Genomic DNA, 243,795 nt, shown 5'->3' on the forward strand with positions numbered 1-243,795 from the left:
TCCTTGGACGACACGAGATTTTATGCAACTTTATTTTGTGTGTTAAGTGGTGAGTGTAAAATAAGAGAGAGGGAATGAAGCAGAGATAAATGTGTTTTCATTTTTAGTAAAAGGGCAATCTTGGTTGGTACAAACCAAAAATGAAAGTGAGTCATCTTTAATGGTACAGTGGGAGTACTTATCAAATTGTTAAGGTGTGTACCTGTCAACTTATATTTCTTGAGATTTATTTTTAAATATAGACTAAAGTACAATTTTGGTCCCTTACATTTGTCATAAAATTCTTTTTGGTCCCTTACATTAAGTTTGTGACCTTTTGTCTCTAACATATTGTTTTGGTAATTTTTGGTCCCAAACATATTGTTTTGGTCCAAAATAACCCATTTCTGTTAAAATTAACAGTCAAAATGTTTGACCAAATCAATGACTTAATTATAATCTAGGACAAAAGTTCAATTTTGGTCCCCTACATTATCCATAAAATTTTGTTCGGGTCCCATACATTAAGTTTATGACCTTGTTTGAGACCAAAAGATACCAAAACAATATGTTAAGGACCAAAAGGTCACAAACTTAATGTATGGGATCAAAAAGAATTTTAGGGCAAATGTAAGTGACCAAAATTGGACTTTATTCTTAAATATATGATTGTATTAGTCAATTAAAATCAGGTCTGTATATTTCTAATTACTCCCTACTAATTGTGTGCTCCAGAAGTTAATATTGGAGTTTTTATTTGCCTTTGGCACTCTAATTGTATGAGAATGTTTGCTTCACGTTTGTTTTTCTGTAGGACTTCAGTGGATTGAATGGTTAAAGACCAAAGCAGAAGATATCCTATTTTAGATGATAGATGTATAAAGGAATGTGAAATGTACACTCCTTTTTCATGGTGGATATTTCTTCGCCTGTAATTGAATCAAGAATCTGTCAGCTTTACTTATGTCATTAATCTTGCACAAGTTTACTTTACACTATTTCAGATTGTTTGGTTTATTAGCTAAAAAGTAATTATTAAAAACTGTTTCGCACATTGACTTATTAATATATCTATTGGATCTTACATGTTCATTTACATCGGTCTTTAAAGCTGTTTTGGTGATCTGAAATTGCTTTTCATGTATTAAAACAATGAAAACATGTAATAAATGTTTATAAAATATGAGTAAAAATTACTCCTGTGATATTGATCAATCCAAATTTTATTAAAGTTAGAGGGAAAAATGGGCCAGCTAAAACTATGGCTTTATATGTGTATAGATAGATGGGAAGATTGAGAAGGGAGAAGAACCGATTGGGCCTATTCCATTAGTATGCTTGGTTGACAATTTGGGGCTGATTTTATTTCATTGTTGGGCCAAGTATTTGTTTTTGAGATTTGAGCTAGTAAGGAGAGGCTCTAATTACTTAGTAGTTGGGCCGACAAATTTAGGAGTTGGACTGCCTCATTTAATTAATAGACTGGGCCTAATTAATTTACTATGGACTGGAATTAATTGTAAAATTCGGTTTGGAGCTTGATTATTGATTTAATTCCAGGATAAGTTATTAAGTTTCCAAAGATAGAAAGTGATGAAGTTGGGGATGCGAGGAACCGACCGGCGTTACCCTGCAACGCCTTGGGCGGCCTAAAGAAAATTCGAAGAAAGAAATAGAAGGGATTTTCAAGATCCGTACTTTATTAAATAATTACCCAAGCAATTATTTTCGAGAAAATGGAATTTCTCCGGATTTAGTTAAGTGAATAATTAAATCCTACAACTTAGTAAAGCCCGGGAAAGGATTAGAGATTCTATGAGACGAGACTAAGATATAGGTGCTATCCAATAGGATGCATGCATTCTTTTCTCAAGAGAAATATTTCAAGTACTAATTAGGGTGCTATGCTATTTATATTCAAAGGGGATTTTGCTCGAGGGCAAATTGAGGCCAACACGAGAGAAATTTAATTGAGGAATAAGCGTATCAGGTGTGCTTTCTTTTAATATCCAGCACATTAGTGTGGATATAAACCAAATACTTGTGAAATTATGAAATATCATATTTTCTTAAAATGGAGCTGTGATTATTTTCAAGTTGTTGTCATGACATAAAATATTTGTTTTTTAGACCTATATGTTGGGTTGTATGCCTGTTGCTTATTGCTTATTGTATTTGGATAAGTCCTTGTAATTGAATACTTGGCTCTTATTTTATGATGTCACTTGACTTGGCATTTGAGCGTATTCTTAAGTTCTACCCCTTTTTTCTTTCCCACCTTCTTTAATCCCTCTTATTAGTCGTGGTTTACCCGCATTTGCTATCCTTAGCAAAATGCGGTTGTGACAACCCTTTTACCATTTATAGTTAAAATGAATCGAGAACTCCTATTCACGACGGACTAAAATAGAAAAACGAGATTCCTATTCATGGACGAAGGGAGTACTTATAAGTTAAATTTTAAAAATATTAGTAACTTATTAGAGCAAACTAAGGAAAATGTCGATGAAATTTTTAAAAAAGAATAAAAAATATTTAAGCTTCTGGAAGTCTTTCCCAACTTAATTACTACAAATCAACAATGAAGTTCAACAAATAACACCATTTAAGAAAGAATAAAGACCAAAATTGGTTGAGCATAAGCCCATTTTACGATTTTAATTCTAGACATTATCTTTTGAATTTTTGCATCCCAAACATTTCAACTCGAATCACAATCGGTCCAAAATTAATTATTCCGTCAAATTATAACAATCAATGATTTTAATCTCGATTTTGACCAAATTAAGTTGTTAAGAGCATCAGCAATGGAGGCGTCAAAACCGCGACGCCGATTTTTCGCCGACGCCGGTTCTGACGCCGAACCATTGCGACCGGCGTCGGCGAAATCGGCGTCAATTTCGGCGTACCCATGCCGATTCGTGTGGTGACGCCGGTTCTAACGCCGATCCTCACGGCGCGATTGTAGGCCCCGGATCGGCGTCAGACCGGCGTCATAATTTAAATTTTTTTTTTCCGAAAACACTATATATACGCGCTTTGGACGACATTTTCATTCGCACCACTTGTTTTAACGAGTACTCTCTCTATCTTTCTTTCTGTACAAGATCAATTTAAGAAATGAGTAATGCCGGTGGTAGTGGTGGTGGTAGTGATGGGGATGCTGATGAGTACGAGCGTATGTTGAACGAAGAGCTAGATGCCTATACGAGTCGTGAGGTTGATCGATGGATACAGAGTTATATGCAGCCGCCAGTACCTCGCCCACGACCAGTTGTCCGCCGTCGACAAGTGGTTGATCGTGATCATGTAGCTGCACATCAGCGCCTATTCACAGATTACTTCTCAGAGGAGCCGCGTTTTAACGCCAACCATTTCAGGCGTCGTTTTAGGATAAGGCGGGACTTGTTTATGCGTATTGTTAACGGTTTGGAGCAGCGATATCTGTATTTCCGCTTCAGGCACGATGCGGCTGGCAAACCCAGCCACACCCCTATTCAAAAGTGCACTGCGGCAGTCAGGCAGTTGGCCTACGGCACTTCGGCAGACATGTGGGACGAATACCTCCACATCGGTGAGACGACTGCCCTCGAATGTATGAAGTATTTCTGTCAGGGCGTGATTGAAGTATTCGGTGATCAGTATCTCCGAAAGCCTACCCCCGAAGATTGACAGGATCTGCTGCGGATGCACGGGGAGCAGCATGGGTTCCCGGGAATGTTAAGCAGCATAGATTGTATGCATTGGGAGTGTAAGAACTGTCCCGCTGTCTGGAAGGGGTTCTACACGACCGACTACAAGGGAAAGAATCCCACGATGATCCTCGAGGCCGTAGCTGATTACCGGCTGTGGATTTGACATGCGTATTTTGGGATAGCCGGTTCGAACAACGACCTAAACGTCCTCAACTCGTCGCCCCTTTTCAACGAGCAGTGCCAGGGCATCGGTCCGGCCATCAGTTTTGTCGCCGACGGCAACCAGCATGATATGGGCTACTACTTGGCGGATGGGATATACCCTAGGTGGCCCGTCTTTGTGAAGACGGTCCGGTGCGCATCAGATGCGAAGAAGGCCTACTTTGCGACGCGGCAGAAGTCGGCGTGAAAGGACGTGGAGCGCACATTTGGTGTGCTTCAGGTGCGATGGGCTGCAGTTAAGGGACCAACGCGTTTGTGGCATGTCGACTGCATTGGTGATATAATGTACGCCTGTATTATCATGCACAACATGATTATCGAAGATGAAGATGTACAACTGACTGATTGGGCCAATGACGATGATGAAGCCGGTCCAAGCCACGGCGTCGCCGCCGCCAACGTACGAGGTGGGGTACCTCACGATGAAGAAGCCCTCCTCCAAGCACATGCCGACATGCGTCAGACGGAGGCTCATATTCGACTCTAAAAGGATTTAATTGAAGAGTTGCGGGCGCGGAGGATTGGAAGGCATTAGTTTTTATTTAAATTTATGTATTTTTTTTAAATGTATTTTTTTTAATTATTGTACTTTTTGAAATTTTAATAGTATTATTCAATTTTCCTATATTTATCTCGTAAATTAAATTCCGTATGTTGCTACAATTGTAAATTAAATTTATATAATTGTTATTAGTGATGTGGATAGGCTATGTGAGAGCTATTTGATGTCCAGTTGCATGTCCAGATGATGTGGCAGGAGGATTTTAGTGCTGGATGATGTGGCAGTGGGAAGGCTATGTGAGGGCTATGGGAGGTCCTAGACCATTGTGGATGCTCTAAGTACTCCCTCTGTCCCTTAAAATTTGGCACAATTTGACCTGGCACGTGTTTTAAGAAATGTAATAGAAAGTAGGTTGAAAAGGTTAAGAAATGTAATAGAAAGTGGATTGAAAAAGTTAGTGATGTGTGAGTCATACTTTTATATATTAGTAATTTTAAAATAAAATGTGAGTGAAAATGAGTTAGTGGAATATGAGGTCTACTACCAAAAATGGTAAAAGTGAAGGTGACAAATTTTTAGGGACGGATGAAAAAAGAAATAAGTGATAAATTTTCAGGACTAAGGGCCTCAAGTATGATTTTTAACTATTTTGAAATTGAAATCATATATTCTAATTTATTTATTCTAAACAAATGAAGTGAATATAAGATTAGGGTTCCCAGCTTCCCCATCCCAGCCGTCAAAGCCGCAATTGAGAACGCCTCCACCCCCAAATTATTCTCTAATCCGCCTCAGTTATCGCAGAATCGAAACGTCTATTTGAATCCCCGTCTGCAGCTAAACGATGAGGTGAAGAATGTGGTGGAGATCATGTTGAGGGGGTAGAAAAGGAATCCGATTCTCGTCGGGGATTCGGAGCCGGAGGGGGCGGCCAGGGAGTTGCTGAGGAAGGTAGAGAGCAGAGAATTTGAGAGGGATGGGATTTTCAAGAATGTAAGTGTGATTTCAATGGTGAAGGGGGTTCCAGTGGAGGAGCTGGGATGGATTTTAGAGAGCAGGATTAGGAGTGGAGGGGTGATTCTTGATTTGGGTGATCTGAAATGGGCGGTGGAGCAGCCGGTGGCGGTGGCGGTGACGGAGATGGGGAAGCTGGTTGCAAGATTCAAGGGAGATTAATTTAAATTAAGAAAGTTGTGTTTAGTGAATAAAATAAATGGTAAAAGAGAATAAAGTAAGATAGGGGAGAGATGGTGGAGTCAAAGAAAGAATAAAGTAAATGTGATTAGAGGTTTTATTTTTAGTCAAAAAGAGAAATGACTCAAATAACTTGGATAATTCAAAATGAAACACGATTCAAATAACTTGGGATGGATGGAGTAGAATATAGTATGATTCCAATTTCAAAATTAATAAAAGTGAATTACATTTTTTGGCTCTATACTCCAATGAACATTTGCGGTCCCTATAATTGCAAAATATCATTTGCGGTCTCCATACTGTACCAATTATAGTAAAATGATATCATTCTTCCTGAAGCTCTCGGAAATCATTTTTAATATCTGTAACTTGTAAGTTTATACTCTCACATATTCAGCCCTTCTCATTCATTCAACAATGACCATTTACTTTTCTGCAGCAGAATTTTTGTAAGGGATAAACATAATTTGTAAATATTTAGTAAATTTTTGAAAAAGAAAAACTAGAAAAAAAATTGGGTAGGGGCTTAAGCCACACCCTTTTTACTAGTTCCGCCTCCGTGCACACTATAACCAATGCAAACAAAAATTATTCGAATAAAACACAAATCATAATTAAAGTACCCAAACTAAGATAAATATCAAAATAAATACCTACTTTTGGAGAGTGAGTGTACAAAAATGCCCTTTAGGTTTTGGTGGGCGTTTTTGTTAGAAAATGTGGTCATAAAGTGAAAAAGCACCTGAAACGAGCAAGTAGTATAGTCTGGGGACCGCAAATGTTCGTCGCTGAAAGTATAGAGCCTAAAAATATAACTCACTCAATAATTAAAAATCATATTTAATAGCTTAATTTGGTCAAAATCGAGATTAAAAACGTTGACGGTTATAATTTGACGGAATAGTTAATTTTGGATCGATTATGATCCGAGTTGAAATGTTTGGGATGCAAAAATTCAAAGATAATGTCTAAGATCAAAATCTTAAAATAGATATATGTTCAGGACCAATTTTTGGCCTTTACTATTTAAGAAAATTAGAGCTAGAAGACAAACATGTGCTTGAAAACGAGAGAAAAAAATACTCGAGAGCGCGATCCTTTGTTAAGGTATATAACTGAGATGGGAGGAATATATTTGGAGCTTAGATTTTAATTTCGTATTCTTCTGTTATCCTATTCTATTAGTATATCGAAGTGAGTACTTGGAATTTTGATAATTAACGAATTTGAATTTGAATTTTGATAATTAACTCGTCAATCGAATTTAAATTAGGAGCACTATGGAGTATTCATTTTACTTAATTCTTTGTTAACAGCTTATCTTCATATGGGCTTATCACTTGACTTACACAATTCGAGAGGCAAGTATTCCAACGCAAAAACCAACATTGAACTTTTTCATTAATCATGTTATTACATGACAGCCTCTATAATCTTCAAAAAAATACATTGATCACTAAATGCAACAAATACATTGAAACGAATCAAAGAATATAAACCAAACAAAACTACAAACCTATGTAGCATTAAATTATATCTCATGACTACCTCAAGCAAATGATATCTGCAACGAATGAAAGAATGATCAATACCATTTTTCTACCTACAAAGAATCGATTATATCTGTTTCTGTTTAAAAGAATAACTGAAGACGACCACCACCATCAACGAGGCAACGACGACGACGAGCCTCCACCACCATTAACCGGAGCCCACGCTGACACTGCGTAAAGAGGCTGATCCGACCAGCTCAGGGTCAGTGACGAGGACGAGGACGACCCTTGCTGCACTTCCACCCTATAATTGTGGTTAGAAGAGTACATCTTCAACATCATCTGCCCTTGAAGCAGCTCTCTTTCACTAACTCCAACGCAACGAAACCCTCCTTGCTCCATCAGCTGCTGCCACTTGCCAAACTTCTCGTGCCTCTCAAACCGTTGTCGCCCCTCACAACCTATGATGTTCCTTATTTCCCGCCCGAACATCTCTTCAATCTTCATCCTTGACGGACTCTCCAAGGTGAGGTTCGAATCAATGGAGTCATATACGGCCGAGTAGTACTTGAGTGAATTGAAAAGCCTCGCATCAAAAGTGGCCTCATTGTGTGCTGCTTCCTGCTCGGCCATTACAACCACTTGAGCATTGCTGCTTCTGATCAACCCCAAAAACTCCCTCAACGCGCTGCCTTCGTATAGCATCTTATGCAGCTGAAACACGCTGTTCACCACCACTGTCTCCTTCTCCTTCACATGAAGCATCCACAGCCTCACATCTTCTAGCCTATCAACCACTGGATGGAACTGAAAGGGGAGATTAAACGCCTCAGCAAACCCGGCTAGCCTATCCCCTGTCTCCATCAGCTCCTGCTTTGACTCACTAATGCCTGTGATCCTCACGTGGCTCGGAGGGCTTGCTCTAGAGGCCAAGCTCTGGAATAAACTAGGCCACTGTAGGCCTTGCTTGATGTCAAAATCAATGATGTGAACCCTGTCCTTCCCTTCCAACGCCCTCAGCAGGATCTCGTTGCAAGTAAAATGCACGAACTTGGTGATCGGGCTCACTTGATTTAAGACCCTCAACGCATCATCATCTACGTGCTCAAGCTCACGAGGAGGCGTGATGTGGAACACTTGAGGCCATAGCCTTGCAACGCGCAGGGCAAAGGCCTCGGTGAAGTAGGCGATGAGGCGATGTAGAGGGGAACCTCGTGGGGAGGCAAGCTTGCCGAGCCTAGCAAGGCAATGGCTGACTGCAGCAATGTTCTTGGAGCCTATTTGCTCAACACAAGCCACAACTAAGTCGATCAACTCGACACACTCATGCTCCCTTTGGCTACTCCCATTGTGCCCCGCCACGACCTCGCTCGGATTGCGAGAAGACGAGCCATTGCCAACGGCCTCACGCTCGACCGTGGGGTTACTACTGCCCAACCCAAGAGCCAGGCTGTGACTACCCGAGGAAGTGCTCGAAGAACCCGAGGCTGAGACCTCCCTGTGAGGATGCACATCCTTAGACATCCCTGAATCAGTAACCTCAGTCACAACAGAATCAAACCAAGGGACGTTCGACAAAGGCGGGAGAGGAGGCAGGTCGAAGAACCCCCTCTCGTCTCTCTCCTCACCTGAGCATGAGAGAGAGAAAGGCACCTGAGGTGTAGCTGCATGTAACCAGAAATCATCACTGCTCAAAAACTAACCTGATTCTTCCTCAGATTTACCATTGCCACTTTTCCTCTTTTTCACTCTGCTCATGTAATTACTCCCTTCATCTGTAGCTGCATATCTCTTCTTACTCCTCCCCCAAAACTCACCCCTTCTTTCTGCTGCAACAGGAGGGAGCTTGATGTTCTGCCTCAGAGAACTCTTGGACTCAATACCCTTATCAACTGAAATCCCAACCTGCCTAACTAGCTGCCGTCGCGACGCCTCTTTCCGACCGAAGCTACATGGCAAATCCAACCTCTGTGTGCTCATGGCAGGTATATGGCAAGCTTGAAACTGTGCAGATGCTCCACTCCTCAATCTATGCCTTGGTGACAGCAATGTAGAAGAACAACCAGCCAACATTCTTCACACCCTAAAACCCCCAAATAGTGTTGTTCCTTCACTTTTTTTTCCTTCTTCCTTGTCTAAAACTCCAAATGCACTCACCCTTTTCTATCAGAAATTTCCACTCCAGGTTCTCTATGATTGTATACTTCCCAAACTATGTGACAATTTACACTTACAATCATATATGCCAAGAAAATTGTATTATATGAGGAGAAATCAAGAAAAACGGAACAATGTGTGCTATAGTGAGTGTGTGTGAGTTTCAAGGAAATGAAAAAACCAAGAAAGAATGAAAAAAAAGGGAATCCGATGTCCAAACAAATCGAACAAACCTCTCAAACCTCTCCTCTCTCTCAGTGTGTGTGTGTGTGTTTATATATGTTTTTCTGTGTCTTATATGAATGCTCAGAGATGCTTATATGATATGTGCAGTAAAGAATCGAAAGAATTTATGATAAACAAATTGAAAACAGCAACGCCACCAAATAAAAAAATCAAAGAATTTAACAAATTAGTAAATCAACATTCAAACCTATCTAGAAAGAGAAAAATGATAATCGGATTCCTCGACATTCAAAGCTGAAAAATCATTCGCAAGAATCGCGATTTTCCATCAAACCAGGCAAGAAAGCAGTAACGAAGCATTCGCATCACCAATCAATTTTGCAGCTGAAAAACACAGAAAATGAATGATGATCAATACTTTTGTTAGGGAATGAAAAGTGAAAGTACGAACAATTCAAGAATAAAAATATTTTATTTTTAACAAAATAAAGAGACTTTATACTACTAATATAAGAGAAACTTTCTTTCTAAAAAAATTAATAGCGCTCATTAGGAATCTAAAATTAAGATCAATTCTTAATTATGATTAGATTAGTGATATAATAATAAGTATTTATATTTTAAATTTAAATAATTATTAAATTAAATTAATGGATATTAATGTCAATTCTCTCTTGCTAAAATTATCCCAAAACTTTAAATTTATGTAACTCTCTCGATTTAAATTATTTTTTCACAAAAAATATATCAAATTAAAAGTAAATTTATAAGGAGTATAACGAGATATCAATTGCATATGCTCCAACGACGTTCGAATGATGAAATCTGAGAAAAAATTTTTCAATTTTCGTATATGTGATAAACAGATTTTTTCAACAGATACATCAAAAAATTTCAATATAATGCATGTAAAATCTCAATAAAACCTTGTAAAATCTCAATAAAACTGTGTTGATATTTTCGTATACTTGTGTTGAAATATATATGTTATTGTGTTGATATTTTTAATACACTATGTTGATATAAATAAAAAACATGAAAATTATGATATGATATCAGAATGACAATCTTACCCTTTGTTGATATTTTGTCTGCTATTTATTGAAATTCGTAAGGTTTAATCTCATCCACTCATTATAAAATCTAAGAGTGTAGATTTGATATTAATTTTGGATTATGATGCTATAAGCAATAGAATAGGTGTAATACCCGAAAATTTGTGGAATTTTATTCTTTTAATTAAGGATGAAATTTTTATGTTTTTGTGTTTAAAATATGGTGTGGAAAATATTATTTGTGTTTATTTGATTGTTGTGGATGTGGTATTTTCTACCTAGGCAAATTAAAATGGAATTAAGTAATTAAGCTATGAATAAAAACTCCTAATTAACAAATTAAATCCCTCCCTCCCCAATTCTCTCTTCTTTTTCGAGAAAAAAACCTCCCCCATCACCCCATGATTCTCTCAACCGCCCCCACTCCCTCATAACCAATTTCCCTCCCCCTCTTTTCCATTCGTTCTCTCTTCTCGGTCTCTCTCTCTCTCTCGCTCTCTAGCTCTCATCTCTCTCGAAGTGTGCTCTCACGGTAAGCTCTCGCCCCTCTCTCTCTCGGTTTACCTTTCCCCATTCATCCCCTTCTCATCATCATCTTGGCTTCTTCAAGGTGTTACGCTCGTACGTTGTAAATCGGTGTAGGGAAAGCTTCGAATTTACGTTTGAACTATCCAAGAAAGGTAACCAAACCCTAACCCTTGTTTAATTCGAAAACTCATGCATATAGGACGTTTTGGATGGTTTAGATGCTGAATAGGGTTTGTGGCTTTGTGATATGGTTGAGCATGTTTTTGGTAGTAACTGGCAGTGGGTTCCGACCCCTTTTTATCTAAGCAAACGATCTCCGTTGGGTACGAATTTTGAACTGTATAAAGGTTAATGTGGCTTCTGTGTGGTGTGTAATTTTCAGCCTCTTTGGATGTCGTATGAATTTATTATGATTTTTGCAAGTAAACTGCGCAGTTTCGCGAGTTGTATGTTTTTGGGAGATGTTTTCATGTGCAATTGGCGTGATTCTGAGTGCTATGTTTTTGTGATGAATGTGGGTGTGTTTGACCAAGAGATGGCTCGGGAAAATCAGTGTTTGGTTCGAGGGTTTTGCGTGGGTTGGCCGAGAGTTTTAGGGGCCGGCCTAGGGCAGTGTTGTGGGAGGGTTTTGAAGGGATGATCCCAGGTGTCTGGGTGTGTTTTGGGACGGAGAATGTGTGGTGTGAATGTTGTATAGGGTTTGAGAATCGGAAGTTGGAGGAAAGTGAGTGTGCACGGGACGAGCCAGGCGGCCGAGGTGCCGAGCCAGCGGCCGAGGTGCCGAGCAGGCGGCCGAGGTGCCGAGCAAGCGGCCGAGATGCCGAGCCAGCGGCCGAGGGGCCGAGCAGGCGGCCGAGGTGCCGAGCCAGCGGCCGAGACACCGAGCCATGTCGAGACGCCGATCCTTTTTCCGAGTTTTTCCGAACCTTTTCCGAGCCAAGTGAGCCGTTTGCACAGTAAGGGTATGCCAGGACTTGGAGTGCTGTGTTCGTGTGTCGTGTGCGCGTTTTGGGTACGTCGTTTGCGTGCGGGGTGTGTTTCGAACGTGTGACTTTGTGTGTTTGTTTTGTAACATGTTGTTAAGTGTATGTACGTGTAACGTGCTAGATGTTGAAGTCGTCCACGTAGGAATCATGCATTGTCGTTTAAAGTCTCGTCTCTTCTGACTCTAATCATGATACAATTTATCTTTCAAAAGGGTGATCGTTTACGAGGAAAGTGTGGTTGAAGAAGGGAATTATTTTAAAAGCTAAGCAATCGAGGTGGGCTTTTCTACCCTACTTTTACGTGGGTTGTTTTTAATACGGACTCTGTTCCGGAATTGTTTATGGAGGTGAACTGTTTGTCTTGCCAAATGTTTTGATTTGAAACCTATCTGAAGTGGTTTACCACATATGTTTAATCGAATTCGGGTCTGTTGGGCTGCGAACCCTCAGGCTAGTGTACACGAGACTGGGTGCCATCTGAGAGCAAGTTGGCCGGTCTAGATGACCTGGGGTGTGGCCACGCCCCTTGTCACCGTTTGGATCAGATAGTGTATGATTGAGGGAATAAGTGTGGCAATATCGGAAAATGACTGCGCAGTCGAATTTATGAAATATATTTTGGTGTACTTGGGTTATTTTCATTACACTCAAAACCCCAATGTTACACTGTTATGGCATGACAAACTATGATTTTGGCGTGTGTCCACTGAGTGCAATAAGTACTCAGCCCTGCATGTTGTTTTCTTAATGTGCAGGTTGAGCGGCGATGGGGAGGACGGATGTTGAGCAGTTAAAGTCAAAATGCGTTTCACTTTGTTTTGGATAATGTCGTGTCGTCATACCCGGCATTATCTGTCTCTTGATCTTTTTTCCGCTGCTTGTAATCCGAAACAATGTTTTCATTTAAACTCTGGTTACTTAAACTTTTGAAATGTCGCTACAGTACCTTGTTTTAAAATGAATTTCCTTTTATTAAATGTCTTTGGGTCAAATATTCTTGTTTTTCCCCTTTCTTCCCCGCTTCTTTACTCCTCCCCTAGTCGCGGTCCACCGTACTTCCTATCCTTAGGAAATGCGGGCGTGACAATAGGACCCCTTCTTCCCTTCTTTAAAAATACTTCTATTCCATTTCTTTTCAAGTCTCTTAAAAGTAGAATTTTTTTAATTTTAGAAAGCATATTCTCGGTAACGAGGTAAGACTCATTCTTTATTAACAATATTTTATTATTTTTCATCTTTTTTTATTTTATCAATAATGTATTAAGTTTATGTTATTTTAAAATATTTTAATTTAAAGACGGAAGTATATGCTACTATATATTTTATGAACAAAGTAAAAAGAAAAATATAATACTCTTCATCAAATTTTTAATCATTTTACTCTTTATTTACACTAAAACAAAAAAATCGGATAAGGACACTTTTAATGCTATTAAGGACGGTAATTTGTGTGTCTAATTATACCACCAACGCTTCATAAAGTGTCCTTATTATTAGTGTTCCAATTAAAATTAGAGGACACAAATGAAGGTCCTATAAAAGTAAAAGATTGTGATAATTAGTCTTTAATTTAAAACGTTTTCTTTTGTGATTAAATTATATAGTAGTTATTTTTAAAAATTTACAAACACTAGTAATTATGTCTCGATTTTTGTGTCCCTAAAAGATACTCCCTCCGTTCCCCAAAGTTTGTCCCAGTTTGAACCGACACGGGTTTTAAGAAATTGTTTGTACTTTGTATTAAATGGAAGTGTGTAGTGGAATAAGGATCCTACATTGAGAATATTGAGGAGTGTATTTACTGTTCATTTTTTGGAAAGATTCTAATTGGGACAAACTTTGTGCAATGAACGAAAATGGTAAAATGGACAGACGAACTGAGTGAGTAAATTTTTTATTAGTGTTACCATTAATTGTCTCACCATACTAATTGGTTTTTATTCAGTTTTGATTCTTTATCCTCCTAACACATGGCCAGACGTCTCGTTTTAAGGATTTTATATAATGAGTTACGTGTTTAATTTGTCTAATAGTATTAGCATAATTTGTATAACTATCTAAATATTTGCACTTTGGTGCAACTTATATTTTCATGCTTTAATATTAATAATTTAAGAAGTATATTGAGTTTTAAATTGATACGTTGTTGTAAAAAATAGTGAGTTTTAACAGTATATATCATATTTTTTGGAAAATTTTTATTTATTTCTTTGATTTACTAGTGTAATTTGGAAAGGCGTGAGGTCGTTAAGAGCATCCACAATGGCAATAGCTCAGCCATAGCCTAGCCACAAACTCCTCTTGCCACATCATCAACACTAAAAACTCCTCCTGTCACATCATCAGAACAAGCAATAACCTAGCCATAGGCTAGCCACAATAAACAAAATTATAAAAATAACAATTACACAAAATACGGAATTCAACTTACGACACAGATACGGGAAAATGCAATAATTTTATTTAAATAAAAAAGGTACATTAAAAAAAATTACATAATTAAAAAAAAAACTAACGCCGTGCAGTTCCTCCGCGCCCACAACTCTTCAATTAAATCCTTTTGGAGTCGAACATGAGCTTCCACTTGGCGCATGTCGGCATGTGCTTGGAGGCGGCTGACTTCATCGTGAGGTACCCCTCTTCGTACGTTGGGGGCGGCCACGCCATGGCTTGGACCGGCTTCATTATCGTCGTTAGCTCAACTAGTCAGTTGTATACCTTCATCTTCGACAATCATGTTGTGCATGATAATACAGGCGTACATTATATCAGCAATACATGCGTGCATGAAAATGACGTGCAAATCACGTATATATAGTGTTTCGAAAATTAAATTTAAAAAATTAAAAAATCGGCTGGCCGATATCTCGCCGATCGGGAGCCTGCAATGGCGGCCAGCCGATCGGCGAGCGCATCGGCCAGCGCTCGGGAATCGGCGTGCGCTCGCCGATTTGGCGCTGGCCGGCTGCAATGGTTCGGCGAGCGGATCGGCCAGCGCCGAGAATCGGCTAGCCGGTCCGCTCGCCGCCATTGTGGATGCTCTTGGGCATATAGCAATACGTAAGACAAAAAAAATACTCGTACTATAATATCTTTAACTAATATTTGTTCATGGTGGAAATAATATGTTTGTGTGGTGGAAATAATGATGTAATATGATTAGTGAAATTCAAAATCATTTGGTAATTGGTTGCACTAACTCATACCATTGTTTTGCATTGTTTCTATTTTTTTTATAGATAAGTAGCTTGTCTGATTATAGCACCCAATGCAACACATAAGTATGATAAAATAGTTGACGACGAAGATTTCGATGAGAACGCACCAATTATCAATTTGACTAGATAAAGGACACAAGTTGATCTTTGATGCATTATCTACACACGTATGATAAAAAAAAAAAACTTTGTTATTTTATAATGGAAGTTTTGTTACATCATATATTGACATGATATAACATATTATGTGATGAAAATTGGCTTCGAAGAGATGAAAGTTACTTAAACTCAAATGAATATAATGCGAGAAATGTATATCCCACAAAATTTGAAATATTAGGGAAAACATTGCACTTCATATTGTAATATACTTATATTTTGGTGAGTCTCGTTTGAACTCCTACAATTATAATTATGTTAATTTGTCTTTATCTTTTTTTAAAAAAATTCTTTAAAAGCTGCTATATTCTTTATTCTAAAGAAAATATAAGAGCGTCACTTTTGTTTTTCTCGATATTATCAATTCTTTCGACGCTGATTTTACTTTACTCAACAATCACTTATCTATCCATGGTTTTCATCAATGTTCTTCTAATTCATTTATCTCTCTCATGTAAATCCTACTATCAATACTATAATTACTTTTGACAACACCGACATAATATTTCACAGTTATTAAAATTATATTTTGGCCGCCAAATATTAAATTCTTGACTTCGCATTTGAATACTGATTCCGTAATTTTGGAAGGTGCAATCTATGACTAATGTCATGCATGCTATTTGCTTATAGGCTTAAAGACTTTCTTATTTACTCTATCCGTCCATGAAATATTATCCAATTTTACCATTTTGGTCATTCCGTAAAATGTTGTCCACTTTGCTTTTTTTTCTTTTTTTGGTAAATGGACCTCATTTTCCACTAACTCATTACACTCACATTCTATTATAAAACTAATATTCCTTCCGTCCCGGCTAAGATGACACATTTCTTAGCCGGCACGGAATTTTAGTAGTTATTGGTTAATGTGCTTAGTTGGAGAGAGAAAATGTGGGTGTAAATATTAAAATAGAGAGAGAAAGAAAGATGAGTATTTTAACCTAAGTGAGATAAAGTGGTTGGGTGTATCAATTGGAGAGATAAAGTTTTCAAAAAATAAAATGTGTCATCTTAGTTGGGACAAACTAAAAAGGAAAAAATGTCATCTTAAGTGGGACGGAAGGAGTACATAAATGTGAGGCCTATATTTCACTAACTTTTTTCACTCACTTTTCTTAAAACCCGTGTCGAGTCAAACATGAACAATATTTTGTGGACAAAGGGAGTATCTATTAGCATCACTCCATGTTTCGTCATTAGTGATATGCTTTAGTACCTCTCTTCCATTCCATGTGTTATCGACAATGAGCATAGTGTTGATAACACTTCTGAGCTTCAATCGTTACACCTATAATTACTGAAATATTCGCCTGATAATATCCTAAGAGGTAAAATCAGAAATATCCTAACAATAAATATAAACTGCACAATAAATAAGGATATCGAGTGGTAAGTAATTAATCTACAAGGTAAAACAATCAACTATTCCAATGAAGAAACCAACATAGAACTTGTTCATTAATCAAATAATTCATGCTAATATTACATATGACACAGCTTCAATAATCTTGAAAGAAAATACACCGATCACTAAACTCAACAGACACATAAATGAATCAAAGAATATAAACCAAAAGACAACTACAAAACTATTTATGAAATTATAGTATATCTCTTGGCCACCTCAAAACAAATGATATCTACAACGAATGAAAAGAATGATCAATACCACTTCTCTACCTACGAAGAATAGATCGCAATCTGTTCCTGTTCAAAATAATGACTGATGACAACAACCACCGAGGCAACGATGACGAGCCTCCACCACCATTAACCGGAGCCCACGCTGACACTGCGTAAAGAGGCTGATCCGACCAGTTCAGGGTCAGTGACGAGGACGAGGACGACCCTTGCTGCACTTCCACCCTATAAATGTGGTTAGAAGAGTACATCTTCAACATCATCTGCCCTTGAAGCAGCTCTCTTTCACTACCTCCTACGCAACGAAACCCTCCTTGCTCCATCAGCTGCTGCCACTTGTCGAACCTCTCGTGCCTCTCAAACCGATGTCGCCCCTCACAACCTATGATGTTCCTTATCTCCCGCCCGAACATCTCTTCCATCTTCATCCTTGCCGGACTCTCCAAGGGGAGGCTCGAATCAATGGAGTCAAACACGGCCGAGTAGTACTTGAGTGAATTGAAAAAGCCTCGCATATATACCCCCTCTTGTAGTATATTTTACTATCTTCCACAGATTGATTATCGATAAATCTCTATAACCTAATACACTACGCACTTTGATTAATTGTAATATGTCCTGGAAACCTAATTTGATAATTTTTACACTTTCTGAAAAAATATGATATCGAGAGGCAAGTAAGTATTACAACGCAATAACCAACATTGAACTTTTTCATTAATCATGTTATTACATATGACAACCTCTATAATCTTCAAAAAATATTTCGATCACTAAATGCAACAAATACATAGAAACGAATCAAAGAATATAAACCAAACAAAACTACAAACCCTATGTAGCATTAAATTATATCTCATGACTACCTCAAGCAAATGATATCTGCAACGAATGAAAGAATGATCAATACCAATTTTTTCTACCTACAAAGAATCGATTATATCTGTTTCTGTTTAAAAGAATGACTGAAGACGACCACCACCATCAACGAGGCAACGACGAAGAGCCTCCACCACCATTAACCGGAGCCCATGCTGACACTGCGTAAAGAGGCTGATCTGACCAGCTAAGGATCATAGACGAGGACGAGGACGACCCTTGCTGCACTTCCACCCTATAATTGTGGTTAGAAGAGTACATCTTCAACATCATCTGTCCTTGAAGCAGCTCTCTTTCACTAACTCCAACGCAACGAAACCCTCCTTGCTCCATCAGCTGCTGCCACTTGTCAAACTTCTCGTGCCTCTCAAACCGTTGTCGCCCCTCACAACCTATGATGTTCCTTATTTCCCGCCCGAACATCTCTTCAATCTTCATCCTTGACGGACTCTCCAAGGTGAGGTTCGAATCAATGGAGTCAAACACGGCCGAGTAGTACTTGAGTGAATTGAAAAGCCTAGCATCAAAAGTGGCCTCATTGTGTGCTGCTTCCTGCTCTGCCATTACAACCACTTGAGCATTGCTGCTTCTGATCAACCCCAAAAACTCTCTCAACGCGCTGCCTTCGTATAGCATCTTATGCAGCTGAAACACGCTGTTCGCCACCACTGTCTCCTTCTCCTTCACATGAAGCATCCACAGCCTCACATCTTCTAGCCTATCAACCACTGGATGGAACTGAAAGGGGAGATTAAAAGCCTCAGCAAACCCGGCTAGCCTATCCCCTGTCTCCATCAGCTCCTGCTTTGACTCACCAATGCCTGTGATCCTCACGTGGCTCGGAGGGCTTGCTCTAGAGGCCAAGCTCTGGAACAAACTAGGCCACTGTAGGCCTTGCTTGATGTCAAAATCAATGATGTGAACCCTGTCCTTCCCTTCCAACGCCCTCAGCAGGATCTCGTTGCAAGTAAAATGCACGAACTTGGTGATCGGGCTCACTTGATTTAAGACCCTCAACGCATCATCATCTACGTGCTCAAGCTCACGAGGAGGCGTGATGTGGAACACTTGAGGCCATAGCCTTGCAACGCGCAGGGCCAAGGCCTCGGTGAAGTAGGCGATGAGGCGATGTAGAGGGGAACCTCGTGGGGAGGCAAGCTCGCCGAGCCTAGCAAGGCAATGGCTGACTGCAGCAATGTTCTTGGAGCCTATTTGCTCAACACAAGCCACAACTAAGTTGATCAACTCGACACACTCAGGCTCTCTCTGGCTACTCCCATTATGCCCCGCCACGACCCTCGCTCGGATTGCGAGAAGACGAGCCATTGCCAGCGGCCTCACGCTCGACCGTGGGGTTACTACTGCCCAACCCAAGAGCCAGGTTGTGACTACCCGAGGAAGTGCTCGAAGAACCCGAGGCTGAGACCTCCCTGTGAGGATGCACATCCTTAGACATCCCTGAATCAGTAACCTCAGTCACAACAGAGTCAAACCAAGGGATGTTCGACAAAGGCGGGAGAGGAGGCGGGTCGAAGCACCCCCTCTCCTCACCTGAGCATGAGAGAGAGAAAGGCACCTGAGGTGCATTAGCATGGAACCAGAAATCCTCACTGCTCATAAACTGACCTGATTCCTCTACACATTTCCCATTGCCATTTTTTCTCTTCTTCACTCTGCCCATGTAGTTACTCCTTTCATCTGTAGCTGCATATCTCTTCTTACTCCTAGCACAAAACTCATCCCCTCTCTTTGCTGCAACAGGAGGGAGCTTGATGCTCTCCCTCAAAGAACTCTTGGACTCAATACCCTTATCAACTGAAATCCCAATCTGCCTAACTGGCTGTGGCCGTGACGACGCCTCTTTCCGCCCGAAGCTACAAGGCAAATCCAACCTCTGTGTGGTCATGGCAGGGATGTGGCAAGCTTGAAACTGTGCGGATGCTTCACTCCTCAATCTATGCCTTGGTGACAACAATGTAGAAGAACAACCAGCCAACATTCTTCACACCCTAAAACCTCCAGTTCCTTTCCTTTTTTCTCTCTCCCTTGTCTAAACTCCTAATACACTCACCCTTTTTTATCAGAAACTCCCTCCTCCTGCGGCACCCACGCCGCTGCTTCTCGTCTTTCTCTCTATGTTTCTCGATGTTTCCTCAGCCCCTCCTCCTGCGGTACCCACGCCGCTGCTTCGCCACCGGACGCCATCCCTTACTACTTCAACACAAAAATTAATCAAAGATTAAAAAACTGATAAAAGTGATCGACACGACACGTGGACAAGAAGTAAGAGAGAGAGAGAGAGAGACGAGAAGCAGAACCAACGATGAATTGAAGGCTCCGTTCTCATATGAAGGAGGAGACTGAGAAAGATTTGAGTTTTGTTTTCATTGAAGAGTCGGCATCATCGAGTGCGGGCTGGTGTTGGGGATACTCTAGGCCTAGGGAGAACCAATGTTAGGGAAATTTGTCGATTTGAAGGTGGGCCCGGGAGCGAGTGGGCGGTGAATAACGGGCAAAAAAAACGGGCAAAAAAATAACGGGCAAAAAAACGGTAATGTTTTGCACTTTGCAGGCATAATATGCCGCACGGTGGTATTTTTATAAATAATTACAAAAGTTAAAGTAGTAATAGTAATAGTAATAGTAATAGTAATAGTAATAGTAATAGTAATAGTAATAGTAATAGTAATAGTAATAGTAATAGTAATAGTAATAGTAATAGTAATAGCTAATGCTAAATTGATATGACGCAATAGCCCTTTCTCACTGTTTCGAAAAATATTAGTAATAATTTGACTTCAAATTTATATAAACAACTAGGGATGTCAATCGGGCCGGCCCACCGGGTTTCGGGCCAACCCTACTCAGGTTGCGGGTCAATCGGGTGCGGGCTAATCGGGTTGAGATTTTTTCGGGTTATAAAAGTTCAACCCTAACCCTAAACGCTCGGGTTTCGGGCTGGCCCAGCGGGTTAATCGGGTTGCTACCGATAAAATTAACATGCGATTAATCCAATAAATAATGACGAAAATTAGTTATATTTATAAAATATAAATATTTAGTTATGATAAATTTGAGATTTATACTTAAAACTCAAACACAAACATGATCAAATACTAATATTTGAGATTTGTGTAAAATAAAACATTAATTTAAATATTTTAAAGCATGTTTTAAAACATGTTTATAAATTTAAATATTTGTTAATGAATTAGAAGTTTCTAATTTATTTATTTATTTATTATTATATTAATAAAAATTTAATATATAATTTATATGTTTAATATAAAATTGAATGTTATTTTTTTAGTTATCTATATTATAAAAATAATCAATGAAATTGTCCAATTCAGAGTCAAACAAATAGAACAATAGAAATTTTATCGGGTTTTCGGGCCAGCCCATCGGGTTTTCGGGTCTGACCCTAACGGGTTGCGGGTTAATCGGGTGCGGGCTAATCGGGTTGTAATTTTATCGGGCTAGAAATTTTCAACCCTAACCCTATAAATTTGGCGGGTTATTCGGGTCAGCCCACGGGTTGCGGGCTGCATTGACATCCCTATAAACAACCTTCTCTCTCCATAATAATAATAATGACAAATATTTATTTTTAAGAAAAATAATAACAAATCTTTAAATTATGCACGATTTTCAATACTTTAAAACATATTATATATATATATATATGGTTCTGATTAATAGAAATTTTTTAGCCTAACTGAGAATTGAAATGCATTATCAGGCACTCATTTTTATTAAATGAGTGGTCCAGAATTTGCCACATGAAAAAATTTTTTAGATTAATTAATTATGAAAGGGCAGAATGGTAATTTCATCTCAATAAATACTTTTTTTATTAATTTTGATTTTTTTAAATAAATTTTTTTAAAAAAATAATTTTTTTTGTCAACTATATATACAATTAATGTCAACTACACACATATAATGTCAACTATAAGTTGTTGACATTTGATGTGCAAGTTATTGATGATAATACCCCCAAGTTGACATAATCCACTTGCAGTTGACATTTCAAAAATGTTGTGGATGAGTGGCTGAAAATGCATCTCAATTCTCAATTAAGTTAAAAAATCTCAACCTAACAGGACTATATATATTGATATATTAGAAATAAATCGTACCCTTAGTAGAAGATATTAATATATCATAAATAAATTATGCTAATAAGTATGTACGTTTGCCTATAGTTAATATATTTTACGATCAAGTTAAATAAGATTAACTAATCTACACAATGTTACTCCTAGCTATTCTAATTTGTTAGCCATTTTTCATGAATGTGCAATGTTATAAGTATATAATTGTATTGCATACCATAAAATTACACTATAATTGTACTACCATATAATCAAAAGTTTGATTTCATTTATATATGTCACATATTAATATTATAAATAATTATATATTTAAGATACTACTAATATATTCCCACAATGTATTATGTAAAATATATAATTTTATCACATTACAAAAATAACTACACTATATTATATAACTATCATTATTGTCAAAATAACTATCATATGACATAAAGCAATTATATACCAATAACTAAACTTGATGATAATAATAATAATACTTCCTTCGTCCACACAAAATAGTCTCGTTCGTGGATGGCACATGCCAATTAAATTAATAAAAATATGAGTTTGTCAGAGGGAGTAATAACAATAATAATAATAACATAGAAGTAATAATATTAACTTACATAGATAACATATCTAAAGGTCATAGTACCAATAGGGTAAGTGTGGCCATATATCCATAATGATATATTATGAATAAAACACGATACTTAGTTGATAACTACAATTAAATAATAGTTATTAGATATTCAAATCAAGGGTTTAGATCATCAGCTTCGAAATGTCAATACGATAAAAAAAACATCAATAACATCAAAAACATCAAAAACATCAATAAAAAAAAAAAAAAAAAACATCTTGCCCGCACGGGCTTAACTCAATTGGTTCCTGGGTGGTAGATTGTCCCTAAGCAGACAGGATCGAATGCTGGCAGCCGCAGTGTGGGAGTTTCACCACTGTGGTGGCTCCTTGTGTGCTGGTTACCAGTGTAAGTTCCTCCCACCTAATGGGCCGCTGAGGTACCGTGTTTGAACCCCTCCATAGCGATGTCGGGCCGGGTTATGGGGGCGCCTGGGGTAAGCGAATCACCTTTTGTCCCTAAGATAAAAAAAAACATCAATAAGGGTATTAATGTCAATTTACAACAAATTAGTAGGTGTAACTAACTTTTGAAAAATATCCCATAACTTTAAACCGCATATAACTTTTTCGATTTAAATTATTTTTTCGCACAACATATATCAAATTAAAGATAATTTCATAAGGATTCTAACGAGATCTCATTTGCATATGTTTCGATGTCAAAATTTGAAATTTTTTTTGAACACATAATATGTCAATACAATGCTTGACAATGTCAATATGAAATTGTATTGACTTTGCCATGTCTTTGTGTTGATGTATTTCATACACTGTATTGACATTGTATTTCTAAACCCTAAATTTGATAGTTGCTATTATCTTTTTAATAATAAAAAATGAAAAACGAAATTACACATGTCAAATTGTAGACCACCAGATTTCTAAAAATCCCATGGCCTTAAATTAGTTGTAGTTAGCAATTAAATGATGAGTTAGCAATTGATCACTTCCATCATTATTATATAGTTTCATTGTATATTATGATTTATGACACACATTAGAAATTTTGTTACGAATACATACTATAGGCTATATTAATAATACCGATAATAATATTAAAAATACAAAATCATATTATTATGTACTATTGCTAATATATGGTACTATTACAACATGGTGCGATGTAATATTATGAGCTATTATTATTGTCGCAATTATCCTATTATTATTTTAGTATATATATTTGAGTTCATTGTCCCAATTTAAAATTTAATAATAAAAAAGATAAGTAATTAGGTGAATCTCATATCCAGCTACGCTCATGAAGACTGCGGTGGCATCCAGTGCAGAGAAAATGTGGATTTGTTGTAGGATTGACGCAATGAAGTAGATTTGTGCTTCATAGTTTTTACTTCGATAGTTTAATTTTTCAATTTAAGTTTGAGATTATTGTTATTTACTTAATTTGAGTAATAGTACTATTTTATTTTTAGTTTATGATTAAGTTTATTAGTACTATTATTTTTATATTTCTTTAGTAGGTATTATTATTATTATTATATACCATACCTTATTAGACTATTATGATATTACTGTCTAGTGTGTTAATAATTTAATATGGTTACATTCTCAATTATTTAGATAAAACTAAGATTAATAAAAAAATATCATTAAATTCAAAATCAAAATTAAATCTCCAATCGAATGAAGTTTATTCGTTTCATATACTAATGGAGCATCTCAAATGGTAGATTTATCTAAAATTTTAGAACTTTATTATAAAATTGTAATTATTTTAATGTGCACATAAATATTTTATTTTAATAAATATCATAATTTTATTAAACTGAAAATTTAATTTAATCATAATATATAATATATACTCTAAAATAAAAGATGAATAAACTAGAAAAAATATGATCAACGAATAGTCAAGAGAATAGATATGAGAACTATGAACATTTTTCATGATGTTGTTGTAAATGACATAATGATAATATTAAGGCGCGACATTGTGATGTTAAACAAATAATGGCTACAATTGATTTCTTATTCAATTAAACAATCATAGATTTAAATTGATCATATATTCAACTAAGAATGCCATTGTTTATTTTTATTAAGTTTTTTTTAAAATTTAGGAGGATCGGCGATGGTTCCCCCCCGAAGTGACTCGGACCCCCGACCTAACGGTCGGAGGTGAAGCGTCTTACCACCGAGCTGCGCTTCGTTGCCAAGGTGGGAACCAACGGGTCCACCTACCTTCCCCCTAGCACGGGTCCAGCTTTTTCCTTCCCCTGGCACGGGTCCAGGCCTCCAGCCTCCCCCGATACCTGGGTCCAGATCACTCCCCCGATGCCTGGGTTCAGGCCAGTGAATCCATAAGCCCCAGGGGAAATTAATCCCCAAGATGCGCCTCCCAGGGGTCGAACACGTGACCTCTAAGATGGCGCGGTATCCTTGCCTCCCTCCTCAACCACTTAAGATTTCAGTTTATGTTAATGAATTTTAATTTTTTTAATTGTCAATCTTGTATTGCAGTTTAAAATAACATATTTTTATATGTATAGCTTTAAGATTGAGAAATTAATATTTCATCTAATAAATTGAACTACTTTTATATAAAAATATCATTAAGAAATTTTATTTTGAATTTAAAATTAATTATACATACCAAATAATTTAAAAAATAAGTAATACATAATATAATAAATAAAATAAGAAAAAGAAGAAATGAAGTCAAAAGATAAAAGAAATTAAAATAAGTTATATAGTTTCAAACTTAATGTTATCGTCCCATAATGAATTGATCTAAAGTTATACATATGCTTAATAACGTTTTCCCAGTTGATGAAATAATTTAAAGTGATGGAGTAGTTATTATAAAATTAATCACTTCATCAGTTACTATTTACTTAAAGGTAAAATAGTCTTAAATAAATTGATACTACTTTTTAGAATGAAATAAATGAGCACTAAATACACTATTATTTTATTAATTACTCCATCTGTCCACGAATAGGAGTCTCGTTTTCCCATTTTGGTCTGTCCGTGAATAGGAGTCCCGGTTCATAATTACTATAAATGGTAAAGAGACCTCACATTCCACTAACTTATTCCACTCACATATCTTTTTAAACTAATATATATAAGTGAGACCTCTATTCCACTAACTTTCTTCCACTTACTTTTTTTAACATTTCTTAAAACTCGTACCGGAAAGAAATGAGACTCCTATTCACAGACGGATGAAGTATATGTTTGTGTGGCTAACTTTAATGTGGTCATGTAATATCACTCAACCAAAAAAACCAGCCACAGTTGGCACACTTTTTGGAATAAAGTCTCACGATGTTCATATTTTCTTTGCAAGAATCATAATCTAATCATTATTTTTCAAACAATCAGATGATGTTATAATTTAATTGTACTTGGAGTATATTACTTCAGAGATAGTGTTCATAATTTCACGAATCCATATATTTTTTTCGAATTTTTTATACTGTGTTTCATACTAGTTTTGTTTATATGAGGCATGCTATTCATGATTTGCAGTATTAAGCTTGAAATTTTGTTTAAGATATTTTCAAATCATTTGTATTCATAATTATATTTTTTTGTTATAGTTATATATTTTCATAAAGTCTCTCTTGTAATATTAGTAGTTTTTTTGAAGTATTAAATAACTGATTAGAGATAGTTTTTCAATGTTATGAAAACCGAGATGGTATGTCAATCGAAAAAATTACTATTTCATGATTGAAATATTGTAACAAATATATAAAATATATGTATTCAGATAGTAACAACATCTTATATGTTAGCGAATAATCCATCTATACTGTATGATTTCAAAATCGGGATGTTGGAATTTTGTCATGGGTCACTCGTGTTGTACCCAAACTAAAAAGACAGTGGCTTATTAGTCATTTTAACAATTGAACAATTATGGTGAACCTGCTTTTTTTTTACGTACAACATGATTCTGTATACCATGTTGGAATATTTTTTTTTGTCTTATGTGAAATCTGATTTTGTATATACCACACGTCCTTTACAATTTGCAAACCTCTAAAATCTAGTAATCCTCGTAGTTGTGAGTTGTGATGAAACTTTTCGTCATGGGGTTTAAGAAATGAATATTTAGTGTTTTAAGTAGATAGATAAAAAAAATAAGAGAGAGAAAAAAGTAGAGAGAATATAGTAGAAAATGAATAAATAGAGATAATAAAATAAGAGAGAATACAGTAAGAGTGAGAAAAAATATTTATTATTACCATATATGAAAATAACTCAACTATAAAAAAACTTCTTAAAATAGAAAATGACTCAACTATGAGGAAACGAAGGGAGTAAACTTTTATACCATAATTTAAAAAAGGTGACCTACATTTTTTTCACCTAAACTTTGTCATAATATCAAACACAACCCTCAATCTTTAAAAATATCTATTCAAGTATCTGAATAGAATTCCAAAAATGCAATTTGAATCCCATTACTGGTCTATTCAGATAGTAACAACACATCTATATTTTTTGTTAATAATTTTGAAAAATCGAGTATATCCCACAGTTATATATTTTCATAAGGTCTCTCTTGTAATATTAATAGTTTTTTTAAAGTAGTATTAAATAACTTAATAGTGATAGTTTTTCAATATTCTGAAAACTGAACGGGTATGTCAACCGAAAAATTACTAGTTTATGATTGAAATATTGTAACAAATTTATAAATATACGTATTCAGATAATAACATCTTATATGTTAACTAATAATCCATCTATACTGCATGATTTCAAAATCGAGATGTTGGAATTTTGTCATGTGTCGCTCGTGTTGTACCCAAACTAAAAAGACTGTTGCTTATTGGTTATTTTTATAATTGAACAATTATGGTAAACCTGTTTTTTTACGAGCAATCTGATTCTGTATCACGACTAGATTATGTAAATCTGATTTTGTACATACCACGCGTCATATATAATTTGCAAACCTCTAAAATCTAGTACTAATTTTTATACCATAATTTAAAAAAAGTGACCTACATTTTTTACCTAAACTTTGTCATAATATCAAACGCAACCCTCAATCTTTAAAAATATCTACACAAGTCTATGAACTTTGAGTAATATCTTTGGAAAGACTTATTTTTTCAAAATTTGACATCTCATTTAAAATTAAGTCATCTATCTTATTTTCCAACTTTTATTGCAGATTTTACATTTCATTTGAAAGAGTGAACTACTTAAATGATACTTGATATTTCACTTTCGCACATAAATGATACTTGATTTTTACTATTTTATATCGTTTTTGTACCCCGTGACAAAAATAACCCTAGGTACCAAACATGTGATTTTTTTGTTATGGGGGATATGTTTGGAAATTTCAATCAAATAGTACCAAACATGTGATTTTTTTAACCTTTCTTATTTCTTTTTTTCTTCTTTGTTTTCTTCTTCTTTATTTTTTCTTCATTTTCTTCTTTCTATTTAGTAGTATTTAATCTTCCTTTCTTCTTTCTTCTTTCTTCTTTTTTTAATGTTTTATACATACATTTAATTGCATATAATATAAACTAAGAACAAAATACCTAATTAAATTAATTATTTATAGTAATTAAATCAATTGAATATTTTTTATTGAATTATTTTATATTTATTTTAGGGTTGAAACACCTAACTAAAAATATTCAACTCTTTATTCAAAATTCAAAATTTTTATTAAGACTATATTGATTAGTTATTAATTAATATAAAATAATAATATTAATAATAATAATAACAATAATATTAGTAATATTAATATTGATTAATAATAATATTATAATTATTTATTAATTACTACTAGTTTTTAGTATTACAATAATAATATTATTGTAATAATTAAATATAATTATAACTATAATTATAATTAAGTTTATACTGAATGATATTAAAAAAATTAATTATTAATTTATAACTTCAAAATAATAGTAATATTAATATTGATTAATAATAATAGTATAAAGGGTGAGGAAAATGAGATAAAATATTATAATATCACTTTTGGTACTAGGTTTGTGTATGTCCAAAATATCATCTATGACACAAATGGCAAAATGTATTTGTTTAGAGGACATTTTTGGGTGAAAATCTCATCAGGTACCAAAAATGTGATTTAAAGGTATCAAAAATGATATAAAATAAATATCATATATCATTTATGTGCCAAAGTAAAAGATCATGTGTCATTTATGTAGTTCACTCCGTTTAAAATGCGTACATTAAACTGCGATCAATACTTAACTTTCAACATCTTTGTCATTAGATTGGACGTACGCAAGGTACAAATACAAAAAGATGCAAATAATTTACAATTCCATTACTTCGAATCACAAATAGAATTCCGAAAATGCAATTTGAATCCCATTACTGGTCTTTCAGAGCTTTGCCTCTTGCTGGCCTCGCCGGCTTGATGAATTTGCCAAGCAGAATTAGAACTATTGGAACAATCGTTCCAATATAGTAAACGCTTGATTTTTTCACCTACACATTACTGTTGATAGCTTTAAGTCGAAATCTAATTGTGGAGAGACATACCAACCATGAATCCTGGTTTCTTTCCATTCTGAATCAGCCTCTCATAGACATCTAAACATTGTAACAAAAAATAGATTGGATGAAGATGTAGATTATAGTTTTATGATTCATTTTACAGATATCAGATAAGCAAATGTAAAAAAAAGCATAATTCAAAGTGAATGTGTACAAAATTATCATACAATCATAATATTCCCAACTCTAAGCTCAAAATATGCAAGCACAATAAAAAGGTACGCATAGTAATAATTTCAACTGCAATTGATTGTTTTGGATGAGAAAGCGTTTCAGAATTTAGCCTCTGAAGCTGTGGCAGAGCAAGGAAGCAATATAAAGGCCAATAGATCATCATAGTTGTTATGCTGCACTTGGACTACTCCCATGCTACTCTGGAGGTTACAACACGGGCAGCTTCGCAGCTATGCATTTTTAATAAATACTTAGTTAACTTACCATGCCTGAGCCAGGTGCTAACTTGAATATTCCATACAAGGGGTAACTGCACGGAACTGAAAATCCAAAACCAGATATTATGATAGAAGCTTCTGAGATGGACCAAATGAAATAATATTTCCAACGAGCAGTGAAGCCTGACATGTACTGGTAGCTTAGTCGTTTCCAGAAGTCATATTCTTGGTATACTGGTTCTGTGAATCGAGAAAGTGGGAAATGTGGTACAAGATAGAGATATAATCCCATACAGGCAGACAGTGGCTTGAAGAACAGCTTTGCAAGTGCCAAATCTATCACAGATGATAATGGCTGAATCAATAACAAGATCATGTTGAAGCATTTACAAGAATATAGAACCAATACCCCTTTCCTCTCACTCCATTCCAAATAATCCTTCATTTCATACACTGGACCAGCAAAGTGACTTCCACAACACAGACAGTAACCAAAGTACTCAAGCAAAGATGGCAGCTTTTTCAACGCTTTTAATTGAGCCTCACGCAAATCTTCCTCTTTTAGAACTCCATCATTGTAATTGATCACACATGATATGATTTTTAGTGCTATCACTATCAGAGATCCTATACATAGGGAACACCAAGAATGTATAAGAAATTTCATTCAAATCATGATATTAGTTCATAGGCATAATTTGACTACAGTATTCCTCAGTAGAAAGAGGCTGATATGCTGTGAATCATTTCATTTTACAGGAACAAGCTTAAACAGTCCAGATGGCCACTCTAAAAGGAGCAGATTTGCATTATTTACATTTGAATCCCAATTCATTATGCACAGGCTTCAGCTTTTGTTTTAGACATTTTTTGGACCACAATGGTATGATATATATATATATACACTATAAAGGTACAGTTTTTAATCAATAAAATAAAGACTATGCAGAATAAGAAAAAAGCATGTTATTCATCATTCATAATTATATAGACATTAATACATAGTGTATATCACTATACAGAAGCATAATAATCCTAATGCCTAATATAGCAGTTCAATCAATAAGTTTTTAAAGCAGCTCTAGAAACACTTTAGCATACCATAGCTTGAAAAGTTAAGATACTCACATCAGTAAATAAATGCTACAACATGGCATAACCATGTCAGTACGTGTTCAACAGTCAACAACCAAAGATGAGCATGATCAAGAATGAAACAAATTTAAGTTGGAAGTAATGAGAAAGTGCTCACCTGTAGCATCTATACCCCCTTCCTTCCATGCATCACCACTCTCATGTAATACACATGGCTGCACACATCAACATTATTCAAAAACTAAAAAACTGATGATATAATCCCCCACGCTACCACACATTAACTACACATTTAGCCCTCAGACCTTTGCTTTGACTAAACTAAAATGATATATTAGGAACTAGCTATTGTTTAAGAAACATGGTTGCTTCAAGATATTATCTGTCTGTAGCGAGCATGTGCAGAAGGGGGAGTCAGGAGATTGATCTTTTCGTTATCAACAAGTGGAGTTAGGAACTTAGTTTTAGTATAATGAAAAAGCCATAATCCATGTATTCTTGGTTTCATCATCGTCAGAATTTTCTTCCTGAATAGGAACAAACTTTTAAAAATAGAGTGAACTATGTAAATGGTGCATGATCTTTCACTTTCGCACATAAATGGTACCGAATTTTTATTTTATATCGTTTTTTATACCTATAAATCACATTTTTGATACCTGATGCAATTTTCACCCCAAAATACTCTCTAAACAAATTCATTTTTCCATTTGCATTATAAAGGGTATTTTGGACATAGACAAAACTAGTGCCAAAATTGATATTATAATATCTTCTCTCGTTCTCCTCACTCTTTATACTATTATTATTAATCAATGTTAATATTATTATTTTGATGTTATGAATTAATAATTAATTTATTTTTTAATATCATTTAAATATACTTAATCATAATTATAATTATATTATTGTTATAATAGTAAAAACTAGTATTCCCTCCGTTTCGTCATAGTAAGAGAAAGGAAAAAGTAGAGAGAATAAAGTATAAAGTGAATACAGTAGAGAGAATAAAGTAAGAGAGAGAAAAAAGTTACCATATATGGAAATGACTCAACTATGAAGAAACTTTCCAAAATGGAAAAATGACTCAACTATGAAGGAACGAATGGAGTAGTAATTAATAAATAATAATAATTATTTTATATTAAATTAATAACTAAGACGGTTGATTGCATCTTCATTGGATATGCACTTAATAGTAGTGCATATCGATTTGTTGTTCACAAGTCCGAAATATCGACTATAATAGTAGGGACAACAATTGAGTCAAGGAATGCCGTATTTCTCGAAAATACATTTCCTTGCAAAGACAAAGAAAAGGTCGTAACCAATTCTGAGACAAGAATTGAAGAAGAAGCCACTAGTTCTAAACCAGTGGAAGAAGAAGCCACTAGTTCTAAATCAGCAGATGAGGAACCTAAATCGCGCAAGCGTGCAAGGACCGATCCGAATGATACAGTACTAAGACGTGGTAATAGGGTCAGAACACCAAAAACATTTGGTCCTGACTACATTGCTTTTATGATAGATGAAGAACCGACATCTATAAAAGTAGCATTCAATTGCCCAGACGGGTTACATTGGAGAGAAGCTGTTCAAAGCGAAATTGATTCAATTTTGCTAAACCACACTTGGGTGTTGGTTGATTTGCCCGAAGGTGCTAAACCTTTAGGATGCAAATGGGTCCTTAAAAGAAAGTTTAAGGCCGATGGAACAGTTGATAAGTATAAAGCCCGTTTAGTAGTAAAGGGTTTTAAACAAAAGGAAGGACATGACTTCTTCGATACATATTCACCTGTAACAAGGCTTACATCTATTCGAGTGCTTCTCGCTATTGCTGCATTGCACAATCTTGAGATTCATCAAATGGATGTAAAGACCGCGTTTCTAAATGGTGAATTAGAAGATAAAATATATATGGAGCAACCCGAAGGGTTTGTAGTACCTGGACAAGAGAAAAAGGTATGCAAGCTCGTAAAGTCTCTATATGGATTAAAACAAGCGCCATTGCAATGGCACTTGAAGTTTGATAATGTGATGTTATCAAATGGGTTTAAAATCAACGAGTGCGACAAATGTGTCTACATCAAGAGCACTAATAACGACCATGTTATAGTGTGTCTATACGTTGATGATATGTTAATCTTGCGTAGTAACACTCAAGTAATTAACGATACAAAGGCCATGTTAAAGAGAAACTTTGACATGAAAGACATGGGTCTAGCCGATGTAATTCTTGGGATGAAGATTCTAAGAACGTCTGATGGAATCATCTTAACACAGTCACATTATGTTGAGAAGATATTGAATAAATTCAAAGCCTATGATGGCGCGACGGTTAAGACTCCAATTGAACTCGACGTTCACTTGAGCAAAAATAAAGGCGAGCCCGTTGCACAAGAAGAGTATGCACGGGTGATCGGATGCATTATGTACTTGACTAATTGCACTCGACCTGACATCGCTTGTGTCGTGAACAAGTTGAGTCGTTACACGAGCAATCCAAGCAAAGAGCATTGGAGAGCTCTTGTGAGGGTTTTGAGATATTTAAAACATACTCAAAATCTTGGGCTACACTTCTCGAGATACCCCCCGGTATTTGAAGGGTACTGTGATGCCAATTGGATATCCGATAATAGAGACTCACTTTCAATACGTCTTTACTATTGGGGGTGGTGCTGTATCGTGGAAATCCACAAAACAGACATGTATAGCCCGATCAACAATGGAATCGGAGTTCATTGCCTTAGATAAGGCGGGTGAGGAAGCCGAGTGGCTTAAGAACTTCCTTGAAGATATTCCATGTTGGTCTAAGCCAGTGCCACCAGTGCTGATCCACTGCGATAGCCAAACAGCTATTGGAAGGGCAAACAATGGCTTCTATAATGGTAAGTCTCGACATATACGTCGATGACATAACACCGTGAGACATTTGATCACAACATGGGTGATTACAATTGACTATGTGAAGTCAATAGATAATCTAGCGGATCCGCTAACCAAATGGATAAACCGTGATCAAATGAACAAGTTGCTAGAGGGAATGAGTTTGAAATCCACAAACTAAAGAACTATTATAGTGGTAACCCAACCATGATGACTGGAGATCCCAAGAACTTGGTTCAAAGGGACAACTAAGCTATGAGAGTTCATGAGAAACACTCAACTATATCTATTCCCTAGAGAGCAATAGAGTGTTAGAGAACTTGCCTAGTGGTAAAGGCTAAGTCTATGACTTTTAATGGTTCTTAAGGATCTCAAAGAGATGGAGTTCTCAAAGAGACCAAGTATGGCAAGGTACTTGACTAAGAATCACCTGTGTAAGTGTGAAGTGTGGTCGCTTCATAAAACACACTTATGAATCCAAAGTGGTGTCCAAGACCGCAATGGACACAAAACGTGAGAACGAATGAGGTTGAAGTGTTTAAGCGTTAACGCCATTGTCTCGGTGCACGCCGTGGGAGATTAGTTCAAAGCATCGCGCTACTAAGCCGCCTGTGTATCCGATGGTGTCGACTATGGAAGGTTCAAGGCCAACAACTACCTATCCTTATGCTTATATATCTCTCGAAGGTTGAGCTTGTATCTGCATGCATTTGGCTATTTCCACTCATGTGGGGGATTGTAAAAATCATGGATTAAATATGCCCGGTCAATGGATTTTGACCAAATAATAAATGTGGCGAGACATTTAATTTTATGAAATTAAATGACATAGCGTCGATCTACATTTTACGTAGATAAATGTAGTATATTCACTTTCTCAAATCCGATTTCCGGTGAGTGAGAAATAGTGGATTAAAGTTGGACATAATTAGCTTTTAATTAAAGCTTGGAGTTGGAACTTAGGGAATAATTAACTAGTGTTAATTATCCCACATTGGAGGATTAACACATCTTTTAATGTGTTTAAATTAAGTGACTTTATGTTACTTAATAATTATAGTGGACCAAGATGGGTGAAAGAGCCCACACGCGCGCACACGCGCGCGCCGCCGCCGCCCGCCCGCCCGAGCCCGAGCCCGTGCACGTGCTCGTGGTCGCGGTCGCGGTCGCGGGCCGCGTGCCCGATCCAGATCTCGATCTCGATCTTGGACTTGGATCTTGGCAATTGGTCTTTGGGCTTGGTGCTTGGGCTTGTCCCTAGCCCCAACTTAATCTTTTTATACCACCGCAGAGTCAGCAATCCAAGTGGCTTGACACGTCGTCAAGCGTGGCACAGTCAGAGCTGCCACGTGAGAAAAGCACACGCTCCGCATGCGAAAGGCACACTCCTGCCACACGCTCGTAACCGTCGGCGGTTACGAATCTGCCATGATGAGCCTTCATGGCTGGTGACCCACAGCAGTGGACTGAGCCTATAAATAGGCTAGCCACTCCATGCATTTGCACTACATCATTCACAAGCATCTGCATCATAAGCTCTCTCCCTCTCTGCATTGTCTTTCTGTCGAAGCTCTGCCCTCTCCTCCATCCAGTTCGCCGGAGCTCTGCTGATTGCGGTGCTGCATCAATAGAGACGTAGCCGTTTTACCTTTGGGGACGACACGTCAAACCGAAGAGCACTACCGGGGCGTATCTCGTCTTGCGGGAAGAGGCCTCCTCGACTCGGCTATCATACTGGTTTAGTTGTTTCGATTTCTATTGTAATTTCTTTAGTTCAGTTTCTCCTTTTCTTTCTTTTGGGTTGTATTACGCCCTACTGTTATCTCTTGTAATCCCCAGAAACCAACATGTCTCGTCTCGCCGAGACGAGACCGAGCTGGCAACGAGCTAGCGCTGTGGATGCCCTCCAAACACACCATGCTTTAGCATACAAAGAAGAATGCTGGTTTTCATATAAGTAACTACCAAGTTACGAATCCTTATGTAAGAGTCTAAATTATTCCACAAAAATCATCTCATGATGATTAGTTTAAAACAAAATCAAAGTCTCATCACTGCCAAAACCTTATTCAATGTTTTTCGTCCCACAGAAACCATCACCACCACCAAAACGTGAAGCTTTGCGAGTACAAAAGGTTTGATTAATTCGAACAAAATACATCTTTAGTCATTAAAATCCAATCTCAATACGAAACTGCTCCCCCACCAACACAGCAACAAAATTTTAGCACGTGAGTTTCCCTATAACTAATGAAATTTCACAAAAAAAAATCTGAACAAAAGAAAACCCTAATATGCTACCAATATATATACACACATACATATATATTCCTGTAGCTTGCAATCCAACAACGCCACATATTGCGATCAGACATAACATTTTCAGAAAGAAAATGAAAAACATAAACAATATTATCGAATCAACAGAAGAACAGAAAATAAAATTATCGCACTAATTTATGCTAAAAACCACCTCAAGCTTCTGTATAGCGGGTGGTTTCATCGGCTCCGGTAATGCTCATGAACGTTTCAATAGCTCCTTGATCAGCCGCCATTAGCCGATTACTTCTTGTAAATTTGAGGAGAATGGAATCAGAGTTTGCGTGAGAACTGAGAAGTGAATTAATTTTGTGAGTGATAAGTTAATTTATTTGGCAAATTTTAGTAGAAATATGGAGATATTCAGCAATTGTGTAATTGTGGAGACTGAGAGCATCTGCAACGCATCTCGCGGGCGTCTCGGTCTCGTCTCGGAGAGACGAGACGGCCGCGAGACAGCGTTGCAGCCTTCCGTCCCGGTCCCGTCTCGCCGAGCGTCTCATCCCGAAGGGACGACCCGCGAGTGGGCGTCGTCACGCTGACGCAATAAATCATTTTTTAAAAAATTCAATTTTAATAAAAAAAAACTTTATAACGGTAATGTTTCCGTTTTTACCGTTGAACGGTAATTTTTTTAATTTTTTATTTTTCTTTTTTTATTCTATAAATACTCCTCCTTCATTCTCATTTATACACACAAACACACATCTATTCTTCTCAAATCATCTCTCTTTCCTCTCTAATTTTCATCTCAAAACATTATTTTTCTCCCAAATTTAAATAATTTATGGATCCATTTCAGCAAATGCGTCGCATAATGGAAGAATCGCTAGTAGAAGATCGACGTCGGGAGAAGGAGGAAGCCACGACGCCTCCAAGGCGATCCCAGACTTACATCCATCGTAACCGGGAGGAAGCCGCTGCAAGGTTGGTACGCGACTACTTTTGTGACAACCCGGTATGGGGAGAGACCTACTTCCGTCGCCGTTTCCGCATGCGGAAACGACTATTTATGCACATCGCAAATACGTTGGCAGCTCGGGAAGAGTTCTTCCAAGAAGGGTTTGACGCCGTTGGCCGTCCCAGTCACACGACGCTGCAGAAATGTACTGCAGCAATCCGTCAGCTTGCTACTGGACAAACGACGGATGTGTTCGACGAATACCTGCACATCGGGGAAAGCACTGGGAGAATGTGTCTGATAAACTTCTGCAAAGGCGTCCGGGCAGCCTTCACCGACGAATTTCTCCGGAGCCCAAGCACGACAGATTGTCAGTTTCTGCTCCGACTTCACGAAGAAGTGCACGGATTCCCCGGGATGCTTGGCAGCGTCGATTGTATGCATTGACAATGGAAGAATTGTCCTGTGGCATGGAGGGGTCATACACAAGCGGCAACAAAGGCACCCACCCCACAGTTATACTCTAGGCCGTTGCCGACTATCGGTTATGGATTTGACATGCGTATTTTGGGGTCCTCAGATCGAACAACGACGCCAGCGTGCTCAATCCAATCCGACCTCTTCACCGAAATTTTGAATGGTAAAGCGCCAGCCATCAACTTCATCGCTAACAACCGGCAGTATAAAATGAGGTACTATCTTGCCGGCGGCATCTACCCGAAGTGGCCAACCTTCGTAAAGACGTTCAACTGGCCGGTGAACGAAAATCAGGCTCTTTTTGCGCAGAAGTAAGAGGCTGCTCGCAAGGATGTGGAGAGAGCGTTCGGGGTTCTCCAAGCTCGCTTCAACATTATCAAAGCCCCGGCTCGTACGTGGTTTATGGAGAATATGGTCGATATCATGTATACTTGCATAATCTTGCACAACATGATTGTCGCCGACGAAGGACCTGAGGCGGGAAATTGGTTCGACCCTGAAACCCCGGGAAGCTCTACCGCAAGCTGTCCGCCTCGCAGTGAGGTGCATCCGTCTATGCAAGATCGGTTGTCTATTCGGGCAAGGACACGTGATTCTACCGCCCACACCCAACTCCAAGATGATCTAATAGAGCACATTTGGACAAACTTTGGCAACCAGTAGAGTGCGCAGAAGAAATTAAATTATGTATTTTTAATATTTTTGTAGGATTTTAATTATGTGTTTTTAAATTTTTTTTGAATATTAAGTTAAAATTTTATTTTATTTTATCTAATGAAGTGTGTTTTTATTAATTGAATTTGTTGGAAATAAAAATAAAAAATGAAATTGAATGAATAGTTAAAGGATGAGATGGTTAAAAGACGGTTAAAAGATAGAGGGTTGCAGGTGAGATGAGATAAAAAGTACAATGGGGCTCCAGAATAATGAAGAGATGAGACGGTTAAGAGACGGATAAGAGACAGAGTTGCGGATGATCTGAGCTGACCTTTTGCACAGATCGAGGGGTAATATGGGAATTAAATTTTCTTATAGGTCCATCTGTATTGTTCTAAACTTCCACGCTTCTGTTTCACTCTGAAAAAATTAAATTAAATTCAAATTGTTCGAATTGATTTGGTGCGAGAGCCAGCCTCCGCCACCTCTGCAATCGGACCATCCCACTTCACTCTCCCTCTTCCTCTCCGTCCCATCCATTTCACGCCGCACCTCTCCATTTCGACGGAGACCAGCGACTCCGAGGCCGCCGCCTCTCTCCGTTTCAGTCGAACAACATCCGCTTGGTAAAATTATATTTCTTCAATATGGAAACAGATAGTGAGCTTCGATTGATCTAGCAATATGTAATCTGGCATGGTTGAATTGTTAAGAAGACTAAAATTGGAAGTTTAGAATTTGCTCCACTTTTTTGGGCACACAATTTATGTTCACCAGTTTTGCATACATATATCTCTGGTTCTCAATCAATTCGACAATTATCGACATTAGCAGAAATCTCTGTCGCAGGCCCTGATCTGAGAGAAAGTAGAAGCATTTTCCAGGAATAAATCGATGGAGGACAGAAGCACAACTGGAAGTTGGAGAAACAAATTAGGGTTTTGGAAATGGGCGATTGCTTCTGTATTATTCAGACTAATTTTAACTTATTTTTCCAAAAATCTCAACCTCTCTTCACGCCCCGAAGTCTCCACTCCGCTCACCAGCCTCCGCCGCCGTACTTCCTCTCTCACTATCTCTCTGTATTAGCTGCGTACATGTATGTGATGTTACTATATCTGTAATAAGTTCGATTGAAATTTATTTTTTTCTTGTAGTGGCGGAAGGCTACTGGCTAAAGCAATTGTCAATGTCTCCTTATTCTGGTTTGTGATAGTTCATGTTGTCCTTGCATTTGTATATGAACTTATATTTTGTTTTGTTTTGGATTTTTATCGTGTTAAGACTACTCTTATGGGTGTGATAAACAGGTTCAATGTACCATGGGTCGCCTTTGTTGCTCTCGATTCTTGGGCCTCTTACTGTTAAAAAGTAATCACCCCCTTAATTTTTGTATTGAACAGACTTTGAATAACTTCATGCTTGACTTGATCATCAATGTTGTGTCATTTTAGTGATTATTCAATTGCGTGATGCAGAATTGGAGGGCTATCTAGTGAACTGTTATGCAGGTATTGGCTTCCTATCAATTTCTCTCTCTCTCTCTCTCTCTTTCTCTTTCTCTGGCTTATGGTCCACTCTGTAAAGCATTCATGTTTTCTCACACATGGCTGTAATCTGTACTTTCTAATTCTATCAGAAATACTTAGAATGCTAGTTAGGATCATTGGTGATGCTGATGCATTGCATCTTTCTGAGCAGTTTCAGAGGAATCAAGTGAAGCTTTTATTTACTGGTGATAGAATAGATACTCCCTCCATCCCACAAGAGTATGCACTTTTGGTTGGGCATGGGTGTTAATGCACAATTAGTAAAGTAAGAAAGAGATAGAAAGTAAAAAAAAGTAATTAAAGTATTGTTGGTGGAGAATGGGTCCCACTCAATAGAGAGAAAAGTGTTCCAAAATTAAAAAGTGCATACTCTTGTAGGACGGATTAAAAAGGAAAGAGTGCATACTCTTGTGGGACAGAGGGAGTATGTTATTTCTCCATGCCAACACAATTATGTCACACCATGCTACAATGCTACACCCTTCATCTTTCTGGTTCATCACTTAAAATGCCACATGATCCTTCACTCGGAAGTGACTCTCTGACAATTGTAATGTAAAACTATTATTACCCACACAACTATGTCAAATTAGTTTGCCTTTTCTTGTGTGGATGGGGTTGGGCTACCAGATGTAGAATTCATGCAGCATGTACTGCACGTCTTCATCTTCTTTCTTCGCAACCGAAATTGTGCCAATTTCACATCCTGTATTTGGATTTTTTTGTGCGAATATCATTAAGCTCAGTAAAAAATCAACATACTTTTGGATACAGTCTGGTTTCTGTGGTTGCAGATTTTATCAGCGCAATCCTTATTCGTGCAACTGGGACCAGTCTTGTAAGAGCACATCTTCACAATTGTAAAGCATTAGGCCTTGATAAGCTGTGCAAAGGCAATGGTAACTGAACACGCTGCCATTGAATTGATCGTTTAGTTTTTTCGATAGCACATCCAGAAACTAATAAAAATTACTTTATTTTGTAAATTTTGTTTATAGAGGCTGTGCCATCTGGTGATGTTGCTGCCCTTGTGTATTTGTGGAACCCTTTCACAATCGTCTCTTGCATTGGTTTCAATACTTCAGCTATAGAAAATATGTTTGTTGTCATGTCACTTTATGGAGCATCTGCAGGTATGAAGTGAGCAACCTGTCTTCTTTCTGCATTCATTATCTAGGATATTAATAATTTTAAACTGCTACACATTTATTTTGCTATTTCTGTAAAGCTTTAGAGGCTGTCTTATGTATATTGTCATGAAAGGCTTAATTAGTACTGTAGTAGTAATACTATACAACTCTTTGATTGTGTCCCAAATTTCAATTTGTATGTGTTACGTTGGCTGACCTCATTCAGTACACTTCACATTTACTATTGTTGTACGATAGACCAAAATTTTAAAATAAACACCATTATTAAGTTTTGACGTAATGTGGATTACATGTTTGCTTTTGAAATATGCAGGAATAGTACCATTGGCAGCTTTTGGGTGGGTCGTATCATCACATTTGTCTCTGTATCCCATAGTTCTAGTGATTCCGGTATGTGTTGGGCAGAAATTTATTATTTAGCTAGCGGTAATTTTTTAGCACAGACAGATGCTAAAGAACGTTCACTGATTTTTCTCCCATTCAGGTGGTTTTTTTGTTGGGTTATGGTCTTGATGCACCCCCAAGAAAACTTTTTGCGCAGAGTAATCTAAAAGGTGGAGAAAAGATATCAGCCGATCATGCTGAACTCAAGTCACTGAATGATAAATTCTCTAAAACATATTTCTCTTGGCGGAGAGTTGTCACCTTCTTCTTCTGGGCATTTGTATGGACTTCCTATGTGTTAATTATGTGTGCCATCTCTATGAAAGAGTATGGTGGTCTTGGGGAGATGTTTAAGAGGTAAACATTGAATGTATATACATATAATTATAGTTAAATTTTTTGTTTTGGTTTAGCAATTATTTAGGAGTATCAACATGAAATAGTAGCTATGCTTTATGCCATGCATGCGCGTCAAATGTTCTCAACACAAGCCACAACCGATAACTGGTCATCCCCAAGAAGCCCACATCTTTATGTACATCATCTATCTGAATAGCTATTCAGGATCTCTGTTGTGGTCCATGCGTTTCCTGATATGTATAGTGAATGACCATATTATGATTTCTCAACTTGTTACTTTTACTTGAACTCTTACCTAACTGGAGTGGAAGTATTGGCAGAATTTGACCCCTTTCCCTACCCCCTTTCCAACTGGAAAATAATTTGCTTATCTGTGGTTGAAATAATTTCTTTGATCTTTGCAATATTTAATTGAATGTGCTTTACCTATTGGATTTTGTTGATTATACTTTGTTATATACTCCCTCCGTCCCATGCTACTCGCACTTTTCATTTTAGGCCGTAAATTTGGGATTGATTTTTTTGTGTAATTAAAAAAGAATTTTAGGTGTAATGAGACATCACTTAATAAAAGAGCTCTTAACTTAAACTAACATATTAATTAAATGCATTAATTCTAACTTAAATTATAAATAGTATAAGGACTTTGTGACGAGCCGAAAAGCAAACGTGCGAGTAGCACGGGACGGAGGGAGTATTTGCTTATTTTGTTTTCTCTCATCATTGTGCACTGAAGACCTACGATTTGATATAATGGCCTATCTATTTTCTCGAACTCATTGATTACTTCCGGTGCCATTTTGCAGGACATATGGATTTATTCTTGCCATTGAGGATTTGTCTCCAAATATTGGTGTGTTATGGTGAGTTCTGAGTGAGTGTTTTGTTTGTCAAATGTGCATTGCATAGCAGTTTGTTTCTTTCCAAACTTCCATAACACATTTGCATCTTTACTGCAGGTACTTCTTTGCAGAAGTGTTTGATTTTTTCAGGAATTTTTTCCTGATTGTTTTTCATGTGAACATCCTATTCATGATATTGCCGTTAGCTATACGGCTAAATCATAGGCCATGTTTTTTGGCCTTTCTTTACTTGGCAGTCTCTTCAATGCTAAAATCTTATCCATCGGTGAGCTTTCCCATTTTATCTAAATCATAGAATCTAAATGTTTCTATTTTTAGTGCGTACATTACTTTATGACCAATTCTCTCTTTATTACTCCCTCCGTCCCACAAGGATATGCACTATCTCCTTTTTAGCCCGTCCCATAAGAATATGCACTTTCTAATTTTGGTAACTCTTTTCTCTCTAATGAGGTGGGACCCATTCTCCACTAACAATACTTTAATTACTTTTTCTCTCTACCTCTCTCTCACTTTACCAATTTTACATTAAAACCCCGTGCCGAACCCAAAGTGCATATTCTTTGGGGACGGAGGGTGTATCTTTTTTTGCTTATATATATTATGCTTTGATGTTTGAACAACTATTTATTTAGTGTTTACTTCTAAGTTTTCAAAAAGAAAATGGAACCAGCATCTGTTACTTTTTGTTACTATTGAAGGAAAATAAAACCAATAACTACTCCCAGTTTTCTCCATTCCCAAACAAGAATTATGCCCGATAATTGATGACTACTCTTTTTTATGTACTATATAGTTAGACATATAAGATATTCATAGAGTCCATTAATTGAGTTAGGAATTAAATGTTCTTATGAATCTTGCTACACAGCATGGAGAAAAGCGAACTATCTAGGATGCAGGATCCTCACTCTTGGAAAAACTGAGTGCCAGAAATTGTATGAATAAGAGAATGATATTCAGATAGAACTGAAATTCCTGTACTTGAAGCCATGCACTCAAACGTTCTTGCAATTCTGCTGTTTACATGTTTAGAATGCTCCATCAGTTTGACAGATTTTGTTGATTGGAACCAGCTAATGATACATTGAGTTGAATTCTAGTTTTAAGAATATCTAAAGGAGCAGGTACTAGTAAATCCTAATCTCAATTGGTGCAACTGCTCAATGCTGCAGTTTAGTTCAGTTGTGCTACTAACTGAATACTAGGTATTGAGGTGCAAAATTAATCTTAGATTAGTTGCAGTCAGTTGAATAAGGATGAACAAGGAGAAATAGTTTGTTGGGCAAGGATTTGTAGACTTAAGTGATGGTTAAACTTAAACCTAGCATTGTTTTGGTTTCTCTGTTGATGTGTTCGACTGATATATAGGATATCCTCATATATCGTTTGAGTCACAATTATTGACTAATATTAATATCTTGTTTTACTTCTGCTCTATCTAGGTTGGGGACTCGGCTTTATATTTGAGTTTACTGGTGTTATTTGTTAATGAGTTAGCAGGTTAGTTGCCCTCTTTCTCTGGATGCACTTTCATGTGAAGTTTGATTGTGAGCTTCCTTACCATGAACTGACATCTAAAAATCAATTTGGGCACAGAGATGCAGTTTACATTCTTCCTCTTTTGTGGATATGTTGGGATCTCTCTTCTCAGCCCTGTAATGCACAACCTATGGATTTGGAGGGTATGTGCCTGTGTGATTAGATGGATATGCATAACCTTTTCCTGGGAATTGGGCATAATATCATGTACTTGCAAATTAAGTGTCTCTGCTTGTTATTAACTTGTTATACAATGCAGGGGACTGGGAATGCAAACTTTTACTTTGCGACTGCAATCGGATATGCTTGTTTCCAGGTAATTACTTATCAATATTGTTCCTTGGTAATGATGAATGAACATACATCATTTTTTGAACACGAGAAGAAATGTATCTGTATGTTCTTTTTCCTCTTGATCCATCCGGAAAATTTGCAGTGATTACCGCAGCAATTTTATGAGTAATACACTTTTTAAAAACAACCATATATGAATCACATGACTGGTGGATTAAGTTTCTCCAGTTAGCCAATTCTTGCAAATTGGTGTCACCTTTTTCACTTTTGGTGATGTATTAGAGTGGCTTAATGAATATACATGAAAGATTACATTGGTATAAAATCTACTTAGGATTTTGCAATACAGAATTTTCACAAATTCCATTTCCATAGAACCATTAAAGATGTATTCATTAGATTTTCTACATTCACATCTCCCTCCTATATTTATTTGTTTCTGCATTTTGCAGATCATTCTGGTAGTTGAGAGTGTGAGTGCTATGTTAAACCACGACAGGAAGATCAGAAAGTTATGCAACAATGTTTAACATGGCTGTCGGCTTTAGTTAAAAGGACTTTTACAACGAGGTAATTGGTTTAATGTTGTGATGGTTTGAAGATGTTCTCGTGTGCAATTGCTGGAAGTTTGCAATAGCTAAAACTGTTAGGTGGGTTACTTGTATCATAGTTCTGCACGCGATGTTGCTCATATTATTTATCCTATAAAATACTTACAGTATTTTTTGTGTTCTATATTGCATCTTATTCTTAACGTGATTTTTTTGTTATATTCTTTATTTTATTTACTCTGTTAACATAAAAATTTGTCTTTTGGTACTAGCCATAATATACTACTACTTGCTACGGATTTCTTTCACATTAAAATTGTAAAATGCTCAGATTTTAACTAGCATCTACTACTAAATATTTTTCTGACTAGCATTTATTTTACCCTTTATTCCTAACCTAAACTATTGACTTTTAAGTTTTAGCTAGCCCATCAAGCCAACATGTTCACATTTTTTTTTGAACATGTATGATTTCTTTTTATAGCCATATTTTTGTAAGTGTTTTTTAAATAAAAAGAAACCATTTGACTTCCGTTGAGCGGAATGAATCACCTACCACAATTATATGCTACTCCTCCATCCCACAATTATATACTACTCCTCCGTCCCACCTAGGATGTTCATGTTCTTGAGTGGCACGTGATTTCAAAGAATTGTTAAGTGAAACAAGTACAGAGAAAAAAGTGGTTGGGTATTTTAATGAGGAGATGGAAATTTATTTTCAAATATAGAAAGTGTACATTTTGAACAAGACAATCCTAAAAGAAAAGGTGAACATCGGACTGAGGGAATGCTACTATTTATATTTTAAAACAATTAAAATATAGAGAGATGTTCTGCGGAGCGCGTGAGCGGCTAAACCAATTTTCTCCTTTTTCTTTTATTTTTTTTTATTTTTATTGTCTACAAATCTAATTCTCCATCAACATTATTCATAACCAAGCAGTTTCATCTCCATGAGTTTTTTCTCTAAATTGATATTCCACAAAACATTTGCTTTCATTTTCTCCTAAAATCAAAATTGCAGAGATGTGAAACCCATAACAAATTTCTTATTCTCACTCTTGCCTATTGCCAATGATATTACTGCAATTAAATATTTTAATAAAAGCGTCGTCGAGAATTGATTCAGAAAAAAAGAGAAGAAAACACAAATTTGCGTCGATGGCAGAAAATATTGATTAAGCAACAATAAAGATAAATTCCGCGAGAATTCAGTTGAATCCTAGTTCTTTCTTCAATAGAATTTAATCAATGGGTAAAAGAAAGTTAACAAAAACTGAAAACAATAAAAAATGAAAATTATTCGCCTCTTATTCGGGATATCAATTTCGCCATAATTTAATTGAATCTAAGTTTTTTTTTCTTGTTCTTCCGGCTGGGTTGAATCAAAGGAATTAGAAAGTCGGGTGATGATTTCTTCTTTCTGCTGGATTGAATTGAAGGAATGAGAAATTCGGTGAGGATTTCTTCTTTCTACTGGGTTGAATTGAAGGGATGAGAAAGTGAGTGAGGATTTCTTCTTCCCTCTGGTTGAATTAGACGGAAGCAAAAGTGGGTGAAGAAAGAGAAATTGATGGATAATGAAAGTAAAAGAGAAACGTGGAAGGGAGGAGGACAGGAAGTGAGGAGAGAGAAAATATACGCACGCTCAAGTGTCGCTCAAATAACACGCGCAACATATCATTTCTATTAAAATATATATGCTCGATATATCCTAATACGTATATCATTACTTTAATATACTTATGGAATAAGTAGAAATCTTAATAATCAAGCAATTAACATATTGTTATCGCAAACTGCACCAAATTAAATAATGGTGTTTAACTCTTTTTTGTTAAAAAGAGTTAACATAACTATTTAGATTAAAAATAATAGAGAGAAGAGAAAAAAGTGAAAGAGAAAGTGTCAGAGATATTATATACTTCATCCGTCCCATAAAAATATGACATTTTTTTTCTATCCGTCCCATAAAAATAATCTATTTCCATTTGTAGAAGTATCCTCCGACTCATTATCAATATACATCAATTTATTTACAAGTATTCTCTAGCTCACCATTAAACACTAATAATGTGTGTCTTACTATCTACTAACACTATTTTAACTTCCCTTATTCTCCTTTGTCTCACTTTACCAATTATGCATATGTCCTTATTTTTATGAGACGGAGTAAGGAGTATTAAAGATAAGTTTGTATTTCCTAAATATAATCCCGTCGTTGGAGTCTTGAGACACTAAACATGTGTCATTTTCACTTAAACATGTACTAATAAGTCAATAACTAAAAAAAATGGGACGAAGAAAATACTTTTTATAATAATGGCCGAATCATTAAAGAAGTGTAAATCAAACATCGTGCATGTAGATACTGAAAATCGCTTCATATATCAATACAAATACAAATACGAATACAGAAAGCCATATTCAATACTCGGAACACCCAAGTACTCTTTTTTTTTGATAGTACTGAATAAACTGATGGAATTAATGAGAGCACCCATTTACCACACACTAATAGTTTACTTATTCGATTAGTATTATAATACCACCCTCCATAGAATTGAGTCCCTCTGTTTGTGATCTAAATTTGAGAAACGTTGATGTGATATCCATTTGGAAACTGCAAACCAGGACTTCGAACAATCTCCCCTCCTTTGACTGCTTTCCACCTGCAAATCACATATACATCAACATGATTTCACCAAATTATTGAAATGATTTATTAGTTAGTAGTAATTACTTGTATTTTGTGACCAAGCAATGAAGAAACACGGCCATCTGTAGCTTCGCGAAATCCGCTCCCACGCACACTCTCAACCCGCCTCCGAACACCATGAATTTCCTCGATGCCATGTGTGTGTCTACTCCCTACATCGTTCAAACAATATATATTATACTCCCTTCATCTCACTCTACAATTTATAGTTACAATGTGCATGCTTGAAATTTGAAAACGAAGTTTATCGACTTGCCTCCCATCGCGATGGCTTGAATTCGAGTGGATGTTTGTATGTGTTTGGGTCTAAGTGAACGCTTGGAGGGCATACCATAACAGCCCAACCTGCCGGTATTATATACTCTGCAAATCATACATAGTTAGGGTTTCAACTTTAATACTACTGATCTTTAACTAATTACACACAATTAATACTGTAATTCTAACCTTTAAATTTAATGTCTTTCAATGCTTTTCTGAAAATCACAGGAGCAATATTAGCCAGCCTCATAGTTTCATTAATGATCTGCATGCAAGCAAAACTACACATCGTCATCAAATATTCAATTTCAATGCTATATTATGATATATAAATTGAAATATATATTCACCTGAAATGTGAATTTCATCGATTTGTATTCACTCCATGTTAGTCCCGAATCTGGATTCTCTCTCCTTTTTATGATTGCCTCGTGTTCTTCCTGCAACGCGACGTCCCAAATTAAAATTAGTATGCATTTTCAGGGATATAAAAAATGTAACAAGTTGAGGAGCTAGATTAAGAAGAAATTAGTAGTGACCGTTAATTGTTGTAGAAAAGAGGGATGGTCGGATAGATATTTGATAGCTAAAGTGAGCGCCACCGAGGTAGTTTCATAGCTAGCGAAGAGCATCACGAACATCAAATCCAAAGCAATATCCTCTGTAAGCATCGTATCTTTTCGCTCGACCTCTTTTAACACATAATCGAAGAAATCACTCTGTGTTTGTCGCGGCCTTTGTCGTCTTTCTTCAAGCATATCCTTCAGCATCTTCATCGCCTTCTTTCTTCCCTAACCAAATTTATGAACATGGCTTAATTAGGTGTTGCAAAATTAGTAGGAAAAAATATTGAAAAAAATGATATATATGTATATATACTTGTAAGCATCGGTGGAAAGATGTTCCAGGAAAGTTGAGGGGAAAGGAGATCAATCCCTTTATGAAAGCTTCAAAGTATCCCCTCAAGTCTTCACTCGATTTTTGTGAGTCATAACTGATGAGCTTTTTCCCAGTCAGATCAAATATCATCTGCAAATTAAAACATAGTATTAATTATTAGGGTACATTTTATTTTCTGTTTTTGAATAGTACATTCTAAAATTTGACTGTACTTGAGCTGTAGTTTCCTTGAGATCAACAGTGTCTTGGGTGGACCACATGGTCAAGTAGCGATTGGAGGTGGCCTCGACTTCCGGAAGCATGGTCATGAGGCTTTCGGGACCGACTAAATTAAGCACCATGTTCTTGAGGTACTTGAATACGGAGCCATGCAGATTGAGTAGGCTATTTGTTCCGAAGATTTGGGTGAATGTGTAGGGATACCAGCTCTCGAACAAAACTCCCTCTTTTTGAAAGATGAAGTAGTTGAGATCAGCGTCGGTCGACACGATCACACCCTCCCCAACCAAACTCGTCTTGAATATAGCTCCATACCTATTATATGCATGAACACCATAATTAAGTTCACATAACTAAAAACATTTAAGGTTTATGGATGATTGATTACTTTTCCATCCTTTGACGGATGAAAGGAGGGATGTCGAGGGAGGTGGTTGAAGCGAAGAAGTGGAGAGTCTCCCCGAGAAGCGGCCACCCCATTGAGCCCGGTGGGAGAGTGCCGTTGCTTTTGGGATGGCACCATTTGTGAACCCACTTTGCAATGAGGATCACCACCAAGGATATGAATATAGGAAGGAGTACCATTTTTTATCCTATTTTGTTGAACAAACAAGCTTGAGAGTTGAGGTTATGTAATCATATGCAAGAAGAACCTCCTTAAATAGAAAAAAAAAGGTGGTAGCTAGTATGTTGACGACGGACCCAAGTGGGGTCAGCAACCCTACCGATGGACGGCAACTCCACCTCTTGACCCTACGTAAGGCAGTCAGACAATTAGAAAGAAAATGAAAATTTTGAGAACAAAATTAGTCGATTAAAAGAGAGACGAATGCCTTGGGAAATAGTTTAATTTTATGTTTTATAGTACTCCTACTATGTTATACAGTAGTAAATTTAAGTAGCTAGTTTAGTTGTTTATTTTGTGTAATTGATTTAGCTTTAGTAGATTCCAAAAATATCTAAAATATTTTAAAAAGTGTTAACTACTATGGTTAATAGATTTAGTTTTATTTTAAATTATTGTTAATAATTAAAATACTTACTGTATAAATTAACAAATAAAAATTTAAAACATGTGCTAGTATTCGTTCATACTTCAAAGTCATAGGTCAGTCATGTCAGACAACTATTGATTGGGTTTACTTGTCGGATTTTTACTCCATCCCTTAACTAAGGGACGAAACCTGCAACCCTCCGTCCCTTAAATTACTATTCATTCAGTTTCATTTTTTATTTTTATTTTCAACCAAATTCAATTAAAAAAAACACACTTCATTAAAAATAAAATAAAATTACAACTTAAAATTCTAAAAAATCTAAAAACCTCATTAATAAAATCCTAAAAAAATTAAAAATACATAATTTAAATAAAAAACATATTTTTTATGGTGGATTAATTTGTGGGAATGATTTGATATTTATAGAAGTGATTGGAGGCTTAAAAAATAAAAAAAATAAAAAATTTGCTAAAAAACGGCTATAAACGGCTAGTATATTTTTTGAGATTTTTTTAATTTTTGAATTTTCCCTAAATTAAAAAAAAACATTTTTCCGGATAAAAACGACGCCCACCCGCGGGCCGGCGAGTGGGCGTCACGGACGAACCGGAGCTCGCCATGTCGCCAACGCGCGTGGTGAGACGTCTCGCGAGCTATCCCTCTTGGACGGGCGTTTCTCCGTGACGGGATGGAGACGGAAGGCTGCAACGCCGTCCCTTAATATAGTGTGACTATATTATACATTCCTAAATATCCTTCATTTTAAAATTTGGTAAATTGATAATTATTGTTAATGTAGTCCAGTAATAAAGTAATTTGATTATATATTGTTTCACCAGCTGAGGTATTATATAAAATTACACAAATATATTTATGTAATGTGTATTGGTTCTTTGCTTTATAATTAGCCTTGTATTTTGAAGGAAATCAAATTTGAGATATCACAATTCACAGGTATATTTCAGATCAATTTGTCTAACTATACACGTGTATTTTTTTTTATTATCACTTAAAAAACTTATCTTATATACTACCTTAAAAGAGAAACACAATTACTTGCATTGGAAAATTTTAAAAAATTACTACATTATAGGACGTAAAAGAAAGCATCCTTAAGTTGGAGACAAATTATCTTAATCTTTTTATTTACTACGACGCTTCTATTTGAGTCGATCTAATTAAATTGTGACATTAACAATAAAGAAAAACTTTTAATACGGAGTATATGTTTCTCTACTAATGAATATCTAAAACTGTAGGGATCAGACAAGTCCGGGTTCACTATTTACCGATACCTCTTTGTTCTTATATAAGAGAGCTCAGTCAAACTCTCACCCACGCGGCTGATTTACACAAGGAAACTAGCTATTACACCAGAAACATGCAATCCTTGACCGGATGCCACTGGACCACCGAGGAACCTGCACACTTAACACACACGTTAGCAATATCACAAAGATCCTCTCGGACCAAAAGATCAAAGCAAACAAGTGAGCAGAAACCACAAGAAACACAAAAGGAATCGAATAGATCGTAGCTATGGCTCAGCCACCAGCTAATAGTACGAATCTATTCTCCAGAAACCAGATCCGAGGGAACAACGTTGAATCCACCAGTGATTCACCTCACACAACAGATATCAATCACAAACTACTCCACTATGCCAGATCTGAAACCTCTCCGAATACAAAGTCACAGAAAACCATAGTTTCACCAACACCCAGCAACCGAAGTGGTTACCTTCTCCAACACTCACACAAGATCAATCACTCAAATAACCGTGAAAGATCACAAGAAAACAGTCGAAGACTCAATGGTGAAGAAGAAGAGAAAAGAGAGTACATCAGTCGAGAGAGAGCAGAGAGAAAGAGAGAGAGTTCGAATGTCAAGCGGCAGGAGTGGAGAGTGAGGGGTGTATATCACCCGAGCATTGGGCTAGGGCAACCACCAGCCCAAAATCCATCTGGGCCTCAATTAACACAAGCCCAAATAATAGTCCACAACCCCATAACCCAAATATCCAACATATTCCACCTTGGACATTATTCTGGGAAACCAATTGCACTATTAGCTAAGGTTTAAAATCATCATTGCCTACAAGGTAGCCCCCTCAGCTCCAAAGAATAAAGTTCCCTAGCATTTAGGGAAGCCACCAGGTTGCCTATTAGACACCAGAGGGTTGACACCCATTAGTCTAAAGGACTTCATGCCTCCAGCCACCTAACACCCTTACCACGGTTGATAAGGTGACTGAGGTCTTTCCCCCTGGACATGCAACCTATCCTATGTCAAAATGCAAGTATTTTATGCAGAAAAGAAGTTTTTCAAGTGGTAAGCATTTAGTACCCATGTCAGCAGGGTTTCTATCAGTATGCACATTTTGAAGAGAAACTTCACCTTTTTCTACAGTATCTCTAATGTAATGAAACCTTACATCAATATGCTTAGTTCTATCATGGAAAACATGATTTTTACATAACTGAATGGCAGATTGAGAATCACAAAACACAGTAGGAGGAGATTTCACAAAGTTCAGTTCAGAAAGCACTCTCTTTAACCACACAACTTCTTTCATTGCCTCAGTGATGGCAATATATTCTGATTCAGTAGTGGACAGAGCCACTATGTGCTGCAGTTGAGACTTCCAGCTAATACAAGATCTACAAACAGTAAACGTATAGGAAGTGGTGGACTTCCTCTTATCCCTATCATTAGCATAATTGGAATCAACAAAACCAGTTAATATCACACCATCATCACATTTAGAATAGCACAATCCATACTTAGCAGTATGCTTAAGATATCTCAAGAGCCACTTTAAAGCTTCCTAATGAACAGGACCAGGGTTAGCCACATATCTACTCAAACAAGACACTGCATAGGCAATATCAGGCCTATTACTTACCATCAGATACATTACAGATCCAATTGCATTTGCATAGGGAATTTTTTTCATGGCATCAATATCATGTTTAGTTGTGGGACACAAATCTTTACTCAATATAAAATGAGCAGCTAAAGGCACAGAGATAGGTTTAGCATCAATCATGTTAAATTTTTTCAGAATTTTGTACACATAAGGTTCCTGATGCAAAACAAGCATACATTCTTTTCTATTCCTAAAAATATTAATTCCTAATATTTTCTGAGCATCTCCTAGGTCCTTCATATCAAAATTCTCACTTAAAGCAGTTTGCACAACACTTATGGTTTTTAAACAGGGACCCATTATAATCATGTCATCAACATACAAAAGCAAGAAGACAGACACAGAATCAAGATTCTTCACATACAGGCATGCATCAAAAGTACTTCTCACAAAGCCTAACTTATGCGTACAATTATTAAACTTGATATTCCACTGTCTAGGAGACTGTTTCAAACCATACAAAGCTTTCTTCAATAAACACACATGATTGGGAAACTTAGGATCAACAAAGCCTTCAGGCTGTTTTATGTAAATTGGTTTATCCAAGTCACCATGCAAGAAAGCAGTTTTTAACATTCATTTGTTTCAATTCCCAGTCAAAGTAAGCACATAAGGTAAGCATTAACCGCACAGTAGTAAATTTAACAACAAGAGCAAATATTTCAGTATAATCTACCCCTCTTGTTGAGTAAAACCTTTTGCCACAAGTCTGGCCTTGTACCTAAGACCCTCCACCTCACTTTTCAACTTATAGAGCCACCTGCAATCAACCACAGATGCACCAGGAGGCAAAGGTACAAGGATCCAGGTAAGATTTATTTTAAGAGAATGCATCTTCTCCAACATAGCTTTATGCCATTCATTCCAGAATTTAGATTTAACAGCCTGCTTATAAGACTGAGGTTCATCCCCATCAGAATCATACACATTAAAAGCCAAATTAATCAGAGCAACCAACCCCACATAACCATCATATCTAGAAGGTTTCTGAACATCAAACCTTCTAGGTCTATCCCTAGATAGCACATAGTCATTTAAGTTGGGAGCATCAATAGCATTTTGAATTCTAGTGGGGCTATTTAACACATTCTGGGCAGGCACAGGAGGATTAGTTCTCACAGGGCTATCATGCATATCACAAGCATTATCAATATTATCATGTAAAGACACATTGTTGACATCATTATCTTGTAGATTTTCCTCATTAGGTATCTCATCAGAAGTACAGACTGGATTAGAATTCCAAAAAGGCTGCTCCACCTCACTTGGAGCATCCACTTAATGCTCCACATCAGTGGGCAGTTCTGTGGGCTCCACCTCAATAAGAGGATCATTGTCCACAATATCTGGAGCAAGGTTATTAGTCACTTTTAAGCAAGGGAATTCATCTTCATTAAACACCACATCCATGCTAATAATGACTCTAAACTCAGGCTCATCTCTTAACCAGACCCTATACCTTTTGACACCCTCAGGATATCCCAGAAAAACACCCTTTCTAGATCTAGGTTCAAGTTTATCAGTTTTAGTATGCACAAAAGCAAAACAACCAAACACTCTTAGATGAGAAAGGTTTAGGGATTTTCCAGTAAAAACATGTTCAGGGCACTGCCCTAACAAAGGCACAGAGGGAGATCTATTAACCAAGTAAGTAGCAGTCAACAAAGCTTCACCCCAAAATTTTTTAGATAAACCAGATTTTGCTAGCATGCATCTCACTTTATCAAGTAAAGTCCTACTCATTATTTCAGCAACCCCATTTTGCTGTGGGGTATAAGGAACAGTCTTATGTTTTTTAATTCCAAAACCAGCACACATATCATCCATTTGTTTAATTCTAAGCCATTATCAGTTCTTATTGCCTTAATTTTCTTTCCTGTCTGAGTTTCAATCAAGGTTTTCCAAGCAACAAGTTTTCCAAACACATCATACTTATGTTTCATGAGGAAGCACCAAACTTTTCTTGAAAAATCATCAATAATTGAAAGAAAATATACAGAACTAGAATGAGAAGACACAGAAGCAGGGCCCCACACATCCATATGCAAGTATTCAAGAACATTTCTACTGATATTTGCAGGTACAGGAGTAGAAAAGGTAACCCTATGCTGTTTACCCAACACACAAGTATCATAGAAAGACAAATTACCATGAACATCAGCTTCAGATAAGATAGCATGCCTTTTTAGAATATTCAAGCCTTTTTCACTCATGTGACCAAGCCTATTATGCCATAACATAGTTTTATCAGATTTAACAACATTGGCGCATGCTTTTTCACTTGTAAGAGGCACAGCAGTACAAACATACAAACCACATTTTCTTTTGGCCTTAAACAGACACATAGAACCCTTGCAAATTTTCATGCAACCTTTCCACCATTTACCCCCCCATGCCAGAGTTTTCAAGGGCAGTACAAGACATCAAATTATAGCACAAATCTGGCACATATCTAACATCCTTCAGGTTCAACACATAGCCATTATCAGACTTCAAACACACAGTGCCAATACCAAGAATTTCACACTTCTTGTCATCAGCCATTGACACATAAGTATTAGTTACATGCTTAATATCAGTAAACACTTCCTTGAAGTGACTAGCATGATAAGTACATCCAGAATCACACAGCCAATCATTTGAAGTAAAGGGGCACATAGGAGAATCATTTATATACATCAAATCATGCACCATATACACAGACTCATTATCAGCATCATACTTGGCCACATTTGCAATATTTTCAAGCTGAGAGTTATTATTAGGAGGTTTATTCTTTTTAGGCTTAGTACAATCTCTTCTATAATGCACAACTTCTCCACAATTAAAACATTTTTTAAAAGATTTAGGGTCCTTGCTATTGGACCTAGATCTGAATTTTTTCTTAAAATTAGAGTTGGTATTAAATCCACCATTTGATTCATTTCCCCCTATTGACTTTGGTCTTCTCCTGACATTTAAAGCCTTATTAAAAACAGTTTTATCAGCAACCCTTTCCCTTAATTCAAGTTCTTTAGATTTTAAGGAGCTAATTATCAAGTCCTGAGGGGCAGAGTCCCTGCTATACTTAATGGCAGCTTTACATCACTATAAGAATCAGGTATGACATTCATTAGAGCAATACTAGTGTATTCATCAATTGTTTTATCACCAGATCTTTTAATATCTTGCACAAGCTTCTGAAATTTATCCACATTATCATCAATATCCTTGGATAAGTCAAGCTTAAATTTGAACAATTTTTCAAGCAAATACATCCTTGATGACATAGAAGTTTCAGTAAACAAAGTAGCAAGGTGTTTCCACATTTCAGAAGCAGATTCAATATGATCAATTTTCCTAATCACAGAATCAGACAAATTGAGAATAATAGTAGCTCTAGCCAAAGAACCATCAACAGACTTAAACACTTTTTGTTGAATAAGAATGCATTTCAATTTCTGTTTCCAAATCACAAAATCATTTTTACCATTAAAAGGACCAAACCAATGGGTTGAGACCTTTTTGAAATCACTTTTGTAAAAACACAGGAAGCAAGAAAGAAACACACAACCTTGCAAACTTTCAAGCACAATGACATACACAACAAGACAGGAAACACACAACAGAGACCATGCACACTTTCACACAACTTTCACAGCAAATTAGACCTCAAATCCCTGACTGTCACGAGCACACTGGCTAAGGCTATCCCAGTTCGCAATCACTCACTTCTGGAGGGCGCAGGGGGTCACTTAGGCAGTATAAATGCTTGGTGGTAAAGTAATGAGAGATCAAGAATTACAGAGCACCAAGAAATAACGGAAGCAATAAGCACAGAGAAAGCAAGAAAATGCCTAAGTCTTTGCCATAGACTGTCTACCAGCAAGCAATATCCCAATCCTATATTTGGCACTAAACAGAAAAAGAAAACACGAGATTCAGCCAATTTACCAAAGCGAACCCACACTCGGAGGAGGATTCCACTTGCCCACCTCCTTAATGCGACTCGGCGTGCCAGACTATTTACCGAGACCTCTTTGTTCTTATACAAGAGAGCTCAGCCAAACTCTCACCCACGCGGATGATTTACACAAGGAAACTAGCTATTACACCAAAAACATGCAATCCTTGATCGGGTGCCACTGGACCACCGAGGAACCTGCACACTTAACACACACGTTAGCAATATCACAAAGATCCTCTTGGACCAAAAGATTAAAGCAAACAAGTGAGCAGAAACCACAAGAAACACAAAGGAATCGAATAGATCGTAACTATGGCTCAGCCACCAGCTAATAGTACGAATCTATTCTCCAGAAACCAGATCCAAGGGAGCAACGTTGAATCCACAAGTGATTCACCTCACACAACAGATATCAACCCCAAACCACTCCACTATGCCAGATCTGAAACCTCTCCGAACACAAACTCACGGAAACCTCACACAGAAAACCCTAGTTTCACCAACACCCCAGCAACCGAAGTGGTTACCTTCTCCAACACTCACACAAGATCAATCACTCAAATAACAGTGGAAGATCACAAGAAAACAATCGAAGACTCAATGGTGAAGCAGAAGAGAAGAGAAGAGAGAGTTCATCAGTCGAGAGAACATAGAGAGAAAGAGACAGAGTTCGAATGTCAAGCGGCAGGACTGGAGAGTCACTACTAGAAAAATTGCTTCTCACTACACTTTTTTTATCACACTTTATAAAAGTACTATCTATACACTAGCTTTTCACTGCACTTTATAATATATTGTTACTGCACTTCAACATAAAAAGTGCCATCATAGATGTACTATCTACACACTATCTCTTACTACAGGTACCCGGTGCTGCACTTCATCAAGTGCCATTATAGATGAAGTGTTAGCACAGTAATTTTCTAGTGACAATTTTAAGTGCCATTACAAGCCAATTTTCTAGTAGTGAGTGAGGGGTGTATATCACCCGAGCATTGGGCTAGGGCAACCACCAGCCCAAAATCCGTCTGGGTCTCAATTAACACAAGCCCAAATAATAGTCCACATCCCCACGGCCCAAATATCCAACAAAAACTATCTATTCTCATATAACATAGGTAAAAATTATCTACAAATGACAAAAATAAAATAAAAATATTGTGCAAGGTACCAATTAACCGAAAATATTTGGAATGGTGAATTATATATAAAAAACAATTATTCACGAATGAGGGTATTAAAAATTATGAGCCATTCTCAACTCAAAATTATGAGCCATTCTCAACTAAGAAGTACTCCCTCCGTCCCCGAATAAGAGTCGCTAATTTCCTTTTCGGGATGTCCCCTAATAAGAGTCACTCTTCTCACTTACCATTTTTGGACATCAAAATTACCCTCTATGTTTAGCAAATTTTACAAAAAATGCCATTATTTACACTTAAAAAAAAGAAAATGCAAACATTAGGGTTTGCAGTCAACTCTCTCACTCTCGATTCAACTCTCTCACTCTCGACTCTCTCTCTCACTCTCGACAACATCTCTCTCATTACTTCTCTCCCTCTCCGCCTCACTCAGTCTCCCTCCGCCTCCCTCCGAAAAGATGGACACCGTCATCCCTGAAACACCGCCGGACTGGGTTAATTACGACGCAATTGGTCGTCGGTTCGTGGTTCACGGTGTTCCACCGTTCATAGGCGACGACGGGGCTGAAGGGCCTGATTTGGTGTTTGACGAATCTGAAACTGAAGATCCGTCGGACGCCATGGACGGATCTGAAACTGAAGCTGCGGCAAAGGGTTTTGATGGATCTGAAACTCAACCTCCGTTCGAGGGCTTCTACGTTCCTGACAGTCTATCTCCGTCCCCATTAACCGACAGATCTGAAACCGAAGATCCGACTACGGGTTTCACCGGATCTGAAACTTAGCCTCCGATTGCCCCCTTTGATTGGCCGGAGTTCAAGCCGCATTCAGGCTATGTTAATTAGGGGGAAAGCGAAGCACCTTCCATTGGTTTGGATGACATCGGGGAAGGCATAGATGGAGCAATGCAGCCGGCGGTGGAGCCAAACAGAGAGTACACCGACAATGAAAAAGCTATGCTATTAATCATGTTTCCTTGCATGAAGGATATCTTTTGATTTGTGAGTTTCTTTCTAATTCAGAGCCACCCCCTTTTTTAGGGTTTGGAGGCTTTTGACATTAGGAAAATGTAGCCTATTTCTGATGTACTCCATGCTTATGTGCACTGCTCCATGTTTATGCGATATTGGTCCATGTTTATGTGATATTTTGAGGCTGTGGGAATTGCTCCTAACTGTTTATGCGATATTGGTCAATGTGTATGTGATATTGATGATGTGGGAATTGTTCCTGACTGTGTATATGATATTGATCCATGTTTATGTGATATTGAGGCAGGGGGAATTGATGATGACTGTGTATGTGCATTTGTGTGGCTTTGTAACTGTCCTCTGATGTCCCTATGCATTGTGATGTTGTTTATATACCCTGTGATGAAGCTTTTCTGAGGGGAAGCTTAGCCACCCCTGTGTCAGGTTTGGAGGCTGTGTTAGTGTCTTCTGATGTCCCTAGGTCTTGTGTTGTTGACCATATGCCCTGTGATGAAGCTTTTCTGCATACTTAACCTAGCCACCCCTGTGTCAGGTTTGGAGGCTGTTGTAAGTGTAATGTGTTGCTCCTAGGCCTTGTTTTGTTGGCCTTATGCCCTGTGATAAAGCTGTTCTGAGGGAAATGAAAAAATAGCCACCCCCTATGAAGGGTTGGAGGCTGATTTGAAGTGATAATACAAAAAATATTCACTGATTACTTAGTTGTGTGTACAGTGATGATGTTTATACAAAATGCAGCCTATTTAGCTTAGTAAGCCACCCCCTAGAAGGGTTTGGAGGCTGATGCCATGTGATGACACTTCTCTGATGGCATTAACAAAAAATGCAGCATATGCACAAAAAAATAGAGTTTACATCTTAAACACCAACATATGTTGGTGCTTATACTGTAAACTCCAGTCCCTAAACTTATGTCTAGTACCCTAAAGCATGGTTAAGCCGCCATATGTCATATGAGTCCCCAGTGTTGTTTTCAGGCAGCTTTAGATACTCCAAGCTCTCTCTCACCAATCCTTCTTCAACCTGAAGTTGTAAAGGCAACCCCTCTGTTCTTTCCAATCTGTTCTTGTTCATATGAGGGATCTTGTAGTCATTCTTCCCATGCACTTGTAATATTGCTGTCAAACAGCTTTGCAAAGTGATGAATACTCTATTCAGAGTCTGTGGTGAGAGTTCTCCAAATGAGGTAAACACATTCCTAAGCAAATCATCTACACTTGTGGCCATCTTGTCATCTTGTAGTGACTGTATTGCCCTGAAATACCCAAGGTCTAACACATTTGTGTCTGGGGAGTTGGGTGGTTGGTTAATTAGACGGAATTCAAATCCATCAGTACTTGCAAGTGCCTCAAACTGATGATCAACTGCTCTAAGGTGAGGTATGACATTATCTTACTGTATGAAAATCTTCTTGCTTGCATTGGCTGGCCATTTGGCTTTGATTGATGGTATAATCTGGCAATGATATGTGTATTTGACTATATGATGACATGAATATGATGTCTGATAGCTTTATTGACATAAAAAGTGGCATACCTGGTTTAGGAGACAAGCTGTCATGACTTCCTTGGTAATTGACTGAATATGCTTTGTCTCCATTGTCCCTTTTGGCCTGTTCTTTGAACTTCTTTGGGCTGGTATCTGTTCTGTAAACGGGAATAACCCTATTTTACCACCGAATATGATGTCTCCATCAGGCCCACAAAGTGGCCTACTCACAGCAGTCATGAACATCACTTTAGTGATGAATCTCTTGGACTTACAGGGCATGTATGGCACATCTTCATCCGGCAACAGGTAGTATCTATCTGATGTCTTTGTCATATAGAACCATTTCTCGTCAATATGAACAATGTTGTACATTGAATGGTAAAGAAGTTTATCTTCAGCGAGTGTAGTCTGAATATGAGAAAGACACCATTTCATCCTTTCAATTTTGTTGGTTTCAGTAAGTGTAGGCTTGATAGCACTTGTATGAGGTTTCAATTGATTACTCTTAAGAAATCTACCAATTGTTGTCTTGCTTACTTCCATCTTAGAAGCAACCTTCCTTATGGTTGATCTCTCAAGCATGGACAGGTTTCTAAACTTGTCTTCATCTAGTATGAGGTTTCAATTGATTACTCTTAAGAAATCTACCAATTGTTGTCTTGCTTACTTCCATCTTAGAAGCAACCTTCCTTATGGTTGATCTCTCAAGCATGGACAGGTTTCTAAACTTGTCTTCATCTAACATGAGTTTGTCTTTGTGTTGATAACCTGTTACTTTACCTTGCATCATGACAGATTCCCTTCTGTCTATCTGCTGCTTACTGATGTGCCATATTCTCTCTGCTGTCCTTTTGTGGATGTTGAATTTATTGGCAGCCTCTGCACAAGAGCCTCTTGGCAGCACTCTAGCAGTACTTCGCTGTAGAAGAAACTGCGCAATGAGGTTTTTTTGTTGGCTAGTCATTGCTAATGTAGGCCGATGCCATCCACCCTGCCCCTGCCACTGCCCCTGCTGCTCCTGATTAGTGACCAACACTCGGACCACCTCATTCTCCATCAGGCCCAGTGATGAAAATTTTCTGAGGGTCTAATACAAAACCAATAGCTTTTCCTTTTTTTTGGTTGGTGGAACTAAATAAAGAGTAGAAATGAATGTATTTATAGGAGTTGGTGAACACTGTGAATTTGCTTGTATTTTTTCCCTCCTTGGCTGTTAAAATTCCCTCCATGGAATGGATTTGGCTTTCCCTCCCTATTTTTGGGCAGGAGTTTTGAATTTGCTTGCTTCCTTGGTTTCCATTGAATTTTCAAAGTACAGTGCAAGTTGGCAATGAAATTGGAGTGCAAGTTGACTGTGGGAATTTGTGACGTTTTTTTCCATTCAATATTGGTAAGACACAGAAAAGTAACAAGTGTAATCCATGAAATTTAGTTAATCACTACACCTTTAAATTTAATTGAATTGATTTACGCAGTAAATGTATTACACCAAATTTAATTGTAATTGAATTGTTTAAGGCAGTAAATTTATAACACCAAATTTAATTGAATTGATTTAGGCAGTAAATTTAGTTTAATTGGACATTGAATTGATTCAATTAAATTTATTACACCAAAAGTCAAAGCGGTCCCACCTTCCACTACCTAACTCCATTTACTACACCAAACATTCAAACACTTCCTTAAAACCCGTGCCAAGTCAAACAACGACTCCTAATCGGGGACGGAGGGAGTACTAAATAATATATAAAAACTAAAGTTGTGAATTATAGCTAAAATGTTGAATTAGTTCATACCTAACCATATTCAATAGTAACTCTAGCCAAAACCACGAATTTACCACATGGGAATATTCTTTCACGTGAATTATAGTAACTGAAAGTCATTAATTTGCAATTGAGAATATTTGAATGGCCTTGGGGGGGGGGGGGGGGGGGGGGGGGTGGTAAAAATTAAAATCATACTCATTTTTCAGCTTTTTAACATTAACACATACTCCTACTTTTTACTTTTATTTCGTCATTTTGGATGTTTTGGTATTTTCACCCTATTATATTAGGAGTATTATATATGCATGCCCTTATCTATTACTATCACACCTAAGAGTCTACGATTTCAGAAAATATTTAGTGTTGAAGGCATACCACATGAAATTATGATGTGGTATATCCTTCAAATAATATTTTGACAAATAGACATATACAATGACACAACCTCCAATTAGAAGCAACGGAAAAAAATTAATTTGATTTGAAAATTTTGTATGCTCATATATACAATACATATAACATATATACACACATAAATTAAACAAACCTCATAATAAATTTAGCATAATTAATGAACAAAATTTTATTTTTTAAGTCAAGTAAATATGTTCTTAAATTTATAAGCTTATTTAATTCTTGCAACAAGATAAATTTGTAATTATTATGTGCAGATCTGAAACTTTTTAAAAGAAATTATTTGTTAAATATCATTGGTAATAATTGAATTTTTAATAAAAATTGTTTCTTGTGCAAGATACATATAGGGGCGGTGTGTAGAGATTTAGAAAAACAGGTTGCCAGTATTACGTGTGTTTACGTATTATTTTCTTTCTTTAATAATTGTTCTTTTTTTTATTAAGTTATTATAAATTCTACGTATTTAGTTTCATAAAGTTATTTCTTATTGGTTTTATAGTTGATATCTTTTAACCTATATAATCTCCTTTCAATTGCATAAAAATAAGCTTTTGAATATTTTAATGATTTACATTATTATATTAATTATCTTTATTTATTGTGTGAAATACTAGCAATAAAAATGAAAAAATATGCCATCAAATATCATGTGCAATGCTAACAATAAAAAGCAGTCCTATCATATAAATTGGTGATTAAATTTATTTTAAAAAAATTCTCCACAATAGCCGCATTAGCAATGATGACTTTTAATTGATGTGAACATTAAAAAATAGATCCGTGCTTTACCAAAAAAAAATCCGTGAATGCGTATACATGTATATATGTGTATTTATGGCTATATGTATTAATATTCAAAACTTTCATATTTTGCAAGTCCATGTTTGTATATGTTCATTTGTCAAAATATTATTGGGAGGACATATCACGTTATAATTTCATGTGGTATGCTTAGACCATTCAACATTTTATCGTTTCAAAACAAACTGTAGTGCTATTAATATTCTCTGTAATTAATTTAAAACAAACCAAATCAATTGTCTAACTTAAACCTATCGAACCGAAGCCCAACCACACGCTTTGGAGCAATTAAAAATTTAAATATTTCAAAATTATCATGTTTTCGAGTCATTCATAGTGATCTAAGATCTTCACATGTGTACCAATTGAGATGAGAAGTATCAAGACCAAATTTCTTGATAAGAATTCTTGTATATTTATATTGGGATATTAAAATTCAACAGAATTAGAGCATCCGCAACGTGCCTTGTTGCAATCTCTATCTCGTTTCGGAGAGACGAGACGGCAGCGAGACGGCGTTGCATGGATGCGTCTTGGTCTCGTCTCAGCGCCCGCGCCACGTGGCGCGCGCTGGCGCTAGGCGTGACGCCCACTCGTCGGCCTGCTAGAGGGCGTCGTCACGCTGACGCAATAAATTATTTTTTTAAATTCGATTTTAATTAAAAAAAATTAGAAATATAAACGGTAATGTTACCATTTTTTTACCGTTTTCAACGGTATTTTCCCTTTTTTTAATTTTTTTTTACTTTATAAATACTCCTCTTTCATCCTCATTTTATACACACAAACACACATCTATTCTTCTCAAATCATCTCTCTTTCCTCTCCAATTTTCATCTCACATCTCCAATTTTCATCTAAAAAATGTCCGGCGACGAAAACGAGGGCGGCTCCGGCGGATATGACTTGAACGCGTTTGGCGACTGGGGGCATGTACAATGTCTTGGGTGCTGCTGGTTCCGGTTCGTCGACGCCGGGCACCCAAGGCTCGTCGACGCCGTCGGCGTACCAACCACCCTATTTTTATGTGGATGCATACTCTCATCCCTCCGCCTCGAGGTATGGGCAATAGCAGGGATTATCCTAAATTAGGGAGGATTTTCCGAATGAACCCAATCCGGAAGGAGGATGCGGCGGTGGAAGTTCCAAGGGTCGCACATTCGACGCCGTGGAGGAAGAGGATGAGGCGGCCGAGGAGGAGGAGGATATAGGCCGTCATCCATACAGCCGGGCGTACACGATGACTCTGTTCAACACTTGGGTCAGCGTCTCGTACGATCTCATCGTCGGGAATCAACAAACCCGCAAGTGTTTTTGGGAAAAGGTCACCGCCGCCTACAACGAGAACAAGCCGGCTCGGTCCCGCCGCCGCACCCTGAAGATGCTCCGCAGTCATTTTGACCGCATCGACAGAGAAATTTTGCGGCATCTACAAGAATGAAGCAGCTCAATACCAAAGCGGAGCCAGTGGAGCCGACATTATGAGAGCGGCTTTGCGAGTCTTCTTTGACGACAACGGCAAATAATTCAAACATGTCGATATTTGGGAGGCCGTCAAAGACGTTGAAAGGTGGGTCGGCGGTGTCCAGTCCAGCCAGGGCTCGAGCTTGAAGTGCACGAAGCACACGACGGGTGGCCAATACTCGTCTAGTGAGGGCGGGTCAGACAGTGCCTCACAAGAGGTTGAGGGCACGACCACCGATGCAGGGGGCTCCTCCCGTGGGCGCCGTCGGCCGCAAGGGACCAAGGCGGCGAAGGCTGCTAGAGGGAGGAGGGGCCGAGGCGAATCAAGCCAGGCGGGCTCGGGCTCGAACACCCTATTGTCCATGTACTTGACCGCCACGATGGCGGACACGCCTCTACAATATCAAGCTATTTTGCCGGAATTGAGTATATGGCAAGACAAATTGGTATTCCGCCTCCAGGTAGCTTCAGTGCACTGCCACCGCCTTCATGGGATGATTCGCCGGCGGAGTAGTTTTTTTTAATTTCTATAAAAGTATATTTTAAATTATGTAATTTTATTTTTTTTAGGATTTTAATTATATATTTTTTATATTTTTGAATTTTAAGTTGTATTTTTATTTTATTTAATGAAGAGTGTTTTTTATTAATTGAATTTGTTGGAAAAAAATAAAAAATGAAATTGAATGAATAGTTAAGGGATTAGATGGTTAAGAGACAGTAAATAGATGGAGGGTTGCAGGTGCTGTCTCTTAGTTAAGAGATGAGATGAAAAGTACAGTAGGGCCCATGAATAGTGAAGAGATGAGACGGTTAAGAGACAGATAAAAGACAGCGTTGCGGATGACCTTAAATGTTTGATTCGATCTCTAATATCATGCAAATTATCTACGTAAATGATTGCAAATTCGTCCGGCAACTACAATTAAAATATGGAAAATGTCAAATAAAGTAATCAAATTTAGTTAAATTATAGACAATCCCATACTTTTGAAAAATGGAACAAAAAATCATCAAGTTTTAAAAAATTCTCAATCACCACATATTTCTAAATATCTATGTGAATAAAACGACGAGAAGACATAATATGCAATAATGCTTTTTTAAATAAATAACCTAGTTTGGTTAAATTATGATTGATCCCACATTTTCAAAAAGCCAAACTCTAAATCACTATATTTAATTTGAAAAATTTGCAATCATCCCATCTTTCTTAATTTTGACGAAATCTACGCTGATCGGTTAACCACCACAAATATATATGACTATGAGTACTTAACGACGTCATAGTTTCTAATGCTATCACCACCACAAAAATTTGTAATGCTATTTTCTCATTTGATTTTCTTTGACTTTTCTTTCCTTACTTTGTCTGCGTGTATATATACAGTACTTATTTTAATGAAAAACATTGTTTTGATCAGTATTATCATTCAAATGAGAGAATTGAAAAGAAATTTAAATATCGTACTTTAATCTTCCATAATTTGAAAATCTTATGGAACAAACCAAAATTTAATTATACTTTATAATTTAAATGACTATTAATTAATCACTACAAAAGTTTATCTTTAACGGACACAAAAATTGAGACGCAATTACTAGCATTTGAATATTTTTTAAAAATAACCATAATTTATTTTAGGACACTTCTATTTGTGTTCCCTAATTTTAGTTGAGACACCAATAATAAAGACACTGTATGAAGCGCTGATTGTATAATTAGACACACAAACTAGCGTCCTTAATTGTACAAAAATGTCCTCCGCCCTTTTTTTTTATTGTAAATACACATGTACACCACCACCACATCATTAAAATTTGTAGACATGTAATTAAATTTTGTACACATTCTATTAGAAAATTTGAATGAAATTGAATCAAATTGTTCAAATTTGACAATGGAGTACTTTTCCAATTTTTGAACTAAAATTCAATCGAATTTAATGGTTTATTTGACGAATATTATAACAAGGAATAGGGAGCGGGAGTACTACTTTTATTTGAATTTATATGTTTTATTTGGATTTGTATAAATTTTAAAAAATTATTTGAGTTTGTTATAAGTAATTATGGCAATCAAATATGAATTTCACTTTTGTAATAAATTTTTTATTAATTGAGAAAATTTATCTAAAATTGAATGAAATACTTCAATAGTGAATACTCGATATTTAATGGGAGATGAAAGGATTACTATATTTAGTGGGGAACTAATGTGTATTTAAAGAAAATCGGCAACAATTAAATATAATCGGCAACACTCACACAAAATCCAAATCTATACATCTATAAAATGCGAGTTTTGGCATTAACTTTAAATATTTATAAGTTATGATTATGAATTTAAATATTATAAATTTTGGGTAAATTTTTTAATAAATCTATATATTTGGTCATCAAATTTCATAATTGCAACTAATTCAGGCGTTTTATATTTTTCGTTCATGATTATCCTTGCAGTTACAATCACGAATGTTAATATGGGGTAGACTCTCATTAAAATACAAGGTTATAATTCATCCCATTAGTAGGAGTAACGTATATATATTAAATAATTACAATCATTACAGATTAAATACACAAAAGTCATAGGTGTGTTGTGTCACACCTGCTCTTTTAATAAATAAATAAAATAAATGCCTTATCATATAAGCAATCAATACACGTGTCTAATTCATAGAACATTCATATTATATAAGTTCAAACCAACACTTCTCCGATACATATTTCAAAATATCCTGTAAAGTAGTGGAACTCTCTCACCACTCTATATACTATACATTTATCTACATGCAAAATGATGATGGGGAGAAGGTTGTCAATATGCGTCAGCCGCCGAACCTGATAACACGTGGAGTTCCTATGACCCACGTCGGTCAAAACTTTACTGCTATCTTATTTCTGAAAAATTTAGTGATTTATATGAGCCACAACTCAGTATATATAAATTTCCACATTTAATCTCACATGATACAAACATCAAGCATATTCTTTTACCAATACATATAATCAGAAACAATATATAATATAATTTAAAAACAAACCATTTCATATTCATATGCATATGCCACTCTATTCAATTTATTATTCTGTAACAGTCAAGCCTGGTATCTGCCCGGGATTTCCAATATGATTGACCCGAAGGTCCCAATATGATTGACCCGAAGGTCCCAATATGATTGACCCGGAGGTCCCACTATGATTTGACCCGAAGGTCCCAATATGTTTGACCCGAAGGTCCCAATATGATCAACCCGGAGGTCCCAATATATCCACTGTGATTTCAGATCCAGGGCAAAACCGTCACAGATCCTCTTTAATCAAATGATTCACATAATTGGTATCATAAACATATCCTTTGCACCAATAACATATCAATATCATATTCCATCAAATTATCCAATATATCTAAACAAACATGTCCATTTCAACAATCAAATATGCATATCATATTCGACCATCAAAATCAAATAATTCATAATCATATCAATTTCACACCATATAATCCAATAATTCACTTCAATTCAACATATAACAGTCAACCACATAACACATGTAACACTAAAAGTGTGATTTATACACACCTGAGCACGATAGATAAACAACTCAAAAGCTTGATCTCTTCTCTTCGTTTACCACTCTCAGATTATATATAATTGTTACTTCTAAATCCTAAATATTCTTTCTACTATTCTTTTATTTTTCTCCTAACTCTCGTTTCTCTTTTATTTTTTTTGTATGTATGTATACCGTACATTCCTCAAAACCCCCCTTTCTCATTCTCATTAAAAAAATATATACACTCTATAGTCCTAATGCATGTCAGCTGCAAAACTAGGTGACTCACTTATTATTTTTTATATTTTTATTTTTATAAGGAGAACACGTGTAAGTGAAAAACTAAAAACGTGTAATTTTGTAAACACTTGAGCTGCAAACTAATAGTCCAGAGCCTTTGTCATAGCGGCAAAGAGCTTAGACATTATTGCATGAGGTGCCGAGTTCGAACCCTCTTGACATCAGTTGTAATTTCTTCCTATCTATAGTATAGGAGTTTATTTGTAATTTCCTCCTTATATAGGAGTTAATTTAAAAAAAAAAAACTAATACATAAAAATGCTCATTTGCTATGCCACGTATGTATGCATATATGTAAAGTACGTACATGAATAGTACTATATAATCCCATTTACACATGCATACAAATATATATTATATATTTATTATATACAAACATAATTTCTAATTATATAAAATATTCATTTATCAATTAAATAAAATTCTCGTGAATCGAAACTATCTATTTATTCGACTATACTGATTGATCGTAACACTAAATATATCCTCTATGACACACACTTAATATATCTATAGTAAAAATGACAATATAGTATGCTAATATGCAAAATAATGCATGTTTCGGGTTATGGATGTCACATGTTGGATGCGAAAGTTTAATTTTATATACTGTACTTTATATATACACACAAAAGTCATAGATTTATTTGACATTAAGACGAAATTAAAGAGGATTGAAATATTGACTACTGTTACACTAATTCAAAAAATTTGTAAACATTTGTAAAAAAATTAAAATAGTGATTGAAATTCTGTAATACGACTCATGAATATGTTATATGTATATTATAATAATCCCATATTTCGTAGGAAGCATATTTATTGTTATTTGTAACCGCCACGTTTATATACGATGACTTCTCAATACTTTTGTGTCTATAAATATGTAAGTATTTGTAAGATTATAATTCACTTCTTTATTATTTTCCTCGTTGCATTACAAATTTTCTGTAAAAATAAGAAATTGTACAAACCAATGAATTCACCTTCCTTAACGATCTACAATATAGCACTACTTTATCGGTCATCCGAGTCCAGTACGTGTTGTTTATGAATTAATTACATGGAGATAACTCCAATGTAATCTCATTGGAATCTGTTTTCCACGATTCCATCGTGATTATTTAACACCTAGCAATACCAAATCAGTTATTAGAGTCCGGTGTGTGAGTATTTTTGAAATGACTAGATATGGTGCCAAATCAAATTTCATTTCCTTGGAACGTATTTTCCATAATCGTATGGTATGATGTTGTTTCTTATCTTATTATGTTTTTTAGTTAATTTGTCTAAAACTATTACCATTTGTTATCAAATGCTGATTGAAAATGTCGATGGAGATGAACTTTTTAGTAAATTATTATTATTATTAGATTATTATTATTATTATTATGATTATTATTATTATTTGTTTATTAACATTGTCTCGGTGTTTATTTTTTAGATATAATTGGTGTTGTCGTTGATCCCGGCAAGATTGTCACACAATCTAATTCTCAGTTCATCGAGATTAAGATTATTTATTCGCAGTGAGTATTGAATCATTATTTTGTTTTCATTTTCTATTTGAATATATTTTTTAAACTATTTAGCTTGAAGGCATAACATAATTTGGTGTACACAATGGGAAAATGTTACTAATATGTAAATATATCAATAGAACAAATATTTTATGTGTTAATTAATAAAGTTATAATACGGAGTAATATTTAATTTATATAAATTATTGATAAATTATTGTTGGGTTAATTTATAATTTATGATAGAAAAGTATAAAAAAATAGTAAAAATAAAATATTCTTTTGATTTTGACAATAAGTTAGTGTTAGAGTTTGAGTTCGGGGTCGGTCGTTGAAATAAAATTACGGGGGTGGATCCCCTGCTGTGCACAGCACCTGCTGTGCACACACAAATTTTTTTTTTAATAATAATAAAAAATTATTTTTTTATTCCCCTATCTGTGCACAACACAGCAGGGGATCCAAATCCATAAAATTACTATTTAATAATATGATATTTATTGTAACCTGAGTTAGATTTGATGTAAATGGTGAATTGGCAGGACTATATGAAAATAAAATGAGTCGTGCACGGGGTGGTACTAGTGAACATAAAGATTATCTCTTCCCTATGATAGATTAAGGAAAGCAAGTAAGCTAGTAATCTAGTACTTTAAAGATTAATTTAGACCTTGATGTTGCAAAATTTTTTTATCACATTCAGCGTTTTAATGGTTAGTAATATCTAATCAAGGAAAATATTATAATAAGTATATATTTAATACCCATTTTGAGAAAAGATAAATGTACATAAATTGTACATGTATATAATATCCTTAAATTTTTAAATTTAAGTGAATTTAATCAAAAATTAGTTTTATTATTTATTGTATTATATGTAGCAATAAGAAAGAAGTGATATAGAAATTTTATGTCGAATTGAAACATGATTTCGAGCTTAATTTGAATTAATTATATATTAATATTTACTAAGAAAATATTTTTTTTTGCTTAAATATACAAATATTTAAGTGAAAATTTAAATTTTTTTCAAAATGTTGCAAAATGATTAGTATGAAATTTATTTTAAATCAATTAATGTTTATAAAATGATTTTCAATATAAAATGTTAAAAAAAAGTTTGGTTATATTTTAAACTATCGACAAGATTCGATGGAATATTGACTGAATAATTTTTTTTCAATTTCTTGCTCTTTATGAAAAAGTCTAAAAGCTCACATGTTAGGAAGCTACCAATCTTAAGTCTATTGACCAGAGGCATTCAGTTATAGTGAAAATTATTCTATCCGTACTTAAAAAGTATAAACATTTAATTTGACATGAATTTTAACGTATAATTGGGAAAATAAGAGAGGGATAAAAGATAGTGTAAATAGTGTTAATGGAGAGTGAATTCTACATCATTAGTACTCCCTCCGTCCCCAAAGAGTATGAACTTTGGGTTCGGTACGGGTTTTAATGCATAATTGGTAAAGTAAGAGAGAGATAGATAGAGAATTTTTTTATGTATTGTTAGTGGAGAATGAGTCCTACCTAATTAGAGAGAAGAGAGTTTCCAAAATTGAAAGTTCATACTCTTTGGTGACGGACGAAAAAGGAAATAGTGCATACTCTTTAGGGACGGAAGGAGTAGTATATATAGTGTAATGATATAAGACTATAAGTTGTATATAAAATTATGTGTAAGAGGTAATGTGTTGTTTAACTATTCTAAAATTTGATAGTTCATATTTTCTGGAACGGACTAATAAGGAAATAGTTCATACCTTTCGGTGACAGAGAGAGTATAGTAAACAACATAAACCAGAAGAATGGATTTCACTGAAGACAATGTAAAACTGTTAAAACTATTGTGTAGCATTCCGTATTTTATAAGATTACAAATTAATTCAAGAATTTTGATCAATAGTGAATTTATCTATTTCTAGGAGTTGATGTAAATTTAAGAATTACAGTATACAATAAGCCTAATAGCTTGAATGACAGAATGAATGCTCTAAAATTGTTCAAATTGGGATATACCAAGAGTTTTGGGCTGAATATATTCTATGAGCACATATTCCAGTGTTAGGATTTCACAGTGATTAGCCTCATTGACCCAAGTTATGGATAATAATAGTATTCTAATTAAAGTATTAGTGTTAATTTTGTTACAGTAAATAGACAAAGTAGGAAGTCAAACTACGCATGGGACTATTACTTAAATTCTATGACTTGCGATGCTTCATATGTCACTTCCAGCAACCAATCGTCAAAAAGAAATACAGTAGCAATTGAAAATGTTATGCGATGTTATATAATTTCATCGACTTTTCAAACATACTACAATTTTACCAAACTGTCATCGACTTTTCAAACCTACATATCAATAGAGCACGAAATATAGCACGCTTTGAAATATTAAAGTTGTTGATCTAGCTAGTAACTCCAAATAAATTAATTAAATCCTTATAATGTCACTAGTCTCTTAGATTTATCTTTTTTGACATAATAATTATAGTGTTGGCAATTCTAGTTTAACATGTACATCGATTCCCCCATATGTAATCTAATCATACATATATTGTTTATTCAACAACGATAAACATTATTCCACATAATTGAACAAGGTAAATATACTATTTGGATATCAAAAATCAGAATTCAAAGAATTCAAATAAATATGAAGAGTTACTCTCAATCCTTAAAATTCATTACAAAATTATCCATAGACAAAGTAACAAAGTTGTCTATACATAATAACAACCAATAAACAAAATACGAAGGGATGAATCTTGAGTTTTTATCTCTCTTAACTTGCTCCAATATCCAGTGATGAATGATGAATGATGAATGTGTTGGGGTTGCGCAACAGAAATTGCAAATTAACAAACGGGTCCGTGATTGGATCTATTAGGTGAATATGTGGATTAATCTATTTTTGTGTAAATTAATAGATCTATGATACATCACGTATAATGCACATATTCACGCAAGTTAAATACTCCTATGTCCCAAAATATAGACTAGTTTTACCATTTTGGGTCGTCTCCAAAATTAGACAAAGTCTAAATATGAAAAAGTTTTAACCAATTACACACCACTAATAATGCAGACCCCACAATCCTCTAACACTATGTTCACTATCCTAAACCCTTTTTCCCTCTTTCTTTGTTACTTTTTTCAATCTTTCTTTTACGTTATTAATTGCACATTAAAATTCGTGTAATATACAAGTTTGTCTATTTTTTGGGGGCGTAGAGAGTATTTGTTTGTCCCCAAACAAAAAGAGAGAGAAACTAAACAAGAAACATGGATGCCAAGGACTAGACTTCCTTGTTGTCTCAGAAATATGGATAGATAAATTGTGCATAACAAACACAAATCATATCAAGTAAGGTTAGTTGTGCATTTTCATTACTAGCTCGTTGATCACATTAAAAACATGGATCAATTCTTTTTTTGGTAAAGGATTTTAATGGAATTTCATTTTAATGAAGAGCATTAGTCGTATTCCGCCTCAGGGAGTGACGCATAACTCTTATGCGTCACTAACAAAAAGACGCATAATCCTTATGCGTCGCTATTAAACGACGCATAATCATTGTGCGTCGTTAGTTAATGACGCATAACCATTGTGCGTCGTTTATTAGAGACGCATAACACTTATGCGTCGTTTATTAGAGACGCATAATACTTATGCGTCGTTTAATAGCGACGCATAACTCTTATGCGTCTTTAGTTATCGACGCATAATACTTATGCGTCGTTAGTTGAGTTTTAAAACGGGCAGAAGGCAGAATCAGGCAGAAACGCGACGAAAGAGGCGAAGCAGGCGAGGCAGGCGATTTCCGACGAATCCGAGCAAAATCCGGCGAATTACCACCATTTTGCAACCATTTTCCGGTAATTGTTCTTCAATTTGGCTAAATACATCCTTTAATGTTTAATTTGGGCAGGTTTTCCGTTATTTAGTAAAAGTAGGGTTTTGATTAAATTGATGGATTTTGGTATTTTTGTGTTGTTTTGTTGCATATAAGTAGCGATTATGATGAAATTATGGGTTATGATGAAATTGATGGAATTTTTGGACGACTTTCCGTAATTTGTGTATTTCATATGGATTTAATTTAGCAAAATTAGCGTTTATGATGAAATTGTTGGATTTGTTGGTCGATTTTCCGTAATTTGGGTATTTCATATGCATATAATTGAATGGGTAGAAGCAATTGATTAAGTTTTTGTAATTGTGCCCCTTTTGGTGGGCGATTTTATGCATATATTGTGCCCCTAAGTTGCAATTTAGTTAGCTTGTTGATTGTTGAGTTGTTATGAAAAAAATTTGAAGCATGGGTGAATGTTTTGAAGTAGATGGCATCTGCAAGTTCCGAACAACAGTTATGCTATGGACCTGAGGATCCATCACTACTGTTTCATCAGAGCGAACACATTTCAAGCTCGTTGTTGGCGAATGGCACAACAAATGTGTTGAGAAGTCGTAGGACGGAGAGTAAGGTGTGGGCATTGCCTATACATGAAAATGTGATGTATTGGCTAGGTGTATGGGGGTTCAGAGGCGTGGTTGAATGTGGAAGACCGATGAGGATGGACAATGAGCTAATAACTGCCTTGATCGAGCGCTGGAGGCCTTAACGACGCATAACCAATGTGCGTCGTTCATGAGCGACGCACAACCCTTATGCGTCGTTAAGCGACGCATAATCCTTATGCGTCATTAATTAACGACGCATAATGGTTATGCGTTTCATTAAGAACGACGCACAATCATTATGCGTCACTCCCTCAATTAGAATGAATCTATTCTCCTTCATTAAATTGGAATTCCATTACTCTCTTAGCACAAAAGAAGAAAGACCTCTTAAAAACATGCATCTATAATCACAAGTGTTTTGAAGTGCGTTTATCATTCACTCTTAAAGTGTACATAGCAAAGTAGTATAAGCTCTAAATTCACGCATCAAGAAAAGCTTATCCATAACTAGTTTGCTCCAAAGCTAATTCATCCTTTTACTTATTGTGATTAAGTATAAAAAATCTAAAAAGTTTTTTTTATTAACTAGTAAAGCAAATAAATTAAAAATTCTTTCTTGAACATTAGAACAAATAAAACTTAAAATAAGTAAACTACAAAGAAATCCTAATTGATACAAGGAAAGAATATCACAGCCAAATTATATTGGTTAATGTTTTTCATGTACTTATTCTAATTGACTAATAAAGCAAATACATATCAAAATAACTTAAATTTTAGGATAACTCTAATTTATAAGAAAAAAGAAAAATAAGCTAGTTAATTATGCATTTGATACAAACTCAAAAAATCCGCATGTCCACAATTAATGACCTTGTAGATCAATTGTATGATTTTCTAATGAGACCAAGTTTTCAGCAGATTAAATTCGTGTCACATTCAAATAAAATTTTGTGCAATTACAATCGAAAATGACGTTTTGGAGTGACTTTAGCAGATTGAATCACCTCAAATTAAAAAATGGCCATTTGGGCCTAATCCAACTCGTTAACATATTAAAATAATATACAAATGAACAGTAATTTCCAAGTAGATTAAGTTGATTTATCAAACCTTGGTCAAAATTAAGTAATCAATTATATTTATTCTTTAATTAAATTTTCTTGATGTTCTAATATACCATATCAATTTTTTGTTTAAATATTTCTTCAGTCTCATCTGTCATAGTAACAAGTTTCCTGATAGAGAGAGATGCTTGTTTGGCTTTAACTTTTAAAACAAGAAGATCAAATCCAACTAGAAAAAAAGCAGTAATAAAGTCCAAAAAATGGTTAAAGAAGCAACAGAAAAGAAACTCGAGGAAGCTGCATCAAAAGGCGACATAACAACTCTCAAAGAAGTACTCCAACAAGGTCCAATCCTTATTCATCAACTCTCATTTCCATATTCAAGAAATCTCCTTCACATAGCCACCATGTCTGAACAAGAATCCATCGTCGAAGAGATAACGACGAGAAATCCACAGCCAGCACGAAATCCAGACTCCCAAAAATCGTCGCCTCTCCACATGGCGGCAGCGCAGGGAAGCCTTAGGATCGCCGCCAGATTGATCATGGTGGCCCCTGAGATGTGCTGGTGGCGAGGTGATCAGGGCATGAACCCGGTTCATGTGGCTGCCATGAAAGGGCATGTCGAGATGGTGAAGGAGCTGCTTCGAGTGGATTCGTTTCCGGCTATGGAGAGAGTGCGCCGCGGGCAGACCGTGTTGCATTTGTATCGGTAGATTGAGGCTTTGAAGGTTTTGGCGGACAAGTTGGGAGATCTTGTTTGTGCAAAGGATGATGATGGGGACACACTCTTGCATTTGGCTGTTAGGTCTAATCAGCTTGAGGTAATTTTCCACCAATTCTAATTGTTTTTAGATGGATAAATTAAAATATGTCAAAATATTATCGATTCAATACAAAGTTGACGTATTGATGTGTAATATGACAAGTGTTGTTCTAATTAGTCTAAAGGATATGATCCATTGACATATCTTATTAATAATGGTTGGATAACAATTCAAATTTCAATAAATTATGTTACTAATCAAACATTGGATCATAGTATTATATACTTGGTCTTACTTAACTTTATACTGATGAAGTTATTCAACCAAACTCTCAGATAATACAATACTTGGTGAGAAGCAACAAAATAACACTTAATTCCATGGGCAAAACAGCACTGGATATCTTGGAGGAGAGCCCTCAGGACACAACCAACTACATGGAAATGAAGAAAATGCTTACAAGCTTGTCGACTCAATCGTTGCTCGGCGCCCTCCCAAAGCTCACCGACACGACGATGGTGGTGGTAGTCTTGATCGCCAGCATGGCCTTCCAGGCAGCCATCAGCCCCGTGTGGCAGGACGACACGCCATCCCACAAAGCCGGGGAAGCCGTGATGGCCTCCACTCATCCAAAAATATACAAGGACTTCGTGCGTGCAAACACCACCGCGTTCATTTCCATCTCTCGTCACAATCGTCCTCATCACCACCGGACTCCCGTCGGAGAATTTTTATGTGTATGTAATAGTGTTGTATGCAATGTGGGTTTCGTTGGCTTCGATTGCGGTGAGCTATGGAGCTGCGATAACGGTGATTTCTTCGAATAGGAAAGCGCAGTCTCTTGCCAAAGTTATCAACATCGTTAATGCGGCGTCCAACAGTATCAATGGGTTCATATCGATGTATGGTGTTGTACGGCAAATGTATTTGTCGTGGAAGAGTAAGAAGCGGCGGCAGCAAGATCTTGCGGCGGATTCTTTCATCCTACGTTGCTTTTATAGGATTTTCGAACTGTTGGATTGTCGTTCCGGAGATTTTATTCCCCGATGGTTTCCGAGGTCGGCTTCTCCACCACCGGAGAATTTTTTATCTCATTGTATAGACGACTATGTATGTGTGTGATATTAATATGTATGTTTTATTCAAACGATGAGTGAATTCTTATTGGATGATGTGGTTGACATGAGAATTAGGAGAGCTGGATTATTTGAAATAGACGAAACGAGTTATAGAAAGTTGTAATTGAGATATCGATGAGTAAAAAATTTTGAAGTAGATAACAATTTTAATTTCATAGCAATAGACGAAACAAACTATATTGAAATACACAAAATACATGAAGAAACATGAATGCGCAATTGTATATTGAGTACGGAATTTGTGTTTACAGTAACGAGATCATTGTTTGCAAGTTTGGTACATGGTATAAATTCTTTTTTAACTCCGCATTACCATCAAACTTCTTGACTAATTCACGTCATTCTCCGATTCTCACTCCACACACACACTCTCTCTCTCTGTAGAAATGCACCATTCTCCGCCATCTCTAACAGAAAATGAGCAGAGCCTCCAAATGGTTCCGAGGCCTTCTCAGCTTCAAGAAGCCTGACCCCACCGCCGCCCCATCTCAGAATCCACCCTCCAAGAAGAAATGGAGCTTTCCCAAGGGGAAACACCGCCGCCGATCCCATCACCACGCCCTCGTTCCCGGCGGCTACGTCGACATCGATGAGACTAGCAGGCAGGTCATTGCCCTCGCCACCGCCACCGCCGCCGTCGCCGCGGTAGCCCAGCTCACCAGCGGCGGAGGATTCGACCGCGCATGGTGCCCAAAACGCCGTCGCTTATTCGTGCCCGGAGGAGTGTGCGGCTGTTGTGATTCAATCCCATTTTCGTGCTTATCTCGTAATCTCCTCGCTCTCTCTCTCTCATGCTATATGTAATTTTGTGGTAATGTTATTGCACATAGTAGAAGTATTTTTTCCAAGTTACAAAACAGGGTTAACTTAACTCTAATCTTTAATATGAAAAGTGCTGGAAATAGATCAGGAAATAAATCAAGGAGATTGGAAGAAATCACGAGAATAATTGAAGATTGATTTTAGTGAATATTTTTTTCTGATTTGTAGCTAGGGTAAATCTTTCCTTATGTAACTAATCTCTAGCCTATTTAGGCGTGTAAAACCCTCCTCATTCATAAGAAAGTGAAATACATCAAAAACTTTTGTTCAACATGGCATCAGAGCATAGGCTCAGAAAAAACTCAAATTCATCATAGCCATATACCTTTACATCGGCCAGAAGGCGATAGCCACCAAACCTGCAAGATGTCAGGAGATGAAGATGTTAAACCAGACGATCCCAGAATCAGAACGAGCAAGAATGTTGTAATAGCATTCAAGCTCAATGGAAAAAACTACCCCCTATGGGCTCGGCTAATGAAGGTAGCCATCAGAAGCAGAAGGGCGCTGATGCACATTACTGGCGTACCGGCGCCCCCCGAACCAATGACCAAAGAATACATCGAATGGGAGGAGACCAAACTAGTTGTATTCTCCTGGATCGTGGACAATATCGAAATTGATATTGTTGGAGATTTCGCACATCACCAAAGTGCAAAAGCAATCTGGGACAGTTTGGCCGTAACGTACGAGAGCACGTCTGACTCGTATCTTATATACGAATTGGATGACAAAATCAGCCGGACCGTTCAAGGAGACATGGATCTAGAGACCTACTGGAGGACCCTTCACGGAGTGTGGATCAATATTGATCGGTGCCAAGAAAAACCAATCGACTGTTGTGATAAAGGAGTATGCCAATATAAGAGACTTACCAACACACAGAGACTTCACAAGTTCTTGAGGGGACTAAACCCCCAATTCGAAGGAATCAGACGGGACATTCTTAAGGAAAGCCCGGTGCCCTCAGTCGACGTCGCATACGGATGGGTGAAACGGGAAGCCACACGACTGAAAATTATGCCGACGGCAAACCACGACCCATCCGGCGCAACGAACGGAGACCCATCATCGGGCGGAGTGGGTTTCGGCTTCGGTGCCCGAAACACATGATTCTCACCTCAGTCGGCACCTCTGACGCGCTCTGGACAACAGCCACCACGCCCCGCCGCCGCCAACAACCGCCGCGGAAACAAACCGGACAAATCCAAATTGTGGTGCTCTCACTGTGGGATGAACAAGCACACCCGGGAAAATTGCTTCCAATTGGTCGGCTTCCCAGAGTGGTGGGATGAAAGTCAGAAAGGAAAGGCCAAATTGGCCATCGGAGTGGAAGGTAGCGGTGGAAACCAGGAGGGAGCCAACACTCGTGGCAGAAATGGAGACGCCGACGCTACTCACGGCGGCGGTGGTAGACGGGGAGAGGAGATAGTTGGAGAGGCAGCTTTTGCAAGGATGGGAGGAGGCGGCGGATCTGCAATTGGGAACAGAGGTAATAGGTTAGAGTTGAAAAAACCTAGCCCACATTCTCATTTACAGTCAACACCCCAATTTTTCCCTAAACTGCAAATAGTGCCCCATATTGCAAATATTATGCAATCTACCCCCAAATGTGTTGATAATTGTAGAACTCGACCCAAGGCTTTAGAAAATCATTTTATTACCCCAAATAGGTTTGAAGTGTTGGATAAATTGCATATTGCCTGCAATGCAGAGTATAAGCCTAGTGGAAAAGAGAAGGGTTGGATATTTGACTGTGGGGCGACTGATACTATGACCCATGATAAAAATGATTTTGTAAATTTTAGTGGGGCTATGAAAAGTCAAATTCAAACGGCAGATGGGGAATTAACTTCAGTAGAAGGGAGTGGAACTATCGAAATTTCACCGACTTTAAAGTTGTCGAATTGTCTTTATGTTCCAAAATTGTCACATAAGTTGATGTCCATCAGTCATGTAACAAATGAATTAAATTGTACTTTGTTGATGCATCCAAATTTCTGTGTTTTACAGGATATCAGGACGAGGAGGATAATTGGGTGTGGCACTGAGCGTCAAGGCCTTTACTATGTTGATGAGATGGCTCACCAAGGCATTGCTGCGATGCTAGCTCACGGATCTACATCTCGAGAAGCTTGGTTGTGGCATCGACGTTTAGGTCACCCGTCACCTGGTTATTTTAAATTACCTTTTCCACATTTTTCTCATCTCAAGGATATTGATTGTGAGTCTTGTGTTTTGGCAAAAAGCCACAGACAGTCTTTTAAATCTAGTGAAACGCGTGTTAAAACTCTTTTTTCCTTGGTGCATGCTGATGTGTGGGGCCCTGCGCCCGTTGTTGGTGATTATGATTTTAAGTATTTTTTAATCTTTGTGGATGATTGTTCTAGAATGACTTGGGTGTATTTTTTGAAAAACAAATCTGACGTATATGCAAAATTTGTTCTCTTCTTTAACATGATTCAAACACAGTTTCAAACCACTATTTGAACCCTTAGATCGGATAATGGGAGAGAATTTGTTAATAAAGAGATGTTAGATTTTTTTCAAAAAAGGGGCTTAATTCACCAAACTTCGTGTGCTTATACCCCCGAACAAAATGGAGTTGCAGAGAGGAAAAATAGAATTATTTTAGAAGTTACCCGAGCTTTGTTTTTTGACTCTAAAGTTCCAAAATTCTTGTAGCCTGAAACAATCGCCACCTCCGTGTACTTGATCAATCGTCTTCCTACAAAAATCTTGAACATGAAAACTCATCTTTAGATTCTATCTACACTAGATAAGGTACCAGAACCTCTTACTCTACCTTTGAAAATCTTTGGGTGTTCTGTTTATGTCCATGTCGCTAAACACGAGAGAAATAAATTATCTGCATGCGCTATAAAGTGTGTTTTCTTGGGGTATGAGATAAATCAGAAAGGATATAGGTGTTTTGATCCCTCTTCTAGGAAAATTATAACCTCAATGAATTGTAATTTCTTGGAATGTGAATACTACTATACCAGCCTTAGTGGTCAGGGGGAGAATAATAATAGTAATTGTTCATCTGGACCCCTAAGTTGGTTTATGTCACCACCAAGCAACTCGAACGTGGAACCAACAGAGAAAGCTAGTACTGCCGCCGAGCCTGTCTTGTCACATGTGGAGCCTCCTCATAAACCGCCACCTCCCGACAATCCTCCTCCAGTGATATCTGAGGTAATTCCTGGCACTGAATCGGATTGTACAATTATTTCTAATGACTCATTGATAAGGCTAATTTCATGCATCGGTCTAGGGGTTTTATTTCGTGAAATTACTGGGTCTAACGCATGTTTTAAGCCAGGTGTGTGAAGGTTTTCGCTAGATCCAGGAAAAGAAGAGGACGCTTGCATAGTCCTAGGAAACTGGCGAAAGAGCGGACATTATGAAAGAAATTGCTTGACGGAGGAAGCCTCGGAGTTGAAGGGTAGAATAGGGATTTCTACGAAGACTCTAGAAGGCTATGTCCGCATCTATAAAAGGAAGAAGCATGCAAGCTGGAGGGACTCTCTCGGTGGAGGCCTCACGAACAGCCTGTTGCTCAGTTCACTTTTCACATACTTGGTTCTAATTCGCGGAGGATCTCGAGTTCGCGCTGGGGTTCACTTTTAGCTTTCCGATAGTGTTTGTGGGTTGTAACACCGTCCTTCTCTGGGGCGAAGAAACAATTTATTTCTGCTTTCTTTTCGTTTCTGCTGAATTCGCCGAGCTTCGCTGTTCGAAGCTCGGTCCTCTTTTGTTTCTGGATATTTCTCTACTTTTATGCAAGTTTCGTTTTCGCTTACGTAGATCGTGATGACTTTTGATGATTGATTGTGTTTACTTGAATTCTGGAGTTGGATTGTTGGAGTTGCTTGTTTTCGTGGTTATTTCCTTGATTATTGCAGGTTAATGGTGAGATCTGGAAGAATGGAGTTTGTTTATGGATGAATCGGGGTTTTGTTTTGCTGATGTTGTGGAGTTGTTTGTGATTGTGGAATCTGGAGTTGATCGGAGCAGATCTGTGAGAATCGGAGTTATGGAGTTGATTTTGTTGGTTGTTGAGTTCGTATGGCTTGGATCCGGAGTGGATTAAGCGTCTGAAGTAATTCTGAGCAGAAGTGTTTAAATTTTATGCCTAGCTTACGTGTTTTCATTTCATTTCGCTTAGTTTACGTAGATCTGATGTATTTCCGATTCATAGCAAGTTTCCGGAGTCCAAATCTTTATATTCTGTTTGAATTTAGGAGTGTGCTCTGTTTTCTTCATCTGCGAGTTTAGTTTAGTTGCAAAGGTGCATGTCGTAGTTAGCTGGAGCATGGGTTGGTTATCTGCAGCTTTTTACCGTACTTGCTATTTTTGGAAATATGGTCCCCACTGTTAGTTGCTTACTGTTTAGCTAGATTAGGTAGTCGTTTACTTAGTCTAGGGGGTAATTGGGTCTGTCGGCATTGATGTTTGACTCCATTAAGTTTTCTGTGTCCTAGGTCTAGCGTTTACATTTCTTGTCTAGATCTAGTGGTAGTTTAAATCTCAACCCCTTTGTGTGGCAGCAGCCGTTTGTTCCCATAGTCTCGTAGCACTACCTTGCGAATCCATCTCTGTGGGATCGACCCCACTTCCCTATACTAATTCATAGTATTCGGGTTGAGGGATTTATTTTTGAAGAGGAGTCGAGTGTGTCCAACGACAAAAACACTGTAGTTCTCTAGAGTTCCTGGACCCAGTGATCCAGCGGATTTAAGGAGCGTTGTGTCTGGACCGAGCTTTGCATTAATTCTCATATGTGCACACTCGCTTACTCCTGAGTCTAGTCATTCGACATTAGAGTCGAGCGATTACACCCCACTTCACTCATCTACAGAAACCGTTGAGAATGTCGTTGAGAATGTTGCGGTAGATGGTGACACAGGGCGGTACATAATGCCTCCAAGAAGTACTAGAGGGATTCCACCTAAGAGGTACAGCCCAGAACGTATCTCTAAGAGGAGCAGATACTCAGTGGTGAACCTGGCTAAGGCAAATCTCACTGAAATGGCAAGGGCGTTCACTGCTGCCCTGTATGAGGAAGAGGAAATTCCTGGAAATGCCGAAGAAGCTATGAAAATCAAGCACTGGAGGGAGGCAATGATAGTGGAAACGAAGGCACTAATGAAAAACAAGACTTGGGAGGTATGTTTAAGACCAGAGGGGTCTAGACTAGTAGGATGTCATTGGGTATTCACAATCAAAAGAAGGCCATATGGATCTATTGAACGTTACAAGGCGAGGCTTGTGGCGAAAGGGTACACTCAGACCTATGGAGTTGATTATGCAGAAACCTTCTCACCAGTGGCCAAGATGAGCACCATTCGAGTCCTCTTCTCAATTGCTGCGAATAAGGATTGGCCGCTACACCAGTTTGATGCGACAAACGCCTTTCTGCATGGGGAACTGACAAAGCCAATATATATGGAAGCCTCACCTGGCTTTAGTGGAGAATTTAGGGGACAAGAAGTGTGTAAACTCAAGAAGACCCTCTATGGTTTGAAACAATCTCCAAGGGCATGGTTTGGAAGGTTCACGGAAGTAATGAAGAAGTATGGATATAAGCAGAGCAACTCGGATCATACATTATTTCTCAAGAAGAATGAAGGGAAGATTACATGTTTGATCATTTATGTGGACGATATGATTCTGACAGGAGATGATGAGGAAGAAATAAGTCAATTGAAGGAAAATCTATTTACCGAGTTTGAGATGAAAGACTTGGGACTTCTCAAATATTTTTTGGGAATTGAGGTGCCAAGAGAGGAATATTTATAAACCAGAGGAAGTATGTCCTGGATCTTCTAGCTGAGATAAGGATGCTGGACTGTAAGCCTGCGGAGACACTGATGATGCAGAATCATGGTCTGCAATTAATTGAGGGGGCGAAACTCACAAATCAGACTAGATATCAGCGCCTCGTGGGTAAGCTTATCTATCTTTCCCACACTAGACCAGATATTGCCTACGCAGTTGGGGTGGTTAGCCAGTTTATGCACAAACCCCAAACAGATCACTGGGTGGCCGCATTGAGGATTGTGCGATACTTGAAGGGAACTCCGGGATATGGGGTTTTATTTGAGAATCACGGACATATGGAGATACTTGGGTTTACAGACGCAGACTGGGCTGGGAATCCAAATGATCGGAAATTGACGGTCGGGTATCTTACCTTTGTTGGAGGAAATCTTGTCACTTGGCGTAGCAAGAAGCAGAGAGTTGTAGCACTGTCCAGTGCTGAAGCAGAGTTTCGAGGAATAAAGAGTGGTCTGACAGAGATCCTATGGCTGAGGAAGCTTATGACAGAACTTGGCCTGATATCACAACATCCATGCAAACTCTTCTGTGATAACAAGGCAACTATCTGCATATCTGAGAATCCAGTACAACATGACCGGACAAAACACGTCGAGGTGGATCGACACTTCATTAAGGAGAACATAGAGGCTAAAATTATGGATCTTCCTTTTGTCAGATCAGAGGACCAGTTGGCAGATATTCTCACCAAAACAGTGAGGGGGAGTGCTGGAAATAGATCAGGAAATAAATCAAGGAGATTGGAAAAAATCACGAGAATAATTGAAGATTGATTTTAGTGAATATTTTTTCTGATTTGTAGCTAGGGTAAATCTTTCCTTATGTAACTAATCTCTAGCCTATTTAGGTGGGTAAAACCCTCCTCATTCATAAGAAAGTGAAATACATCAAAAACTCTTGTTCAACAAAAAGAAGCATAATATCAATTTGAATCGTCATGATCTTCCACATCCCTATTTTCATTGCCTTTTGGAATTAAATAGAGAGGAAGAAATGGTAAATTTTGTGATGCTTTTCTAGTTATTTCATAGCTTTAGTTGTACTTCTCTTAATGCATGCATCTATTAACCAGTAGCTTTTTCAATGGCTAGTTAATTAGTATAAAACAAAAAAAAACCTAGTAGGAATCTGTTTCCAAAAGAAGAATTTAGTTTATTGGAGAAGGTTGCACTTGAACAGAGTGAAAAATATGACACATGAAACAGTCAATTTTATTATTCCATATAGCTTTTCTCGTCTTATTTGAGACTTCATTTTCACTTGATTGCAATTTCCAAATGGTGAAATGTCTAGTTAAACATTTAGACTTTCATTAGTTTGGTATTTTAACTCTTAACAACCTCAAATATAATCATATATAGCATGCCCCATTTCACATCTATCACTCATTTTCACCAAATATTGTTACTAATCAAGCCAATTCTAGAACATCCACAGTCGAGGAGAGCTCTACGGGCGCTAGAGGCCACATTCTGCGGAAGCGGAACGTTGACAAGTTATGACAGCTGCAGGCCCTTGTGCGCGCCCAAGCAAGGGCACGGGCTGGCCGACTTCTCATTGAGGAAAGCACAAAGCCCTCCCACATCAACCACACAGTAAGACATTGAATAAGAGTTGCCTTTGAATTGCCAAATGTATTGAATATCTATCTAACAGGAGAAAGCAGATCATGCAATGCTGGCCGGTGTCAAAATGCAGTGGAGGAAAGGCGAGAAGGCGCCATGGGACCTGAGCGACAAGCTTGTACAAGTTGACACGGGAAGACCAAACACGAACCCTTTAGGCAGAACCATCATCCACTCATCTCAACCAAGCCACAGCTCCGACCATACCACATGGTCGAGTACATCCCTGCGTTCCCTCACATTAGGCCTAGACGCCACCGCTACGGGAGCTCCAAGAGGGCGCTGTTCTCACCTACCAAGAGCTCCCTGAGCAGGGCCTTACAAGGTTATATGAACATTGATATGGGTAATAATGGTGACAAGAAGATAGGATTTTGAAATTTTGGCTAAAAGGAGCAATCTTGGGAGAATGCAACATTTAGATAACAACTCAACAAAACAACTTAAGATAAAGATTGAAGGCTCATTATCATAAGTTGTCAACATATTTTATTTCACGTTTTTGCTATTAAGTTGTTGAGTTTGTTGTAGGACCTATAGTGGTATTTAGGATTGAAAGCAGAGAAGTCAAAAGGAAATAAAGAAACATCACTACAAGTCTAAAATGAACCTCTATTAACATTAACATCTCTTGAGTCAACAAGGAACTAAATAAATGAAGGAAAACAACACAACATTAACATTCCCCATATGTTCAAAAAGAGCAATATCAGTAGTCTCGAGGATGTTAATCACTATGCATGTACACATATATAACAAATATGAACGGATAAAATTAAACAAACAAACCATAATTTTATACGATGAACACTATGAAGTGAAGTGAGTCGAATAAATGCAAAAAAATATATGACAAAAGCAACCGGTTGAGAAATCCGGATCAGTTGTCGCAGCTCCATCTTGACGTAGGCACGCAGCTAAGGTAATGACACCAGCTGCATTTGTTGTTCGCGTTTTCACCTTTGAACAGCATCACCAATCCCACTGTAAATCTACAGAATTTGAGCGAATTAACAGCAAAGATCAGTCATTTTATTTCATATGATACAGCAAGTATATGTCTAGGCAGATCAAGCATAAGATGTAGGGAAATCTCACCCGACAATCAACAAAATAGTGGCAATAATCCAGAAAACGTATTGGTAGACTGTGTATTTGGACTTCAGTCTGGTATCAGCTGGGCGATTCCGGCCTTCCAACCAACCAAACTGTGGACGGGCAAGGAGTATAAACCCGAGGAGGAAACCAGAGAGAAAGCCTCCAATATGTGCAAAGTTGTCGACATGTGGAAGAATTCCAACTGCCAAGTTGATTGCAATGATGACAATCAGAGTAAAAAGAGCTGCAGCCTGTTCAAACATATAGGTTTTGTTTAGTTGTTATGGAATTCAAAATCCCTCTCATTGGATTATCATGAATAAATAAAGTTTTCTTATAATAAAATTATGACATTCAGTATTCAATCATAAGATTGCGGCCTTTTTTTGTTTGTGTGGTGCGTCTCAAAAAATGATATACTTATAATCGTTAGCAGAACTTACCTTGTTTGTATATATAGTCCAGTTAGTAAATAACTCCGATAACATTGCTCCAAGAAGTCCAAACAGAGCACCAGAGGCTCCTACGGAGATGTTATTACGGATGAAAAGGGAAGATAGAATGCTTCCACCAATACCTGATAACAGGTATATTACCCCTACACGCACTGCATAAACACGAACGAGAAATCTAAATGTGAGATAGTGATACTGAGAAGGAAAAGAAAATGAATGATTGGCTACAGCAGGACATCCAAATAACATGATTTACGAATTCCGAAAAACTATTTTGAACTTTATTCAACGAACAAACTTAAATTCTTACAAAATCCAAATTGCTGCTCTAGTCGAATTCCAATAAACACCAAGCTTAGCATGTTTGCAAGTAAATGAATTACACCAGCGTGCAGCCAGATGCAAGTAAAAAGCCTCCATGCTTGATTCTGGTGCACTATCTTGTCCCACTCGAGCGCTCCAAGTTTTTCCAGTCTGCATAAGAGACAGTGATTAAAAAAGTACTTTCAAACATCCATCTCTAATTTCACATAAAAACTTAGATAGGCTATATGATTAAAAAAAGTACTTTCAAACATCCATCTGTATAACTAAAATGATTACAATGAAGTAAAGGAACTATTTTCAAAACACCAATTAGCAGCTTATACCGTAAAGAAGAAAAGTAAGAACCTTTACAATAATTATGCATCGGAGAGGTCACTTATGTCAATTACAGAACTTAGCAAGAAAACCAACAGAAAAAGTTCCCTAGATTTTATAGGTATAAATTAACAAGGACGTCCTAAAAGGAGGACACAAAGGTTATTTTGGTAATGAAGATGCTAGATCAGAGTGTTTGTATATGTTCAAGTATGGAGAGTGTTTATTTACTCTAAATGCCAGCGATTGACCCTTTAAGGAGACCATATGTATTTCATACCTATAAGGACTAGCTCTTCCAAAAAAAAGAACAAAAAGATCTTCCTTCTGTATTAAAAGACCTTTGGCGTTGAGGTCCTAAGGATCAGCTTGGTTGCCAACCAAGCTAGAAGAAGAAACCAGACATAACTCAGGCACGTAATAGCACCAATCCCTAAAGAGACACCCAAGGATTTACAACTTGAGCTATAATCATCCTGGCTGAAGGTTCGGGAACTGAATGCTTAGACGAATTGGACTCTTACTAGGACAGAGGTTGAGCCATTGTTAGTTCTTTGTTAACTTAGTGCAAAACCTCAAGGAAAACAATATTTTCAATACACTGATGAGAGTTAATATTGTCTAAAGCCTAAGAGGGTTTGTAATGGACCAAAATCTATGGTTATATAAGATGGATAATTGTCAGCAGACTCAGCAGAGTAGAGTCTAACTCTTTCTGCTGATGGAATTAGAAATAATATTAATCCTAATATCTAAATCAAAATCTTTTCACAATCACAATCATAGATAGTAATTGCTAAAGATAGCTTCTCCATTTTATGAGCTTTGAAACTTTATCCACTAATTAATAGCCACATAATTATAAACACACACAAATTAAACTTGATTATTGAGGGGAAAGATCACACCCAAAATTGAGATAACAAATTAATCCCAAATCAAAACGAAAGGCAACAAATTAATCACTAGAAATCCAAATTAAAAAAAAGGCAATGAAAAGAGTCCCGCGGAATTGAAGAGGGAAAAGGAGGGATTACGTAGAGGAAGAGGGGCCGAAGAGAGGGTTTTGGCGGAGGGGCTGAAAGGAGAGGCGGCGGAGGAACTTGGCAACACAATCTCCATGGAGGCCGTCATGATTCTTGGGGCAATTATTGACGAACATGATCACCACGAACATGGCGACGTTGGCCAGAACGATAATCGGAACCAGCCAGGAAGTCCAGTAGGTGTCGTGAGAGTCCATGTCGTAGTTTCCAACTCCGCCAGCGTAGTAGCTCTGGTTCCGATGCTTCCTGGGCGCTCCCCTCTCGGGATCTCCATTTCCAATCATTCTTCTCTTCTCTTCTCTTCCCCTAGCTACTGTAAATCCAAGCCCTGCAGCTAGAAATGTCACAATTGGATTGGAGCTTGTTTGCAATAAATGGAGTTTGTGTTAGAGAGAGAGAGGGAGGTGGGTGGGGCTGTGTTACTTAAGGAAGTTTTGGATTGAAAACGCGTAAGCATTGCAGTTGAGGTGGAGAACGGTGCCACTGCCTTAACACATGTTTGTTTATCATTGTCTGATGGAGATTGCAAGAGAGATATACGCGAATTTGCCGCTGACTCTTCATTTACCTAACTCCACGGTTTCACTTTCATACTACTACTTCTTTAGATTTCCCACAAATTTTTATATTATTATAATTTTATTTTATAAGTTAAATGAACACTATAGAAAAAAAGAAAAGAAAGAAAAAAATAAATGATATTTTCATTTTAAGAAATGTAGTGTTAATTAAAGTGAGAAATCTATAAAAGGAAAATAAAACTTTTGGGATGGCACGAAATTTAATCCACAATTAGTACAATAAGACAGAAGTAGAAACAAAAAGTAATTGAAATATTGTCAGTGAAGAATGAGGTCCATCTATTTAAAGAAAAGAGAGTTACCAAAATTAGAAGTGATGTATAAACATATAGCGAATGACTAAAACTCAACGAACCCAGAATATAGAAACTCAAAGTAAAATTAATATTCAAAGTCTGTCTTTTCATTCCAACAATGAGACTTTTATATAGGCAAAGGAAAATCACAAACTTATAAAAAAAAAAATTTAAAGAAAATAACTAAAAGAAAAAAATAAACCACCAAGCATCATATTAAAGCAATCAATTGTTATGCAGCTGAGTAGAAACTTTTATTAGCCATCTCTTGACGGCTAAATAAAATGTGGATATAACTTTATTTTAATATCTATGACCAACTTTTATACCAAACCACTCGGTGTAATTACACAGTATTTTGAGTTAATGACTCTATAACACTATATATTCTTAGTACTAATTATATCAAAGTTGTTTGTTGTCAAAGGTAGAGTTGTTTGTTGGAAGTGTCATTGTGGCAAAAAGACATTGGTTTTAATAAAAATGTAGTAATTGTCTGTAACTACATTAACTTCCAAGATATTCTTGCTGTTTTTTCGGAATTTTTGAGATTTTTTTTATTTTATTGGTATGTATATTTGTCTGAAATCATTTAATGTCCATTATAGGAAGGACCATATGTTTCCTGTGTTAATATAACAAACACAATTGTCTCTTGAGTTATCTGTTTGAGTAGTATTCAAATCTTATGAGAAGATACATGTGATTGTATATAATCCTATAGTAACATGATACTAAGTGTTGTATAATCCATTAAATCGAATATTAAATTGAAATATTTTTAAATCACGTAGTTGGTGTATGGTAAAGTATTAGTAAAAGGCAAGTCATATTCTAAATAAATATCGTGAAAGAGTCATGTAACCAATCATTCGGATAGCTAACAATGACTCTATACAAAGTTTTATCCAATTATTGGAATTAGTAAACACTGGCCTCAAGCACAATAGGTCTCTGAGAATATTTTTATATTACAACAAAATTATACTATTATATAGTACAAAATTGTAATTTCGTAATGGTAAACCAAAGTCCACAAAACTGACATTAATTGGGGGTATTTTTTATTTGTGTATATGTATGTGATATTAACTTATTTGTATGTGTTACAATTGCCTGGACGGCAATCAAAACCTCGATTTTAGCTAGATCAGGCACTCTATCAAGTTTTATTTATTACTATTTTTTTACGATATATAAATCTAGTGGGTTTTATTTGCAATTTTTATAAAACTATGATCTAAATGTATGTCATTGCCCTGATTGTATTAATCGTAACCCGTCCGTAAGTTACGATAATAATACTTTAATTCAAGTTTGTGTACAGTTTAGAACAATATTTTAATATCGATATTTGGTAAGGAAACAATTGGCAACAATGATACCAACCAGCATTCACATGATCAAAACTTGACAGATTATAATTTATTACCAAGTCTTACGGAGTATTTCTAAGTATTATATTTAAGGTAATTTGCTTGCAAGTTACTAATTTTCATCAAATTTAATTCTATCAGTTTTAAAATCCATTTATAAATTACTATAAAAAATATTGATTTGTTTGTATTTTGAAATCAAACTATCAATTTCTTTTCATTTCTCAACAAATTAATATTTCGGCACAAATATTATTTGATGGCTTACATATCTAGACGTCAATCGAAACAACGTCACGTTTTAGGCAGCGGACAACATCATAATATATAAAATTAAATAATTTCATTTGTTGAATTATAATTTATATTAAGCCATATTAGAGCCATAATTTTGATTTGTTGCGAAATACTTAAGAGTTAATCATTAGTTTGGTTATTTATAAATGTATTTTAATGTTAACGTGCAAAATCAGAATTTGACGAAAATTTAAAAATTTACATACAAATAAATACCCATATTTTCTATGTATTAACTGTTAGTGAAAAAAATCAAAATTACTAATAAATGTAGTAAGATGAGTTGATAGAAGAACTTACAACAACATTTTAAGTCTAGTAATAAACTTAAATAAAACTTACAACAAAATGTATAGATGTGTTCTATTACGATTTAAAGTAATTATTTAATCTAAAGTTTTCATCACATCAACAATATACATTTTGTTTTTTAAGTATGGTAAATCTCCCACAATATTTGCCATCAAACACAATTTACTCAATATACAACTCGAATAGCTATTTTTGATTGCCTCGTTGCCAAAAAGAAGACGTTTTCTTGTGTTGTTAATATTTTCTTGTAACCTAAGAGAGAATTAAAACGGATTTGGAAGTTTGAACAGCTCAATGCGGACAGCTATAAATATAATTGGGTGTATGAATGCGATATTGCATCAGATTTATTTGTTTTACATTGTGTATTTGGTGTTCTATTGTCTTCAACTGCAACAGTTTACCTTATTGTTAGATGAGAAATCAAATGGAGTATACTTATTCTCTTTATTTTATTTTGCTTAACCACAAAAAAATTTACATATTATACTATTATACGTGAGTGCTAGTTTGTTATACGACTACTACTACTACTACTTTGTACTACTATTCTACAATCACTTGTTTTATTTATTATTTTTGTCTGTCTTGCGATATTTTTGCTGATGGATATAATACTCTCTCTCTGGAGAATTAGTTGCTGATGGATATAATACTCTCTCTCTGGAGAATTAGTCACTAAACACTAAAATAAACACCAATGGTTTGATCATGCCTCCTTATTAATTGCATGATGATTGGGCAAAATTTATGAGAAAGTTAATTGCCCATAGTGTGCTTCTAAAAATTTATGGGCTGGCTGTCATTTAATTCTTATATCAATCAACTCATTGTATGTTGTTTTGGTTCAGTTGAAATGTGTATCGAGTTACTCACAATCACAGAGGAGTTTTCTGGTAAACATCCTATTTTTGAACAAACAAATGTTCTGAATCTCTAGTGAATTATATTTACTCAGTATTCTTTTTTCAAACCAAGATTTATTAGATTATTAAATTTTGACGTCAATAACCAATAGTACTCCGTATAGAAAATACATCCAGTAGATTTCCAATGCATCAATCTTCAAACAGCTATATAATCAAAACCCAAACTATTTTGAATAGCCAAGCATTAGTAACCATGACCTACAAAAATGTAACTCATTGCGAAATGTAGATAACAAATGTAAGATGTGTAACCGAACTTAAGAAAATTAATGCTATTTATAACGAAAACAAAGTCTAATAGCCTCACAGTATCATGTTCAAGGGCGTACAATAGCTTAGCTCAAAACAAAAAAAACAGCACACAACAGCAACAGCATATAACCATTTGTGTTCGTTATGCATATAACATATAAGCAGCAAAAACTTTTCAACGCTTGCCGCCACCACCTCCAATCTTTGGGCCCTTGGGTGCTGCTCCCTTGGGTACGTTGGCCTTTCCGGAAGTCTTTTGCTTGGACATAACTTCAGCCTTCTTTGCCTTCTTCTCGTCTTTGGTTTTCTTGATTCTCTCCTTAATTTCGCTGATATGCCAAACATGTTTATTCATTAACCATAGTAGTAAACACCAATCTATTCTAACTAGGATAAGTAGAGAGGTATTTTGGCTTTCAGATTTAAATTCACAGAATTCCATTGCATCTCATACCGTAGAGCAGCTTCACGTGCAGCATCACGGACCTCTGGTTTCTCAGCTCGTTTTTTCTGAATGACCTCTAAGGTGGCACCAACAATTGACCTTGAGTAGGGCTTCTTGTTGGTACGACGCCTCTTCTTCACAGCTTCAGCAGCAGCATCCTAAGCCAATGAAAAAACAATATTAAATCAATAAAAACTGCCAAATAAACTTTGTTGAATGATAGATAGTATATCAATAATGTAATTCGCCTTTTTATGTTGTTTCCTGTACATAGCAGTCCAAGAAAGCTTAGCAGGCCTCAGGCGATTGTGGAAGTACCTCTTGCATTTCGAGTTAACAAAGAGGAACACCTACAACAACAGCAAACTCATCTCACAATTCCTAACAAGATGTGGTGTAAATAATAAGGCGTAGGAAAATGCAACCGCTAGCAATGAGGTCATCCTACCTGAGAATCCGATCGGATAAACCTGATGCCCCTTCCAGGATATATCTTGGCACCGCTAAAACGGCAAAGCTCCGTCCTAACAACCAAGGACAGATGTAACAAAATCAATACTCAACCGGTATGATACACCATGCTGTGGACAAATGCCGCATCTAACATATGCATTATATGCAAGGCAAAAAGAAGACATCACAAACAAATTTGGAGAGTCAAATAGTTCAATTCCTCAATCTCCCAGAGCAGTCAATTTATCTCAGAACCAAGGTTATACAGCAGAATCTAAACAACATATCCAAGGCTAACTCAAACAAATTGGCCAGGAAACAATATTTCAAGGTTAAACGAGTAAAATACTTGAATTAGATCTTGCAACTCTCAAACCCAGAGGTAACTGCCCAACAATTGTCCAGCAATGGGAAAATAAATACAAATGGAAATTGAAATTGAAATGTACAGAGGACTGAAGCCAAATTTGACAAACTTCTAAATCTACATCCGAAATGGAGACGAAAAGCTAAAAAACATCTACAGGTTGAATAAGTTCCATAAGCAATCCCTAAAAACAAATTCCAAAACATCTACAGGTTGAATAAGTTCCAGAAGCAGATTGGATTGACTGAAGGATGCGCAATAGCATATAAGGAAAAGCTAACCAGCAGATATCATACAAAAATTACGACTTACTTGAGAACCATGGCTGCAAAATGTTGCTCGGCGCGGGAGGTTTTGTTTAGGGTGTTGTAGAACTGCCAGAAACCCTAAAAGCCGAACACAGCAATATAAGGCGTTGCAGTGAAATGGGCTTGGGTAGCAAAGCCCATTTCAAAAACAAGGCTCCATCTCTCAATCTGTAAGTCCCATTTTAAAAAACATCTCTAAACCCAATCTTCCCCACCCAAACCATCAGCCCAGCAACGTCAAACTTCAATAAAAATCTTTACAAGTTAGAGCATCTCCAATGGCGGACGTCCGGTCGGACATCCGCGACGGGCGACCGGGACGTAGGCCATTGTGGCATTTCAACTCGGATACGGACGTCCCCGTAAGGACGTCGGATGTCCTCGGACGTGGGGGCGACGGGCGGGCGGACGTCCGCCATTGTGGCGTGGGTCGGACGTCCGGTATTTATTACTCCCTCCGTCCCGCACTACTCGCACGTATTTCCTTTTTGGACGTCCCAAGTTACTTGCACTCTTTCCATTTTTAGTAAAAATTTTCACCTACAGCCGTCATTTTTTACTTTCCTATACATTCATTCCTTAATCTCCGTGCCGAAAAGGAAATGAGCGAGTAGCTCGGGACGGAGGGAGTATTATTTTTTTAAACTCTATATATACGACTCGTTGAACTTCATTTCATTCGCACCACTTGTGTTAACAAGTTTCTCTCTCTACATCTCTATTTTCAAGTATATCTAGAATGGCTAGTGACAGTGATAGCGAGGATAAATTGAAGGTCGTTGTGGAAGGTGCGATAGATAGGCTGCTACACTAGAGGGAGCAGCGGCGGCAGCAGGCGGCGGTACATCGGCCGATCCGTCGTCGAACTACAATACCCCGTGACCACATTGTTGCACATATTCGGTTGTATCAGGACTACTTCGCTCCGCAGCCGCGTTTTGGGGATGCCTTATTCCGGCGACGTTTTAGGATGCATCGTCCGTTGTTTATGTATATCGTGGGTGCTTTAGAGAGAAGATACCAGTATTTTAGGATCAGGGAGGATGCAGTTGGCAAACCCGGACTTACGCCCTTACAGAAGTGCACTGTCGCAATTAGACAACTGGCGTACGGAGGCGCGGCCGACATGTTCGACGAGTACCTCCACATTGGCGAGTCGATAGCCGTCGAGTGTCTGCAGAATTTTTGCGCGGGCGTGAGAGCGATATTCGGGGAGCGGTATCTTTGGTGTCCGAGCCCCGAAGACTGCCAGAGGCTGATAGATATGCATGGGTCGGTGCACGGGTTCCCTGGGATGTTGGGCAGCATAGATTGTATGCATTGGGAGTGGAAGAACTGCCCCGCCGCCTGGAAGGGGATGTACACTACCGGCTTCAAAGCCAAGCATCCCACGATGATCCTTGAAGTTGTAGCTGACTACCGGCTGTGGATATGGCATGCTTATTTTGGAGTCGCCGGGTCGAACAATGACATCAGCGTTCTCCAGTCGTCGCCCCTGTTCAACGCTCAGTGCAATGGCGTTGGTCCCGCCATCAGTTTCGTCGCCAACGGCAACCAGCACAATATGGGATACTATTTGGCAGATGGGATATACCCAAACTGGCCCGTCTTTGTGAAGACAATCAAGCATCCGCTCGGACAAAAGAAGTCATACTTTGCGAGCCGTCAAGAAGCAGCGCGCAAGGATGTGGAGCGGGCATTTGGTGTGCTCCAGAGTCGATGGGCGGTAGTAAAGGGTCCTGCACGGCAGTGGTATATTCCCAACATCGGCGATGTCATGTACGCATGTATCATAATGCACAACATGATTGTCGAAAATGAAGCTGCGGAACTGACTCAGTGGACCAATGAAGATGATACGAGTGTAGGTCCAAGTCACGGCGTGGCCACCGCGAATGTGAATATGGGGGTACCTCATGGAGAGGTCGAGCGGATGCGTGCATTTGCCGACATGCGGCAAACAGATGCCCATGTTCGACTTCAGCACGATATTATCGAAGAGGTTTGGACGCGGAGGGGTTGACGTTGATGTTATTACTTTTTTTGTTTTATCACTATGTAATTTTTTTTTCAAATCATGTATGTTTTTTTTAATGAAGTAGATAATTTTTCCCGTTCGTATTCGTGTTGAAATTTTATTTCCGTAAACGTAAATTGCTTTATTTGTGAATTTGTGATTTTTTTATTGCGGGAAGTCCTAGTGGGAAGGGCGGTGGGAAGGGCGGATTGTGAAGGGGATGTCCTAGTGGCGTGGCAGTGGGATGAGAAGTCCTAGTGACGTGACAGGAGGTATTTTTGGGAAGTCCTAGTGGATGTCCGAATGGGACATCCGTGCATTGGAGATGCTCTTACAACTCGGCTGCCGGAGAAAAATTGGTACGGCTTTGTAGCCAATCAAATGAACACAAGCTGCCTAATTAAATTAAATTAAATTAAATTAAATTAAATTAAATTGACTTGACAAGCTACGATTTTTTCATCCACTAACAAGCCCTCTTTAAAATATGTTGAAATTCAATATGGAGCCCAACAAATCTCCGACGGTAAGAATAGATTTTGACTGTTAAAAGTTAAAACTAGTATGCGCAATGCAACGAAATGTTCCACTGAGTCTCGATTTTAAAGGTAACTTAGCCGAAAAACAAAACAATACTACTCCATATAGTTTATAAGAATTGAGATAAGGTTGGAGGAGAAGCCATTTCCATGGCTACTAATCTCTCAGCACCACCTCTCTCACCACATCTCTCCTCCCATAACCACCACCGCCGCCGCTGCCCGCTCCATTTTGCCTCCCCACTTCGTCTTCCCGCCAAGAAAAGATGTCCCATTTCATGCGCCGCATCCAAGAGAGCTCCTCCGCCGCCCTCCGCCGTCGCCGGCGAGCAGCAAAGCCCATCTCTAGCCGACCAGCTCAAACCTTTGTCCACCACCATTCTCTCCGACCAACCCAACGAAGCCCAGCTCCTATCCAAGCCCAAATCCACTTGGGTTAATCCCATCAAGTCCAGACCCTCCGTCCTCTCTCTCCAGCGCCACAAACGCTCCTCTCCTTACTCACACAATCCCCAAATCAAGGACCTCAGAAACTTCGCTAAGAAATTGAACGATTGCGAGGAATCCCAATTCTCCGCTGTGATTGAGGGAATCCCTCATCCGCCCACGAGAGAAAACGCCCTATTAGTGCTCAACAGCTTGCGGCCATGGCAAAAAACCTTACTTTTCTTCGACTGGGTAAAAGCTCAAAATGCATTTCCTATGGAAACCATCTTTTACAATGTCACAATGAAATCTTTGAGGTTTGGCCGCCAATTTCAGCACATTGAGGGTCTTGCTCTAGAGATGGTTGAGAAGGAAATCCCCCTTGACAACATCACGTATTCCACCATTATCACTTGTGCAAAAAGGTGCAATCTTTTTGATAAAGCCGTGGAGTGGTTTGAGAGAATGTATAAAACTGGTCTGATGCCTGATGAGGTCACTTATTCCGCTGTGTTGGATGTGTATGCTAAATTGGGGAAGGTGGAGGAAGTGATGAGCTTGTATGAGCGAGGTAGAGCTAGTGGGTGGAAGCCTGATGAAATAGCTTTTGCTGTTTTGGCGAAGATGTTTGGTGAGGCAGGGGATTATGATGGGATCAAGTATGTTCTGCAAGAGATGAAGTCTCTTGGAATTCAGCCTAATTTGGTTGTTTACAATTCTTTGTTGGAGGCTCTTGGTAAGGCTGGCAAACCTGGTTTGGCCAGGAGTTTGTTTGAGGAGATGGTGGAATCGGGTGTTTCCCCGAACGTGAAGACCCTTACGGCCTTGATCAAGATATACGGTAAGGCTAGGTGGGCTAGGGATGCATTGCAGTTGTGGGAGAGGATGAGGTTGAATGGATGGCCTGTGGATTTCATCTTGTACAACACTTTGCTAAGCATGTGTGCTGATCTCGGACTCGTGGAGGAGGCGGAGAAGCTTTTTGAGGACATGAAAGGGTCGGAGAAGTGCAAGCCGGATAGCTGGAGTTACACGGCCATGCTTAACATATATGGGAGTGGAGGCAGTGTTGATAAGGCCATGGTCTTGTTTTGGGAGATGTCTGAGGCTGGTGTGCAGCTCAATGTGATGGGGTGCACTTGTTTGATCCAGTGCTTGGGGCGGGCCAAGAGGATTGATGACTTGGTGAATGTGTTTGAGTTTGCTGTGGAGAATGGAGTGAGGCCAGATGATAGGTTGTGTGGTTGCTTGCTCTCTGTTGTGTCCTACTGCGATGGCAAGGATGCTAGTAAGGTTCTTGCTTGTTTGGAACGAGCAAACAAGACATTGTCTGCATTTGTGAAGGTGCTCAGTGGCGATGAGAGCACTGACTTTGATGCTCTGAAGGAAGAATTCAAGCGGATATTGAGCAGCACGGCTGTTGAGGCAAGGAGGCCGTTTTGCAACTGTTTGATTGACATATGTAGGAATAGGAACCACCATGAGAGAGCTCATGAGCTTCTCTACTTGGGGACGTTGTACGGTTTGTATCCCGGTTTGCACACCAAGACTGAGGATGAATGGCGGTTGAATGTCCGATCACTGTCAGTTGGAGCTGCTCACACCGCGTTGGAGGAGTGGATGGGTACTCTGGCTAAGATTGTGCAGCGCAAGGAGAGTTTGCCTGCATTGTTCTCTGCCAACACGGGGTCAGGGAACCACAAGTTCTCTCAAGGTTTGGGGAGCGCCTTCGCCTCCCATGTGGAGAAGCTTGCGGCTCCTTTCACAGAGAGTGAGGGGAAGGCCGGTTTGTTCACTGCTACACGGGAAGATTTGGTGTTGTGGCTGCAATCAAGAGCGCCCTCGTCTGTGACCACAGCATGAGTGCAGTTGCCTAGGCGCCAATTGCAAGACTTTTGGACATTGTATACTTTTCTTTGTAGCTGGCTTTACTTTGTCGTGGCCTTTGTCATAGGGCAAATTGATATTTGAAAGTAATATTAAGACTACATTTCTCACTTTAGTTTTTGTTACTTGCAACTGTTGTTAAAGCCAATACTAGTCATCTGTTGCTGTTAGAACTTATTATCATGAGTGTAATATCCGCAGCTAAATGATGGCATATCTTTCTAAATGAGCATTTTTTTAATTTGTGAAATGTAGAGTAAAACTTTTGTCCTAGCTAGCTCATACCAGAGGATGGAAGCAAAAGAAAAGTCAAGAAATTTGAGGAGTTCAACTATACATATGGCAGAAATCTACTTGTCTTGCTCATAAAACCATGTCTTGTTATTGTTTTATGGATTTAGGTGAATGTTGTTAGTGGGTCTTCCTAATAGATCAAGATTCACCACATAATTCTCTTACAAAGCTTGTAGCCTGAGAGGAAGGCAGCAAGTACATAAACTATAAAAGAAGCGAAAGACAAGCACACGGAGGCAACCGAAGCATTCCAAACTGAACTTCCAATTTCCATCTGTTTGATTGATGGCACAGCAACTGAAGATGCTGAAACAAGCACATATCCTGCCAACTGATACATCACATTACTACCATTCATAACAACAGATAGTTGCCTTCCAATGCATAACCAATTTCTATTTTGCATGTATATTAATAAAAGGATACCTGATCAAAAAAGAAGCTGATGTAGTCAGATGCCTTGTCTGAGATGCATATGCCTCTGTGAGCAATATCACATATATTTTTGAAGATCTGATAGGCAGCATATATCACTGATAAAATGTTTGCAGTGAAGCAGTACCTATGCACAGTAGGCCACATAATTCATGTCAAAATCCACATCTTTAGCTATTAGGGGAATAATCACTTCAAACTACACGAATATTGGACTGTTTTAGCTTTGCATATGAACTTTAAAGTTTGTTCCAATTTACACAAATTTTACCTTTTTAGGTTCTGCATATGAACTTATAAACATCACTCATACTTCAGATTTTTTTCTTAAATTCCAAATCGAAACTGACACAGCAGCAACGTGGAAAAATCAAGATTTTCATTTTGATATGGGATGGAAATCCAAAAATCCAAAGTAGTTAAGTTGGTATATTCTCGGACAAGTTCCACAATTCATGTGAGAAACCAAAACATCCGAAAATTCGTGTATTTTATCTCTGTGTGCAAAACTTTTTCAAACACACACTTGTCCTGAATCAACTTACAGTAATTCAGGGTATTTCTTCAGCTTTGAATTTGTTGATGGTAGTGCAACCAGAGCGAAAGCAGAGCCAAAGGAGAAGAGGAGAGCGAGAAACCTAAGGAGGAGGCACGCGGTCTGCACTGGAGGTCTGGAGCTCCACCTGGTGGAGGCCACGGAGAATGAGAATGGAGACGGCGTTGGCAAAGGAGGCTGTGCCGGTAAGTAACCTGCAACTGGAGAGACTGTAACACCAGACATTGATCCCCACACTCTATAACTGCAGCATGCCTTCTTCCATTTTGCTTCCTATTCTTACCTGCTCTTTCTTAAACAAAGCTTTGTAGCAGACTTTCTTGTCTAACATACTTTATATTCTATTAGTATTACACAATTTGGCAATCATGAATCATTAGTTTAACAACACAGTCAACGCTGAAAATACAAAACATTATTAAGATTGGTTATATTTTGCATATGCTGATTTAGAGTACTGTGCAAAGTATTGAGGGAATTAAAATTATTGACTTTATGTAAACCTGTGACAAATGATTTTTTAGCTTGTAGTTCATTTTTTACTAGTTGGTGATCAACAGTTGCTGCTATAAATTTTAGAGTATTAGGTGATAAAGTAGGCTGACTAATCTACTAGTAAAAAAGAGAGAATATCCCCCCAGTTGCATTACTTGTATTCCAATAATCAACCTTTCAACCTGAGAAATCAAGAAAAGGTGTTATTACAATTTATTGTGAGAATGAATGACTATTTATTAGTAGTTTGGATTTTTTCTGTTCACCTAAGGAAAAATTATAAAATACAACATACAAAATAGAATAAGCTTGGAGTGGGGGAATATTTGCCCAGAAATGTGTTGTAAAATGTAGAGAATCGATTCAAAAGGCACGACGCATAACTGCAGGTCGAGAGCTTGCTTAGCAGAACCTCCTTGCTGGCTTCAGATCAAGGCTTGGATTTGTATCCCCATGGATTCTGGCTTGCCCACTTCCATTGGTCCCTACACATTTCATCGATGCCATATTTCGCCCTAAAAAATATGTGGAGAAAAATAGGATTAGAGATCAAAATGGCTAGCAATTTTATAAGTAAACATCTAAGAGAAGTAAGGTACTTACTTCCAACCAAGCTCTTTCTCAGCTTTATCTGTTGATGCATAAACAGCTGTTGCATCTCCCGGTCGTCTTGGACAGAGTTTAATAGGAAGCTTCTGTAAGAAGCGAAAAGTGTTCCTGAGTATATAAACTAGTCTAGCACGTATAGCATGTTTCATGTTTTTCAAAGGAAAGGGAAGGATATACATTTACCTTTCCCGATGCCCTCTCGAAAGCAGCCACCATTTCAAGAACGGATGTGCCACGGCCAGTCCCCAAGTTGTAGGCAACGCAACCTCAAATATAAAACACATGTTGGATGAATCAATAAGGTGAAGTGGAATTTTGAATGCCAAAAAAATATCTTGTAATATGTGGTTGTTTGTTATATGGATAAACTAGCGTATTCACCTATGCCATTGCTCTGCAGAAGCTTCTCCAGCGCAACCACATGGCCGTCTGCCAAATCCATAACATGGATGTAGTCTCGGATCTGTTTAGGAGAAACTATCAAATATAATATCTAGGAATCAAAATATAATATTCTAAAGAGTTTGAGTTTTTTGTGCTAAAAAACGTACGCGATGGATCACATACAAAAACTTTTAAAATCAAGAATGCAGTTAACATCCCATACTACATTAGATTATCCTACATACCGCGCTACCATCAGGTGTGGGATAATCGTGCCCATAAACATTTAGCTCAGGCAATCTACCAACAGCCACTTGTGTTATATAAGGCATAAGATTATTGGGGATTCCCTTAGGGTCCTCTCCAAGCATGCCACTCTCGTGGGCCCCAACCGGGTTGAAGTATCTGAGTAAAATTATTCTCCATTTTTGGTCTGCCTTCTGCAGATCTCGAGCAATTTCTTCAAGAAAGAGCTAGTGAAAAAAACAAGAAAATGTTTCATTTAGCACTCAACTCAAACAACATTTTCTTGAGACTCAATCGTGAAATCGCAACTGGTCTCAAGAGGAAAAACCTTTGTTCGACCATAAGGATTCATAGCCTTCAACTCGAAGTCTTCAACACAAGGAATTTTATCGGGCTGACCATAAACCGTTGCAGACGAGGAGAACACCAACTACACAAAAGATCATTTCTTATGTCAACAGTGGCATGAGTAAAGATAAGTTCAGTCATAGTCATATAGCTATATGCCGAAAGCAAACTAGTAAATACGACCATTGCTGATTTTGTCATAGGAAAGGCCAAGACTCATAAGACACTACCAATCCTACACGGCATTGTCCCGAGTGGGACGAGTCCATCTAACCCAACAACATATCATAAGACTAAGACTAAGTTATGTCTACTCCACCAAACTGACAACCCCCAAGTAGATCATGTCAGCATTATCAAGAGAGACAGATCACCATATCTTTGTGATAAACTCGGATTGGACATTAAACATGATCTTTTGTGTGCTTTCATTGCATTATCTTAGAGTTTATGTCCATATTTCACTATAAATGTGCTTTGATGAGTTTATCTAGTGTTTGAAGTTAAAATAGGTAAAAAAAGGTCAAAATGAGCCAAGACGAGGCTGAGGTCTGCTTCAAACGTTAATCTGCCTATCAAGATGGGGTCCAAATCCTATTTTGAGACGACCGTTGTCTTCATCATCGAAAGAGCTTCGCGTGGGTACCTCACACGCCCCAATCGGAGTTCGGATGAGAGAGATATGACCGATCTACGAAAGCCGCGCTGTCCAAAAAAATCTCACGCGGCCGGGTGAATTATTACCCTATAATTCCACCCGGCCGGGTGTCGCAAATTGGTCAGAAACTGGTCGAAAATCATCACACGGCCGGGTGATTTTTACCCTTTATAATTCCACCCGGCCGGGTACGTTGTTTTGGCGTATTTTTATGCCAAAAATGCGATTTTTTGAGGGGGATTAATTAGAGAAAAGGGCTAGGGTTGCAGTCTACGCGATTGATTCTACACCTACCGCCTCCAACACTCACACACACCCCAAGAACACCATTGAGAGAGAATTGAAGATTGGAGACTCTAGATCGGAAGATTGAAGACTTCATTCCATAGATTCGTTCCACAGGAGATCTTAGTATCTATCTTTCATGTTTTTGTTTGGATTCTTTGAGTTTGACTTGGTTTTCTCCATAAACATGAGTAGCTAAACATTTCTTGTAGAATTCTTGGTGATTATGCACTGATTTCATAGTTTTTATCCAATTAATTTTGTTCTTGTCTTGCTCTTGTAGTTATTTGATTATTCTTGTGTTTATTCCTTTCAATTGCTTGATCACCACTTGATTGTGTAGGATTAATTAGATTAATCGGGAGATGAAATAATTAATCTGGAAATAAGAATAAATCACACCTTAATACAATAGAACTCGGGAGAGTTGAGGTTTTGAGTGAGGCCATTGACCTAATCGAGCTTTTGGGAGTTATGAGTTTAGGATTAGAAGGGGACTTCGATCCTAGCACCTAATCTACAGGTTTCTCACCTCGGGAGGGGGTTTATTCTATAATTGTGGTCGGCTTAGTAACTCTAGAGACACCAAAAGGTAAGACAAATCGATTGGATAAGAGCTTGGAATTGTGCATCGGATCCTTGAGTTCTGCAATTTTCTCCATATTATCTTCTCACATCCTTTTCACACCGTGTTTCCTTGTTCTTAATTGTTATTTGCTTACTATATGCTTTTATTAGTTGTTAGAACAAACCAAACTTTTCTTGATTGTCTAGATAGTAGTTGATTTTTGTTCGTGGTAGTTAAGTTGATACAAAATTGTCTCTGTGGGATACGATACTCTTGCTTACTAATTGTTACACTAGCCTCGTACACTTGCGGGCATCACTTGTGTTAAAATAAGTCGAGTCACTTTGCATAAAAACACACATCACATCACAACTGCTAATGAATCATGTACTTATATGAAGTTGACATTATAACACATACATTCCTTTCAAATTATACCAAACCTTCTTTAAAGATGGAGCTATTTCACCAGTTTTGTCACTACTAGTATCTCACAAGATTTAAGAATAACATACCTTCTTACAGTTATACTTTGCCATGACTTTGTATAAATTAATAGATCCAACCAAATTGTTGTCGAAATATCTCATAGGATTAGCAACACTCTCACCAACAGCTTTAAGCCCAGCAAAATGGATCACTGCGTCTAATCTACCAAAAAGTTTAAAACTTCCAATTATACACTCAACACATTTGAAATATACAAAAAAGTAGATAAACCAAGAAAATGTTATAGTAATTACTTGCTCTCAGAAAACAATTTCTCCAAATCGTCCGCATTCCTAATATCTCCCTCCAATCAAGACAAATAATCCAAAAACCAATATCACAATCAGAAAAAAAATCTTGATACTAAATAAATTAAAACATTATTTTTCTAAAAAGCAACTTGGAATATACCAAATGAAAATCGAGATTGTTGGAGAGTTGGGGGCCGACCAACTGCCTGACTCTGTCAAGTGCTTCTTCGACGGCATTGTCGAGGTTGTCTAAGACAGAAACCTTGAAGCCCTCTTTGAGCAGCTGCACCACTGTGTGTGAGCCGATAAATCCAGCGCCCCCAGTCACCAAAATCCTTTCTTTCGTACCCATTTTGTGATCCCTGCTGATATCATCAATGAAGCTCGCGCCTTATTAGTGTGTACGTGCATATCTTGATGTTGCAGGATTTGGGATTTAAATAGAAAAGCGTGTCGTGTGGATGATGAGTCAGCGTCTATCTTCTATGATGAGTCAGCGTCAATCAGAAGATAGAGAGATGAGAGTTTGAGTAAAAAGAGGAATTCCGGATAAAGTTATACCGAATCGAAAGTTGCTTTGTTTCTCCGGAATGTCCTTTATTAGCTATCATACGATAGAATTAGTAATACGTTGAAATTGAAAAACGAAATATCCACTCTTCATAAAAATAATACTATTTTTATAAAAATCATGGATTAAATATGTCCGGTCAATGGATTTTGACCAAATAATAAATGTGACGAGACATTTAATTTTGTGAAATTAAATGACATAGCGTCGATCTACATTTTACGTAGATAAATGTAGTATATTCACTTTCTCAAATCCGATTTCCGGTGAGTGAGAAATAGTGGATTAAAGTTGGGCATAATTAGCTTTTAATTAAAGCTTGGAGTTGGAGCTTAGTGAATAATTAACTAGGGTTAATTATCCCATATTGGAGGATTAACACATCTTTTAATGTGTTTAAATTAAGTGACTTTATGTTACTTAATAATTATAGTGGACCAAGATGGGTGAAAGAGCCCACACGCGCGCGCCGCCGCCGCCTGCCCGTGCACGTGCTGCGGGCCTCGGGCCCGATCCCGATCCCGATCTTGGACTTGGACTTGGACTTGGACTTGTCCCTAGCCCAAACTTAATATTTTTATACCACCGCAGAGTCAGCAATCCAAGTGGCTTGACACGTCGTCAAGCGTGGCACAGTCAGAGCTGCCACGTGAGAAAAGCACATGATCCGCACGCGAGGCTGTTGACCCACAGCAGTGGACTGAGCCTATAAATAGGCTAGTCACTCCATGCATCTACACTACTAATTCACAAGCATAACAGCATAAGCACTCTCCCTCTCTCTGCATTGTCTTTCTGTCGAAGCTCTGCCCTCTTCTTCATCCAGTTCGCCGGAGCTCTGCTGATTGCGGTGCTGCATCAAAAGAGACTTAGCCGTTTTACCTTTGGGGACGACACGCCAAACTGAGAGCACTACCGGGGCGTATCTCGTCTTGCGGGAAGAGGCCTCCTCGACTCGGCTAACAACTGTTTCACGGTTAATCTGTTTCGAATTTCAGTTGTAATTTCATTTAGTTCAGTTTCCATTCTGTATTCCTTCTTTTGGGTTGTATTACGCCCGCTTTTTATCTCTTGTAATCCTCAGAAACCAACAATCGCAAGACGAGATAACTTACCTTTGAAGGAATTTGGACCATTAAACTAAACTAAAACTTTCGAAACTTTAAACACCTTTGCTGGAGAGGTCGACTGAATCCAACACCGCTGCTGCCACCACCACCGCCGCCATTTCCTCTACCATGGCGACCACTGGACCCGTCAATACTTCATCAATCCCCTCGATGATGCCAACCCCCTGCTTCCCAGCCGCTTCTTCAACTGTCCCATGGGTTTGGGACAACCCTTTCGGGGCGTCCACTGGTTCCACCTTTGGTGGTTCGGTTGGTTCCACTTTTAGTGGTTCCTTCGGATCCTTTAATGGATCGAGTGCTGGGGCCTTCGGGTCTCACACGAATGCTGGGGCCTTCGGGTCTCATGCGGGTGCTAGTCCCTTCGGGGCTGGCACGACCATGGACGGCTCTATGCCCAACATGAATGGTGGGGGCTCTATGCCCAACCACGTTGTTGGCTCCTTCGAGGGAAACGGAATTGGTTCCTTCCATGGACTAAGTTCGGCACCTTTGGCACCAAGAATGATGCCACCTGCAGAGAAACCACCCAAGTTTGGAGGATCTGACTTCAAGAGGTGGTACCAAAAGATGTTGTTCTACTTGACAACATTGGGCGTCGCCAACTTCCTCACGGAGAACGAGCCGCCCGTGCCAAGCGACCAAGAGACTAGGCTCGAAGTCATGGCGGACTATGAGGCTTGGAGGAAAGGAGATTATCTTTGTAAAAATTTCATTCTAAGTGTTTTAGATGATAGTTTGTACAATGTATACTCCAATGTAACCGCATCTAAACAAATGTGGGAAAGTCTAGAAAAGAAATATAGCATAGATAATGCTGCAGGGACTGAACAAGTTGTAGCATCCAAATTTATGGACTACAAGATGGTCGACTCTCGACCCATCATGGAGCAAGTCCAAGAGCTCCAAATGATCATCCACACATTAGTGGCTGAAGGGATGACCTTGCCCGACAAATTCCTAAGGTGCACGATCATTGACAAACTTCCTCCCAGTTGGAAGGACTTCAAGAGCTATCTCAAGCACAAGCGAAAGCAGATGACCCTTGAAGACTTGATCGTGAAGTTGCGCATTGAGGCTGATGTGCGCAAAAGCGACCAAAAGGCTAAGGGGTTCACCCCACTTGAAGTCAAAGCCAATCTGTTGGAACGAGGCGGTCCCTCCAACAAACGCCCTCGCCCAAACCGTCCAAATGACAAAGGGAAGGGAAAGCAGCCTTCAAAGAAGTTCGAAGGTGACTGCTACAAATGTGGCAAACAAGGCCACTTTGCTAAAGACTGCCGCAGCAAGAAGAAGAAGCCGGCTGCCCACGTCGTTGAGAAGGAGTTCAAAGACTGGGACGAGAACGACCTCATTGCTGTGGTCACTGAAGATGTTAACCTTGTTGATAACAAGGGTGGCTGGTACATCGACACCGGCACTACTGCTCATGTCTGCTCAGATAGAAGCAAGTTTGCCTCCTACACTGCTGTTGAAGGAAGGAAGATCAACATGGGGAATCAAGCATCCTCCGAAGTCCTCGGCATCGGAAATGTGATCCTCATGATGACGTCTGGCGTCACAATAACAGTGAAGGATGTGCTGCATGTCCCGGACATCCGCAAGAACCTAGTGTCAGGATCAATACTAGTTAATAAGGGGTTTAAACTTGTATTTGAGTCTGATAGGTTTGCTTTGTATAAGTTTGGAAAATCCCTCGGAAAAGGTTATGTAACCGATGGGTTTTTCAAACTTAGTGTGACGACTCGCAGTGTTGCTAAGCCTTTGGCTAATAAGAAAAAAACATCTACTTCCTCTTACTTGACTGAGTGTTCAAATTTATGGCATTGTAGATTGGGACCTGTAAATTCAAAAGCCATTAAAAGATTAGTAAACTTAGATTTACTAAAGACTAATGAATTGGATATCCAAGATAAATGTGAAATTTGTCTTGAAGCAAAAATGACTAAGTTGCCGTTTCACTCGGTTAAACGAAGCACAAAACCCCTTGAATTAATTCACACGGACGTATGTGATTTAAAGATGGTGCAAACTAGAGGTGGTAAAAAGTACTTTATCACTTTCATAGATGTTTGCACAAGGTATTGCTACATTTATCTTTTAAGAAGTAAAGATGAAGCAATAGAAGCGTTCAAAAATTATTAGAACGAAGTTGAGAATCAACTTGGTTGTAAAATCAAATCGATTCGAAGCGATAGAAGAGGCGAATATGTAGCCCTGTTTGAGGAATTATGCAACGCAAGTGGTATAATCCATCAAATGACTGCACCATATTCACCACAATCTAATGGTGTTGCAGAACGCAAAAATCGAACTCTAAAAGAGATGATGAATGCTCTGCTTCTGACTTCAGGATTACCACATAACATGTGGGGGGAAGCTGTTTTGACAGCCAACTATATCTTGAATAAAATCCCTCTCAAAGAAAAAGATGTTACTCCTTATGAGTTGTGGAAGGGAAGGAAGTCATCCTACAAATACCTCAAAGTGTGGGGGTGTTTGGTAAAGGTGATGGTTCCTCCACCCAAAGAAGTTACAATCGGACCTAACATGGTTGATTGCATCTTCATTGGATATCCACTTAACAGTAGTGCATATCGATTTGTTGTTCACAAGTCTGAAATATCGACTATCACAGTAGGAACAACAATTGAGTCGAGGAATGTTGTATTTCTCGAAAATACATTTCCTTGCAAAGACAAGGAAAAAGTCTCAACCAATTCTGAAACAAGAATTGAAGAAGCCACTAGTTCTAAACCAGTGGAAGAAGAAGCCACTAGTTCTAAATCAGCGGATGCGGAACCTGAATCGCGCAAGCGTGCAAGGCCCGATCCAAAAGATACAGTACTAAGACATGGTAATAGAGTCAGAACACCAAAAATATTTGGTCCTGACTACATTGCTTTCATGTTGGATGAAGAACCAACATCGATAAAAATAGCCTTTTGCTGGCCCAGACGGGCTGCATTGGAGAGAAGCTGTTCAAAGCGAAATTGATTCAATTTTGCTAAACCACACGTGGGTGTTGGTTGATTTGCCCGAAGGTGCTAAACCTTTAGGATGCAAATGAGTCCTTAAAAGAAAGTTTAAGGCCGATGGAACAGTTTATAAGTATAAAGCCCGATTAGTAGTAAAGGGTTTTAAACAAAAGGAAGGACATGACTTCTTCGATACATATTCACCTGTAACAAGGATTACATCTATCCGAGTGCTTCTCGCTATTGCTGCATTGCACAATCTTGAGATTCATCAAATGGATGTAAAGACCGCGTTTCTAAATGGTGAATTAGAAGATGAAATATATATGGAGCAACCCGAAGGGTTTGTAGTACCTGGACAAGAGAAAAAGGTATGCAAGCTCGTAAAGTCTCTATATGGATTGAAACAAGCGCCATTGCAGTGGCACTTGAAGTTTGATAATGTGATGTTATCAAATGGGTTTAAAATCAATGAGTGTGACAAATGTGTCTACATCAAGAGCACTAATAACGACCATGTTATAGTATGTCTATACGTTGATTATATGTTAATCTTGGGTAGTAACACTCAAGTAATTAACGATACAAAGGCCATGTTAAAGAGAAACTTTGACATGAAAGACATGGGTCTAGCAGATGTAATTCTTGGAATGAAGATTCTAAGAACGTCTGATGGAATCATCTTAACACAATCACATTATGTTGAGAAGATATTGAATAAATTCAAAGCCTATGATGGCGCGCCGGTTAAGACTCCAATTGAACTCGACGTTCACTTGAGCAAAAACAAAGGCAAGCCCGTTGCACAAGAAGAGTATGCACGGGTCATCGGGTGCATTATGTACTTGACTAATTGCACTCGACCTGACATTGCTTGTGCCGTGAACAAGTTGAGTTGTTACACGAGCAATCCAAGCAAAGAGCATTGGCGAGCTCTTGTGAGGGTTTTGAGATATTTAAAACATACTCAAAATCTTGGGCTACACTTCTCGAGATACCCCTCGGTACTTGAAGGGTACTGTGATGCGAACTGGATATCTGATAATAGAGACTCACTTTCAACAAGTGGATACGTCTTCACTATTGGGGGTGGTGTTGTATCGTGGAAATCCACAAAACAGACATGTATAGCCCGATCAACAATGGAATCGGAGTTCATTGCCTTAGATAAGGCGGGTGAGGAAGCCGAGTGGCTTAAGAACTTCCTTGAAGATATTCCATGTTGGTCTAAGCCAGTGCCACCAGTGCTGATCCACTGCGATAGCCAAGCAGCTATTGGAAGGGCAAACAATGGCTTCTATAATGGTAAGTCTCGACATATACGTCGACGACATAACACCGTGAGACATTTGATCACAACAGGGGTGATTACAATTGACTATGTGAAGTCAATAGATAATCTAGCGGATCCGCTAACCAAAGGGTTAAACCGTGATCAAATGAACAAGTTGCTAGAGGGAATGGGTTTGAAATTCACAAACTAAAGAATTATCATAGTGGTAACCCAACCATGATGACTGGAGATCCCAAGAACTTGGTTCAAAGGGACAACTAAGCTATGAGAGTTCATAAGAAACACTCAACTATATCTATTCCCTAGTGAGCAATAGAGTGTTAGAGAACTTGCCTAGTGGTAAAGGCTAGTCTATGAGTTTTAATGGTTCTTAAGGATCTCAAAGAGATGGAGTTCTCAAAGATACCAAGTATGGCAATGTACTTGACTAAGAATCACCTATGTAAGTGCGAAGTGTGGTCGCTTCATAAAACACACTTATGAATCCAAAGTGGTATCCAAGACCGCAATGGACACAAAACGTGAGAACGGATGAGGTTGAGGTGTTTAAGCGTTAACACCATTGTCTCGGTGCACACCGTGGGGGATTAGTTCAAAGCATCGCGCTACTAAGCCGCCTGTGTATCCGGTGGTGTCGACTATGGAAGGTTCAAAGCCAACAACTACCTATCCTTATGCTTATATACCTCTCGAGGGTTGAGCTTGTGTCTGCATGCATATGCATTCGGCTATTTCCACTCATGCGGGGGATTGTAAAAATCATGGATTAAATATGCCCGGTCAATGGATTTTGACTAAATAATAAATGTGACGAGACATTTAATTTTGTGAAATTAAATGACATAGCGTCGATCTACGTTTTACGTAGATAAATGTAGTATATTCACTTTCTCAAATCCGATTTCCGGTGAGTGAGAAATAGTGGATTAAAGTTGGGCATAATTAGGTTTTAATTAAAGCTTGGAGTTGGAGCTTAGGAAATAATTAACTAGTGTTAATTATCCCACATTGGATGATTAACACATCTTTTAATGTTTTTAAATTAAGTGACTTTATGTTACTTAATAATTATAGTGGACCAAGATGGGTGAAAGAGCCCACACGTGCGCACACGCACGCCGCCGCCCGCCAGAGCCCGAGCCCGTGCTCGTGCTCGTGGTCGCGGTCGCGAGCCTCGGGCCAGATCCCGATCCCGATCCCGATCTTGATCTTGATCTTGATCTTGATCTTGATCTTGGACTTGGACTTGGACTTGGACTTGGACTTGAATCTTGACAATTGGTCTTTGGGTGGTCTTTGGGCTTGGTGCTTGGGCTTGTCCCTCGCCCAAACTTAATCTTTTTATACCACCGCAAAGTCAGCAATCCAAGTGGCTTGACACGTCGTCAAGCGTGGTACAGTCAGAGCTGCCACGTGAGAAAAGCACACGCTCCGCACGTGAAAGGCACACTCCTGCCACCCGCAACGCGTCACGCGGGTGGCCTGAAAACCGTCACGCAGGGACGGGATGGTGGCGTGACCCGTCTCGTCCCCAGCCCGTCACCAACGCGTCACGATACCCGTTCCGCAGGGACGGAACGCGGGCCAGCTCGCCAAGTGCCGCGGCGCGCTCCCAGGCCATGCGTGACGCCCACTCGCCGGCCCGCGAGTGGGCATCGTCACGTTGACGCAATAATTAATTTTTTTTAAAAAAATCAAATTAAATAAAAAATTTAAAATTTTAAAAAGTGAAACGGTAATGTTACCGTTTAAAAGAGCCATTTTCAATTTTTTTATTATTTTATTATTTTTTACTCTATAAATACTCATAATTCATCCTCATTTCACACACAACTACACATCTATTCTTCCAAATTCATCTCCATTTCCTCTCCAATTTTCACCTCAAATCATCTCTCATTCTTCTCCCAAATTTAAGCGATCTCATGGATCCATATGAGCAAATGCGTCAAATGATGGAAGAATCACTTGAAGAAGATCGACGCCGGGAGACGAAGGAAGCCGCGCCGCCCCAAAGACGCTCCCGGGCTTATATCCATCTTAACCGGGAGGAAGCCGCCGCAAGGTTAGTCCGCGACTACTTCTGCGATAATCCGGTGTGGGGAGATATCTACTTCCGTCGCCGTTTCCGCATGCGGCGACCGCTTTTTCTCCACATTGCAAATACATTGGCGGCTCGGGAAGAGTTCTTCCAAGAACGGTTCGACGCCGTCGGCCGTCCCAGCCACACGACGCTACAAAAATGTACTGCAGCAATCCGTCAGCTTGCGACTGGACAAATGACGGATGTGTTCGACGAATACCTTCACGTTGGAGACAACACTGGGAGAATGTGCTTGCTCCAATTCTGCAAAGGCGTCTTGGCAACCTTCACCGACGAATTTCTCCGGAAGCCAAGCACGACAGATTGCCAGTTCCTGCTCCGCCTTCACGAACAAGTGCATGGCTTCCCCGGGATGCTTGGCAGCGTCGACTGCATGCACTGGTAATGGAAGAATTGCCTAGTGGCGTGGAGGGGCTCGTACACGAGCGGCCGCAAAGGCACCCACCCCACCGTTATACTCGAGGCCGTCGCCGACTACCGGCTATAGATCTGGCATGCGTACTTCGGGGTCCCCGGCTCGAACAACGACATAAACGTGCTTCACCAATCCGACCTCTTCGCCGAAGTTTTGGATGGTAAAGCGTCGACCATCAACTTCACGGCTAACAACTGGCGCTATAAAATGAGGTACTATCTTGCCGACGGCATCTACCCGAAGTGGCCAACCTTCGTGAAGACGTGCGCTAGGACTGTGAACGCAAAGCAGACGCTTTTTGCGCAGAAGCAGGAGGTTGCTCGGAAGGATGTGGAGCGGGCGTTCAGGGTTCTCCAAGCTCGCTTCAACATTATCAAAGCCTCGGCTCGTACGTGGTTCATGGAGAGCATGGTAGACATCATGTATACGTGCATCATCTTGCACAACATGATTGTCCAAGACGAAGGACCCGAGGCGGGAAATTGGTTTGACCCCGAAGCCACTGGAAGCTCAACCGCAAGTAGTCCGCCTCGAAGTGGAGTGCATCCGTCTATACAAGAACGATTGTCTATTCGGGCAAGGACACGTGACTCTACCACCCACGCCCAACTCCAAGATGATCTAATGGAGCACATTTGGGCTAACTTTGGCGGAGGAAATTAAATTATGTATTTTTTATTTTTTTAGGATTTTTAATTATGTTTTTTTAATTTTTAATGAATTTTATATTGTAATTTTATTTTATATTGAATGAAGTATGGTTTTTATTAATTGAATTTGTTGGGAAAAAATAAAAAAATGAAATTGAATGAATAGTAATTTAAGGGACGGTTAAGGGACGGAGGGTTGCAGGTTCTGTCCCTTAGTTAAGTGATGGAGTGAAAAAGTACAGTTAGGCCCGCAAATAGTGTTTTAAGGGACGGTATAGTGGCAGCGTTGTGGATGGCCTAATCCTAGCGACGTTGGTATCCATAATGACAATAACCGATAAGGAGTATGAGTTTGTTAGCCACGATGTAAAAGCCTACAAAAGATCCATGGTATACAACACCTCCCATGTCATCCTATATTGAGGCTATGAAGTCTTTTGCCAGAGCAAGAAAATTTGCCTTGTGTTAGTGATTGCCACTTGTTAAGATTGGAACCAAACTCTAGCTGCTGGTGAGCACTTGATTCCTCTGCGCATTGATGCGCCATGTTTGGGCATAAACCCTAGCATGGGTTGAAGATCGCTACTTTCTGGGATTTGTGTGGCTGCCACTCGATTCTCTAGAGATGATCCTACAGAGTTTTTGATTCTCGCTCATCCACAATTGGCTCCAAAATACTATGCGGAAGAAACGGAGGAAGGTGTCACACATTGATTATCAACTCCGGGCAACATCTAAGGCGTTTGATGAAATATCCAAGAACGACGTGGCTTACTCATTATATGCCACCTTGAGGATAAGATGTTTTTCTTTTGTGGTAGAGTTGATAGGACCCTCGAGCCACCAAATCTCGCCCAAGATCACATCATAATATTCTCCAACATGTCTTATTAATTTTATTTGAGTTAGCTTTCTTTATACAATCTTTATCTTTATTGAGTCTAGTAGTGTATTCTATAAATTAGAAGTCTATGTAATCTTTAATTCATTGAGAAATAATACTACTATTACTTATTATCTCATTCATCTTGGCACGTCCAAGAACCTTTAACTCTCCAACTGGGCTTATTTCTTTTACTCCAACTATATATCCATTGCTCAACAATACATGCCTACTTCCATCTCAACCACTAGTTGGCTAATTAGAGTACTAGTCCATCTTAAACCCTAACACAATTTGACACTCGTTATTATGAGAATTATGTGGGCACGTTATTCCAAGATGCAACAATCTACTAGAAAGCTTATTCGGAACTATATTGACCAAGGTGTTGTCGACTTGAAACAACCTATTCAACGCAAGTTAAATCTTCGCAACCGCACAACGCTGGTATTAGTGTTTTCTTTGGCACGCGAGCTCTCCACTGTTACGGGGCATTCACCACACACGCTGCTTCAAATCAGCGCTGATAGGTTGCGTGCGATCACGCTTCACACTAGTATGCCGACAACGGCCGCAGGTCAGCCTGCTTGTCCATTCACTCAGCCTTTCCGCTCTCATGCACAACCCAACCACTGCCAAACTTAGTAATTATAATAACACAACGCTTGATATATGCAATACATGCAATAATTAGATAAACTTCTACATAAATATGGCTTCTATTAAAAAATTGTACAATACGAATGATAATTGTTCATTACAATCCACGCCACTGTATAAGTAAAATACTTTAGGAAAATCAGAAAAGCCTCCAAATCTAAAAGCCTTGGATAACTAATTCAAATAACACAAAATAGAAAAATAGTTGCAATCACTCAAACACATCATGACTCATTTTTTGTCCACTACTCGATGCATATGAATCAATAGCCCTAGACACCACGCGACACCAAGTCGACAATGACATTGGATATAAGCATGGTAGGATCTCCTAAAAGAGCCGCCAAAATGATTTTGACGACCGATTTGATCATCTGAAGCATCTTTTCAGCACGACTCCCCCTGCCTCTGCTAGATCTAGCAAGCTCACCAGTTCCCGGTCCAACCTCACCATACCTCATGCATGCATCGTGCACCAATTCAGCCATGCAATACACGTGGAAATGGTACTTACCGCATGCTGAGACGTATGACCACCCTCGTACGTCTCTTGCTCCGTCAGTAATCTTCTTCTTCTTGCATCGGATGCACTTGGAGGAAACATCGGACTGAAGATCGAAAATGGTGTTGTCGATGAGCAGCTTCTCCTCAAGGTTGGCACAACAGGGGTGCAAGTCTTTGTCGTTTTCCTCGCAGCGGTAGCTGAAGCCGCATACATCCTTTCCACAAGCGTCACAACATTTGGAAAATTGTCGACGGTTATGGCTGACGAGTTTGGTGTAGGGTTCGCGACGGAAGGTGAAAATGGAGCCCCCAAAGTAGTCATGGTGAATGGTGGACTTTGGGTGTCTGCACTCTTTGTGGAGCTCACGGCCACATGGAGCGCAGTGGTATCGCGGGCCGAAGCCTTTCATCTTGCAGCCGTCGCATTTGAATAACTTGTTGTAGTCTTTCAACTCGTAGTGGTCGTAGCAGTCGTGATCGCTGCTTCTCACAATTGACATGTTGCAATTCTGATACATCTGATTTACACAATTTTCATGATTGCATCAGATTTCTTTGGTGTACACACCATAAGAATAGATTGCTCAATAAACTAAAAAACTATTTAGATAAAATTGTAACGATAATGATAACAATATAAGTGATATCAAGTGGGTAAATCCAATTTAGTTAATTAGTTCTTATTTGGCTCAACGCTTAATAAACATTCAACCTAGTATATTAAAACATAATTGGCTCAACGCTTAATAAACATTCAACCTAGTATATTAAAACATAATAGCTATATGAGGAATAATATGTTACATACCTTATGTGACTTCTTATGTGAGCACTACTCTCGTTCAACGCACGTTTTGCGTTATTCGTTCTGAGTTATATACTTAGTTTGATTCTAAAACATTAAAAAATGTTATTGAAATTTTTAATTTTAAAAAATTCATAAAAATCAAAGCTTGATTTGTCATCTTATTAATTTATTTGAAATTACAGAGAAAATGAGCAAATCGAGCTTTGATTTTTATGAATTTTTTGAAATTAAAAATTTCAATAACATTTTTAATGTATAAGGATCAAACTAAATATATAAATCAAAATAAATACTACTAAATGTGCGTCAAACGATAGTTGTGCTCACATAGTATATCCCACTTAGATCAACTTTAACCAACTAATACTAACAGTCACACTAAAGGCAAATAAGTATATTTAAATCTATAGTATAATTTTTTAGACGGTTCTCCGAAATTTGAGGGACATGGCTTGACGTGGAGATACGTGTGAATTTAAATATTCCCTAATTCCAAAAAGTTCAAAGATAACGATGTTGCTTTGTGTTTAATTTTTTATAATTAAATTGGCAATTACATATTCTTCAATAAGCGCATCCTACTCAAAATTCTCCTAAGGTAACGATTTTTTTTTTCTGGAGATAGATATTTACATAGTTAATTGAAATCAATGGTTTGAAGTATTTGAGACTAGGCCAAACTTTTCTGATTAAACGTTAAATTATGTTGATTACACATATATCTGGCATGCGAAATAATATAAGAGCCTCACCAAAACTAATCGATCAGAAAAAACATATTTAATTTGTTGAATTAATCACAGCGTTAAGATTTGTCAATCAATAGATTTCATAATAAGCTGAGGAGAAATGACAAAGAAAAAAAAAGCAACTTGATTTAAATTACCTGTGTTGATTTGAAGATAATTCTCAGCGTAGATCAGCCTTCTTCAATGTAGAGTATTGGGTGATAAGAACTATATATGTTAATAACATCTGTGATCATAATTAAATCTCCAATGCTGTATTAAAGTTTAGAATGTGTTCGAGTTTATATAGACTTATATAAACGCGTCAAATTAAAGACTGTCAACTTCATATTTTTTGAAATTATATGTAATTTCATGAAACTTGGTTAACAAGACTTAACTTAATCTAATAAATTTATAAAACAATTGTCAATCGTAGATTAGCCACGACTTTGGTAACAGATTTATGTATACGTATAACATGGCGTGGTTTGGTACTACTTGATTGATAACTTCCGAGTTAATTAATCTTAGTCACATTATATATTGCTATAAATTAATATTTTATGTTTATTGAATTTAATAATTACCAATTTGTTAACATGTTTTAATATTTTTTATATACTATTTAAACAAGAAATTCAAAATAAGCCATAATTATAACACATCTCATTATATAAATTTAATAAATTAGCATTTCTCTCAATTTCATCGTACCTACTTCAAATATAAAATTAGTGTTTTGAAATCCCATACCTTTATCAAATCATCTACGAAAATTCTTTGTCACACTCAGTTACCTAATTGATTTTTTACTAATAGACGTCAGTTGTATTATGTGCAATAATCGAGTTTTAAATAATAGACGATATATGTTGCCTACTTTGATCCTAGTCGTACTTTGGATAGACACTATTACTTAGTATATCTTTATTTGTAGAGTGTATAATGTATACACGTATGTGTGCATCAGAAATTTCTATTGTAATTTCTATGTAAATTAATATAGTATGATCAATGTCTTTGATTAATTGATCTAATTAATATCTGTTTGGTCGGCAATAGAAGAATTTTCGATGAAATTTCTCTCCATTATCTCATTTTGACGTGTGTTTGGGAAAATGGCAATTTCAGTTTTAGATTCTTTTTTTTTATAAATAATTTGGTCCCTATCGGTAAATTGGACTAAAGGTGTTTATTTGTCTTTTTAGATACTTTTTAAAATAATCGGTAATTTCTCAGTTATAACACATTTCTGCTGCGATATAAAATTTGCTCTTTTAGCTGGAACGTTGAAAGGAGATGAAGTTGTATTGCAAACAATTTGTAAAATACTTGAAATCTGAATATTTTGTCCGAACCAAATCAATATTCTATTCATAATATTCATAATATGTGTCGGATTTTTCGGTTAGAATCAGTTTGAATTTTCTACAAATTTTAGATTTTTAGGTCGGCTTTGAAAACTGAATTCAGATTATAACATTAGTTTATTATAATTTCATTTCAACATTTAAATCCAAAGTTGGCATAATAAAGTGAAATAAGAGTTGAATTGATTGAATGTAGGAAATAAAGGTATAAGAATGGACAGACAATTCTCTTGCTTGATATACACAAGATAACTGATTTTATTCATATGTTTAATAACTATAAATAAAATAAAAGAATTGAATGAAATTAATTCGTATTACTACTAAATTACCCTTTAAATTGTAATCAATTCAATTGCATCTCCTGCCCACTCTTTCATACAAAAAAGACACACACATATCAAATACTCCATCCGTCCCACTTTAGCAGTCGCAGTTTACCATTTTTAGGTGTTCCACTTTAGAGCATCCGCAACGGTGGCAGCCGTCGCCACCGCCGTCCGCGCCGCTGGAACGGATGTGTCTCGCCGCCGCTGCGCTCGCGCCGCGCCAGCGAACAACTGACGTGTCGCGCGGCGATTGGGCAACGGCATAGCCGTTGCCTTTAAATTTATGCCGTTGCCTTTAAATTTTTTTTAAAATTTAAAATCGGTTTTTAATTAAAAAACAGATAAAAAAAATCACTTCCCAAAAAAATTATAACCGTTTATTACCGTTTTTTACACTTTGGCAAGAAAGTCGTTCAAGTACCTCAACGTACCTCAACGTTTGGCAGGAAACGCGGTTCCACCCGAGGTATATGGGAGGCGTAACATCCTCCTCGAGCGGCTCCTCCAAACGGTCAAGGTCGGTATCCCTATCCGACTCCGGCTCCGAAGAAGTGGCTAGCCAACTCGCCGGAGCTAACTTGGGTAGCCCCGACGCTGGACCAAGCGTCGCCCAACGCCGACCGCAAGGAAGGAAGAAGACGGCGGCCGACCGCCGGCGCTCCGCGACTCCATCGGCCCCCGCCCCCGAACCCGCACCCTATGTTCCACCTCCACCCCCGAACAACTCGTTGTGGGCCCTTTTGGCCCAACTCAATATGGCCGATAGGTCAACTATGACCCCCACGCAACTTCAAACGCACGAGGACATGATATTGGGTCTCAAAAAACAATTGGGGTTGGTGCCGCCGAATGCGTAGTCTTCCTCGGGTAATATTAGCCAATAATCATGTAATTTTTTATTTTTAAGAGTTTAATTATGTAATTTTTAATTTTTAGTATTTTAATTATGTAATTTTTAATTTTTAGGATTTTAATTATGTAATTTTTAATTTTTAGGATTTTAATTATGTCTTTTTTATTTTATTTGTAATTTGTAATATTTATTGTGGTTTTTTAATGAATTTTATTATTATGGAAATGTTTTTGTGTAATTGAATTTTAAATTAATTGTGTTCGTCCTTGCGGAAGAGCACAGCTGTGGGTGTTGTGCTCTTGCCAGAGAGCAAGCAGAAAAAGTGGGGTCGGGCCCACAACCGTGCCGCTGGCAAGAGCACGGTTGTGGATGCTCTTAGAGTCTCGGTCAGAATATTCCATATATAGTAATAGGCCTCACATTCTACTAACATTTTTCCACTCACATTTTATTACAAAATTAATATATAAAAGTAGGACCCACATTCCATTATTTTTTTCACCAACTTTCCTTTACATTTCTTAAAACTCGTGCCGAACTCAAATGAGACTCATTAAGTGGGACGGAGGGAGTATTACTAAATAAATAAATCTAATACTATTAGTCATGTTTATAAAACAAACAACCAATCGGAAACTCTAGTTTCAACCTAAACATGCATGCTCATACTATGACAGAATTAATAAAGTCATACCATTATTTTGAAGATATTCAAGATATTGGGAGTGGTAATTCAAGCATACCGAACACAAACGAATTTCCTAAACGTCGATATTTAAAATAAATTAAAACATAAACATGCCCAAACTATAGTAAATTCAATTATATCATACCATTAAATTAAATTTAACATACACTCTACATCAGTCAAAAGATGGTCCCATTTTGCATGATCAACCCGATGGATTAGCACAAATATCCAAGAACGATGTGGCTTATTCATTATATGCCACCTTGAAGATAAGATGTTTTTCTTCTGTGGTGGAGTTGATATGTCCCTCGAGCCACCAAATCTCGCCCAAGATCACATCATAATAATCTCCAACATGTCTTATTAGTTTTATTTGATTTAGCATATTTTTTATTTTAATTAGCTATCTTTATACGATCTTTATCTTTATTGAGTCTAGTTATGTATTCTATAAATTGAAAGTTTATGTAATCTTTAATTCATTGAGAAATAATACTACTATAACTTATTATCTCATTCATCTTTGGCACGTCCAAGAACCTATAACTCCAACTAGGCATGCACAATCCGGCCCGGCCCGCCGGTTAACCGCCGGTTCGGGCCCGCCGGTTCATGAACCGGAACCGGGCCCGGAACCGGCGGGTTGAACCGGCTGAAGGGTCGGAGGGTCATAAGGGCCGGTTCAGGTTCGGGCATAACTTGAACCGTGAACCGGCGGTTCAAAACCGGCGGTTCGGCGGTTCGAACCGCCGGTTCAAAGGGTCGAACGGCTAGGGTTCGTAGGGGTTCAAAGTAGGGATAGGTATGAACCGGCGGTTCGCCGGTTTTGGGCGAAAACCGCCGGTTTTGGAGGAAAACCGCCGGTTTGAACCGGCGGTTCCGACCGGTTTCCGCCGGTTCCGGAAGCTTTTCAGGCGTAGGGGGCTAGGTGAGGTCAGAAACCGGCGGTTTGTGTCGGAAAACCGTGGACCAACCCGCCGGTTTCGTGGAAAAACCGCCGGTTTTGAGGTTGAACCGCCGGTTGAGCTCAAGTCCTTTTTCTTTTATTTCTTTTTTTCCCATTAATTCCTACTTTAAAAATATGCAAATACAATTGCATAATTGTATTTGTATATACTCTAGTCGATGAAGTATATTTCTCTATACGGCTTAATGAGGGAAACTTTTGACAATTCTACTATAATTGTTGATTGTTAGACGAAACTCAACATTTAAAGTTGAATTGCTAAAGGTGTCCTTAATTTAGTTATGTAGAAAGATCTTCTTCGCCGGTTAAGAGTATATATATAATACACTTATACGTTTAAGAACTTCAACGTCGTTTCTTGTCATTTGTAATTAGTTCTTCACTAGTAGTCTCATTTGTATTTAAATTTTGTTTAAGACTTCAAGACCGCCATATGTTTTCAATTTGTAATTGTTGTAACTTGTAACGTGTAATTTGTAAATATGCAATTTCAATAAAATTGCAACTTTAGCCGTATTTTTTTCAATTTTATTTACTCACATTGCATACAAAAGCAAACTTGAAAAGTGTAATGTAATTTGATTAAAATTGAAAAGTTTAAAAATGCAAAAAAATAAAAATAAAAAAAATCGTCAACCCGCCGGTTCGGGCCCGGAACCGGCGGTTCGAGCCGAAAACCGCCGGTTTTGAACCGGCGCGTAACCCGCCGGTTTTTTGAACCTGAACCGGAACAGCCGGGAGCTAGGCGGGCCGGTTCAGGTTCGCGAATTTTTCGACCCTTGACCCGCCGGTTCGGGCCCGGAACCGGCGGGTTCCGACCCTTGTGCAAGCCTAACTCCAACTAGGCTTATTTCTTTTACTCCTATAGATCCATTGCCCAACAATACATGCCTACTTCCATTCCAACCACTAGTTGGCTAATTAGAGTACTAGTTCAACCCTAACACAATTTGACACTAGTTTTTATGAGAATTATGTGGGCATGTTATTCCAAGATGCAACAATCTACTAGAAAGCTTATTCGGAACTATATTGACCAAGGTGTTGTCGACTTGAAACAACCTATTTAGCGCAAGTTAAATCTTCGCAACGCCACAACGTTGGTATTAGTGTTTTCTTTGGCTCGCGAGCCCACTGTTACGAGGCATTCGCCACACACGCTGCTTCAAATCAGTGCCCATAGGTTGCGTGCGATCACGCTTCACACTAGTATGCCAACAACGGCCGCAGGTCAGCCTGCTTGTCCATTCACTCAGCATTTCCACTCTCATGCACAACCCAACCAGTGCCTAACTTAGTAATTATAATAACACAACGCTTGATATATGCAATACATGCAATAATTAGATAAACTTCTACATATATATAGCTTCTATTAAAAAATTGTACAATACGAATGATAATTGTTCATTACAATCCACACCACTGTACAAGCAAAAATAGTTTAGGAAAATCAGAAAAGCCTCCAAATCTAAAAGTCTTAGGATATAAGTTTAAATTTGTACTAATTTAATCATAGACAAAGTCCATCTCAACTTATCCCGTACTCAATATCGCTACTATTTTATCTATCAAACCGAACTGCCCTTTAGTCTAGACTTATTGATTTAGTCTACTTTTTTATTCGATTTTAACAAAATCTCAAAAATTGACTGTGACTATTGACTAAACGTGATAACCTGAGTCTGTACAAAACGTGTTCAATGTACAACTTGATAATGTCGCGAAAATCACAACTTGATGATTAAAAGTAATCATTTCGTGTCCCTACAAAATAATCATTTCATGTCCTATGTGCGTAACTTGAGTCCATACATTGTGTTCAACAACCTGGTTGTATCACCTTCCCCACCGCCACCGCCATTTGTCATTGATCAACGTAGGGATGACGATGATTTTAATAGAGTTTGGGGGCCAGCGCCGAAGCTCCCGAAGCATAAGAGCATCAATAACGCTGTGGGTCGGACCGCACCTTGGTCCCGGCCAGCAACATGCAGCGTTGGAGGGGGGAGTTGCGGCTCAGGTTGCGCCTAAGGACGAGGGAGAGTCCCGGGACTGCGCCCGGTTGCGGCCCGACCTAGGGTTATGGGATGTTCTGGCCGGATCCGAACCCCCTATTCTTTTTTTTAATTTCGAATATTTACCTATTTATATATCAATTGTTCAACATTCATCCACCAATTCCTAATTTTATTTACCTCTATCCTCTTTATTTATTCCTATATTTTTTTTTCTAGATTTGTAATTTTTATTTTCTAGGATTGTAACATTTTTTTCGACTGAACAATTAATTTTCCGTATTTTAATAGTTCAACGTTTTCTATTTACAATTAAAATAGTTGGTAGTTGTGAATAGTGCAATTTAATAGTCGTGACATGGATAAGGCCTGCAAGGTTATGGGAGTTGTGTCTGACCCAAAAAATTAGAAGAATGATGACGTAAAAGGGATTTGGAACCTAAATCCAGGCCGGGGTTAATGATGTTCTAAGAAGATACTGTACTATATTATTTATACGGTATACATATACCATCTACTAGCGTCTAGCTAGCCTATCAACATATTACGTATACTATATGGTTTGCATATACTAGAATAAGAAGGTTTGCTTTTATTAATATAGGGAAATTGGTCAGGAAAATCATGAACTTTTACAAAAAGTTGGTATTTCCCATAATCATTAAAAGTGGTCTTAAAAATCATCAACTTTTCAAATTGTGCGGATTTCCTGCAATAAAATTTCCGGCGTAAATTTGGCCTACGTGGAATGCCGATACTAATTCTAAAGCATTCATATCATCATTAGTTTCATCTTACCTACTAGATGGAATGTAGCTCTGACTATTACGCGTAGGTTTTTTGGCATTCAACGTAGCCAAATTTATGCTGAAAACTTTACTGTGGGAAATTCGCACAATTTGAAAATATGATAATTTTTAAGACTACTTTTAAAGGTTTGGGAAATTTGTCAGAAAAATCTTGAACTTTCACAAAAATTTGGTATTTCCCACAATCTTTAAAAGTGGTCTTAAAAATTATCAACTTTTCAAATTGTGCGGATTTCCCACAATAAAGTTTCCAGCGTAAATTTTACCTACGTGGAATGCCGATACTAATTCTAGAGCATCTATATCATCATTATTTTCATCTTCCCACTAGATGGAATTTAGCTCCGACTGTTATACGTAGGATTTTTGGCATTCAACCTAGCCAAATTTTTAGTGTGAGAAATTCGCACAATTTGAAAAATTGATGATGCTTAAGACTACTTTTAAAAATTTTAAGAAATACCAAATTTTTGTCAAAGTTTACGATTTTTCCGACCAATTTTGTATTAATATACGATGGTCGATGTACAAAGACGTGGCTAAACATCTTTTAGTAATTGTAAATAAAAAGTGATATTATATACATGTGTGTTTATTTTGTTTGTTTGTACATTGGTTTACTCTATAAGTAGTTTTTATTTTGTTTTCATCTTAATATTGTCCACAAAATAGGTAATTAAACTGCAAACTACCTATTTAAACAATTTTTCCAAATACTAAGTAGGAGTAGTACTAATATTTATCATTTTAAGTTAGCTTAATCAATAAATTATATATGGCCGTCCAAATGGAATTTGGAATTATAACATATCAAATTTGTATACTATTTTATTTGATCGACTTGTGTTCCTTACAAATTCTGAATATATAATATAGGACAAACATAAAAAATTGTATAATATTTTATTTGATCGACTTGTGTTCCTTACAAATAAATATATAATATAGGACAAACATAAAAAAATGACCCAAAAAGCAAAATGCCTTACAAAAAGAAAATAGCCAAATTTGAAGAAAAATAAAGGAAAGGAGAGAGAGATACTGATTTCCTCTTATACTCCCTCCGTCCCATAATAGATGTCACACTTTTCTTTTTAGTTTGTCCCACAACAGATGTCACATTTTCTTTTTTAGAAAAAACTACCTCTCACATTAATATAAATATACTATCTTCTCTCTCCACCTAACACACAAAACAACTTTACCTAAAATCACGTGTCAATCCCCAAGTATGCCATCTATTATGGGACGGAGGGAGTAGTATTTTTTGGCAAACTAAATAAAAAATACTAGCAATAAAGGTAGCAATTAAACCTTTAAATGCATAAATATTTAAATTGTGTGTTGGTGTGACCAATTGCAACCATCTGCATTGCAAAAGAAAAACTGAAAGAAGAATGAAGAAGAAAATGGATAAACAGAGAGCTATATTAAAGTTTCCAAAGTCAAACATGCTAGAAATATAAATTTGCATATGCATATTTGTGTATGAGTGTGCCTTGTGAGCAATAATACTCTGCATCAGAAAGAATTAGTGGAAAAAAACTGAATTATAATGGAGTATATAATTAAATAATAAAAATATTCATGAAAATAAGAAGGAAAAAAAAGGAAAAAAAATATAGTAGTAGCAAAAAAAGTACTGTAGTAGCTTAAATCACACGTCATAAATTTTTTTCAATTATTTTCTTTTGGAATGCATATATATTTGTGTGTGGGTGATATGTGTGAAAGAAAAAGTGGATTATAGTATTTTATAATAAATATTAAAAGAAAATAATGAAATTTCAAAGAAAAAAAAAGGAAAAGAGGGGGGAGCTATTTCCTAGGCACACGTCATAATGTCTTCCAATAATCAATATTCTTTTGGATGCATATAAATATGCATGTATTAGTTCATGATTTTTGTGACCGATTTCCTGTATTAATATAGAAGGAAATTATTCACAAAAATCATGAATTTTCACAAAAATTTAATATTTCCCATAATCTTTAAAAGTCGTTTTAAAAATTATCAATTTTTCAAATTGTGCGGATTTTTCACAATAAAGTTTCTGGCGTAAATTTTGCCTACGTGGAATGCTGATACTAATTCTAGAGCATACATATCATCATTAGTTTCATCTTCCCTACTAGATAGAATGTAGCTCCGACTATTACACATAGGTTTTTTTGCATACAACGTAGCCAAATTTACGCCGGAAACTTTATTGTGAGAAATCCGTATAATTTGAAAAGTTGATGATTTTTAAGACCACTTTTAAAGATTGTAGGAAATATCAAATTTTCGTGAAAGTTCATAATTTTTCTGACCAATTTTCCATTAATATACAATGGTTGATGTACAAAGATGTGACTAGACATCTTTTAGTATTTGTAAATAAAAAAAGTGATATTATATACATGTGTGTTTATTTTATTTGTTTGTACATTGGTTTACTCTATAGTTATTTTGTTTTCATCTTAATATTTTCCACAAAATAGGTAATTAAACTGCAAATTACTACCTATTAAAACAATTTTTCAAATGCCAAATACTAAGTAATATTCTTTTGGATGCATATAAATGTGCATGTATATGTGTATTTGCGTGTTGGTATGAAACGAGAAAAACTGAACTATACTTTGAAATAAATGAATTAAAAAATTAAATTAAATCTGAAGTGATACAAAGTATAATGTTTAGAGCATCCGCAGCGGTGAGCAGGACGCTGTCCGTCCGTCCGTCCGTGCCAGCGGCACGGCACCGCTGTCCGCCGCTGCGCTCTTGCCGCTGGCGCGGCGCTGCTCGATGCATCGAGCACGTCCGTGCCAGCGAGTAGTTGATGTAGCGCGTTCTGATTGGCCAACGGCATTTCCGTTGGAAATTCACTTTTTTTTTCAAAATTGTCCAATCAGGAAAATGTTCACCATCTCTCTAATTCACTTTTTATATATGTGATGTTGTCCAAGAAACTAGGGGTGAGCATTCGGGTTTCGGTTTGATTTTTTGCCAAAATCGAACCAAACTTGTAAAATCAAATTTAGTTCAAAATCCAAACCGAACCGAACCCAAAAACCGAAAAATAGAAACCGAAACCAAAAAACTGAAAAGCCGAACTTCAAAAACCGAACAAAACCGAAATAAACCAAAATTTTCAAAAAAACCGAAAAACCGAAAAAAATATGGAGTATATATTAATATATATATATATATATATATATATATATATAGGGGTGCATTATAATGATAACCCCAATTTCCGTAATAACCCTATAACTAAATCTGGACCACACATTTTTAAAATCACGTGGTCTATATTCAAACTTAGCTTTCCTTCATAAAAAAGGCGCAGAGGGTAAATATGTCATTTCGCTTATTTAATTTCTGAATTTCGCTCATGATAAAATTTACGTATCCAAATTTCGCTCATTTAAATACGTAAAATCTTATTTCCCATGATATATAGATGTATGAGGTTCAGTTACACGTATGTATGAGGTTCAGTTATACGTAAAATCTTATTTCCCATGATATACAAATTTCGTTCATTTAAATACGTAAAATCTTATTTAAGTATCATTTTATCATTTTATCAGTCAAAAGTATCATTTTATCAACTCATAGTATCATTCTATCCGGCTAAACTATCATTCTATGCAATAAACCTAACATATATCATTTTATCATTTTATTAGTTAGTCAAAAGTATCATTTTATCAACTCAGAGTATCATTCTATCCGGCAAAACTATCATTCTATGCAATAAACCTAATATATATCATTTTATCATTTTATCAGTCAGTCAAAAGTATCATTTTATCAACTCAGAGTATCATTTTATCCGGAAAAACTATCATTCTATACAATAAACCTAACATATATCATTTTATCATTTTACGTGATATTTGGCGAAATTCAGAAATTAAATGAGGGAAATGACATATTTACCTCCGCGCTTTTTTTATGAAGTAAATCTAAGTTTGAATCTCAACCACAAGATTAGAAAATATGTGTGGTTCAGATTTGGTTATAGGGTTATTACGTGATTTAGGGGTTATCATATGATCACAACTCTATATATATATATATATATATATATATATATATATATATAGGGTTGTGATCAATTGAGATTTTTTAGCCTAATTGAGAATTGAGATGCATTATTAGCCACTCATTTTTATTAAATGAGTGGTCCAGAATTTACCACATGGAAAATATTTTTACATTAATTAATTGTGAAAGGGCAGAATGGTAATTTCATCATACATTTTATTTAATAAATATTTTTTTTTATTTTTTAAAAAAATTTAAATTTTTTTTTCGATTTTTTATTTTTTTATTTTTTTGTCAACTACATATACAATTCATGTCAACTACACACATATAATGTCAACTACATATACAATTCATGTCAACTGCACATATATAATGTCAACTACATATATGATTCATATCACCTATACACATATAATGTCAACTATAAGCTGTTGACATTTGATGTGCAGGCTATTGACATTTGATGTGCAGGGCTATTGACATTTGATGTGCAGGCTACACATCGTAGTTGACATCGCGTGAAAATTTAAAAAATTAAAAAAAATTTAAAAAATTTTTTAAAAATTTTTTAAAAAAAATAAAATAAATTTTTTTTAGTTGTTGACATTTTAATACGAGTTGTTGACATTTGATATTCTGGCTATTGAAATGAAATGACGATAATACCCTTAGTTGATATAATCTACTTGTAGTTGACATTTCAAAATGAGTGGCTGAAAATGCATCTTAATTCTCAATTAAGCTAAAAATCTCAACCTAACAAGACCCTATATATATATATATATATAATTTATTTTATTTTTCTATATATTGAATATAAATATATAATATAAAATTAATAGAATAAACAGATAATACATATTATATAAAATATATTAGAAGAATATATATTATATAATATATGATATAATATATAAAATTAATAGAATAAATATATATAATATTATATTTAAAATATAATTCAGTTTTTCGGTTTTTCAGTTTTTTTTCCGCCCGAACCGAACCGAAAAACCGAATTTTTTGTATTTTTAAAACAGAACTGAAAAAACCGAACCGAATTTCAAAATTCCGGTTAGGTTTGGTTCGGATATTCAATTTTCGGTTTTTTTGCTCACCCCTATAAGAAACTATGAAGCAGTTTTTCCATTTCTAGTTATAACTTGTCCTCGTTGTCGACTTTCATTACAACGGAAACAGAGGGAGCATTTGATCCTTCTACTTGGTAATGCCCATATTCGTCACTCTCATAAACAAGCACTAAAGGTGTTTCTTTAATCTAGCATTTTATTTACAACATTTTCTTTTTCTCTTCTCCAATCTATGAGAAATGACTTAATTTTGGTTACTAGTTAGGAAGGAGTTGTGGATGAAAGATATTTTTAAAAACTACACAAAGTGGTGCAAGTTTCTTAACCGAAAAAGTAACATGTTTGTGACACCATTTCTTACAACATCTCCTTATTCAAGTTGCCATATTTGAAACAGCCAGCCCAACAGTATAAACTTTTGCACGTTGCACTTTATTGCTTGATATTCGGAGAAGCAACTAACTTAGGCAACAAATAATTACTATAATAACACAAACGCTTGATGTATGCAACACGTGCAATAATTAGATAATTTCTACATAAATATGACTTCTATTTAAAGTTTGTACAAAACAAAATGAAAATTGTTCATTACAATCCACACAACTGAACAAACAAAATAGTTTGGGAAAACAAGAGAAGCCTCCAAATCTGAAAGTCTTGGATAATTATTTCAAACAACACAAAATACAGATTGACAAATAGTCCTAGAAACTACGCGACACCAAGTCGACAATGACATTGGATATAAGCATGGTAGGATCTCCCAAAAGAGCAGCCAAAATGATTTTGACGACCGATTTGATCATCTGAAGCATCTTTTGAGCACGACTCCCCCTGCCTCTGCTAGATCTAGCAAGCTCACCAGTTCCCGGTCCAACCTCACCATACCTCATGCATGCATCGTGCACCAATTCAGCCATGCAATACACGTGGAAATGGTACTTACCGCATGCTGAGACGTATGACCACCCTCGTACGTCTCTTGCTCCGTCAGTAATCTTCTTCTTCTTGCATCGGATGCACTTGGAGGAAACATCGGACTGAAGATTGAAAATGGTGTTGTCGATGAGCAGCTTCTCCTCAAGGTTGGCACAGCAGGGGTGCAAGTCTTTGTCGTTTTCCTCGCAGCGGTAGCTGAAGCCGCATACATCCTTTCCACAAGCGTCACAACATTTGGAAAATTGTCGACGGTTATGGCTGACGAGTTTGGTGTAGGGTTCGCGACGGAAGGTGAAAATGGAGCCCCCAAAGTAGTCATGGTGAATGGTGGACTTTGGGTGTCTGCACTCTTTGTGGAGCTCACGGCCACATGGAGCGCAGTGGTATCGCGGGCCGAAGCCTTTCATCTTGCAGCCGTCGCATTTGAATAACTTGTTGTAGTCTTTCAACTCGTAGTGGTCGTAGCAGTCGTGATCGCTTCTTCTCACAATTGACATGTTGCAATTGTGGTACATCTGATTTACATAAAATCAATGGTAAGTTTATATGTAGGAGTGGATCGGTATAATATATTGTACCGATAGTGTCATACTCATGTATATTGGACCAAAAAATCGGTATGAGTAAAATTATACATTTACCTTACTAAAATTTTCAACATGATCAATATTGTACCGCCTTTTTGGTGTACAAGAATTTCATAGCATATTGGATTTTTGTACAATATAACCACGATACCGATATATAGTTATATTATACTCCAATATATATAATATATGTATATTTGATATTAGGAATTTGATGGTTTATTCAGTTTTTACTTTATATATTGATGTCGGTGTATATGCGACAATGTAAACTTAAATTTGGTATGCCGCAGCATCTGAAAATTCGTAACATTACTGTAGCGAAATCTTTCAATAATATACGTATCATATTGTACCAAGAATCACGGTATACCGAAAATTATGCGATAAATTTGATACTCCGTATCGGTGTTTTTCCCCACAACATAAGAATAAACTGTCAATAAAATTATATACACTATTTGGATAATTTGTACTCATAAAAATGATATTATTATATTATTAGTAATAAGTGGGTAACATGGTTTCATGGCAGCAGGCTTCTTTGGGCAGCATAAAAATAACGTATTTGCTTGTCAGTTACTTCTTATTCGACTCGAATAAGATGCCTGAATATAAAATTTCAATCTAATAGTAGTAGTAGTATATTTTAAACAACCATCTATGACCATTTATTTCAATTAATTATGCAACTAACTAACTTTTACTAATAAATACGGGTATAATTTTTTTGACTAAGGCCACCCGCAACGCGTCACGCGGGTGGCCCGTATTCCATCACGGAGGGACGGGACGGCGGCGTGACGCGTTGCAGCGCCCCGTCTCGTCCCCAGCCCGTCCCCAGCCCGTTCCGCGTTCCGTCACGGCTTGACGAGTGGCGAGACGTCTCGCCACGCGCCGAGACGACGTGGCGCTCCCCCGCGCCATGCGTGACTCCCACTCGCCGGCCCGCGAGTGGGCATCGTCAAGCTGACGCAATAAATCATTTTTAAAAAAAAAAATCAAATTAAATAAAAAAAATTAAAAACGGTAATATTACCGTTTATAGCCGTTTTTCATTTTTTATTTTTATTTTTTTACTCTATATATACTCTTAATTCATCTTCATTTCACACACAACTACACATCTATTCTTCCCAAATCACCTCCATTTCCTCTCCAATTTTCATCTAACATCTCATCACAAAATGTTCGGCGACGGAAACTCCGGCGGTGGCGGCTCCGGCGGGTGGGATCTCAACGCGTTCGGCGACTGGGGGAGCATGTACAACACATTGGGTGGTTCCGGTTCCGGTTCGGCGACCTGGGGAGCATCTCAACGCGTCCCTTAATTATGTCTTTTTTTATTTTTTTTAATTTTAAGTTGTATTTTTATTTTATGTTGTAATTTTATTTTATTTTTAATGAAGTGTGTTTTTTTAATTGAATTTGGTTGGAAATAAAAATAAAAAATGAAATTGAATGAATAGTAATTTAAGGGAATGTGGGTTGCAGGTTTCATCCCTTAGTTAAGGGATAGAGTAAAAAAGTACAGTGAGGCCCACGAATAGTAATTTAAGGGACGGGTTAGTGAAAGCGTTGTGAATGGCCTAAGTTCTCTTGAATTTGAGGGACATGCTTTGACGTGTACGTGTGTAGAAATAAAATCCGTTGTATTCTCTAATTCCAAATAAGTTGAAAATGATGATCCTAATTCCTACTTAAAATTTTCAGGCAACGAATTTTTTTGCTGCAGATGATAGTGCATAGTTTCAGTTATTTATATTGGACATTAATTAATTGAAATCAATGGTTTTGATATAACCCGAAAATAGGTATTACTATTTAAGTATTTGTACAAACTTTTCTAATTAAACATTTAATTATATTAAAAAATATGTATATGGATATAAAGGTAGAGACGAGAGTCACTCCCGAGATTTTAAAAAGTTTTAAAATAACACATATATTTGGCATGCGAAGTAATAATATCAATATGCGATTCACTTTTAGAGCTACGCCAAAACAAATCGATCCGCAAATAACCGATTCAATCAATAGTTTTCTTAATAAATTATAAAAGAAAAGAAAAATAGATTACCTGAGTTGTTAGTTTTGAGGTGTCAGCCTTCTTCAATGAAGAGAATTGGATGATAAGAGCTATATTTGATATGCTTGAACATCTGCCACCTGTGCTCTTAAATATTTGGATTTGGATTTGGATTTGGATTTTTGATCGATTATTTAGGTATAAGGGCTCAGGATCATTGTTTGTATAAGACTTATATTTATACAATCCGTAACACAGACTTTGTCAACTTCAAAAACATAGTTAGCAAAAGTCTTATCAATCCAATTCATGCAACTCACTAATCCCTCTTATGTGTCGTTTCTCAACGTACGTTATCTTAATTATTTTCAACCAAAACTTCCCACAGACTTTCTTAGAGCATCCGCAACGCGTGCCGTTGCGGTGCCTTATTTCGTTCCGGAGGAACGGAACCGCGGCGGCACGCGTTGCAGCCGCCCGTATCGTCGCCATTCCGTGCCGGTGCCGTGCCGGGTGCCGTTCCCGCGAGACGCGGCACGACACGTTCCGCCACGCGCCGAGGCGACGTGGCGGCCTCCCATTCGACGCGTGACGCCCACTCGCTGCCCCGCGAGTGGGCGTCGTCACGGTGACGCAATAATTCAATTTTTTTTAAAAAAAATCGAATTTAATAAAAAAAATATTTTTATTTATAAAAATTGTTTTTTATATTTAAAAACAATTTTTACAAATAAATGAATACTAGAAATTCGTATTAGCCCATATATATTTGATGGGCTTGCGAATTTATGAAACCCATTCTTGGTTGTCTCTCTTTTATAGAGACATCCTTGAATGTTTTTTGTTCCACTTTCGATGTGGGACAAACTCATTCTTGATTATCTCTATTTTATAGAGACATCATTGAATGTTTTATGTTCCACTTTCGATGTGGGAAAAACTCTTTCTTGGTTGTCTCTCTTTTATAGAGACATCCTTGAATGTTTCATATTCCACTTTCGATGTGGGACAAACTCATTCTTGGTTATCTCTATTTTATAGAGACAACCTTGAATGTTTTATGTTCCACTTTCGATGTGGGACAAACTCATTCTTGGTTGTCTCTATTTTATAGAGACATCCTTGAATGTTTTATGTTCCACTTTCGATGTGGGACAAACTTATTCTTGGTTGTCTCTATAAAATTGTATTTTAAATTATGTCAATTTTTATTTTTTTAGGATTTTAATTATGTCTTTTTCTATTTTTTTGAATTTTAAGTTGTAATGTTATTTTAATTTTATTAAAGTGTGTTTGTTTTAATTGAATTGAGTTGGAAATAAAAATAAAAATGAAATTGAATGAATAGTAATTTAAGGAACGGTTAAGGAACGGTTAAGGAACGGAGGGTTGCAGGTTCCGTTCCTTAGTTAAGGAATGGAGTAAAAAAGTACAGTGGGGCCCGCAAATAGTAGTTTAAGGAACGGTTTAGGAACGGTATAGGAACAGCGTTGTGGATGGCCTTAGCAGATGTATGTTTACGTATGTGATGGCGTAGTTTAGGAGGTGATTGATAACGTCACATTATACTATATTAATACTTAGGCCATCCACAAAGCTGTTGTTATACCGTTCCTTAACCATTCCTTAAACTACTATTTGCTGGTCCCATTGTACTTTTTAACTCCATTTCTTAACTAAGGAATGGAACCTGCAACCCTCCGTTTCTTAACCGTTCCTTAAATTACTATTCATTCAATTTCATTTTTTTATTTTATTTCCAACCAAATTCAATTAAAAAAACACACTTCATTAAATAAAATAAACTTACAACATAAAATTCGTAAAAAAAACTTAATGTAATAATTTCCTAAAAAATAAAAGTACACAATTTAATAATTTCATCCGTCAAAGTTTGTCCAAATGTGCTCAATTAAATCCTCTTGGAGTTGGGTGTGGGCGCTAGAGTCGCGTGTCCTTGCACGAATATATAACCGTTCTTGTATAGACGGATGCGCTCCACTTCGAGGCGGACTACTTGCGGTTGAGCTTCCGGGGGATTCGGGGTCGAACCAATTTCCCGCATCGGGTCCTTCGTCTTGAACAATCATGTTGTGCAAGATTATGCACGTATACATGATGTCGACCATGTTTACCATGAACCACGTACGAGCCGGGGCTTTGATAATGTTGAAGCGAGCTTGGAGAACCCCGAACGCCCTCTCCACATCCTTCCGAGCAGCCTCCTGCTTCTGCGCAAAAAGCGTCTGCTTTGGGTTCGCAGGCCTGCCGCACGTCTTCACGAAGGTAGGCCACTTCGGGTAGATGCCGTCGGCGAGATAGTACCCCATTTTATAAAGCCGGTTGTTGGCGACGAAGTTGATGGCCGGCGCTTTACCATCCAAAACTTTGGTAAAGAGGTCGGATTGGTGGAGCACGTTTACGTCGTTGTTCGACCCGGGGACCCCGAAGTACGCGTGCCAGATCTAAAGCCGGTAGTCAGCAACGACCTCAAGTATAACGGTTGGGTGGGTGCCTTTGTGGCCGCTCGTGTAGGAACCCTTCCACGCCACCGGGCAATTCTTCCATTGTCAGTGCATGCAATCGAAGCTGCCGAGCATCCCGGGGAATCCGTGCACTGTTTCGTGAAGGTCGAGCAGGAACTGACAATCGGTCGTGCTTGGCCTCCGGAGAAATTCATCGTTGAAGGCTGCCCGGACGCCTTTGCAGAATTTGAGCAAGCACATTCGCCCAGTGCTGTCTCCGATGTGGAGGTATTCGTCGAACATGTCGGCCGTTTGTCCAGTCGCAAGCTGACGGATTGCTGCAGTACATTTCTGCAGCGTCGTGTGGCTGGGATGGCCGACCGCGTCGAACCCTTCCTGGAAGAACTCTTCCCGGACTGCCAAAGTATTCGCGATGTGGAGAAATAGCGGTTTCCCCATGCGGAAACGGCAACGGAAGTACGTATCTCCCTAAACCGGGTTATCGCAGAAGTAGTAGTGTACTAACCTTGCGGCGGCTTCCTCCTGGTTACGATGGATGTACGTACGGGAGCGTCGTTGGGGCGGCGCGGCTTCCTCCGCCTCCCGTCGTCGATCTTCTTCAAGTGATTGTTCCATTATTTGACGCATTTGTTCAAAATGATCCATTAGTTTGATAATATTGGGGAGAAGAAAAACAGAGTTGATTTGAGATGAAAATTGGGGTGGAAATATAGAGGATTTGAGAGGAATAGATGTGTGTTTGTGAGTGAAATAAATATGAATTAGGAGTATTTATAGAGTAAAGAAATAAAAAAAATTGCAAAACGGCTATAAAACGGTAATATTACCGTTTACAATTTTTTTTTAAATTCAAATTTTTTTAAAAAAATATTTATTGCGTCATCGAGTGGGCGTCACGTATGGCCTGGGAGCTCGCCACGTCGCCTAGGGGCGTGGCGAGACGTCTCGTGCCGCGTCGCGTAACGGCGGGTCGCGGGACGGGTTGGGAACGGGCTGGCGACGGAACGGCGGCTGCAACGCGTTTCTCCGCGGTTTCATTCCTTCGGAACGGAACGCGAGCCGGTGGAGAAACGCGTTGTGGATGCTCTTATAAATCAAAGGGAGCACTTTGGTGACACCAAAATGACAACATATGAAAATAATTTGCGATACATAGGCAAACAACTCGGCATATGGTTCTAAGCAATCTGCGATGCGAAATCAGAGCACTACGATGACATCATAATTAAAATGACAATCTAGTCAAACAATCTGTGATACATAGACAAACAAGTCTGTCACATGGCAGGTTAAAATTGAATCTGCCCCTGTAAGGGTTTTCATTGATGGTAGGTTGTCATTTTAATTTGGATTGTCATCTCCATTAATTAATTAATTAATATTACAACAAAGTTTAAATTAAGGAAATTAGTTTACCATGTTTTAGGTGCATCTAGTTTAAATGATTACACTTCTCAAAAAATTAATATTAATAGTTGTAAACACCAACTAATATTGCTAACTTGTTATGTTAGAGAATTTTTCTCATTAATTACATGTAATAGTAATTAATATTGCAAATAAGTTTTCATTCAATTTTAGCATTACTTTCAAAATGGCCCATAATTCAAACACAACCTCCCATTACATAAATTTAATAACAATAATTTCTTCCCATTCCATCTTACCAATTTATCTCGATTCTCCGTGAAATAAAAAAACTATTGTTTCAAAAAATCTCAAATTTTATACTAGTAGGAGTATTTTATTTACTCCATTAATTAATCAACAAAATTCTATTTCATTATTATTCAGTTATCAGATGCTATTTGTATTAATTGCAATAATTGAGTCTTAATTAGTAGACGATAACGATAAACAAACGCTATTTGGATATATACTAGAACTGATTTTATCTGTATTTGTTGAGTGTATGTACATATATATATGTGCACATTAGAAATTTGTATTGTAGTTTCTGATCGATATCTTTAGTTAATTGCACTTGATTTATTTGGGGAGATCAAAGTCTTTGGTTAATTGGTCTAAATTTCGTTCCATAATATCATTATGACGCGTTTTTGAAAAATGGCAATTTGGGTTTTGGTCTCTATCGCTAAATTGCCTAAAAAGTTATTTATTTATCCATTGAGTACGACGCTTTTAAAACTGAAGATTAAGATCATTCAGCCCACCTTTCTGGTAATTTCTCAGTTATAACATATTCTATTGTGAAATAAAATTTCCACTATTAGCTGAAACGTCGGAAGAACATGATGTTATTGTACTATTATTCTATATTTAATTAAGAGAAACTTATAAGAAAACACCCGACGGACGATACAGCTTTCAATGATAAACATACATTTTTTCAAAAATATTTCATAATTTTTTTTTGTAGGCCTAAAGCGAATTAGACTAATTTAAAAACTAATTAAAATACAAAATCGAATATAAATGGATAAATTTAATAAAAATCAAAATCTCGACTAAAAGCATAAAATGGTGGAATTTGTGTATATAAATATTTTTAGGAATTTGAGGTGGGACATATAGGAAGAAATTATAAAAAAATGAAATACAAAATAATATAACTGAAATATATTGAGGGCGACATTTTCCCCTTATTCTCCTCAAGTGGAAACTAGGGAAATCAGATCGTAAGCTCCTGGGTACTATTGTGTTCTTCTATACAAGGCTTGTCACATTGTAATTCAACATATATAATTGGATTTGATTTTGCCATATACAACAACTGAGGCAAATTAAATAATTTTTTTACACTATCGATAACCCCAAAAACCCATCTCTGGAGTATTATTTTTGGAAGGATGTCTGAAGGTAAATTAGGCCCCTAAATGTGTTTGGGCCTTACTGTTTTGTTAAGTATTTGTTTTTAATTTTGAAGATGTAGCCCACTTTCCTAGTACTATGTTAGTCTCTTCCTCTCTATCATTCCTTCCCTTCTTTTGGCGAAGTGAATTGTACTAATGTCTCGTAACATTTGAATACCACCTAACATCCCTAAGGTTTATGGTTCATGCGGTTAACTGCGAAACCATAACTGGCGGTTACATGAGATTTAAATGGAATTGAAACTGTCACTTTTGAAATCGTGGACCGGTTCAGGTTCAGGTTCCAAGATTCAAGAACTGAAACCGTGCTGGAACTGCCGGTTCCGGGCGGTTTCAAACTGAAACCGCGAAAAATTGTTGAATACTGTGAAACTGAACCGGAATCACAAAAAACCACCGGAAACCGCGAAAAATCGCCCGTTTAAAACTGAATCCGGAAGTTTTCGAACCGAACCCGAAACTGTGAAATACTACGCTTAAGGTTCGATTCCGTGAGTTTGTTCATTTTAATTTAATCCACGGCCATTGTGAATGATCGACTCATTACAAATGGGGAGGCATCCCAAAATAGATTTTGAGCATATTCTTAACTAGTCGTATTCTTCCAACTGAGAGGCAAGTATTTCCACATCTACCGACGTCTATTATTTTCCAGTCCAGTTTTAAATACTATTTCCACGCTTAGCAGTCATCATCTTCTTGCTCATCTCAATTTTTCTATTTTCCATTCTCTTTTCCTCTGTCACTAACTAGAAAATTAATTATTGTGCTGGACCATTTACAATTCATGTGGTGGACAAATAACGACGAGAAGATAATTTCTTGGTTTACTAACAAAACGACTAATATAATTACTAGTCTAGTCCATCCTCAGTATTTAATTTGCATAGACATTTAGAACATGGTACATAAAGACGACTTCTTACTAAATTACATACTATGTACTACTTATTAATTAGACATTCGATTTTATATGACTTTCTTTAAATTGATTTATTAGAGAGAGAAAGACGGAGAATGTTCTCAATGGACTAAGCATAATAATATAAGGGAAAATAATAATATGCGGTTGTTTTATATACCAAACTAGTTTTAAATGCTAAACACTAAACACATCATTATAAAACAATTCGGAGTTTATTACTAACTTTGTTTTTAGTTTATTATATGGAATTCAAAAATTTAAAAACAATGACATCATCTAGCATAATTTAAAAATCTAAAAGTCATTATAAGTTTGTTATCAATTTATTATAATGAACTCCAGATTGTCTTATAATGATGTTGGTAGACGTTTAAGGTTTAAGACTGATTTGGTATTGGTACAATTCTAGTAATATGTTCATTAACTTTTTTAAATCTTCGAACTATCTAAGAATTACATAATCATATGGAGTACATTAAGATTGACTAAAATCAATCAAAATATGATGAACGACAATAAACTTGTATCATTCGGTCGATATCATTCCCTATATCATTAAACTCAAAGTGAGCTTGGATTACAATATTGCATCTATGTAATATACTAGGTCCCATAATAGATATCACACTTTTCTTTCTTTTTTGTTTGTTCCACAAAAGGTGTTCCATTTCTTTTTCTAGAAAAAAATTGTCTCTCATATTAATATAAATATACTATTTCCGTCTTCACTTTACACACAAAACAACATCTCCTAAAATCCCGTGTCATTACCCAAGTGTGTCATATATTATGGGACAAATGGATTAATTACATAATTAATTTATGTGTATATATAGTTAGAAACATACATTTAGCGAGGGCAAGAATTATTCAGTCGAGTTACTATATCTCCATATATACAAGTACAAAACATACACTCACAAAAATTATTAATTTTTGGTTGTCTCAAATAATTTTATGTTTTTGCTTCAAAAAAAAGAAATATAATTTTCTAATTTTCCATTTTAATCACAATCTTTAAATCTATCTTGTAGTACCACAGTCAACTAATCCAAATATAAAAGCAATCAACTAATCCAAATATAAATTTAAATAATAAAAGTAATCAGTCCTATTATATCCTATCAACCTTATCTATAAATCCAACAATTAAAAAAAAAAGAAAAAAGAAACATAATTATCTGATTTTCCATTTTAATTTCAATCTTTCAATCTATCTTGTACCACAATCAACTAATCCAAATATAAAATTAAATAATAAAAGTAATTCGGTCCTATCAACCTTATGTATAAATCCATCCACAATACCAATATTTTATATTAAACCAATTTATTTCATTGTATATACTATATTAACGCCAAGATGTAACTTCATTGGACAACAATATCATTATTCATTATATACAATATCATATTGTTTTATACTTCATCCGTCCGCCATTTATAATCTCATTTGACTCGGCACGGATTTTAAGAAATTGTTTAATTTTGAAAAGATAAATGAAAAAATGAGTTAGTAGAGTGTGAACCCTATTTTTATATTATTGATTTTATAATTGAATGTGAGTGTAATGAATTAGACGAATATTATGGTCCATGTATTTAGAATGGAAAAAAGGTAAATGAGACTTTAAATCACAGATACCCTGAAATAGCAAAATGAGACATTATTTCACGGACGGAGGAACTATGTTAAATATTTGTAAATGTTCTAATTGTGTTGATTAGATTGTCATAACAAAAAAGAGTTACTTCATTTGTCTACAAAAAAATAGTTTCATTTCGCTATTTTGGATTATCTAGAAAAATTAGTCTCATTTCAAAAATAGAAACTAATCTCTCATAACTTATTCATTTTGTCTCATCCCTCATATTTTACACACTTTTTTTACTTCTCTATTTTATTTTACCAATTCATCATTAAATCAGTGCCGTATATAAATGAGACTGTTTTTTATAGACTGAGAGAGTATAACTTTGACCATATCATTTGTCCTCACGTACAATATCATTTCAACAAAATGCTCATGCTCTTTCATAATTTATTTGGTAATTTGCCTACTAGAAAAACATGGCATGATGGAAACATGTTTAGAAAGAGATGGGAAATCGAAGTTTTCTGGTCTTTGAGGTCATCGCGGTGCCTCAGGGATGATGCCAATACAGTGGCACAAGAGAATTTTGCTTTAAATTTTAGATTGTGTAAGTAATTATTTTAAGGGAATTAAAATTGGTACTCCTTCCGAATTTGATTGTCAGGGAAAATAATCTTATCAATAAACTATGGAGTATAACTTTCGAATATTATACTCAATGATATTCATGTTTAATAAAAATCAAGTACTTTAAGTTTTAGAAAAAAAAATTAAATCAAAAAGGCTATCCACTTATTTAATATACTACTAATGAGGTAAGTATCAATTAATACCTTAATTTTCATAAAATTTTCAGTTTTAACACGATTTTCATAAAATAATATGTATATCCATAATACGAGAATTAAGTGACAAAATCAATAATAGTTCAAAGTTCCTCTTAGGAACACTAGTCCAATTTGTGATTGTCAAATGGAATTTAAACTCAAACATTAGTTATTAGTAACAAAATGGCCACTGTAAGTAGTAAATTAATATTTGTGCCTCATATATTTGGTAGCATAGAATCCCACTCTACTACTCTAGCAATATTGTTTGAATAAGTAACAACGACATAAAATTTGAATGGTGAATTTTATAGTAAGAAAAGTCATAACATTTGAAATGTCTAATTGATTAATTAATATACCAAATTCGTTATGCTTACGCAATCAATCCATGCATGCGAATCCTCTCTATAAATAACCCCCATTCCTTCACACCACAACTCATCTCAACAATATGCCTCCCTTCACCTTCCCAGCTTCCCTCATCCTGGCCCTGGCCCTCGCCCTCCTCTCCTCCTCCCACGCCGCCACCGTCGACGTCACCAACCGTTGCAGCTACCCCATGTGGGCGGCGGCCACGTGGCCTTCCTCGCCACCCCTGGGTCGTGGCAGGTGAACGTCCAGCCTGGCACCGTCCATGCCCGCGTGTGGGGGCGCACGAACTGCAATGGGGGGGCGGTGCGAGACCGGGGACTGCAACAGCGGCGCCATCGAGTGCACCGGGTACGGACAGGCCCCCAACACGCTGGCCGAGTTCGCACTCAACTAGCCCAACAACCTCGACTTCGTCGAAATCTCGCTCGTCCACGGCTTCAACATCCCCATGGAGTTCAGCCCCGTCAACACCGGCGAGTGCAAGAACCTGCGGTGTACGGCCAACATCAAAGGGGAGTGCCCGGCCGAGCTCAGGGCCCCGGGGGGGTGTAACAACCCGTGCACCGTGTATAAGGTTATCTTCTGCCCGTGAATTAATTAATTCATATGTGTTAAACTCTAAATAATAATTGTTCAGGGTGGTTTCATTAGCTCTGAATCTATATGTGAGTGATGTGGTATGTTGTGTATGTACAAGACCCCTTGTACTTGTTCCAGATTGAAATAATAAAGTTTTATTTATATTTCGTCGCTCCCACCACGCCTTCAGTGATACGATTATTATTATTATTATTATTTAGTTAGTTAATTATGGATTTGCATATCTTTTTCATATCTTTTGTCTTGCTCATTAAGTTAGTATCCACTATTATAAATAGTGGACATTGTTCTTTAGTTCAATCATTCAAGAAATATCAATCCAGTTTATCCTTTATCGTTACTTTATCTTTTATTGTACTTTATTTTTCGCAAGTTCATCTCGTCAAACCCTAATTGACCGAGAACCCTAGGCTGCTCGACGGGAGGATCCCGCGAACGAACCTAACCCTTCTCTGGTGATTTCGCGCTGCCGGAACCGATACGAGTATCATCGTATCATCTGGTGCTTTCATTGAGAGCTCATCCTCCGTATTTCCTCCATCATGTCATACACCTACACTGACTACGTCCATCGCCAGTTCAATAGACCGTTCATCTCGCCACTGCCCATGCCGAGCCCCACATCGTGTTGGTACCTCCAGAGCCAGAACGAGCAATTTGGATACTCCTATCCAGACTCGCCATTGTTATATCCGCAACCTCCCGATCAACTAGATTGGCAATGTCTCCCAACGACCAACGATGTCGGCCATATGGAGCTTCTCAACATGCCACCTGATCCAGTGATGCCGGAGTCTGAACCGAACCTAACGGTGGCTGCCTTGGCTTCACAGCTCGAGCGTTTGACTGCTACTGTCAAGCAACTGACGTCTCTGATGGATGCAAACAAACGCTGCTTGGGTGATCCACACGCTGCGACACGACCTCCACCAGACCCTACAACCAGTGTCATGTACACGGAGCCGGTATCGTGTCCCCTATCACAGATGACCGCCGCCGCCCCAACTGATCTTCATCACGATCCATCTAGAAGCTCGCTGCCTGTTGTCGTTGCTATCCCGTCTCCACCAGCCACAATATCTCTGTCGTGCGACTCCAATTTCGGGTATGACTCGATGGAATTAATTGTCGTTGACAATGATAAAGAGGAAAAAAATGTTATTCATTCTAGTGCTGATGTTAGTGGACCAATTTATGGTAGTAAAGATGGCATAGATAATCCATGTAATGTTGTTTTTACTTTCCGAGAACCTATACATGTGGTGGAGCATAACAGGTTGGATTTTACAATGTTGAGCAACAAGATTGATTCTTTTTTGTTGAAAGAGGACGAAGATGGTTCCATTGAGGATATGAAGAAGTTGATTCCTCCGCAAAATGACACTCTATGCTTGAGCATTCATGGACGCATTGATACAGGGAGACGCTCAACTATTCGGTGTATGTTTGACCCAGGAGGATTCCTCGACACTCATCGTTGCTTCATGGTGCCCACCTTGAGGACAAGGTGGATTTCAACCGTGGGGGAGTTGATACGATTATTATTATTATTATTATTATTTAGTTAGTTAATTATGGATTTGCATATCTTTTTCATATCTTTTGTCTTGCTCATTAAGTTAGTATCCACTATTATAAATAGTGGACATTGTTCTTTAGTTCAATCATTCAAGAAATATCAATCCAGTTTATCCTTTATCGTTACTTTATCTTTTATTGTACTTTATTTTCCGCAAGTTCATCTCGTCAAACCCTAATTGACCGAGAACCCTAGGCTGCTCGACGGGAGGATCCCGCGAACGAACCTAACCCTTCTCTGGTGATTTCGCGCTGCCGGAACCGATACGAGTATCATCGTATCATTCAGTCATTTCCTTTTTCTACTCCATGACCCTTGTTTAGCCATGAAACCATGAGACAATACATGTTTGATACTGGACTGCGGAGATTATTTATGGGACAAAGGATCTAAATCGTTATAAATGAAACAACTCAATTTGGGCCTATACAAGTTGTACATAATAATAATACTATGAAATGGGATTAAACAGTACAAGCATAAAAACAGAAATTACCTTTTCTATATGAAAATAACAATGGATGAGAACTCCAATACTTTTCCGACGCGTGTAAATTCATTTTATAGGAATACTTATTTGAACTGCAGATTGCAGAAATTAATAAATTAGGTTCACCACCTTTTGTGTTTTCGTGCCCTTTTCAAAGAGGACAAAATAATTTCGTAACAAGTTAATTTCTGTTTATTTTCTAAACTTTGCCACATTACTATCGTGTCATGTAGATAATACTAATTAATTGAATGTTGACACAATAACAATCGGACACGTAACTTGTAAGCCATGTTGATATTTTAGGCCGTTTTTTGGACTTGAGAAGTACACATTGATGACCCAAGCTATAAACAGTCGTAAATACCAATCAAGAAACACACGATTGAAATAGTTACACAACACAACACAACCCTTCCAAATATCAAATATGACTATCTAACAAAAGATGTTCCATCACAGTTGGGAGTATTCACAGGAAACACTGTAGTTTTACATGGACCATACTGATTCATAGTTTTGCATAATTGCGTCGACGTACACCAAAACATCTAAACTTATAGTACTATCAGTTAAATCAAACACGACGATTTTATAGTTAAGCACATGCACTAGTACAAAAAATTCAACCATTGGTCCGGCATGCTGTTTCCTTTTGTTTCTTCTAAGGGTTAAATTTGGTCTGCGAATCCTTCTTCCCCACCTCTGTGCTAGGCTGGAAGTTGAAGCCACCGCAAGAACTGAAGCCCAGGCCAGAGAATGACACTGACGACGGATCAACACCATTTTGTTTCTTCGATGATTCAGAATGGGGTGGAAATTCGCTTTGGAAGTTAACGGGAGCATCAAAATTTGATTGCTTCAACCACAAATCAGCCTCCTTGAAAGTGGCGTCCAACGGCTCCCTTAAGCAACTTGGAAATGTCAGGGTATCCTCAATCGGAAACTCCCCAGTCAGAGTCTTCAAGGCGAATTCCAACGGATTAGTCCACGAGTCCCCAAAATCGTAGCAAAGCTGTGAAACTTGTGATTGTTGACCATCAACGAATGGATTCGTACCAGCTGTCCCTGTTGCACCTGGCTGCTCTGCTGGAATAGTTGAGCCCTCTGTAGGCGTAGGCTTTTCAACTTCTTTCGGCTGATTAGCATCTTGACAAGTTTCCATGCCTGTAACTACTTGCTCTACAGCCTCTTTGGCTGGCTCGATATTTGATGACTCAGAAATATCTGAAGCCTTAAGTGGAGCAATTGGAGAAGCAACAACTACTTTAGCAGTTGATCCTCTCAGAGCAGCCCTTAGAGAGGGTTTGTTCAAATCCAAGTTGATTTTCATCTCAGGTTTAGAACCTGCAAGCCTTTTCGAAGTTCGTGTTGGCGTGCTGCTGCTCTCCCTTCTTTTCTTGGGTTTTCTTGAGCCAGTCTTAATTCTACGGCCACTTTCTGGAAGCTGCTGATTGGTTGAGGGATCAGCCACAGGGGAGCTCGTAGCTGCATCTACGGCCACAACTCTAACGTCCTTTTTAGAGACATCATTTTCTGGTTCAATCTTATTTCCTATTTTGGCACTCTTGACAGAATTGTCTTGATTAACTTGCTCCCGTTCTAAAGTGTTGGTGTCCAATTCTGCTGGAACCTTTGTACCCGAACTTTCTGCATCTGCACAAGACATTCAATCGAACTATCAGAACTACACAAGTTTATTAAAGGTTAACAAGAAGCATTAAATATAGCTAGTTTTACTAGATTATTCTTACCACCATTTGACTCTTCACCAAGAAAAGGCTGTGTCTTGAGCTTAGCTGGAGTTGAAGACTGAACAGAAAAGAGGTATTTCAAAAACTAACTCTGCCGGCAATTGTGTAATAGGATAAAGAATATGAAGTTGGAAAAACAAATGGAAAAACAAATACAAAGATGCACATAAAAAGCATGACAGTTTTAGTGGTATAGCTTATTAAAACGATACCACTAAAGTCTATCCACATCTTCGCACACATTTTGCATTCTGGTTCTTAATTGGGCAGCTTCCAACACACATTAAACAATAACGGTGTCAAAACACTTTATCCATATGAATTGGAATAAATTTCTACACAAAAGACACCCATCCTCATCTAACACATAAGAAAATCTGTAGACAACACTCCTTCACGAAAAACAGTTTTTTATTGAAAACTCCATAACAATATAAGTTACCTCATAAAACAAATAAACATATATTTATAAGCCTACTAAAAAAAACCCTGCTTTGAAAAGGAATGAAAATTCTAAAAGAAAATTAAGTAATAGGAGTACAATATTAAAATGGCCTGAAATGATGGAATACGGGATTTCAAGCATCACATCAAAAGTTATGTGTCATCACTTTCCATGTGCTGTAACTTGTATATAAAATTTCGACTAATGGTTTTTTGATAATTGGGAGAAATTTCACATTTAAATGAACTTCAATTCATATGCCTATGGATCTATTTGTGGCCATAGTGTACCATGGAATTGAAGACTGGACAGGGGAGATGCACCAAAATGTATAGATGAGGATAACCAAGCAAGAAAACTCACAAGGTTTATGTTCTCAATTGATTTGATATCATCCAATTCCCTTTTCCGGGGTTTGCAGGCGCAGCTACCAATATCATTTGTTTCCAGATATCGCAAGGCATCTGGTTTAGAACGAAACATGTAACCGCTGACCGGATCTGTGTAAAACTGCATAGTAATATGATAACACATGAGATTTTGAAAACACAAACAGGATATCACCATAAATAATGTCAAAATTGTCGAAAGGAAATTGAGAAATTTTTTTGAAGAGCTAATAAAAGGTTAAACAAATCAATTACCGGATCTTTTCTTATCCTATCCCCAGATTTGCTTGTCCTGATTTCTTTTATCCAGCCATCAGGCAGGTCCTTATCAGTTGACCACTCAATAGCTACCTACTTAACCTCGATATGTCAGAAGCGAAATTCATTGGATAGTTTTATCGGATCTAGAGTAAGTACTGAACTGATCACAGCACAAACCGTCACAAAAGAACTGATCCTCCTTTTCTTTTCACGAATGCCATCATTATTGGTCATGGATACGACCTGTGGTGACATCTCTGGAAATGGTTCACCCACATTGTCTATCTGAAAGAATTAAGTAACACAGAATCAATACTATGAGAAGAATTGTCAAATGGAACACAAAATAAAGTTCAATAAATGAAGCATCCATATACTAGCTTCTATGGAGTAGTAAAAGTTGTAAAACTGAACAACTTTAAAATAAAAATCAATCTATTACTTCTCTTATCTCAATGAAGAGTAACATAAGACATACAAAACCATATATTTAAAGCAAACTTTACATAACTTGACAAATGAGGCAGGTAAGGGGCTTTTTTTTGCTCTCAAAGTTAACCTAGAAAACCTCAATGCATTAAAGACTAAACAGTAGTATGGTTGTATTAGATCTAGGATACATATAGAGCTCATCAAAGCACAAACCTTTACAAGAGAGTTTCCCTTCCTTCTATCTTCATGGCCGGCATCATTATTTGTCATGGATTGGATCTGTGGAGACTGCTTTGGGACATTCTCATCCACATTATCAATCTGAAAAGATGAACACCCAAACATATATTAGAAGAGAGTAGAATATCATAGAATAGTGCTATGAAATATTAGCAAAAGGAATCATAAAGTGAATTCAACAAATGAAGCATCCATCTAGTATCTCCAAAAGTGTAAACTGTAAACTTAAATTTGATGAACCATTCAGTCCATCACCTACCTGTTACTACTTACTTCAAGTACAAATAATTAATGAAATAATTTTTTATTTGAAACAAACTTTATGTGAATAGTCTATGATCCAAAATGTGGCAGTTCATGCACGTCGTGCTTTCAAAGGCTAATCTAGAAATATTGAATCTAAAAGCTTATTATTAATAATAAATGTTCCTATCAGATCTTTGTAAGTATCTGAGGTCATTACAGCACAAACCGTTGTAAGAGAGTCGGCCTTCCTTTTATTTACAGAAATGCTACCAGTATTTCTGACAGGTGATATCTGCAGAGATGTGTCTATGAGTGGCTCATCCACTTTGTCAATCTGATAAGATTATTAGCATCCAAAAATTATAAGATGAAAACAATAAACATCAAGAATCGATGCTCGAAAACTATCAAATCACAAACCAAACTTTTACCATTGAAGCATCCATCTAGTGTCTCCTAAAATCAACTATCAACTATAACTAAAAAACGTAAACTAATGAATGCATATTTTCTCTCTTATCTCAAGACAAATAAAAATGAACAAACAGTATATATATTGAAGCAAACTAAATATGTGAAGGAACCACGCAAAAAAAATATCGATGATCGGTAGATAAATCAATAATAGTTTGCTTATTTTACAAATACGACATGAGTTTTGAAGCATTGCAATAATACCACCTTCTGATGATTATTTTTAGCAAATTCAACATCCCAATTTTGTCAGCAAATTGTCCTTGAAACAGCTAGTTTCGTTAATGAAATGCTATTGTTCTAACACTAAATAGAATTACGAATGTACACTTTGCTTCGAATGGAAAGGCAGTGGTGCAGTGGTGGTATTATTTTAACATTTTAGAATTTGCAGAAATATGGCAAAAGTCATGATTTATTTAGCAATTATCCCTAATATTAAGATAATTATACTTCAGCTTATTAATTTATCACTGAAAAAGAACATATATTCTTTTTAACAACTACATAGATTAAATGTGAACTATATTAATAAGAGAAGGACCTTCATCCTCTCATAAAAAGGGCAAGACCTTCATAAACCATTTGGAGATTGGTCACCAAGATTGACCTTAGCAAGTTACAAATTATTCACTAATATTTTCCCTTATCTTTTTCCCAAAAGTGTTGGCGACAAATCCAATTCAGTATTGACAAAAAAATGTTCAACTTTACATCTTTCACCAGGGACTAAATGCACTACATGAGCAATATAGGATTAAATCAATTCAAGAGCAATGATTTACTAAAAGATCCAGTGCATACTTTATTTTGCTTAGTCATGATGTCAGTATGGGCTATGTTATCCAAGTATCGAGTGACAGATGCCTTAGAATAAAATTTTCTTCCAGTTGACGGATCTGTGTATATCTGCAAGGATACAAGAATGAGCAGGCAAAAGCACCATATGTAAGAAATTCAATGATTATACTGAGTGTAAGTAGAAAAATGTAACTTGTAACATAACTATGTAGTAAATGATGAAAGATAAAGATAAAAGCCAACTCGTAGCCGAACTTCATAATAAAACAGGGAATTAAATTAAGAAACCCATCGAAAGAATGTCCAAGAAATAGCTTTACACCAGGAAGGGATGGACAGACAAAATATAATAAAGGCTGAACATAAATTCAAGCCCCTAGTCCTTAGTCCCAAAAACTGCTGATTCCATCTGATGCATATATTCAAGAGAAACTTCAACTACACAGATACAAGGGCAGCAGCTAAGACACATGACAAAAGAGATTTATAAAAAGGTATAAAAATGATTAATTGCAGAAATTTGGCAATTTGCTGGCCTTGTCAATTGTGTTCTTTCAAGCTTCAGAGATTTCAATATAGGGAATACATTGGAAACGATTAAAAATGGAATTACTCATTATGTATACTACAGACCTTGTAAGATAATCCCTCTGTTGAGCCGCGCTTTCTTCTTCTTTCTTCCACTGTCCATCCACTAGGCAACCATGCAAGATCATTTGTTTTTTCTGATATCTATAAAAGGTACATTTAGATACAGAACAAATGTGCAGAAGAATAGAACATCTCCAATCAATTAAGTGTGAAAATCTACCGCATCAACTTTGGTAACTGAGGAGGTCCCATTGTCATCGGCATTTTCCGTTTTAGGTGTAACAAGCAGAATATTGTTGTTTTCTTCCGCACAATGAATGACCTCATTCTTGGAATTATATTTCACACAGGTTGCAGCATTAGGATAGTACTGCAACAATAAGACACGATATAAATGAGAATTCTTTTAATTTTTTATTTTTAATTATTATGGTTTTCAAATATTTGATTCCTTTTACTGTTGGGAGAAGTGGACGGGTGAGGGTCTGAACCCCCAACCTTCACGTGACCCATCAGTTCTAATTTTTCAAATTGACATCACCTTTTCCTTCTTCTGAACTATGTCTGTAATAAGCCCAAAATATCACATGGAGATAAACCTAAATGGGTAGCAAAGAGAAAATGAAATTCATCCAACCAGCCAACAGCCAACAATGAAATTCTGGATTAAACTTGAACTATATTAATAAGGGGAGGACCTTCATGGTATCATAAAAAGGGCAAGACCTTCATAAACCATTTGGAGATTTGTCACCATGATTGACCTTAGCAAGTTACAAATTACTCACTCATGTTTTCCCTTATATATTTCCCAAAAGAGTTGGCGACATATCCAATTCAGTATGGACAAAAACAAATGTCCAACTTTACATCCTTCTCCAGGGACTACATGCACTAGACGAGTAAAATAGGATTAAATCAATTCAAGAGCAATGATTTACTAAAAGATCAAGTGCATACGTTATTTTGCTTAGTCATGATGTCAGTATGGGCTATGTTATCCAAGTATCGAGTGACAGATGCCTTAGAATAAAATTTTCTTCCAGTTGACGATTCAGTATATATCTGCAAGGATACAAGAATGAGCAGGCATGTAAGTAATTCAATGTTTATACTGAGTGTAAGTAGAACGATGTAGCAGTAAATGACTAAAAATAAAGATGAAAGCTAACTTGTAGCCGAACTTCATAATAAAACAGAGAATTATATTAAGAAACCCCTTCAAAGAATGCCCAAGAAATAGGTTTACACCATGAAGGTAAGGAGAGACAAAATATAATAGAGGCTGAACATAAATTCATGCCCCTAGTCCCTAGTCCCAAAAAACTGCTGAGCCCATCTGATGCATATATCCAAGAGAAACTTAACCTACACCGACACAAGTGTGGTAGCTAAAGGCACATGACAAAGGAGATTTATTATCAAAGGTATAAAAATGACTAATTGAAGAAATTTGGCAATTCAGCAGCCTTCTCAATAGTGTTCTTTCAAGCTTAAGAGATTCCAATACAGGAATTACATTGGTAAGTATTGAAAACGGAATTTCTCATTATGTATGACACAGACCTTGTAAGATAATCCCGCTGTTGAGCCACTCTTTCTACTTCTTTCTTCCACTGTCCATCCATTAGGCAACCATGCAGAATCATTTGTTTTTTCTGCTATCTATAAAAGGTACATTTAGACAGGGAACAAATGTGCAGAAGAATAGAAATCTCCAATCAATTAGTGTAAAAATCTACCACATCAACTTTGGTAATTGAGGAGGGCCCACTGTCATCGGCACTTTTCGTTTGAGGTGTAACAAGCAGAATATTGTTGTTTTCTTTGGCACAACAAATGACCTCATTCTTGGAATTATATTTCTTACCGGTTGCAACATTGAGATAGTACTGCAACATTAAGACATCAAGTAAGTAAGAATTCTTTTAATTTTTTTTATTTTTGTTATTATAGTTTTCAAATATTTGAATCATTTTACAGTTGGAAGAAGTTGACGGGTGAGGGTCTGAACCCCCAACCATCACGTGACCCATCAGTTCTAATTTTTCAAATTGACATCACCTTTTCCTTCTTCAAGACTATATCCGCAAAATATCGCACGAAGATAAACCTAAATGGGTACCATACAGAAAATGAAATTCATCCACCAGCCAACAATCAACACACCCTCCTTTTCAGGTGGACCGTGGATCATTTCTAGAATGTTTTATATTCCCTCGCTATCCAATTACATATAGTACTCCATCCGTCCCCCATTAATTGTTCCCTTTCACTTTTACCATAAATGGTAAGTAGGCCTCACATTCCAATAACTTATTCCACTCACATTTTATTATAAAAACCAATAATAAAAGTGGAACCCATATTCCACTAACTTTTTAACACACTTTCCTTCACATTTCTTAAAACCCGTGCCGGAACCAAAGTGGACAATTAATGGGGGACGGAGGGAGTATAAAGCATATATTCCACTTTGGGATATATGTTGCCATTAGTACACTCGCTCCATATCCACAGAAATAACTGCAATTTTAAAGTGCTGCATGGCTAATTCAGAATCTTGTTGGATCAATATGTGGCTAATGAGATTCTAATACAACGTACTCCTCCCAGCATATGCCAAAGGAAACTCATAAGTACTGGGATTCTTTAAGAGGCAATAGCTTGCTTATAAATTGCACCGCCAAATTTTTAGTTTATAGCCTTCGCCTTTATAATAAACTACCGACCAAATTATAACAATCTAGCACATGACAGCTTCAAATTTTTTAGCATATTTCTACAAGCTGAAAGAACGGGAACTAAAGTAGCCAATCCACCAATTCTCTCTCACCATGTAATCCCAACACAATAAAAACAAATAAAAGTTTCACCTTACATACTCTCTACAATATGTATAAGCTCATAAAAATCACAACTTTACACCACCAAGCATTCGTATGCCTCGGTTTTAAATCAATCAACATAACACAAGGCAATAGGAATTAAATTCAAGTGAATATAGCTGCTCCCACTTCGACATGCAACCATTCAATTCAACCAAGTCGAGTAACAATACAAAACCTAATTTTGATTGGAAGATGCCAAAGCCATATAGTTTTATAGGCACAATAGCTCCACGGATTCAATTACGAACTTGCAAAAACCAAGATTCCTTTCCATTTTTCACCCAACAGTTCACCAAATTTAGCAACTCAAAGTCATGCACAGTGAAAACTAAAATTTCTAATTTTATTTCCCACACAAGCTGAAAATAATAACCAAGTGATTACCTTAACTTTCTTCCCAGACCTGTACTCAGCCTTGACCATGAAGCCAGGAGGAAGCCACTCAGGCGAGTCCGCAACGACCATTTCCGCCAAAATTCGGAGAGTAACCCTTTGGTGAAGGTCGGAAATTGTCTGATTGAGAAAGATTTTGTTTGTGGGGAAATAGAGGAGAATCTATATTTATATTGGTTGAAAATTGAAATTGAGAAAGGTGGGTGAGTCGGTCCAAACCCTTAGGGCTAGTTTGGTTTGCCTTTATGGTTTCTCAAGAAAAGGAAGGGCTAGTGATTCCCTTTTCATGGCGGGAGAGAAATATTTCTATTATTTGGTTTTACTTCTATGGTTTCTATAGTTTAAATTCAGAGGTTTAGTTTGGATTTTAGGCACTTAAGAATAGCTTGTAATACCAGAATATATTCTCATATATTTTTCTTATTTTCTATATATCCTCATCTAACCCTAGCAATAAATTTATTGAGGAGCCGCCAAAATTCACAGCCTCCTCGCGACCTCTTCATCAAGATTTCGTCTCTTCGCAGGCTTGAGTATCGATTTCACTTCAATTTGCTGGAGAACCCGCCAAAAAAGTGTTGATAGGATACACGTGTTATATATACTCTGCTACAGTTGGAGAGTTCGACTGGAAAAAAATCTTAAAAGCACTCAAGGATAAAGATCAGAAAATCGAAAAACAATTATAATTGGGACCTCGGATTTCAGATGAGGGAAATCAGACATTACAAAATTTAATAGATTGTGATGTGAATCTATCTTACCGACTTTAACAAAAATCCATGAAATAATGCACGACAAATAAATATTACGCTATCTATTTGTAAATATTAAAGCATAAAAAACTAAATAATAAAATGTCTTAGGATTCAATCCTCAATGTTTATTTTTCCTCTACTAATAAAAAAATGGGTGAAGATTACATTAATTTCCAAAGAGTTAATGTGGATGGATAGTCTCAGAGAGTCAGAAGATCCAACTAAAGAAAATTTTCAATCTTATTGAATCGTTAGTTTGTTTATACAACTCTAATAACCATTGTTATAGTAATTAAAAAAATCTACTGTGACTGTATAACCGTATTAAATATTCCATATGTAGCTTTACATCTAATATATGTATTACAAATATAACCAAAGGTATAGCCGCCACTATTGGTGAGAAATGAAGGAAAAAAGTAGTAGACGAACATGTGACTGAGAATCAGAGTTGCGAGTTTATGTGATAATTTTATTTTAATTACCTATTTATTGAGAGAGAAGTACGGTAACTTGGATCTAAATGCCATATGCATAGAAGGCCCAATGCAAAGACCCACACCAATGATCCCTTTTCCTATGGGCTGGGCTGGGGGGCTCTGGCCTTTGTGCACTTTATTTATATCAATTAATTCCTTCTATTTTTATTGAAATACTAGAAAAAAACAAAAAAGGTAATAAAAAATAAATATGAATATAGGAACTCTAAAATTATATATATCCTTAACTCTAAGTTAAATGATAAATAGGCCAAGTATAATATAAAATTTAATGATAACAACAATAATTGTGCATTTTATGATGAATATTCAAATCTATATAAAACTAATAATAATAAATTATTAGTAGTATTATTCAAATATTTTACATTACTACTCTCTTTTGTGTTTCTATAGAGATGGCCGAAAGATAGTGATTCGACTCTAATAGGGCCACAAGGGTATAATAGTCATAAGAAACATTTATGATTTCAAATTATTTAAATGTTTTACTAGACCATTAGAAAATGAACCAAATTTTATTTAAATTAGAGTCTGGTATAAGTTACTTTATAATGACCAAGAGCCCTAAAGCCCACCCTATTTATGATTTCAAATTATTAAAATGTTTTACTAGACCATTAGAAAATGAACCATATTTTATTTAAATTAGAGTCTGGTATAAGTTACTTTATAATGACTAAGAGCCCGGATGGGCGCCCTAAAGCCCGCCCTATGCACCGCCACGTCAGTATTTTATCCTCCTGCCCTTCCACCTGCAGTGGGGTGCCCTAAGCATTTTCTTCTATTTGAATACTTAAATAACTACAAAAATTGGGAAAAACCTTCATTTCATTTATAAAATTAATACATTACAATACGGATTACAAAAAAAATACGCAAACTCAGCGACGGCGGTTACGGGCCCACACTTTTTCAACCATGTCGTTCATGAGCTGCGCATGGTCGTGTTGGTTGCGCATTGAGGCCTGTCTAGATAGAACCTCATTGAAGCCTGTCGGTAATCCTCGAGCGGGGGGCTCGGTCACCTTGCTGGAGGAGCTAGATGCACTTTCGTCATCGGTCCAATCAGTGATGCTCCACCTTCATGTTCGACTATCATGTTGTGCAAGATTATGCACGCATACATGACATCGGCGAGGGCTTCCTTGAACCAAAGACGGCCCCGGCCCTTTCATTATTGCCCACCGTGCTTGGAGCACACCAAATGTCCGCTCCACATCCTTCCGCGCCGCCTCCTGCTTTTGCTTAAATAAAACTCTCTCCTCACCAATTGGACAGCTGATCGTCTTCAGAAAAACAGGCCACCTTGGGTATATGCCATCGGCCAAGTAGTACCACATGTGGTATTGGCGCCTGTTGGCGGTGAACTCAATGGCCGGGCCGTTGCCGTTGCATTGCTCGGTGAAGAGGGTGGATGAGGGACGTTGAGACGTTGATGTCGTTATTCGACCCGGCTACACCGAAGTAAGCATGCCAGATCCAGAGCCGATGGTCAGCAACGGCTTCAAGGATCATCGTTGGGTGGCTGCCCTTGTATCCACTAGTGAATTGGTCTCTCAACGCCGTCGGACAATTCTTCCACGCCAGTGCATACAGTCGATGCTCCATAGCATACTAGGAAAACCGTGCGTCGTCTCGCGCATTCTCATTAGGCCCTGGCAATCTAAAGCTGTCTTTCACAAATATGTGTCGTTGTAGGCCTCCACAACTCCCCTACAAAATGTCTTCAGGCACTCGCGGCCTGTTGTATCCCCGATGTGGAGGTACTCGTCGAACATGTCAACGCTGGTGCCGTAGGCCAACTGACGGAGTGCAACTGTGCACTTTTGCAACGGCGTAAGTCCGGGTCTCCCGATGCCATCTTCCCGATACTGGAAGTATTCATCACGTGACTGTAACGTCTGGACAATGCTGAGAAAAAGGTAACGAGGCATTCTAAAACGGCGGCGGAAAACAGTCGGGCCCCACCGTGGTTGCTCGGCAAAATAGTCTGTATGTAGACGTTCGTGAGCTGCGGCGTGGTGCGTCGACAAACGTCGACTCGAATAGCCTGGATCTGCTCCGCGCTGCCGGCCTCTCGATCTGCTTATGGCTAAGCATTCCGATTGCGTCGTGCACGATGAATTTAGGCTCGAGTCAAGTTTCGGACCACGTCCTCGGGAACTCCGGTCGTCGTCTGTTTTCATTTGGATTTGTGAGAGATGGAGAAACGTGAGGAGATGAGAGAATGAGAGAATGCGAAGAATGTAGATGGTGACACAGGGCGGTACATAATGCCTCCAAGAAGTACTAGAGGGATTCCACCTAAGAGGTACAGCCCAGAACGTATCTCTAAGAGGAGCAGATACTCAGTGGTGAACCTGGCTAAGGCAAATCTCACTGAAATGGCAAGGGCGTTCACTGCTGCCCTGTATGAGGAAGAGGAAATTCCTGGAATGCGAAAGAAGCGAAGAAGCTATGAAAATCAAGCACTGGAGGAGGCAATGATAGTGGAAACGAAGGCACTAATGAAAAACAAGATGGGAGGTATGTTTAAGACCAGAGGGGTCTAGACTAGTAGGATGTCATTGGGTATTCACAATCAAAAGAAGGCCATATGGATCTATTGAACGTTACAAGGCGAGGCTTGTGGCGAAAGGGTACACTCAGACCTATGGAGTTGATTATGCAGAAACCTTCTCACCAGTGGCCAAGATGAGCACCATTCGAGTCCTCTTCTCAATTGCTGCGAATAAGGATTGGCCGCTACACCAGTTTGATGCGACAAACGCCTTTCTGCATGGGGAACTGACAAAGCCAGTATATATGGAAGCCTCACCTGGCTTTAGTGGAGAATTTAGGGGACAAGAAGTGTGTAAACTCAAGAAGACCCTCTATGGTTTGAAACAATCTCCAAGGGCATGGTTTGGAAGGTTCACGGAAGTAATGAAGAAGTATGGATATAAGCAGAGCAACTCGGATCATACATTATTTCTCAAGAAGAATGAAGGGAAGATTACATGTTTGATCATTTATGTGGACGATATGATTCTGACAGGAGATGATGAGGAAGAAATAAGTCAATTGAAGGAAAATCTATTTACCGAGTTTGAGATGAAAGACTTGGGACTTCTCAAATATTTTTTGGGAATTGAGGTGCCAAGAGAGGAATATTTATAAACCAGAGGAAGTATGTCCTGGATCTTCTAGCTGAGATAGGATGCTGGACTGTAAGCCTGCGGAGACACTGATGATGCAGAATCATGGTCTGCAATTAATTGAGGGGGCGAAACTCACAAATCAGACTAGATATCAGCGCCTCGTGGGTAAGCTTATCTATCTTTCCCACACTAGACCAGATATTGCCTACGCAGTTGGGGTGGTTAGCCAGTTTATGCACAAACCCCAAACAGATCACTGGGTGGCCGCATTGAGGATTGTGCGATACTTGAAGGGAACTCCGGGATATGGGGTTTTATTTGAGAATCACGGACATATGGAGATACTTGGGTTTACAGACGCAGACTGGGCTGGGAATCCAAATGATCGGAAATTGACGGTCGGGTATCTTACCTTTGTTGGAGAAAATCTTGTCACTTGGCGTAGCAAGAAGCAGAGAGTTGTAGCACTGTCCAGTGCTGAAGCAGAGTTTCGAGGAATAAAGAGTGGTCTGACAGAGATCCTATGGCTGAGGAAGCTTATGACAGAACTTGGCCTGATATCACAACATCCATGCAAACTCTTCTGTGATAACAAGGCAACTATCTGCATATCTGAGAATCCAGTACAACATGACCGGACAAAACACGTCGAGGTGGATCGACACTTCATTAAGGAGAACATAGAGGCTAAAATTATGGATCTTCCTTTTGTCAGATCAGAGGACCAGTTGGCAGATTCTCATCAGCAGTTGATTCATTTCACCAAAACAGAGGGGGAGTGCTGGAAATAGATCAGGAAATAAATCAAGGAGATTGGAAAAAATCACGAGAATAATTGAAGATTGATTTTAGTGAATATTTTTTCTGATTTGTAGCTAGGGTAAATCTTTCCTTATGTAACTAATCTCTAGCCTATTTAGGTGGGTAAAACCCTCCTCATTCATAAGAAAGTGACATCAAAAACTCTTGTTCAACAAAAAGAAGCATAATATCAATTTGAATCGTCATGATCTTCCACATCCCTATTTTCATTGCCTTTTGGAATTAAATAGAGAGGAAGAAATGGTAAATTTTGTGATGCTTTTCTAGTTATTTCATAGCTTTAGTTGTACTTCTCTTAATGCATGCATCTATTAACCAGTAGCTTTTTCAATGGCTAGTTAATTAGTATAAAACAAAAAAAAACCTAGTAGGAATCTGTTTCCAAAAGAAGAATTTAGTTTATTGGAGAAGGTTGCACACAGAGTGAAAAATATGACACATGAAACAGTCAATTTTATTATTCCATATAGCTTTTCTCGTCTTATTTGAGACTTCATTTTCACTTGATTGCAATTTCCAAATGGTGAAATGTCTAGTTAAACATTTAGACTTTCATTAGTTTGGTATTTTAACTCTTAACAACCTCAAATATATCATATATAGCATGCCCCATTTCACATCTATCACTCATTTTCACCCAAATATTGTTACTAATCAAGCCAATTTTGGAACATCCACAGTCGAGGAGAGCTCTACGGGCGCTAGAGGCCACATTCTGCGGAAGCGGAACGTTGACAAGTTACGATAGCTGCAGGCCCTTGTGCGCGCCCAAGCAAGGGCACGGGCTGGCCGACTTCTCATTGAGGAAAGCACAAAGCCCTCCCACATCAACCACACAGTAAGACATTGAATAAGAGTTGCCTTTGAATTGCCAAATGTATTGAATATCTATCTAACAGGAGAAAGCAGATCATGCAATGCTGGCCGGTGTCAAATGCAGTGGAGGAAAGGCGAGAGAAGGCGCCATGGGACCTGAGCGACAAGCTTGTACAAGTTGACACGGGAAGACCAAACATGAACCCTTTAGGCAGAACCATCATCCACTCATCTCAACCAAGCCACAGCTCCGACCATACCACATGGTCGAGTACATCCCTGCGTTCCCTCACATTAGGCCTAGACGCCACCACTACGGGAGCTCCAAGAGGGCGCTGTTCTCACCTACCAAGAGCTCCCTGAGCAGGGCCTTACAAGGTTATATGAACATTGATATGGGTAATAATGGTGACAAGAAGATAGGATTTTGAAATTTTGGCTAAAAGGAGCAATCTTGGGAGAATGCAACATTTAGATAACAACTCAACAAAACAACTTAAGATAAAGATTGAAGGCTCATTATCATAAGTTGTCAACATATTTTATTTCACGTTTTTGCTATTAAGTTGTTGAGTTTGTTGTAGGACCTATAGTGGTATTTAGGATTGAAAGCAGAGAGAAGTCAAAAGGAAATAAAGAAACATCACTACAAGTCTAAAATGAACCTCTATTAACATTAACATCTCTTGAGTCAACAAGGAACTAAATAAATGAAGGAAAACAACACAACATTAACATTCCCCATATGTTCAAAAAGAGCAATATCAGTAGTCTCGAGGATGTTAATCACTATGCATGTACACATATATAACAAATATGAACGGATAAAATTAAACAAACAAACCATAATTTTATACGATGAACACTATGAAGTGAAGTGAGTCGAATAAATGCAAAAAAATATATGACAAAAGCAACCGGTTGAGAAATCCGGATCAGTTGTCGCAGCTCCATCTTGACGTAGGCACGCAGCTAAGGTATAATGACACCAGCTGCATTTGTTGTTCGCGTTTTCACCTTTGAACAGCATCACCCAATCCCACTGTAAATCTACAGAATTGAGCGAATTAACAGCAAGATCAGTCATTTTATTTCATGTGATACAGCAAGTATATGTCTAGGCAGATCAAGCATAAGATGTAGGGAAATCTCACCCGACAATCAACAAAATAGTGGCAATAATCCAGAAAACGTATTGGTAGACTGTTGTATTTGGACTTCAGTCTGGTATCAGCTGGGCGATTCCGGCCTTCCAACCAACCAAACTGTGGACGGGCAAGGAGTATAAACCCGAGGAGGAAACCAGAGAGAAAGCCTCCAATATGTGCAAAGTTGTCGACATGTGGAAGAATTCCAACTGCCAAGTTGATTGCAATGATGACAATCAGAGTAAAAAGAGCTGGCAGCCTGTTCAAACATATAGGTTTTGTTTAGTTGTTATGGAATTCAAAATCCCTCTCATTGGATTATCATGAATAAATAAAGTTTTCTTATAATAAAATTATGACATTCAGTATTCAATCATAAGATTGCGGCCTTTTTTGTTTGTGTGGTGCGTCTCAAAAAATGATATACTTATAATCGTTAGCAGAACTTACCTTGTTTGTATATATAGTCCAGTTAGTAAATAACTCCGATAACATTGCTCCAAGAAGTCCAAACAGAGCACCAGAGGCCCCTACGGAGATGTTATTACGGATGAAAAGGGAAGATAGAATGCTTCCACCAATACCTGACAACAGGTATATTACCCCTACACGCACTGCATAAACACGAACGAGAAATCTAAATGTGAGATAGTGATACTGAGAAGGAAAAGAAAATGAATGATTGGCTACAGCAGGACATCCAAATAACATGATTTACGAATTCCGAAAAACTATTTGAACTTTATTCAACGAACAAACTTAAATTCTTACAAAATCCAAATTGCTGCTCTAGTCGAATTCCAATAAACACCAAGCTTAGCATGTTTGCAAGTAAATGAATTACACCAGCGTGCAGCCAGATGCAAGTAAAAAGCCTCCATGCTTGATTCTGATGCACTATCTTGTCCCACTCGAGCGCTCCAAGTTTTTCCAGTCTGCATAAGAGACGGTGATTAAAAAAGTACTTTCAAACATCCATCTCTAATTTCACATAAAAACTAAGATAGGCTATATGATTAAAAAAAGTACTTTCAAATATCCATCTGTATAACTACAATGATTACAATGAAGTAAAGGAACTATTTTCAAAACACCAATTAGCAGCTTATACCGTAAAGAAGAAAAGTAAGAACCTTTACAATAATTATGCATCGGAGAGGTCACTTATGTCAATTACAGAACTTAGCAAGAAAACCAACAGAAAAAGTTCCCTAGATTTTATAGGTATAAATTAACAAGGACGTCCTAAAAGGAGGACACAAAGGTTATTTTGGTAATGAAGATGCTAGATCAGAGTGTTTGTATACATTCAAGTATGGAGAGTGTTTATTTACTCTAAATGCCAGCGATTGACCCTTTAAGGAGACCATATGTATTTCATACCTATAAGGACTAGCTCTTCCAAAAAAAGAACAAAAAGATCTTCCTTCTGTATTAAAAGACCTTTGGCGTTGAGGTCCTAAGGATCAGCTTGGTTGCCAGCCAAGCTAGAAGAAGAAACCAGACATAACTCAGGCACGTAATAGCACCAATCCCTAAAGAGACACCAAGCTATAATCATCCTGGCTGAAGGTTCTGGAACTGAATGCTTAGACGAATTGGACTCTTACTAGGACAGAGGTTGAGCCATTGTTAGTTCTTTGTTAACTTAGTGCAAAACCTCAGGAAAACAATATTTTAAATACACTGATAAGAGTTAATATTGTCTAAAGCCTAAGAGGGTTTGTAATGGACCAAAATCTATGGTTATATAAGATGGATTGTCTAAAGCCTAAGAGGGTTTGTAATGGACCAAAATCTATGGTTATATAAGATGGATAACTGTCAGCAGACTCAGCAGAGTAGAGTCTAACTCTTTCTGCTGATGGAATTAGAAATAATATTAATCCTAATATCTAAATCAAAATCTTTTCACAATCACAATCATAGATAGTAATTGCTAAAGATAGCTTCTCCATTTTATGAGCTTTGAAACTTTATCCACTAATTAATAGCCACATAATTATAAACACACACAAATTAAACTTGATTATTGAGGGGAAAGATCACACCCAAAATTGAGATAACAAATTAATCCCAAATCAAAACGAAAGGCAACAAATTAATCACTAGAAATCCAAATTAAAAAAAAGGCAATGAAAAGAGTCCCGCGGAATTGAAGAGGGAAAAGGAGGGATTACGTAGAGGAAGAGGGGCCGAAGAGAGGGTTTTGGCGGAGGGGCTGAAAGGAGAGGCGGCGGAGGAACTTGGCAACACAATCTCCATGGAGGCCGTCATGATTCTTGGGGCAATTATTGACGAACATGATCACCACGAACATGGCGACGTTGGCCAGAACGATCATCGGAACCAGCCAGGAAGTCCAGTAGGTGTCGTGAGAGTCCATGTCGTAGTTTCCAACTCCGCCAGCGTAGTAGCTCTGGTTCCGATGCTTCCTGGGCGCTCCCCTCTCGGGATCTCCATTTCCAATCATTCTTCTCTTCTCTTCTCTTCCCCTAGCTACTGTAAATCCAAGCCCTGCAGCTAGAAATGTCACAATTGGATTGGAGCTTGTTTGCAATAAATGGAGTTTGTGTTAGAGAGAGAGAGGGAGGTGGGTGGGGCTGTGTTACTTAAGGAAGTTTTGGATTGAAAACGCGTAAGCATTGCAGTTGAGGTGGAGAACGGTGCCACACTGCCACTGCCTTAACACATGTTTGTTTATCATTGTCTGATGGAGATTGCAAGAGAGATATACGCGAATTTGCCGCTGACTCTTCATTTACCTAACTCCACGGTTTCACTTTCATACTACTACTTCTTTAGATTTCCCACAAATTTTTATATTATTATAATTTTATTTTATAAGTTAAATGAACACTATAGAAAAAAGAAAAGAAAGAAAAAAAATAAATGATATTTTCATTTTAAGAAATGTAGTGTTAATTAAAGTGAGAAATCTATAAAAGGAAAATAAAACTTTTGGGATGGCACGAAATTTAATTCACAATTAGTACAATAAGACAGAAGTAGAAACAAAAAGTAATTGAAATATTGTCAGTAAAGAATGAGGTCCATCTATTTAAAGAAAAGGGAGTTACCAAAATTAGAAGTGATGTATAAACATATAGCGAATGACTAAAACTCAACGAACCCAGAATATAGAAACTCAAAGTAAAATTAATATTCAAAGTTTGTCTTTTCATTCCAACAATGAGACTTTTATATAGGCAAAGGAAAATCACAAACTTATAAAAAAAATAAATTTAAAGAAAATAACTAAAAGAAAAAAATAAACCACCAAGCATCATATTAAAGCAATCAATTGTTATGCAGCTGAGTAGAAACTTTTATTAGCCATCTCTTGACGGCTAAATAAAATGTGGATATAACTTTATTTTAATATCTATGACCAACTTTTATACCAAACCACTCGGTGTAATTACACAGTATTTTGAGGTAATGACTCTATAACACTATATATTCTTAGTACTAATTATATCAAAGTTGTTTGTTGTCAAAGGTAGATGTGTTTGTTGGAAGTGTCATTGAGGCAAAAAGACATTGGTTTTAATAAAAAATGTAGTAATTGTCTGTAACTACATTAACTTCCAAGATATTCTTGCTGTTTTTTCTGAATTTTTGAGATTTTTTTTTATTTTATTGGTATGTATATTTGTCTGAAACCATTTAATGTCCATTATAGGAAGGACCATATGTTTCCTGTGTTAATATAACAAACACAATTGTCTCTTGAGTTATCTGTTTGAGTAGTATTCAAATCTTATGAGAAGATACATGTGATTGTATATAATCCTATAGTAACATGATACTAAGTGTTGTATAATCCATTAAATCGAATATTAAATTGAAATCTTTTTTAATCCACGTAGTTGGTGTTTGGTAAAGTATTAGTAAAAGGCAAGTCATATTCTAAATAAATATCGTGAAAGAGTCATGTAACCAATCATTCGGATAGCTAACAATGACTCCATACAAAGTTTATTTGTAATTTTTATAAAACTATGATCTAAATGTATGTCGTTGCCCTGATTGTATTAATCGTAACCCGTCCGTAAGTTACGATAATAATACTTTAATTCAAGTTTGTGTACAGTTTAGAACAATATTTTAATATCGATATTTGGTAAGGAAACAATTGGCAACAATGATACCAACCAGCATTCACATGATCAAAACTTGAAGATTATAATTTATTACCAAGTCTTACGGAGTATTTCTAAGTATTATATTTAAGGTAATTTGCTAGCAAGTTACTAATTTTCATCAAATTTAATTCTATCAGTTTTAAAATCCATTTATAAATTACTATAAAAAATATTGATTTGTTTTTATTTTGAAATCAAACTATCAATTTCTTTTCATTTCTCAACAAATTAATATTTCGGCACAAATATTATTTGATGGCTTACATATCTAGACGTCAATCGAAACAACGTCACGTTTTAGGCAGCGGACAACATCATAATATATAAAATTAAATAATTTCATTTGTTGAATTATAATTTATATTAAGCCATATTAGAGCCATAATTTTGATTTGTTGCGAAATACTTAAGAGTTAATCATTAGTTTGGTTATTTATAAATGTATTTTAATGTTAACGTGCAAAATCAGAATTTGACGAAAATTTAAAAAATTTACATACAAATAAATACCCATATTTTCTATGTATTAACTGTTAGTGAAAAAAAATCAAAATTACTAATAAATGTAGTAAGATGAGTTGATAGAAGAACTTACAACAACATTTTAAGTCTAGTAATAAACTTAAATAAAACTTACAACAAAATGTATGGATGTGTTCTATTACGATTTAAAGTAATTATTTAATCTAAAGTTTTCATCACATCAACAATATACATTTGTTTTTGAAGTATGGTAAATCTCCCACAATATTCGCCATCAAACACAATTTACTCAATATACAACTCGAATAGCTATTTTTGATTGCCTCGTTGCCAAAAAGAAGACGTTTTCTTGTGTTGTTAATATTTTCTTGTAACCTAAGAGAGAATTAAAACAGATTTGGAAGTTTGAACAGCTCAATGCGGACAGCTATAAATATAATTGGGTGTATGAATGCGATATTGCATCAGATTTATTTGTTTTACATTGTGTAAAGGTGGAATTTGGTGTTCTATTGTCTTCAACTGCAACAGTTTACCTTATTGTTAGATGAGAAATCAAATGGAGTATACTTATTCTCTTTATTTTATTTTGCTTAACCACAAAAAAATTTACATATTTTACTATTATACGTGAGTGCTAGTTTGTTATACTACTACTACTACTACTTTGTACTACTATTCTACAATCACTTGTTTTATTTATTATTTTTGTCTGTCTTGCGATATTTTTGCTGATGGATATAATACTCTCTCTCTCTGGAGAATTAGTCACTAAACACTAAAATAAACACCAATGGTTTGATCATGCCTCCTTATTAATTGCATGATGATTGGGCAAAATTTATGAGAAAGTTTATTGCCCATAGTGTGCTTCTAAAAATTTATGGGCTGGCTGTCATTTAATTCTTATATCAATTAACTCATTGTATGTTGTTTTGGTTCAGTTGAAATGTGTATCGAGTTACTCACAATCACAGAGGAGTTTTCTGGTAAACATCCTATTTTTGAACAAACAAATGTTCTGAATCTCTAGTGAATTATATTTACTCAGTATTCTTTTTTCAAACCAAAATTTATTAGATAATTAAATTTTGACGTCAATAACTAATAGTACTCCATATAGAAAATACACCCAGTAGATTTCCAATGCATCAATCTTCAAACAACTATATAATCAAAACCCAAACTATTTTGGCCAGCCAAGCATTAGTAACCATGACCTACAAAAATGTAACTCATTGCGAAATGTAGATAACAAATGTAAGATGTGTAACCGAACTTAAGAAAATTAATGCTATTTATAACGAAAACAAAGTCTAATAGCCTCACAGTATCATGTTCAAGGGCGTACAATAGCTTAGCTCAAAACAAAAAACAGCACACAACAGCAACAGCATATAACCATTTGTGTTCGTTATGCATATAACATATAAGCAGCAAAAAATTTTCAACGCTTGCCGCCACCACCTCCAATCTTTGGGCCCTTGGGTGCTGCTCCCTTGGGTACGTTGGCCTTTCCGGAAGTCTTTTGCTTGGACATAACTTCAGCCTTCTTTGCCTTCTTCTCGTCTTTGGTTTTCTTGATTCTCTCCTTAATTTCGCTGATATGCCAAACATGTTTATTCATTAACCATAGTAGTAAACACCAATCTATTCTAACTAGGATAAGTAGAGAGGTATTTTGGCTTTCAGATTTAAATTCACAGAATTCCATTGCATCTCATACCGTAGAGCAGCTTCACGTGCAGCATCACGGACCTCTGGTTTCTCAGCTCGTTTTTTCTGAATGACCTCTAAGGTGGCACCAACAATTGACCTTGAGTAGGGCTTCTTGTTGGTACGACGCCTCTTCTTCACAGCTTCAGCAGCAGCATCCTAAGCCAATGAAAAAATCAATATAAAATCAATAAAAACTGTCAAATAAACTTTGTTGAATGATAGATAGTATATCAATAATGTAATTCGCCTTTTTATGTTGTTTCCTGTACATAGCGGTCCAAGAAAGCTTAGCAGGCCTCAGGCGATTGTGGAAGTACCTCTTGCATTTCGAGTTAACAAAGAGGAACACCTACAACAACAGCAAACTCATCTCACAATTCCTAACAAGATGTGGTGTAAATAATAAGGCGTAGGAAAATGCAACCGCTAGCAATGAGGTCATCCTACCTGAGAATCCGATCGGATAAACCTGATGCCCCTTCCAGGATATATCTTGGCACCGCTAAAACGGCAAAGCTCAGTCCTAACAACCAAGGACAGATGTAACAAAATCAATACTCAACCGGTATGATACACCATGCTGTGGACAAATGCCGCATCTAACAAATGCATTATATGCAAGGCAAAAAGAAGACATCACAAACAAATTTGGATAGTCAAATAGTTCAATTCCTCAATCTCCCAGAGCAGACAATTTATCTCAGAACCAAGGTTATACAGCGGAATCTAAACAACATATCCAAGGCTAACTCAAACAAATTGGCCAGGAAACAATATTTCAGGTTAAACGAGTAAAATTCTTGAATTAGATCCTGCAACTATCAAACCTAGAGGAAACTGCCCAATAATTGTCCAGCAGTGGGAAAATAAATACAAATGGAAATTGAAATTGAAATGTACAGAGGACTGAAGCCAAATTTGACAAACTTCTAAATCTACATCCGAAATGGAGACGGAAAGCTAAAAAACATCTACAGGTTGAATAAGTTCCATAAGCAATCCCTAAAAACAAATTCCAAAACATCTACAGGTTGAATAAGTTCCAGAAGCAGAATTGGATTGACTGAAGGATGCGGAATAGCATATAAGGAAAAGCTAACCAGCAGATATCATACAAAAATTACGACTTACTTGAGAACCATGGCTGCAAAATGTTGCTCGGCGCGGGAGGTTTTGTTTAGGGTGTTGTAGAACTGCCAGAAACCCTAAAAGCCGAACACAGCAATATAAGGCGTTGCAGTGAAATGGGCTTGGGTAGCAAAGCCCATTTCAAAAACAAGGCTCCATCTCTCAATCTGTAAGTCCCATTTTAAAAACATCTCTAAACCCAATCTTCCCCACCCAAACCATCAGCCCAGCAACGTCTAACTTCAATAAAAATCTTTACAAGTTAGAGCATCTCCAATGGCGGACGTCCGGTCGGACATCCGCGACGGGCGACCGGGACGTAGGCCATTGTGGCATTTCAACTCGGATACGGACATCCTGTAAGGACGTCGGATGTCCTCGGACGTGGAGGCGACGGGCGGGCGGACGTCCGCCATTGTGGCGTGGGTCGGACGTCCGGTATTTATTATTATTTTTTTAAACTCTATATATACGGCTCGTTGAACTTCATTTCATTCGCACCACTTGTGTTAACAAGTTTCTCTCTCTACATCTCTATTTTCAAGTATATCTAGAATGGCTAGTGATAGTGATAGCGAGGATGAATTGGAGGTCGCTGTGGAAGGTGCGATAGATAGGCTGCTACACCAGAGGGAGCAGCGGCGGCGGTACATCGGCCGATCCGTCGTCGAACTACAATACCCCGTGACCACATTGCTGCACATATTCGGTTGTATCATGACTACTTCGCTCCGCAGCCGCGTTTTGGGGATGCCTTATTCCGGCGACGTTTTAGGATGCATCGTCCGTTGTTTATGTATATCGTGGGTGCTTTAGAGAGAAGATACCTGTATTTTAGGATCAGGGAGGATGCAGTTGGCAAACCCGGACTCACGCCCTTACAGAAGTGCACTGTCGCAATTAGACAACTGGCGTACGGAGGCGCGGCCGACATGTTCGACGAGTACCTCCACATTGGCGAGTCGACAGCCGTCGAGTGTCTGCAGAATTTTTGCGCGGGCGTGAGAGCGATATTCGGGGAGCGGTATCTTTGGAGTCCGAGCCCCGAAGACTGCCAGAGGCTGATAGATATGCATGGGTCGGTGCAAGGGTTCCCTGGGATGTTGAGCAACATAGATTGTATGCATTGGGAGTGGAAGAACTGCCCCGCCGCCTGGAAGGGGATGTACACTACCGGCTTCAAAGCCAAGCATCCCACGATGATCCTTGAAGTTGTAGCTGACTACCGGCTGTGGATATGGCATGCTTATTTTGGAGTCGCCGGGTCGAACAACAACATCAACGTTCTCCAGTCGTCGCCCCTGTTCAACGCTCAGTGCAATGGCGTTGGTCCCGCGATCAGTTTCGTCGCCAACGACAACCAGCACAATATGGGATACTATTTGGCAGATGGGATATACCTAGGCATGCACAAACCGACCCGGCCCGGCGGTTAACCGCCGGTTCGGGCCCGCCGGTTCATGAACCGGAACCGGGCCCGGAACCGGCGGGTTGAACCGGCAGAAGGGTTGAAGGGTCGGAAGGGCCGGTTCAGGTTCGGCAATATATTGAACCTGAACCGGCGGTTCAAAGCCGGCGGTTCGGCGGTTCGAACCGCCGGTTCAAAGGGTTAAATAGTGTTTCGTAGGTTAGGGGTTCGTAGGGTTCGCGTAGGGGTTTAGTATAGCCGTTGGAACCGGCGGTTCGCGGGGTAAACCGTCGGTTTGAGGGGTAAACCGCCGGTTTGTCGGGGTAAACCGCCGGTTCGGGAGCCGGTTTCTGACGGTTCCGGCAACTTTTCAGAGGCTAGGCTGTAGGGTCAGTGTGTAGGCCTGCAAAACCGGTCAGAAACCGCCGGTTTTCGGTCAGAAACCGGCGGTTTTCTGACGGAAACCGTGGACAACCCGCCGGTTTAGGGTTGAACCGCCATATGTTTTTGTATATGCAAAAACAATTACATAATTGTATTTGTATATACTCTAGTCGATGAAGTATATTTCTCTATACGGCTAAATGAGGGAAACTTTTGACAATTCTACTATATTTGTTGATTGTTAGACGAAACTCAACATTTAAAGTTGAATTGCTAAAGGTGTCCTTAATTTAGTTATGTAGAAAGATCTTCTTCGCCGGTTAAGAGTATATATATAATACACTTATACGTTTAAGAACTTCAACATCGTTTCTTGTCATTTGTAATTAGTTCTTCACTAGTAGTCTCATTTGTATTTAAATTTTGTTTAAGACTTCAAGACCGCCATATGTTTTCAATTTGTAATTGTTGTAACTTGTAACGTGTAATTTGTAAACATGCAATTTCAATAAAATTGCAACTTTATCCGTATTTTTTTCAATTTTATTTACTCACATTTCGTACAAAAAACAAACTTGAAAAGTGTAATGTAAGTTGATTAAAATTGAAAAGTTGAAAAATGCAAAAAAAAAAAAAACAACAATTCGTCGAACCGTCGAACCGGCCCGGAACCGGCGGTTCAAGCCGAAAACCGGCGGTTTTGAACCGCCCCGTAACCCGCCGGTTTTTGGAACCGGAACCGGAACCGCCGGGAGCTAGGCGGGCCGGTTCAGGTTCATACATTCCCCGACCCTTGAACCGCCGGTTCATGACCCTGAACCGGCGGTTTTCGACCCTTGTGCATGCCTTTCATATACCCAAACTGGCCCGTCTTTGTGAAGACAATCAAGCATCCTCTCGGATAAAAGAAGTCATACATTGCGAGCCGTCAGGAAGCAGCGCGCAAGGATGTGGAGCGGGCATTTGGTGTGCTCCAGAGTCAATGGGCGGTAGTAAAGGGTCCTGCACGGCAGTGGTATATTCCCAACATCGGCGATGTCATGTACGCATGTATCATAATGCACAACATGATTGTCGAAAATGAAGCTGCGGAACTGACTCAGTGGACCAATGAAGATGATACGAGTGCAGGTCCAAGTCACGGCGTGGCCACCGCGAATGTGAATATGGGGGTACCTCATGGAGAGGTCGAGCGGATGCGTGCATTTGTCGACATGCGGCAAACAGATGCCCATGTTCGACTTCAGCACGATATTATCGAAGAGGTTTGGACGCGGAGGGGTTGACGTTGATGTTATTACTTTTTTTGTTTTATCACTATGTAATTTTTTTTTCAAATCATGTATGTTTTTTTTAATGAAGTTGATAATTTTTCTCGTTCGTATTCGTGTTGAAATTTTATTTCCGTAAACGTAAATTGCTTTATTTGTGAATTTGTGATTTTTTTTTATTGCGGGAAGTCCTAGTGGGAAGGGCGGTGGGAAGGGCGGATTGTGAAGGTGATGTCCTAGTGACATGGCAGTGGGATGAGAAATCCTAGTGACGTGACAGGAGGTGTTTTTGGGAAGTACTAGTGGATGTCCGAATGGAGATGCTCTTACAACTCGGCTGCCGGAGAAAAATTGGTACGGCTTTGTAGCCAATCAAATGAACACAAGCTGCCTAATTAAATTAAATTAAATTAAATTGACTTGACAAGCTACGATTTTTTCATCCACTAACAAGCCCTCTTTAAAATATGTTGAAATTCAATATGGAGCCCAACAAATCTCCGACGGTAAGAATAGATTTTGACTGTTAAAAGTTAAAACTAGTATGCGCAATGCAACGAAATGTTCCACTGAGTCTCGATTTTAAGGTAACTTAGCCGAAAAACAAAACAATACTACTCCATATAGTTTATAAGAATTGAGATAAGGTTGGAGGAGAAGCCATTTCCATGGCTACTAATCTCTCAGCACCACCTCTCTCACCACATCTCTCCTCCCATAACCACCACCGCCGCCGCTGCCCGCTCCATTTTGCCGCCCCACTTCGTCTTCCCGCCAAGAAAAGATGTCCCATTTCATGCGCCTCATCCAAGAGAGCTCCTCCGCCGCCCTCCGCCGTCGCCGGCGAGCAGCAAAGCCCATCTCTAGCCGACCAGCTCAAACCTTTGTCCACCACCATTCTCTCCGACCAACCCAACGAAGCCCAGCTCCTATCCAAGCCCAAATCCACTTGGGTTAATCCCATCAAGTCCAGACCCTCCGTCCTCTCTCTCCAGCGCCACAAACGCTCCTCTCCTTACTCACACAATCCCCAAATCAAGGACCTCAGAAACTTCGCCAAGAAATTGAACGATTGCGAGGAATCCCAATTCTCCGCTGTGATTGAGGGAATCCCTCATCCGCCCACGAGAGAAAACGCCCTATTAGTGCTCAACAGCTTGCGGCCATGGCAAAAAACCTTACTTTTCTTCGACTGGGTAAAAGCTCAAAATGCATTTCCTATGGAAACCATCTTTTACAATGTCACAATGAAATCTTTGAGGTTTGGCCGCCAATTTCAGCACATTGAGGGTCTTGCTCTAGAGATGGTTGAGAAGGAAATCTGAAGAGGTTACGAGGTGCGTAGGTGTCGTTCAAGTGAGGATATATCCTACTGGCAGGATAAAGATCCTAACTAAGCCTAGACCTCGTCTTCAAAGATTCCTCAACCCACTTCTACTGATCAGTATAGTGGAGGTAAGGGTCGAATCCCACAGAGATGGTGCGTTTAAACTACTGCGGTGATGTTTTGGAGGGTTGGTTAGCTACCACGCTCGGGTTGAGTTTCTACCTAGGCGAGTAATTAAAGGTTGGCGTCCTACTGACTAGGATGGGGGAGCAGATCATGGAATGCAACTGTGTACGTAGAAATGAGGGGACATGGTGTAACAGAAATTGTTTGGAAAGGACGGTATTTCTATTTTTGGCTAAACAGAATATTCAGAGTGTAGTGGAGGTAGTGGTGACTAGGCTGACAGATCTGCAGGTACAACCAGAGGTGAAGGACAAAAGAAAGCAAAAGTAAATAAAAGTAAGGTGGTCCCCAATCTGGATGTAGACATCGTCTTCTCCAACAACACAACTTAAACTCAGATAACAATTCCAGATCCAACCCGGCAAACGCAGATTAACAACTCGCGAACACAGATCTAAAACTAAGAAATCAAATCTGAAATCAAACACTGAAACTGGACTTCTGCATGCTGGTCAACATGAAAGATCGATTCAGAAAATAAAACGAAGCCTTGCATGCAACGATCTACTTCCAGATCAAATAGTACATGTTTACCTATCCTAAAGAAATTTGTTACGTAACAGAATTTAGAGATTTAGCACTTAAAACACCGAGAAATCTTAGATCTAAGCTAACTAGACAAGGAAAGAAAAGAACACTACAATGAACGAAACGGAAATCAACTTCATAGCATTAACACGTTCGGATATCCAAAGCAAGCATTTCAAAACAACAAAATCCCAAAATGTAACAGAAATCCAACGTAAAGACGGAGAACTAATTAAACTACGAAAGCAATTTAAAGATTGTTTGCCACTCCGGGCGATAAAATCTCTGACTGGAACTACGATCTAGCTAACTGGAACGGACGATGACTGGAACTCGGGAACATTCTGAACGTCAGGTGATCATGGCTCGGCGAGGCAAGAAGTGGACACGGCTGAAAGACTGAAATTACCGAGAGAACTCTCTACCTAAGGATGATGGTGAATTTTTCCTTCCGGATCCCCCTTCTCTCTCCAACTTGGCTACCTTTTATAGGGAGGCTACCCTTGATTTTTAGGGTAAATCCTCGCTGCAATTTGACTTCTTTGCCCTTAATTGTGGGTAATCCGTCCCAGCTATCCGTCTTCTTCATCTCAAGCCGTTTTAGCACGTATACGGATCAGTATGAGACCATGCTGGCGCTTTTTCTACCCGAACACTCCGGAACTTCCCTACTGGCCAGAACACTTATCCTGCACACTTTGAGCAACTGCTTTGCAAATATAATCATTTAAACCTGTCATACTGACCAGTAACCGAGGCCTAGAATACGACTTATCAAACTGCTCACACTTACCACATGCTTGCCCTCAAGCGTGAAGAACAAACAAAAAGCAATAAGTCGCATTCTAGCCTGGTTACTTCCCTGCCCGACTCTACCTAAAACTGGACTCTAGACTACAACGACGAAGAAGAAAGAAAACACAAACACAAACACAGAAATACATAAAACACTAACAGATTGGGCTACATTTTCAACCATCCCTCCCCTCGGGATCAGGTGCAATCCGGCCTTAGACAGCCTTGAACTTCTGCCGCCCCCCTCTTTCTCTCCCAGTCAGTACATCTGCTTGTCAAGATCGCCCACACTCTCGGTCAACCACTAGGTTCACTCAGTCACTCGCACCTCACCAGGAACGTTAGGACTGAATTCTCTCATCATGCTCAACCACAATTGCTTTGGACTTAGATCTCACGTGCAGCTACTGAAGGACTTTAAGGCTTGTAACGGGGCTGTTGGGTTGTAGTGTTTTGGGTAGATGTTCCTAAGGCTCTAAGGTTCAAAAACTTCTATTTAATTTATGAAGGGGGATTGTGTGCATCAGGCTTCTGATCAGTTGCTTTTCTTAGCTGGTGCTTCTGGCTTGAGTTTCCAACTGGTTAGTAGGCTTCTTGTGGCTTCTTGTGGCTTCGCCACCCTTATTCCTTCATTTTTTTGTGTGGTCAAATCTCTGACCATTTTCTTCTTCTCTTTCTTTCTTCCTCTCTTCTTTTTTTTTTTTTTTTTTTTTTCGTGGCTTTGCCACCCTTATCCCTTCCTTTTTTGGGCCTGGAATGTCTCCCTGGTCGATTTTCTTCTAACTTTCCTGCCCAGCTGGTTTCTGCTTTTTTCCACACTTCTTCCTAGCCAGTAAGCTCCATTTGTTTCATGCCTTACACACAGTCCCAGGGGCTAGGGGTGTTTATCTGGGTATAAAAGGTTAAGAAAAAAGGGTTCTAAAGGTGGTGGTTTTTTTTTTTTTTTTTTTTTTTTTTTTTTAAGGGGGGGGTTCCTACTGCCTTCAGTATTTGCTACCCGTGATCACTTCACCCTAGGCAAATTGTGGCAGCCTCTCTTTTCTTTAAGTGTATGTGGAAAGTGGTTCCACTTTAAGGCTTATAACTCACTTTTTAGAGGGCTTTCGTGTTTGGCTCTAAGTGTGGGCTTTTCTCTCATACTCACATCATCCATACTGGTCAGGAGGTACTAAGGAGAGTGGTTTCGGTTTTCCAGCTTGTCTTATCTCCCTCAATTCCCTTCACCTCCAGCTCAGGACGGTTGAGTTTTAAGCCCAAATCAGCACACAACATAAAAAAAACTAGACCTAAAAAAACACAAAACGAGCACAAACACAGAACACACATATATACATCATACTGGCCATTACGTCCCCCCTCCTACTTCACAAGTGTCTGCCCCAGATAAGGCTGTGAAGTGGAAAAAGTACTGGCCAGTATGGTAGACACACAGACAACAAAATAACAAACAAAAATAACAACTCAAACAGAAACTTCTCACACTTAGGCTATGGAATAGGCTAAGTGGGAGAGGTTTGAACACCGGACAAAATCCACTAAACAAAGAAACACGTATATACAAAAGAAACACAGAAAACATGCTACCAAGAAACAAACCCTAACTTCTCACACTTAGACTATGGAATAGGCTAAGTGTTATGAAGTGGGGTTTGCTCGCAAACACAGATTATACTACCTAACCGAATACCACAACACAACAAAAATACGAAAAGTTAAAAAAGCTTAAAAAAAACTAACTTGGTCAGTAAGGGGGGGTCTATCGAAGTCGCCTGCTCCTTCGTGGGGCAGGTGGTGCAGGTTGTTCCTTCGGGTTGTCCTCTTCCGTTCCAGTTTCATTTTCCTTCGCCGGCTCCTCGGCTCTTGCCGGCACCTCGGCGTCCGCTGTCTCTTGCTCATCTTCTACTCCGGTCTCTTGGATATGTGGTTCATCAGTCCGGCCACTATGGCCACTCGGTCCTGCAGCTTGCTCCTTCCTCAGGTAGGTCATTTCTTCTAAGATGTTATCCATATTGGCTAACATTCTGTTCATTGCTTTTTGCATCTTGGAGTTTTCCTCCCCGAGATCTGATACGATAGCTTCCATGGCCGCCTGCCTCTGATGCATCATATCCTGCTCTGCAGAGCCCTTCAACATCCTTTCCACAACTCCTGCCAGCTTGATCACCTCTGCCTTCAATTGCTGATTCTCCTCTGCCATTTCAGTGACTGTCCTTTCTAGAGCGGCTTGCTTCTGAGTCAGTATTCTCTGCTCTGCAGACTCCTTCAATACCTGTTCCATTTCTGACGCTAAACGAATCATTTCTTCCCTTATCTGTCTATTTTCCTCAGTCATCTTTTCCACAGATTGTTCAATTCTGTCTCGCCTCTGGTCATGTCCTGGTGCTTCCTGAGCTGTTGTTATCCGAGCAGTGGGTATTGCCTCTTCTCCCATCGCATAAAAGTAGGGCACGCCCTGCCTCATGTACACCGTGTTCGTTCGGACGAACAGAGGGATGTCGAACAATCCTGGGGCGCTCACCATCGTTAGTGGGGTTAGGTCTTCGTCCTCCGAAACGGTGATGTTGTTCCTCATGAAGATTCCCAATATATGGCAGAGGGAAATATTCCGTGCTGGGTGAGTTGCGACGAGGTGACATGTGTATGCAGTCCAGAACCCTAAGTGCAGCTTCTTGCCCTTTTTTGCACACCATATAAGGTACAACTCCGTCATTGATGTCCGGACTGCCGAATTAGACTGCCCCCAAAAGATTGTAGTCTAAAAAAAGTTGAACCAGGTGTAAAACGGGGTCGCTAAGGTGGATCGATCGGGAGATCGTGGATTGGAACTGCCCTGCTCCGGGGTGAGTAAGTTCCTCCCAAGCCGACTGGGGCTCAAATTCCACATGCCGGCGGGGAATCCCCCGCTCCCTGTTTCTCCATTCAAGTCCTATTGCCTCCTCCAAACTGCATATACCCAACCTCACAGTCCACTCAATCAGATTCATCCTAATTTCCCCTCCAAATACCCTGAAGCTAACACACTCTATATCCAAATCAGTTGTGACTTCGAATCGAAAAGTTGCGAAAAACTCCTTGGCCAAATCGACCGGGACACTTAACTCCTCATTCCTCAACAACCATTCAAAACCCAACTCATGCAAAAGGGTTAGAAACGATTCACTAATTTGCATCTCATCTAAGGATGGGAGATGAATTACCTTTCCACACTTAACCTTCTTGCCTTTTGCGTTCTTTGTGCGGTAAACTGACTGGAGCTTCTTGTCGTCAAACAACTTCATCTCTTCCACAACGTCATCCGTGAGTTCCACCGTCCAACGCTTATACCGGAGTGGTTCGGCAGGTGGATGCAACAGTTCTCGATGATCGTTGGGGAGTTCCCGCTCCTTGTATTCCTCCTCTTCCATGGTTGTGTCGCTATCTGATTCAGATTCTTCACTGGCCTCGTACTCACTATCGCTCTGTGTCTGCCGGTTTGATGGGGTCCTCCGGGCAGTCTCAGTGATCACTATGCCTGTGTTCGGGGTACGCATTCTTTTGGTTTTTGATTTTTTCTCCACAACGGTCTTGCCCTTTCTTTTCCTTTCTACTTGGTATCTAGCTTCCTCTTCCGCCTCGGTTGGTGGCGTCTCCTGGGATCTACACTCTTTCTTGGCATCTTCCTTCTCCAATTGTTCGGGGCTCACTGACTCGGGTGCGAGGTCCAGTCCCTCAGCCACCCGCTCGGCTTCCACACCCTGATCCTCTTGCGCCGGACAGGGTTCGTCGTCACTCACGATATCTAGGGGATCCTCCGCCGTGTTTGGTTCCGCCCTGTTGGGTGCCCACTTACCCAAACAACGTTGCGATTTCCTCTGCGGTTTGGGTGGCTCTGCCTTAGAGCCTGTCTTCACTACCAGTTTCCTTCTGACGGGGATCGGTTTAACTACCGGAGGTGCCCCTGGGGTGGATGCCTCTACCTCTGGTTCTGTTGTCTCTGCTCCTGCTTCCTTGGCTTCACTCTGCTTTTCCCTCTCCTCTTCTCCTTCAGACTGGGATGTCTTATCCTTCGGTATGGGTTCTCTAAAAGCTTATTCATTCTCCCCTACTGATCTTGGTGCGAGGTCCAGACCCTCAGCCACCAAGTCAGTTGTCTCCTCTCTTCGGTTTACCCTGTTCATTATCGAGTCAAACTCCTCGTCCGTCATGAGGCCCTGTTTCCTGGCTGATTCGTTCAGATCTATCTCTGGCCGTCTTACTTCTTGAAATACTGGGTCCTTCTCGGGCGTCATTTTTGCTCCGCCACTCTCTCCCTGGGTTTCCCTTACTTGGCTGGACCTTTTCTTTCGCTCCTCAGAGTCGGAGCTGTAAAACGCGGCGATAGCTTCCAGGTCTGCCGAATCTGGTACCGAGGGTTCCGATGCCGCGGCGGCTGAGGGAGATCCTTCCTCCGACTGTAGTTCTGCGTGTCTGACCTGTGCATGAGGAATTTCACTGGGTGCGGTTCCTATGCCCCCCGTGTGGCCGAAATTGGTCAATGCCGCCGTCCAGTCCCTAGTCGGGTCTTGTTGGCGAAGGAATACCATTACGGCATCCAAAGAAATAGTGGCCGGCGGTTGAGCAGTCGGTGCGGGTGGTTGGTTCGACTGTGGTTGGGCCTCCGGGGTATCTTCTCGCAGCGGCTGCGTATCTTGGGTGTTCGCACGACGGGGCTTGATTTTCCTCGCGATAGCTTTCTTACCCATGACTGTAATTTGTGATTTGACGGTAGAAATTAGGGTTTGGTTTGAGAACGATGGTTCTGTGAGAGGGATAGAGGAGAATTTCTTGAAAGGTATTTTGGAAATGAGGGTTTTTGAGGGAGAAAGGGAGGGTCGGTTGGTTTAGTTCGGATTAGAAATGGCAGTTGCAGGTGGTTTCAACCGGCTATCACTGGTTACCGGTCATGCCGCTTCATCTGAAAAGTGGTTGGGCGACAGGTGTTGGTTCTTGATTGGCTAGCGTGTGTACTCTCTCTGCTCCACACCATTCCAGCACTGCCACCCTGCAAAAGCTGCACACGCTTAATTCAAATTTACGTCCTATCCACCATTTCCCTCTATACTTACCTATTACGGAAAATAATTCAAAATGGCACTTAAATACAAATTGGAGTGACACTAAATAGGTAATCTCTTGGTCAAAGTGTACCCCAACCTAAATTTAAGGCCCGAAAATATATTTTTGGATTTTTAGAAAATTTTCAAGCATGCAAAAATTAATTACGTATATACAGTATTTACATTCTCCTTAGGTAATTTGGAATCCTACCTGGCTAGTATATGCAGAATATTATCAAAATGAAACTAGCCACGTGGAATTCCAAATTCCTATCTTACTAATCAGTATGTGACCTTAGTATGTGGTAGTAGTGGAATTTCATCCACTACCCCCACCTCACTATTATCCCTAAAGATTTTCAACCTATGTCCATTCACAACAAAAGGCTCAGAGTTAGAAAGACTCCCTGAAATCTCCACCGCTCCATTAGCTCGGAGGGCTGTTACGATGTACGGTCCTGTCCACTTAGATTTGAGTTTCCCGGGCATTAACTTCAATCTCGACTGGAAAAGTAGTACTTTCTGGCCAACATGGAGCTCCTTGGTTCTCAGATTTCTATCATGCCATAATTTCGTTCGCTCCTTGTACCACATGGCCGAGTCGAAAGATTCCAATCTAAGTTCTTCAAGCTCCTGTAATTGCAGCTTCCTTTCCTCCTCACAGGCTGTAGCATCCATATTCACTTTCTGTACTGCCCAGTATGCTCGGTGCTCGATCCCTACAGGTAAGTGGCACATTTTTCCAAAAACTATTCGGTAAGGGGACATACCAATGGGGGTCTTGTAGGCTGTTCGATATGCCCAGAGAGCATCCTCTAATCTCACGCTCCAATCCTTCCGAGAAGGATTTACAGTTTTCTCCAAAATCTTCTTTATCTCTCGATTAGAGATCTCGGCTTGGCCGTTAGCTTGCGGGTGGTAGGGGCTTGAAAGTCTATGGTGCACACCGTACTTTTTCATTAAAGCTTCAATTGTACGATTACAAAAGTGTGTACCTTGATCAGAGATGATCGCCCTTGGGACTCCGAACGGCTGAAAATGTGACTCTTTAAGAATTTGGCCACCTCCTTTGCTTCACACGTACTTGTGGCCGTCGCTTCTACCCATTTGGAGACGTAATCCACCGCGACTAGGATATACAGATTGCCATAGGACGAGGGAAAAGGCCCCATGAAATCCATTCCCCATATGTCGAATAATTCACAAACAATAATCGGTACTTGCGGCATTTCATCTTGGGCAGATATTCCACCGGTCAGTTGGCAACGCTCACAGCTCCGGCAGAACTCGTATGCATCTTTGTTGAGAGTTGGCCAGTAAAAGCCGCTATCCATAATCTTCCTTGCCGTCTTCTTGGATCCGAAGTGCCCTCCACATGCTAACGAATGGCAGTGGGTCAACACATCCCGCTGTTCCCAGTCAGGAATGCACCTTCTTATCACTTGATCGGATCCTACCCTCCATAGGTAAGGGTCGTCCCAAAAATAATATTTTGCCTCACTCTTGATCTTCATTCGTTGGGCTTTGGTAACACTTGGTACCTCTGGAAGTTCTCCAGTTACTAGGTAGTTGGCCAGGTCCGCATACCATGGCTCCTGCCCTACCTTCTCTTTTCCTTTTGCTGCATCATTCTGACCAGTAAGTTTGTACACTTCTTCCCAATCAATTTTTCTGGGTGCAAAAATCACCTCACATAAGTGTTCCTCTGGAAACTGGTCGTGCACCTCCTCGCTGTTTCCTTCTTGCACTATTCTGCTCAAATGGTCTGCCACCTTGTTTTCGACTCCTCTCTTATCTTCCACCTCCCAATCAAATTCTTGCAACAAGAGTACCCATCGGATCAAGCGTGGTTTTGATTCTCTCTTGGTAACTAGATACTTAAGGGCTGCATGGTCAGTGTATACTACGACCTTAGATCCCAGCAAATATGGCCGGAACTTCTCGAAAGAAAACACCACTGCCAGCATCTCCTTTTCGGTGGTATCGTAATTCCGCTGGGCTTGATTTAGAGTCTTGGACGCATAAAAAATTACGTGCCTCCTCCCATCGATCTTCTGACCCAGCACGGCCCCTACCGCAAAGTCGCTGGCGTCACACATTACTTCGAAAGGATGGTTCCAATCAGGAGCTCGTATGATAGGTGCGGATACTAATTTTTCTTTGAGAAGATCGAAAGCTGCCTTGCATTGCTCATCAAAAACGAACTCCACATCATTTTGAAGCAGTCTGGTAAGGGGTTGGGCTATTTTGGAGAAATCCTTTATAAATCTTCGATAAAATCCAGCATGTCCCAGGAAACCCCTTATTCCCTTCTGATCAGTAGGGAATGGTAATTTGGATATGACATCCACCTTGGCTCGATCCACCTGGATACCTCTTTCTGAGACTACGTGTCCTAGGACTATCCCTTCGGTGACCATAAAATGGCACTTCTCGAAGTTCAAAACCAGACTCTTTGCTTGACACCTTTCCAAAACTATGTCCAAATGATGAAGGCAAGAGTCGAACGAGTCTCCGTAAACCGTGAAGTCATCCATAAATATTTCTATGCACTCCTCAATCAAATCGGAAAATATGCTCATCATGCATCGTTGAAACGTACCTGGAGCGTTGCATAAACCGAAAGGCATGCGACGGTATGCATAGGTTCCAAACGGGCAAGTAAAAGTGGTTTTGTCCTGGTCCTCAGGATCCACGTGAATTTGGAAGTACCCGCTGTACCCATCTAGGAAGCAGAAAAATTTTTTCCCAGCTAATCTCTCTAATATCTGGTCGATGAAAGGCAAAGGAAAATGGTCCTTCCTTGTTGCGTTGTTCAGCTTCCGGTAGTCGATGCACATTCGCCAACCCGTGACCAGCCTTGTTGGAATCAGCTCGTTCCTCTCATTCTTGACAACTTGGATCCCGGATTTCTTTGGAACCATGTGGATCGGGCTGACCCACTCACTGTCCGGCACTGAATAGATAATCCCTAGCGACAACAACTTCAAGATTTCCTTTAAAATTTCCTCTCGCATGTTAGGGTTTACCTTCCTTTGAGCATCTCGATGAGCCTTCGCTCCCTCTTCTAGCCTGATGTGGTGCATGCAAACGTCGGGGCTTATCCCTACTAGATCTGTAAGGCTCCATCCGATTGCCTTCTTATTCCTATTCAACACAGTCAGTAGCCGCGCTTCTTGTTCTTTTGTGAGACTGCTGTTGATGATTACGGGATATGAGTTCTCCTCCCCGAGGTAGGCATACTTCAAGTTCGATGGTAACTTTTTTAGCTCGACTTGGGGTGGAAGTGTGTCTTCGGGTAGAGGGTTTTTCTGGGCCTCCCCGTCTTTCTTTAAGTCTTCCCCTGAAGGTTCTTCCGTACTGACTGGAAGCTTGGCCCCTGCGGCTCCAATGAACGCCGACTTTTGACAGAATTCCTTGATCGCTCCTTCTATTTCTTCATCGGTCAACCCCTGGCTACTGATCAACTCACACCACGCAGCAGCTTCTTCGTCGGCCTGATCACAAGCATCTAAAGCCTGGAGTTTTTCCTGTAATAGTTCGGTCTCAAGAAAATCTTGGACTAGAGGGTCAATCACATCAACAAAGCATAGATTTTCAGAATCAATGGGTTTCTTCATGGCATCATTTATATCAAAAGTAAACTTCTCACCATTAAAATCAATGCAAATAGTCCCCTCGGCCATATCCACTATTGTCTTAGCCGTTCTCAAAAAAGGTCTCCCTAACAAGACTCCACTAGACTCTCTCGCTTCATGCTCACTCATTTTGATCACATAAAAATCAGCAGGGTATGTGAACTCCTGTACTCTAACCAACACGTTCTCTAAAACTCCCTCAGGGCTTATGCACGACCTATCAGCCAGCTGGATCAACACCCTAGTGTTTGACAGCCTCACTCCTTTCAGTCGGTTATAGATTGATAATGGCATGACATTAATGGAAGCTCCAAGATCACACATCGCATGTTCAACCTTCACATCCCCTATAGTTATGGGTAAAGTGAACATACCTGGATCGGCCCTTTTGGGCGGCAGTTTCTCTTGCACAATTGCGGATGCGATCCCTTCCACCATGATTTGTCCATCTTTTTGAGCTTTCCCGGCTATGAAATCCTTAATGAATTTTCCGAGCGGGGGTAGTTTCACGGCTTGGAGGAATGGTATGGTGACGTCCAACCTTCCAAAAATCGACAAGTAGTCGACCGGGTTCTCTTTCTTCCTCTTTGTAACAAATCGGAATGGGAATGGTTTCTCCCCTTTTTTCTCTTCTACGGGTTCCTCAGCAACTTTCTTTGGTAGCTCTTGGGTCCGAGCCTCCATTCTGGGATTTTTCTCTTGAGGAGGTTCCTTCCTGGTCAGTAAGGCATCGGGTTCACCTCTTATACTTGGTGTATCATCCAGGAAGAATGGATCCTGCATTCGAGGCATGAAATTCCCTATTTCCTCAGCTGAAATTGTCTCGCCTCCTATCTTCGTTCCATTCGATCCTTCACTCGGCTGTTTCGGTTGAGGTGCATCATAAGTAGTTCCTGACCTCAACGTGACCTTACTCACATTTGCCTTCTCGGGCATTTGGACTGTAGATGGGAGTTTTCCTGCATTTCCCTTCAAATCACCCATCGAACTGGCCAGTTGAGCTAACTGCCTATTCATCATATCCATGTTCGCCTTATGTTCTTTCTGGGCATTTTGCATCCCCTGCACGACCTCATTATGGGCTTGCAATTCTCCTTTGATGTTCTGTTGTGATGCTAGCATTTCACTCATCATGTCCTCAACGGATCTCCTCGGCCTGTTCGAGTTTTGGAAATGACCCGGCCCTTGGTGTTGATAGTTCTGGAAGGTTTGCTGTCCTTGATTAGGCGGGTATTGGTTATATTGGGCAGGAGGAGTGTACTGATCTTGAGGATATTGATTCTGGTGCTGGGCTTGGAATTGATTCTGGTTCTGATGGTGTTGGGATGCTTGGTTTGGTTGATTTTGGTAGTTTTGGAAATTTCTCTGATGGGGTGGCACGTAAACAGGGTTCGAGTTTGAGCTTTGTGGGTTATAGTTTGGGCTTGTTGGTTTCTTCCTGACCAGTTGGGCTGGAAGTCTGGGTTTGCTGGTCCACGGTTAGGGTTTTGGTTCGGGTGAGGGTTATATTGGTTCTGGCCTTGACCTTGGTTCTGGTTTTGGTTCCCTTCTCCCCATCGAAAATTCGGGTGGTCCCTCCATGGTGCGTCCCGTTGTCTCCCCTGGATCCAATTCCCATTCTGGTTAAAATACCCAGCAGCATTAGCTTGCTCCGTACTGATCAAGTCATTCGGATGCTCGTATTGGGCCCCTTGATTCCCCTGCTCTGCACCCTTGTAGTTCCCAGTTGGGAGAGGTGGTGGAGTGCTCTTCTCGATGGCACTCAAAAGTGACTTCTTCAGTTCATCCATCTTCAAGTCCATTTTCTGCTCCAGCTTGTTCTCCTGATCAGTAGTCGATGCAACCGCAGCCCGCTCTCGGTTGTATCCTTCCCTTGAATGGTCATACTCTTTCTTTGCATTCAGTAGCTTCCTTAGGACTCTCTTTGCTTCGCTGACCCGTAATTGCGTGAAGCTTCCTCCCGAAGATGAATTGGCCAGGTCTTTGGTTACCGCGTTCATGCCCTCGTAGAAAGTATGATGTACTTCAATGTCCGCCATGCGATGGTTGGGACACGATTCCAAAAGACCCATGTATCTTGCCCAATAGTCGCTCAAGGGCTCGTCATATCCTTGCTTCACATTCGTTATTTCTCTCTTCAGTGCGCTTGTCTTAGATGACGGAAAAAACTCGCCCAGGAATGCTGACTTGAAGTCGGCCCAAGTCTCAATAGAGTCAGGGGGCAAGCGCATGAACCAGGTGTTCGCTTCCCCCTTGAGCACAAATGGCAGAGCTTTCAGCCTATAATCATCTTCAGTCGCTCCTGCTGGTCTTCTCTGCGCTCTACAAATCTTACAAAATTCGTGAAGGAACTCATACGACCCTTCATAGCTTTTCCCGCAGTATGTAGGTAGAATCGCTATGACATGAGGCTTCACGTCACAAGCAGTCTGTCCCGGGGTGACCACGATAGCTTGCGGTGGTTCTCCTTCGGTATGCGCATTCAGCGTACCGATCTCTGGATCTTCGTCCATGTTGGCAGCTATTCCTGGATTGCCTTCCAACAGTGGTAACTCCACGGGAATTGGTCCTTCTATGGTGTCCTGTTCTTCGTCGCTACTCGTGTCTAAGTCAGACAGAGTTGTTGACAGGCCAGAACGAGTGGTCACAAGTATGGATCCTCGCTGAAGTATCTTCGGTTTCCACGGATTAGGATCCGAACTGCTTCTCATAAACTGAAACAAAAGAAAAAGAGAAAAAATTATACACAATATTTACGCCAAAGTATCACACACAATAGTATATAAAACGCCATCCATCCCCGGCAACGGCGCCATTTGAAGAGGTTACGAGGTGCGTAGGTGTCGTTCAAGTGAGGATATATCCTACTGGCAGGATAAAGATCCTAACTAAGCCTAGACCTCGTCTTCAAAGATTCCTCAACCCACTTCTACTGATCAGTATAGTGGAGGTAAGGGTCGAATCCCACAGAGATGGTGCGTTTAAACTACTGCGGTGATGTTTTGGAGGGTTGGTTAGCTACCACGCTCGGGTTGAGTTTCTACCTAGGCGAGTAATTAAGGTTGGCGTCCTACTGACTAGGATGGGGGAGCAAATCATGGAATGCAACTGTGTACGTGGAAATGAGGGGACATGGTGTAACAGAAATTGTTTGGAAAGGACGGTATTTCTATTTTTGGCTAAACAGAATATTCAGAGTGTAGTGGAGGTAGTGGTGACTAGGCTGACAGATCTGCAGGTACAACCAGAGGTGAAGGACAAAAGAAAGCAAAAGTAAATAAAAGTAAGGTGGTCCCCAATCTGGATGTAGACATCGTCTTCTCCAACAACACAACTTAAACTCAGATAACAATTCCAGATCCAACCCGGCAAACGCAGATTAACAACTCGCGAACACAGATCTAAAACTAAGAAATCAAATCTGAAATCAAACACTGAAACTGGACTTCTGCATGCTGGTCAACATGAAAGATCGATTCAGAAAATAAAACGAAGCCTTGCATGCAACGATCTACTTCCAGATCAAATAGTACATGTTTACCTATCCTAAAGAAATTTGTTACGTAACAGAATTTAGAGATTTAGCACTTAAAACACCGAGAAATCTTAGATCTAAGCTAACTAGACAAGGAAAGAAAAGAACACTACAATGAACGAAACGGAAATCAACTTCATAGCATTAACACGTTCGGATATCCAAAGCAAGCATTTCAAAACAACAAAATCCCAAAATGTAACAGAAATCCAACGTAAAGACGGAGAACTAATTAAACTACGAAAGCAATTTAAAGATTGTTTGCCACTCCGGGCGATAAAATCTCTGACTGGAACTACGATCTAGCTAACTGGAACGGACGATGACTGGAACTCGGGAACATTCTGAACGTCAGGTGATCATGGCTCGGCGAGGCAAGAAGTGGACACGGCTGAAAGACTGAAATTACCGAGAGAACTCTCTACCTAAGGATGATGGTGAATTTTTCCTTCCGGATCCCCCTTCTCTCTCCAACTTGGCTACCTTTTATAGGGAGGCTACCCTTGATTTTTAGGGTAAATCCTCGCTGCAATTTGACTTCTTTGCCCTTAATTGTGGGTAATCCGTCCCAGCTATCCGTCTTCTTCATCTCAAGCCGTTTTAGCACGTATACGGATCAGTATGAGACCATGCTGGCGCTTTTTCTACCCGAACACTCCGGAACTTCCCTACTGGCCAGAACACTTATCCTGCACACTTTGAGCAACTGCTTTGCAAATATAATCATTTAAACCTGTCATACTGACCAGTAACCGAGGCCTAGAATACGACTTATCAAAATCCCCCTTGACAACATCACGTATTCCACCATTATCACTTGTGCAAAAAGGTGCAATCTTTTTGATAAAGCCGTGGAGTGGTTTGAGAGAATGTATAAAACTGGTCTGATGCCTGATGAGGTCACTTATTCCGCTGTGTTGGATGTGTATGCTAAATTGGGGAAGGTGGAGGAAGTGATGAGCTTGTATGAGCGAGGTAGAGCTAGTGGGTGGAAGCCTGATGAAATAGCTTTTGCTGTTTTGGCGAAGATGTTTGGTGAGGCAGGGGATTATGATGGGATCAAGTATGTTCTGCAAGAGATGAAGTCTCTTGGAATTCAGCCTAATTTGGTTGTTTACAATTCTTTGTTGGAGGCTCTTGGTAAGGCTGGCAAACCTGGTTTGGCCAGGAGTTTGTTTGAGGAGATGGTGGAATCGGGTGTTTCCCCGAACGTGAAGACCCTTACGGCCTTGATCAAGATATACGGTAAGGCTAGGTGGGCTAGGGATGCATTGCAGTTGTGGGAGAGGATGAGGTTGAATGGATGGCCTGTGGATTTCATCTTGTACAACACTTTGCTAAGCATGTGTGCTGATCTCGGACTTGTGGAGGAGGCGGAGAAGCTTTTTGAGGACATGAAAGGGTCGGAGAAGTGCAAGCCGGATAGCTGGAGTTACACGGCCATGCTTAACATATATGGGAGTGGAGGCAGTGTTGATAAGGCCATGGTCTTGTTTTGGGAGATGTCTGAGGCTGGTGTGCAGCTCAATGTGATGGGGTGCACTTGTTTGATCCAGTGCTTGGGGCGGGCCAAGAGGATTGATGACTTGGTGAATGTGTTTGAGTTTGCTGTGGAGAATGGAGTGTGGCCAGATGATAGGTTGTGTGGTTGCTTGCTCTCTGTTGTGTCCTACTGCGATGGCAAGGATGCTAGTAAGGTTCTTGCTTGTTTGGAACGAGCAAACAAGACATTGTCTGCATTTGTGAAGGTGCTCAGTGGCGATGAGAGCACTGACTTTGATGCTCTGAAGGAAGAATTCAAGCGGATATTGAGCAGCACGGCTGTTGAGGCAAGGAGGCCGTTTTGCAACTGTTTGATTGACATATGTAGGAATAGGAACCACCATGAGAGAGCTCATGAGCTTCTCTACTTAGGTACGTTGTACGGTTTGTATCCCGGTTTGCACACCAAGACTGAGGATGAATGGCGGTTGAATGTCCGTTCACTGTCAGTTGGAGCTGCTCACACCGCGTTGGAGGAGTGGATGGGTACTCTGGCTAAGATTGTGCAGCGCAAGGAGAGTTTGCCTGCATTGTTCTCTGCCAACACGGGGTCAGGGAACCACAAGTTCTCTCAAGGTTTGGGGAGCGCCTTCGCCTCCCATGTGGAGAAGCTTGCGGCTCCTTTCACAGAGAGTGAGGGGAAGGCCGGTTTGTTCACTGCTACACGGGAAGATTTGGTGTTGTGGCTGCAATCAAGAGCGCCCTCGTCTGTGACCACAGCATGAGTGCAGTTGCCTAGGCGCCAATTGCAAGAGTTTTGGACATTGTATACTTTTCTTTGTAGCTGGCTTTACTTTGTCGTGGCCTTTGTCATAGGGCAAATTGATATTTTAAAGTAATATTAAGACTACATTTCTCACTTTAGTTTTTGTTACTTGCAACTGTTGTTAAAGCCAATACTAGTCATCTGTTGCTGTTAGAACTTATTATCATGAGTGTAATATCCGCAGCTAAATGATGGCATATCTTTCTAAATGAGCATTTTTTAATTTGTGAAATGTAGAGTAAAACTTTTGTCCTAGCTAGCTCATACCATAGAGGATGGAAGCAAAAGAAAAGTCAAGAAATTTGGGGAGTTCAACTATACATATGGCAGAAATCTACTTGTCTTGCTCATAAAACCATGTCTTGTTATTGTTTTATGGATTTAGGTGAATGTTGTTAGTGGGTCTTCTTAATAGATCAAGATTCACCACATAATTCTCTTACAAAGCTTGTAGCCTGAGAGGAAGGCAGCAAGTACATAAACTATAAAAGAAGCGAAAGACAAGCACACGGAGGCAACCGAAGCATTCCAAACTGAACTTCGAATTTCCATCTGTTTGATTGATGGCACAGCAACTGAAGATGCTGAAACAAGCACATATCCTGCCAACTGATACATCACATTACTACCATTCATAACAACAGATAGTTGCCTTCCAATGCATAACCAATTTCTATTTTGCATGTATATTAATAAAAGGATACCTGATCAAAAAAGAAGCTGATGTAGTCAGATGCCTTGTCTGAGATGCATATGCCTCTGTGAGCAATATCACATATATTTTTGAAGATCTGATAGGCAGCATATATCACTGATAAAATGTTTGCAGTGAAGCAGTACCTATGCACAGTAAGCCACATAATTCATGTCAAAATCCACATCTTTAGCTATTAGGGGAATAATCACTTCAAACTACACGAATATTGGGCTGTTTTAGCTTTGCATATGAACTTTAAAGTTTGTTCCAATTTACACAAATTTTACTTTTTTAGGTTCTGCATATGAACTTATAAACATCACTCATACTTCAGATTTTTTTCTTAAATTCCAAATCGAAACTGACACAGCAGCAACGTGGAAAAATCAAGATTTTCATTTTGATATGGGATGGAAATCCAAAAATCCAAAGTAGTTAAGTTGGTATATTCTCGGACAAGTTCCACAATTCATGTGAGAAACCAAAACATCCGAAAATTCGTGTATTTTGAGGCAAATAACCTCGTATCTCTGTGTGCAAAACTTTTTCAAACACACACTTGTCCTGAATCAACTTACAGTAATCCAGGGTATTTCTTCAGCTTTGAATTTGTTGATGGTAGTGCAACCAGGGAGAAAGCAGAGCCAAAGGAGAAGAGGAGAGCGAGAAACCTAAGGAGGAGGCTTGCGGTCTGCACTGGAGGTCTGGAGCTCCACCTGGTGGAGGCCACGGAGAATGAGAATGGAGACGGCGTTGGCAAAGGAGGCTGTGCCGGTAAGTAACCTGCAACTGGAGAGACTATAACACCAGACATTGATCCCCACACTCTATAACTGCAGCATGCCTTCTCCCATTTTGCTTCCTATGCTTACCTGCTCTTTCTTAAACAAAGCTTTGTAGCAGACTTTCTTGTCTAACATACTTTATATTCTATTAGTATCACACAATTTGGCAATCATGAATCATTAGTTTAACAACACAGTCAACGCTGAAAATACAAAACATTATTAAGATTGGTTATATTTTGCATATGCTGATTTAGAGTACTGTGCAAAGTATTGAGGGAATTAAAATTATTGACTTTATGTAAACCTGTGACAAATGATTTTTTTAGCTTGTAGTTCATTTTTTACTAGTTGGTGATCAACAGTTGCTGCTATAAATTTTAGAGTATTAGGTGATAAAGTAGGCTGACTAATCTACTAGTAAAAAAGAGAGAATATCCCCCCAGTTGCATTACTTGTATTCCAATAATCAACCTTTCAACCTGAGAAATCAAGAAAAGGTGTTATTACAATTTATTGTGAGAATGAATGACTATTTATTAGTAGTTTGGATTTTTTCTGTTCACCTAAGGAAAAATTATAAAATACAACATACAAAATACAATAAGCTTGGAGTGGGGGAATATTTGCCCAGAAATGTGTTGTAAAATGTAGAGAATCGATTCAAAAGGCACGACGCATAACTGCAGGTCGAGAGCTTGCTTAGCAGAACCTCCTTGCTGGCTTCAGATCAAGGCTTGGATTTGTATCCCCATGGATTCTGGCTTGCCCACTTCCATTGGTCCCTACACATTTCATCGATGCCATATTTCGCCCTAAAAAATACGTGGAGAAAAATAGGATTAGAGATCAAAATGGCTAGCAATTTTATATGTAAACATCTAAGAGAAGTAAGGTACTTACTTCCAACCAAGCTCTTTCTCAGCTTTATCTGTTGATGCATAAACAGCTGTTGCATCTCCCGGTCGTCTTGGACAGAGTTTAATAGGAAGCTTCTGTAAGAAGCGAAAAGTGTTCCTGAGTATATAAACTAGTCTAGCACGTATAGCATGTTTCATGTTTTTCAAAGGAAAGGGAAGGATATACATTTACCTTTCCCGATGCCCTCTCGAAAGCAGCCACCATTTCAAGAACGGATGTGCCACGGCCAGTCCCCAAGTTGTAGGCAACGCAACCTCAAATATAAAACACGTGTTGGATGAATCAATAAGGTGAAGTGGAATTTTGAATGCCAAAAAAATATCTTGTAATATGTGGTTGTTTGTTATATGGATAAACTAGCGTATTCACCTATGCCATTGCTCTGCAGAAGCTTCTCCAGCGCAACCACATGGCCGTCTGCCAAATCCATAACATGGATGTAGTCTCGGATCTGTTTAGGAGAAACTATCAAATATAATATCTAGGAATCAAAATATAATATTCTAAAGAGTTTGAGTTTTTTGTGCTAAAAAACGTACGCGATGGATCACATACAAAAACTTTTAAAATCAAGAATGCAGTTAACATCCCATACTACATTAGATTATCCTACATACCGCGCTACCATCAGGTGTGGGATAATCGTGCCCATAAACATTTAGCTCAGGCAATCTACCAACAGCCACTTGTGTTATATAAGGCATAAGATTATTGGGGATTCCCTTAGGGTCCTCTCCAAGCATGCCACTCTCGTGGGCCCCAACCGGGTTGAAGTATCTGAGTAAAATTATTCTCCATTTTTGGTCTGCCTTCTGCAGATCTCGAGCAATTTCTTCAAGAAAGAGCTAGTGAAAAAAACAAGAAAATGTTTCATTTAGTACTCAACTCAAACAACATTTTCTTGAGACTCAATCGTGAAATCGCAACTGGTCTCAAGAGGAAAAACCTTTGTTCGACCATAAGGATTCATAGCCTTCAACTCGAAGTCTTCAACACAAGGAATTTTATCGGGTTGACCATAAACCGTTGCAGACGAGGAGAACACCAACTACACAAAGATCATTTCTTATGTCAACAGTGGCATGAGTAAAGATAAGTTCAGTCATAGTCATATAGCTATATGCCGAAAGCAAACTAGTAAATACGACCATTGCTGATTTTGTCATAGGAAAGGCCAAGACTCATAAGACACTACCAATCCTACACGGCATTGTCCCGAGTGGGACGAGTCCATCTAACCCAACAACATATCATAAGACTAAGACTAAGTTATGTCTACTCCACCAAACTGACAACCCCCAAGTAGATCATGTCAGCATTATCAAGAGAGACAGATCACCATATCTTTGTGATAAACTCGGATTTTAACTGTTTTATTGGACATTAAACATGATCTTTTGTGTGCTTTCATTGCATTATCTTAGAGTTTATGTCCATATTTCACTATAAATGTGCTTTGATGAGTTTATCTAGTGTTTGAAGTTAAAATAGGTAAAAAAGGGTCAAAATGAGCCAAGACGAGGCTGAGGTCTGCTTCAAACGTTAATCTGCCTATCAAGATGGGGTCCAAATCCTATTTTGAGACGACCGTTGTCTTCATCATCGAAAGAGCTTCGCGTGGGTACCTCACACGTCCCAATCGGAGTTCGGATGAGAGAGATATGACCGATCTACGAAAGCCGAGCTGTCCCAAAAAATCTCACGCGGCCGGGTGAATTATTACCCTATAATTCCACCCGGCCCGGGGTGTCGCAAATTGGTCAGAAACTGGTCGAAAATCATCACACGGCCGGGTGATTTTTACCCTTTATAATTCCACCCGGCCGGGTACGTTGTTTTGGCGTATTTTTATGCCAAAAATGCGATTTTTTGAGGGGGATTAATTAGAGAAAAGGGCTAGGGTTGCAGTCTACGCGATTGATTCTACACCTACCGCCTCCAACACTCACACACACCCCAAGAACACCATTGAGAGAGAATTGAAGATTGGAGACTCTAGATCGGAAGATTGAAGACTTCATTCCATAGATTCGTTCCACAGGAGATCTTAGTATCTATCTTTCATGTTTTTGTTTGGATTCTTTGAGTTTGACTTGGTTTTCTCCATAAACATGAGTAGCTAAACATTTCTTGTAGAATTCTTGGTGATGATGCACTGATTTCATAGTTTTTATCCAATTAATTTTGTTCTTGTCTTGCTCTTGTAGTTATTTGATTATTCTTGGGTTTATTCCTTTCAATTGCTTGATCACCACTTGATTGTGTAGGATTAATTAGATTAATCGGGAAATGAAATAATTAATCTGGAAATAAGAATAAATCACAACTTAATACAATAGAACTCGGGAGAGTTGAAGTTTTGAGTGAGGCCCTTGACCTAATCGAGCTTTTGGGAGTTAGGAGTTTAGGATTAGAAGGGGGACTTCGATCCTAGCACCTAATCTACAGGTTCTCACCTCAGGAGGGGGTTTATTCTATAATTGTGGTCGGCTTATTAACTCTAGAGACACCAAAAGGTAAGACAAATCGATTGGATAAGAGCTTGGAATTGTGCATCGGATCCTTGAGTTCTGCAATTTTCTCCATATTATCTTCTCACATCCTTTTCACACCGTATTTCCTTGTTCTTAATTGTTACTTGCTTACTATATGCTTTTATTAGTTGTTATAACAACCAAACTTTTCGTGATTGTCTAGATAGTAGTTGATTTTTGTTCGTGGTAGTTAAGTTGATACAAAATTGTCTCTGTGGGATACGATACTCTTGCTTACTAATTGTTACCACTAGCCTCGTACACTTGCGGGCATCACTTGTGTTAAAATAAGTCGAGTCACTTTGCATAAAAACACACATCACATCACAACTGCTAATGAATCATGTACTTATATGAAGTGACATTATAACACATACATTCCTTTCAAATTATACCAAACCTTCTTTAAAGATGGAGCTATTTCACCAGTTTTGTCACTACTAGTATCTCACAAGATTAAGAATAACATACCTTCTTACAGTTATACTTTGCCATGACTTTGTATAAATTAATAGATCCAACCAAATTGTTGTCGAAATATCTCATAGGATTAGCAACACTCTCACCAACAGCTTTAAGCCCAGCAAAATGGATCACTGCGTCTAATCTACCAAAAAGTTTAAAACTTCCAATTATACACTCAACACATTTGAAATATACAAAAAAGTAGATAAACCAAGAAAATGTTATAGTAATTACTTGCTCTCAGAAAACAATTTCTCCAAATCGTCCACATTCCTAATATCTCCCTGCAATCAAGACAAATAATCCAAAAACCAATATCACAATCAGAAAAAAAATCTTGATACTAAATAAATTAAAACATTATTTTTCTAAAAGCAACTTGGAATATACCAAATGAAAATCGAGACTTAGTTGGAGAGTTAGAGTTGGGGGCCGACCAACTGCCTGACTCTGTCAAGTGCTTCTTCGACGGCATTGTCGAGGTTGTCTAAGACAGAGACCTTGAAGCCCTCTTTGAGCAGCTGCACCACTGTGTGTGAGCCGATAAATCCAGCGCCCCCAGTCACCAAAATCCTTTCTTTCGTACCCATTTTGTGATCCTGCTGATATCATCAATGAAGCTCGCGCCTTATTAGTGTGTACGTGCATATCTTGATGTTGCAGGATTTGGGATTTAAATAGAAAAGCGATGAGAGTTGAGTAAAAGAGGATCACGTTTTGCGTTATTCGTTCTGAGTTATTACTTAGTTGATTCTATACATTAAAAAATGTTTAGTGATTTATTTCAAAAATTCATAAATCAAGCTTGATTTTGTCATCTTATAATTTATTTGAAATTACAACAGAAAAATGAGCAAATCGGCTTTGATTTTATGAATTTTTTTGAAATTAAAAATTTCAATAACATTTTTAATTGTATAAAGATTAAACTAAATAAATAAATTGAAATAAATACTGATAAATGTGCGTTAAACGATAGCAGTGCTCACATAATAAATGGTATATAGCCTATCATTCCTGGTAGCTATATATCCCACGTGATCAACTTTAACCAACTAATACTACCAGTCACACTAAAGGCAAATAAGTATATTTAAATTTATAGTATAATTTTTTAGACGGTTCTCCGAAATTTGAGGGACATGGCTTGACGTGGAGATACGTGTGAATTTAAATATTCCCTAATTCCAAAAAGTTCAAAGATAACGATGTTGCTTTGTGTTTAATTTTTATAATTAAATTGGCAGTTACATATTCTTCAATAAGCGCATCCTACTCAAAATTCTCCTAAGGTAACGATTTTTTTTTTTCTGGAGATAGATATTTACATAGTTAATTCAAATCAATGGTTGTTAGATACAAACGGAAAACATGAAGTATTTGAGACTAGGCCAAACTTTTCTGATTAAACGTTAAATTATGTTGATTACACATATATCTGGCATGCGAAATAATATAAGAGCCTCACCAAAACTAATCGATCAGAAAAAACCGATTTAATTTGTTGAATTAATCACAGCGTTAAGATTTGTCAATCAATAGATTTCATAATAAGCTGAGGAGAAATGACAAAGAAAAAAAAAGCAACTTGATTTAAATTACCTGTGTTGATTTGAAGATATTTCTCAGCGTAGATCAGCCTTCTTCAATGTAGAGTATTGGGTGATAAGAACTATATATGTTAATAACATCTGTGATCATAATTAAATCTCCAATGCTGTATTAAAGTTTAGAATGTGTTCGAGTTTATATAGACTTATATAAACGCGTCAAATTAAAGACTGTCAACTTCATATTTTTTGAAATTATATGTAATTTCATGAAACTTGTTAACAAGACTTAACTTAATCTAATAAATTTATAAAACAATTGTCAATCGTAGATTAGCCACGACTTTGGTAACAGATTTATGTATACGTATACCATGGCGTGGTTTGGTACTACTTGATTGATAACTTCCGAGTTAATTAATCTTAGTCACATTATATATTGCTATAAATCAATATTTATGCTTATTGAATTTAATAATTACCAATTTGTTAACATGTTTTAATATTTTTTATACTATTTTAACAAGACATTCAAAATAACCCATAATTATAACACGTCTCATTATATAAATTTAATAAATTAGCATTTCTCTCAATTTCATCGTACCTACTTCAAATATAAAATTAGTGTTTTGAAATCCCATACCTTTATCAAATCATCTACGAAAATTCTTTGTCACACTCAGTTACCTAATTGATTTTTTACTAATAGACGTCAGTTGTATTATGTGCAATAATCGAGTTTTAAATAATAGACGATATATGTTGCCTACTTTGATCCTAGTCGTACTTTGGATAGACACTATTACTTATATCTTTATTTGTAGAGTGTATAATGTATACACGTATGTGTGCATCAGAAATTTCTATTGTAATTTCTATGTAAATTAATATAATATGATCAATGTCTTTGATTAATTGATCTAATTAATATCTGCTTGGTCGGCAATAGAAGAATTTTCGATGAAATTTCTCTCCATAATCTCATATTGACGTGTGTTTGGGAAAATGGCAATTTCAGTTTTAGATTCTTTTTTTTTAAAATAATTTGGTCCCTATCGGTAAATTGGACTAAAGGTGTTTATTTGTCTTTTTAGATACTTTTTAAAATAATCGGTAATTTCTCAGTTATAACACATTTCTGCTGCGATATAAAATTTGCTCTTTTAGCTGGAACGTTGAAAGGAGACGAAGTTGTATTTGTTGGTTTCTGGGATTATAAGAGATAAAAGTCGGGCGTAATACAAACTCAAAGAAGGAATACAAAAGGAGAAACTGAACTAAAATTACAACTGAAATTGAAAGAGTAACCGTAAATAAGTTTAGCCGAGTCGAGGAGGCCTCTTCCCGCAAGACGAGATACGCCCCGGTAGTGCTCTCGGTTTGGCGTGTCGTCCCCAAAGGTAAAACGGCTATGTCTCTGGTGAAGCAGCACCGCAATCAACAGAGCTCCGGCGAACTGGATGGAGGAGAGGGCAGAGCTTCGACAGAAAGACAATGCAGAGAGAGGGAGAGAGCTTATGCTTGTGTAATGTGTGTCTAATGCAGTGGAATGACTAGCCTATTTATAGGCCAAGCCACCATGCAGGGTCAACCAAGCCATGAAGACTCATCATGGCAGATTCGTAACCGCCGACGGTTACGAGCGTGTGGCAGGAGTGTGCCTTTCGCGTGCGGAGCGTGTGCTTTTCTCACGTGGCAGCTCTGACTGTGTCACGCGACGACGTGTCAAGCCACTTGGATTGCTGACTCTGCGATGGTATAAAAAGATTAAGTTTGGGCTAGGGACAAGCCCAAGCACCAAGCCCAAAGACCACCCAAAGACCAATTGCCAAGATCCAAGATCGGGATCGGGATTGGGCCCGAGGCCCGCGACCGCGACCACGGGCACGGGCGGGCGGGCGGCGGCGGCGCGCGCGTGTGGGCTCTTTCACCCATCTTGGTCCACTATAATTATTAAGTAACATAAAGTCACTTAATTTAAACACATTAAAATATGTGTTACTTCTCCTATGTGGGTTAATTAACACTAGTTAATTATTCCATAAACTCCAACTCCAAGCTTTAATTAAAAGCTAATTATGCCCAACTTTAATCCACCATTTCTCACTCACCGGAAATCGGATTTGAGAATGTGAATATACTACATTTATCTACGTAAAATGTAGATCGACGCTATATCAATTAATTTCACAAAATTAAATGTCTCGTCACTTTTATTATTTGGTCAAAATCCATTGACCGGGCATATTTAATCCATGATTTTTACAATCCCCCGCATGAGTGGAAATAGCCGAATGCATATGCATGCAGACACAAGCTCAACCCTCGAGAGGTATATAAGCATAAGGATAGGTAGTTGTTGGCTTTGAACCTTCCATAGTCGACACCATCGGATACACAGACGGCTTAGTAGCGCGATGCTTTGAACTAATCCCCCACGGTGTGCACCGAGACAATGGTGTTAACGCTTAAATACCTCTACCTCATCCGTTCTCACGTTTTGTGTCCATTGCGGTCTTGGACATCACTTTGGATTCATAAGTGCGTTTTTATGAAGCGACCACACTTCGCACTTACATAGGTGATTCTTAGTCAAGTACCTTGCCATACTTGGTCTCTTTGAGAACTCCATCTCTTTGAGATCCTTAAGAACCATTAAAAGTCATAGACTTAGCATTTACCACTAGGCAAGTTCTCCAACACTCTATTGCTCTCTAGGGAATAAATATAGTGTAGTGTTTCTCATGAACTCTCATAGCTTAGTTGTCCCTTTGAACCAAGTTCTTGGGATCTCCAGTCATCATGGTTGGGTTACCACTATGATAATTCTTTAGTTGGTGGATTTCAAACCCATTCCCTCTAGCAACTTATTCATTTGATCACGGTTTAACCCTTTGGTTAGCGGATCCGCTAGATTATCTATTGACTTCACATAGTCAATTGTAATTACCCCTGTCGTGATCAAATGTCTCACGGTGTTATGTCGTCGACGTATATGTCGAGACTTACCGTTATAGAAACCATTGTTTGCCCTTCCAATAGCCGCTTGGCTATCGCAGTGGATCAGCACTGGTGGCACTGGCTTAGACCAACATGGAATATCTTCAAGGAAGTTCTTAAGCCACTCGGCTTCCTCACCAGCCTTATCTATTCCATTGTTGATCGGGCTATACATGTCTGTTTTGTAGATTTCCACGATACAGCACCTCTCCCAATAGTAAAGACGTATCCACTTGTTGAAAGTGAGTCTCTGTTATCGGATATCCAGTTCGCATCACAGTACCCTTCAAGTACCGGGGGGTATCTCGAGAAGTGTAGCCCATGATTTTGAGTATGTTTTAAATATATCAAAACCCTCACAAGAGCTCTCCAATGCTCTTTGCTTGGATTGCTCGTGTAACGACTTAACTTGTTCACGACACAAGCAATGTCAGGTCGAGTGCAATTAGTCAAGTACATAATGCACCCGATGACCCGTGCATACTCTTCTTGTGCAACGGGCTCGCCTTTGTTTTTGCTCAAGTGAACGTCGAGTTCAATTGGAGTCTTAACCGGCGCGCCATCATAGGCTTTGAATTTATTCAATATCTTCTCAACATAATGTGATTGTGTTAAGATGATTCCATCAGACGTTCTTAGAATCTTCATTCCAAGAATTACATCGGCTAGACCCATGTCTTTCATGTCAAAGTTTCTCTTTAACATGGCCTTTGTATCGTTAATTACTTGAGTGTTGCTCCCCAAGATTAACATATCGTCAACGTATAGACACACTATAACATGGCCGTTATTAGTGCTCTTGATGTAGACACATTTGTCGCACTCGTTGATTTTAAACCCATTTGATAACATCACATTATCAAACTTCAAGTGTCATTGCAATGGCGCTTGTTTTAATCCATATAAGGACTTTACGAGCTTGCATACCTTTTTCTCTTATCCAGGTACTACAAACTCTTCGGGTTGTTCCATATATATTTCATCTTCTAGTTCACCATTTAGAAACGCGGTCTTTACATCCATTTGATGAATCTCAAGATTGTGCAATGCAGCAATAGCGAGAAGCACTCGGATAGATGTAATCCTTGTTACAGGTGAATAGGTATCGAAGAAGTCATGTCCTTCCTTTTGTTTAAAACCCTTTACTACTAATCGGGCTTTATACTTATCCACTGTTCCATCGGCCTTAAATTTCCTTTTAAGCACCTATTTGCAACCTAGAGGTTTCGCACCTTCAGGTAGATCTACCAACACCCAAGTGTGGTTTAGCAAAATTGAATTTATTTCGCTTTGAACAGCTTCTTTCCAATGCAACCCATCTGAGCCATCGAAGGCTACTTTTATAGATGTTAGTTCTTCATCTAACATAAAAGCAATGTAGTCAGGACCAAATGTTTTTGGTGTTCTGACTCTATTACCACGTCTTAGTACTGTATCCTTTGGATCGGGCCTTGCACGCTTGCGCGATTCAGGTTCCTCATCCGCTGATTTAGAACTAGTGGCTTCTTCTTCCACTGGTTTAGAACTAGTGGTTTATTCTTCCACTTGTTTAGAACTAGTGGCTTCTTCAATTCTTGTCTCAGAATTGGTTGAGACTTTTTCCTTGTCTTTGCAAGGAAATGTATTTTCGAGAAATACAACATTCCTCGACTCAATTGTTGTTCCTACTGTGATAGTCGATATTTCAGACTTGTGAACAACAAATCGATATGCACTACTGTTAAGTGCATATCCAATGAAGATGCAATCAACCGTTTAGGTCCGATTGTAACTTCTTTGGGCGGAGGAACCATCACCTTTGCCAAACACTCCCACACTTTGAGGTATTTGTAGGATGACTTTCTTCCCTTCCACAACTCATAAGAAGTAATATCTTTTCCTTTGAGAGGGATTTTATTCAAGATATAGTTGGCTGTCAAAAAAGCTTCTCCCCACATGTTATGTGGTAATCCTGAAGTCAGAAGCAGTGCATTCATCATCTCTTTTAGAGTTCGATTTTTACGTTCTGCAACACCGTTAGATTGTTGTGAATATGGAGCAGTTGTTTGATGAATTATACCACTTGCGTTGCATAACTCCTCAAACGGGCTACATATTCGCCTCCTCTATCGCTTCGAATCGTTTTGATTTTACAACCAAGTTGATTCTCAACTTCGTTCTTATAATTTTTGAACGTTTCTATTGCTTCATCTTTACTTCTTAAAAGATAAATGTAGCAATACCTTGTGCAATCATCTATGAAAGTGATAAAGTACTTTTTACCACCTCTAGTTTGCACCATCTTTAAATCACATACATCCGTGTGAATTAATTCAAGGGGTTTTGTGCTTCGTTCAACTGAGTGAAACGACAACTTAGTCATTTTTGCTTCAAGACAAATTTCACATTTATCTTGGGTATTCACTTCATTAGCCTTTAGTAAATCTAAATTCACTCATCTTTTAATGGCTTTTGAATTTACATGTCCCAATCTACAATGCCATAAATTTGAAGACTCAGTCAAATAAGAGGAAGTAGATGCTTTATTATTATTAGCCAATGGCTTTGCAACACTGCGAGTTGCCACACTAAGCTTGAAAAGCCCATCGGTTACATAACCTTTTCCGAGGGATTTTCCAAACTTATACAAAGCAAACCTATCAGACTCAAATACAAGTTTAAACCCCATATTAACTAGTATTGATCCTGACACTAGGTTCTTGCGGATGTCCGGGAAATGCAGCACATCCTTCAACGTTATTGTGACGCCAGACGTCATCATGAGGATCACATTTCCGATGCCAAGGACTTCGGAGGATGCTTGATTCCCCATGTTGATCTTCCTTCCTTCAACCGCGGTGTAGGAGGCAAACTTGCTCCTATCTGAGCAGACATGAGCAGTAGCGCCGGTGTCGATGTATCAGCCACCATTGTTATCAACAAGGTTAACATCTTCAGTTATCACAGCAATAAGGTCGTTCTCGTCCCAGTCCTTGAACTCCTTCTCAACGACGTGGGCAGCCGGCTTCTTTTTCTTGCTGCGGCAATCCTTTGCAAAGTGGCATGGTTTGCCACATTTGTAGCAGTCGCCTTCAAACTTCTTTGAAGGCTACTTTCCCTTCCCTTTGTCATTTGGACGGTTTGGGCGAGGGCGTTTGTTGGATGGACCGCCCCGCTCCAACAGATTGGCTTTGGCTTCATTTGGGGTGAAGCCCTTAGCCTTTTGGTCGCTTTTGCGCACATCAGCCTCAATGCGCAACTTCACGATCAAGTTTTCAAGGGTCATCTGCTTTCGCTTGTGCTCGAGATAGCTCTTGAAGTCCATCCAGCTGGGAGGAAGCTTGTCAATGATCGTGCACCTTAGGAATTTATCGGGCAAGGTCATCCCTTCAGCCACTAGTGCGTGGATGATCATTTGGAGCTCTTGGACTAGCTCCATGACAGGTCGAGAATCGGCCATCTTGTAGTCCATAAATTTGGAAGCTACAACTTGTTCAGTCCCTGCAGCATTATCTATGCTATACTTCTTTTCTAGGTTTTCCACATTTGTTTAGATGTGGTTACATTGGAGTAGGGATGTCAATCGGGCCAGCCCACCGGGTTTCGGGCCAACCCTATTCGGGTTGAGGGTCAATCGGGTGCGGGCTAATCGGGTTGTTATTTTTTCGGGTTATAAAAGTTCAGCCCTAACCCTAAAAGCTCGGGTTTCGGGCTAGCCCATCGGGTTAATCGGGTTGCTACCGATAAAATTAACATGCGATCAATCCAATAAATAATGGTGAAAATTAGTTATATTTATAAAATGTAAAATATTTAATTATGATAAATTTGAGATATATGCGTAAACTCAAATATTAACATGATCAAATACTAATATTTGAGATTTATGCAACATAAAACATAAACATTAAGAAATTTTAAAGCATGTTTAGAAATTTAAATATATTTTTTAGTGAATTTGAAGTTTCTAGTTCATTTATCTATTATTATATTAATAAAAACTTAATATATAATTTATATATTTAATATATAAAATGGAAAGTTATTTTTTCAGTAATATGTATTATAAAATAATCAATGAAGTGTCGAATTAGAGTCAAACAAATAGAACAATATAAATTTTATCGGGTTTCCGGGCCAGCCCATCGGGTTTTCGGATCTGGCCCTAACGGGTTGCGGGTTAATCGGGTGCGGGCTAATCGGGCTGTAATTTTATCGGGCTGGAAATTTTCAGCCCTAACCCTATAAATTTGGCGGGCTATTCGGGTCAGCCCACGGGTTGCGGGCTAAATTGACATCCCTACATTGGAGTATACATTGTAGAGGCTATCATCTAATGCACTTAAAATAAAATTTTTACATAGATAATCCCCTTTTCTCCAAGCTTCATAGTCCGCCATGACTTCGAGCCTAGTCTCTTGGTCGCTTGGCGCAGGCGGCTCGTTTTCCGTGAGGAAGTTGGCGACGCCCAATGTTGTCAAGTAGAACAACATCTTTTGGTACCACCGCTTGAAGTCAGATCCTCCAAACTTTGGTGGTTTCTCGGCAGGTAGCATCATTCTTGCTGCCAAAGGTGCTGCACTTGGTCCATGGAAGGAACCAATTCCGTTGCCCCCGAAGAAGCCAACAACATGGTTAGGCATAGAGCACTATTACTTACTCCCTCCGTCCCACATAATTTGACCAAGTTTTCCATTTTGGGCCGTCCCACATAATTTGACCCATTTCACTTTTACCATTTTTTGTAGTGGACCCCACATTCCACTAACTCATTCCTACTCACATTTAATTATAAAACTAATATATAAAAGTATGACCCACATTCCATTAACTTTTTCAACTCACTTTTCATTATATTTCTTAAAACCCGTGCCCGGTCAAAGTGTCCCAAATTATATGGGACGGAGGGAGTATATCTTTATTTGTAGAGTGTACACGTATGTGTGCATCAGAAATTTCTATTGTAATTTCTATGTATTTAATATAATATGATCAATGTCTTTGATTAATTGATCTAATTAATATCTGCTTGGTCGGCAATAGAAGAATTTTCGATGAAATTTCTATCCATAATCTCATTTTGACGTGTGTTTGGGAAAATGGAAATTTCAGTTTTAGATTCTTTTTTAAAATAAAAAAATTGGTCCCTATCGGTAAATTGGACTAAAGGTGTTTATTTGTCTTTTTAGATACTTTTTAAAATAATCGGTAATTTCTCAGTTATAACACATTTCTGCTGCGATATAAAATTTGCTCTTTTAGCTGGAACGTTGAAAGGAGACGAAGTTGTATTTGTTGGTTTCTGGGATTATAAGAGATAAAAGCCGGGCGTAATACAAACCCAAAGAAGGAATACAAAAGGAGAAATTGAACTAAAAATTACAACTGAAATTGAAATAGTAACCGTGAATAAGTTTAGCCGAGTCGAGGAGGTCTCTTCCCGCAAGACGAGATACGCCCCGGTAGTGCTCTCAGTTTGGCGTGTCGTCCCCAAAGGTAAAACGACTACGTCTCTGGTGATGCAGCACCGCAATCAACAGAGCTCCGGCGAACTGGATGGAGGAGAGGGCAGAGCTTCGACAGAAACACAATGCAGAGAGAGGGGGAGAGCTTATGCTTGTGTAATGTGTGTCTAATGCAGTGGAATGGCTAGCCTATTTATAGGCCAAGCCACCATGCAGTGTCAACCAAGTCATGAAGGCTCATCATGGCAGATTCGTAACCGCCGACGGTTACGAGCGTGTGGCAGGAGTGTGCCTTTGGCGTGCGGAGCGTGTGCTTTTCTCACGTGGCAGGGCTAGGGATAAGCCCAAGCCCAAAACCACCCAAAGACCAATTGCCAAGATCCAAAATCCAAGATCGAGATCGGGACCGGGACCGGGCCCGAGGCCCGCGACCACGAGCACGGGCTCGGGCGGGCGGCGGCGGCGGCGGCGGCGACGCGCGCGTGTGGGCTCTTTCACCCATCTTGGTCTACTATAATTATTAAGTAACATAAAGTCACTTAATTTAAACTCATTAAAATATGTGTTACTTCTCCTATGTGGGATAATTAACACTAGTTAATTATTCCCTAAGCTCCAACTCCAAGCTTTAATTTAAAGCTAATTATGCTCAATTTTAATCCACCATTTCTCACTCACCGGAAATCGGATTTGAGAATGTGAATATACTACATTTATCTACGTAAAATGTAAATCGACGCTATATCATTTAATTTCACAAAATTAAATGTCTCGTCACTTTTATTATTTGATCAAAATCCATTGACCGGGCATATTTAATCCATGATTTTTACAGTATTGCAAACAATTTGTAAAATACTTGAAATCTGAATATTTTGTCCTAACCAAATCAATATTCTATTCATAATATGTGTCGGATTTTTCGGTTAGAATCAGTTTGAATTTTCTACAAATTTTAGATTTTTAGGTCGGCTTTGAAAACTGAATTCAGATTATAATATTAGTTTATTATAATTTCGTTTCAACATTTAAATCCAAAGTTGTCATAAAAAAGTGAAATAAGAGTTGAATTGATTGAATGTAGGAAATAAATGTATAAGAATGGACAGACAATTCTCTTGCTTGATATACACAAGATAACTGATTTTATTCATATGTTTAATAACTATAAATAAAATAAAAGAATTGAATGAAATTAATTCGCATTACTACTAAATTACCCATTAAATTGTAATCAATTCAATTGCATCTCCCGCCCACTCTTTCATACAAAAAAGACACACACATATCAATACTCCATCCATCCCATTTTAACAGTCACAGTTTACCATTTTTAGGTGTTCCACTTTAGAGTCTCAGTTAGGATATTCCATATATAGTAATAGGCCTCATATTCCACTAACATTTTTCCACTCACATTTTATTACATAATTAATATATAAAAGTAGGACCCACATTCCATTATTTTTTTCACCAACTTTCCTTTACATTTTTTAAAACTCGTGCCGAACTCAAATGAGACTCATTAAGTGGGACGGAGGGAGTATTACTAAATAAATAAGAGTGAACTGCATAAAATAACCCTGATCTTTTCAAAAGTTTCACTCCAGACCTCTGACTAAAAAAAATATCGCCACATGCCTCTGACCTAAACCATAATCACAAATGAGGTTTTTTCGGACCAAAATGCCCTTCAGCCCTAAAAGGGCTTTATTGTCATATCACCATGGGTCTGCATTGGCGGCCCTGTATCCCACCTGCCACACTGCCTGATTTGACGGGCCGCACGTCAGATGTGTCTCAGTAATGATGGTGCTACAGTGGCAGTTCAAACGACCATTCCACACGATGGCGGCCACGTATTCAGGACACCCTGTGTGAATTATGAAATAAGTTTCAAAAATTTCACATACCATTTTTTCGGCCTTCCATCGTCTACCTGCCTAAAAGTCTAACAAAATTATAACCATTGTGAAACCCAACAATTCTCAACATTGTTTTCATCTTCATTGTATCTGCACTCTCCCCGCTGTGAAAACTATCTTGCATGAATGGGGCCTAAACGGAAGCGCGATGAATCGTCGTCACGCCGTCGAAGCAAACCCACACCCCCGCCATCGCCACCATACCGCCGACCACCACCAGTGGTCATAGATGTGGAAGAAGAAACCTGGGATATCTGAGATCCTGACCTGGAGTTTTTCGTCCCAGAGGATGAATACAGTAAGTGAACTTTTAATCCTCTGGTTGTGATTTACTCTTACAAAATTGATTTTGTGTGAATATATTTTTGATCATCCGGATACTGATTTTGTTATTCAGGCTCCACAAATGTATTTTCGTTGTGTATTTATTTTTGAGTGATTTGTTCTGTGCGCTTATTGTCCGCCTTAATAGGGGATGCACCTGGAAGGTTTTCAATTGCTTTCCATCATGGAGGTTCATTCTTTAGTATGAATGATGCCAAAAAGTATGTTGGTGGGCATTTGACGTACTTCGATCTCTGTAACATAGAAAAATTCCAGCTTATAGACCTCTCGAGCATGGTACTAAAGCTGAAGTATGATAGGAAGATTATATGTGAGTTCTATTACTGTGATCCGAAGTACAGTCATGAGTGCACGGGGGTTTTAATCGGAGGCCCGTTGTTGCCCATTGTCGAGGAAACACATCTGCAGGATTTCCTCAAAGTGGCGTCTACAACGACAAAGTTAGTTCACATCTACGTTGTGGAGATAACCCGGGCTCAAGCCATACTGAAAAAAATGAAGGATGAGGCGCAAGAGCTTCTTAATTTAAGGGCTTGTAAACCCCCCGGAGTCATCATTGAAGAGATTGAGGAAGCCACACCGAATGTGCAAAGGCAAAAGCCTAGACCGAAGAGGAGGCAACGGTCTCAGTTTCAAGGGCAACCAGATTCGGCCGGGCCAGGATCATTTGCAAATGAAGATGTGCACCGACCAGTTTTGGACCGTGGTAGTCAGCCACAGCCAGACATACGGGTAGACAATGATTTCATGCCAATCATTGAGGACATTACCCATGAATTGTTCATGGCCGCCGCTGACACCGACACCCAATTGCAAGAGTCAGCTCCAGCTTCAGCTCCAGATCCGGTTCCAGACCCAGCTCCAGCTCAAGCTCCAGATGAGGCTTGTGCAGAACCCATACCCGCGGCAGGAGATGTACCCGATGTGTATTGTCCGTTGTTCGATTATGTTCCTGATGGATGTCATCTTCATAACGAGGGAATTAATGACAATGATGATGCTGATGAGGTTGACCATTTTATCTCTTTGGCCAACATGTGTCGTGATGAACAAATGTTTACTTCATACTACGAGTCGTTATGTCAGCAACAACAAGGAAGTGCAGAGCCACACACCGAAGCACACGGCTCTGCCCAGCAGTCTGGTGAAGGTAGCGGAGGGTCCAGGAAAAAGCGAAAGTTCTCCCCTGTTGTTGAGAAAGGGAACTTGTCATATACAAACCCCCTATACGAGCCAGATGCAGTTGATGAGCTACAAGATATCCAAGATCTAGACGACTTTGAAGGCTTGCGTAAAAAAGGTATCAAGTACACCCCCTTCAAGCTGACAAATGAGGTTCCAAATTGGAAGCCCAGTGATTTCTTTAAGGATAGAGATTATTTCTATCAGACTATGTATCCCGCTACTATTTACGGTCCACTATGACGCTTCTGTACGAGAATGTCCTCTACCCAATTAATGGGATGGGTAATTGGCCGAAGTCTTCAGATGTTGGATTTGAACTGGCACCCCCGAGGACAAAGCGACAACGTGGACGGCCAAAGAAATTGAGGCGTGAAGAACCCCAGGTTCGTCAACATGCGAATGGATCAGAGTCTCTGAGACAAATCTATGTAGTCAGGTGTCGTCGGTGCGGACAAGATGGGCATAACCGAAGAACATGCACTAATGATCCCCGCTTAGATGCCCGAACCGAGGTTGGCCAGAGTTCACAGCCCAGTGAGACCAATACGCCAACCACGACGGACGGCGGTGACAGGCCTGCGGCGTCCAACCTGGAGGTATTTGTCAAGATCTCTTTTCATTTCATAAACATTGCAAGTAGTATTCAAGAGCAACCTTACACTTTTAGAACCCTAAAATCAAGACAATTTGAACTGTTTGTTGTTTGTTGTAGACCAATACGACTGTTCCAAGGCCTAGCACACGCCGGACCAGGACACAACCGCAGCGCTGTGGCCGTCGAGGGGATCGGGATTGAATACACGATCTTGTCTAGTTTGGGAACCTTAAAATGGGAGAAAATGGTGTTGGTTTTTGTCGGTGTTTTGTAAACAATGGTATCTGGTATCTTGTATTTGCTACGCATGTGGTATCTTCAAGGCTTTTTTGTCAAACATTACTCAGATTTCACCTACGATGGTTGTTATAGATCATCGTGATAATGCACTTGTATTTGCTATGCATGTTATGGATCCAACATTATGACCGATTTTTTTGGGGATATGCTAAAGGAGAAGGCCCTTGTACTGCATATGTCAACTATGTACGTATGGTGGTATTTCAGAGAAAGTTTTCAACGTGGTGTGTTATTTCAACTAAAGTGTTGTACGCATTGTGGTATTTCATCATAAGATGCGTACTTCATTGGTGATTAACTAAAACTATAACTAAAACTTGAAATGTTTAGCTACAATATTCAAATGTTTAGTACCTACCTAGGCGGGAACCCCATTCGACTGTGTGAAACTTATTGTTGGGATATACTTACATTAGAAATTCAAATGTTTAGAAAAATTCCCATCATATTGGAAGAAAAAAGTGTTGCCATCACATTAGAAAAATAATTACAAAGCATAAAAACAATATTACAATTTTCAGCATTCGAGACGTTTTTTTGGTTCTAAAAATTTCTAAATGAAGACCTGCACACTCCTCGGTCTTCAACCTCAATTTTCCCTTCAGATCTTCACATTCGTCACTTTTCAACCGGAGTTTGTCTTCAAGCTCACCATGAGCAACACTCTTGCATCGGAGCTGTTCTTCAAACCTGTCTCGTTCGAGCTTGATTCGTTGAAAGTAAGAGTCTTGGCTTGGAGATAGACCCGCATCAAACCAACGGAAGAAACGACAATCATCGTCCTTCCAGAATGGACACCGATAGTAACGGCGGCCAGGATTGGCCGTCGTCCTTGACGTCACAAGCTCAGCCGCGACATCGTGACTACAGAGAACAACAGGTGGACGAGGCCATTCCCAATTCCAACTTGAGCCGAACGACTGCGAACTTGAAGACGACATTCAATAGCCACCTGAATTGGAAATTCAAACCTAAACAAAATGTCATTATTTATGAAATTACTTTCCACAAAAAATTGCACCCCAAAGCAGAACACACATAACCCTTAAATTGAAAAATGAACTGACATAAGCCGAACACGCATCAGACGAAATAAAATGGGGGATTAATGAATTGAGGTCAGAGAATATAACATAATTTCATATCCTTAAAATGTAGAGGAAATTACAAACCTCGACCCAGCCAAACAACCAAAAACGACGAAGAAACTGAATGTCGACCTAATGTGAGAGAATGAAATGAAGTGAGAGAAATAAAGTGGGAGAAGTGAACAAGATAAATTCATTCAAACTATAATGAACACCACAGTATGTGGAACATCACATTTGAGTTGTCACTTTTGCAGCCTATTGTCTGCAAAAGTGACCATGACGGCAGAGTAGGCCTGCAAATTGACTGAAATTGACTGAAATGCCCTTCAAGGCATAAGGCCCTTTTAGTCCGAAAAATGGCTACAAATATCTCATTTGTGATTATGGTTTAGGTCAGAGGCATGTTGAGATATTTTTTTTAGTCAGAGGTCTGGAGTGAAACTTTTGAAAAGGTCAGGGTTATTTTATGCAGTTCACTCAATAAATAAATCTAATACTATTAGTCATGTTTATAAAACTAAGGTCATCCACAACGTTGTTCCTATACCGTTCCTAAACCGTTCCTTAAACTACTATTTGCGGGCCCCACTGTACTTTTTTACTCCATTCCTTAACTAAGGAACGGAACCTGCAACCCTCCGTTCCTTAACCGTTCCTTAAATTACTATTCATTCAATTTTATTTTTTTTATTTCCAACTCAATTCAATTAAAAAACACACTTTAATAAAAAAACAAACACACTTTATTAAAAAACACACAACATTAAAACAAAGTTACAACTTAAACTTAAAAAATAAAAAGCACACACTTAAAATCATAAAAAAATAAAAGTACACAATTTTAATAATTTCATCCGCCAAAGTTTGCCCAAATGTGCTCAATTAGATCCTATTGGAGTTGGGTGTGGGCGCTAGAGTCGCGTGTCCTTGCACGAATAGATAACCGTTCTTGTATAGACGGATGCACTCCACTTCGAGGCGGACTACTTGCCGTTGAGCTTCCGGGGGATTCAGGGTCGAACCAATTTTCCGCCTCGGGTCCTTCGTCTTGGACAATCATGTTGTTCAAGATTATGCACGTATACATTATGTCGACCATGTTCTACATGAACCACGTACGAGCCGGGGCTTTGATGATGTTGAAGCGCGCTTGGAGAACCCCGAACGCCCTCTCCACATCCTTGCGAGCAGCCTCCTGCTTCTGCGCAAAAAGAGCCTGCTTTGGGTTCGCAGACCCATTGCACGTCTTCACGAAGGTAGGCCACTTCGGGTAGATGCCATCGGCGAGATAGTACCCCATTTTATAAAGCCGGTTGTTGGCGACGAAGTTGATGGCCGACGCTTTACCATCCAAAACTTCGGTCAAGAGGTCGGACTGGTGGAGCACGTTTACGTCATTGTTCGACCCGGGGACCCTGAAGTACGCGTGCCAGATCCATTAGTTTGATTAAATTTGAGAGAAGAAAAACAGAGTTGATTTGAGATGAAAATTGGGGTGGAAATAGAGAGGATTTGAGAGGAATAGATGTGTGTTTGTGAGTGAAATGAATATGAAATAGGAGTATTTATAGAGTAAATAAATTTAAAAAAATAAAAAAAATACAAAACGGATAAAAAAATGGGTCACAATACCGTTGCAAAAAAAATTATTAAATTCGAATTAAAAAAAATGAATTATTGCGTCACCGTGACGAAACCCACTCGCGGGGCAGCGAGTGGGCGTCACGCGTGCGCTGAGAGCCCGCCACGTGGCCTCGGCGCGTGGCGGAACGTGTCGTGCCGCGTGCCGCGGCAACGACACCCGGCACGGCATAGGCACGGAATGGCGACGACACGGCGGCTGCAACGCGTGCCGCCGCGGAACCGTTCCTCCGGAACGGCATAGGCACCGCAACGGCACAGCGTTGCGGGTGCTCTAACAACCAATCGGAAACTCTAGTTTCAACCTAAACATGCATGCTCATACTATGACAGAATTAATAAAATCATACCATTATTTTGAAGATATTCAAGATATTGGGAGTGGTAATTCAAGCATACCGAACACAAACGAATTTCCTAAACGTCGATATTTAAAATAAATTAAAACATAAACATGCCCAAACTATAGTAAATTCAATTATATCATACCATTAAATTAAATTTAACATACACTCTACATCTGTCAAAAGATGGTCTCATTTTGCATGATCAACCCGATGGATTAGCACAAATATCCAAGAACGATGTGGCTTATTCATTATATGCCACCTTGAAGATAAGATGTTTTTCTTCTGTGGTGGAGTTGATATGTCCCTCGAGCCGCCAAATCTCGCCAAGATCACATCATAATAATCTCAAACATGTCTTATTAGTTTTATTTGATTTAGCATATTTTTTATTTTAGTTAGCTATCTTTATACGATCTTTATCTTTATTGAGTCTAGTTATGTATTCTATAAATTGAAAGTTTATGTAATCTTTAATTCATTGAGAAATAATACTACTATAACTTATTATCTCATTCATCTTTGGCACGTCCAAGAACCTATAACTCCAACTAGGCTTATTTCTTTTACTCCTACTATATATCTATTGCCCAACAATACATGCCTACTTCCATTCCAACCACTAGTTGGCTAATTAGAGTACTAGTTCAACCCTAACACAATTTGACACTAGTTATTATGAGAATTATGTGGGCATGTTATTCCAAGATGCAACAATCTACTAGAAAGCTTATTCGGAACTATATTGACCAAGGTGTTGTCGACTTGAAACTACCTATATAGCGCAAGTTAAATCTTCGCAACGCCACAACGTTGGTATTAGTGTTTTCTTTGGCTCGCGATCCCACTGTTACGAGGCATTCGCCACACACGCTGCTTCAAATCAGTGTCCATAGGTTGCGTGCGATCACGCTTCACACTAGTATGCCAACAACGATCGCAGGTCAGCCTGCTTGTCCATTCACTCAGCATTTCCACTCTCATGCACAACCCAACCACTGCCTAACTTAGTAATTATAATAACACAACGCTTGATATCAGTGGCGGAGCCACATGGGAACAAGGGGTACCACTGTACCCCCAAATTTATAATTATAATGCATTTAGATATACGCATTAACAATTCTCCTACCTGCTGCAGCGGTGATTAACACCCCTTCCCCGGCGAGTGGCCCGAGTTCGAGACCTGTCAATGTTGTGTCGCCTATGTGCTTATGCATTTTTATATTTTTCATTCTTCTGTTTATTTAATATCCTAATGCATGTGAAACCTACACAATTCACATATATATTTACTATTCTATTATTTCAATTTTTTAAAGCATTTTTTATACCTTCGTCGTTTTAGCTTTTTTTAAAATATTTTAATGCATTTGTAACCTACATAACACACACATATATTTATTCTTTCTGTTTTTCAATCGTTAAAGGAAGATTTTATAATTTCATCATATTAGCTTTTTGAAAATATTTTAATGTATTTTAATTCCATTCGTTACGGTTTAACATATAATTAGTTTCTATCTTTCTAATTCTCTTCTAATACACATCTTTGTGATGTTTTAATAATAAAAATAAAATCCGAGGAAAAAAATTAAAAAAAATAAAAAGATCGGTTAAAGTTCGAGGCTTCGAAGTGCTATAATTATTTATCGTACCCCCGAATGAAAAATCCTAGATCCGCCACTGCTTGATATATGCAATACATGCAATAATTAGATAAACTTCTACATAAATATGGCTTCTATTAAAAAATTGTACAATACGAATGATAATTGTTCATTACAATCCACGCCACTGTACAAGTAAAATACTTTAGGAAAATCAGAAAAGCCTCCAAATCTAAAAGCCTTAGGATATAAGTTTAAATTTGTACTAATTTAATCATAGACAAAGTCCATCTCAACTTATCCCATACTCAATATCGGTACTATTTTATCTATCAAACCGAACCGCCCTTTAGTCTGGACTTATTGATTTAGTCTATTTTTTATTCGATTTTAACAAAATCTCAAAAATTGACTGTGACTATTGACTAAACGTGATAACCTGAGTCTGTACAAAACGTGTCCAATGTACAACTCGATAATGTGGCGAAAATCACAACTTGATGATTAAAAGTAATCATTTCGTGTCCCTACAAAATAATCATTTCATGTCCAATGTGCGTAACCTGAGTCCATACATTGTGTTCAACAACCTGGTTGTATCACCTTCCCCACCGCCACCGCCATTTGTCATTGATCAACGTAGGGATGACGATGATTTTAATAGAGTTTGGGGGCCAGCGCCGAAGCTCCCGAAGCATAAGAGCATCAATAACGCTGTGGGTCGGACCGCACCTTGGTCCCGGCCCGCAACATGCAGCGTTGGAGGGGGGAGTTGCGGCTCAGGTTGCGCCTAAGGACGAGGGAGAGTCCCGGGACCGCGCCCGGTTGCGGCCCGACCTAGGGTTATGGGATGTTCGGGCTGGATCCGAACCCCCTATTCTTTTTTTAATTTCGAATATTTACCTATTTATATATCAATTGTTCAACATTCCTAATTTTATTTACCTCTATCCTCTTTATTTATTCCTATATTTTTTTTTCTAGATTTGTAATTTTTATTTTTTAGGTTTGTAACATTTTTTTCGACTGAACAATTAATTTTCCGTATTTTAATTGTTCAACGTTTTCTATTTTACAATTAAAATAGTTGTTAGTTGTGAATAGTGCAATTTAATAGTTGTGGCATGGATAAGGCCTGCAGGGTCATGGGAGTTGTGTCTGGCCCAAAAAATTAGAAGAATGATGACGTAAAAGGGATTTGGAACCTAAATCCAGGTCGGGGTTAATGATGCTCTAAGAAGATACTGTACTATATTATTTATACGGTATACATATACCATCTACTAGCATCTAGCTAGCCTATCAGCATATTACGTATACTATATGGTTTGCATATACTAGAATAAGAAGGTTTGCTTTTATTAATATAGGGAAATTGGTCAAGAAAATCATGAACTTTCACAAAAAATTGGTATTTCCCATAATCATTAAAAGTGGTCATAAAAATCATCAACTTTTCAAATTGTGCGGATTTTCCGCAATAAAATTTCCAGCATAAATTTGGCCTACGTGGAATGCCGATACTAATTCTAAAGCATCCATATCATCATTAGTTTCATCTTACCTACTAGATGGAATGTAGCTCCGACTATTACGCGTAGGTTTTTTGGCATTCAACGTAGCCAAATTTATGCTGAAAACTTTAGTGTGGGAAATTCGCACAATTTGAAAATATGATAATTTTTAAGACTACTTTTAAAGGTTTGGGAAATTTGTCAGAAAAATCATGAACTTTCACAAAAATTTGGTATTTCCCACAATCTTTAAAAGTGGTCTTAAAAATTATCAACTCTTCAAATTGTGCGGATTTCCCACAATAAAGTTTTCGGCGTAAATTTTGCCTACGTGGAATGCCGATACTAATTCTAGAGCATCTATATCATCATTATTTTCATATTCCCACTAGATGGAATTTAGCTCCGACTGTTATACATAGGATTTTTGGCATTCAACGTAGCCAAATTTGTGCTGAAAATTTAGTGTGGGAAATTTGCACAATTTGAAAAACTGATGATGCTTAAGACTACTTTTAAAAATTTTGAGAAATACCAAATTTTTGTCAAAGTTCACGATTTTTCCGACCAATTTTCTATTAATATACGATAGTCGATGTAAAAGACGTGGCTAAACATCTTTTAGTAATTGTAAATAAAAAGTGATATTATATACATGTGTGTTTATTTTGTTTGTTTGTACATTGGTTTACTCTATAAGTAGTTTTTATTTTGTTTTCATCTTAATATTGTCCACAAAATAGGTAATTAAACTGCAAACTACCTATTTAAACAATTTTTCAAATGCCAAATACTAAGTAGGAGTAGTACTAATATTTATCATTTTAAGTTAGCTTAATCAATAAATTATATATGGCCGTCCAAATGGAATTTGGAATTATAACATATCAAATTTGTATAATATTTTATTTGATCGACTTGTGTTCCTTACAAATTCTGAATATATAATATAGGACAAACACAAAAAAAATGACCCAAAAAGCAAAATGCCTTACAAAAAGAAAATAGCCAAATTTGAAGAAAAATAAAGGAAAGGAGAGAAAGATACTGATATCCTCTTATACTCCCTCCGTCCCATAATAGATGTCACACTTTTCTTTTTAGTTTGTCCCACAACAGATGTCACATTTTCTTTTTTAGAAAAAGCTACCTCTCGCATTAATATAAACATACGATCTTCTTTCTCCACCTAACACACAAAACAACTTTACCTAAAATCACGTGTCAATCCTCAAATATGCCATCTATTATGGGACGGAGGGAGTAGTATTTTTTGGCAAACTAAATAAAAAATACTAGCAATAAAGGTAGCAATTAAACCTTTAAATGCATAAATATTTAAATTGTGTGTTGGTGTGACCAATTGCAACCATCTGCATTGCAAAAGAAAAACTGAAAGAAGAAGAAAATGGATAAACAGAGAGCTATTAAAGTTTCCAAAGTCAAACATGCTAGAAATATAAATTTGCATATGCATATTTGTGTATGAGTGTGCCTTGTGAGCAATAATACTCTGCATCAGAAAGAATTAGTGAAAAAAACTGAATTATAATGGAGTATATAATTAAATAATGAAAATATTCATGAAAATAAGAAGGAAAAAAAGGAAAAAAATATAGTAGTAGCAAAAAAAGTACTGTAGTAGCTTAAATCACACGTCATAAAAATTTTCAATTATTTTCTTTTGGAATGCATATATATTTGTGTGTGGGGTGATTTGCGTGAAAGAAAAAGTGGATTATAGTATTTTATAATAAATATTAAAAGAAAATAATGAAATTTCTAAGAAAAAAAAGGAAAAGAGGGGGAAGCTATTTCCTAGGCATAGGGGTGGCAAATCGTGCGTGTCGGGTCGTTATCGTGTCGACACGATAACGACACGAACACGATAACAACAAACACGAACACGACCCGTTAAGAAAACCTCAAACACGAACACGAACACGACACGAAACCCTCAGACACGAACACGACACGAACACATTAACGACACGAACCAATTCGGGTCAACACGACACGATAACAACACGTACATGAAATGACACGATAACGACTCGATAACAACACGACCTGATAACGGTTAAACCTATTAAAAATGAAAATAATAAGAATTAATAATATTAAAATATTATTTGTTAACGGATAACACGAACACGACACGAACACGACACGGACACGTATTGTTAACGGATAACACGAACCCGACACGAACACGACACGAACACGACACGAAATTTTCGTGTCCTTAACGGGTCGACCCGATAAGGACACGAACCCAATAAGCTCTGACCCAAACCCATTATTTTCGTGCCGGTTCGTGTCGTGTTATCGTGTCGTGTCAAAAATTGCCAGCCCTACCTAGACACACGTTCATGATTTTTGTGACCGATTTCCTGTATTAATATAGAAGGAAATTGGTCACAAAAATCATGAATTTTCACAAAAATTTAATATTTCCCATAATTTTTAAAAGTCGTTTTAAAAATTATCAATTTTTCAAATTGTGCGGATTTTCCACAATAAAGTTTCTGGCGTAAATTTTGCCTACGTGGAAGGCTGATACTAATTCTAGAGCATACATATATCATCATTAGTTTCATCTTTCCTACTAGATAGAACGTAGCTCTGACTATTACACAGGTTTTTTTGCATTCAACGTAGCCAAATTTACGCCGAAAACTTTATTGTGGGAAATCAGCATAATTTGAAAAGTTGATGACTTTTAAGACCACTTTTAAAGATTGTGGGAAATATCAAATTTTCGTCAAAGATCTTAACTTTTCTGATCAATTTTCCATTAATATACGATGGTTGATGTACAAAGATGTGACTAGACATCTTTTAGTATTTGTAAATAAAAAAAGTGATATTATATACATGTGTGTTTATTTTATTTGTTTGTACATTGGTTTACTCTATAGTTATTTTGTTTTCATCTTAATATTTTCCACAAAATAGGTAATTAAACTGCAAATTACTACCTATTTAGACAATTTTTCAAATGCCAAATACTAAGTAATATTCTTTTGGATGCATATAAATGTGCATGTATATGTGTATTTGCGTGTTGGTGTGAAACGAGAAAAACTGAACTATACTTTGAAATAAATGAATTAAAAATTTAAATTAAATCTGAAGTGATACAAAGTATAATGTTTAGAGCATCCGCAGCGGTGAGCATGACGTTGTCCGTCCGTCCGTGCCAGCGGCACGGCACCGCTGTCCGCCGCTGCGCTCTTGCCGCTGGCGCGGCGCTGCTCGATGCATCGAGCACGTCCGTGTCAGCGAGTAGTTGACGTAACGCGTTCTGATTGGCCAACGGCATTTCCGTTGGAAATTCAATTTTTTTTCAAAATTGTCCAATCAGGAAAATGTTCACTATCTCTCTAATTCACTTTGTATATATGTGATGTTGTCCAAGAAACTAGGGGTGAGCATTCGGGTTTCGGTTCGATTTTGGCAAAAAATCGAACCAAACCTGAAAAACCAAATTTAGTTCAAAATCCAAATCGAACCGAACCCGAAAACCGAAAAATAGAAACCGAAACCGAAAAACCAAAAACCGAACTTCAAAAACCGAACAAAACCGAAATAAACCAAAATTTTCAAAAAAACCGAAAAACCGAAAAAAATATGGAGTATATATTAATATATATATATATATATATATATATAATTTATTTTATTTTTCTATATAGTGAATATAAATATATAATATAATATTAATAGAATAAACAGATAATACATATTATATAAAATATATTAGAAGAATATATATTATATAATATATGATATAATATATTAAATTAATAGAATAAATATTTATAATATTATATTTAAAATATAATTCAGTTTTTGATTTTTTAGTTTTTTTTTTCGCCCGAACCGAACTGAAAAACCGAATTTTTTGTATTTTTTAAACAGAACCGAAAAAATCGAACCGAATTTCAAAATTTCGGTTTGGTTCGGTTCGGATATTCAATTTTCGTCACCCCTATAAGAAACTATAAAGCAGTTTTGCCATTTCTAGTTATAACTTGTCCTCGTTGTCGACTTTCATTACAACGGAAACAGAGGGAGCATTTGATCCTTCTACTTGGTAATGCCCATATTCGTCACTCTCATAAACAAGCACTAAAGGTGTTTCTTTAATCTAGCATTTTATTTACAACATTTTCTTTTTCTCTTCTCCAATCTATGAGAAATGACTTAATTTTGGTTACTAGTTAGGAAGGAGTTGTGGATGAAATATATTTTTTAAAACTACACAAAATGGTGCAAGTTTCTTAACCGAAAAAGTAACATGTTTGTGACACCATTTCTTACAACATCTCCTTATTAAAGTTGCCATATTTGAAACAGCCAGCCCAACAGTATAAACTTTTGCACGTTGCACTTTATTGCTTGATATACAAAGCAACAAACTTAAACAACAAATAATTACTATAATAACACAAACGCTTGATGTATGCAACACGTGCAATAATTAGATAATTTCTACATAAATATGACTTCTATTTAAAGTTTGTACAAAACAAAATGAAAATTGTTCATTACAATCCACACAACTGTACAAACAAAATAGCTTGGGAAAACAAGAGAAGCCTCCAAATCTGAAAGTCTTGGATAATTATTTCAAACAACACAAAATACAGATTGACAAATAGTCCTACAAACTACGCGACACCAAGTCGACAATGACATTGGATATAAGCATGGTAGGATCTCCCAAAAGAGCCGCCAAAATGATTTTGACGACCGATTTGATCATCTGAAGCATCTTTTGAGCACGACTCCCCCTGCGTCCGCTAGATCTAGCAAGCTCACCAGTTCCCGGTCCAACCTCACCATACCTCATGCATGCATCGTGCACCAATTCAGCCATGCAATACACGTGGAAATGGTACTTACCGCATGCTGAGACGTATGACCACCCTCGTACGTCTCTTGCTCCGTCAGTAATCTTCTTCTTCTTGCATCGGATGCACTTGGAGGAAACATCGGACTGAAGATCGAAAATGGTGTTGTCGATGAGCAGCTTCTCCTCAAGGTTGGCACAACAGGGGTGCAAGTCTTTGTCGTTTTCCTCGCAGCGGTAGCTGAAGCCGCATACATCCTTTCCACAAGCGTCACAACATTTGGAAAATTGTCGACGGTTATGGCTGACGAGTTTGGTGTAGGGTTCGCGACGGAAGGTGAAAATGGAGCCCCCAAAGTAGTCATGGTGAATGGTGGACTTTGGGTGTCTGCACTCTTTGTGGAGCTCACGGCCACATGGAGCGCAGTGGTATCGCGGGCCGAAGCCTTTCATCTTGCAGCCGTCGCATTTGAATAACTTGTTGTAGTCTTTCAACTCGTAGTGGTCGTAGCAGTCGTGATCGCTTCTTCTCACAATTGACATGTTGCAATTGTGGTACATCTGATTTACATAAAATCAATGGTAAGTTTATATGTAGGAGTGGATCGGTATAATATATTGTACCGATAGTGTCATACTCATGTATACTGGACCAAAAAATCGGTATGAGTAAAATTATACATTTACCTTACTAAAATTTTCAACATGATCAGTATTGTACCGCCTTTTTGGTGTACAAGAATTTCATAGCATATTGGATTTTTGCACAATATAACCACGATACCGATATATAGTTATATTATACTCCAATATATATAATATATGTATATTTGATATTAGGAATTTGATGGTTTATTCAGTTTTTACTTTATATATTGATGTCGGTGTATATGCGACAATGTAAACTTAAATTTGGTATACCGCAGCATCTGAAAATTCGTAACATTACTGTAGCGAAATCTTTCAATAATATACGTATCATATTGTACCAAGAATCACGGTATACCGAAAATTATGCGATAAATTTGATACTCCGTATCGGTGTTTTTCCCCACAACATAAGAATAAACTGTCAATAAAATTATATAAACTATTTGGATAATTTGTACTCATAAAAATGATATTATTATATTATTAGTAATAAGTGGGTAACATGGTTTCATGGCAGCAGGCTTCTTTGGGCAGCATAAAAATAACGTATTTGCTTGTCAGTTACTCCCTCCGTCCAGCAATAGCAGTCCCATTCACAAGTGACGCGGGTTTTAAGAAAGAGTTTGAGTGTGTAATAAATAGAGTGTGATAGTGGAATTTGGGTCCCACTTAAAATGTTTAATTTATAAATTTAGCTTTTATACCAAAATTTTCTGTAATAGCCGAGACGTAATTATCTCGAGATTTTTCGAAAAATAGTAAATATTGGAATTTTCTTTGTACAATTGATGAAGGAGTGATTTTATTTCTTGAATAAGAATTTTAAGTACAAATTTCAAATTTAATACAAAGCTAATGAAATTGCTAATTACAGAAATCCCGAACTAATTTACAACTCTTGACGACAAAGATAAAAGTCGAACTACGTTATTACAATATGAAAATGAAAGGAGGAAAAACTAGCGTTGGGCCTCTCCGGCACGGACCGCGGCCCCATCACGACGGCCTGTTGGGCCGAGTCGACGAGACAAAAGCCGAGAAGGAGTCAGCCTCTTGTCCCTGCCAGAAACAACAAGATAAACAAGAAGATGCATAAGACACTAAAGTGGCTAGTTGGCAAAATAAGTAAGGATAAGGAACAAGCCTACTTTAAGCATTGGAGACCAAAACTTACCAAAAAAAAGAAGGAAAAGCAAGAGGCTGCAATGTCTCCTGCACTCCACGGCTCACAGCAGCCCCAACCATGGACCTTTCGACCGTGCAAAGCCTGCTCCGTGTAGAGCAGCAGCTCTGCGGTTGTCACGTAACAACCCTACAATCCTTGTTGTTGCACCTGCTTTTCACCACACAAAGTTCAGGTTAAGGGATGCAGCTTCAAGGGAAAAAGGGAGTTCTGCAAGAAGGAAACAAAATGGTATAACAACCACATTTAATCCCACGAGTACACCCCTGCATGATTGCAGAGAAAACAGCCAAAACACAACCAAGCAAGGACTCCCTCGCTGCACAACACATCAGCCTTAACAGGCTTTCAGTTAGACAAATGGGCATAAATAATCCCAGCTTCACTCTCCCTCAACACCACAAGCAATACCACACCACAACACCACTACTCAATAGCAGAGGAGCAAGCTAAAGGGAGGGAGAGCCGAAGCAGAGACAAGAACCGAAACACTGCAGTAGAGGTAAACTCCACAACACCCTTTATGCATCACGTTTAGGCGAACACAGTAGATAGCCAAGTTTAGGAATTTAGGGACAGAAGCTCAAGGACATAGGAAACTAAATTTTTCCACGAAGCCTTAGCATACACACTGCTGTAATCGAGCTCAATCACCAAAAATCCCAATACCACATAGCTACTGCCTTCAAGTAGAACATCACAAATCTGAATAAATAAAAGGGGAAGGGGAGTGAGACTTAGCTTGACCGTGGGGAGCCGACGACGACGCGGGAGCAGAGGCACGAGGTAGCAGTGGCGTGTCTCGGAGCTTGCCCGATTTCGGCAGTAACCGAGGCGGCGCGAGGCAGCTACGGGCCGCGGCTGAGAAAGAGAAGGAGGCGACGCCTCCTCTCCACCGCCGACTTCACCGAAAGGGGGGAAACACTCGCCGGAGGGCGTTCGGTGGAGGGAGCAAGCGCGAGCTCCGGTTCGTGTTGTGGCTACTTCGCGACGGAGACAGCAGCCTGGAGTAGGCGACGGCGGACACCTCCGGGAGACGCGATGAGAGCGGCGGCTCCATGAATTCGTCGATGGCGGAGAGAACTAGGGTTCCCGTTTCCAGCTTCTTCTTCCTTGTTTGTGAATTAAGGATTTCTTTTGGAGAATTTTGGGGGAAGAAGAAGAAGGAGATTAGGGATTAGAATTGAGAATGAAATGAGAAAGGGGAAGGGGGTGGGGGCCGACGGATGGAAAGGAGTATCCCTCCTTGGGCCATTTCCACTATTCCTCTTATTGGGCTTCCTATTAATTAATTGGAAATGGGCCTCCTCTTTAGTTTTAGTTTGGGCTTGATTGTTTAATAGAAAAGAAGATAAGGAAAATGCATTTTGGGCCGAGATTAAATGAGCGGGCCGAAAGTTAAGGCTGGGCCAGAATAATTAGTTCCAACCGAGACCGAGAATTTAATTACTTGGACCCGGATTCTTTTGTTGAAATCTTTAGTTAATTCCAAGAATTTATGGTATTAAATTCCTAAGCTACGGAAGAAAATGAAAAGAATGTTCGCCGTGATAAAATAAAAGCCAATAAATAATTAAGCGAACTCTTAGCCCGGAAAGTATTTTAAGATATTTAAATTAATGCGGGAAATAGTTTTCGGCCAGTTTCCGAATAAATTAAATCGCAGATTTAATTAAGAATTAAGATTTCCTAATTTTAGAAGAAAGGAAATAAAATAATAAAGGAGCACGCTTAGGCATGCATTCATGCAAGATACACAGTTATTTTTAAAGCCTAATTTAAGTATATTAAATTTTGTAAAGGAACGTCATCGCTCGACGAGTAGTCTCAGGACAAGGAAAACACCCGTTTTGCAAAAGTTTAAGCAATTGAGATGGGCTTTCTTTCTCTTCTTTCTTTAAAGCGTGTTTATGAGAAAAACATGATTATTTGAATGAGTTGTCATGCCATGTTTTGTTTTATAATTGCCTATCTGTTGGCTATGCCAACCCAGTTAAATCGAATTCGGGTCCCAGTAGGTCAGTAAATCCTACTCGGACTAGTGTACACATAGGGACCGTGAGCTAGCGCTAGGTTGGCCGGTTCGTGGGTCGTGAGCTAGCGCCAGGTTGGCCGGCCCAGTGGTCGTGGGATGTGGCCACATTCCCGATTCACGCAGCTGATATGGCATATCATCAGAAGTTTAAATGACTGCAGTCTATTTTCAGAAAGAAACAACAGATTTTAGTGACCGGGATAGATTTTCAGTAAAACCCCGCGTTCACTCAGCTTGGCTGACAACTAAAAGAAAATATTTTCGGCATGAGCCCACTGAGTGCATCAAGTACTCAGCCCTGCATATTGTTTTCCTTAATGTGCAGGTTGATTGTTGTCGAAGCCGAGGAGGTGTTGGGACAGAAGACCAAATAAGTAGGAAGGATAGCGGGTGTAGTGTGTCTTCATACATACTACATCTGTCTTGGTACTCTTCCGTTGCGCAAATTCAGAACATTCATTTAACAAAGACAATTTCTCATAACTACTCTGATTCAGCATGATTTGTACCCTCAACACACTTCAGACAATGTTTCTTTTGATTTAAGCATCTTATGATGAGTTGAGACAGTTTCAGTATGTTTTAGTCGCGGTAAAGCTACACTTTCTTTGACTAGGGAGATGTGGTCGTGACAGAGTGGTATCAGAGCCATTTTCTTTCGCTCTGACCCAAGAACCTTCTTTCTAAGCCTCAGTCCAGAAAAGATAGTACTAGGCTTGAAGATGAACAGAATGTTAAGTACAAGATCCCAACACCTCAGCTCGACACGATCAACTGCACCAGAAACAGGGGTCGACGCCCGCTCGTCCAGAAAAGAGAATTTTAAAAAAGAAAATATTTTTCCATTTTGAGAAGGAAAATGAAATTTTCTAAGTTTTCAGAAAAAGAAAGAAAAAAAAATTTCATAGCCCTAAATGGGAACGAAAATGTTTATTTGAAAAGTTTGCAAGACGCAACGTGCTAGCCGATACTTTGCATGAGATATGCTTAATGTATCTGTGATTTATGTTTAAAGAGCTTGAAATGAATGTATAGATGTCATGGGGACTATGTATGTGAACCTAGAGTGCTTTAGAAAAGTACCTTAGGTGAGACTTTCAGGATCAAGTACTAGCAGAATAAGAATTTGTTACCGCCTTCCAGGGCGACGAGACCAACTAAAACCCATCAGTTTGGGCAAGCTTCAAATTCCAAGGAATTATGAGAAAGAAAAGACGAGCCAAAAAGTACTATTGTACTACTTATAGACAGCAATTAAAGGAAGTCCATTCTTTTAAGCACACAGATAGTATACATATATATATGTATACTAGACGATGAACCAAGAAGTTCCCAATGTCTTTACAAAGACCAAGTTATAACGAAAATAGTTTACCTTCCAGCTTGTTCGGGAGATGCATCCCTACACGGAAAGAGATCGTACCCGCGATCTAGTAAAGTGATCTAATGTGGCGTAACAAGCCCAAGTGGCTACGTGATCCAGAAGCGATACTTGTAGCGTGCTACGAAGCACGATGGAGAATGTGATGTTTTACCAGAATCGGCGTTCTAAGTTATCAAGAACGATATGAAAGTATGACCTCCAGCTGCAGTTATCAGTTTAATAGCACGAGAAACCCCATCTTGAAATGTATGGTTTCCTAGAACGCGTTTATCATGTCAGAACTCCACAAGAACAAACAAAGAAGTGTCACATAACTAGAACCGATGAATATAATCAATAGTACTTACTTGGATCCCAGTGAAATTCTTTCTAAGAGTCCTCCCAGAGCACGGTACCCCCCGTCTATTCAGACTTTAGTTTGACTCACAAGTAACATGCCAGTATTCATTTCTCTATGCGAGGTTTGACTCACTTCCAGCTTATGGACTGCAGTCCTTTTTGACTCATCGTACATAAAGAGTAAAGTTTTGACTGTTTAAGCTCCAGTCGTAAACCCTAAATTCTACAGTTGTTCATATCCATGATCTTCGGAATGAGCGTATTCCTCAGACATTCTTTGAACCTCCGGGACAACGATGTCCTGTCGGCTATTAAGACCTTTGATTGACTCACGTTCTGCAAGTAGTACGCCACTTTCATTCTCTTCAGGAAAGCGGCGACTCAGTTTCAGTTCCCAAATTTTGGGATACTCTTATGTTCCAGGCATCGTTATTTGTTGTTGCCTCCTTTGAGCCACAATATTGGAGATTTATATCTCGATTTCTTGGACCTATGCAATGAAATTTCATTCTTACGATGCTTACGTTGTGATCCCCAGAGTGATCAAGACAGTTAAACATTCTCCTCAGGGAATTTCATGTGGTGCTGGAACTTTTTACCTCCCTATTTTGAGATCCTACAAAGGTGAAATTTTTCGACCTCGATTCCAGTACATGTATTATTCCTAGTCTCGGAATTTTTCTGCAGCTCGAAGTTAAGGCAAGCATATTGCACCTTTCCCTAATGAGCTTGCCCTAGCTGATTTTTCTGAATAGTTCATTTCAGTGCGTTGCCTTAATGAACCTATGAAATCACTGATGTGATTTTGTTATTCCATATCAAGATGCCTTTGAAGCATGATCAATGTTTCCTTCATTGCAATCGCCTACGTTTATAAATTTTCGCGATTGATCATCTTAGACGGTGACATGTTGAACCACTATCCTTGATGTTCAGATCCTTTCAGTTTAATTGGACAACTATATTGTCCTATTTTGCAGCTTACTATGGGAATTTACAGTTAATTCATTTCCATCCAGTTTTCATGACCTATCTCATGATTATTTCTATCTCCCACCAGGGGTGAGCCTCAGCTTCTATGAGTTTGCCTGGAACCAGTTGAGCTACGTAGTTCTTTGAATGAACTCAATACTTACCTTCAAGGTCGATTATCGACGAAAATTCATATAAGTTGAACAAGAGATGTTATTCTAGTCCAGTTGGGTATTCAGTAGCCCTTCAAATTTTCAGTCATACTCTCTTGTGTGAATAATAATCCAAGTTAAGACTATTAGATTAATCATCGAGTTATTGATACGAGGCTAGCAGAAAAAGGCATGGTCTCAATTTCTTTCAGATACGCATAATAAATACGTCCCCATGGAGACACGTGCAGGAAATGATGCACCAACCAGAAGCGTCGCATAACCGACAGCAAAGCGTTAAATACTTCGAATCTACGTACCGCTTGTGACAAGCAGGTGGAAGATCGAATATTTTGTTGTATAGAGAAGCAACTAGCCTTGGGTAGAGAAATATCAAGGAATATTTGTGGATTAAATGATGTCCGAAGACGTAAAAGACCTATATGGTAGTTTGAACGATCAAAATGCTTACTCCGAGTAAGATAAGTAAGCCACAAGAACAAAGACTCAATTATGGGCATGTAACGAAAGCCATGGAGAAAGTACGAGTGTATTCGTAGTTTATGTTTGACGGAACAAATCCCATCAGCAAAAGGGATTCGTCTAAGAGGTGGCCAGGAAAAGCTAAAACTGGAGAGACATTCGGGAAAGAGGAAAGCTTGATAGCATCGCTACCCTCACAATCCCTACTGTGAAAGGAAGAACCAAAATTCTCCTTTAAAGAGTTATCGGAGAAGAACCGATTGGGAGCCCTATAATACAGAGCAAGGGCAAACGTTAGCAGTAAAACGGGAAGGAGTATTCTACGATTTGCCACACCTCAGTTAAGCGGCTCAGAAAGGAGCTGTCGATCGAGTTTTATAGACACGAGATCTAGATCATGTTGGAAAGTCATGCTAGATTATCTCACCAAGAATCGCTTAGTCGAACCAAAAGGGCATGGAGACAATAGCGTTGGGAGAAAGAAGCCAACACATCCACATGCACCGGCCCAGTGTTCAAGAATTAACGCGAGTAGAACAGAGTGTGCGCTAGATCATGACGAAAGAGTCGCGGTAGGCACAAAAGTATCTTGGAAGAAGTGAGAGTAGACTACCTCAGCTAAGCAAGAGGTTACGAGGTTAATATGCAGCTCAACTGACGATGAAATCTAAAACGAGGAATGGTTTCAACAGCCAGACGAGATGAAACGTCTAATGGATGACTCGAATCAGTCATAAGATCTCAGTCACCATATAGAACGGCGCTTAAGAAATAAGATAAACTTAAGATCCAGTTACAAGAATAAGTAGACCTAGGTTTCATCCGACCCAGTGTATCGCTGTTGGGCGCACCAGTACTCTTCGTGAAGATGAAGGATGAAACTTTGCGAATATATATCGACTATCGAGAGCTGAACAAGTTAACCCTCAAGAACAAGTACCTTTACCGAGGATCGACGACCTCTTCGACCAGCTGCGAGGAGGTGGTGTGTTCTCGAAGATGGACTTGAGATTGATTTATCACCAGCTGGGAGTTCGATAGAACGGTATACCTAAGACTGCATTTCGCACCAGATATGACCAGTACGAGTTTACAGTAATGCCTTTTGGGCTTACAAATGCCCCAGCCGTGTTCATGAACCTAATGAACTGTGTGTCCCACCCACAGATGGACAAGTTGTCCTAGTTTTGTAGATGACGTGTCCATTTACTCGAGGAACGAGAAGGAGCCCGAGGATGCATTTGAGGGCCACTTTAGAAACGTTAAGAGGCGAGAAACTCCATGCTAAGTTCAGCAAGTGTGAGTTCTGGCTTAATGAAGTGAATTTCCTTGGACACATAGTGACAGCAGAAGGGATCCGAGTAGACCCCGCTAAAGTTGAAGCCGTGCAACGTTGGCAGTCACCAGCGACGCCCAACGAAATTCGAAGTTTCCTAGGTCTGGCAGGGTACTACCGAAGATTTATCAAAGGATTTTCTAGGATAGCGAGGCCAATGACTCAACAGCTCAAGAAATGAATTAAAGTCAACTGGACCCCAGAGTGCGAAGCAAGTTCCAGTTGCTTAAGAAAAAAAATTGACCACAGCGCCAGTTATAGCCGTGCCAGAAGCGGGGGGTTGATTATGTGGTGTATACAGATGCATCTAAGGTCAGACTCGGGTGCGTGCTGATGCAGAAGGGTAAGGTGATAGCATTTGCGTCACGCCAGTTGAGGCCGCACGAGTTGAACTACCCGACGCACGACTTGGAATTAGCAGCAGTGGTACACGCCTTGAAGATTTGGAGGCATCACCTATATGGAGTTCGATGTGAGATCTTCACAGATCATAAGAGTCTCAAATACTTTTTCGAGCAGGAGGATCTGAATATGAGACAGCGCAGATGGCTGGGACTAGTCAAAGACTACGACTGTGGTATAAACTACCACCCAGGCAAAGCCAATGTGGTAGCAGATGCCTTGAGCAGAAAGACTGCGCCTCAAGTGGCTGCTTTCCTCACACAAGAGGAAGAGCTTATCCGGGAATTCGCCAAGATGCGACTGGAAATAGTAAGAGCCCCGGAGACAGTGGACAGCAGAATTTCCACCTTGGTCATAGAACCAGATTTAAGAGCCAGAATCGTTGAAGCCCAGAGAGACGATGACGCTCTAGAAAAGATCCGTCTCAGAGTAAGGACGGGAAAAGGGGAATACTACCGCGAAGAGGAGGATAATGCTCTCACTTTCAAAGGGAGATTATGCGTACCCGACGAGGAGGCACTCAGAAATGAGATCATGAGTGAAGCTCATGAGACACCATATACTGCCCATCCTGGAGGTACGAAGATGTATCAGGATTTGAAGAAGCAATTTTGGTGGGACGGCATGAAAAGAGGCATAGCGTCATTTGTAGAAAGATGCCTGGCTTGCCAGCAAGTGAAGGCTTTGCATCAACGACCCTATGGAAAGCTACAACCTCTCGAGATTCCAGAATGGAAATGGGAGCACATAGCAATGGATTTTGTGACAGGATTGCCAAAATCACAGCGAGGAAACACAGCCATCTGGGTAGTTATCGATCGCCTCACCAAAAGTGCTCACTTCATACCAATTCGTATCACACACGGTTCGGACAAGTTAGCACAGATTTACGTGCGAGAGATCGTACGCTTACATGGTGTCCCAGTAACGATCACCTCAGATCGAGATTCAAAATTTACTTCTAGATTTTGGATAAGCCTACAGCGAGAGTTAGGCACTCAGCTAAATTTCAGCACAGCGTTCCATCCACAGACGGACGGACAGTCCGAAAGGACGATCCAGACATTGGAAGATATGTTAAGAGCTGTAGTGCTCGACCGTGGAGTAAGCTGGGAGCCAGTACTTCCACTTATAGAGTTCGCCTACAACGACAGTTACCAGGAAATTTTTGATATGGCCCCATATGAGGCACGCTATGGGAAAAAGTGTAGATCACCACTTTACTGGGATGAAGTTGGTGAGAGAAGGATACTCGGACCAGACTCGGTGGAGGAAATGATAGGAATTGTCCGACAGATCCGAGGGAGAATCAAAGAAGCTCAAGATAGACAGAAATCCTATGCAGATGCTCGCAGAACGGATTTACAGTTCAAAGCAGGAGACATAGTCTTTCTGAAAGTATCCCCATCGAAAGGGATAACCAGACTTAGCGTCAAGGGCAAGCTAAAACCGCGTATTATCGGACCTTACGAGATCCTAGAAACAGTCGGCCATGTGGCGTATTGATTAGCGCTCCTGCCAAGCTTCGGGAATGTTCACAATGTATTTCATGTATCACAGTTGAGAAAGTACGTGTTTGACCCCAAACACATAGTACACCAAGAAGAGATGGTGATAGAACCAGATTTGAGCTATGAAGAAAAGCCAGAAGCAATTCTGGACAGAAAAGTTAAAGAATTGAGAAATAAAAATATTGTAACAGTGAAAGTCCTGTGGAAGCACCACGGCCGCGAGGAAGCGACGTGGGAACTCGAGGATCAGATGAAGGAGAAGCACCCACAGCTTTTTGCCTAGCCGAGACAAAATTTCGGGACGAAATTTTTGTTAAGGAGGGTAGAATGTAATAGCCGAGACGTAATTATCTCGAGATTTTTCGAAAAATAGTAAATATTGGAATTTTCTTTGTACAATTGATGAAGGAGTGATTTTATTTCTTGAATAAGAATTTTAAGTACAAATTTCAAATTTAATACAAAGCTAATGAAATTGCTAATTACAGAAATCCCGAACTAATTTACAACTCTTGACGACAAAGATAAAAGTCGAACTACGTTATTACAATATGAAAATGAAAGGAGGAAAAACTAGCGTTGGGCCTCTCCGGCACGGACCGCGGCCCCATCACGACGGCCTGTTGGGCCGAGTCGACGAGACAAAAGCCGAGAAGGAGTCAGCCTCTTGTCCCTGCCAGAAACAACAAGATAAACAAGAAGATGCATAAGACACTAAAGTGGCTAGTTGGCAAAATAAGTAAGGATAAGGAACAAGCCTACTTTAAGCATTGGAGACCAAAACTTACCAAAAAAAAAGAAGGAAAAGCAAGAGGCTGCAATGTCTCCTGCACTCCACGGCTCACAGCAGCCCCAACCATGGACCTTTCGACCGTGCAAAGCCTGCTCCGTGTAGAGCAGCAGCTCTGCGGTTGTCACGTAACAACCCTACAATCCTTGTTGTTGCACCTGCTTTTCACCACACAAAGTTCAGGTTAAGGGATGCAGCTTCAAGGGAAAAAGGGAGTTCTGCAAGAAGGAAACAAAATGGTATAACAACCACATTTAATCCCACGAGTACACCCCTGCATGATTGCAGAGAAAACAGCCAAAACACAACCAAGCAAGGACTCCCTCGCTGCACAACACATCAGCCTTAACAGGCTTTCAGTTAGACAAATGGGCATAAATAATCCCAGCTTCACTCTCCCTCAACACCACAAGCAATACCACACCACAACACCACTACTCAATAGCAGAGGAGCAAGCTAAAGGGAGGGAGAGCCGAAGCAGAGACAAGAACCGAAACACTGCAGTAGAGGTAAACTCCACAACACCCTTTATGCATCACGTTTAGGCGAACACAGTAGATAGCCAAGTTTAGGAATTTAGGGACAGAAGCTCAAGGACATAGGAAACTAAATTTTTCCACGAAGCCTTAGCATACACACTGCTGTAATCGAGCTCAATCACCAAAAATCCCAATACCACATAGCTACTGCCTTCAAGTAGAACATCACAAATCTGAATAAATAAAAGGGGAAGGGGAGTGAGACTTAGCTTGACCGTGGGGAGCCGACGACGACGCGGGAGCAGAGGCACGAGGTAGCAGTGGCGTGTCTCGGAGCTTGCCCGATTTCGGCAGTAACCGAGGCGGCGCGAGGCAGCTACGGGCCGCGGCTGAGAAAGAGAAGGAGGCGACGCCTCCTCTCCACCGCCGACTTCGCCGAAAGGGGGGAAACACTCGCCGGAGGGCGTTCGGTGGAGGGAGCAAGCGCGAGCTCCGGTTCGTGTTGTGGCTACTTCGCGACGGAGACAGCAGCCTGGAGTAGGCGACGGCGGACACCTCCGGGAGACGCGATGAGAGCGGCGGCTCCATGAATTCGTCGATGGCGGAGAGAACTAGGGTTCCCGTTTCCAGCTTCTTCTTCCTTGTTTGTGAATTAAGGATTTCTTTTGGAGAATTTTGGGGGAAGAAGAAGAAGGAGATTAGGGATTAGAATTGAGAATGAAATGAGAAAGGGGAAGGGGGTGGGGGCCGACGGATGGAAAGGAGTATCCCTCCTTGGGCCATTTCCACTATTCTTCTTATTGGGCTTCTAATTAATTAATTGGAAATGGGCCTCCTCTTTAGTTTTAGTTTGGGCTTGATTGTTTAATAGAAAAGAAGATAAGGAAAATGCATTTTGGGCCGAGATTAAATGAGCGGGCCGAAAGTTAAGGCTGGGCCAGAATAATTAGTTCCAACCGAGCCCGAGAATTTAATTACTTGGACCCGGATTCTTTTGTTGAAATCTTTAGTTAATTCCAAGAATTTATGGTATTAAATTCCTAAGCTACGGAAGAAAATGAAAAGAATGTTCGCCGTGATAAAATAAAAGCCAATAAATAATTAAGCGAACTCTTAGCCCGGAAAGTATTTTAAGATATTTAAATTAATGCGGGAAATAGTTTTCGGCCAGTTTCCGAATAAATTAAATCGCAGATTTAATTAAGAATTAAGATTTCCTAATTTTAGAAGAAAGGAAATAAAATAATAAAGGAGCACGCTTAGGCATGCATTCATGCAAGATACACAGTTATTTTTAAAGCCTAATTTAAGTATATTAAATTTTGTAAAGGAACGTCATCGCTCGACGAGTAGTCTCAGGACAAGGAAAACACCCGTTTTGCAAAAGTTTAAGCAATTGAGATGGGCTTTCTTTCTCTTCTTTCTTTAAAGCGTGTTTATGAGAAAAACATGATTATTTGAATGAGTTGTCATGCCATGTTTTGTTTTATAATTGCCTATCTGTTGGCTATGCCAACCCAGTTAAATCGAATTCGGGTCCCAGTAGGTCAGTAAATCCTACTCGGACTAGTGTACACATAGGGACCGTGAGCTAGCGCTAGGTTGGCCGGTTCGTGGGTCGTGAGCTAGCGCCAGGTTGGCCAGCCCAGTGGTCGTGGGATGTGGCCACATTCCCGATTCACGCAGCTGATATGGCATATCATCAGAAGTTTAAATGACTGCAGTCTATTTTCAGAAAGAAACAACAGATTTTAGTGACCGGGATAGATTTTCAGTAAAACCCCGCGTTCACTCAGCTTGGCTGACAACTAAAAGAAAATATTTTCGGCATGAGCCCACTGAGTGCATCAAGTACTCAGCCCTGCATTTTGTTTTCCTTAATGTGCAGGTTGATTGTTGTCGAAGCCGAGGAGGTGTTGGGACAGAAGACCAAATAAGTAGGAAGGTAGCGGGTGTAGTGTGTCTTCATACATACTACATCTGTCTTGGTACTCTTCTGTTGCGCAAATTCAGAACATTCATTTAACAAAGACAATTTCTCATAACTACTCTGATTCAGCATGATTTGTACCCTCAACACACTTCAGACAATGTTTCTTTTGATTTAAGCATCTTATGATGAGTTGAGACAGTTTCAGTATGTTTTAGTCGCGGTAAAGCTACACTTTCTTTGACTAGGGAGATGTGGTCGTGACATTTTCTGACTTTCATATTCTTATTTTTTGAATTCTTGTTTTTAGTTTCAAATTGTATATCACCAAATCACACTAATTGCAGTCACAATACTAAGATCTAAACAACCTAAACAGAACCAGATTTCTAGCTAAACACACACTGAAATTTTCACTTTAATTTCAAATCCGTTTTGAATTGATTTCAAAAAACAATTAATGAATCGACACCGAATTTGAATCAAAGAGCAAACACTACAGAGGACACAAGAATTGATTTTTCAAGAACAAATTTTGCAAAATTAACAGCTCTAAAAATCACACTTGATACAACAATTAATTTCACAAATCAGGCGCACAACATGACACTAACGCAGATTAATGAATCAAAACTGCATCTCTAATTCTTTCCAACTCCCCATCTCTGTCTAGTGTTTCCTCGATGAGCTTCATAATGGACAAGCCCTCTGTAACACCAGCCAAAGGCACAGGTGGCCAAAGGGTAGGAAGAAGATCAAGGGGATTAGGGCAATGTTTTGGACTGTATTCCATTTCAGAGAGAGGAAAAAAGGCGGGCGATTAGGGTTTTGATAGGAGGTGGTGGAGACGGCGGGCGATGGAGGCAGTGGAGGCGGCAGGCGCGGTGGGCGATTACGTTTCCCGAGAGAGAGGGAGAATTAGAGAGTGAGAGATAGAGAGAGAAAGTGATCATCACACAAATTAGGGTAGAGATGAGGGGATTGGGCAACCATCTATGACCATTTATTTCAATTAATTAGGCAACTAACTAACTTTTACTAATAAATACGGGTATAATTTTTTTGACTAAGGCCACCCGCAACGTGTCACGCGGGTGGCCCGTATTCCATCACGGAGGGACGGGACGGCGGCGTGACGCGTTGCAGCGCCCCGTCTCGTCCCCAGCCCGTCCCCAGCCCGTTCCGCGTTCCGTCACGGCGTGACGAGTGGCGAGACGTCTCGCCACGCGCCGAGACGACGTGCCGTGCCCCCGCGCCATGCGTGACGCCCACTCGCCGGCCCGCGAGTGGGCATCGTCAAGCTGACGCAATAAATCATTTTTTAAAAAAAAATTCAAATTAAATAAAAAAATTAAAAACGGTAATATTACCGTTTATAGCCATTTTTCATTTTTTATTTTTATTTTTTTACTCTATATATACTCTTAATTTATCTTCATTTCACACACAACTACACATCTATTCTTCCCAAATCATCTCCATTTTCTCTCCAATTTTCATCTAACATCTCATCACAAAATGTCCGGCGACGGAAACTCCGGCGGTGGCGGCTCCGGCGGGTGGGATCTCAACGCGTTCGGCGACTGGGGGAGCATGTACAACACATTGGGTGGTTCCGGTTCCGGTTCAGCGACCTGGGGAGCATCTCAACGCGTCCCTTAATTATGTCTTTTTTTATTTTTTTGAATTTTAAGTTGTATTTTTATTTTATGTTGTAATTTTATTTTATTTTTAATGAAGTGTGTTTTTTTAATTGAATTTGGTTGGAAATAAAAATAAAAAATGAAATTGAATGAATAGTAATTTAAGGGACGGAGGGTTGCAGGTTCCATCCCTTAGTTAAGGGATAGAGTAAAAAAGTACAGTGAGGCCCACGAATAGTAATTTAAGGGACGGTTTAGTGAAAGCGTTGTGAATGGCCAGTTCTCTTGAATTTGAGGGACATGCTTTGACGTGTACGTGTGTAGAAATAAAATCCGTGGTATTCTCTAATTCCAAATAAGTTGAAAATGATGATCCTAATTCCTACTTAAAATTTTCAGGCAACGAATTTTTTTGCTGCAGATGATAGTGCATAGTTTCAGTTATTTATATTGGACATTAATTAATTGAAATCAATGGTTTTGATATAACCCGAAAATAGGTATTACTATTTAAGTATTTGTACAAACTTTTCTAATTAAACATTTAATTATATTAAAAATATGTATATGGATATAAAGGTAGAGACGAGAGTCACTCCCGAGATTTTAAAAAGTTTTAAAATAACACATATATATATTTGACAGGCGAAGTAATAATATCAATATGCGATTCACTTTTAGAGCTACGCCAAAACAAATCGATCGCATATAACCGATTCAATCAATAGTTTTCTTAATAAATTATAAAAGAAAAGAAAAATAGATTACCTGAGTTGTTAGTTTTGAGGTGTCAGCCTTCTTCAATGAAGAGAATTGGATGATAAGAGCTATATTTGATATGCTTGAACATCTGCCACCTGTGCTCTTAAATATTTTGGATTTGGATTTGGATTTGGATTTGGATTTTTGATCGATTATTTAGGTATAAGGGCTCAGGATCATTGTTTGTATAAGACTTATATTTATACAATCCGTAACACAGACTTTGTCAACTTCAAAAACATAGTTAGCAAAAGTCTTATCAATCCAATTCATGCAACTCACTAATCCCTCTTATGTGTCGTTTCTCAACGTACGTTATCTTAATTATTTTCAACCAAAACTTCCCACAGACTTTCTTAGAGCATCCGCAACGCGTGCCGTTGCGGTGCCTTATTTCGTTCCGGAGGAACGGAACCGCGGCGGCACGCGTTGCAGCCGCCCGTGTCGTCGCCATTCCGTGCCGGTGCCGTGCCGGGTGCCGTTCCCGCGAGACGCGGCACGACACGTTCCGCCACGCGCCGAGGCGACGTGGCGGCCTCCCATTCGACGCGTGACGCCCACTCGCTGCCCCGCGAGTGGGCGTCGTCACGGTGACGCAATAATTCAAATTTTTTTAAAAAAAAATCGAATTTAATAAAAAAAATATTTTTATTTATAAAAATTGTTTTTTATATTTAAAAACAATTTTTACAAATAAATGAATACTAGAAATTCGTATTAGCCCATATATATTTGATGGGCTTGCGAATTTATGAAACCCATTCTTGGTTGTCTCTCTTTTATAGAGACATCCTTGAATGTTTTTTGTTCCACTTTCGATGTGGGACAAACTCATTCTTGATTATCTCTATTTTATAGAGACATCATTGAATGTTTTATGTTCCACTTTCGATGTGGGAAAAACTCTTTCTTGGTTGTCTCTCTTTTATAGAGACATCCTTGAATGTTTCATATTCCACTTTCGATGTGGGACAAACTCATTCTTGGTTATCTCTATTTTATAGAGACAACCTTGAATGTTTTATGTTCCACTTTCGATGTGGGACAAACTCATTCTTGGTTGTCTCTATTTTATAGAGACATCCTTGAATGTTTTATGTTCCATTTTCGATGTGGGACAAACTTATTCTTGGTTGTCTCTATAAAATTGTATTTTAAATTATGTCAATTTTTATTTTTTTAGGATTTTAATTATGTCTTTTTCTATTTTTTTGAATTTTAAGTTGTAATGTTATTTTAATTTTATTAAAGTGTGTTTGTTTTAATTGAATTGAGTTGGAAATAAAAATAAAAAATGAAATTGAATGAATAGTAATTTAAGGAACGGTTAAGGAACGGTTAAGGAACGGAGGGTTGCAGGTTCCGTTCCTTAGTTAAGGAATGGAGTAAAAAAGTACAGTGGGGCCCGCAAATAGTAGTTTAAGGAACGGTTTAGGAACGGTATAGGAACAGCGTTGTGGATGGCCTTAGCAGATGTATGTTTACGTATGTGATGGCGTAGTTTAGGAGGTGATTGATAACGTCACATTATACTATATTAATACTTAGGCCATCCACAAAGCTGTTGTTATACCGTTCCTTAACCATTCCTTAAACTACTATTTGCTGGTCCCATTGTACTTTTTAACTCCATTTCTTAACTAAGGAATGGAACCTGCAACCCTCCGTTTCTTAACCGTTCCTTAAATTACTATTCATTCAATTTCATTTTTTAATTTTATTTCCAACCAAATTCAATTAAAAAAACACACTTCATTAAATAAAATAAACTTACAACATAAAATTCGTAAAAAAAACTTAATGTAATAATTTCCTAAAAAATAAAAGTACACAATTTAATAATTTCATCCGTCAAAGTTTGTCCAAATGTGCTCAATTAAATCCTCTTGGAGTTGGGTGTGGGCGCTAGAGTCGCGTGTCCTTGCACGAATATATAACCGTTCTTGTATAGACGGATGCGCTCCACTTCGAGGCGGACTACTTGCGGTTGAGCTTCCGGGGGATTCGGGGTCGAACCAATTTCCCGCATCGGGTCCTTCGTCTTGAACAATCATGTTGTGCAAGATTATGCACGTATACATGATGTCGACCATGTTTACCATGAACCACGTACGAGCCGGGGCTTTGATAATGTTGAAGCGAGCTTGGAGAACCCCGAACGCCCTCTCCACATCCTTCCGAGCAGCCTCCTGCTTCTGCGCAAAAAGCGTCTGCTTTGGGTTCGCAGGCCTGCCGCACGTCTTCACGAAGGTAGGCCACTTCGGGTAGATGCCGTCGGCGAGATAGTACCCCATTTTATAAAGCCGGTTGTTGGCGACGAAGTTGATGGCCGGCGCTTTACCATCCAAAACTTTGGTAAAGAGGTCGGATTGGTGGAGCACGTTTACGTCGTTGTTCGACCCGGGGACCCCGAAGTACGCGTGCCAGATCTAAAGCCGGTAGTCAGCAACGACCTCAAGTATAACGGTTGGGTGGGTGCCTTTGTGGCCGCTTGTGTAGGAACCCTTCCACGCCACCGGGCAATTCTTCCATTGTCAGTGCATGCAATCGAAGCTGCCGAGCATCCCGGGGAATCCGTGCACTGTTTCGTGAAGGTCGAGCAGGAACTGACAATCGGTCGTGCTTGGCCTCCGGAGAAATTCATCGTTGAAGGCTGCCCGGACGCCTTTGCAGAATTTGAGCAAGCACATTCGCCCAGTGCTGTCTCCGATGTGGAGGTATTCGTCGAACATGTCGGCCGTTTGTCCAGTCGCAAGCTGACGGATTGCTGCAGTACATTTCTGCAGCGTCGTGTGGCTGGGATGGCCGACCGCGTCGAACCCTTCCTGGAAGAACTCTTCCCGGACTGCCAAAGTATTCGCGATGTGGAGAAATAGCGGTTTCCCCATGCGGAAACGGCAACGGAAGTACGTATCTCCCTAAACCGGGTTATCGCAGAAGTAGTAGTGTACTAACCTTGCGGCGGCTTCCTCCTGGTTACGATGGATGTACGTACGGGAGCGTCGTTGGGGCGGCGCGGCTTCCTCCGCCTCCCGTCGTCGATCTTCTTCAAGTGATTGTTCCATTATTTGACGCATTTGTTCAAAATGATCCATTAGTTTGATAATATTGGGGAGAAGAAAAACAGAGTTGATTTGAGATGAAAATTGGGGTGGAAATATAGAGGATTTGAGAGGAATAGATGTGTGTTTGTGAGTGAAATAAATATGAATTAGGAGTATTTATAGAGTAAAGAAATAAAAAAAATTGCAAAACGGCTATAAAACGGTAATATTACCGTTTACAATTTTTTTTTAAATTCAAATTTTTTTAAAAAAATATTTATTGCGTCATCGAGTGGGCGTCACGTATGGCCTGGGAGCTCGCCACGTCGCCTAGGGGCGTGGCGAGACGTCTCGTGCCGCGTCGCGTAACGGCGGGTCGCGGGACGGGTTGGGAACGGGCTGGCGACGGAACGGCGGCTGCAACGCGTTTCTCCGCGGTTTCATTCCTTCGGAACGGAACGCGAGCCGGTGGAGAAACGCGTTGTGGATGCTCTTATAAATCAAAGGGAGCACTTTGGTGACACCAAAATGACAACATATGAAAATAATTTGCGATACATAGGCAAACAACTCGGCATATGGTTCTAAGCAATCTGCGATGCGAAATCAGAGCACTACGATGACATCATAATTAAAATGACAATCTAGTCAAACAATCTGTGATACATAGACAAACAAGTCTGTCACATGGCAGGTTAAAATTGAATCTGCTCCTGTAAGGGTTTTCATTGATGGTAGGTTGTCATTTTAATTTGGATTGTCATCTCCATTAATTAATTAATTAATATTACAACAAAGTTTAAATTAAGGAAATTAGTTTACCATGTTTTAGGTGCATCTAGTTTAAATGATTACACTTCTCAAAAAATTAATATTAATAGTTGTAAACACCAACTAATATTGCTAACTTGTTATGTTAGAGAATTTTTCTCATTAATTACATGTAATAGTAATTAATATTGCAAATAAGTTTTCATTCAATTTTAGCATTACTTTCAAAATGGCCCATAATTCAAACACAACCTCCCATTACATAAATTTAATAACAATAATTTCTTCCCATTCCATCTTACCAATTTATCTCGATTCTCCGTGAAATAAAAAAACTATTGTTTCAAAAAATCTCAAATTTTATACTAGTAGGAGTATTTTATTTACTCCATTAATTAATCAACAAAATTCTATTTCATTATTATTCAGTTATCAGATGCTATTTGTATTAATTGCAATAATTGAGTCTTAATTAGTAGACGATAACGATAAACAAACGCTATTTGGATATATACTAGAACTGATTTTATCTGTATTTGTTGAGTGTATGTACATATATATATGTGCACATTAGAAATTTGTATTGTAGTTTCTGATCGATATCTTTAGTTAATTGCACTTGATTTATTTGGGGAGATCAAAGTCTTTGGTTAATTGGTCTAAATTTCGTTCCATAATATCATTATGACGCGTTTTTGAAAAATGGCAATTTGGGTTTTGGTCTCTATCACTAAATTGCCTAAAAAGTTATTTATTTATCCATTGAGTACGACGCTTTTAAAACTGAAGATTAAGATCATTCAGCCCACCTTTCTGGTAATTTCTCAGTTATAACATATTCTATTGTGAAATAAAATTTCCACTATTAGCTGAAACGTCGGAAGAACATGATGTTATTGTACTATTATTCTATATTTAATTAAGAGAAACTTATAAGAAAACACCCGACGGACGATACAGCTTTCAATGATAAACATACATTTTTTCTAAAATATTTCATAATTTTTTTTTGTAGGCCTAAAGCGAATTAGACTAATTTAAAAACTAATTAAAATACAAAATCGAATATAAATGGATAAATTTAATAAAAATCAAAATCTCGACTAAAAGCATAAAATGGTGGAATTTGTGTATATAAATATTTTTTAGGAATTTGAGGTGGGACATATAGGAAGAAATTATAAAAAAATGAAATACAAAATAATATAACTGAAATATATTGAGGGCGACATTTTCCCCTTATTCTCCTCAAGTGGAAACTAGGGAAATCAGATCGTAAGCTCCTGGGTACTATTGTGTTCTTCTATACAAGGCTTGTCAACATTGTAATTCAACATATATAATTGGATTTGATTTTGCCATATACTGAGGCAAATTAAATATTTTTTTTACACTATCGATAACCCCAAAAACCCATCTCTGGAGTATTATTTTTGGAAGGATGTCTGAAGGTAAATTAGGCCCCTAAATGTGTTTGGGCCTTACTGTTTTGTTAAGTATTTGTTTATAATTTTGAAGATGTAGCCCACTTTCCTAGTACTATGTTAGTCTCTTCCTCTCTATCATTCCTTCCCTTCTTTTGGCGAAGTGAATTGTACTAATGTCTCGTAACATTTGAATACCACCTAACATCCCTAAGGTTTATGGTTCATGCGGTTAACTGCGAAACCATAACTGGCGGCTACATGAGATTTAAATGGAATTGAAACTGTCACTTTTGAAATCGTGGACCGGTTCAGGTTCAGGTTCCAAGATTCAAGAACTGAAACCGTGCTGGAACTGCCGGTTCCGGGCGGTTTCAAACTGGAACCGCGAAAAATTGTTGAATACTGTGAAACTGAACCGGAATCACAAAAAACCACCGGAAACCGCGAAAAATCGCCCGTTTAAAACTGAATCCGGAAGTTTTCGAACCGAACCCGAAACTGTGAAATACTACGCTTAAGGTTCGATTCCGTGAGTTTGTTCATTTTAATTTAATCCACCATTGTGAATGATCGACTCATTACAAATGGGGAGGCATCCCAAAATAGATTTTGAGCATATTCTTAACTAGTCGTATTCTTCCAACTGTGAGCCAAGTATTTCCACATCTACCGACGTCTATTATTTTCAAGTCCAGTTTTAAATACTATTTCCACGCTTAGCAGTCATCATCTTCTTGCTCATCTCAATTTTTCTATTTTCCATTCTCTTTTCCTCTGTCACTAACTAGAAAATTAATTATTGTGCTGGACCATTTACAATTCGTGTGGTGGACAAATAACGACGAGAAGATAATTTCTTGGTTTACTAACAAAACGACTAATATAATTACTAGTCTAGTCCATCCTCAGTATTTAATTTGCATAGACATTTAGAACATGGTACATAAAGACGACTTCTTACTAAATTACATACTATGTACTACTTATTAATTAGACATTCGATTTTATATGACTTTCTTTAAATTGATTTATTAGAGAGAGAAAGACGGAGAATGTTCTCAATGGACTAAGCATAATAATATAAGGGAAAATAATAATATGGGGTTGTTTTATATACCAAACTAGTTTTAAATGCTAAACACTAAACACATCATTATAAAACAATTCGGAGTTTATTACTAACTTTGTTTTTAGTTTATTATATGGAATTCAAAAATTTAAAAACAATGACATCATCTAGCATAATTTAAAAATCTAAAAGTCATTATAAGTTTGTTATCAATTTATTATAATGAACTCCAGATTGTCTTATAATGATGTTGGTAGACGTTTAAGGTTTAAGACTGATTTGGTATTGGTACAATTCTAGTAATATGTTCATTAACTTTTTTAAATCTTCGAACTATCTAAGAATTACATAATCATATGGAGTACATTAAGATTGACTAAAATCAATCAAAATATGATGAACGACAATAAACTTGTATCATTCGGTCGATATCATTCCCTATATCATTAAACTCAAAGTGAGCTTGGATTACAATATTGCATCTATGTAATATACTAGGTCCCATAATAGATATCACACTTTTCTTTCTTTTTGTTTGTTCCACAAAAGGTGTTCCATTTCTTTTTCTAGAAAAAAATTGTCTCTCATATTAATATAAATATACTATTTCCGTCTTCACTTTACACACAAAACAACATTTCCTAAAATCTCGTGTCATTACCCAAGTGTGTCATATATTATGGGACAAATGGATTAATTACATAATTAATTTATGTGTATATATAGTTAGAAACATACATTTAGCGAGGGCAAGAATTATTCAGTCGAGTTACTATATCTCCATATATACAAGTACAAAACATACGCTCACAAAAATTATTAATTTTTGGTTGTCTCAAATAATTTTATGTTTTTGCTTCAAAAAAAAGAAATATAATTTTCTAATTTTCCATTTTAATCACAATCTTTAAATCTATCTTGTAGTACCACAGTCAACTAATCCAAATATAAAAGCAATCAACTAATCCAAATATAAATTTAAATAATAAAAGTAATCAGTCCTATTATATCCTATCAACCTTATCTATAAATCCAACAATTAAAAAAAAAGAAAAAAGAAACATAATTATCTGATTTTCCATTTTAATTTCAATCTTTCAATCTATCTTGTACCACAATCAACTAATCCAAATATAAAATTAAATAATAAAAGTAATTCGGTCCTATCAACCTTATGTATAAATCCATCCACAATACCAATATTTTATATTAAACCAATTTATTTCATTGTATATACTATATTAACGCCAAGATGTAACTTCATTGGACAACAATATCATTATTCATTATATACAATATCATATTGTTTTA

The 243,795-nt window shown here is 38.4% G+C and overlaps 15 protein-coding genes, 2 long non-coding RNA genes and 4 pseudogenes across 32 annotated transcripts; 4 read left to right on the forward strand and 17 right to left on the reverse strand.

Moving 5' to 3' along the window:
- Positions 1 to 7,023: 7,023 nt before the first annotated feature.
- LOC121766389 lies at positions 7,024 to 9,868 on the reverse strand (annotated as a pseudogene).
- Positions 9,869 to 10,985: 1,117 nt separating this feature from the next.
- On the forward strand, positions 10,986 to 12,864 carry LOC121768190. The gene is made up of 3 exons (XR_006043303.1): positions 10,986 to 11,166; positions 12,213 to 12,276; positions 12,756 to 12,864. It is a non-coding gene; the product is annotated as an uncharacterized LOC121768190 (long non-coding RNA).
- Positions 12,865 to 17,943: 5,079 nt separating this feature from the next.
- On the reverse strand, positions 17,944 to 20,341 carry LOC121769473 (annotated as a pseudogene).
- A 9,229-nt stretch (positions 20,342 to 29,570) lies between these two features.
- LOC121768004 (lysophospholipid acyltransferase 2-like) lies at positions 29,571 to 36,159 on the reverse strand. Its single transcript, XM_042164341.1, has 3 exons — positions 36,029 to 36,159; positions 30,827 to 30,884; positions 29,571 to 30,201 (listed from the first exon to the last, which is right to left on the reverse strand). The coding sequence occupies exons 1-3, from the start codon at positions 36,056 to 36,058 to the stop codon at positions 29,612 to 29,614; spliced, it is 678 nt and encodes a 225-aa protein (XP_042020275.1). The 5' UTR covers positions 36,059 to 36,159; the 3' UTR covers positions 29,571 to 29,611.
- A 2,168-nt stretch (positions 36,160 to 38,327) lies between these two features.
- LOC121769303 (phosphatidylinositol glycan anchor biosynthesis class U protein-like) lies at positions 38,328 to 44,788 on the forward strand. 3 transcript variants are annotated; one of them, XM_042166065.1, is made up of 15 exons: positions 38,328 to 38,535; positions 38,759 to 38,966; positions 39,067 to 39,114; positions 39,220 to 39,280; positions 39,388 to 39,420; positions 40,234 to 40,358; positions 40,458 to 40,592; positions 40,924 to 41,000; positions 41,095 to 41,351; positions 42,161 to 42,217; positions 42,314 to 42,482; positions 43,663 to 43,720; positions 43,817 to 43,902; positions 44,019 to 44,075; positions 44,506 to 44,788. In XM_042166065.1, the coding sequence occupies exons 2-15, from the start codon at positions 38,804 to 38,806 to the stop codon at positions 44,581 to 44,583; spliced, it is 1,404 nt and encodes a 467-aa protein (XP_042021999.1). In that variant the 5' UTR covers positions 38,328 to 38,535; positions 38,759 to 38,803; the 3' UTR covers positions 44,584 to 44,788. The 3 variants fall into 3 exon arrangements, with proteins under 3 accessions (XP_042021999.1, XP_042022000.1, XP_042022001.1); XM_042166066.1 differs by lacking the exon at positions 38,328 to 38,535 and having other exon boundaries at positions 38,873 to 38,966; positions 39,364 to 39,420; positions 40,254 to 40,358; XM_042166067.1 differs by lacking the exon at positions 38,328 to 38,535 and having other exon boundaries at positions 38,873 to 38,966; positions 40,254 to 40,358.
- A 2,209-nt stretch (positions 44,789 to 46,997) lies between these two features.
- Positions 46,998 to 49,299, reverse strand: LOC121769302 (cytochrome P450 87A3-like). The gene is made up of 9 exons (XM_042166064.1): positions 49,095 to 49,299; positions 48,700 to 49,021; positions 48,467 to 48,616; positions 48,127 to 48,378; positions 47,938 to 48,027; positions 47,774 to 47,852; positions 47,583 to 47,689; positions 47,351 to 47,478; positions 46,998 to 47,279 (listed from the first exon to the last, which is right to left on the reverse strand). Exons 1-9 carry the CDS (start codon positions 49,289 to 49,291, stop codon positions 47,192 to 47,194), a joined length of 1,413 nt encoding a protein of 470 aa, XP_042021998.1. The 5' UTR covers positions 49,292 to 49,299; the 3' UTR covers positions 46,998 to 47,191.
- Positions 49,300 to 59,625: 10,326 nt separating this feature from the next.
- LOC121766733 lies at positions 59,626 to 60,636 on the reverse strand. Its single transcript, XM_042162990.1, has 2 exons — positions 60,247 to 60,636; positions 59,626 to 60,063 (listed from the first exon to the last, which is right to left on the reverse strand). The coding sequence occupies exons 1-2, from the start codon at positions 60,634 to 60,636 to the stop codon at positions 59,626 to 59,628; spliced, it is 828 nt and encodes a 275-aa protein (XP_042018924.1).
- Positions 60,637 to 86,364: 25,728 nt separating this feature from the next.
- On the reverse strand, positions 86,365 to 89,504 carry LOC121769143 (RHOMBOID-like protein 2). Its single transcript, XM_042165853.1, has 5 exons — positions 89,001 to 89,504; positions 87,632 to 87,795; positions 87,310 to 87,473; positions 86,867 to 87,117; positions 86,365 to 86,760 (listed from the first exon to the last, which is right to left on the reverse strand). Exons 1-5 carry the CDS (start codon positions 89,291 to 89,293, stop codon positions 86,649 to 86,651), a joined length of 984 nt encoding a protein of 327 aa, XP_042021787.1. The 5' UTR covers positions 89,294 to 89,504; the 3' UTR covers positions 86,365 to 86,648.
- A 3,553-nt stretch (positions 89,505 to 93,057) lies between these two features.
- LOC121769149 (60S ribosomal protein L24-like) lies at positions 93,058 to 94,766 on the reverse strand. Its single transcript, XM_042165861.1, has 5 exons — positions 94,630 to 94,766; positions 93,946 to 94,021; positions 93,746 to 93,847; positions 93,507 to 93,655; positions 93,058 to 93,381 (listed from the first exon to the last, which is right to left on the reverse strand). Exons 1-5 carry the CDS (start codon positions 94,638 to 94,640, stop codon positions 93,228 to 93,230), a joined length of 492 nt encoding a protein of 163 aa, XP_042021795.1. The 5' UTR covers positions 94,641 to 94,766; the 3' UTR covers positions 93,058 to 93,227.
- Positions 94,767 to 97,273: 2,507 nt separating this feature from the next.
- Positions 97,274 to 99,609, forward strand: LOC121769139 (pentatricopeptide repeat-containing protein At5g46580, chloroplastic-like). Its single transcript, XM_042165840.1, has one exon. It carries the CDS (start codon positions 97,332 to 97,334, stop codon positions 99,468 to 99,470), a length of 2,139 nt encoding a protein of 712 aa, XP_042021774.1. The 5' UTR covers positions 97,274 to 97,331; the 3' UTR covers positions 99,471 to 99,609.
- A 103-nt stretch (positions 99,610 to 99,712) lies between these two features.
- On the reverse strand, positions 99,713 to 101,252 carry LOC121769145 (CASP-like protein 4A4). Of its 2 annotated transcripts, none has more exons than XM_042165856.1 (3): positions 100,769 to 101,252; positions 100,215 to 100,350; positions 99,713 to 100,119 (listed from the first exon to the last, which is right to left on the reverse strand). In XM_042165856.1, exons 1-3 carry the CDS (start codon positions 101,002 to 101,004, stop codon positions 99,934 to 99,936), a joined length of 558 nt encoding a protein of 185 aa, XP_042021790.1. In that variant the 5' UTR covers positions 101,005 to 101,252; the 3' UTR covers positions 99,713 to 99,933. The 2 variants fall into 2 exon arrangements, with proteins under 2 accessions (XP_042021790.1, XP_042021791.1); XM_042165857.1 differs by having other exon boundaries at positions 99,972 to 100,112.
- Positions 101,253 to 101,392: 140 nt separating this feature from the next.
- On the reverse strand, positions 101,393 to 105,563 carry LOC121769141 (bifunctional UDP-glucose 4-epimerase and UDP-xylose 4-epimerase 1-like). 9 transcript variants are annotated; one of them, XR_006043476.1, is made up of 10 exons: positions 105,273 to 105,563; positions 105,116 to 105,165; positions 104,888 to 105,041; positions 102,842 to 102,943; positions 102,513 to 102,740; positions 102,265 to 102,346; positions 102,067 to 102,149; positions 101,878 to 101,969; positions 101,570 to 101,789; positions 101,393 to 101,456 (listed from the first exon to the last, which is right to left on the reverse strand). XR_006043476.1 is itself a non-coding variant. In XM_042165847.1 (9 exons), the coding sequence occupies exons 1-9, from the start codon at positions 105,462 to 105,464 to the stop codon at positions 101,705 to 101,707; spliced, it is 1,041 nt and encodes a 346-aa protein (XP_042021781.1). In that variant the 5' UTR covers positions 105,465 to 105,563; the 3' UTR covers positions 101,393 to 101,704. The 9 variants fall into 9 exon arrangements, 8 of the variants coding, with proteins under 8 accessions (XP_042021781.1, XP_042021780.1, XP_042021778.1 ...); XM_042165847.1 differs by having other exon boundaries at positions 101,393 to 101,789; positions 104,888 to 105,018; positions 105,116 to 105,161; XM_042165846.1 differs by having other exon boundaries at positions 101,393 to 101,789; positions 104,888 to 105,023.
- A 10,271-nt stretch (positions 105,564 to 115,834) lies between these two features.
- On the reverse strand, positions 115,835 to 196,421 carry LOC121769144. Of its 2 annotated transcripts, XM_042165855.1 has the most exons (3): positions 196,315 to 196,421; positions 130,761 to 131,461; positions 115,835 to 116,115 (listed from the first exon to the last, which is right to left on the reverse strand). In XM_042165855.1, exons 2-3 carry the CDS (start codon positions 131,459 to 131,461, stop codon positions 116,067 to 116,069), a joined length of 750 nt encoding a protein of 249 aa, XP_042021789.1. In that variant the 5' UTR covers positions 196,315 to 196,421; the 3' UTR covers positions 115,835 to 116,066. The 2 variants fall into 2 exon arrangements, with proteins under 2 accessions (XP_042021789.1, XP_042021788.1); XM_042165854.1 differs by lacking the exons at positions 130,761 to 131,461; positions 196,315 to 196,421 and adding an exon at positions 117,993 to 118,099 and having other exon boundaries at positions 115,835 to 116,816.
- On the reverse strand, positions 145,689 to 154,328 carry LOC121769138. Of its 3 annotated transcripts, none has more exons than XM_042165838.1 (14): positions 154,182 to 154,328; positions 152,649 to 152,798; positions 152,473 to 152,571; positions 151,867 to 151,971; positions 151,127 to 151,276; positions 150,949 to 151,047; positions 150,319 to 150,423; positions 149,267 to 149,374; positions 148,768 to 148,875; positions 148,300 to 148,407; positions 148,117 to 148,212; positions 147,836 to 147,982; positions 147,028 to 147,085; positions 145,689 to 146,929 (listed from the first exon to the last, which is right to left on the reverse strand). In XM_042165838.1, the coding sequence occupies exons 1-14, from the start codon at positions 154,260 to 154,262 to the stop codon at positions 145,938 to 145,940; spliced, it is 2,406 nt and encodes an 801-aa protein (XP_042021772.1). In that variant the 5' UTR covers positions 154,263 to 154,328; the 3' UTR covers positions 145,689 to 145,937. The 3 variants fall into 3 exon arrangements, with proteins under 3 accessions (XP_042021772.1, XP_042021771.1, XP_042021773.1); XM_042165837.1 differs by having other exon boundaries at positions 149,258 to 149,374; XM_042165839.1 differs by lacking the exons at positions 150,949 to 151,047; positions 151,127 to 151,276; positions 151,867 to 151,971 and having other exon boundaries at positions 149,258 to 149,374.
- LOC121769150 lies at positions 160,881 to 164,080 on the reverse strand (annotated as a pseudogene).
- Positions 167,288 to 168,940, reverse strand: LOC121769148 (60S ribosomal protein L24-like). The gene is made up of 5 exons (XM_042165860.1): positions 168,859 to 168,940; positions 168,175 to 168,250; positions 167,975 to 168,076; positions 167,735 to 167,883; positions 167,288 to 167,609 (listed from the first exon to the last, which is right to left on the reverse strand). Exons 1-5 carry the CDS (start codon positions 168,867 to 168,869, stop codon positions 167,456 to 167,458), a joined length of 492 nt encoding a protein of 163 aa, XP_042021794.1. The 5' UTR covers positions 168,870 to 168,940; the 3' UTR covers positions 167,288 to 167,455.
- LOC121769140 (pentatricopeptide repeat-containing protein At5g46580, chloroplastic-like) lies at positions 172,531 to 189,408 on the forward strand. The gene is made up of 2 exons (XM_042165843.1): positions 172,531 to 173,239; positions 187,784 to 189,408. Exons 1-2 carry the CDS (start codon positions 172,587 to 172,589, stop codon positions 189,267 to 189,269), a joined length of 2,139 nt encoding a protein of 712 aa, XP_042021777.1. The 5' UTR covers positions 172,531 to 172,586; the 3' UTR covers positions 189,270 to 189,408.
- LOC121769146 (CASP-like protein 4A4) lies at positions 189,654 to 191,082 on the reverse strand. Of its 2 annotated transcripts, none has more exons than XM_042165858.1 (3): positions 190,586 to 191,082; positions 190,015 to 190,150; positions 189,654 to 189,919 (listed from the first exon to the last, which is right to left on the reverse strand). In XM_042165858.1, exons 1-3 carry the CDS (start codon positions 190,819 to 190,821, stop codon positions 189,734 to 189,736), a joined length of 558 nt encoding a protein of 185 aa, XP_042021792.1. In that variant the 5' UTR covers positions 190,822 to 191,082; the 3' UTR covers positions 189,654 to 189,733. The 2 variants fall into 2 exon arrangements, with proteins under 2 accessions (XP_042021792.1, XP_042021793.1); XM_042165859.1 differs by having other exon boundaries at positions 189,777 to 189,912.
- Positions 191,211 to 195,306, reverse strand: LOC121769142 (annotated as a pseudogene).
- Positions 196,422 to 219,931: 23,510 nt separating the features above from the next.
- Positions 219,932 to 220,663, reverse strand: LOC121766734. Its single transcript, XM_042162991.1, has one exon. The coding sequence runs from the start codon at positions 220,661 to 220,663 to the stop codon at positions 219,932 to 219,934; it is 732 nt and encodes a 243-aa protein (XP_042018925.1).
- An 893-nt stretch (positions 220,664 to 221,556) lies between these two features.
- Positions 221,557 to 222,854, reverse strand: LOC121767745. Its single transcript, XR_006043191.1, has 2 exons — positions 221,946 to 222,854; positions 221,557 to 221,830 (listed from the first exon to the last, which is right to left on the reverse strand). It is a non-coding gene; the product is annotated as an uncharacterized LOC121767745 (long non-coding RNA).
- Between the last annotated feature and the right edge of the window lie 20,941 nt (positions 222,855 to 243,795).

Source organism: Salvia splendens, chromosome 15 (assembly GCF_004379255.2).
Source record: "Salvia splendens isolate huo1 chromosome 15, SspV2, whole genome shotgun sequence".
Taxonomy (NCBI): domain Eukaryota; kingdom Viridiplantae; phylum Streptophyta; class Magnoliopsida; order Lamiales; family Lamiaceae; genus Salvia; species Salvia splendens.

Excerpts from the sequence above, each read along its gene's own strand:
- LOC121769148 (XM_042165860.1), bottom strand. Across the intron at positions 168,077-168,174 it reads TTATCCGATCGGATTCTCAG|GTGTTCCTCTTTGTTAACTC; the intron begins GTAGGATGACCT and ends CTGTTGTTGTAG. Across the intron at positions 167,884-167,974 it reads ACAGGAAACAACATAAAAAG|GATGCTGCTGCTGAAGCTGT; the intron begins GCGAATTACATT and ends TCATTGGCTTAG.
- LOC121766734 (XM_042162991.1), bottom strand. The coding sequence starts at position 220,663 with ATGTCAATTGTGAGAAGAAGCGATCACGACTGCTACGACCACTACGAG.
- LOC121769143 (XM_042165853.1), bottom strand. The coding sequence starts at position 89,293 with ATGATTGGAAATGGAGATCCCGAGAGGGGAGCGCCCAGGAAGCATCGG. Across the intron at positions 87,796-89,000 it reads TTCGGCCCCTCTTCCTCTAC|ACTGGAAAAACTTGGAGCGC; the intron begins GTAATCCCTCCT and ends TCTCTTATGCAG. Across the intron at positions 87,118-87,309 it reads GGACTATATATACAAACAAG|GCTGCAGCTCTTTTTACTCT; the intron begins GTAAGTTCTGCT and ends ATGTTTGAACAG.
- LOC121769145 (XM_042165856.1), bottom strand. The coding sequence starts at position 101,004 with ATGTCTGGTGTTACAGTCTCTCCAGTTGCAGGTTACTTACCGGCACAG. Across the intron at positions 100,351-100,768 it reads AAGAAATACCCTGAATTACT|GTACTGCTTCACTGCAAACA; the intron begins GTAAGTTGATTC and ends TACTGTGCATAG. Across the intron at positions 100,120-100,214 it reads TCAGCTTCTTTTTTGATCAG|TTGGCAGGATATGTGCTTGT; the intron begins GTATCCTTTTAT and ends GTGATGTATCAG.
- LOC121769302 (XM_042166064.1), bottom strand. The coding sequence starts at position 49,291 with ATGGTACTCCTTCCTATATTCATATCCTTGGTGGTGATCCTCATTGCA. Across the intron at positions 48,028-48,126 it reads CTTTTCTACAACAATTAACG|GAAGAACACGAGGCAATCAT; the intron begins GTCACTACTAAT and ends GTCGCGTTGCAG. Across the intron at positions 47,479-47,582 it reads TCAAGCCATCGCGATGGGAG|GGAGTAGACACACACATGGC; the intron begins GCAAGTCGATAA and ends TGAACGATGTAG.
- LOC121769140 (XM_042165843.1), top strand. The coding sequence starts at position 172,587 with ATGGCTACTAATCTCTCAGCACCACCTCTCTCACCACATCTCTCCTCC. Across the intron at positions 173,240-187,783 it reads GAGATGGTTGAGAAGGAAAT|CCCCCTTGACAACATCACGT; the intron begins CTGAAGAGGTTA and ends ACTTATCAAAAT.
- LOC121769141 (XM_042165844.1), bottom strand. The coding sequence starts at position 105,464 with ATGGGTACGAAAGAAAGGATTTTGGTGACTGGGGGCGCTGGATTTATC. Across the intron at positions 105,166-105,272 it reads ACAATCTCGATTTTCATTTG|GGAGATATTAGGAATGCGGA; the intron begins GTATATTCCAAG and ends TCTTGATTGGAG. Across the intron at positions 102,741-102,841 it reads ATCCTTATGGTCGAACAAAG|CTCTTTCTTGAAGAAATTGC; the intron begins GTTTTTCCTCTT and ends TTTTTTCACTAG.
- LOC121769139 (XM_042165840.1), top strand. The coding sequence starts at position 97,332 with ATGGCTACTAATCTCTCAGCACCACCTCTCTCACCACATCTCTCCTCC.
- LOC121769138 (XM_042165837.1), bottom strand. The coding sequence starts at position 154,262 with ATGGTCGTTGCGGACTCGCCTGAGTGGCTTCCTCCTGGCTTCATGGTC. Across the intron at positions 152,799-154,181 it reads GGTCTGGGAAGAAAGTTAAG|TACTATCTCAATGTTGCAAC; the intron begins GTAATCACTTGG and ends TTAATGTTGCAG. Across the intron at positions 151,972-152,472 it reads CAGCGGGATTATCTTACAAG|ATATATACTGAATCGTCAAC; the intron begins GTCTGTGTCATA and ends GTATCCTTGCAG.
- LOC121769144 (XM_042165855.1), bottom strand. The coding sequence starts at position 131,461 with ATGTACCACAATTGCAACATGTCAATTGTGAGAAGAAGCGATCACGAC. Across the intron at positions 116,116-130,760 it reads GCTCTTTTGGGAGATCCTAC|CATGCTTATATCCAATGTCA; the intron begins CATGCTTATATC and ends AGGAGATCCTAC.
- LOC121769146 (XM_042165858.1), bottom strand. The coding sequence starts at position 190,821 with ATGTCTGGTGTTATAGTCTCTCCAGTTGCAGGTTACTTACCGGCACAG. Across the intron at positions 190,151-190,585 it reads AAGAAATACCCTGGATTACT|GTACTGCTTCACTGCAAACA; the intron begins GTAAGTTGATTC and ends TACTGTGCATAG. Across the intron at positions 189,920-190,014 it reads TCAGCTTCTTTTTTGATCAG|TTGGCAGGATATGTGCTTGT; the intron begins GTATCCTTTTAT and ends GTGATGTATCAG.
- LOC121766733 (XM_042162990.1), bottom strand. The coding sequence starts at position 60,636 with ATGAAATGGTGTCTTTCTCATATTCAGACTACACTCGCTGAAGATAAA. Across the intron at positions 60,064-60,246 it reads CAGCTTGTCTCCTAAACCAG|TTTGAGGCACTTGCAAGTAC; the intron begins GTATGCCACTTT and ends GTTGATCATCAG.
- LOC121769303 (XM_042166065.1), top strand. The coding sequence starts at position 38,804 with ATGGAGGACAGAAGCACAACTGGAAGTTGGAGAAACAAATTAGGGTTT. Across the intron at positions 42,483-43,662 it reads TGCTAAAATCTTATCCATCG|GTTGGGGACTCGGCTTTATA; the intron begins GTGAGCTTTCCC and ends TGCTCTATCTAG. Across the intron at positions 44,076-44,505 it reads TCGGATATGCTTGTTTCCAG|ATCATTCTGGTAGTTGAGAG; the intron begins GTAATTACTTAT and ends TGCATTTTGCAG.
- LOC121768004 (XM_042164341.1), bottom strand. The coding sequence starts at position 36,058 with ATGAAACCACCCGCTATACAGAAGCTTGAG. Across the intron at positions 30,885-36,028 it reads CCGCTATACAGAAGCTTGAG|CCATGTGTATTACATGAGAG; the intron begins GTGGTTTTTAGC and ends TGATGTGTGCAG. Across the intron at positions 30,202-30,826 it reads AGGGGGTATAGATGCTACAG|GATCTCTGATAGTGATAGCA; the intron begins GTGAGCACTTTC and ends CCCTATGTATAG.
- LOC121769149 (XM_042165861.1), bottom strand. Across the intron at positions 93,656-93,745 it reads ACAGGAAACAACATAAAAAG|GATGCTGCTGCTGAAGCTGT; the intron begins GCGAATTACATT and ends TCATTGGCTTAG. Across the intron at positions 93,382-93,506 it reads GCACGTGAAGCTGCTCTACG|CGAAATTAAGGAGAGAATCA; the intron begins GTATGAGATGCA and ends TTGGCATATCAG.